General features: G+C 45.6%; 1 protein-coding gene and 1 long non-coding RNA gene across 3 annotated transcripts; one reads left to right on the forward strand and one right to left on the reverse strand.

Annotated features, from left to right (window-relative positions):
- Positions 1–72,517: 72,517 nt before the first annotated feature.
- luzp1 (leucine zipper protein 1) lies at positions 72,518–222,625 on the reverse strand. Of its 2 annotated transcripts, none has more exons than XM_043717397.2 (4): positions 222,403–222,625; positions 99,538–102,740; positions 85,604–85,825; positions 72,518–78,614 (listed from the first exon to the last, which is right to left on the reverse strand). In XM_043717397.2, exons 2-4 carry the CDS (start codon positions 102,487–102,489, stop codon positions 78,576–78,578), a joined length of 3,213 nt encoding a protein of 1,070 aa, XP_043573332.2. In that variant the 5' UTR covers positions 102,490–102,740; positions 222,403–222,625; the 3' UTR covers positions 72,518–78,575. The 2 variants fall into 2 exon arrangements, with proteins under 2 accessions (XP_043573332.2, XP_043573335.2); XM_043717400.2 differs by lacking the exon at positions 222,403–222,625 and adding an exon at positions 124,361–124,474.
- A 46,572-nt stretch (positions 222,626–269,197) lies between these two features.
- On the forward strand, positions 269,198–280,518 carry LOC122563538 (uncharacterized). The gene is made up of 3 exons (XR_006315631.2): positions 269,198–269,500; positions 273,247–273,358; positions 277,945–280,518. It is a non-coding gene; the product is annotated as an uncharacterized LOC122563538 (long non-coding RNA).
- The last annotated feature ends 7,840 nt before the right edge of the window (positions 280,519–288,358 follow it).

A 288,358-nucleotide genomic window follows, 5' to 3' on the forward strand; every position in this document is an offset into this window, starting at 1 on the left:
TGCAATAGTAACTGCAGCCCACTCTTCCCAGTCTGCCTCACTGCGATACTAACTGCAACTCACTCTTCCCAGCCTGCCTCACTTCAACTTAACTGCATCGACTCTTCCCAGCCTTCCTCACTGCGATACTAACTGTAGCTCACTCTTACCAGTGTACCTCACTGCGATAGTAACAGCAGCACAGGCTTTCCAGTCTGCCTCACTTCAACTTAACTGCACCCACTCTTCCCAGCCTTCCTCACTGTGATAGCAATTGCAGCACACTCTTCCCAGTCTGCCTCACTGCGATACTAACAGCAGCCCACTCTTCCCAGTCTGCCTCACTGCAATGCTAACAGCAGCCAACTCTTCACAGCCAGCCTCACTGGGATGCTAACTGCAGCCCACTCTTCCCAGTCTGCCTCACTGCAATAGTAAATGCAGCCCACTCTTCCCAGTCTGCCTCACTGCGATACTAACTGCAACTCACTCTTCCCAGCCTGCCTCACTGCGATAGTAACTGCAGCCCACTCTTCCCAGTCCGTCTCACTGCGATACTAACTGCAACTCACTCTTCCCAGTCTGTCTCACTGCGATAGTACCTGCAGCCCACTCTTCCCAGTCTGTCTCACTGCGATAGTAACTGCAGCCCACTCTTCCCAGTCTGCCTCACTGCGATACTAACTGCAACTCACTCTTCCCAGCCTGTCTCACTGCGATAGTAACTGCAGCCCACTCTTCCCAGCCAGCCTCACTGCGATAGTAATTGCTGTGCACTCTTCCCAGCCTGCCTCACTGCAATAGTAACTGCAGCCCACTCTTACCAGTCTGCCTCACTGCAATAGTAACTGCAGCCCACTCTTCCGAGCCAGTCTCACTGCAATATTAACTGCAGCCCACTCTTCCCAGCCTGTCTCACTGCGATAGTAACTGCAGCCCACTCTTCCCAGTCTGTCTCACTGCGATAGTAACTGCAGCCCACTCTTCCCAGTCTGCCTCACTGCAATAGTAACTGCAGCCCACTCTTCCCAGTCTGCCTCACTGCGATACTAACTGCAACTCACTTTTCCCAGCCTGCCTCACTGCGATACTAACTGCAACTCACTCTTCCCAGCCTGCCTCACTGCGATAGTAACTGCAGTCCACTGTTCCCAGTCTGCCTCACTGCGATAATAACTGCAGTCCACTCTTCCCAGTCTGCCTCACTGCGATACTAACTGCAGCCCACTCTTCCCAGCCTGCCGCACAGCAATACTAACTGCAGCCCATCCTTCCCAGCCTGCCTCTCAGCAATGCTACCAGCAGCGTACCATTCCCAGCTTGCCTCACTGGGATGCTAACTGCAGCCCACTCTTCCTAGTCTGCCTCACTGCAGTAGTAACTGCAGCCCACTCTTCCCAGTCTGCCTCACTGGGATAGTAACAGCAGCCCTCTCTTGCCAGTCTGCCTTAATGATATAGTAACAGCAGCCCACACTTCCCAGCCTGCCTCACTGCAATAGTAACTGCAGTTCACTCTTCCTAGCCTGTCTCACTGCGGTACTAACTGCAGTCCACACTTCCCAGTCTGCCTCACTGCAATACTAACTGCAGCCCACTCTTCCCAGCCTGCCTCACTGCGATAGTAATTGCTGTGCACTCTTCCCAGCCTGCCTCACTGCAATACTAACTGCAGCCCACTATTCCCAGCCTGCCTCACTGCGATAGTAATTGCTGTGCACTCTTCCCAGCCTGCCTCACTGCAATAATAACTGTAGCCCACTCTTCCCAATCTGCCTCACTGCGATACTAACTGCAGCCCACTCTTCCGAGCCTGCCTCACTGCGATACTAACTGCAGTGCAATCTTCCCAGTCTGCCTCACTGTGATACTAACTGCAGCCCACTCTTCCCAGCCTGCCTCACTGTGATGGTAACTGCAGCCCACTCTTCCCAGACAGCCTCACTGCAAAAGTAACTGCGGCCCAGTCTTCCGGGTCTGCCTCACTGTGATAATAACAGCAGCCCACTATTCCCACATGCCTCACTGCTTTGGTAACTGCAGCCCACACTTCCCAGCCTGTCTCACCGCGATAGTAACTGCAGCCCACTCTTTCCAGTTTGCCTCACTTCAACTTAACTGCATCCACTCTTCCCAGCCTTCCTCACTGCGATACTAACTGTAGCCCACTCTTCCCAGTCGGCCTCACTGCGATAGTAACAGCAGCACACTCTTTCCAGTCTGCCTCACTTCAACTTAACTGCACCCACTCTTCCCAGCCTTCTTCACTGTGATAGCAACTGCAGCACACTCTTCCCAGTCTGCCTCACTGCGATACTAACAGCAGCCCAGTCTGCCTCACTGCAATGCTAACAGCATCCAACTCTTCCCAGCCTGCCTCACTGGGATGCTAACTGCAGCCCACTCTTCCCAGTCTGCCTCACCTCAATAGTAACTGCAGCCCACTTTTCCCAGCGTGCCTCACTGCGATAGTAAATGCAGCCCACTCTTCCCAGTCTGTCTCACTGCGAAAGTAAATGCAGCCCACTCTTCCCAGTCTGCCTCACAGCGATACTAACTGCAACTCACTCTTCCCAGTCTGTCTCACTGCGATAGTAACTGCAGCCCACTCTTCCCAGTCTGTCTCACTGCGATAGTAACTGCAGCCCACTCTTCCCAGTCTGTCTCACTGCGATAGTAACTGCAGCCCACTCTTCCCAGTCTGCCTCACTGCAATAGTAACTGCAGCCGCCTCTTCCCAGTCTGTCTCACTGAGATAGTAACTGCAGCCCACTCTTCCCAGTCTGCCTCACTGCAATACTAACAGCAGCCCACTCTTCCCAGTCTGCCTCACTGCAATGCTAACAGCAGCCCACTCTTCCCAGCCAGCCTCACTGGGATGCTAACTGCAGCCCACTCTTCCCAGTCTGCCTCACTGCAATAGTAACTGCAGCCCACTTTTCCCAGCGTGCCTCACACCGATAGTAAATGCTGCCCACTCTTCCTAGTCTGCCTCACTGCGATACTAACTGCAACTCACTCTTCCCAGCCTGCCTCACTGCGATAGTAACTGCACCCCCCTCTTCCCAGTCTGTCTCACTGCGAAACTAACTGCAACTCACTCTTGCCAGTCTGTCTCACTGCGATAGTAACTGCAGCCCACTCTTCCCAGTCCGTCTCACTGCGATAGTAACTGCAGCCCACTCTTCCCAGTCTGCCTCACTGCGATACTAACTGCAACTCACTCTTCCCAGCCTGCCTCACTGCGATAGTAACTGCAGCCCACTCTTCCCAGTCTGTCTCACTGCGATAGTAACTGCAGCCCACACTTCCCAGTCTGCCTCACTGCAATAGTAACTGCAGCCCACTCTTCCCAGTCTGCCTCACTGCAATACTAACAGCAGCCCACTCTTCCCAGTCTGCCTCACTGCAATGCTAACAGCAGCCAACTCTTCCCAGCCAGCCTCACTGGGATGCTAACGGCAGCCCACTCTTCCCAGTCTGCCTCACTGCAATAGTAACTGCAGCCCACTTTTCCCAGCGTGCCTCACACCGATAGTAAATGCTGCCCACTCTTCCTAGTCTGCCTCACTGCGATACTAACTGCAACTCACTCTTCCCAGCCTGCCTCACTGCGATAGTAACTGCAACTCACTCTTGCCAGTCTGTCTCACTGCGATAGTAACTGCAGCCCACTCTTCCCAGTCTGCCTCACTGCAATAGTAACTGCAGCCCACTCTTCCCAGTCTGCCTCACTGCGATACTAACTGCAACTCACTCTTCCCAGCCTGCCTCACTGCGATTCTAACTGCAGCCCACTCTTCCCAGTCTATCTCACTGCGATAGTAACTGCAGCCCAATCTTCCCAGTCTGCCTCACTGCAATAGTAACTGCAGCCCACTCTTCCCAGTCTGTCTCACTGCAATAGTAACTGCAGCCCACTCTTCCCAGTCTGTCTCACTGCGATAGTAACTGCAGCCCACTCTTCCCAGTCTGCCTCACTGCGATAGTAACTGCAGCCCACTCTTCCCAGTCTGTCTCACTGCGATAGTAACTGCAGCCCACTCTTCCCAGTCTGCCTCACAGCAATAGTAACTGCAGCCCACTCTTCCCAGTCTGTCTCACTGCGATAGTAACTGCAGCCCACTCTTCCCAGTCTGCCTCACTGCGTTACTAACTGCAACTCACTCTTCCCAGCCCGCCTCACTGCAATATTAACTGCAGCCCACTCTTCCCAGCCAGCCTCACTGCGATAGTAATTGCTCTGCACTCTTCCCAGCCTGCCTCACTGCAATAGTAACTGCAGCCCACTCTTCCCAGCTTGTCTCACTGCAATAGAAACTGAAGCCCACTCTTCCCAGTCTGCCTCACTGCAATAGTAACTGCAGCCCACTCTTCCGAGTCTGTCTCACTGCGATAGTAACTGCAGCCCACTCTTCCCAGTCTGCCTCACTGTGATACTAACTGCAACTCACTCTTCCCAGCCTGCCTCACTGCGATGGTAACTGCAGCCCACTCTTCCCAGTCTGTCTCACTGCGATACTAACTGCAACTCACTCTTCCCAGCCTGTCTCACTGCGATAGTAACTGCAGCCCACTCTTCCCAGCCAGCCTCACTGCGATAGTAATTGCTGTGCACTCTTCCCAGCCTGCCTCACTGCAATAATAACTGCAGCCCACTCTTCCCAGTCTGCCTCTCTGCGATACTAACTGCAGCCCACTCTTCCCAGCCTGCCACACTGCAATAGTAACTGCAGCCCACTCTTCCCAGTCTGTCTCACTGCGATTCTAACTGCAACTCACTCTTCCCAGCCTGCCTCACTGCGATACTAATAGCAGCCCACTATTCCCACATGCCTCACTGCTTTGGTAACTGCAGCCCACTCTTCCCAGCCTGTCTCACCGCGATAGTAACTGCAGCCCACTCTTCCCAGTCTGCCTCACTGCGATAGTAACAGCAGCACACTCATTCCAGTCTGCCTCACTTCAACTTAACTGCATCCACTCTTCCCAGACTGCCTCACTGCGATACTAACAGCAGCCCACTCTTCACAGTCTGCCTCACTGCAATGCTAACAGCAGCCAACTCTTCCCAGCCAGCCTCACTGGGATGCTAACTGCAGCCCACTCTTTCCAGTCTGCCTCACTGCAATAGTAAATGCAGCCCATTCTTCCCAGTATGCCTCACTGCGATAGTAACTGCAGCCAACTCTTCCCAGCCAGACTCACTGGGATTCTAACTGCAGCCCACTCTTCCCAGCCTGCCTCACTGCAATAGTAACTGCAGCCCACTTTTCCCAGCGTGCCTCACTGCGATAGTAAATGCAGCCCACTCTTCCCAGTCTGCCTCACTGCGATACCAACTGCAGTCCACTCTTGCCAGCCTGCCTCACTGCAATACCAACTGCAGCCCACTCTTCCCAGTCTGCCTCACTGCAATAGTAACTGCAGCCCACTCTTCCCAGTCTGCCTCACTGCGATAGTAATAGCCGCACACTCTTTCCAGTCTGCCTCACTTCAACTTAACTGCATCCACTCTTCCCAGCCTTCCTCACTGCGATACTGACTGTAGACCACTCTTCCCAGTCTACCTCACTGTGATAGTAACTGCAGCCCACTCTTCCCAGTCTGCCTCAATGCAATAGTAAATGCAGCCCATTCTTCCCAGTCTGCCTCACTACGATACTAACTGCAACTCACTCTTCCCAGTCTGTCTCACTGCGATAGTAACTGCAGCCCACTCTTCCCAGTCTGTCTCACTGCGATAGTAACTGCAGCCCACTCTTCCCAGTCTGTCTCACTGCGATACTAACTGCAACTCACTCTTCCCAGTCTGTCTCACTGCGATAGTAACTGCAGCCCACCCTTTCCAGTCTGTCTCACTGCGATAGTAACTGCAGCCCACTCTTCCCTGTCTGCCTCACTGCAATAGTAACTGCTGCCCACTCTTCCCAGTCTGTCTCACTGCGATAGTAACTGCAGCCCACTCTTCCCAGTCTGCCTCACTGCGATACTAACAGCAGCCCACTCTTCCCAGTCTGCCTCACTGCAATGCTAACAGCAGCCAACTCTTCCCAGCCAGCCTCACTGGAATTCTAACTGCAGCCCACTCTTCCCAGCCTGACTCACTGCAATAGTAACTGCAGCCCACTTTTCCCAGCGTGCCTCACTGCGATAGTAAATGCAGCCCACTCTTCCCAGTCTGCCTCACTGCGATACCGACTGCAGTCCACTCTTGCCAGCCTGCCTCACTGCACTACCAACTGCAGCCCACTCTTCCCAGTCTGCCTCACTGCAATAGTAACTGCAACTCACTCTTCCCAGCCTGCCTCACTGCGATACTAACAGCAGCCCACTCTTCCCAGTCTGCCTCACTGCAATGCTAACAGCAGCCAACTCTTCCCAGCCAGCCTCACTGGGATGCTAACTGCAGCCCACTCTTCCCAGTCTGCCTCACTGCAATAATAACTGCAGCCCACTTTTCCCAGCGTGCCTCACTGCGATAGTAAATGCAGCCCACTCTTCCTAGTCTGCCTCACTGCGATACTAACTGCAGCCCACTCTTCCCAGTCTGCCTCACTGCAATAGTAACTGCAGCCCACTCTTCCCAGTCTGTCTCACTGCAAAAGTAACTGCAGCCCACTCTTCCCAGTCTGCCTCACTGCGATAGTAACTGTAGCCCACTCTTCCCAGTCTACCTCACTGCGAGAGCAACAGCAGCACACTCTTTCCAGTCTGCCTCACTTCAACGTAACTGCACCCACTCTTCCCAGCCTTCCTCACTGTGATAGCAACTGCAGCACACTCTTCCCAGTCTGCCTCACTGCGATACTAACAGCAGCCCACTCTTCCCAGTCTGCCTCACTGCAATGCTAACAGCAGCCAACTCTTCACAGCCAGCCTCACTGGGATGCTAACTGCAGCCCACTCTTCCCAGTCTGCCTCACTGCAATAGTAAATGCAGCCCACTCTTCCCAGTCTGCCTCACTGCGATAGTAAATGCAGCCCACTCTTCCCAGTCTGCCTCACTGCGATACTAACTGCAACTCACTCTTCCCAGCCTGCCTCACTGCGATAGTAACTGCAGTCCACTCTTCCCAGTCTGTCTCACTGCGATACTAACTGCAACTCACTCATCCCAGTCTGTCTCACTGCGATAGTAACTGCAGCCCACTCTTCCCAGTCTGTCTCACTGCGATAGTAACTGCAGCCCACTCTTCCCAGTCTGCCTCACTGCGATACTAACTGCAACTCACTCTTCCCAGTCTGTCTCACTGCGATAGTAACTGCAGCCCACTCATCCCAGTCTGTCTCACTGCGATAGTAACTGCAGCCCACTCTTCCCAGTCTGCCTCACTGCAATAGTAACTGCAGCCCACTCTTCCCAGTCTGTCTCACTGCGATAGTAACTGCAGACACTCTTCCCAGCCTGCCTCACTGCGATACTAACAGCAGCCCACTCTTCCCAGTCTGCCTCACTGCAATGCTAACAGCAGCCAACTCTTCCCAGCCAGCCTCACTGGGATGCTAACGGCAGCCCACTCTTCCCAGTCTGCCTCACTGCAATAGTAACTGCAGCCCACTTTTCCCAGCGTGCCTCACTGCGATTGTAAATGCAGCCCACTCTTCCCAGTCTGCCTCACTGCGATACCAACTGCAGTCCACTCTTGCCAGCCTGCCTCACTGCAATACCAACTGCAGCCCACTCTTCCCAGTCTGCCTCACTGCAATAGTAACTGCAACTCACTCTTCCCAGCCTGCCTCACTGCGATACTAACAGCAGCCCACTCTTCCCAGTCTGCCTCACTGCAATGCTAACAGCAGCCAACACTTCCCAGCCAGCCTCACTGGGATGCTAACTGCAGCCCACTCTTCCCAGTCTGCCTCACTGCAATAGTAACTGCAGCCCACTTTTCCCCGCGTGCCTCACTGCGATAGTAAATGCAGCCCACTCTTCCCAGTCTGCCTCACTGCGATACTAACTGCAGCCCACTCTTCCCAGTCTGCCTCACTGCAATAGTAACTGCAGCCCACTCTTCCCAGTCTGTCTCACTGCGATAGTAACTGCAGCCCACTCTTCCCAGTCTGCCTCACTGCGATAGTAACTGTAGCCCACTCTTCCCAGTCTACCTCACTGCGATAGTAACAGCAGCACACTCTTTCCAGTCTGCCTCACTTCAACGTAACTGCACCCACTCTTCCCAGCCTTCCTCACTGTGATAGCAACTGCAGCACACTCTTCCCAGTCTGCCTCACTGCAATACTAACAGCAGCCCACTCTTCCCAGTCGGCCTCACTGCAATGCTAACAGCAGCCAACTCTTCACAGCCAGCCTCACTGGGATGCTAACTGCAGCCCACTCTTCCCAGTCTGCCTCACTGCAATAGTAAATGCAGCCCACTCTTGCCAGTCTGCCTCACTGCGATAGTAAATGCAGCCCACTCTTCCCAGTCTGCCTCACTGCGATACTAACTGCAACTCACTCTTCCCAGCCTGCCTCACTGCGATAGTAACTGCAGTCCACTCTTCCCAGTCTGTCTCACTGCAATGCTAACAGCAGCCAACTCTTCCCAGTCTGTCTCACTGCGATAGTAACTGCAGCCCACTCTTCCCAGTCTGTCTCACTGCGATAGTAACTGCAGCCCACTCTTCCCAGTCTGCCTCAATGCAATAGTAACTGCAGGCCACTCTTCCCAGTCTGTCTCACTGCGATAGTAACTGCAGCCAACTCTTCCCAGCCAGCCTCACTGGGATGCTAACGGCAGCCCACTCTTCCCAGTCTGCCTCACTGCAATAATAACTGCAGCCCACTTTTCCCAGCGTGCCTCACTGCGATGGTAACTGCAGCCCACTCTTCCCAGTCTGCCTCACTGCGATACTAACTGCAACTCACTCTTCCCAGCCTGCCTCACTGCGATAGTAACTGCTGCCCACTCTTCCCAGCCAGCCTCACTGCGATACTAACTGCAACTCACTCTTTCCAGCCTGCCTCACTGCAATACTAACTGCCGCCCACTCTTCCCAGCCTGCCTCACTGCGATAGTAATTGCATTGCACTCTTCGCAGCCTGCCTCACTGCAATAATAACTGCAGCCCACTCTTCCTAGTCTGCCTCACTGCAATAGTAACTGCTGTGCACTCTTCCCAGCCTGCCTCACTGCTATAATAACTGCAGCCCACTGTTCCCAGTCTGCCTCACTGCGATACTAACTGCAGCCCACTCTGCCCAGTCTGCCTCAGTGCGATACTAACTGCAGCCCACTCTTCCCAGCCAGCCTCACTGCGATAGTATTTGCTGTGCACTCTTCCCAGCCTGACTCACTGCAATAATAACTGCAGCCCACTCTTCCCAGCCTGCCTCACTGCGATAGTAACTGCAGCCCACTCTTCCCAGCCAGCCTCACTGCGATACTAACTGCAAGTCACTCTTCCCAGCCTGCCTCACTGCAATACTAACTGCAGCCCACTCTTCCCAGCCTGCCTCACTGCGATAGTAATTGCTTTGCACTCTTCCCAGCCTGCCTCACTGCAATAATAACTGCAGCCCACTCTTCCTAGTCTGCCTCACTGCAATAGTAACTGCTGTGCACTCTTCCCAGCCTGCCTCACTGCAATAATAACTGCAGCCCACTCTTCCCAGTCTGCCTCACTGCGATACTAACTGCAGCCCACTCTTCCCAGTCTGCCTCACTGCGATACTAACTGCAGCCCACTCTTCCCAGCCAGCCTCACTGCGATAGTATTTGCTGTGCACTCTTCCCAGCCTGCCTCACTGCAATAATAACTGCAGCCCACTCTTCCCAGTCTGCCTCACTGCGATACTAACTGCAGCCCACTCTTCCCAGCCTGCCTCACTGCAATACCAACTGCAGCCCACTCTTCCCAGTCTGCCTCACTGCAATAGTAACTGCAGCCCACTCTTCCCAGTCTGCCTGACTGCGATACTAACTGCAACTCGCTCTTCCCAGCCTGCCTCACTGCGATACTAACAGCAGTCCACTCTTCCCAGTCTGCCTCACTGCAATTGTAACTGCAGTCCACTGTTCCCAGTCTGCCTCACTGCGATAATAACTGCAGCCCACTCTTCCCAGTCGGCCTCACTGCGATACTAACTGCAGCCCACTCTTCCCAGCCAGCCTCACTGCGATAGTATTTGCTGTGCACTCTTCCCAGCCTGCCTCACTGCAATAATAACTGCAGCCCACTCTTCCCAGCCTGCCTCACTGCGATAGTAACTGCAGCCCACTCTTCCCAGCCAGCCTCACTGCGATACTAACTGCAAGTCACTCTTCCCAGCCTGCCTCACTGCAATACTAACTGCAGCCCACTCTTCCCAGCCTGCCTCACTGCGATAGTAATTGCTTTGCACTCTTCCCAGCCTGCCTCACTGCAATAATAACTGCAGCCCACTCTTCCTAGTCTGGCTCACTGCAATAGTAACTGCTGTGCACTCTTCCCAGCCTGCCTCACTGCAATAATAACTGCAGCCCACTCTTCCCAGTCTGCCTCAGTGCGATACTAACTGCAGCCCACTCTTCCCAGCCAGACTCACTGCGATAGTATTTGCTGTGCACTCTTCCCAGCCTGCCTCACTGCAATAATAACTGCAGCCCACTCTTCCCAGCCTGCCTCACTGCGATAGTAACTGCAGCCCACTCTTCCCAGCCAGCCTCACTGCGATACTAACTGCAAGTCACTCTTCCCAGCCTGCCTCACTGCAATACTAACTGCAGCCCACTCTTCCCAGCCTGCCTCACTGCGATAGTAATTGCTTTGCACTCTTCCCAGCCTGCCTCACTGCAATAATAACTGCAGCCCACTCTTCCTAGTCTGCCTCACTGCAATAGTAACTGCTGTGCACTCTTCCCAGCCTGCCTCACTGCAATAATAACTGCAGCCCACTCTTCCCAGTCTGCCTCACTGCGATACTAACTGCAGCCCACTCTTCCCAGTCTGCCTCACTGCGATACTAACTGCAGCCCACTCTTCCCAGCCAGCCTCACTGCGATAGTATTTGCTGTGCACTCTTCCCAGCCTGCCTCACTGCAATAATAACTGCAGCCCACTCTTCCCAGTCTGCCTCACTGCGATACTAACTGCAGCCCACTCTTCCCAGCCTGCCTCACTGCGATACTAACTGCAACTCGCTCTTCCCAGCCTGCCTCACTGCGATACTAACAGCAGTCCACTCTTCCCAGTCTGCCTCACTGCGATTGTAACTGCAGTCCACTGTTCCCAATCTGCCTCACTGCGATAATAACTGCAGTCCACTCTTCCCAGTCTGCCTCACTGCGATAGTAATGCAGCCCACTCTTCCCAGTCTGTCTCACTGCGATAGTAACTGCAGCCCACTCTTCCAAGTCTGCCTCACTGCAATAGTAACTGCAGCCCAATCTTCCCAGTCTGTCTCACTGCGATAGTCACTGCAGCCCACTCTTCCCAGTCTGCCTCACTGCGATACTAACTGCAGCCCACTCTTCCCAGTCTGCCTCACTGCAATGCTAACAGCAGCCAACTCTTCCCAGCCAGCCTAACTGCAATGCTAACAGCAGCCAACTCATCCCAGCCAGCCTCACTGGGATGCTAACTGCAGCCCACTCTTCCCAGTCTGCCTCACCGCAATAGGAACTGCAGCCCACTCTTCCCAGCGTGCCTCACTGCGATAGTAACTGCAGCCCACTCTTCCCAGTCTGCCTCACTTCGATATTAACAGCAGCCAACTCTTCCCAGCCTGCCTCACTGGGATGCTAACTGTAGCCCATTCTTCCCAGTATGCCTTACTGCAATAGTAACTGCAGCCCACTCTTCCCAGTCTGCCTCACTGCGATAGTAACTGCAGTCTACTCTTGCCAGCCTGCCTCACTGCTATACCAACTGCAGCCCACTCTTCCCAGTCTGCCTCACTGCGATAGTAACTGCAGCCCACTCTTCCCAGTCTGCCTCACTGCAATAGTAACTGCAGCCCACTCTTCCCAGTCTGCCTCACTGCGATACTAACTGCAACTCACTCTTCCCAGCCTGCCTCACTTCAACTTAACTGCATCGACTCTTCCCAGCCTTCCTCACTGCGATACTAACTGTAGCTCACTCTTACCAGTGTACCTCACTGCGATAGTAACAGCAGCACAGGCTTTCCAGTCTGCCTCACTTCAACTTAACTGCACCCACTCTTCCCAGCCTTCCTCACTGTGATAGCAATTGCAGCACACTCTTCCCAGTCTGCCTCACTGCGATACTAACAGCAGCCCACTCTTCCCAGTCTGCCTCACTGCAATGCTAACAGCAGCCAACTCTTCACAGCCAGCCTCACTGGGATGCTAACTGCAGCCCACTCTTCCCAGTCTGCCTCACTGCAATAGTAAATGCAGCCCACTCTTCCCAGTCTGCCTCACTGCGATACTAACTGCAACTCACTCTTCCCAGCCTGCCTCACTGCGATAGTAACTGCAGCCCACTCTTCCCAGTCCGTCTCACTGCGATACTAACTGCAACTCACTCTTCCCAGTCTGTCTCACTGCGATAGTACCTGCAGCCCACTCTTCCCAGTCTGTCTCACTGCGATAGTAACTGCAGCCCACTCTTCCCAGTCTGCCTCACTGCGATACTAACTGCAACTCACTCTTCCCAGCCTGTCTCACTGCGATAGTAACTGCAGCCCACTCTTCCCAGCCAGCCTCACTGCGATAGTAATTGCTGTGCACTCTTCCCAGCCTGCCTCACTGCAATAGTAACTGCAGCCCACTCTTACCAGTCTGCCTCACTGCAATAGTAACTGCAGCCCACTCTTCCGAGCCAGTCTCACTGCAATATTAACTGCAGCCCACTCTTCCCAGCCTGTCTCACTGCGATAGTAACTGCAGCCCACTCTTCCCAGTCTGTCTCACTGCGATAGTAACTGCAGCCCACTCTTCCCAGTCTGCCTCACTGCAATAGTAACTGCAGCCCACTCTTCCCAGTCTGCCTCACTGCGATACTAACTGCAACTCACTTTTCCCAGCCTGCCTCACTGCGATACTAACTGCAACTCACTCTTCCCAGCCTGCCTCACTGCGATAGTAACTGCAGTCCACTGTTCCCAGTCTGCCTCACTGCGATAATAACTGCAGTCCACTCTTCCCAGTCTGCCTCACTGCGATACTAACTGCAGCCCACTCTTCCCAGCCTGCCGCACAGCAATACTAACTGCAGCCCATCCTTCCCAGCCTGCCTCTCAGCAATGCTACCAGCAGCGTACCATTCCCAGCTTGCCTCACTGGGATGCTAACTGCAGCCCACTCTTCCTAGTCTGCCTCACTGCAGTAGTAACTGCAGCCCACTCTTCCCAGTCTGCCTCACTGGGATAGTAACAGCAGCCCTCTCTTGCCAGTCTGCCTTAATGATATAGTAACAGCAGCCCACACTTCCCAGCCTGCCTCACTGCAATAGTAACTGCAGTTCACTCTTCCTAGCCTGTCTCACTGCGGTACTAACTGCAGTCCACACTTCCCAGTCTGCCTCACTGCAATACTAACTGCAGCCCACTCTTCCCAGCCTGCCTCACTGCGATAGTAATTGCTGTGCACTCTTCCCAGCCTGCCTCACTGCAATACTAACTGCAGCCCACTATTCCCAGCCTGCCTCACTGCGATAGTAATTGCTGTGCACTCTTCCCAGCCTGCCTCACTGCAATAATAACTGTAGCCCACTCTTCCCAATCTGCCTCACTGCGATACTAACTGCAGCCCACTCTTCCGAGCCTGCCTCACTGCGATACTAACTGCAGTGCAATCTTCCCAGTCTGCCTCACTGTGATACTAACTGCAGCCCACTCTTCCCAGCCTGCCTCACTGTGATGGTAACTGCAGCCCACTCTTCCCAGACAGCCTCACTGCAAAAGTAACTGCGGCCCAGTCTTCCGGGTCTGCCTCACTGTGATAATAACAGCAGCCCACTATTCCCACATGCCTCACTGCTTTGGTAACTGCAGCCCACACTTCCCAGCCTGTCTCACCGCGATAGTAACTGCAGCCCACTCTTTCCAGTTTGCCTCACTTCAACTTAACTGCATCCACTCTTCCCAGCCTTCCTCACTGCGATACTAACTGTAGCCCACTCTTCCCAGTCGGCCTCACTGCGATAGTAACAGCAGCACACTCTTTCCAGTCTGCCTCACTTCAACTTAACTGCACCCACTCTTCCCAGCCTTCTTCACTGTGATAGCAACTGCAGCACACTCTTCCCAGTCTGCCTCACTGCGATACTAACAGCAGCCCAGTCTGCCTCACTGCAATGCTAACAGCATCCAACTCTTCCCAGCCTGCCTCACTGGGATGCTAACTGCAGCCCACTCTTCCCAGTCTGCCTCACCTCAATAGTAACTGCAGCCCACTTTTCCCAGCGTGCCTCACTGCGATAGTAAATGCAGCCCACTCTTCCCAGTCTGTCTCACTGCGAAAGTAAATGCAGCCCACTCTTCCCAGTCTGCCTCACAGCGATACTAACTGCAACTCACTCTTCCCAGTCTGTCTCACTGCGATAGTAACTGCAGCCCACTCTTCCCAGTCTGTCTCACTGCGATAGTAACTGCAGCCCACTCTTCCCAGTCTGTCTCACTGCGATAGTAACTGCAGCCCACTCTTCCCAGTCTGCCTCACTGCAATAGTAACTGCAGCCGCCTCTTCCCAGTCTGTCTCACTGAGATAGTAACTGCAGCCCACTCTTCCCAGTCTGCCTCACTGCAATACTAACAGCAGCCCACTCTTCCCAGTCTGCCTCACTGCAATGCTAACAGCAGCCCACTCTTCCCAGCCAGCCTCACTGGGATGCTAACTGCAGCCCACTCTTCCCAGTCTGCCTCACTGCAATAGTAACTGCAGCCCACTTTTCCCAGCGTGCCTCACACCGATAGTAAATGCTGCCCACTCTTCCTAGTCTGCCTCACTGCGATACTAACTGCAACTCACTCTTCCCAGCCTGCCTCACTGCGATAGTAACTGCACCCCCCTCTTCCCAGTCTGTCTCACTGCGAAACTAACTGCAACTCACTCTTGCCAGTCTGTCTCACTGCGATAGTAACTGCAGCCCACTCTTCCCAGTCCGTCTCACTGCGATAGTAACTGCAGCCCACTCTTCCCAGTCTGCCTCACTGCGATACTAACTGCAACTCACTCTTCCCAGCCTGCCTCACTGCGATAGTAACTGCAGCCCACTCTTCCCAGTCTGTCTCACTGCGATAGTAACTGCAGCCCACACTTCCCAGTCTGCCTCACTGCAATAGTAACTGCAGCCCACTCTTCCCAGTCTGCCTCACTGCAATACTAACAGCAGCCCACTCTTCCCAGTCTGCCTCACTGCAATGCTAACAGCAGCCAACTCTTCCCAGCCAGCCTCACTGGGATGCTAACTGCAGCCCACTCTTCCCAGTCTGCCTCACTGCAATAGTAACTGCAGCCCACTTTTCCCAGCGTGCCTCACACCGATAGTAAATGCTGCCCACTCTTCCTAGTCTGCCTCACTGCGATACTAACTGCAACTCACTCTTCCCAGCCTGCCTCACTGCGATAGTAACTGCAACTCACTCTTGCCAGTCTGTCTCACTGCGATAGTAACTGCAGCCCACTCTTCCCAGTCTGCCTCACTGCAATAGTAACTGCAGCCCACTCTTCCCAGTCTGCCTCACTGCGATACTAACTGCAACTCACTCTTCCCAGCCTGCCTCACTGCGATTCTAACTGCAGCCCACTCTTCCCAGTCTATCTCACTGCGATAGTAACTGCAGCCCAATCTTCCCAGTCTGCCTCACTGCAATAGTAACTGCAGCCCACTCTTCCCAGTCTGTCTCACTGCAATAGTAACTGCAGCCCACTCTTCCCAGTCTGTCTCACTGCGATAGTAACTGCAGCCCACTCTTCCCAGTCTGCCTCACTGCGATAGTAACTGCAGCCCACTCTTCCCAGTCTGTCTCACTGCGATAGTAACTGCAGCCCACTCTTCCCAGTCTGCCTCACAGCAATAGTAACTGCAGCCCACTCTTCCCAGTCTGTCTCACTGCGATAGTAACTGCAGCCCACTCTTCCCAGTCTGCCTCACTGCGTTACTAACTGCAACTCACTCTTCCCAGCCCGCCTCACTGCAATATTAACTGCAGCCCACTCTTCCCAGCCAGCCTCACTGCGATAGTAATTGCTCTGCACTCTTCCCAGCCTGCCTCACTGCAATAGTAACTGCAGCCCACTCTTCCCAGCTTGTCTCACTGCAATAGAAACTGAAGCCCACTCTTCCCAGTCTGCCTCACTGCAATAGTAACTGCAGCCCACTCTTCCGAGTCTGTCTCACTGCGATAGTAACTGCAGCCCACTCTTCCCAGTCTGCCTCACTGTGATACTAACTGCAACTCACTCTTCCCAGCCTGCCTCACTGCGATGGTAACTGCAGCCCACTCTTCCCAGTCTGTCTCACTGCGATACTAACTGCAACTCACTCTTCCCAGCCTGTCTCACTGCGATAGTAACTGCAGCCCACTCTTCCCAGCCAGCCTCACTGCGATAGTAATTGCTGTGCACTCTTCCCAGCCTGCCTCACTGCAATAATAACTGCAGCCCACTCTTCCCAGTCTGCCTCTCTGCGATACTAACTGCAGCCCACTCTTCCCAGCCTGCCACACTGCAATAGTAACTGCAGCCCACTCTTCCCAGTCTGTCTCACTGCGATTCTAACTGCAACTCACTCTTCCCAGCCTGCCTCACTGCGATACTAATAGCAGCCCACTATTCCCACATGCCTCACTGCTTTGGTAACTGCAGCCCACTCTTCCCAGCCTGTCTCACCGCGATAGTAACTGCAGCCCACTCTTCCCAGTCTGCCTCACTGCGATAGTAACAGCAGCACACTCATTCCAGTCTGCCTCACTTCAACTTAACTGCATCCACTCTTCCCAGACTGCCTCACTGCGATACTAACAGCAGCCCACTCTTCACAGTCTGCCTCACTGCAATGCTAACAGCAGCCAACTCTTCCCAGCCAGCCTCACTGGGATGCTAACTGCAGCCCACTCTTTCCAGTCTGCCTCACTGCAATAGTAAATGCAGCCCATTCTTCCCAGTATGCCTCACTGCGATAGTAACTGCAGCCAACTCTTCCCAGCCAGACTCACTGGGATTCTAACTGCAGCCCACTCTTCCCAGCCTGCCTCACTGCAATAGTAACTGCAGCCCACTTTTCCCAGCGTGCCTCACTGCGATAGTAAATGCAGCCCACTCTTCCCAGTCTGCCTCACTGCGATACCAACTGCAGTCCACTCTTGCCAGCCTGCCTCACTGCAATACCAACTGCAGCCCACTCTTCCCAGTCTGCCTCACTGCAATAGTAACTGCAGCCCACTCTTCCCAGTCTGCCTCACTGCGATAGTAATAGCCGCACACTCTTTCCAGTCTGCCTCACTTCAACTTAACTGCATCCACTCTTCCCAGCCTTCCTCACTGCGATACTGACTGTAGACCACTCTTCCCAGTCTACCTCACTGTGATAGTAACTGCAGCCCACTCTTCCCAGTCTGCCTCAATGCAATAGTAAATGCAGCCCATTCTTCCCAGTCTGCCTCACTACGATACTAACTGCAACTCACTCTTCCCAGTCTGTCTCACTGCGATAGTAACTGCAGCCCACTCTTCCCAGTCTGTCTCACTGCGATAGTAACTGCAGCCCACTCTTCCCAGTCTGTCTCACTGCGATACTAACTGCAACTCACTCTTCCCAGTCTGTCTCACTGCGATAGTAACTGCAGCCCACCCTTTCCAGTCTGTCTCACTGCGATAGTAACTGCAGCCCACTCTTCCCTGTCTGCCTCACTGCAATAGTAACTGCAGCCCACTCTTCCCAGTCTGCCTCACTGCGATACTAACAGCAGCCCACTCTTCCCAGTCTGCCTCACTGCAATGCTAACAGCAGCCAACTCTTCCCAGCCAGCCTCACTGGAATTCTAACTGCAGCCCACTCTTCCCAGCCTGACTCACTGCAATAGTAACTGCAGCCCACTTTTCCCAGCGTGCCTCACTGCGATAGTAAATGCAGCCCACTCTTCCCAGTCTGCCTCACTGCGATACCGACTGCAGTCCACTCTTGCCAGCCTGCCTCACTGCACTACCAACTGCAGCCCACTCTTCCCAGTCTGCCTCACTGCAATAGTAACTGCAACTCACTCTTCCCAGCCTGCCTCACTGCGATACTAACAGCAGCCCACTCTTCCCAGTCTGCCTCACTGCAATGCTAACAGCAGCCAACTCTTCCCAGCCAGCCTCACTGGGATGCTAACTGCAGCCCACTCTTCCCAGTCTGCCTCACTGCAATAATAACTGCAGCCCACTTTTCCCAGCGTGCCTCACTGCGATAGTAAATGCAGCCCACTCTTCCTAGTCTGCCTCACTGCGATACTAACTGCAGCCCACTCTTCCCAGTCTGCCTCACTGCAATAGTAACTGCAGCCCACTCTTCCCAGTCTGTCTCACTGCAAAAGTAACTGCAGCCCACTCTTCCCAGTCTGCCTCACTGCGATAGTAACTGTAGCCCACTCTTCCCAGTCTACCTCACTGCGAGAGCAACAGCAGCACACTCTTTCCAGTCTGCCTCACTTCAACGTAACTGCACCCACTCTTCCCAGCCTTCCTCACTGTGATAGCAACTGCAGCACACTCTTCCCAGTCTGCCTCACTGCGATACTAACAGCAGCCCACTCTTCCCAGTCTGCCTCACTGCAATGCTAACAGCAGCCAACTCTTCACAGCCAGCCTCACTGGGATGCTAACTGCAGCCCACTCTTCCCAGTCTGCCTCACTGCAATAGTAAATGCAGCCCACTCTTCCCAGTCTGCCTCACTGCGATAGTAAATGCAGCCCACTCTTCCCAGTCTGCCTCACTGCGATACTAACTGCAACTCACTCTTCCCAGCCTGCCTCACTGCGATAGTAACTGCAGTCCACTCTTCCCAGTCTGTCTCACTGCGATACTAACTGCAACTCACTCATCCCAGTCTGTCTCACTGCGATAGTAACTGCAGCCCACTCTTCCCAGTCTGTCTCACTGCGATAGTAACTGCAGCCCACTCTTCCCAGTCTGCCTCACTGCGATACTAACTGCAACTCACTCTTCCCAGTCTGTCTCACTGCGATAGTAACTGCAGCCCACTCATCCCAGTCTGTCTCACTGCGATAGTAACTGCAGCCCACTCTTCCCAGTCTGCCTCACTGCAATAGTAACTGCAGCCCACTCTTCCCAGTCTGTCTCACTGCGATAGTAACTGCAGACACTCTTCCCAGCCTGCCTCACTGCGATACTAACAGCAGCCCACTCTTCCCAGTCTGCCTCACTGCAATGCTAACAGCAGCCAACTCTTCCCAGCCAGCCTCACTGGGATGCTAACGGCAGCCCACTCATCCCAGTCTGCCTCACTGCAATAGTAACTGCAGCCCACTTTTCCCAGCGTGCCTCACTGCGATTGTAAATGCAGCCCACTCTTCCCAGTCTGCCTCACTGCGATACCAACTGCAGTCCACTCTTGCCAGCCTGCCTCACTGCAATACCAACTGCAGCCCACTCTTCCCAGTCTGCCTCACTGCAATAGTAACTGCAACTCACTCTTCCCAGCCTGCCTCACTGCGATACTAACAGCAGCCCACTCTTCCCAGTCTGCCTCACTGCAATGCTAACAGCAGCCAACACTTCCCAGCCAGCCTCACTGGGATGCTAACTGCAGCCCACTCTTCCCAGTCTGCCTCACTGCAATAGTAACTGCAGCCCACTTTTCCCCGCGTGCCTCACTGCGATAGTAAATGCAGCCCACTCTTCCCAGTCTGCCTCACTGCGATACTAACTGCAGCCCACTCTTCCCAGTCTGCCTCACTGCAATAGTAACTGCAGCCCACTCTTCCCAGTCTGTCTCACTGCGATAGTAACTGCAGCCCACTCTTCCCAGTCTGCCTCACTGCGATAGTAACTGTAGCCCACTCTTCCCAGTCTACCTCACTGCGATAGTAACAGCAGCACACTCTTTCCAGTCTGCCTCACTTCAACGTAACTGCACCCACTCTTCCCAGCCTTCCTCACTGTGATAGCAACTGCAGCACACTCTTCCCAGTCTGCCTCACTGCAATACTAACAGCAGCCCACTCTTCCCAGTCGGCCTCACTGCAATGCTAACAGCAGCCAACTCTTCACAGCCAGCCTCACTGGGATGCTAACTGCAGCCCACTCTTCCCAGTCTGCCTCACTGCAATAGTAAATGCAGCCCACTCTTGCCAGTCTGCCTCACTGCGATAGTAAATGCAGCCCACTCTTCCCAGTCTGCCTCACTGCGATACTAACTGCAACTCACTCTTCCCAGCCTGCCTCACTGCGATAGTAACTGCAGTCCACTCTTCCCAGTCTGTCTCACTGCAATGCTAACAGCAGCCAACTCTTCCCAGTCTGTCTCACTGCGATAGTAACTGCAGCCCACTCTTCCCAGTCTGTCTCACTGCGATAGTAACTGCAGCCCACTCTTCCCAGTCTGCCTCAATGCAATAGTAACTGCAGGCCACTCTTCCCAGTCTGTCTCACTGCGATAGTAACTGCAGCCAACTCTTCCCAGCCAGCCTCACTGGGATGCTAACGGCAGCCCACTCTTCCCAGTCTGCCTCACTGCAATAATAACTGCAGCCCACTTTTCCCAGCGTGCCTCACTGCGATGGTAACTGCAGCCCACTCTTCCCAGTCTGCCTCACTGCGATACTAACTGCAACTCACTCTTCCCAGCCTGCCTCACTGCGATAGTAACTGCTGCCCACTCTTCCCAGCCAGCCTCACTGCGATACTAACTGCAACTCACTCTTTCCAGCCTGCCTCACTGCAATACTAACTGCCGCCCACTCTTCCCAGCCTGCCTCACTGCGATAGTAATTGCATTGCACTCTTCGCAGCCTGCCTCACTGCAATAATAACTGCAGCCCACTCTTCCTAGTCTGCCTCACTGCAATAGTAACTGCTGTGCACTCTTCCCAGCCTGCCTCACTGCTATAATAACTGCAGCCCACTGTTCCCAGTCTGCCTCACTGCGATACTAACTGCAGCCCACTCTGCCCAGTCTGCCTCAGTGCGATACTAACTGCAGCCCACTCTTCCCAGCCAGCCTCACTGCGATAGTATTTGCTGTGCACTCTTCCCAGCCTGACTCACTGCAATAATAACTGCAGCCCACTCTTCCCAGCCTGCCTCACTGCGATAGTAACTGCAGCCCACTCTTCCCAGCCAGCCTCACTGCGATACTAACTGCAAGTCACTCTTCCCAGCCTGCCTCACTGCAATACTAACTGCAGCCCACTCTTCCCAGCCTGCCTCACTGCGATAGTAATTGCTTTGCACTCTTCCCAGCCTGCCTCACTGCAATAATAACTGCAGCCCACTCTTCCTAGTCTGCCTCACTGCAATAGTAACTGCTGTGCACTCTTCCCAGCCTGCCTCACTGCAATAATAACTGCAGCCCACTCTTCCCAGTCTGCCTCACTGCGATACTAACTGCAGCCCACTCTTCCCAGTCTGCCTCACTGCGATACTAACTGCAGCCCACTCTTCCCAGCCAGCCTCACTGCGATAGTATTTGCTGTGCACTCTTCCCAGCCTGCCTCACTGCAATAATAACTGCAGCCCACTCTTCCCAGTCTGCCTCACTGCGATACTAACTGCAGCCCACTCTTCCCAGCCTGCCTCACTGCAATACCAACTGCAGCCCACTCTTCCCAGTCTGCCTCACTGCAATAGTAACTGCAGCCCACTCTTCCCAGTCTGCCTGACTGCGATACTAACTGCAACTCGCTCTTCCCAGCCTGCCTCACTGCGATACTAACAGCAGTCCACTCTTCCCAGTCTGCCTCACTGCAATTGTAACTGCAGTCCACTGTTCCCAGTCTGCCTCACTGCGATAATAACTGCAGCCCACTCTTCCCAGTCGGCCTCACTGCGATACTAACTGCAGCCCACTCTTCCCAGCCAGCCTCACTGCGATAGTATTTGCTGTGCACTCTTCCCAGCCTGCCTCACTGCAATAATAACTGCAGCCCACTCTTCCCAGCCTGCCTCACTGCGATAGTAACTGCAGCCCACTCTTCCCAGCCAGCCTCACTGCGATACTAACTGCAAGTCACTCTTCCCAGCCTGCCTCACTGCAATACTAACTGCAGCCCACTCTTCCCAGCCTGCCTCACTGCGATAGTAATTGCTTTGCACTCTTCCCAGCCTGCCTCACTGCAATAATAACTGCAGCCCACTCTTCCTAGTCTGGCTCACTGCAATAGTAACTGCTGTGCACTCTTCCCAGCCTGCCTCACTGCAATAATAACTGCAGCCCACTCTTCCCAGTCTGCCTCAGTGCGATACTAACTGCAGCCCACTCTTCCCAGCCAGACTCACTGCGATAGTATTTGCTGTGCACTCTTCCCAGCCTGCCTCACTGCAATAATAACTGCAGCCCACTCTTCCCAGCCTGCCTCACTGCGATAGTAACTGCAGCCCACTCTTCCCAGCCAGCCTCACTGCGATACTAACTGCAAGTCACTCTTCCCAGCCTGCCTCACTGCAATACTAACTGCAGCCCACTCTTCCCAGCCTGCCTCACTGCGATAGTAATTGCTTTGCACTCTTCCCAGCCTGCCTCACTGCAATAATAACTGCAGCCCACTCTTCCTAGTCTGCCTCACTGCAATAGTAACTGCTGTGCACTCTTCCCAGCCTGCCTCACTGCAATAATAACTGCAGCCCACTCTTCCCAGTCTGCCTCACTGCGATACTAACTGCAGCCCACTCTTCCCAGTCTGCCTCACTGCGATACTAACTGCAGCCCACTCTTCCCAGCCAGCCTCACTGCGATAGTATTTGCTGTGCACTCTTCCCAGCCTGCCTCACTGCAATAATAACTGCAGCCCACTCTTCCCAGTCTGCCTCACTGCGATACTAACTGCAGCCCACTCTTCCCAGCCTGCCTCACTGCGATACTAACTGCAACTCGCTCTTCCCAGCCTGCCTCACTGCGATACTAACAGCAGTCCACTCTTCCCAGTCTGCCTCACTGCGATTGTAACTGCAGTCCACTGTTCCCAATCTGCCTCACTGCGATAATAACTGCAGTCCACTCTTCCCAGTCTGCCTCACTGCGATAGTAATGCAGCCCACTCTTCCCAGTCTGTCTCACTGCGATAGTAACTGCAGCCCACTCTTCCAAGTCTGCCTCACTGCAATAGTAACTGCAGCCCAATCTTCCCAGTCTGTCTCACTGCGATAGTCACTGCAGCCCACTCTTCCCAGTCTGCCTCACTGCGATACTAACTGCAGCCCACTCTTCCCAGTCTGCCTCACTGTGATACTAACTGCAACTCACTCTTCCCAGCCTGCCTCACTGCGATAGTAACTGCAGCCCAATCTTCCCAGTCTGTCTCACTGCGATAGTCACTGCAGCCCACTCTTCCCAGTCTGCCTCACTGCGATACTAACTGCAACTCACTCTTTCCAGCCTGCCTCACTGCAATACGAACTGCCGCCCACTCTTCCCAGCCTGCCTCACTGCGATAGTAATTGCATTGCACTCTTCGCAGCCTGCCTCACTGCAATAATAACTGCAGCCCACTCTTCCTAGTCTGCCTCACTGCAATAGTAACTGCTGTGCACTCTTCCCAGCCTGCCTCACTGCTATAATAACTGCAGCCCACTGTTCCCAGTCTGCCTCACTGCGATACTAACTGCAGCCCACTCTGCCCACTCTGCCTCAGTGCGATACTAACTGCAGCCCACTCTTCCCAGCCAGCCTCACTGCGATAGTATTTGCTGTGCACTCTTCCCAGCCTGACTCACTGCAATAATAACTGCAGCCCACTCTTCCCAGCCTGCCTCACTGCGATAGTAACTGCAGCCCACTCTTCCCAGCCAGCCTCACTGCGATACTAACTGCAAGTCACTCTTCCCAGCCTGCCTCACTGCGATACTAACTGCAGCCCACTCTTCCCAGCCTGCCTCACTGCGATAGTAATTGCTTTGCACTCTTCCCAGCCTGCCTCACTGCAATAATAACTGCAGCCCACTCTTCCTAGTCTGCCTCACTGCAATAGTAACTGCTGTGCACTCTTCCCAGCCTGCCTCACTGCAATAATAACTGCAGCCCACTCTTCCCAGTCTGCCTCACTGCGATACTAACTGCAGCCCACTCTTCCCAGTCTGCCTCACTGCGATACTAACTGCAGCCCACTCTTCCCAGCCAGCCTCACTGCGATAGTATTTGCTGTGCACTCTTCCCAGCCTGCCTCACTGCAATAATAACTGCAGCCCACTCTTCCCAGTCTGCCTCACTGCGATACTAACTGCAGCCCACTCTTCCCTGCCTGCCTCACTGCAATACCAACTGCAGCCCACTCTTCCCAGTCTGCCTCACTGCAATAGTAACTGCAGCCCACTCTTCCCAGTCTGCCTGACTGCGATACTAACTGCAACTCGCTCTTCCCAGCCTGCCTCACTGCGATACTAACAGCAGTCCACTCTTCCCAGTCTGCCTCACTGCAATTGTAACTGCAGTCCACTGTTCCCAGTCTGCCTCACTGCGATAATAACTGCAGCCCACTCTTCCCAATCGGCCTCACTGCGATACTAACTGCAGCCCACTCTTCCCAGCCAGCCTCACTGCGATAGTATTTGCTGTGCACTCTTCCCAGCCTGCCTCACTGCAATAATAACTGCAGCCCACTCTTCCCAGCCTGCCTCACTGCGATAGTAACTGCAGCCCACTCTTCCCAGCCAGCCTCACTGCGATACTAACTGCAAGTCACTCTTCCCAGCCTGCCTCACTGCAATACTAACTGCAGCCCACTCTTCCCAGCCTGCCTCACTGCGATAGTAATTGCTTTGCACTCTTCCCAGCCTGCCTCACTGCAATAATAACTGCAGCCCACTCTTCCTAGTCTGGCTCACTGCAATAGTAACTGCTGTGCACTCTTCCCAGCCTGCCTCACTGCAATAATAACTGCAGCCCACTCTTCCCAGTCTGCCTCAGTGCGATACTAACTGCAGCCCACTCTTCCCAGCCAGACTCACTGCGATAGTATTTGCTGTGCACTCTTCCCAGCCTGCCTCACTGCAATAATAACTGCAGCCCACTCTTCCCAGCCTGCCTCACTGCGATAGTAACTGCAGCCCACTCTTCCCAGCCAGCCTCACTGCGATACTAACTGCAAGTCACTCTTCCCAGCCTGCCTCACTGCAATACTAACTGCAGCCCACTCTTCCCAGCCTGCCTCACTGCGATAGTAATTGCTTTGCACTCTTCCCAGCCTGCCTCACTGCAATAATAACTGCAGCCCACTCTTCCTAGTCTGCCTCACTGCAATAGTAACTGCTGTGCACTCTTCCCAGCCTGCCTCACTGCAATAATAACTGCAGCCCACTCTTCCCAGTCTGCCTCACTGCGATACTAACTGCAGCCCACTCTTCCCAGTCTGCCTCACTGCGATACTAACTGCAGCCCACTCTTCCCAGCCAGCCTCACTGCGATAGTATTTGCTGTGCACTCTTCCCAGCCTGCCTCACTGCAATAATAACTGCAGCCCACTCTTCCCAGTCTGCCTCACTGCGATACTAACTGCAGCCCACTCTTCCCAGCCTGCCTCACTGCGATACTAACTGCAACTCGCTCTTCCCAGCCTGCCTCACTGCGATACTAACAGCAGTCCACTCTTCCCAGTCTGCCTCACTGCGATTGTAACTGCAGTCCACTGTTCCCAATCTGCCTCACTGCGATAATAACTGCAGTCCACTCTTCCCAGTCTGTCTCACTGCGATAGTAACTGCAGCCCACTCTTCCAAGTCTGCCTCACTGCAATAGTAACTGCAGCCCAATCTTCCCAGTCTGTCTCACTGCGATAGTCACTGCAGCCCACTCTTCCCAGTCTGCCTCACTGCGATACTAACTGCAACTCACTCTTCCCAGCCTGCCTCACTGCGATAGTAACTGCAGCCCACTCTTCCCAGCCAGCCTCACTGCGATACTAACTGCAGCCGACTCTTCCCAGTCTGCCTCGCTGCAATTGTAACTGCTGTGCACTCTTCCCAGCCTGCCTCACTGCAATAATAACTGCAGCCCACTCTTCCCAGTCTGCCTCACTGCGATACTAACTGCAGCCCACTCTTCCCAGTCTGCCTCACTGTGATACTAACTGCAACTCACTCTTCCCAGCCTGCCTCACTGCGATAGTAACTGCAGCCCACTCTTCCCAGTCTGTCTCACTGCGATACTAACTGCAACTCACACTTCCCAGTCTGTCTCACTGCAATAGTAACTGCAGCCCACTCTTCCCAGCCTGTCTCACTGCAATACCAACTGCAGCCCACTCTTTCCAGTCTGCCTCACTGCAATAGTAACTGCTGTGCACTCTTCCCAGCCTGCCTCACTGCAATAATAACTGCAGCCCACTCTTCCCAGTCTGCCTCACTGCGATACTAACTGCAGCCCACTCTTCCCAGTCTGCCTCACTGCGATACTCACTGCAACTCACTCTTCCCAGCCAGCCTCACTGCGATAGTAACTGCAGCCCACTCTTCCCAGTCTGTCTCACTGCGATACTAACTGCAACTCACACTTCCCAGTCTGTCTCACTGCGATAGTAACTGCAGCCCACTCTTCCCAGTCTGTCTCACAGCGATAGTAACTGCAGCCCACTCTTCCCAGTCTGCCTCACTGCGATACTAACTGCAACTCACTCTTCCCAGTCTGCCTCACTGCGATAGTAACTGCAGCCCACTCTTCCCAGTCTGTCTCACTGCGATAGTAACTGCAGCCAACTCTTCCCAGTCTGCCTCACTGCAATAGTAACCGCAGCCCACTCTTCCAAGTCTGTCTCACTGCGATTTTAACTGCAGCCCACTCTTCCCAGCCTCCCTCACTGCGATACTAACAGCAGCCCACTCTTCCCAGTCTGCCTCACTGCAATGCTAACAGCAGCCAACTCTTCCCAGCCAGCCTCACTGGGATGCTAACTGCAGCCCACTCTTCCCAGTCTGCCTCACTGCAATAGTAACTGCAGCCCACTTTTCCCCGCGTGCCTCACTGCGATAGTAAATGCAGCCCACTCTTCCTAGTCTGCCTCACTGCGATACTAACTGCAACTCACTCTTCCCAGCCTGCCTCACTGCGATAGTAACTGCAGCCCACTCTTCCCAGTCTGCCTCACTGCGATACTAACTGCAACTCACTCTTCCCAGCCTGCCTCACTGCGATAGTAACTGCAGCCCACTCTTCCCAGTCTGCCTCACTGCGATACTAACTGCAACTCACTCTTCCCAATCTGTCTCACTGCGATAGTAACTGCAGCCCACTCTTCCCAGTCTGTCTCACTGCGATAGTAACTGCAGCCCACTCTTCCCAGTCTGCCTCAGTGCAATAGTAACTGCAGCCCACTCTTCCCAGTCTGTCTCACTGCGATAGTAACTGCAGCCCACTCTTCCCAGTCTGCCTCACTGCGATACTAACTGCAACTCACTCTTCCCAGCCTGCCTCACTGCGATAGTAACTGCAGCCCACTCTTCCCAGTCTGTCTCACTGCGATAGTAACTGCAGCCCACTCTTCCCAGTCTGCAACACAGCAATAGTAACTGCAGCCCACTCTTCCCAGTCTGTCTCACTGCGATAGTAACTGCAGCCCACTCTTCCCAGTCTGCGTCACTGCGATACTAACTGCAACTCACTCTTCCCAGCCTGCCTTACTGCGATAGTAACTGCAGCCCACTCTTCCCAGTCTGCCTCACTGCGATACTAACTGCAACTCACTCTTCCCAGCCTGCCTCACTGCAATACTAACTGCAGCCCACTCTTCCCAGCCAGCCTCACTGCGATAGTAATTGCTTTGCACTCTTCCCAGCCTGCCTCACTGCAATAATAACTGCAGCCCACTCTTCCTAGTCTGCCTCACTGCAATAGTAACTGCTGTGCATTCTTCCCAGCCTGCCTCACTGCAATAATAACTGCAGCCCACTCTTCCCAGTCTGCCTCACTGCGATACTAACTGCAGCCCACTCTTCCCTGTCTGCCTCACAGCAATACTAACTGCAGCCCACTCTTCCCAGCCAGCCTCACTGCGATAGTATTTGCTGCGCACTCTTCCCAGCCTGCCTCACTGCAATAATAACTGCAGACCACTCTTCCCAGCCTGCCTCACTGCGATAGTAACTGCAGCCCACTCTTCCCAGCCAGCCTCACTGCGATACTAACTGCAAGTCACTCTTCCCAGCCTGCCTCACTGCAATACTAACTGCAGCCCACTCTTCCCAGCCTGCCTCACTGCGATAGTATTTGCTGTGCACTCTTCCCAGCCTGCCTCACTGCAATAATAACTGCAGCCCACTCTTCCCAGTCTGCCTCACTGCGATACTAACTGCAGTCCACTCTTCCCAGCCAGCCTCACTGCGATACTAACTGCAAGTCACTCTTCCCAGCCTGCCTCACTGCAATACTAACTGCAGCCCACTCTTCCCAGCCTGCCTCACTGCGATAGTAATTGCTTTGCACTCTTCCCAGCCTGCCTCACTGCAATAATAACTGCAGCCCACTCTTCCTAGTCTGCCTCACTGCAATAGTAACTGCTGTGCACTCTTCCCAGCCTGCCTCACTGCAATAATAACTTGCAGCCCACTCTTCCCAGTCTGCCTCACTGCGATACTAACTGCAGCCCACTCTTCCCAGTCTGCCTCACTGCGATACTAACTGCAGCCCACTCTTCCCAGCCAGCCTCACTGCGATAGTATTTGCTGTGCACTCTTCCCAGCCTGCCTCACTGCAATAATAACTGCAGCCCACTCTTCCCAGTCTGCCTCACTGCGATACTAACTGCAGCCCACTCTTCCCAGCCTGCCTCACTGCGATACTAACTGCAACTCGCTCTTCCCAGCCTGCCTCACTGCGATACTAACAGCAGTCCACTCTTCCCAGTCTGCCTTACTGCGATTGTAACTGCAGTCCACTGTTCCCAGTCTGCCTCACTGCGATAATAACTGCAGTCCACTCTTCCCAGTCTGCCTCACTGCGATAGTAATTGCTTTGCACTCTTCCCAGCCTGCCTCACTGCAATAATAACTGCAGCCCACTCTTCCTAGTCTGCCTCACTGCAATAGTAACTGCTGTGCACTCTTCCCAGCCTGCCTCACTGCAATAATAACTGCAGCCCACTCTTCCCAGTCTGCCTCACTGCGATACTAACTGCAGCCCACTCTTCCCAGTCTGCCTCACTGCGATACTAACTGCAGCCCACTCTTCCCAGCCAGCCTCACTGCGATAGTATTTGCTGTGCACTCTTCCCAGCCTGCCTCACTGCAATAATAACTGCAGCCCACTCTTCCCAGTCTGCCTCACTGCGATACTAACTGCAGCCCACTCTTCCCAGCCTGCCTCACTGCGATACTAACTGCAACTCGCTCTTCCCAGCCTGCCTCACTGCGATACTAACAGCAGTCCACTCTTCCCAGTCTGCCTCACTGCGATTGTAACTGCAGTCCACTGTTCCCAATCTGCCTCACTGCGATAATAACTGCAGTCCACTCTTCCCAGTCTGTCTCACTGCGATAGTAACTGCAGCCCACTCTTCCAAGTCTGCCTCACTGCAATAGTAACTGCAGCCCAATCTTCCCAGTCTGTCTCACTGCGATAGTCACTGCAGCCCACTCTTCCCAGTCTGCCTCACTGCGATACTAACTGCAACTCACTCTTCCCAGCCTGCCTCACTGCGATAGTAACTGCAGCCCACTCTTCCCAGCCAGCCTCACTGCGATACTAACTGCAGCCGACTCTTCCCAGTCTGCCTCGCTGCAATTGTAACTGCTGTGCACTCTTCCCAGCCTGCCTCACTGCAATAATAACTGCAGCCCACTCTTCCCAGTCTGCCTCACTGCGATACTAACTGCAGCCCACTCTTCCCAGTCTGCCTCACTGTGATACTAACTGCAACTCACTCTTCCCAGCCTGCCTCACTGCGATAGTAACTGCAGCCCACTCTTCCCAGTCTGTCTCACTGCGATACTAACTGCAACTCACACTTCCCAGTCTGTCTCACTGCAATAGTAACTGCAGCCCACTCTTCCCAGCCTGTCTCACTGCAATACCAACTGCAGCCCACTCTTTCCAGTCTGCCTCACTGCAATAGTAACTGCTGTGCACTCTTCCCAGCCTGCCTCACTGCAATAATAACTGCAGCCCACTCTTCCCAGTCTGCCTCAGTGCGATACTAACTGCAGCCCACTCTTCCCAGTCTGCCTCACTGCGATACTCACTGCAACTCACTCTTCCCAGCCAGCCTCACTGCGATAGTAACTGCAGCCCACTCTTCCCAGTCTGTCTCACTGCGATACTAACTGCAACTCACACTTCCCAGTCTGTCTCACTGCGATAGTAACTGCAGCCCACTCTTCCCAGTCTGTCTCACAGCGATAGTAACTGCAGCCCACTCTTCCCAGTCTGCCTCACTGCGATACTAACTGCAACTCACTCTTCCCAGTCTGCCTCACTGCGATAGTAACTGCAGCCCACTCTTCCCAGTCTGTCTCACTGCGATAGTAACTGCAGCCAACTCTTCCCAGTCTGCCTCACTGCAATAGTAACCGCAGCCCACTCTTCCAAGTCTGTCTCACTGCGATTTTAACTGCAGCCCACTCTTCCCAGCCTCCCTCACTGCGATACTAACAGCAGCCCACTCTTCCCAGTCTGCCTCACTGCAATGCTAACAGCAGCCAACTCTTCCCAGCCAGCCTCACTGGGATGCTAACTGCAGCCCACTCTTCCCAGTCTGCCTCACTGCAATAGTAACTGCAGCCCACTTTTCCCCGCGTGCCTCACTGCGATAGTAAATGCAGCCCACTCTTCCTAGTCTGCCTCACTGCGATACTAACTGCAACTCACTCTTCCCAGCCTTCCTCACTGCGATAGTAACTGCAGCCCACTCTTCCCAGTCTGCCTCACTGCGATACTAACTGCAACTCACTCTTCCCAGCCTGCCTCACTGCGATAGTAACTGCAGCCCACTCTTCCCAGTCTGCCTCACTGCGATACTAACTGCAACTCACTCTTCCCAATCTGTCTCACTGCGATAGTAACTGCAGCCCACTCTTCCCAGTCTGCAACACAGCAATAGTAACTGCAGCCCACTCTTCCCAGTCTGTCTCACTGCGATAGTAACTGCAGCCCACTCTTCCCAGTCTGCGTCACTGCGATACTAACTGCAACTCACTCTTCCCAGCCTGCCTTACTGCGATAGTAACTGCAGCCCACTCTTCCCAGTCTGCCTCACTGCGATACTAACTGCAACTCACTCTTCCCAGCCTGCCTCACTGCAATACTAACTGCAGCCCACTCTTCCCAGCCAGCCTCACTGCGATAGTAATTGCTTTGCACTCTTCCCAGCCTGCCTCACTGCAATAATAACTGCAGCCCACTCTTCCTAGTCTGCCTCACTGCAATAGTAACTGCTGTGCATTCTTCCCAGCCTGCCTCACTGCAATAATAACTGCAGCCCACTCTTCCCAGTCTGCCTCACTGCGATACTAACTGCAGCCCACTCTTCCCTGTCTGCCTCACAGCAATACTAACTGCAGCCCACTCTTCCCAGCCTGCCTCACTGCGATAGTATTTGCTGTGCACTCTTCCCAGCCTGCCTCACTGCAATAATAACTGCAGACCACTCTTCCCAGCCTGCCTCACTGCGATAGTAACTGCAGCCCACTCTTCCCAGCCAGCCTCACTGCGATACTAACTGCAAGTCACTCTTCCCAGCCTGCCTCACTGCAATACTAACTGCAGCCCACTCTTCCCAGCCTGCCTCACTGCGATAGTATTTGCTGTGCACTCTTCCCAGCCTGCCTCACTGCAATAATAACTGCAGCCCACTCTTCCCAGTCTGCCTCACTGCGATACTAACTGCAGTCCACTCTTCCCAGCCAGCCTCACTGCGATACTAACTGCAAGTCACTCTTCCCAGCCTGCCTCACTGCAATACTAACTGCAGCCCACTCTTCCCAGCCTGCCTCACTGCGATAGTAATTGCTTTGCACTCTTCCCAGCCTGCCTCACTGCAATAATAACTGCAGCCCACTCTTCCTAGTCTGCCTCACTGCAATAGTAACTGCTGTGCACTCTTCCCAGCCTGCCTCACTGCAATAATAACTTGCAGCCCACTCTTCCCAGTCTGCCTCACTGCGATACTAACTGCAGCCCACTCTTCCCAGTCTGCCTCACTGCGATACTAACTGCAGCCCACTCTTCCCAGCCAGCCTCACTGCGATAGTATTTGCTGTGCACTCTTCCCAGCCTGCCTCACTGCAATAATAACTGCAGCCCACTCTTCCCAGTCTGCCTCACTGCGATACTAACTGCAGCCCACTCTTCCCAGCCTGCCTCACTGCGATACTAACTGCAACTCGCTCTTCCCAGCCTGCCTCACTGCGATACTAACAGCAGTCCACTCTTCCCAGTCTGCCTTACTGCGATTGTAACTGCAGTCCACTGTTCCCAGTCTGCCTCACTGCGATAATAACTGCAGTCCACTCTTCCCAGTCTGCCTCACTGCGATACTAACTGCAACTGACTCTTCCCAGCCTGCCTCACTGCGATAGTAACTGCAGCCCACTCTTCCCAGTCTGTCTCACTGCGATAGTAACTGCAGCCCACTCTTCCAAGTATGCCTCACTGCAATAGTAACTGCAGCCCAATCTTCCCAGTCTGTCTCACTGCGATAGTCACTGCAGCCCACTCTTCCCAGTCTGTCTCAATGCGATACTAACTGCAACTCACTCTTCCCAGCCTGCCTCACTGCGATAGTAACTGCAGCCCACTCTTCCCAGCCAGCCTCACTGCGATACTAACTGCAACTCACTCGTCCCAGCTTGCCTCACTGCAATACTAACTGCAGCCGACTCTTCCCAGTCTGCCTCACTGCAATAGTAACTGCTGTGCACTCTTCCCAGCCTGCCTCACTGCAATAATAACTGCAGCCCACTCTTCCCAGTCTGCCTCACTGCGATACTAACTGCAGCCCACTCTTCCCAGTCTGCCTCACTGCGATACTAACTGCAACTCACTCTTCCCAGCCTGCCTCACTGCGATAGTAACTGCAGCCCACTCTTCCCAGTCTGTCTCACTGCGATACTAACTGCAACTCACACTTCCCAGTCTGTCTCACTGCAATAGTAACTGCAGCCCACTCTTCCCAGCCTGTCTCACTGCAATACCAACTGCAGCCCACTCTTTCCAGTCTGCCTCACTGCAATAGTAACTGCTGTGCACTCTTCCCAGCCTGCCTCACTGCAATAATAACTGCAGCCCACTCTTCCCAGTCTGCCTCACTGCGATACTAACTGCAGCCCACTCTTACCAGTCTGCCTCACTGCGATACTAACTGCAACTCACTCTTCCCAGCCTGTCTCACTGCGATAGTAACTGCAGCCCACTCTTCCCAGTCTGTCTCACTGCGATACTAACTGCAACTCACACTTCCCAGTCTGTCTCACTGCGATAGTAACTGCAGCCCACTCTTTCCAGTCTGTCTCACAGCGATAGTAACTGCAGCCCACTCTTCCCAGTCTGCCTCACTGCGATACTAACTGCAACTCACACTTCCCAGTCTGTCTCACTGCGATAGTAACTGCAGCCCACTCTTCCCAGTCTGTCTCACTGCGATAGTAACTGCAGCCAACTCTTCCCAGCCAGCCTCACTGGGATGCTAACGGCAGCCCACTCTTCCCAGTCTGCCTCACTGCAATAGTAACTGCAGCCCACTTTTCCCAGCGTGCCTCACTGCGATGGTAACTGCAGCCCACTCTTCCCAGTCTGCCTCACTGCGATACTAACTGCAACTCACTCTTCCCAGCCTGCCTCACTGCGATAGTAACTGCTGCCCACTCTTCCCAGCCAGCCTCACTGCGATACTAACTGCAACTCACTCTTTCCAGCCTGCCTCACTGCAATACTAACTGCCGCCCACTCTTCCCAGCCTGCCTCACTGCGATAGTAATTGCATTGCACTCTTCCCAGCCTGCCTCACTGCAATAATAACTGCAGCCCACTCTTCCTAGTCTGCCTCACTGCAATAGTAACTGCTGTGCACTCTTCCCAGCCTGCCTCACTGCAATAATAACTTGCAGCCCACTCTTCCCAGTCTGCCTCACTGTGATACTAACTGCAGCCCACTCTTCCCAGTCTGCCTCAGTGCGATACTAACTGCAGCCCACTCTTCCCAGCCAGCCTCACTGCGATAGTATTTGCTGTGCACTCTTCCCAGCCTGACTCACTGCAATAATAACTGCAGCCCACTCTTCCCAGCCTGCCTCACTGCGATAGTAACTGCAGCCCACTCTTCCCAGCCAGCCTCAGTGCGATACTAACTGCAAGTCACTCTTCCCAGCCTGCCTCACTGCAATACTAACTGCAGCCCACTCTTCCCAGCCTGCCTCACTGCGATAGTAATTGCTTTGCACTCTTCCCAGCCTGCCTCACTGCAATAATAACTGCAGCCCACTCTTCCTAGTCTGCCTCACTGAAATAGTAACTGCTGTGCACTCTTCCCAGCCTGCCTCACTGCAATAATAACTGCAGCCCACTCTTCCCAGTCTGCCTCACTGCGATACTAACTGCAGCCCACTCTTCCCAGTCTGCCTCACTGCGATACTAACTGCAGCCCACTCTTCCCAGCCAGCCTCACTGCGATAGTATTTGCTGTGCACTCTTCCCAGCCTGCCTCACTGCAATAATAACTGCAGCCCACTCTTCCCAGTCTGCCTCACTGCGATACTAACTGCAGCCCACTCTTCCCAGCCTGCCTCACTGCAATACCAACTGCAGCCCACTCTTCCCAGTCTGCCTCACTGCAATAGTAACTGCAGCCCACTCTTCCCAGTCTGCCTGACTGCGATACTAACTGCAACTCGCTCTTCCCAGCCTGCCTCACTGCGATACTAACAGCAGTCCACTCTTCCCAGTCTGCCTCACTGCAATTGTAACTGCAGTCCACTGTTCCCAGTCTGCCTCACTGCGATAATAACTGCAGCCCACTCTTCCCAGTCGTCCTCACTATGATACTAACTGCAGCCCACTCTTCCCAGCCAGCCTCACTGCGATAGTATTTGCTGTGCACTCTTCCCAGCCTGCCTCACTGCAATAATAACTGCAGCCCACTCTTCCCAGCCTGCCTCACTGCGATAGTAACTGCAGCCCACTCTTCCCAGCCAGCCTCACTGCGATACTAACTGCAAGTCACTCTTCCCAGCCTGCCTCACTGCAATACTAACTGCAGCCCACTCTTCCCAGCCTGCCTCACTGCGATAGTAATTGCTTTGCACTCTTCCCAGCCTGCCTCACTGCAATAATAACTGCAGCCCACTCTTCCTAGTCTGGCTCACTGCAATAGTAACTGCTGTGCACTCTTCCCAGCCTGCCTCACTGCAATAATAACTGCAGCCCACTCTTCCCAGTCTGCCTCAGTGCGATACTAACTGCAGCCCACTCTTCCCAGCCAGCCTCACTGCGATAGTATTTGCTGTGCACTCTTCCCAGCCTGCCTCACTGCAATAATAACTGCAGACCACTCTTCCCAGCCTGCCTCACTGCGATAGTAACTGCAGCCCACTCTTCCCAGCCAGCATCATTGCGATAGTATTTGCTGTGCACTCTTCCCAGCCTGACTCACTGCAATAATAACTGCAGCCCACTCTTCCCAGCCTGCCTCACTGCGATAGTAACTGCAGCCCACTCTTCCCAGCCAGCCTCACTGCGATACTAACTGCAAGTCACTCTTCCCAGCCTGCCTCACTGCAATACTAACTGCAGCCCACTCTTCCCAGCCTGCCTCACTGCGATAGTAATTGCTTTGCACTCTTCCCAGCCTGCCTCACTGCAATAATAACTGCAGCCCACTCTTCCCAGCCTGCCTCACTGCGATAGTAATTGCTTTGCACTCTTCCCAGCCTGCCTCACTGCAATAATAACTGCAGCCCACTCTTCCTAGTCTGCCTCACTGCAATAGTAACTGCTGTGCACTCTTCCCAGCCTGCCTCACTGCAATAATAACTGCAGCCCACTCTTCCCAGTCTGCCTCACTGCGATACTAACTGCAGCCCACTCTTCCCAGTCTGCCTCACTGCGATACTAACTGCAGCCCACTCTTCCCAGCCAGCCTCACTGCGATAGTATTTGCTGTGCACTCTTCCCAGCCTGCCTCACTGCAATAATAACTGCAGCCCACTCTTCCCAGTCTGCCTCACTGCGATACTAACTGCAGCCCACTCTTCCCAGCCTGCCTCACTGCGATACTAACTGCAACTCGCTCTTCCCAGCCTGCCTCACTGCGATACTAACAGCAGTCCACTCTTCCCAGTCTGCCTCACTGCGATTGTAACTGCAGTCCACTGTTCCCAATCTGCCTCACTGCGATAATAACTGCAGTCCACTCTTCCCAGTCTGCCTCACTGCGATAGTAATGCAGCCCACTCTTCCCAGTGTGTCTCACTGCGATAGTAACTGCAGCCCACTCTTCCAAGTCTGCCTCACTGCAATAGTAACTGCAGCCCAATCTTCCCAGTCTGTCTCACTGCGATAGTCACTGCAGCCCACTCTTCCCAGTCTGCCTCACTGCGATACTAACTGCAACTCACTCTTCCCAGCCTGCCTCACTGCGATAGTAACTGCAGCCCACTCTTCCCAGCCAGCCTCACTGCGATACTAACTGCAACTCACTCTTCCCAGCTTGCCTCACTGCAATACTAACTGCAGCCGACTCTTCCCAGTCTGCCTCACTGCAATAATAACTGCAGCCCACTCTTCCCAGTCTGCCTCACTGCGATACAAACTGCAGCCCACTCTTCCCAGTCTGCCTCACTGCGATACTAACTGCAACTCACTCTTCCCAGCCTGCCTCACTGCGATAGTAACTGCAGCCCACTCTTCCCAGTCTGTCTCACTGCGATACTAACTGCAACTCACACTTCCCAGTCTGTCTCACTGCAATAGTAACTGCAGCCCACTCTTCCCAGCCTGTCTCACTGCAATACCAACTGCAGCCCACTCTTTCCAGTCTGCCTCACTGCAATAGTAACTGCTGTGCACTCTTCCCAGCCTGCCTCACTGCAATAATAACTGCAGCCCACTCTTCCCAGTCTGCCTCACTGCGATACTAACTGCAGCCCACTCTTACCAGTCTGCCTCACTGCGATACTAACTGCAACTCACTCTTCCCAGCCTGTCTCACTGCGATAGTAACTGCAGCCCACTCTTCCCAGTCTGTCTCACTGCGATACTAACTGCAACTCACACTTCCCAGTCTGTCTCACTGCGATAGTAACTGCAGCCCACTCTTTCCAGTCTGTCTCACAGCGATAGTAACTGCAGCCCACTCTTCCCAGTCTGCCTCACTGCGATACTAACTGCAACTCACACTTCCCAGTCTGTCTCACTGCGATAGTAACTGCAGCCCACTCTTCCCAGTCTGTCTCACTGCGATAGTAACTGCAGCCAACTCTTCCCAGCCAGCCTCACTGGGATGCTAATGGCAGCCCACTCTTCCCAGTCTGCCTCACTGCAATAGTAACTGCAGCCCACTTTTCCCAGCGTGCCTCACTGCGATGGTAACTGCAGCCCACTCTTCCCAGTCTGCCTCACTGCGATACTAACTGCAACTCACTCTTCCCAGCCTGCCTCACTGCGATAGTAACTGCTGCCCACTCTTCCCAGCCAGCCTCACTGCGATACTAACTGCAACTCACTCTTTCCAGCCTGCCTCACTGCAATACTAACTGCCGCCCACTCTTCCCAGCCTGCCTCACTGCGATAGTAATTGCATTGCACTCTTCCCAGCCTGCCTCACTGCAATAATAACTGCAGCCCACTCTTCCTAGTCTGCCTCACTGCAATAGTAACTGCTGTGCACTCTTCCCAGCCTGCCTCACTGCAATAATAACTTGCAGCCCACTCTTCCCAGTCTGCCTCACTGTGATACTAACTGCAGCCCACTCTTCCCAGTCTGCCTCAGTGCGATACTAACTGCAGCCCACTCTTCCCAGCCAGCCTCACTGCGATAGTATTTGCTGTGCACTCTTCCCAGCCTGACTCACTGCAATAATAACTGCAGCCCACTCTTCCCAGCCTGCCTCACTGCGATAGTAACTGCAGCCCACTCTTCCCAGCCAGCCTCACTGCGATACTAACTGCAAGTCACTCTTCCCAGCCTGCCTCACTGCAATACTAACTGCAGCCCACTCTTCCCAGCCTGCCTCACTGCGATAGTAATTGCTTTGCACTCTTCCCAGCCTGCCTCACTGCAATAATAACTGCAGCCCACTCTTCCTAGTCTGCCTCACTGAAATAGTAACTGCTGTGCACTCTTCCCAGCCTGCCTCACTGCAATAATAACTGCAGCCCACTCTTCCCAGTCTGCCTCACTGCGATACTAACTGCAGCCCACTCTTCCCAGTCTGCCTCACTGCGATACTAACTGCAGCCCACTCTTCCCAGCCAGCCTCACTGCGATAGTATTTGCTGTGCACTCTTCCCAGCCTGCCTCACTGCAATAATAACTGCAGCCCACTCTTCCCAGTCTGCCTCACTGCGATACTAACTGCAGCCCACTCTTCCCAGCCTGCCTCACTGCAATACCAACTGCAGCCCACTCTTCCCAGTCTGCCTCACTGCAATAGTAACTGCAGCCCACTCTTCCCAGTCTGCCTGACTGCGATACTAACTGCAACTCGCTCTTCCCAGCCTGCCTCACTGCGATACTAACAGCAGTCCACTCTTCCCAGTCTGCCTCACTGCAATTGTAACTGCAGTCCACTGTTCCCAGTCTGCCTCACTGCGATAATAACTGCAGCCCACTCTTCCCAGTCGTCCTCACTATGATACTAACTGCAGCCCACTCTTCCCAGCCAGCCTCACTGCGATAGTATTTGCTGTGCACTCTTCCCAGCCTGCCTCACTGCAATAATAACTGCAGCCCACTCTTCCCAGCCTGCCTCACTGCGATAGTAACTGCAGCCCACTCTTCCCAGCCAGCCTCACTGCGATACTAACTGCAAGTCACTCTTCCCAGCCTGCCTCACTGCAATACTAACTGCAGCCCACGCTTCCCAGCCTGCCTCACTGCGATAGTAATTGCTTTGCACTCTTCCCAGCCTGCCTCACTGCAATAATAACTGCAGCCCACTCTTCCTAGTCTGGCTCACTGCAATAGTAACTGCTGTGCACTCTTCCCAGCCTGCCTCACTGCAATAATAACTGCAGCCCACTCTTCCCAGTCTGCCTCAGTGCGATACTAACTGCAGCCCACTCTTCCCAGCCAGCCTCACTGCGATAGTATTTGCTGTGCACTCTTCCCAGCCTGCCTCACTGCAATAATAACTGCAGACCACTCTTCCCAGCCTGCCTCACTGCGATAGTAACTGCAGCCCACTCTTCCCAGCCAGCCTCACTGCGATACTAACTGCAAGTCACTCTTCCCAGCCTGCCTCACTGCAATACTAACTGCAGCCCACTCTTCCCAGCCTGCCTCACTGCGATAGTATTTGCTGTGCACTCTTCCCAGCCTGCCTCACTGCAATAATAACTGCAGCCCACTCTTCCCAGCCTGCCTCACTGCGATAGTAACTGCAGCCCACTCTTCCCAGCCAGCCTCACTGCGATACTAACTGCAAGTCACTCTTCCCAGCCTGCCTCACTGCAATACTAACTGCAGCCCACTCTTCCCAGCCTGCCTCACTGCGATAGTAATTGCTTTGCACTCTTCCCAGCCTGCCTCACTGCAATAATAACTGCAGCCCACTCTTCCTAGTCTGCCTCACTGCAATAGTAACTGCTGTGCACTCTTCCCAGCCTGCCTCACTGCAATAATAACTGCAGCCCACTCTTCCCAGTCTGCCTCACTGCGATACTAACTGCAGCCCACTCTTCCCAGTCTGCCTCACTGCGATACTAACTGCAGCCCACTCTTCCCAGCCAGCCTCACTGCGATAGTATTTGCTGTGCACTCTTCCCAGCCTGCCTCACTGCAATAATAACTGCAGCCCACTCTTCCCAGTCTGCCTCACCGCGATACTAACTGCAGCCCACTCTTCCCAGCCTGCCTCACTGCGATACTAACTGCAACTCGCTCTTCCCAGCCTGCCTCACTGCGATACTAACAGCAGTCCACTCTTCCCAGTCTGCCTCACTGCGATTGTAACTGCAGTCCACTGTTCCCAATCTGCCTCACTGCGATAATAACTGCAGTCCACTCTTCCCAGTCTGCCTCACTGCGATAGTAATGCAGCCCACTCTTCCCAGTGTGTCTCACTGCGATAGTAACTGCAGCCCACTCTTCCAAGTCTGCCTCACTGCAATAGTAACTGCAGCCCAATCTTCCCAGTCTGTCTCACTGCGATAGTCACTGCAGCCCACTCTTCCCAGTCTGCCTCACTGCGATACTAACTGCAACTCACTCTTCCCAGCCTGCCTCACTGCGATAGTAACTGCAGCCCACTCTTCCCAGCCAGCCTCACTGCGATACTAACTGCAACTCACTCTTCCCAGCTTGCCTCACTGCAATACTAACTGCAGCCGACTCTTCCCAGTCTGCCTCACTGCAATAATAACTGCAGCCCACTCTTCCCAGTCTGCCTCACTGCGATACTAACTGCAGCCCACTCTTCCCAGTCTGCCTCACTGCGATACTAACTGCAGCCCACTCTTCCCAGCCAGCCTCACTGCGATAGTATTTGCTGTGCACTCTTCCCAGCCTGCCTCACTGCAATAATAACTGCAGCCCACTCTTCCCAGTCTGCCTCACTGCGATACTAACTGCAGCCCACTCTTCCCAGCCTGCCTCACTGCAATACCAACTGCAGCCCACTCTTCCCAGTCTGCCTCACTGCAATAGTAACTGCAGCCCACTCTTCCCAGTCTGCCTGACTGCGATACTAACTGCAACTCGCTCTTCCCAGCCTGCCTCACTGCGATACTAACAGCAGTCCACTCTTCCCAGTCTGCCTCACTGCAATTGTAACTGCAGTCCACTGTTCCCAGTCTGCCTCACTGCGATAATAACTGCAGCCCACTCTTCCCAGTCGTCCTCACTATGATACTAACTGCAGCCCACTCTTCCCAGCCAGCCTCACTGCGATAGTATTTGCTGTGCACTCTTCCCAGCCTGCCTCACTGCAATAATAACTGCAGCCCACTCTTCCCAGCCTGCCTCACTGCGATAGTAACTGCAGCCCACTCTTCCCAGCCAGCCTCACTGCGATACTAACTGCAAGTCACTCTTCCCAGCCTGCCTCACTGCAATACTAACTGCAGCCCACTCTTCCCAGCCTGCCTCACTGCGATAGTAATTGCTTTGCACTCTTCCCAGCCTGCCTCACTGCAATAATAACTGCAGCCCACTCTTCCTAGTCTGGCTCACTGCAATAGTAACTGCTGTGCACTCTTCCCAGCCTGCCTCACTGCAATAATAACTGCAGCCCACTCTTCCCAGTCTGCCTCAGTGCGATACTAACTGCAGCCCACTCTTCCCAGCCAGCCTCACTGCGATAGTATTTGCTGTGCACTCTTCCCAGCCTGCCTCACTGAAATTATAACTGCAGACCACTCTTCCCAGCCTGCCTCACTGCGATAGTAACTGCAGCCCACTCTTCCCAGCCAGCCTCACTGCGATACTAACTGCAAGTCACTCTTCCCAGCCTGCCTCACTGCAATACTAACTGCAGCCCACTCTTCCCAGCCTGCCTCACTGCGATAGTATTTGCTGTGCACTCTTCCCAGCCTGCCTCACTGCAATAATAACTGCAGCCCACTCTTCCCAGCCTGCCTCACTGCGATAGTAACTGCAGCCCACTCTTCCCAGCCAGCCTCACTGCGATACTAACTGCAAGTCACTCTTCCCAGCCTGCCTCACTGCAATACTAACTGCAGCCCACTCTTCCCAGCCTGCCTCACTGCGATAGTAATTGCTTTGCACTCTTCCCAGCCTGCCTCACTGCAATAATAACTGCAGCCCACTCTTCCTAGTCTGCCTCACTGCAATAGTAACTGCTGTGCACTCTTCCCAGCCTGCCTCACTGCAATAATAACTGCAGCCCACTCTTCCCAGTCTGCCTCACTGCGATACTAACTGCAGCCCACTCTTCCCAGTCTGCCTCACTGCGATACTAACTGCAGCCCACTCTTCCCAGCCAGCCTCACTGCGATAGTATTTGCTGTGCACTCTTCCCAGCCTGCCTCACTGCAATAATAACTGCAGCCCACTCTTCCCAGTCTGCCTCACTGCGATACTAACTGCAGCCCACTCTTCCCAGCCTGCCTCACTGCGATACTAACTGCAACTCGCTCTTCCCAGCCTGCCTCACTGCGATACTAACAGCAGTCCACTCTTCCCAGTCTGCCTCACTGCGATTGTAACTGCAGTCCACTGTTCCCAATCTGCCTCACTGCGATAATAACTGCAGTCCACTCTTCCCAGTCTGCCTCACTGCGATAGTAATGCAGCCCACTCTTCCCAGTGTGTCTCACTGCGATAGTAACTGCAGCCCACTCTTCCAAGTCTGCCTCACTGCAATAGTAACTGCAGCCCAATCTTCCCAGTCTGTCTCACTGCGATAGTCACTGCAGCCCACTCTTCCCAATCTGCCTCACTGCGATACTAACTGCAACTCACTCTTCCCAGCCTGCCTCACTGCGATAGTAACTGCAGCCCACTCTTCCCAGCCAGCCTCACTGCGATACTAACTGCAACTCACTCTTCCCAGCTTGCCTCACTGCAATACTAACTGCAGCCGACTCTTCCCAGTCTGCCTCACTGCAATTGTAACTGCTGTGCACTCTTCCCAGCCTGCCTCACTGCAATAATAACTGCAGCCCACTCTTCCCAGTCTGCCTCACTGCGATACAAACTGCAGCCCACTCTTCCCAGTCTGCCTCACTGTGATACTAACTGCAACTCACTCTTCCCAGCCTGCCTCACTGCGATAGTAACTGCAGCCCACTCTTCCCAGTCTGTCTCACTGCGATACTAACTGCAACTCACACTTCCCAGTCTGCCTCACTGCGAAACTAACTGCAGCCCACTCTTCCCAGTCTGCCTCACTGCGATACTCACTGCAACTCACTCTTCCCAGCCTGCCTCACTGCGATAGTAACTGCAGCCCACTCTTCCCAGTCTGTCTCACTGCGATACTAACTGCAACTCACACTTCCCAGTCTGTCTCACTGCGATAGTAACTGCAGCCCACTCTTCCCAGTCTGTCTCACAGCGATAGTAACTGCAGCCCACTCTTCCCAGTCTGCCTCACTGCGATACTAACTGCAACTCACTGTTCCCAGTCTGCCTCACTGCGATAGTAACTGCAGCCCACTCTTCCCAGTCTGTCTCACTGCGATAGTAACTGCAGGCTACTCTTCCCAGTCTGCCTCACTGGAATAGTAACCGCAGCCCACTCTTCCCAGTCTGTCTCACTGCGATATTAACTGCAGCCCACTCTTCCCAGCCTCCCTCACTGCGGTACTAACAGCAGCCCACTCTTCCCAGTCTGCCTCACTGCAATGCTAACAGCAGCCAACTCTTCCCAGCCAGCCTCACTGGGATGCTAACTGCAGCCCACTCTTCCCAGTCTGCCTCACTGCAATAGTAACTGCAGCCCACTTTTCCCCGCGTGCCTCACTGCGATAGTAAATGCAGCCCACTCTTCCTAGTCTGCCTCACTGCGATATTAACTGCAACTCACTCTTCCCAGCCTGCCTCACTGCGATAGTAACTGCAGCCCACTCTTCCCAGTCTGCCTCACTGCGATACTAACTGCAACTCACTCTTCCCAATCTGCCTCACTGCGATAGTAACTGCAGCCCACTCTTCCCAGTCTGTCTCACTGCGATAGGAACTGCAGCCCACTCTTCCCAGTCTGCCTCAGTGCAATAGTAACTGCAGCCCACTCTTCCCAGTCTGTCTCACTGCGATAGTAACTGCAGCCCACTCTTCCCAGTCTGCCTCACTGCGATACTAACTGCAACTCACTCTTCCCAGCCTGCCTCACTGCGATAGTAACTGCAGCCCACTCTTCCCAGTCTGTCTCACTGCGATAGTAACTGCAGCCCACTCTTCCCAGTCTGCAACACAGCAATAGTAACTGCAGCCCACTCTTCCCAGTCTGTCTCACTGCGATAGTAACTGCAGCCCACTCTTCCCAGTCTGCCTCACTGCGATACTAACTGCAACTCACTCTTCCCAGCCTGCCTCACTGCGATAGTAACTGCAGCCCACTCTTCCCAGTCTGCCTCACTGCGATACTAACTGCAACTCACTCTTCCCAGCCTGCCTCACTGCAATACTAACTGCAGCCCACTCTTCCCAGCCAGCCTCACTGCGATAGTAATTGCTTTGCACTCTTCCCAGCCTGCCTCACTGCAATAATAACTGCAGCCCACTCTTCCTAGTCTGCCTCACTGCAATAGTAACTGCTGTGCATTCTTCCCAGCCTGCCTCACTGCAATAATAACTGCAGCCCACTCTTCCCAGTCTGCCTCACTGCGATACTAACTGCAGCCCACTCTTCCCAGTCTGTCTCACAGCAATACTAACTGCAGCCCACTCTTCCCAGCCAGCCTCACTGCGATAGTATTTGCTGTGCACTCTTCCCAGCCTGCCTCACTGCAGTAATAACTGCAGCCCACTCTTCCCAGTCTGCCTCACTGCGATACTAACTGCAGTCCACTCTTCCCAGCCAGCCTCACTGCGATACTAACTGCAAGTCACTCTTCCCAGCCTGCCTCACTGCAATACTAACTGCAGCCCACTCTTCCCAGACTGCCTCACTGCGATAGTAATTGCTTTGCACTCTTTCCAGCCTGCCTCACTGCAATAATAACTGCAGCCCACTCTTCCTAGTCTGCCTCACTGCAATAGTAACTGCTGTGCACTCTTCCCAGCCTGCCTCACTGCAATAATAACTTGCAGCCCACTCTTCCCAGTCTGCCTCACTGCGATACTAACTGCAGCCCACTCTTCCCAGTCTGCCTCACTGCGATACTAACTGCAGCCCACTCTTCCCAGCCAGCCTCACTGCGATAGTATTTGCTGTGCACTCTTCCCAGCCTCCCTCACTGCAATAATAACTGCAGCCCACTCTTCCCAGTCTGCCTCACTGCGATACTAACTGCAGCCCACTCTTCCCAGCCTGCCTCACTGCGATACTAACTGCAACTCGCTCTTCCCAGCCTGCCTCACTGCGATACTAACAGCAGTCCACTCTTCCCAGTCTGCCTCACTGCGATTGTAACTGCAGTCCACTGTTCCCAGTCTGCCTCACTGCGATAATAACTGCAGTCCACTCTTCCCAGTCTGCCTCACTGCGATACTAACTGCAACTCACTCTTCCCAGCCTGCCTCACTGCGATAGTAACTGCAGCCCACTCTTCCCAGTCTGTCTCACTGCGATAGTAACTGCAGCCCACTCTTCCAAGTCTGCCTCACTGCAATAGTAACTGCAGCCCAATCTTCCCAGTCTGTCTCACTGCGATAGTCACTGCAGCCCACTCTTCCCAGTCTGCCTCACTGCGATACTAACTGCAACTCACTCTTCCCAGCCTGCCTCACTGCGATAGTAACTGCAGCCCACTCTTCCCAGCCAGCCTCACTGCGATACTAACTGCAACTCACTCTTCCCAGCCAGCCTCACTGCAATACTAACTGCAGCCGACTCTTCCCAGTCTGCCTCACTGCAATAGTAACTGCTGTGCACTCTTCCCAGCCTGCCTCACTGCAATAATAACTGCAGCCCACTCTTCCCAGTCTGCCTCACTGCGATACTAACTGCAGCCCACTCTTCCCAGTCTGCCTCACTGCGATACTAACTGCAACTCACACTTCCCAGCCTGCCTCACTGCGATAGTAACTGCAGCCCACTCTTCCCAGTCTGTCTCACTGCGATACTAACTGCAACTCACACTTCCCAGTGTGTCTCACTGCGATAGTAACTGCAGCCCACTCTTCCCAGCCTGTCTCACTGCAATACCAACTGCAGCCCACTCTTTCCAGTCTGCCTCACTGCAATAGTAACTGCTGTGCACTCTTCCCAGCCTGCCTCACTGCAATAATAACTGCAGCCCACTCTTCCCAGTCTGCCTCAGTGCGATACTAACTGCAGCCCACTCTTCCCAGTCTGCCTCACTGCGATACTAACTGCAACTCACTCTTCCCAGCCTGTCTCACTACGATAGTAACTGCAGCCCACTCTTCCCAGTCTGTCTCACTGCGATACTAACTGCAACTCACACTTCCCAGTCTGTCTCACTGCGATAGTAACTGCAGCCCACTCTTCCCAGTCTGTCTCACAGCGATAGTAACTGCAGCCCACTCTTCCCAGTCTGCCTCACTGCGATACTAACTGCAACTCACTCTTCCCAGTCTGCCTCACTGCGATAGTAACTGCAGCCCACTCTTCCCAGTCTGTCTCACTGCGATAGTAACTGCAGCCTACTCTTCCCAGTCTGCCTCACTGCAATAGTAACCGCAGCCCACTCTTCCCAGTCTGTCTCACTGCGATATTAACTGCAGCCCACTCTTCCCAGCCTCCCTCACTACGATACTAACAGCAGCCCACTCTTCCCAGTCTGCCTCACTGCAATGCTAACAGCAGCCAACTCTTCCCAGCCAGCCTCACTGGGCTGCTAACTGCAGCCCACTCTTCCCAGTCTGCCTCACTGCAATAGTAACTGCAGCCCACTTTTCCCCGCGTGCCTCACTGCGATAGTAAATGCAGCCCACTCTTCCTAGTCTGCCTCACTGTGATACTAACTGCAACTCACTCTTCCCAGCCTGCCTCACTGCGATAGTAACTGCAGCCCACTCTTCCCAGTCTGCCTCACTGCGATACTAACTGCAACTCACTCTTCCCAGTCTGTCTCACTGCGATAGTAACTGCAGCCCACTCTTCCCAGTCTGCCTCACTGCGATACTGACTGCAACTCACTCTTCCCAGCCTGCCTCACTGCGATAGTAACTGCAGCCCACTCTTCCCAGTCTGTCTCACTGCGATAGTAACTGCAGCCCACTCTTCCCAGTCTGCCTCACAGCAATAGTAACTGCAGCCCACTCTTCCCAGTCTGTCTCACTGCGATAGTAACTGCAGCCCACTCTTCCCAGTCTGCCTCACTGCGATAGTAACTGCAACTCACTCTTCCCAGTCTGCCTCACTGCAATACTAACTGCAGCCCACTCTTCCCAGCCAGCCTCACTGCGATAGTAATTGCTTTGCACTCTTCCCAGCCTGCCTCACTGCAATAATAACTGCAGCCCACTCTTCCTAGTCTCCCTCACTGCAATAGTAACTGCTGTGCATTCTTCCCAGCCTGCCTCACTGCAATAATAACTGCAGCCCACTCTTCCCAGTCTGCCTCACTGCGATACTAACTGCAGCCCACTCTTCCCAGTCTGCCTCACAGCAATACTAACTGCAGCCCACTCTTCCCAGCCAGCCTCACTGCGATAGTATTTGCTGTGCACTCTTCCCAGCCTGCCTCACTGCAATAATAACTGCAGCCCACTCTTCCCAGTCTGCCTCACTGCGATACTAACTGCAGTCCACTCTTGCCAGCCTGCCTCACTGCAATACCAACTGCAGCCCACTCTTCCCAGCCTGCCTCACTGCAATAGTAACTGCAGCCCACTCTTCCCAGTCTGCCTCACTGCAATAGTAACTGCAGCCCACTCTTCCCAGCCTGCCTCACTGCAATACCAACTGCAGCCCACTCTTCCCAGTCTGCCTCACTGCAATAGTAACTGCAGCCCACTCTTCCCAGTCTGCCTCACTGCGATACTAACTGCAACTCACTCTTCCCAGCCTGCCTCACTGCGATAGTAACTGCAGCCCACTCTTCCCAGTCTGCCTCACTGCGATACTAACTGCAACTCACTCTTCCCAGCCTGCCTCACTGCGATACTAACAGCAGTCCACTCTTCCCAGTCTGCCTCACTGCGATTGTAACTGCAGTCCACTGTTCCCAGTCTGCCTCACTGCGATAATAACTGCAGTCCGCTCTTCCCAGCCTGCCTCACTGCAATACCAACTGCAGCCCACTCTTCCTAGCCTGCCTCACTGCGATAATAACTGCAGCCCACTCTTCCCAGTCTGCCTCACTGCAATAGTAACTGCAGCCCACTCTTCCCAGCCTGTCTCACTGCAATACCAACTGCAGACCACTCTTCCCAGTCTGCCTCACTGCAATAGTAACTGCTGTGCACTCTTCCCAGCCTGCCTCACTGCAATAATAACTGCAGCCCACTCTTCCCAGTCTGCCTCACTGCGATACTAACTGCAGCCCACTCTTCCCAGTCTGCCTCACTGCGATACTAACTGCAGCCCACTCTTCCCAGCCAGCCTCACTGCGATAGTATTTGCTGTGCCCTCTTCCCAGCCTGCCTCACTGCAATAAAAACTGCAGCCCACTCTTCCCAGTCTGCCTCACTGCGATACTAACTGCAGTCCACTCTTGCCAGCCTGCCTCACTGCAATACCAACTGCAGCCCACTCTTCCCAGCCTGCCTCACTGCAATAGTAACTGCAGCCCACTCTTCCCAGTCTGCCTCACTGCAATAGTAACTGCAGCCCACTCTTCCCAGCCTGCCTCACTGCAATAGTAACTGCAGCCCACTCTTCCCAGTCTGCCTCACTGCGATACTAACTGCAACTCACTTTTCCCAGCCTGCCTTACTGCGATACTAACAGCAACTCACTCTTCCCAGCCTGCCTCACTGCGATAGTAACTGCAGTCCACTGTTCCCAGTCTGCCTCACTGCGATAATAACTGCAGTCCACTTTTCCCAGTCTGCCTCACTGCGATACTAACTGCAGCCCACTCTTCCCAGCCTGCCGCACTGCAATACTAACTGCAGCTCAACCTTCCTACCCTGTCTCATTGCGTTACTAACTGCAGTCCACACTTCCCAGTCTGCCTCACTGTGATACTAACTGCAGCCCACTCTTCCCAGCCTGCCTCACTGCAATACTAACTGCAGCTCACTCTTCCCAGCCTGCCTCACTGCAATAGTAATTGCTGTGCACTCTTCCCAGCCTACCTCACTGCAATAATAACTGTAGCCCACTCTTCCCAGTCTGCCTCACTGCGATACTAACTGCAGCCTACTCTTCCTAGCCTGCCTCACTGCGATACTAACTGCAGTGCAAACTTTCCAGTCTGCCTCACTGCGATACTAACTGCAGCCCACTCTTCCTAGCCTGCCTCACTGCGATGTTAACTGCAGCCCACTCTTCCCAGACTGCCTCACTGCAAAAGTAACTGCGCCCAGTCTTCCGGGTCTGCCTCACTGCGATAATAACAGCAGCCCACTATTCCCACATGCCTCACTGCTTTGGTAACTGCAGCCCACTCTTCCCAGCCTTCCTCACTGCGATACTAACTGTAGCCCACTCTTCCCAGTCTGCCTCACTGCGATAGTAACAGCAGCACACTCTTTCCAGTCTGCCTCACTTCAACTTAACTGCACCCACTCTTCCCAGTCTTCCTCACTGTGATAGCAACTGCAGCCCACTCTTCCCAGTCTGCCTCACTGCGATAGCAACTGCAGTCCCCTCTTCCCAGCCTGCCTCACTGTGATACCTGCAGCAGCTCACTCTTCCCAGCCTGCCTCTCTGTGATACTAACTGCTGCCCACTCTTCCCAGCCTGCCTCACTGTGATACTAACAGCAGTCTACTCTTCCCAGTCTGCCTCACTGTGATAGTAACTGCAGCCCACATTTCCTAGCATGCCTCATTGGGATACTAACAGCAGTCTACACTACCCAGTCTACCTCACTGCGATAGTAACTGTACCCCACTCTTCTCAGCCTGCCTCACTGTGATCGTAACTGCAGCCACGCATCCCAGCCTGCCTCACTGCGATACTAACTGCAGTTCGCTCTTCCCAGCCTGCCTCACTGCAAAAGTAACTGCAGCCCACTCTTCCCAGACTGCCTCACTGCGATACTAACTGCAGCCCACTCTTCCCAGCATGCGTCACTGCAGTGCTAATAGCAGCCCACTCTTCCCAGCCTGTCTCACTATGATGCTAACTACAGCCCACTCTTCCCAGTCTGCTTCACTGCGATACTAACAGCAACCCACTCTTCCCAGTCTGCCTCACTGCGATATTAACAGCAGCCCACTCTTCCCAATCTGCCTCACTGCAATGCTAACAGCAGCCAACTCGTCCCAGCCAGCCTCACTGCAATAATAACTGCAGTCCACTCTTGCCAGCCTGCCTCACTGTAATACCAACTGCAGCCCACTCTTCCCAGTCTGCCTGACTGCAATAATAACTGTAGCCCACTCTTCCCAGTCTGCCTCACTGCGATACTAACTGCAGCCCACTCCTCCTAGCCTGCCTCACTGCGATACTAACTGCAGTGCACTCTTCTCAGTCTGCCTCACTGTGATACTAACTGCAGCCCACTCTTCCCAGCCTGCCTCACTGCGATGGTAACTGCAGCCCACTCTTCTCAGACAGCCTCACTGCAAAAGTAACTGCGGCCCAGTCTTCCGGGTCTGCCTCACTGCGATAATAACAGCAGCCCTCTCTTCCCAGCATGCCTCACTGCGTTGGTAACTGCAGCCCACTCTTCCCAGACAGCCTCACTGTGATAGTAACTGCAGTCCACTCTTCCCAGCCTGTCTCACCGTGATAGTAACTGCAGCCCACTCTTTCCAGTCTGCCTCACTTCAACTTAACTGCACCCACTCTTCCCAGCCTGCCTCACTGCGATACTAACTGTAGCCCACTCTTCCCAGCCTGCCTCACTGCAATGCTTACAGAAGCCCTCTCCTCCTAGCCTGGCTCACTGTGATTCTAACTGCAGTCCACTCTTCCCAGCCTGCCTCACTGTAATGCTAACAGCAGCCCACTCATCCCAGCCTGCCTCGTTGCAATAGTAGCTGCAGTCCACTCTTCCTAGCCTGCCTCACGATGATGGCAACTGCAGCCCACTCTTCCCAGCCTGTCTTACTGTGATAGCAACAGCAGCCCACTCTTCCCAGACTGCCTCACTGTGATAGTAACTGCAGCCCACTCTTCCCAGCCTGCCTCACTGTGATACCTGCAGCAGCCCACTCTTCCCAGTCTGCCTCACTGTGATGCCAACTGCAGTCCACTCTTCCCACCCTGCCTCACTGCGATAGTAACTGTAGCCCACTCTTCCCAGCCAGCCTCACTGCGATAGTAACTGCAGCCCACTCTTCCCAGCCTGCCTCACCGCGATACTAACTGCAGCCCACTCTTCCCAGCCTGCCTCACCGCGATAGTAACTGCAGCCCACTCTTCCCAGCCTGCCTCACTACAATAGTAACTGCAGCCCTTCCTTCCCAGCCTGCCTCACTGCGATAGGAACTGCAGCGCAATGTACCCAGTCTGCCTTGCTGCAATAGTAAGTGCAGCCAACTCTTCACAGCCTGCCTCACTGTGTTAGTAACTGCAGCCCACTCTTCCCAGCATGCATCACTGCAGTGCTAATAGCAGCCCACTCTTCCCAGCCTGCCTCACTACAATAGTAACTGCAGCCCTCCCTTCCTAGCCTGCCTCACTGCGCTAGTAACTGCTGCCAACTCTTCCCAGTCTGCCTCACTGTGATGCTAACTGCAGCCCACTCTTCTCAGACTGCCTCACTGTGATACTAACAGCAGCCCACTCTTCCCTGCCTGCCTCACTGCATTGCTAACAGCAGCCAACTCTTCCCGGTCTGCATCACTGTGATTCTAACTGCAGTCCACTCTTCCCAGCCTGCCTCACTGCAATGCTAACAGTAGCCCACTCTTCCCAGCATGCCTCGCTGCAATAGTAGCTGCAGTCCACCCTTCCCAGCCTGCCTCACTGCGATACTAACTGCAGTCCACTCTTCCCAGTCTGCCTCACTGCGATACTTACTGCGATCCACTCTTCCCAGTCTGTCTCACTGCGATAGTAACTGCAGTCCACTCTTCCCAGCCTGCCTCACTGTAGTACTAACTGCAGTTCATTCTTCCCAGTCTGCCTCACTGGGATGCTAACTGCAGCCCACTCTTCCCAGCCTGCCTCACTGGGATGCTGACTGCAGCCCACTCTTCCCAGCCTGCCTCACTGTGATAGTAACAGCAGCCCACCCTTCCCAGCCTGTCTCGCTGTTATAGTAACTGCAGCCCAGTATTCCCAGCCTGCCCCACGGCGATGCTAACTGCAGCTCACTCTTCCCAACCACGGTACTGCCCAAGGGCTGCAGCAGCTCACCATCACCTTCTCCAGAATAATTTGGGTCATCCAATAAATGTCCAATTGTGACAAATATAAACAAGAGATGTTATAAACTCAACACTAATCTGTGGAAAATAATGGCTTTTGTCACAGCCTTTTGAGATCAAATGGAGGACTTCTGCTCCCACCTTTCGCCAACACACTCTATAGTGAGTTCTTCTCAGAGACGGCATCCTATTTGACTTCCTCCCTGTGTGTTGGCCGTGTTCGTGGGCACTCTTCTGCCAGTTCAATCAGAGGACAAAGTGGGTACTGTTGATGTAGGTTGGTACCTGTGAGGGCATTGGTGACATAGATTTACATATGTGATGACCTAGTGTATTTTTGGAGGGCAAGTCCCTCCGGGTATTCGGTATGAGTTGCGAGAGGAGCGTTTCCTCCCCTAAACCCCGCCTTGTTGCGGCATAGGGCCTCAGTCCTCTGATGGGCTGAGGGGAGGGTGAGAACGTGAGAAAGGTGAGGCTGTAACACTGAACCTAATTTTCTCTGTAATTGGCTTCATTGGCTGCCTGACACGTTGTCCCCTGGCCATCCATGGGAGTCCACCCCAGTTTTGGGAATGTGTCAGGAAGCCTCTCATCATCCTGTGGCTGGGAAAATTTGTCCCACCATTCCATTGAGTTAATCCAAGGGACAGTCTTCCATGAAAAATGAATGGACACTGGATTCATTCAAATTGTGATCGAATTCTGTCAGAAATTAATATCTGTGATCTAATACAGTTGTAATTTGAAATCTGGTTTGTGATGAGTGTCACATCTTTGGCAGAAGGTGTTTTCGGATCTTGGGTTTCTAAAACTCTTGAACATTAAAGCTTTTTTTGTGTCCTGTCTGTCTACCCAGAGATAGGTCTTGGCGACGACGATTACACAATTCCTGTATTGATCACTGTTGTCTAAAACTTTAGTTAAGCCACATTTGGAATGTTTGTGTGCAGTTCTGGTCACCACTCTAGAGGAAGGATGTGGAGGCTTTGGAGACGTTACAATAGAGGTTTACCAGGTTGTTGTCTGGATTGGAGTGTATTCGCTGTAACTGGACAAACTTGGATTATTTTTGTTAGAGTGTTGGAGGCTGAGGAAGTACCTGATAGAAGTATGTAGAAATATGAGAGACATGGATAGGGTGGATAGCTGGAGTCTTTTTCTCAAATGGCAAATACTTTGGGCAGACCGTCAAGGTGAGAGGAGGCAAGTTTAAAAGAGATGTGAGAGGCAGGTTTTTTTACACAGATGGTGGTAGGTTCCTGGAACATGCTGCCAGGGGAGGTGGTAGAAGCAGATACAATGGTGATTTTCAAGAGGCATTTACGCAGACAGATGAACAGGCAGAGTATAGTGGGATACGGTCCATGTGCAGGCAGATGGGATTAGTTTAGAATAGCCTCCTGCTCGGCACAGATATGCTAGGCCGAAGGGCCTGTTCCTATGCTGTACTGTTCTATGTTCAATGATCAATCTTTCAGTTGGCATGTTGGTGGCAGATGATAGGGATCTTGACCTTTTGTCCAGAGATTCCTGTTGTTGTATGTCAGCTGCTGTTTTTTTAAGCAGTATAGCAGGGGTGCAGGTAAATCAACATCACAAGCAGACACAACGCAACCAAAAACTATAGTCACATTACCTTACATCAAAAACATATCAGAAATGGCTTCCAGACTACTCAGACCCATTGGTAGCCCACAAACCTACCAACACACTTAAACAATGACTAATGACCTAAAGGATCCATTCAAAACTACCAGCAAAACTCGAATCATCTACATGATACCATGCAAGAACTGTAAAAAACACTACATCAGACAAACAAGCAGGAAACTTGCAACCAGGATACACGAACACCAACTAGCCACCAAAAGATATGACCCACTATCACTAGTTCCCATACTCATAGAAAAAGGACACCACTTTGACTGGGACAACACACACATCCTAGGACAGGTGAAACAAAGATACACATGAGAATGCTTAGAGACACGGCATTCTAATCAGAACTCTATCAATAAACACATCGACTTAGATCCTATCTACCTCCCTTTGAAAAAAAGAACCAGAAATGACATCATTCACCTTAAGAAACCAAGATCTTTAAATAGACAGGTGGACATATCACCAGCGTTTCACCAGAAACTCTCACTGATGACCTTACCTATCCATGGTGACAAAATGTCTGAAAACAAATCTTCCAGCTTAGAGAGGTAAGTTACATCTTTATCATCATTAAAATTAAACTTCAGCACATAACGCTTAGTCATTATTTGTCTCCCGGATACTGATTTTTAAACCTTTCCTTGTTTTTCAATTAAGAAGGTGAGAAATTTCTTTTGATAATAAACCTAACCAACATCACTGTTACATTCAAATAAAAGCATGCTCCTGATGCTGGAGAACTGAAATCAAAACAGAAAGTGCTGGAGAAATTCAGTACCGTAGATCTGGCAGCATCTGTGGAGAGAGAAACAGAGCCCAAAGTGATTCTGTTCAAAGAACAGTTTTACTGGACTCGAAATGTTACCTGTTTCTCTCTCCGCACATGCTGCCAGACTTGTTGATTTTCTCCAGCACTTCCTGTTCCTGTGACATTATTCCATCTGCTTTGTTTAAATGATGAAGCAGCAGAAAATGATTGTACATGTGGCAATATTATTGGGTGCATTTACACTCACTATTACCCAGGTATCTTCTAATCGACCTGGTCAGAGATATTATTATACATCCCTGGAGTAGGACAGACTTGAACTCAGGCCTCCTGACTCAGAGGTAGGGGAACTACCACGGTACAACAAGAGCCTTTCTATTTCCTAATCAATCTGTTATAACACACCTCTGGAGCAGATGGGATTTGAACCCATGGCCTCTTGCATCAGAAGTAGGGACAATTACCAATGTGCCACAAAAACACCTCTCTATTGTGTATTGAAACACCGGAAATCAAATAGATCTCGTGTTTTGTTAACAGTGAATTAATTTGTGCTAATTCAAATTATCTGGTGACGATGCAGCAATGTCATGATTGAAGGAAAATATTTGCCTCAAAAATACCTTTAAAAATCAAATTGCCCATTGACTTTTTCAAAGCGCTATTTCTATTCAGAGATGTTCGTAGACACAGCTGGAACAGGTGGGACTTGAATCCAGGCCTCCTGGCTCCTGGGACACTACCATAGTGCCTCAAGCACCCATCGAAGGGCTAGTAAAGGCCTCATCCGCATTGCACCATGTTAGCCTGTTCACCTAATGGATTTCTCACAAAGCACAATTGATTCAAATCACAAACTCTAGCATGTGCATATAAATAAAATCCCTCCTGTAAGTGGCAGAACGTTTTATGCAAGAAAAGATGTTTCATGTTTCCAACCAATGGAAAGATCAAACTGAAATCACAGGTGAATTTTGCTTCCAGCATTGATGATGGTGGTCACACCAGAGACTCATTGATGATGGTGGTCACACCAGAGACTCATTGATGATGGTGGTCACGCCAGAGACTCATTGATGATGGTGGTCACACCAGAGACTCACTGATGATGGTGGTCATACCAGAGACTCATTGATGATGGTGGTCACACCAGAGACTCATTGATGATGGTGGTCACGCCAGAGACTCATTGATGATGGTGGTCACACCAGAGACTCACTGATGATGGTGGTCATACCAGAGACTCATTGATGATGGTGGTCACACCAGAGACTCATTGATGATGGTGGTCACGCCAGAGACTCACTGATGATGGTGGTCACACCAGAGACTCATTGATGATAATGGTCACACCAGAGACTCACTGATGATGGTGGTCACACTAGAGACTCATTGATGATGGTGGTCACACCAGAGACTCATTAATGATGGTGGTCACGCCAGAGACTCACTGATGATGGTGGTCACGCCAGAGACTCATTGATGATGGTGGTCACACCAGAGACTCACTGATGATAGTGGTCGCACCAGAGAATCATTGATGATGGTTGTCACACCAGAGACTCATTAATGATGGTGGTCACGCCAGGGACTCATTAATTATGGTGGTCACGCGAGAGACTCATTGATGATGGTGACCACGCCAGAGACTCACTGATGATGATGGCCATGCGAGAGACTCACTGATGATGGTGGTCACGCCGGAGACTCACTGATGATGGTGGTCACGCCAGAGACTCACTGATGATGGTGGTCACACCAGAGACTCATTGATGATGGTGGTCACACCAGAGACTCACTGATGATGGTGGTCACACCAGAGAATCATTGATGATGGTTGTCACACCAGAGACTCATTAATGATGGTGGTCACGCCAGAGACTCATTAATTATGGTGGTCACGCGAGAGACTCATTGATGATGGTGACCACGCCAGAGACTCACTGATGATGATGGCCATGCGAGAGACTCACTGATGATGGTGGTCACGCCGGAGACTCACTGATGATGGTGGTCACACCAGAGACTCACTGATGATGGTGGTCACGCCGGAGACTCACTGATGATGGTGGTCACACCAGAGACTCACTGATGATGGTGGTCACACCAGAGACTCATTGATGATGGTGGTCACACCAGAGACTCACTGATGATGGTTGTCACACCAGAGACTCATTGATGATGGTGGTCACACCAGAGACTCATTGATGATGGTGGTCACACCAGAGACTCATTGATGATGGTGGTCACACCAAAGACTCATTGATTATGATGGTCATGCGAGAGACTCACTGATGATGGTGGTCACACGAGAGGCCCTTTCTCAGCCTGAAGTTTGCCTGTATCCAGTAGCTCCTGCATCTGGAGAAAGGTTTTGGCCCACAGTATCATGGGGAACCTTGGATACCTTGCAGGCTGCTTCTGCAAATCTTTGGGTTTTATAAACCACATGATAATGGCCAACTGTGAGGTTCCAGCCACTCCCTTCAGGAAGGTGAACACACACATTTCCTATAGCGAGCTTCACGGTCCCACAGAGCAGGCTTTGGTGACATAGGATGAGGTGAGGAAAGTCACATGATGTGGAAGGAAGGTATATTGAAAGCAACAAGTGGTGAGATTCCTAGGCCTGATTTACTTATGAAATGCTGATTATTATTTTTTTGACCTTATACATTGGTGAATCCATTTGGTTTTATTTAGTCCTCAGTTTTTCCAGTGAGTCACCTCCTCCTTGGTCTTCTACAAGTTCTTTCTTCAGTGGTTTTGAGCACCCAAGCCCCACTGGCAGGTCAATTCTAGCTCAGCTTCCCGAATGTGTCTGGAATTATTTAGTCATAATGTTGGACTCAGCCAACCACCAATTCCTTTCACTCGATGCTACTAACCACTCTGGTCCTTTTGAAAGACCATCATGTATTTGTCTTTCACTCAGCATTTAATGTGGGAAAATTGATAGCTAAAAATGGATGAATTGTTAAAATGCAAGTCTCAGTAACTCTGCAACTAAAATCTTCGGAATTGCACTGAACTGAAAACTGGCCAAGTGATCCCACCTTTGACCTCTGCTTTGTTTCATGATGTTGATTTGCACAGTTAGTAATACAGATGCCCTTAGTGCCCCTGGGTTAAGGACAGATAAACTGGGGAGCAGTGAGGAGGGGATTGCTGGTTGGAAAGTGCACGTGTGTGAAGATGGGTGAAATGTATCTGCTCAGCCTTCATTGTCAAACAGCTCATCACATTCACAGCCTGCTCTCCTGTAAATAAAGAGAAGGGCAGGTGGTGCTATCAAGGCCTGTGAGAGTTTAAAAGGTAAGAAAGGGTCCCCGCAGAGATCATTGGTGCAGGGGCTCAGAAGATACTGGTGCATTAATTTGGATAGATGTGTGCTCTCATGGTCAAGACATACGCAGAAAAGGTTTCCAACATCATTGGAACATAGTACAGCTGTGATTTTGAGTCTCCTACTGAATTCATGTCAAAGCATTTAAAGGTGAGAAGACAAATCTATCATCGGCTTTATCCATCACTAATTCAATGATCATTAATGGCCAGTGTAACCTGGGCTGCCACATGCTTGGAACTAAACAGGGTTCTTGTGGAGAAACTGAACTGAAGTTTAAGACCCTCCATTAGCAAAATATATTGCGGTGTGCATAAAGGAAGATGATGGAAATCTTAAACCAATTAGGGCAATGATTAGATTAGATGCCCGACAGTGTGGAAATAGGCCATGTGGCCCAACAAGTCCACACCAACCCTCTGAAGAGTAACCCACCCAGACCCATTCCCCCACCCTATCTTTCTCCCATGACAAATGCACCTAACACTATGGGCAATTTAGCATGGCCAATTCAGCTGACCTGCATATTTTTGGATTGTGGGAAGAAACTGGAGCACGTGGAGAAAACTCACGCAGGCACAGGGAGAATGTGCAAACTCCACACAGACAGTCGCCCGAGGCAGGAATCAAACCCAGGTCCCTAGCACTGTGAGGCAGCAGTGCTAACCACTGAGCCACTCAGCAGGTTTGGTGACATCTGTGGAGAGATGAACACTGATGCTGCCTGACCTGCCGAGTTTCTTCAGTGTTTTCTGTGTGTTGCTATACAATTGTGGAGGTGCCAATTTCATGGGGGATCTTTTGAATGGTGCCATAAAATTGGTGGCAATGCCAATTGTGAAGGAGTGGTACTGTGCTTACAGTCAATAGCTGTCAGCTGAGGAAAGTTTGCCAAAGTTTTGCTGTGAGATATTTCACAGGGAGATGGTAATAACTGGAAATTATCACTCCGACTCACAAAGTGGGAGAGGCCATTTCGATGGTCTGCTATTTGAAAGGAATGTTCATGGCACACTGCAGCTTTGGTGACTCACCTTTGTTTCTGGCTGGAGGTTTGAAGCTTTGTAGATTGGAAATTCCATTGGTCGGAGGAAATGGGAGAGAATGGCAGTGTGACTGCCAGTGCACCTTAAACCACGAAAAACAGAGAGCTGACTATCTGTCGCATGCCATCCCTCACAAACTGCGTACAGAAAGATGCAGATTTGAGAGACTGGCAGTCATAGCCTGAAGTGGAACATGTCCAGTGTAAAGGTTCAGGTTCTAACATCATAAAAGGGGAGTGTTATCTGAGCATTAACACCTGACTGAGATTCTCTAATCTTTTCAATCTCACTGGTGCTCTATGCTACTTTTCCATAGCTTCACGGTATGTGGGTAAAGTATAATTTTCTTTAAATTCTAAATTCGTCTGTAAGATAACCCATAGCTTGAGAAAGTATTTGTTAGGGAGCAATCATTTAAAAGTGTGGCTGTCAACCAACCATATGAGAATAGCTTTCAATCCAATTCACTTTCAATTCTCAACTTTAAAAATGGAGTTGGTGAATTCAAGTTTCATTATGAATTATAGTATGATTGTTTTAAACGAGGATGGCATGGTGGCTCAGTGGTTAGCACTGCTGACTTCCAAACCTAGGTTCCATTCCACCCCCAGGTGACAGTCTGTGTGGGTTTCCTTTGAGTGCTCTGGTTTCCTCCCACAGTCCAAAGATGTGCAGATTAGGTGGATTGGACATATTAAATTACCCAGTGTCCAGGGATATGTGGGTTAGCCACGGGCAATGCAGAGTTATAGGGTAGGGGTGTGGGTCTGAGTGGGATGCTCTTCAGAGGGTCGGTTTGGATTCATTGGGCCGAATGGCCTGTTTCCACACTGTAAGGATTCTATTCTATGAATGATAGACACACAACATACACATGGTAACGACTTTAAATATCTTCTCTTTTTTTTATTTATAATTTTGTATGTGTTGGTATCTTAATCATTTTATTATGGGAGATAACTGGATTTGGTTACAGATGAGTCAAACCCTCTCAATGTGAAGAAATGTTCATTTCTACATGTTTTCGCTTTCCTTTCGTGTGGTGTTATAACTATTCCCAAGGCATTTAATTTCTCGCAATGTACGCAGCCCTCTTTGAACTGTGTGTTTCTTTTAATGGAAAGCATGTGGCTTCCAGCTGTGGTATATGACTTCTTTTGAACCACAACTGAACTTGACCACACAGCCAACACACACTGATTATCATTATCTTCCTTACATTGGTAAGTTTAATAGCTGAAACTGAATTCCCAGCTATGTCTTCCCTGACTCTTGCTGCTATTATCCCTATGGGTTTATGATGGATTCATTAGTATGATATGATTTTTATTTCATAGCTTCATGATGGATAAAGTATAATTTTGTTTTAAGTTCTAAATTTGTATGTAAGGTAAAGTATAGCTTGAAGAAAGTATTTGTTCAGAAACAATCATTTCGGAGTGTGGCTGTCAAACCACCATATAAGAATGGTTTTCAATCTGATAGCTGTTTATGACCTCAGACAATGTATGATTATTTTGGGAGGGACTTCAACATTAAATGAGATTGTGATGACATGCAATTTTAATAATGCATAATGCAACGGTGGGAGGGTTGGGTTCTTTCGATTTGCTTGTTTAATGCAGAATGAGACATCTGGGAGACAGCAGGGCTGTAATACGACTAAAGTTCTGGATGTAGCTTTGCTCGTGGAGCTGGAAGGCTTGTTGTCAGATGTTTCATCACCATACTAGGTAACATCATCAGTGAGCCTCCAGTGAAGCGCTGGTGATGTGTCCCGCTTTCTATTTACGTGTTTAGGTTTCTTTGAGCGGGTGATGTCATTTCCTGTTCTTTTTCTCAGAAGGTGGGAGATGAGATCCAAATCGACGTGTTTATTGATGGAGTTCAGGTTGGAGTGCCATGCTTCAAGGAATTCTCGTGCATGTCTCTGCTTGGTTTGTCCTAGGTTGGATGTGTTGTCCCAGTCAAAGTGGTGTCCTTCCTCATCTCTGTGTAATGATACTAGTGATAGTGGGTTATGTATTTTGGTGGCTAGTTGATGTTCATGTATCCTGGTGGCTAGTTTTCTGCCTGTTTGTCCAATGTAGTGTTTGTTACAGTTCTTGCAAAGTATTTTGTAAATGACATTAGTTTTGCTCATTGTCTGTATAGGGTCTTTCAAGTTCAAATTCAAGTTTTAGTGTGTTAGTGGGTTTGTAGGCGACCATGATGCCAAGAGGTCTGAGTAATCTGGAAGTCATTTCAGAGATGTCTTTGATGTAGGGGAGATTGGCTTGGGTTTCTGGACGTGTTTTGTCTGTTTGTTTGGGTTTGTTGCTGAGAGATCGATGGACTGTGTTCATTGGATACCGTTCTTCTTGACTACACTGTATAGGTATTTCTCTTCTGCTTCTCCTCGTTCCTCATACTGCAGTGTGTGGTGGCTCATTGAAATAATGTTCTAATGCAGTTTCGTTTGTGGGTGTTGGAACGATTGCATCTATAGTTCAGTATTTGGTCAGTATGTGTTGTTTCCTCTAGATCCAGGTTTGAAGTTCCCCATTGAGTGTTCACTCTTCTGTGACCCGATACAAACAACAAGCAAAACGAATATAATTTACGAATGCCTTGTAAGAACAGTAACAAACACTACATCGGGCAAACAGGCAGAAAACTAGCCACCAGGATACATGAATATCAATTAGCCACAAAAAGACATGACCCTCTCTCACTAGTATTCTTATGTACAGATGAGGAAGGACACCACTTTGACTGGGACAACACATCCAACCTAGGACAAACCAAATAGAGACACGCATGAGAATTTCTTGAAGCATGGCATTCCAACCAGAATTCCATCAATAAACACAACAATTTGGACCCCATCTACCATCCACTGAGAAAATGAACAGGAAATGACATCACCCACCCAAAGAAACTTAAACACACGAATAGAACGTGGGACACATCACCAGTGCTTCATTCGGAGGCTCACTGATGATGTTACCTAGAATGGCGACGAAACATCTGACAACGAACTTTCCAGCTCGGCGAGCAAACTTACATCTAGAACCTTAACCTGAGCCACAAATATTTTCAAAAATGGCTCATACTCCTAAAGTATTAACATCAAACAAAAAACAGAAATAACTCGAGAAACTCAGCAGGTCTGCCAGCAGAGAAAACAGAGTCAATATTTTGTGTCCAGTGACTCTTCTTCAAAACCTAAAAGTATTATTAAAGTGTCCAAAAGTTGTAGAATAAGCTTCAATTCAAGTTGAAATCTCATATCTGTCTCACACTTAATAAAATGGTGTCTTGATCAAACAGTTGCATTTGTTTATATAAATCTATTTTCTTTCAGAAATATCCCAGACCACTTTGTACAAGGAACAATTTTTGAATTACATTATTGGTTATTGGCAAACAAAGCAACCAATTTACAAAAGATGGATCTCACTAAGAGCATTAAGCTGAATGATGAATTCATTTTTTTTATTGTGCTTGTAGAGCTTTAGGTGTTGGCCAGTCACTTTCTGTAGCTTTACTCTCAAGAAAGATTAGATTTCCTACAGTATGGAAACAGGCCCTTCAGCCCAACAAGTCCATACTGACCCTCCAAAGAGTAACCCACCCAGACCCATTCCCCTACCCTATATTTATCCCTGACTAATGTACCTAACACTATGGGCAATATAGCATGGCCAATTCACCTGACCTGCACATCTTTTGGATTGCAGGAGGAGTACCAGGAGGAAACCCACACAGACACGGGGAGAATGTGCAAATTCCTCACAGACAGTCACCTGAGGCAGAAATCAAACTCGAGTCCCTGGTGCTGTGAGGCAGCAGTGCTAACCACTGAGCCACTGTACCACCCCAAAGCTGATCTAATGTCAGAGACAGTGACTGTGGGTACAGATGCCTCTGTGGCTGTTGGGTTAGGTTACATTGTTTTACTAACCTTTCTGTTCAAAGTCAGCAAAGAATGCATTGAGCTTGTCGGGTAGGCATGTACTGTTGCCCATGATTCTGTTCAACTTTGCTTTGTAGCCCGTTACATTTTGTAAGCCTTGCCACAAACAACAGGTGTCCATGTGGTTAATCTGGGTCTCAAGCTTAATTTAGTATTGCCCCTTGGCTTCTCTGATAGGTCATAACTTCGTAATCTAGTGCACCAGCCTAGATTTGCATGTTTTCCACAATGTAGGGGAAGTTTTTTATATTTCATTTAAAGTCATGCCCAACATTGAGGGTATTGATGGACTCAGCTAGCCTTGTCTCTGGAGGAACCCTTCTCCTTTAGCATGCGCATACCAATCTGCAGTTTGTCAAATGTAATGGCAGAGATCTTTCCCAAATGCTTAAAAGTGAAATACAATATGCGCTGGAAATCTGAAATAAAAGTAAAATGCTCGAGAAACTCAACAGATCTGGCTGCACCTGTGGAGAAAGAAACAGTTAATATTTCGATTCTGATCTGAGTTTTTATTTCCCAACTGGCTGTTCACTTCTTGGTTTAAAGATCTTTACTCTGACATGAACAATTAATTTAGTAACTAGTCTTTTAATTTGTACCGATAAGCATACTGTAATCCCTGTGACAGCTCTGCCAGTAAGGAATAGTACAGAGGATACAATGAGATTCAGGCTTTAGCACAAGGTGTGAGATTTGTCCAACTGTGTTTGTTTATATCCTGGAATTGGTTCCTGCACCGAATACATCCTTCGCGAGTCTGGTTGCTCACATTCCATTCTGGCAAGAGATCCGAAATCTGTCGATCAACTGAAATTTGTAACATGTACCTGTCACATCTGGGAGGCCCATGAAGAAGCCTTCCTAATTATTTCCCACAAAGTCTAATTGATTTCCAGCTCGATTTGAAAATTATTCTGCCATTAGCATTTTTGTTGGTGACTCATCATTATAATTGTGTCATTTTTTAGATTGTGCTAAATTGGTCCCTTGCTGAAGTATTTGGTTTATCTGCATAATTTAAATAGTGAAAAAGTAATATTAATTTTAGCCTATATATTTATATATGAGTGGATTGTGAATGTTGTACTCTGAGGGGAATTCACTGAGTACTGGCTGAAACAGGAAGAGATGTTGATTTATAAATCGCCATTTGAGTTACTATCGATGCTTTACAAAGCTGAGAAATTTCTAAATCATGACATATTTGGAAGTGCAAATTTTTTTTTAACCTAAAGAGAATTTTCATATTTTGTGTAATAACATTTATCTTTCTAAAAATAATTAGCATTCATGTTATTGCGTAAAATTATTTCAATTATTCCAGCTTCTAACTGTTTTTGCTCCCACAGAGATTTAGAAATAACAGTAATTAACTTGTGAAATTATTTTCTTTTAGACTACAACTGGAAGTGCAGACTCCACAGGAAGCAAGTGATTCTATTTAAGTGAACAGTCAATTGTCACTTGACACTCATGCATTTGTGAAAAGCAATTGGAATTTGACTGGACTGGAAGATGGACTGAGAGCTGTCCCCTGCCAGTGTGTGTCTGACTATAATAAACCAAACTCCCTCAGGTGCTGAGGCAATCTGGAGTCTGTGGTGGGAATAAAGATTGTGGCCCATTATTTATTACTGCAACCCACTACTGCTAGCTGTTTCTACAAGTTATAAGAGCTATACATTGTAATCTAAGTTGCTAGTAGATACTTTGGATGTATTGTTATATGCATTTCCTGTTGCCTTTCTGTTTAAATGGTGGTCTGTTTACTTGGCCACCTCTGGATGCCAACGGACACATTGAATTAGCTTTGAACTTTACACGGCAGCTCTATCACCTCATTTCTTAGTGCTTCCATTTTACTGGGGGTCACTACACTATTGATTGATCACCTCCCCATCTCACTTTGTTCATCACCCATTCCTCTTCCAGTCGCACTATGATTAAAATGATTAAATCTTGCATCACTACATCTTTCCAGCTGGTTTTAGACTCTCCACTTCTCCTTCATACTGACAACCCCTGGTTCTATCTGTGTGATGACACATTGTTGTCATTTAGGACTTGTGAATGGCTGGCCATCCAATATAATAAAAAAATGATATATCTTTTGTTGTGTGTGTGTGTGTGTGGTGAGTGTGCGTGTTATGTATATGAGTGGGTGTTTGTGTGAGTGTATGTGAGTATATGTGTTTGTGTGTGTATGTTTGTGTGGGTGTGGGGTGTGTGTGTGGCTGCGGGGTGTGAGTATGAGTGTTTGTGGATGTACATCTATGTGTGTGTGATGTATAAGAGAGTGGGAGGGTGTGTGTGTGTTTGGGTGTATGTGTGTGATGTGTATGAAAGTGGGAGGGTGTGTGTGTGTTTGGGTATGTGTGTGAGAGTTGGCGGAAGTGTGTGTGTTTGGGATGTGTGTGTGTGTTTGGATGTGTGAGTGAGAGTGGATGGAAGCATGTGTTTGGTATGTATGAGAGTGGGAGGGTGTGGATGTGTGTTTGTGTGTGTGTGATGTGTATGAGAGTTGGTGGAAGCATGTGGGTTTGGGGCGTGTGTGTGTATTTGGATGTGTGTGTGTGTCTGTAAATTTTGTAGTAACTTCACAGACATATTGCACTGAAACTTGGAAATTACATTTAAGTTGTAAAAGTCCATCTGTTTTCATACAGCATAGTCCTTTTGTTCCATTTGGAGTTATTGGTGAGTTCATATTTTCATGTCAACTGACATTGCCTCTTCACAAGGAATTAAGGGCTATGGGGAGAATGCGGGTAAGTGGAGTTGAAATGCCCATCAGCCATGATTGAATGGCGGAGTGGACTCGATGGGCCGAATGGCCTTACTTCCGCTCCTATGTCTTATGGTCTTATGGTCTTATTTTTAAAAAATATGTGTCACTTTTTCACACAGAGGGTGGGACATGTATGGAATGAACTGCCAGAGGAAGTGGTGAAGGCTGGTACAATTGCAGCATTTAAGAGGCATTTGGATGGGTATATGAATAGGAAGGGTTTGGAGGGATATGGGCCGGGTGCTGACAGGTGGGACTAGATTGGGTTGGGATATCTGGTCGGCATGGACGGGTTGGACTGAAGGGTCTGTTTCCATGCTGTACATCTCTATGACTCTATGTGGGAGTTTGGAAAGCTTGTGGTTTCCCATTACTTTGTCCATGGCAATGCCTTAGCCAATCAGAGTTGACTTGCCAACCAGTCAGCATCCTTTTCTCCAGCAGTTTCAATTCTTATGATTATTTGAAATATAGCATTCTTGAGGAATGGAGCTTTCCTGCTGCCTGCTCCCGGATACTGCCTGACCTGCTGTGCTTTTCCAGCACCACTCTAATCTAAACTCTGGTTTCCAGCATGTGCAGTCCTCACTTTTGCCTATAGCAACCTTGAGTTGGCCCTGATAAGTGCCAGGTAAAAAGATTCAGCACCATGGCTATCTATACAGCAAGATTCAATTTCTGTCCCACTGTAATAATTCAAAATGTCCCAACACTCAAAATAATCAGGATTAGACTTGACTAAGTCTACCTGTACTCTGGCAGGAGCAGTTGATGCTCACTGCTAACATGCCATCCCTTGATGCTTGAATGTTAAACGTTTAAAACTTCTCAAGTGGTCATAGAGTTGTTGAGTCATAGAGATGTACAGCATGGAAACAGACCCTTCGGTCCAACTTGTCCATGCTGACCAGATATCCTAACCTAATCTAGTCCCATTTGCCAGCACTTGGCCCACATCCCTCTAAACCATTCCTATTCGTATACCCATCCAGATGCCTTTTAAATGCTGTAATTGTACCAGCCTCCATCTCTTCCTCTAGCAGCTCATTCCATACATGCACCACCTTTTGCCTCTTAGGTTCCTTTTAAATTCTTCCCCTCTCACCCTAAACCTATGCCCTCTTGTTCTAGACTCACCCACCCCAGGGAAAAGACGGTGACACGGTGGCTCAGTGGTTAGCATTGCTGCCTCACAGCACCAGGGTCCCAGGTTTGATTCCAGCCTTGGGCAACTGTCTGTGTGGAGTTTGCGCATTCTCCCTGTGTCTGCGTGGGTTTCCTCCCACAATCCAAGGATGTGCCGGTCAGGTGAATTGGCCATGCTAAATTGCCCATAGTGTCAGGTGCATTAGTCAGAGGGAAATGGGTTACTCTTCGGAGGGTCGTTGTGGACTTGAGCTGATGGGCCTGTTTCCACACCGTAGGGAATCTAATCTATTTACCTTATCCATGCCTGCAGCCTCTGACACTCCAAGAAAAACAGCCCCAGCCTATTCAGCCTCTCCCTGTAGCTCAAATCCTCTAACCCTGACAACATCCTTGTACATCTTTTCTGAACCCTTTCAAGTTTCACAGCATCCTTCCTATAGGAGGGAGACTAGAATTGCACACAATATTCCAAAAATGGCCTAACCAATGCCCTGAACAGCTGCAGCATGACCTCCCAACTCCTATACACAATGCTCTGACAAATAAAGGAAAGCATACTAAACACATTTTTCACTATCCTATCTACCTGTGACTCTACTTTCAAGGAATTATGAACCTGCACTCCAAGGCCTCTTTGTTCAACAACAGTACCCTGGACCTTGCAAATTTGACAAGAGTTCCCAACTAGGAGTGAGTAATTTGCTGACTTTAAAGAATTGGGAACATTGGAAGTCTTCTTGGAGAGAAGTGTTCACAAACTGTTTAAAGATGTGCATTGTACAGGGTAAAAATAGTTGCTACATTTCTCTTCCTTTTTTTCCCTTCCATCATTTATTTCCCATCCCAAACTACCACTGAGAGGGTGGTGGTGAGCTGACTTCTTGAACTGCTGCAGTCCTTGGGGTGTAGCGAGCTGCACAGTGCTGACAGGATGGTGTGTGGCTGGGGAGGAACTTGCAGATGGTTGGTGTTCCCATGCATTGTTGTCCTGTCCTCCTAGGTCATAGGTTTGGAATGCGCATTTGAGGAGCCTTGGTGAGTTGCTGCTCTGGTGCAATGGCATTGGTGGTGAAGCGAGTGAATGATGGAAGTAATGGGTAAGGTGCCAGTCAAGTGGACTGTTTTGTTTTGAATGGCATCAAGTTTCTTGAGCAATGTTAGAGCTGCAACCATCTAGGCAAGTGGAGAGTATCCCATCACAATCCTGACCTGTTCTTGTAGATGGTAGACAGGAATTAGGGAAACAGGAGGTGAGATGGTCGCTGCAGAATTCCTGTTTGAGCTGTTTTTGTAGCCATTGTATTTACATAGCGCATCCAGTTCATTTTACAGTTAAAGATAACCTCTAGGATATAGATACCGGGGGAGTCAGTGATGGTAACCATAAGTCACGGGAGCAGACATGGGCCAATCGGATCTTCAAGGCTATTTCACTATTCAATCAGATCACGGCAGATAATTCTGAACTCCACTCGATTGCCTCGTCCTCTTAATCCCTGAATTCCTTATTGAATAAAAATCGAACTCAGTCTTAAATATACTTAACAATTCAACCTCGACCGCCCTCTGTTGTAAAGAATCTACAGATTCACTACTCTCTGAGAGAAAATAATTCTTCCTCATCTGTCTTAAATGTGTGACCCCTTATTCTGAGATAATGCCCTCTGGTCTGAGACTCTCCCACAAGGCAAACAACAGCCTTTGTCCTGTCAAGTCTTAGAAGAATCCTGGATGTTTCAATAAGGTCACCTCTCATTCTTAGAAATTCCAATGAGTACAGCCCCATCTTATTCAATCTCTCATCAGAAGGCAGTCCCTCCATACCTGGTACAAGCTGAGTGAACCTTCTCTGGACTGCCTCCAATGCCAGTATATCTTTTCTTAGATAAGGGGCCCAAAACTGGTCACAGTATTCTAGCTGTGATTCAACTAGTGCCTTGCGTAGTTATAGCAACACTTCCCTATTTCCATACTCCATTCCTTTTGAAATAAAGACATTCCTTTTGCCATCCCCATTATTTGCTGGACTTCGATGCTAGCTTTTTGTGATTCATGGACAAGGACTCCCAAATCCCTCTGTCTTTAATACCATTGAATATTAACAGGAGATAGTTAGATTCTTACTTGTTGGAGAGGGCCATAGCTTGACACTTGAGTTGTGTGAAAGTTACTTGCCACTTATCAGTCCATGGCCAGATATTGTTCAGGTGTTGCTGCATTTAAACATGGACTGCAAACGTACGTGTCTGAGGAATCAGGAATGGTGCTAAACATCTTGGAGTAATTGAGTCACAGAGACGAAAACAGACCCTTTGATCCAACCCGTCCATGCTGACCAGATATCCCAAATTAATCTAGTCCCATTTACCAGCACTTGGCCCTCTAAACCCTTCCTATTCATGTACCCAACCAAATGCCTTTTAAATGTTGCATTTGTATCAGCCTCCACCACTTCCTCTGGCAGCTCATTCAATACACGTTAAACTCTCTGCGTGAAAAAGTTGCCCCTTGGGTCCTTTTTAAATCTTAGCCCTCTCACCCTAAACCTATGCCCTCTAGTTCTAGACTCCCTCAGCCCAGGGAAAAGACCCTGTCTATTTATCCTATCCATGCCCCTCATGATTTTATAAATCTCTTTAAGGTCACCCCCCAGCTCAGGGAAAACAGCCCCAGCCTATTCAGTCTCTCCCTATCGCTCAAATCCCCCAACCCTGGCAACATCCTTGTAAATCTTTTCTGAACCCTTTCAAGTTTCACAACATCCTTACTATAGAAGGGAGAACTGAATTCCACACAATATTCCAAAAGTGGCCTAACCAATGTCCTGTACAACCGCAACATGACCTCCCAACTCCTGTACTCAATTTTTTGGCCAATAATGGAAAGCATACCAAAGCCTTCTTCACTATCCTATCTACCTGCTTCTCCACTTTCAAGGAGCTATGAATCCCCATTCCAAGGTCTCTTTGTTCAGCAACACTCCCTAGGACCTTACCATTAAGTGTATAAGTCCTGCCCTGATTTGCCTCCCCAAAATCCAGCACCTCACATTTATCTAAATTAAGCTCCATCTTCCAGTCCTCATCCATTGGTCCATCTGATCAAGATCCTGTTGTACTCTGAGGTAACCTTCTTCACTCTCCACTACACCTCCAATTTTGGTATCATCTGTGAACTTACTAACTACAACTCCTTTATTAAATCCAAACCAATTATATAAATGACAAAAAGTAGTAGACCCAGCACCGATCCTTGTGGCACACCACTGGTCACATCAACAAGATCATTTGGCCTTCTGACGTTTTGATGGAGGGAAGATCATTGATGAAGCATTGATTAGATTAGCTATATTAAGGCCTGGAGGAAACTTGGTTGCTTAAATTCAAGGAGTTGACCCAGCACATTTCCTGTGCAGTCCATCCAAATTTCCCCACCATCCTTCACTCCCTCCTTTCTCCTCAGTGCTCGAGACAGAGTCACTCGATAAATCTGGAAGCTTTTAAACACAAACAGTTCTTGCTGCAAAATTGTCACACTGTCTTGTTCTTGGAAGGAATGACAAATCATCTCAGATTTAATTCACAAGATGCTGATTGGCTGCAGCCTCTTACTGAATACATCACTCTTCTCTAGGAGGTCTCCTTGAACTGGGATTAGCAGACTCATGCTGTCTGGAACGCTCTTATTTTTGTCTGAATTTCTTCTACTTTTGTCTCTTCATTTCTAACGCTCTCCCCCTTTTCCCAACATTTAAATCCCTCACCCATGTACTGTTCTTTCCTAGACTGCAAAAGAAAACTGGCAGAAGTACTTAGCTCCAAGTGCACCAAGTCACGGGGGGATTGTGGCATAGTGGCTTTACAGTCTAGACAACAACCCAGATGTGGGTTCAAATCTCACAATGGTAACTGGGGGCATTCCAATTCACTTACTTAATAAATCACAGAGAAGGTTGCTAGCCTCATCATTTTATAGTCATACAGCATAGAAACAGACCCTCGGTCCAAGCAGTTCATGCCAAACATAATCCCCAAACTAAACTAGTCCCATCTGCCTGAGCTCGGGCCCATATCCGCCCTAAACATTTCTTATTCATGTACTTATCAAAATGTCTTTTAAACATTGTAATTGTATCCACATCCACCACTTCCACACACAAACCACTCTCTGTGTAAAATAGTTGCCTCTCATGTCTTTTTAAAATCTTTCTCCTCTCATCTTAAAGATATGACCCTAGACTTGAAATCCCCCCACCCTAGGGAAGACACCTGCCATTCACCTTATCTCCACCCCTCATGATTTTATAAGCCTCTATAAGGTTACCCCTCAGCCTCCCATGCTGCAGTGATAAATGTTCCAGCCTATCCAGCCTCTCCCTCAAATTCAAACCTTCTATTTTGGTAAGGAAACTAACAGATGGTATAAAAACCCAACTGGTTCAGAGACGGAAATCTGCTGTCTTCACCCAGTCTGGATGTGGAGGTACTTGTGTTGGATTGGGGTGGACAAGGTCAGAAATCACACAACACCAGGTTATATTCCAATGAAGGACTATTCCTATTTCTTGTGGTATTATGGGAGTTCCAAAGTGTACCGTGCCACAGCACGACAGGAAACAAATCAAGTCCATAATTTTCTGATGAAGGGCTTTTGCCCGAAACGTCGATTTCTCTGCTCCTCGGATGCTGCCTGACTTGCTGTGCTTTTCCAGCACCACACTAATCTTGACTCTGATCTCCAGCATCCGCAATCCTCTCTTTCACCTAGATTCCAACAGGTTTATTTGAAATCACTAGCTTTTGAGCGCTGCTCCTTTAGCAGGTAAAGTCTTCCAAATAAACCTGTTGGACTATAATCTGGTGTCATGAGACTTCTGACCTTGCCCAAACAAACAGGATCCTGAACAGTTCTGTGGAGAATTATGGACTTGATTTGTTTCCTGTCACCCTGTGGCATGGTACACTTTGGAACTCCTGTTATACCAGAAGAAATAGGAACAGGAGTAGGCCTTTCTGCCCCTCCAGCCTCTGCTGCTATTCAATAAGATCATGGCTAATCCTACCTTCCTCATGTTCACTTTCCTGCCCATTCCCCATAACCCTTGATTCCCTGACTGATCATGACCCTGTCTTTCTCAGCCTTAAACATATACAGGAACTCTTCCCCACAGCTCTCTGTGGCAAGGAGTTCTGAACACTCACAATCCTCTGAGAGAAGAAGTTCCTCCCTCTCTCAGCTTGAATTTGGTACCCCTGAATGCTTATACTGCCTGGTTGTAGATTCTCCCATGAGGGGAACTATCCTCTCAGCATTGGCCCTGTCAAGCCCCAAAATATTTCATCCAGTTCACCTCTCAGTCTTCTAGACTCCAGTGAGTAGAGTCCCAACCCGTTTGACCTTTGCTTATAAGACACTCCCTCCATATCAGGGACCATCTGAGTGAACCTTCTCTGAACTGCCTCCAATGAAATGGTACTGTTTGTTAAATAAGGTACCGATTGTATTACTTTGATTCGCATTCTAAAAAGACAAACATATTATTACCAAATATTTTATGGTTATATTTTTTTTAATTGTGCAGTGGACAGTTTACAGTCAGGAGGAAAACATGCAGAGGCTCCATAGGAAGAGCAACATGGTAAACATGCACTGGACACTAAGTGTAAGCTGCTTGCCCTGAAGTTCTTGCAGATGCATGAGGAATAGACCAGTACAGTATGGTATCGCAAGCCATTTAAAATACATAGAATGCATTTTTCCAAATAAATAATGTTACTGTAACTACTTTGTCACACATCATATTATGACATTTATGGTCTTTTGTTTTAAACTATTAAAATTGCTGCTTCGAAAGAAAATCTTTTACATAAAGCCAGTCCCTGACTATGTGCATCTACGCAGTTAACAGGCACCAGCGCTGCTTAATCTGAATGTCACTGCTGTACCAGTCTATAATGGCTCTGAAATTACACTGACTGACATTTCCCTTTCAATCATTATAGTGGAGGGGTTAATCTCCTTAAAGTGAGTGGAATATTGCCCTACCTAAAACAGGAGAAAGAGAAATGTCAGAGCAACACATTGATATAATTTCAAGGCCAGTGTGAATTAAGGCTGTAATGCTATTCAACATTATCATTATCTTATTTTAAAATATCTTTTCAATATATCATGATACATTTTATATGACATTTTTAGACGCGGTTCGTAGGAAAGTACAATTGTGCAAGTTTTGTTCTACGGAAGTGAGCGTGTTCTGCATTTCATGGCTTGGCTAATCACTGGGATGCGTGCAGAGTGAATAGTACATTTGAACACATTATGGCTAAGCCATGCGCCACGTTCCCAAACATCCTTATTCCCAGCTCCAGAGATTCATTCCAGTGAAATATTACACCAACGCAGCATCACTATTGGGTAAATCTGGTCCATGGTGGAGGAGCCACATTAGAAGAGGCTGAAACTCCAAGATCTTCCACTAGGGGCACCCTTTTGAGCTGAACTACCCACAGGAGTGTTAAATCCAGCTTCTGTTGTCTTATTTGAGAAGGCTGGACAAAATTCAGGACACCAACGAGGTGGAAAAGTACAGGACAGTCAAAGTAGGCCAAACCAGGTAGCAGGCATAAAATGGCACCAAGCTTTGGTTTCCAAAGCGTAATAGTTGTAGGGAAGACTGAGGGGAGAGTGTGATGACTCACACACCTGAAGTCAGGAATAGGAACAGAGCTGACAACAGAAACCACTGTGTTACATTCTGCTTGACATCAACATGGTGAAGGTGCTGAGGGCAAGTGTCCAGAATGGGGGAATTGGATTTCAAAAATGTGGACTGAATTGGAGAGATTACCTGAGTTTGGTGAAAAGGAAACCATCTCATGTTAGAGTCGTGTCATTACTTTCCACTTTCTATTTGACTGTCATCCACTTTCACTTCGCACTCCTGACACATGCCAAGACCTCTTCAAAGTGTGGCTTAACTTCAAGTGTAGCTTTTTGTATAAACACAAATATGCGATACTCCACAATTACGTTGTAGCAAAGGGACAGTCTCTAAGGATAATGTTCATGATGCATTGAGTTTTTTTTTGAGCATGTCCAATACAAATGTGAAAGTTTTATTTAGTAGTATCCAAGACAAAATCTATAGTTGTATCCTTTAAAACAAGGCCTGCTTCTGATGTCATCTTTTTTTTATTAAATAAGGAGTAGCTAGATTTTGTATGGCACAGAGTGAGTTTGACAAAGCATTCAAGCAAGATAGCCATTGCTATTCTGTTGATTTTGTCTTTTGGGTTGATGCAAATACTGTGAATATTACTCTACTGTTAAGAAACTAAACACAATGAAGAGTAAGATTTTATTTTGGCAGTTCAGCCTGCATTTCCTTCCCCTTTCCGTGACTGGACACAATTTCCTGTTCATTGGTGGGTGGACATTCACAAATACCTCAGCTCTCAACCTAGAGCTGTTAGACAAATGAAGAGGGTGCCTATGTAATTCTTCTGGTTTTTGGTACTACACTTTCTTTCCTTCAAATTAAAAGTGTGAAATTTTCTAAGTGAGTTTGGTTATGCAGAGTACCTCAGTTGATGTATGACATGGTTTTTGTTTAAAAACATGGTTTTTTCAATGGGAAAGAAAATTGAGGCAGTTCATGTTGTCCAGAGAAGTTCTATAATGATACAATGTAGATGTACATTTTAATTGGATAAATTTCTCTCTATTTCTGTTTTGGGTGGACCCACATTGTGGGCTCTGCCAATTGAAAAACAAGAAATGGCTTGGAGACATAACCTGGACGTGGTATACTGGGAGCTATTATCTCACCTTTGTTTTGCTAGGGAGAATTTCTAGATTTATTTTTCTTTCTTTATTCATCAATATTAAACCTGTGACAAGTCCTCATTATTGAGGTCACCTAAGTAGCAAGAATGAGGAAGAGAATGAGGGATGCGAGAAAATGCGATAGCTCTTCCAATTGAGCCAGCACAAGTGTGACAGATGTGTGGCCTCCTCCTGTGCTGTAAGATTTTATCACAATTGGACCTGGCATCATCTGCTTAGAAATAGCTGCCATCCAGAAGCTGCCATTTAACGGTAAATGCTAATTGAACCAGGGTTCATCTGCAACTGTTACCCAGGGACTAAGCTATTCTTGGATCATGCACAAGTCAAGGTGGTGAGTGTCAAGAGTTTCAAGGTGGTAGCAAACCATCTTCTCAAGGGCAACTAGGGACGGGCAATAAATGCTGGCCCAGCCTGCAATGCTCATGTCCGATGACTGAATAAAAGAGAAATTTGATCATAAGAGGCCCACAGTAACCCTACGCTTACTGTAGATCATGCTATGGGCATAGGGATAATGAAATACAATTACAAGCTTTGTTGTATAGATGCCAAATTGTAATCATTATTAAAACATAAAATTTGTTTGTTTTTTAAACTGTTTATTGTGCCCCACCACTAACCCCCTTATCCCAAAGCTGCTAAGTCAGGCTGAGATTTGTGCTTAATGTTGACTGTCATCATTCATGAGCTCACCCAATCGTCAGGTCTCACTTGAGCCTCTATTGGTTATTTGACTGAGCAATACACCGCAGTCCAGCTCGATCCTATCCTTGGGAAAAGGCCTTAGGTGACTGCAGTGGTCACTAGATGGCAAACAGAGGGTAAACTGCTCCAGAAGCTGAAACCATCCAAGAATCTCCTCACTGAGGTGATAAGTTCGGAACTATTACTGCACACTATTTAGAAGATACTCAATTCAAAATGGGACTGTGACTCTTCTAGATTTTCTGATCTATTAGTGAGAATTCATTTGAAGAGTAAGGATGGTTCTTGTCCATAGAATGTTCAGAGGCAGCCGCAAAATCAAATCTTAGTTATCAATTGTCAAAGAGGAAAAAGCTTGGGACGCTCAGAAAGCTTTTTGAATTCTCTTAACGATTTTTATTTTTTCATTATGGCACAAAAGGAGGCCATTCAGTCCATCCAGTCCTTGTTGATTCTATGGAGTGGCATAGCTCTGCAGACACTGTTGAAAAGCCCTCTGACCTCCCCAATCATCTATTTGTCTATTCACTCAGAGAACATTGTATCTGATGCTGTCTTCACAGGGAATGGCCATGCATTCGGGAGCCACTATGTAGCAGTGAAGACCTAGTTGATTTTACTTTATTCCATTTCTTTACTATCTAACTTCCTCAGTCACTCACACAGACCCATGGTGAAAGTTCCAATTGCTGTCTCTGCTAAAACATGCTAATATTCCAGTGAACACCTTTGTAAAGGTCAGACTCATGACTGCACCAATATTGAGGTGCACTTTGTAAACCAAATATTGCCCATTCTTTGTTAAAATTGTGACAGTTCCACCAAGTTTCTCAGACTTTGACCTGAATGAATGGATTAATTGTTTAATTGATGATGTATCAAATATCGTTTTGGGAATCATTTATTATGGTTGGAGGGCCAAATAGCTGACTGGACATATAAACTTTCACAGGTTTACAACCTGAGCTGAGGTTACACTGGGAGATTTAATAAAAAATAAAACTATTTAATATCAAATTTTTCTGGGCAGATATGATTGTGTTCCACCAATTGTTAAAGTAATTGACTGGGATATATACTGCTTGTTACCTTGATCGTGAACTTCACATAAATCACAAAGTTGCCTTCAGTTTCCTGTTGGTGGATGATGTGGGGAGATTATGTTCAGGTATATTGGCTATTCCTGAGGCAGTTCTGACTATGAAGAATCTACTATTATGTCGTTATGATGTGTCTTCTGCTTCCAACAATAATTTGACCCGAACCAAAACGTAATATTAATTTTGCTAAAGATGGATAACAAATCCTTCAAATATGCATTGGCAAATTGAAAGAGTGTGGTTTCCCTGGGCATTTGCAGCAGAGCTACCTTGTCCTTAAGAAAGAGTGGGATTAGGAAGATGCACGTTGTAAGGTGCATCAGGTACATGCAGGACCAGCATCCTCAATGATCACTGAAGGCTGACTATCTATTGATGAATGCAGCCAACACTGCAGAGATAAGGTGGGAGCGTTTCTTGTGAAGCTGCAGAATCTCCAACACTTTCAAATTCATCACTGGGGAGGGGGTAGGCGGCTAGTGATATCATTCTGGCTCACAAACATGACCAACTGATTTCAGACTGAGGTGGCACAGGTGAGCAATGTGGCGATTTTGAAAGTCTAGAAGCTGACTCTTCTCGGAGGAGAAGAGAATGTTGGTAGAGGATGTAAGAATGGCTGTTTCAGTTTGGGGCTGGGAATTAGGTCAATTATAGGAGGAGGGAAAGAAGAGATTCAAATTCTACAAAGGGTTTATCAGAGCCGTGAGGGGTTTTAACTCTCAGGGTGTAAAGCGCTAAAGGGGATGGGTTTTCTGTGCAGTGTGGCTCCTGTTGATAATAACTGCTTCCTCAATGTCAGGGAGTTGTGCTCTCATGAAATGCTCTTTAGCATTTGTGGTTGACTGTGGCTAAGGGCCATGATGTGCTCCCCCTGTACCCTTCTCCAGGGGAAGGAGAGTGAGGGGAATGTTGGAAGCATTTTGATAGAGGAGTACAAGAATGTAAAAACCTGGAAAAGACCAGTGTAATTCATCTAGCTGGTGTCACTATGGAATGGCTGAAGGGAGGATGTCAATGGTTAATCATTTCGAATTACCTCAAAGACAAGGAAGACGAAACTCTTAATCGCAATTAGCACTTTGCTGCTTCTTCCTGCTCACTGCATATACAACATAAAAAAATAGAAGTTAGAATGGCCTTTGATACACTAGTAGCCATAAATGTTAAGGATTTGATAAATAGTAGATTGAGCATTCTGATCCCCTTAAGATTCCTTTGACCTTTAACCTTTAGAGGCCATTCTAACTTCCTTCAATTTGTACACAGCAAACTAGTGATTGTGGTACTTAGGCATATTTTGGTTTACCTTGTCTCCCCTGCTGCTTTTTTTTAAATAAAAAATATTTTCAAAAGCATTTGTCTAAACTTTCACTTAAGTACAAAGAACAGTTATATACATACTGGTTGCTTGTTCAGCACCGAATGATACTGCTACACTGGTGGGGGCTATTAACACTCAGAGGCCTTATCGATTCTTTTTTTTTCAAATCAGATATGCATAATTGTACAACTTTCACTTCAGGCCATCCATTACTGGATGACTGAATTGACCTTAGAACTTTGGATTCTACTGCATTAATCTGGATTTCCTGAGCGTTTTACTTCCCGCCGAAAGTAACTCCAAGGGCATGTGACTCCAGCCAGGCTCAGCGAATTTCTCACAGGCTCTATCTTCAGTTCAGTCCACACCGTGACAGAGGAATAACCAATCTCTCCTTCCCCCGAGAGAGATTGTTAACTGTTGCCTTTTCCCCACCATTCTCTATTGCAAACAGCCAGTAGAACTACTTCCAAATGTAATCATTTCTAGAAAAATATAGGTGTAATATGATTGCTTTAGTTCAGAGAGTGTACAGGATGAAAATGATCCCTATATTGCAGAAGCTTATACAGTGCTTTAATTAACACTAAAAACTGTAGTGTGACCGCTAAGGTCAATACCAGAGGCTTCACCGTCGGGACGTCATCCTTATTTGTGAGAGAATGCCCTAGAAATCAAAGGAAGACAATGTTAGTCCTTTGTTTGCAAGGTGTAAGATGTTGTTTAGTGTTGCATTTTCAAATATTCTCTCTGTGGTTAACTGGTTCTAGTCTTTGAGGGTTAAGCATTTGGTTTTACAGCCTTGCGAGAAGGCAACTATTAAGAGTCTCTGGCTCTTTCAATGGACATTCTTTTGAAAACCCAAGCTCACTGTCACCTTTTCACAATGTCTTTGCCTTCTTATACCTGTTGCAGTTTTAATTTTGTCCCATATTCTGGAAAAATGCATATGTGTACATATGCTCATACATTATTTGACCCACCATCGGAGGCAGATGGAATTAGAATTGAAAATATTTCAATAGTTCCTTCAGTGTAAGTATCTGATATATAATGTATATCTTACACAGCAGGGCTTCTCTCATTTAATTAATAAACTCTTCATTTATAAACAAAATGAGCATAAATGGATTAAAATGGTGACTGGATTATGTACAGAATGGAGACCTAAACCATTCACAACTACTTCCCAACCTTTTGCCCACTGTGACCCCATTTGAAGGCTTCAAAACTATCACTACCTCTTGGTGTCTGTGTGTGTGTGTGTGTCTGTGTCTGTGCGTGCGTGCACGTGTGTGTGTGTGTGTGTGTGTAGCAGAGGAATTATTGGAGAAGGGGGTGCTGGGGTGCTGGGGTTGTCCATTGCTATGTTGGAGCTCACAATATCAACATCTCTGCTCATGACCCCATTTTGATTCCTGCCTTGTGTCACCCTGATTTACAGAAAGTACTGGAAGTTGAAGTTTTAAGACCATAAAACCACATAAGGAATAGAAACAGGAGGAGGCCGATCATGCCCTCAAGTCTGCCCCACCATTCAACAGGATCATGGCTGATCCGACCTTCCTCACACCCACTTTCTTGTCCTTTCCTCCAAATCCTTGATTCCCCACAAATCAAAAATGTATCCATCTCAGCCTTATATAGAAGTTCTGTAGAAAAGTCATATCAGACATTAGAAACATGAACTCTGTGTTTCTCTCCACAGATGCTGGGAGTTTCTCCATCAATTTCTATTTTTATTTCAGATTTCTAGCACCAGTTTTTTGCTTTTGTTGTAGTTTAAAGCTATTTGGTAAATGGCAACTCTTTGAATACTGAAATCACTGGCACATGCTGAGACACCAGCTGATTTTGTCTGCTGATAACAGGACTAAGTTTATATAAATGATTTGAATATGAACATAGGAGGTATAATTAGTAGGTTTGTAGGTGACACCAGAATTGGAGGTGTAGTGGACAGCGAAGAAGGTTACCTCAGAGTACGATGGGATCTTGACCAGATGGGCCAATGGGCTGGAGAGTGGCAGATGGAGTTTAATTTAGATAAATGCGAGGTGCTGCATTTTGGGAAAGCAAATCAGGGCAGGACTTATACACTTAATGGTAAGATCCTGGGGAGTGTTGCTGAACAAAGAGACCTTGGAGTGCAGGTTCATAGTTCCTTTAAAGTGTAGTCTTAGGTAGATAGAAAAGTGGAGAAAGTGAGGTCTGCAGATGCTGGAGATCAGAGATGGAAATGTGTTGCTGGAAAAGCGCAGCAGGTCAGGCAGCATCTAGGGAACAGGAGAATCGACGTTTCAGGAAGGGCTAATGCCCGAAACGTCGATTCTCCTGTTCCATAGATAGAATAGTGAACAAGGTATTTAGTATGCTTTCCTTTATTGGTCAGAGCATTGAGAACAGGAATTGGGAGGTCATGTTGAGGCTGTACAGGACATTGGTTAGGCTACTTTTGGAATATTGCGCGCAATTCTGGTCTCCCTCCTGTAGGAACAATGTTGTGAAACTTGAAAGAGTTCAGAAAAGATTTACAAGGATGTTGTCAGGGTTGGAGAGTTTGAGCTGTAGGGAGAGGCTTAATAAGCTGGGGCAGTTTTCCCTGGAGTGTCAGAGGCTGAGGGGTGACCTTATAGAGATTTATAAAATCGTGAGGGAAATACATAAGGTTTTTTCCCCTGGGGTGGGGGAGTCCAGAACTAGAGGGCATAGGTTTAAGATGATAGGGGAAAGATTTAAAAAGCACCTAAGGGGCAACTTTTTCACACAGAGGATGTTGCATGTATGGAATGAGCTGCCTGAGGAAGTGGTGGAGGCTGGGCTAATTACAACATTTAAAAGGCATCTGGATGGTATATGAATAGGAAGGATTTAGGGGGATATGAACCAAGTACTGGCAAATGGGACTAGATTAAGTTAGGATATCTGGTCAGCATGAATGAGTTGGACCAAAGGGTCTGTTTCTGTGTTGTACATCTCTTTGACTCTCTCAAATCCAGATATTGAAATCTATATCAAACTGAATAGGGTGCTGAAGTCTAGTCTGCCAAAATATAATTGAACGCAATGATGTTTTATAGTTAAAATGCGACAAAGTTGAAAATCAAAGACATCTGTTTTTGGATACTGTGGAGGAAAGGGACAGGCACACAGCTGAAGTTTTAATCCTGCAACTATGGGGTTCGACAGAAGACTACCACACTTCAAAAAGGGCCAGCGTTAAGAACAATGTATGACTTTAAGTTGAAATTATATTTTGTTAAGAAAGGTTAGTCGGTTTAGAATTTGTGAGTTTGCGACTCTGGTGCCCAAGTGTCTGGACTAGACAGGCAGGAGGCTGGAAGAACACAACAAGCCAGGCAGCATCAAGAGGTGGAGAAGTCAACGTTTCAGGCATAACCCTTCTTCAAGGGGTCTGGATATCTGTTTGGTTCACAGACATTTTACAACCCTGAATTGTGGAGCTGTGGGTTAATAATTTAGACGGAAATCTGTCATCCTTACATAGTCTGGCCTACATCTGCCTCCAGACTTTAACTGGCCTCAGAAATGGTTCTGGTAAGCTGCTCAGTTTGAAGGCAATTATGGATGGGTAGCAAATGCTGTCCTTGCTTACATCACATGCAAGAATAAAGAAAAGAAAACAGTCCTGTTTTCTCTGATGTGGAAGTTGTCATATCAGTAGGATTCGTATTCCAGAAACATGACATTGAACACACAGTAAAGTCTTTCTCCGACCGTACGTACCTTGAGGAGCTGTTAGCCTCAGCAATGATATGCCTGACCTCGAGAGCACTATAATGTCAATACAATGCAACCTCCAGCTGTGATTTGGTGCAATATAGGGCACCCCGGATCCTCGCTCCAGCTGCAGGAAAGCTGGTGTGGAGGGGGGGGGGGGGGGGGGGGAGTCTTACCTGGTGAGCTGGGGTGAGGGTGGGAGAATGCCTCAGGTAGAGCCCAGCTGACAGCAGCCGATAGTATTCCGCAGGGGGTTTGGCAGAATTCCTGCTGTGCTGGCAACAAACTACTTTTGCGATTTTGGTCTCTGCTCTTCTGCCAGACTGACTCTCCGGGCAGGAAGACGACAGCAGGCTCCGTTTGGGGAATGTGATTCTGACAGGTGTTCCTGGCATCCCAGTACGGAGTGGGAATGGGGTATGGAGATGGATTTAGTGTAGGACTGGGCAGGAGCCCCCTCCACCCAACACTTAAACTCGACCACCAACTCGTTTCACTAGCCAAAGGAAGTGAAACTACCCTGACACCCACCGGTTAGTGCATTTGCTGTTCCTCCTATGAAAAGCATTTAGTCCATTGGTTGTTGTACTGTAGCAAATGAACTGAAAACAAGTGTGTTTCCTAGGAATAAGGAACTGGATTGAACTGGGCTTTGTACTTATGCCACCAAAGGCATTACTAAAGAAGGAACTCCCAGATGGTCCAGAGGACAAGCAGAAAGAAACCTACTTTGCCAGATGATTTGGAAATACCATTCCTCCCCTACCAGCATCCTGCACACACACCTGACTAGATCACCAGCAATCCCATCAGTTTCCCCCTCTCTGTAGATATGATCCTTCTGTCCATTCGAAACATACGACAGCAAACAGCTTCCCAAAGTGGGGATCAGAAATCCAAGTAGAGCTACCATGAAGCTCCTACTGACTGTGAAACCTGTGAACTGAGAGACCCCCAGTGACATGAGTCTCCCCCACCCCCAACAATTCTTACTTGGGTGGGGGCTTTGGACAATTTTCAAACCTCAACATGTGGTCACAGTAGGACAAACCTTAAGACACTCTGCTGTAGAACCCGTTTAGTCATTTAATCACTAATCTATGGCTTGTGGCTAACCCCTCTTACTCCCATCCCTAATACCATCCGGTAAATAATGATCCAGCAATCACAGAGTTAAATACATTCAGCTGCTGGGGGGGTAATGCTTTCAATGGAGTTTTGAAGAGAGTTGTTATTCTTTCCAGTACCGGGTGAAATAGACAAACAGACAAAAAAAACGAGAGTTTATTTCAGACTTGCTCTCTCCTAGCAGCCAGAGTAGGAAGCCTTTGCAAAATCCCTGATGCATCTTAAAAAACAAAGCTGGGAGATGAATCAGAGGTTGCCTCCTTTTCCTTTTATATTTTGTTTAACTTTCCAGTTGATTCAGGAAATAATTGGGTGGTTAATGGGCCCTCGTGTTTAAACAGGCTCAGTTTGGTAAAGCATCGGTCTTAAAGAGGGCAGTGAATCGAAAAGCATCAGCCAGATGTGGCCAGCTGAACGTCACTTGTGTCTGCAAGGCCGCCTTTGACATTGCATAACACACATTCCACGCATAGCATGCGTGCACAGGCCCAATTATACCCAGAAAGCTGTATCTTGACAGCTTTAAATGCAGAGGTATAACATATTACATAGTCACGTCTGCTGCTGGGCAACCCTTTCAATCATTCCAATGTAATGTATTCTGTGGTTAAACAGAAATTAATGGAGTGGAGGCAGCAACATGATCAAGGGGTTTGAAATGATCTCTGGTAACATTCTTTCAAAACCTCAAATGTCCTGCAGCCTTGAGTTTAAGTTCCAGACTTGTTTAGATTATTTAAAATGCCCACAGATTTCCAATTTAATTACTTGCTCTCAGGCCGTGTGTTTGGAGCTTTACGGTTGTGAGTTCACTCGCTCTGTTGTTGCTAGGTTGTTAGATACTAGGGAGAACTCCCTTGCTGTTCTTTAAAATAGTGCTACTGGATTTTTTTTACATCCACGTGAGCAGGCAGAGGTGGCCTTGTCATTATACTTCATTCACAAGACTGCAGCTCTGTCAGTGCAGAGATCTCTCAGAACCCTGCACTGGAATGTTAGCCTTGGATTTTGTGTCATGAACTGAAGTGGGTCTTGAACCTGAGACCAAGTGTAGCTGCAACTAAGTCACAGTAAAAGGCAAATCTAATTCCTGGAGATTCCAGAGGGTGTTAAGGAATACTATCCTTCCTTTTATTGTCAGCTCCTACTGAGAAAACCAGCCATACCTTTAGCAGCAACTAATGTCTAACAACCTAGCAACAACAGAGCAAGTGAACTCACAACCGGAAAAGTCGAAACACACGGCCTGAGAGCAAGCAAAGAAAATGGAAATCTGTGGACATTATACATAATCTAAACAAGTCTGAAACTTAAACTCAAGGCTGCAGGACATTTGAGGTTTTGAAAGAATGTTACCAGAGATCATTCAAACCCCTTGATCATGTTGCTGCCTCCACTCAAGCGCATGATTAGAAGGAAGAGAAAAGGAATTCTACACAATTCTGCGGACCTCCAGCTATATCAGAACCAATGATTGGGCTCTGCTATTTTATTTCTGATTGGAGGAGCTTTGTCTGCAGCGTTTTCATAAAAGCAGTGATTATCTGCAAACAAAAGTACTTCCTTTGTACTGGGCTTTGGGATGCACCAGGTAGCTGTACAAATGCAAATTTCTGTCTTTTTCCTTTACACAATTCCCAGCTTTCCCAAATCCCAGCAGCAATTGGGAGCCAGCAGAGCAGTCCATATGTATCTGTGTCATTTTAAAATTCATTCACGGGATGTGGGTGTCACTGGCCAGGCTGCATTTATGGACCATCCCTAATTGCCCAAATGACAGGTGAGAACCAACCACATTGCTGTAAGTCTGGAGTCACACGTGGGCCAGACCAGGTAAGGATGGCAGATTTCCTTCCCTGAAGGATATTAGATTAGATTACTTACAGTGTGGAAACAGGCCCTTCGGCCCAACAAGTCCACACCGACCCGCCGAAGCGCAACTCACCCATACCCCTACATTTACCCCTTACCTAACACTACGGGCAATTTAGTATGGCCAATTCACCTGACCTGCACATCTTTGGACTGTGGGAGGAAACTGGAGCACCCGGAGGAAACCCATGCAGACACGGGGTCAAAGCTATTGCTTATGTTAAAAGGAGGGTAAAAATGAACCAGAACCAGATGGGGTTTTTTCCCCTGACAAATGTTCCACAGTCAGGAGACCCCTAATTCCCAGTTATTTACTGAATTCAAATTCCACCATTTACCATGGCAGGAGTGAAACGCTGGCCTGGATTAGAGTGGTGCTGGAAAAGTACAGAAGTTCAGACAGCATCTAAGGAGCAGGAAAATCGACATTTCGGGCAAAAGCCCTTCATCGGAAACACTGGCCCCCAGCACGTGACCTGTGTTTTCTGAATCTAGCAACAATACCACTAGACCATCACCTCCCCTTGTCTGTTATATAAGAAATGAACAGAAGCATAAACTGCATATTATAGAAAGCCTATTGGGGTGAAGGAATGAAGAAATAACAGAAGATCTGTAAATGGAAACAGCATCTTGATAAAAATGCTTGCTGTCTGATGATTTATGTAACAATGCCTCAAGGGCTTTCTTTGTATTTGCATTTTGAATACAAATTGAAGACCTTAGGAGTGGTTAGATGCATTCGTCAGGAGTAAATATAGAGTGGAGGAATGGGTCTGGTTTGGAGGGTAGATGTGGACGTGTTGGGCCGAAGGTCCTGTTTTCACACTGTGGGGATTCTAATTCTAATTCTAATAAGAGTGTGGAATTCTTTCTAGCCCTCCCACCAATTCACCACTCGCAATGGGTACGTACTAAAGGGGTCTTCTCCTCAGTCCTGGGACCACTCTGATGGGTGGGACTGCCTGCAGGGTTCCTCCTCAGTTCAAGTTTCACAGATTGCCTCTTGTCCACAGTTTCACTCCTCGGCATTCGCTCTGTGGCCATATCTGACAGGATCTGCTTTGCTATTTCTTTTCGCTTTGACAGCAGGCTGGAGTTGAGTGCAGAGTGCGTGTCTGAGCTGTCTTGCCCTGCCTGGACAAAGAGAAGGTGTTAGTAAGAAACATGTGAACATAACCCGCAGCTTTAGTAAAAGGTTGGGGTGGGGAGGGGGGGGGGGGAGGAGTGGGGGGCGGCGGAGGTGGGTGGGTGTGCAATACATTGCAAACATCATTTGAAAACATTCCTTTTATCTTCGCCTTTTAAATATATGGAATGTTAGAAGACTGTATGAGAACTGATTTTAATCATTTAGCAGTGCTTATTTAAATGTGAACTTAAAATACTTATTCTGATCTCCTGATGCACAAGCAGAAAAATAAGAAAATGTAACAAATGTCAATGTGTCACACACTGGAATGTAAAAGGAATCTTGTACAGAGCACAGGCACAGATCTCCTTTCCAATTTAGTATTGGATTAGCATCCCCACATGGTTCAGCCAGCATTTCATTTTAATCCTCATCTTCAGAGTTTCTTTTCTCTCTTCCTCATCTTTCAGTAAGATACCCCTTCACCACCCCCCTCCAAGTCATTGCAAATAGTGGCAGGGATGGAGCTGTTGAAAATACAGAGTCATAGAGATGTACAGCATGGAAACAGACCCTTTGGTCCAACCTGTCCATTCCGACCAGATATCCCAACCCAATCTAGTCCCACCTGCCAGCACCCGGCCCATATCCCTCCAAACCCTTCCTATTCATATACCCATCCAAATGCCTCTTAAATGTTGCAATTGTACCAGCCTCCACCACTTCCTCTGGCAGCTCATTCCATACATGTACTACCCTATGTGTGAAAAAGTTGCCCCTTAGGTCTCTTTTATATCTTTCCCCTCTCATCCTAAACCTAAGCCCTCTAGTTCTGGACTCCCTGACCCCAGGGAAGAGACTTTGTCTATTTATCCTATCCATGGCCCTCATGATTTTGTAAACATCTATAAGGTCACCCCTCAACCTCTGACGCTCCAGAGAAAACAGCCCCAGCCTGTTCAGCCTCTCCCTATAGCTCAAATCGTCCAGCCCTGGCAACATCCTTGTAAATCTTTTCTGAACCCTTTCAAATTTCACAACATCTTTCCATAGGAAGGAGACCAGAATTGCATGCAATATTTCAACTGTGGCCCATCCAATGTCCTGTACAGCCGCAACATGACCTCCCAACTCCTGTACTCAATACTCTGACTAATAAAGGAAAGCATACCAAACGCCTTCTTCTTCATATCCTATCTATCTGCGACTCCACTTTCAAGGAGCTATGAACCAGCACTCCAAGGTCTCTTTGTTCAGCAACACTCCCTAGGACCAGGATTCCCATCAGCTCTCTTCACCAAGAAGTCAGTACCATTTTCACGGTCAGGCTCCCTTTACATTCTGTAGGTAAGTACATTTCCAATCCCGATGGCCAGCTCACATTTTGAGATGGGCCTTTTTTACATATTCGTTCATGGGACATGGGCATCACTGCCTTGGCCAGTATTTATTGCTAAACATCATACAACACCAGGTTAAAGTCCAACAGGTTTATTTGGAAGTACATGCTTTCGAAGCCAGCCACCTGATGAAAGAGCAGCGCTCCCAATAAACCTGTTGGACTATAACCTGGTGTTGTGTGATTTTTAACTTTGTACACCTCAATCTAACACCGGTTCCTCCACATCCCAGTCTTTATTGGCCATCTCTAATTGCCCAGAGGGTAGTTAAGAGTCAACCACATTGGGTGTGGAGTCTCATAGGCCTGACTAGGTAAGGAGAACTGATTTCCTTCTGTAACGGATATCTGTGAACCTGATTAGTGAACCTCCTCCAAATACAGGAAGCTTACCTTCAAACCCCATTGACTTCAGGCTTTTCTGGGACTCCTGCAAGCTGCAGTTGGTTAAACTCTGCCTCTCAGCTCACTTTGAGAATTCAGCTCCTTGCTTCATTTTTGGACCAAGGCTCTAATGAGGTCGAGAGCTGAGTGGCACAAGCTCTCTCTCCCCCACTCCTTTTCCCCTCGTCCATTTTTACCCTCCTTTTAACATAAGCAATAGCTTTGACCTTAAATTATTTGCAGACATTTTGTATGAAGACATGTTGCTCCATTCAAATGTTGGCATTTGGTTTCTATAATTTTCCCTTCTGCTTCATTATGAGGAACTGACCAGCAAGGAAAGGCATGGGTTCATTTAATATGATGTAGGAATTCCTGGAAGATCAAGATGCCCTCCAACAAATTACATTTGCAGATCTCTTTGGAGAACAGGGCGAGAGTGTTTTCTGTCTTTCTCACTTGCTTCCAAATGTTCTCCCCTTGTGTTTAGACCCTGTGTGTGGTCGAAGGACTGTAAGATTGTGGGGAAATTCATTCACACAGTTGTGTTGCACTATTGTGTGTGTGTGTGTGTGTGTGTGTGTTTTTTTTGCTGGGGTGTGTGATTGTATCAGCCTCCACCACTTCCTCTGGCAGCTCATTCTGTACACACACCACCCTCTGTGTGAAAAGGTTGCCTCTGAGGCCTTTTTAAAATTTAAAAATTTAAAATTTCCCCTCTCACCTTAAACCAATGCCGTTTGTTTTGGAGTCCCCTACCCTGGGAAAAGGACTTTGGCTATTCACCCTATCCATGCCCCTGCCCCTTGGCAATTTACCCTATCCATGTTCCTCATGATTTTATAAACCTCAATACGGTCACCCCTCAACCTCCAATGCTCCAGGGAAAATATAACCCAGCCTATTCAGCCTCTCCCTGTAGCTCAAACCCTCAAATCCCAGCAACATTCTTGTAAATCTTTTCTGAACTCTTTCAAGTTTAACAGCATCTTTGTTATAGCAAGGAGACCAGCATTGAATGCAGTATTCTAAATGCAGCCTAACCAACGTCCTGTACAGCCACAAGATGATCCCAACTCCTATACTCAGTGCACTGACCAGTGACAATGTACTGACAAATGAACTAAAGCTTGCCAAACGCCTTTGTAACCACCCTCTACCTCTGGCTCCACCTTCAAGGAACCATACAACTGTACCCTTCGGTCCTTTTGTTCAACAACACTCCCCAGGGCCCTACCATTAACTGTATAAATCCTGCCTTGATGTGCCTTAACAAAATGCAACACCTCAAGGTTATCAAAATTAAGCTCCATTTGCCACTCCTTGGCCCATCTGATCAAGGTCCTGTTGCAATCTGAGATAACCTTCTTCACTATCCACTACACCACCAATTTTGGTGTCATCTACAAACTTACTAACCATACCTTTGAAATTCCCATCCAAATGTAAATCTTTAATTCTGAACACAACATTGAATTCAACAACATCAGACCATTGTGATTCTGATTTTCTTTCACCACACGCTAGTCTGAACCTTAGTCTTCATGGTTTTACTTTTGGACTGTTCTTCCATTCACACTCTCTGTGGGTCATTGTTTTGTTACTTGATGACCACCTTATTGTTTTTCCTGCATCCCCTCTGTGTGAACAGCAAGTAAACCATTAAATGTCTACCTTCCTTTAGTTCCAAAGGAGAGTCATCCCAGACTCAAAACATAAACTTTGTTTCTCTTTCTACAGATTCTGCCAGACCCACTAAGTATTTTCAATGTTTTTTGTTATTATTATAAAAGTAGTTTCATATATAACCACCAACATTAAAATGGGATGCCTTTGGAATTGTAGTCTTTTAAAAAAAAACTGCATTTGCAACCACTCCTCACAGTGGATGGTTTCCTCCATTTTCTCCTTATCAAGTATTGTTTATATGCAAATGTTTATCAAGTAACTCTCTCCAGATGATTCTGTTTTTTTTAGAAGCAGACCCATAATCACTACCACCTGGAAAGACAAGGGGAACAGACGCAAGGGGCATCACCACCTGAAAGTTCCCCTCCAAGTGACACAACATCCTGACTTGGAAAATATTGCTGTTATCGCAGGGCCTCTGAAATACTATCACTCCTGGTGAAGGGCTTTTGCCCGAAACGTCAAGTCTCCTGCTCCTCAGATGCTGCCTGACCTGCTGTGCTTTTCCAGCACCACATTCTCGACTCTAATCTCTAGCATCTGTAGTCTTTACTCTGAATGAATAGTCTAGCAATAATACCACTAGGCCATCTTCTGCGGCAGAGAATTCCACAGGCTCACCACTCTCTGGGTTTGATCCATTATTTGTGTCGTAGGCCCCAACATTCATGTAAGATGAAAGGCTCCCAAAGTCTTTCTCTAAGAGTGAAGTCAGACTATTCACTAGCCACAGTCTCATTTGATGTCTTTCCCCAAACAGAGGGAGTTGGAAGGGGTGGTGATCCATTTTCTTGAATCACAGCGGTCTGTTTGGTGACAGTACACTCACAATGCTCATTAGAGAGGGAGTTCCAGGATGCTGACCCAGTGACAATGAAGGAATGGAGGACTGGTTCCAAGTGTGTCACTTGGAGGGGTATGTGCAGGTGGTAATGTTCCTTTGCCTCTTGTCCTTATAGATAGAAGCCACCATGCACCAAAGTTGGATTGGGTGCTGATCAAATAGACTGTTTTGTCCTGGAAAGTGTTGAGCTGCTCCAGTGTTGTTGGAGCTGCACTCATCCAGGGGGGATGACAGCATTCCATCAGATCCCCGAGTTGTGCCTCAGGGATGGAGAATTATTTCCTTGGTTGATGCCTCATCAGCAAGTCCTTATCTACTCCCCCATTACCAGCATACTGTGACTGCAGTGTGTGATCTAAGGATGTCCAGAGGCAAATCACTAAGGTCACTGTAACATCACACGTTATAGCACCATAAAGGAGAAACAGCAGTGTGATCACAGAGGGATAGAAATGTTACAGTGCAGAAGATGGCCATTCAGCCCATCGTGTCTGCATCGATCAGCACTGAGACTGGGCTCTTCACCATGTCACAAGCCATCCTGATTTGAAGTTAGATTACCATCTTTCCATCGTCTCTTGGCCAGAATCTTGGAAGTTTCTCCATGACAACATTTTGACAAAACCATCAACATTGGAACTGCAGCGATTCAGGAGATGGCTCACCATCCCCTAGAACTTTGGTTAGGAAGAATGAAAAAGGAGAGTGTTATTTAAATGGTGAATGGCTGCAGAATTCCCAGATTCAGACAGATCTAGGTGCTCTTGTCTACAGGTGACTAAAAGTAAATTATTAAAAAGCTTAATGGAATGCAATCCCTATGCTTCAATTATGTGACGCACTGGTGTGATCACAACTCAAATACTGTGTGCAGGTTTGGTCTCCGTATTTAAGGAATAGTTTAAATGCATTAGAGGTGGTTGTGAGGAGGTTTACTAGATTAATACAATGGCTTGTCTTATGAGGAAAGATTGGACAGGTCAGGCTTTATTTCACTGGAGTTTGCAAGAATGAGAGATGGTTTGATGGCGTTTATAAGATCCTGAGTGGTCTTGACAAAGTAAATGTGGAAAAGAAGTGTTCTCTTGAGGCCAGAATGAGGAGGAACAGTTTTAAAAGTAGCTGAGAGAGGAGAATGTTTTTTCTCTCTTCAGTGGGTCATGTGACTTTGGAACACTGCCTCAGAAGGTGGTAGAGGCAGGGTCTTTGAATATTTTTGTTTGGATTGAGTGTTATCGGAGTCTATGGGTAAGTGGAATTCAGAACACAACCATGATTATGTTGAATGATGGAGGAGGGTTGATGGGCAGAATGGCCTATAGCTCCTAACTTGCACATTCGATTGGCAATAAACATGACCCCACCACATCTACAGAATCACTAAATGTAAGAAGCTGAGGAAAAAAGATGCTTTGCTTTCAGTTTGGAACCAAATTGCTGTCACTCTTGTTAAACACCGCAAGAAAGGACTCATGGTGGATTTTGCTTCGAGTCAGTGAGACTGCGATGAATGACTGCATTAAGAATAATATTGGTTTTGGCATTGCCAGAATAATTAAAATTCCTGATTTGCTCATTTCTTTCTTTTACTAATGAGCTTTTTCCTCCCAATAAAGACATTTCCATAAATCACTTGAGACAAAAGCAGCTTCTGCAGATTCCCTTTATTAGGGAAGGGTTAAAGCAGATTATCAACAATAATGGTAAACAATGTTATGACTGCAACTCTTTAAAAGGAGAGATGTAAAGGAACATTTCAGATGCTTTGGTTGTAAGACTACTGTGATATCAGGCCACGGAGTTGCAAACATTGATACTGACCTCAGTGTCACTGGGCACCACTCATATTTGGCATCTCAAAGCCACCGGTGGTTTGAAATGATCCTCTGCCTCAACCCACAAATAGCTACACATTCCTGCAGTGCAACGTCCCAAACACAGCAGATCTTTCCAAAGGAAAAACTCTTATCTGCACACTGCTTGCTCATGAGGCCAAGAAACACAAGACAATAAAGCAGCCTGTAAATGCATGACGGCCAAAAAAGATATAACAATACCAAGACCCTTCTTTTAAAATTTATTTTTATTCTTTAGCGGGATATGCGCATTGTCAGCATTTATCGTCCATTCCTAATGCCCTGAAAGAAAGTGCTGCTTAGCTGCAAACCTGTACCACGTCAGTTTGTGCAGTGTAGGGACACCCATTGTTCTGCCAAAACAACAAGGCATGGACACTGGAAATTAGGGACAAGGACAGAAAATGTTTTAAAAACTCGGCAGGTTAGGCAGCAACTGTGAAGAGAGAAACAGAGTGAATGCTTCAGCTCAGTCAGATCTGACAAGAACAAACTCATGTTTTAAGCAGATGAAATGAGGACAGGGTGAAAAAAGAACATAAGTCCCCATTATTTTACCAGATCTCACTGGAGAGAGACAAGTGGTGCTGGTTTAACCCGGGGCTCACCACATCTTAGGACAGAGGTGAGAGTGAGAAGGAAAGTCTTTCACAGTCATCTCAGCCGAAGTGGGAACTGAACCCATGCTGTTAGCATCTCTCTACATTACAAACCAGTCATCCAAGCTGATCAACTCAACCTCATGCAGGATACCTGCTCTTTACTTCCCCTGAACCCTCCATTCCAAGGCTCCAAAACACATGCCGAGAATAAACAATAACTTACAGGTACTTCTTCCAGTTTTAGTACAAGTTCGTTCACAGAGTATAGCCATCGCTGGCTGGGCCAGCATTTATTGTCCATCCCTAATCTCCCTGGAGAAGGTGCTGATGAGCTGCCTCTTGAACCACTAAAACGTGATTGTTAAGCCAGAGACCCAGCTAAAAAACTGGGGACCTGGGTTCGAATTCTGCCACAGCTGATTATAGAATTCAAATTCAATTTAAAACCTGGTATTAGGAGTCTAGCGGTGACCATGAATCTGTTCTGATTGTCAAGAAAACCCAACTGGTTCACTAATGTCCTTTAGGGAAGGAAACTACTTTTCTTACCTGGTCTGGCCTACTGGTGACTCCAGACCCACAGCAATGTGGTTGAATATTAACTGCCCACTGAGCAAATTGGGATGGGCAATAAGTGCTGGCCCAGCCAATGATGCCCTCTTCCTGTGAATGAATAAAAGCTCAAGTGCTGTAGATACATCCACAGTGCTGTTACGGAGGGAGCTCCAGGATCTTAACCCAGCGACAGTGAGGAAACAGTGATATATTTCCAAGTCTGGATAGTGAAGGTGGTGATGCTTCCATGTATCTATTGCCCTTGTCCTTCTGGATTATGTGGATCTGGACTTTGAAAAGGCTTTTGATAAGGTTCCACTCAAGAGATCAGTAAGCAAAACTAAAGCTAATGGTATCGGAGGTAATGTATTGACATGGGTAGAGAACTGGTTGGCAGACAGGAAGCAGAGAGTTAGAATAAACGGGTGGTCCTTTTCAGAGTTACAAGCACTGATGTGTGGGTTAACACAGGGTTCAGTGCTGGGACTCCAGCTGTTCACAATCTACATTAACGATTTGGACACAGGAACTGGTTCCAATATCTTCACATCTGCAGACAACACTAAGCTGGGTGGCAGTGTGTGCTGTGAGGGGATGCTAAGAGGCTACATGGTGACTTGGACAGACTGGCTAAGTGGGCAAATACTTGGCAATTGCAATATAATGTGGATAAATGTGTGGTTATCCACTTTGGTGGCGAAAACAGGAAGGCAGATTATTATCTGAAAGATGGCAGTTTAGGAGAAGGTGAGGTGCAGTGAGACCTGGGTGTTATGGTGGACCAGTCGCCGAGCGTTGGTGTGCAGGCACAGCGGGCGGTGAGGAAAGCTAATGGTATGTTGGCCTTCATAGTGAGAGGATTTGTGTATTAGACTAAGGATGTCTTGCTGCAGTTATACAGGGCCTTGGTGAGGCCACAACTTGAGTATTGTGTGCAGTTTTGGTTGCCTAGTCTGAGGAAGGACATTCTTGCTACTGAGGGAGTCCAACGAAGGTTCACCAGACTGATTCCCGGGATGACAGGACTGACATATGAGGAAAGACTGGATCGACTGGGCTTGTACTCGCAAGAAATTTGGAAGAATATGGGGAATTTCGTAGAAACATACAAAATCCTGATGGGACTGAACAGGCTAAATGCGGGAAGAATGTCCCCGATGTTGGGTAAGTCAAGAACTGGGGGGATGGGGGGGTGGGGGGTGGGGGTCACTGTCTAAGAATTAGGATCAAGCTATTCAGGACTGAGCTGAGGAGGAATTTCTTCACTCAGAGAGTTGTGAACGTGTGAAGGAAGCTGTAGGGGCCGGTTTATTCAGATATTCAAGAGGGATCTGGACGTGGTCCTTGCAGCTAAAGGGATCAAGAGGTATGGGGAGAGGGTAGGAATGGGATTCTGAGATGGCATGGTCAGCCATGATCATTTGAATGGTGGTGCAGGCTCGAAAGGCCGAATGGCCTACTCCTGCTCCTATATTCTATGTTTCTAGAAGGTAGAGGATATAGTTTTGGAACATGCCTTGGTGTATTCCTAGACATTTAGATTCCCTGTTCATAATGCAGTCTCCTCTACAATAGAGAGACAAAAAGCAGATGCAGTTCACATGCATGATCCCTGACAGTTTGATGACCTATCATATCCATTCTCTGCCACACTGATCTATCAATCCTCGGTCTGCTGCAGGGCTCCTGTGAAGCTTAATACAAGCTTCAGAAATAGCAGCTCCATTTCCAATTAGTCACTTCGCAGCCTTTTAGACTCAACACAATTTCAGACCATAACCTCTGGCCCTATTTGGATACACTTTTTTCTTTGACTGTTTTGGTATCACTCTTGTTTTTATTTGCTCTTGGACACCAGCCATTCAATTCGTGATTCAACACTACCTTAGACATAGCTTCTGTTTTCCTCTTCTGTTATCACTGGCCCTGTACCATCAACTCTTTCGTTATCTGATGCCTCCTGTCTTCCACATTATCAAAAATCTTCACTTCTGGTTTTTTCTCCACTCACCCCTCCTTTAACCTGCTTGAAACCAAATGCCTTTCTCACCTTTCTCCAGTTCAGATGAAAAAGTCTTTACCTGCTGAGTATTTTCAGCATTTCCTGTTTTGAACTCACCCCCCCCCCCCACCCCCTCTCTGCGTTGGTAGGAAGGGAGGTTGATGATTCTGACCCAGTGACAGCGAAGGGGCAGTTACACAGCTCCAAGCCAAGGATGGCTCGTGGTGCTCAGATATTGGAGGCCGCGGGATGGCACCTTTCAGAATTGGGGTGGGGGCGTCACCCGTGCAGAATCCACATGCATTGTAAAGAAACAAATGAAACTGAGGGGAAAAAAACACTTTATCTCCTAACATTTAATCTGCAGAACTGTTGTATTTTCCACCCATCATAGATTTGTTGCAATGCTCCTTCTGACAAATGCACTCAATTGGTCACGAAAAGCCATTTGGGTGGCCTGTTTACCAAGACAATGCTGTAGCACCAGAAGATCCAATGTTAAAAGAAGTAGAAGGGCCCCAGGGTTAACAATATCTCACTGAAGACCTTGATCCTGTCTGAGATCACTGAAGATCTTGACTAACATCAAAATCTTTGACAGTTTTGGGTGTTGGCGCTGAGGAATAGGAAGCCATTACAAGTCCCCTTGCCACCATTTCCTGAGGGCATGGAAGCGGTAATAAATATAACTGGATGAAAGGAAAAGACTTCAGGGACCCTTGGCCCCCCTACTCAATTTGCAAGTCGTGGTTGAGATCATTCACTCCTGATTTTGGTTAGACATAATTCCCGATTGTTAAGGAACATGAGGGCTTAGTGGTAATATCACTGGACAAATGATCCCACGGGATCATTTCACATCATGCAACGGCAACTGGTGGGTGTTCAATTCAACTAATAAAGTTGGAATTAAAAACTAGACTCAGCAATGGTGACCATGACAACCAACACTAATTGTTTACTAAAATCCCATCTGGTTCACTAATTCTCTGTAGGGAAGCAAATCTGCCATTTTTACCTGGTCTGGCCTACCTGTGACTGCAGAGCCCCCATCATGTGGTTGGTTCATAACTGCCTTCAGAAATGGCCCAACAAGCCACTCAGCTCAGGGGTAATTAGGAATGGGCATCAAATGCTGATGTTGCCAATGATACCCACATTGAATAGACAAAATTACAGTTTTACACACTTGTTAGAAATTAATATATGTTCAAATTGTTAAAAAATATTGAAATTTGTGTGCCTTTTCCCAGCAGCAAGCTTTCAATGATTCTTTGAGAGATGTTCCACATCTGACCTGCAGGAGGTGCCCAAGACAGATTACCTGCTGCTGACATCATTTTTTCCTTCTTGTTTTCCCTATTGGGAAACCTCATGTTGGCTGCTTAATGGCTCAGCTTGAAATCTGGAACTTGTCATTGTGGCAACAAAAGAGACCACAGCCTCCTTGGGAATTACAGTGTAGGAACATCAGAACAGGAGTAAGCTGGTCATCAAGATTAGCCTGTTTCACCATTCATAGCTAATCAAACACGTTAATGCCTTTTACCCACCATTTCCTCGCATAATGGTTATGTTGCTGTGTTGGTAAGATAAAGGCGTGGACTAATGATTAGGCCACAGGTATTCAGGACTCCTCCCATTGGAGCTGGCCAAATTTGAATTCAATGAATTAAGTGAAATTATTAAATTGTTGTCAAAGCTCATCTGGTTTGTTCGGTCCTTTAGAAATGAAACCTGACATCCTTAACCAGTCTGGCCTCTATGCGACTCCAGAGACATCATATTGTTCACCCTCAGCCGTCTGCTGAAATAACCCAGAATGCCATTCAGTTGTTAGAAAGGCAGTTCACCAGCACTTTCCTCAAAGGAAGGAAATGCTGAGTTCCCCAGTGCCACCAATATCCCATGAGTGAAGGAGACAACCTCCCGTGTTGTAGATTTCCTGAGTCGGGTTCTGTTTCTTGTACTTGAACAAAAGGAGAAAGAAAATTTACAGCCGGAACAGGCCCTTCAGCCCTCCAAGTCTGAGCCGATCCAAGTGTACTGTCTAAACCAGTCGGTCAATTCCTAAGCATCTGTATCCCTCTGCTCCCCACCTACTCATACATCTGTCCAGATGCATCTTAAAAGAATCTATCGTGCCTGCCTCTACCACCTCTGCTGGCAACGCGTTCCAAATGCCCACCACCCTCTGTGTGTGAAGTACTTACCGCGTGTATCCCCCTTAAACTTAAAGCGTGACCTCTCGTTATTGAATCCTTCACCCTGGGAAAAAGCTTGTCTCTATCCACCCTGTCTAACCCTTCATGATTTTGTAAACAATGGTTAGAGATTTCATGCAAACTGCAGCAACCCTATCTCTCATGTTGTTCAGGAGCATTGGGCTGGATTCTGAATGGAGCTCCCTAAAGATAGGGCCTGGATCCTCCATCTTCTGACTTAAATGACCCTAAGCCAGGAAGCAATTTGACTGCCACTTGGCTTTACTTCAGAATTAGAAAGCAAAAGGGAGAGTTGACAGAAAAGTATTTTTTTTTAAATGCAGAGAAGATGCCAATGGTTAAATCAAGACAGTAATGAAAGGAACTGTTTTGTCACTGAGGTTTTAGATGCAGAGGAGATTTACCAGAATGTTGCCTAGGCTGGAGAGTTTCAGTGATGGGGAGAGATGGGACTGACCGGGATTGCTGTCCTTAGAACACAGGAGATTGAGAGGGGTCATGGAGAAAAATTTGATGGTCATAGAGAGGGGAGACGGGAAGAACCCTTTCTCCTTGATGGAGGGATCAATGACCAGGGGCCACAGGTTTAAGGAGGTTTGGAGGAGATGTTTCACTCAGAGGGTGGTGGGAATCTGGGGCTTACTGCCTGTAGGGGTGGGAGAGGCAGAAACCCGCATCACATTGAAGATGCCCAGACAAGAGCTGGAAAATGGGAATAGAATAATTACTGGTTGGTTTAGACTGACACAGATTTGATGGGCCAAAGGGCCCTTTTCTGTGCTCCAGATTGCTGTGACTCTAACGTGGAGGTGGTTCTTGGACTGAGGAGATGCTACATCGTTTTAGTCAAGTGTCGATTGCAATGGAATAAAACACAGAAAATCAGAGCAGACGGTGGGCCATTCAGCCCTACAAGCCTGCACCACCATTCAATATGATCATGACTGGTCATCCAACTCAGTCTCCTGTTCCTACTTTGTCCCTTTAATCCCCTTAGCCCCAAGAACGATATCTAACTCCTTCTCAAAAACATTCAATGTTTTGTCCTCAATTGTTTTCTGTGGCAGAGAATTCCACAGGCTCACCACTGTTTGGGTAATGATATTTCTCCTTGTCTCAGTCCTAAATAACTGACCCCGCATTCTCAGATCCTTGGCTCTGGACTCCCTCGTCATTGGGAACGTCGTTTCTGCACTGATCCTGTACCATCCTGCTCGATTTGGTGATAGTGGGACTGCAATCACATAACGGGCCGGAGAAACAGGGCAACTTTACTTCCTAAAGAATCAGTTGAGTTATTAATTAATAATCCACAGTCACTTACACTGAGGCTAGCTTTTGTTTTGAAACTCCAGAACTTTCAGACCAAATTTAAACTCTCAAACTGCCATGGTGGGCTTGGAATCCTGGCCCCTTGCTTTTCCCATGTTCCAGGCCTTTGAATTATTAGGCCGGTATTTACTGGTTTAAGTCAAGATTAGAGTGGTGATGGAAAAGCACAGCAGGTCAGGCAGCATCTGAGGAGTAGGAGAATCGACGTTTTGGGCAAAAGCCCTTCATCAGGACTGAAGGCCTGGTTTACTGGTTTAAGCCTCGGCTCAGCTGGCAACATATTTGTCCCCAAATCCCAAAGTTCTGGATCCAAGGGTCAAGCTCAAAACTGAAAGCTGACTCTAATTCCTTGATTAGAACCACAGGAAAATGTTACAGAACAGAAAGAGGCCATTCAGCACAAATTATCAGCACTGGTTAGGTAAACTAGCCTCCCATTCCCATCCCACTTGCCAGGACCTGGTCTACATCCTTGCAGGTGACACCAAACACCTGACCATCAACCGAGCCCTCTCTATCTATTCAATGTCTGGGCATCTGTAGCTGTTTGGGCACAGGCTTCTAAACATTGAGTGAGGAAACTGCTCTTTGGATCTGTCCTAAACAGCTCAGCCCCCTCTCCATCCATCCTCAGAAACTGCGTCCTCCAGTCTCTTTGCTGTTCCAATTCCTCAGTCAGGGGATAACAATTTCTCAACATTGCCGCTCTCCAATCTATTAGGAATCTTCTTTGTTTCACAATGAGATTACCTCTGACCCTTCTAAATTCATTGACATAGCAGCTATTTGAAAGGACGGGCTCAGGATACACTTTGTAAGTGTGACTCACCAATGAGCAGGTGTTGTTCCAATCTGCTACCTTGGACGCGACGGTGGCGTTCTGCTTCCTTCGGAGGATACTGTCCGCTGCGCTATAGTAGCTCCGGTGAGGAGCCGAGTCTGACGTGAGGCTGCTTTTAATTTCCACCGAGTCCGAAGAATTGGAAAAGTTATTTGCCCTCTTCGTGTACCCATCAGTTCCTATCGCTCTGGAGCCGCCGCTCGGCTCAGCCGCTTCGTTGGCGGCGGGGGCACGGTTCGCTTTCCTCACCGTTACTCGGGAGAAATCCGTGCCGAGGTCAGTGTTGTAGTGAGTAGGTTCCACCTGGGCCCCAATGCGGCTCTTCCTCCATGAAGCTCTCTCCGGCGGATCCACGGGGAGACTTTTCGTCTCTGTTTCCGTCGTGCGAGACCTCCTTCTTGTTTCGTAGGACGTTCCGCCAATGTCGCCATCTTCATACCGGAGGGACTTGACTGTAATACTGCTGCTCACTGACACCTCAGACACTGATTCAGTCTCTTCTTCATCTGAGCTGTCCGATTCTGATGGCTTCATTGTAATATCGCTCTTACGGATCGAGATTTCATAGGGAATACTAATATTGCTCCTTTGTAAAGGTGTCTCACTTGAACTGATTGTAATATTGCTTGTGGAAGTGTGTTTCTCCTTTGGTATCACAGTACTATTGATCCTTTGACAGGACAAACCTGATGGAGGTATAGTGATGCTACTGGTCACTTTATTTGGCACAGTTTTGGGTGAGAGCCCATGCTCTTCATCAATTGGCTCCGACCCGGTTGTCATTATTTCCTTCTTGTCAATGGCGAATATAGCCGGTTTAATAATTGCTTTGGATCTCAGGCCCTCTCTGGGGCTACAAATCCTCTTCAGCTCCAGGCCTGGCTTTTGATTCGTAGCCGCATCTTCAGAGGCAATGGTTTCAGTGGGTTTAGAGCTGAGTGGCTGTCTCCCCCTCACGTCCACGGTTTCCATGTCCTGGGACTTTGTTGAATACAAATACCTAGACCTGCGCGCTCTTGTTGTCACGGGCGTGGCTTCCATCGTGGTTTCTGGCTCCTCACGTATTGGCAACTTTTCAGCCGTCTTTACAGCAGCTGACTCACTATTGGCGCTCATTGGCACTTCACCCTCGGGCAGGTTGGCATCCTTCAGTTCACCGCTGGATGTTGGTGAAGCTGTGTGATTCCTGTAAGAGGGAAACATTCCATTCAAAAGGCTAGCAGTAGTACTCGTGGACGATGAATCCTCACCAGAATCATTTACCTCATCTTGAGATGCTACATTCTCATTTTCAGAATTGTGTAAATAGCTGAGAGCCTTTCTCTGGCTTTCAGACGATTGTTCTAAATCACTATAGTCCCTGGACACTGTATCTGCTTTGCACTTTGGTCCGTTTTCGTTCTGTTTATTTTGAGTGTTCCAGGGTCTTTTTACACTGGATTCATTAGCTGCTGGAGGATAGCGACTGAGCACTGATGGAGGCTCCCTCGTTTTCTTAAGCTTCTCTGGCTGCAGGTCCTGATCTTTCTGTGCAGAGCTATAGCTGTGTGGAAAAGATTTATCGTCGGATTTCTTTTCATTGGAAGCTGTTCTTGGGTTTGAAGAGGGCCGTTGAAACCTTCGTCTTGCATTGGGACTGAGGGGACGTCTGTAACCTTTTCCCGTGTTGTCATCATCCAGCAACAAGTCTCTGTTTCTCACTTTCTCTCTCGGTGACCGTGACTGATATGACACTTCGTGTACCTTCTCTTTCAGGATGTGCGGTTCTGCCGCGGCTACACTTTTGTACTTTGTTTTGTCCTGTCGAGACCTGAAGCGAATGTCCTGGTGTGCAGTCTCGCCATTTTCTACGGCCTTGTTCCTCGTCATTTGCGATTTCATCTCCTCGATCTGATCGGCTAGCATTTTGGCTTTGCATTGCTCATTCAGAAACCTCTCTTGTAACTCATTGTGTTTGGCTTCTGTTTTCTTCAGATCTTCCTCTACCATCTCCAGCAGTTTCAGACGTTTCTTTAACTTTTCGATTTCCTGAGTGAGATCCTTAATTTTGTTGTCCTCCTGACCTTCACGGGATCCTTTGTTTCTGAGTCCAACATTGTGTGTTATATTTAGGGAGTCTAAACTTTTCTTTGCCAGACTGCTTTTCGGAGAGAGGCCTGTGGACAAGTCATCCTCAATCCTGAGATCACCTCTGTCCCCTGAATAGTTATGTGTCTTCTCATTGACATTTGTCCTGAGATTTGACGAGTTCCAGCTTTGATCTGTCTCATTTATCTTGTTATTTTGTTCTAGTTTCTTTGTAAGGTCCTGGATAACTTGTTCATTTTGCTTCAGTGTTTCGTTCATGGTCTTCCTCTCCTCTGCTAAAATGACGGTTATCGATTTTAATTTTTCCAGCTCTTCAATGATACTTTTCTCTGATTTATCGAGTCGACTTTCTGTGGATTCCAGTTCCTTCACTCTGGCTCGGAGGACCTCCAGTTCAGTGATCAGCTTCCTGGTGAGATTCTTCTCTTCATTCAAGCTCAGGCACAGTTGAGTGCAGTCCGATTTGCTCTTATTGAAAGCCTCTTCCAATTTCTCCAGCTCCCCCATCCTGTCCTGCAGCTTCTCGATCTCAGCCTTGAGCTCTTGGCTCAGTTTGACCTCCGCCTCCAGCTTCTCCTTCAGGGTCCTGCACATGTCTTCAGCCTTGCGGACCTCCTCGTCTTTCCCCTCAATAGTCAGTACCCTCTTGCGCAGGTTGTCCACCTCGGTCAGGAGGCTGCAGCTGCTGCCTTCAGCTTGGATCACTTTGTCTTGCAGGTCCATCAACTCATCCTCCGTTCGGTGTAGGTTTCTCGTGGCCTCCTCTAGCTCATCTACACGGCGACCCAGACTGTTCAGCTTTAGCCGCAGGTGCCTGTTTGAAGTCTCTTTGAGGCTCATTGTGTCAGTCATCTCCACTCCCTTGGAAGATCTTGCTAAAGGCCAAGATCAAGGGACGGGGGATGGGTTGGGAGGGGGAAGGATTTATCTTTCTTCTTTGAACTCTTCCTCCTTCTTTTGAGCATTTATGCACTGCCCCTTCCTGCGGCCAAACCTTCTTCCTTTAATCCCAAAATATCCTCCAACACAAATTTTCAGTTCGACAAAAATCCCCTTTTCCTTTGCATCTGAAATGCTCTTTTTGGATTCAAAACCATTTTAACCTGTTAGGAAAAGAAAAAAAAGACACTTGAGAAATCTTGCCATGGTGGTTAGAGTGTCAGAGTTTTAATTAATAAGCGCCACTGTAATTATCTTAGTCAGGCAAATCCCTGTGTACAGACTCATTAGAGAATACCTAGTGATTGTGAACAGCCTCTGGGATTCTCCTGATCGGATACTCAAACTACAGCAGAAATCCCAGGTACATCAGTAAACGCAATATCTGCCAAAGCTACACCAACTGATGGGGAGCAAATTCTCACCAAAGGTGTCACTGTTAGTATCAAAACATGAGACCACAATGAAAGATTACCGCCCTCTCTCCTCCTCGGGCTCTTGGAGGGGTATAGAATAGTGAAAGAAGAACAAACTTGTATTTACATGGCACCTTTCACAACATCAGGCTATCCCATCATGCCTTACAGCCAGAGGTCATCTCTGAAGTGTAACTGCTGTTGTGATGTAGGAAATTTATGCACAGCAAGCTCCCATAAAGAATAGCAAATGTGATCATGACCGATTCATGGGTTTCAGTGTTGTTGGTTGAGGGACAGACCTTCACCAATACACTGGGGAACTTTCCTCTGAAATTGTCATGGGTTCTTTTAATTGGACCGAACAGGTCTGAGTTCCAACTAAAAGACGGTATCTCCAACATTGCAACCTGCGAGTGTCGGGCTGGGTTTTGCAGTTAAATCTCAGAAGTTGAACGCATAGCCCTCTGACTCAAAAGTAAAGGCATGACTATCTGCACCATGGCTGATGCAGCCCTCCAGTATCTTCTTGACAGAATTGTCCCAATTCCTGGGTGCTTCTGGAACAGAGGGCATCACAGCTGAATGTCAACTGGTCCCTTCCTAGCATTAATGCGCATACATTCTGATATCAATTATTGACTCTCAAATAAGCATTTGACAGTAAGTTTGAGAATAGTAACTCTGGCACATCTTCCTCTTCATGGCTCTGGGGTACTGAGGACAACTGATGCGATTCAGAACCTCAAATAGTGATATAGAGTCACAGAGATGGGGCTGCATGGTGGCTTAGTGATTAGCACTGCTGCCTCATAGTGCCAGGGACCCTGGTTCAATTCTAATCTTGGACGACTGTCTGTGTAGAGTTTGCACATTCTCCCCGTGTCTGTGTGGGTTTCCTCCAGGTGCTCTGGTTTCCTCCCACAATCCAAAGATGTGCAGGTCAGGTGAATTGGCCATGCTAAATTGCCCATAGTTTTCAGAATGTGTAGGTTAGGTGCATTAATCAGAACATAAATGGATGATAATAGGTAAGGGAATGAGTCTGAGTGGGTTACTCTTCGGCAGTTGGTGTGGACTTGTTGGGCCAAAGGGCCTGTTTCCACACTGTAGGGATTCTATGAAAAGATGTACAGAATGGAAACAGACCTTTCGGTCAAACTCATCCATGCCAACCAGATAACCTAAATTAATCTGGTCCTATTTGCCAGCACTTGGCCCATGTCCCACTAAACCCTTGTTATTCATGTACCCATCCAGATGCCTTTTAAATGTTGTACTTGTCCCAGCCTCCACTACTTCCTTTGACAGCTAATTCCATACACACAACACCTTCTGTGTAAAAAGGTTGCCCTTTAGGTCCCTTTTAAATCTTTCCCCTCTCACCCTAAATCTTAGCCCTCTAGTTCTGGACTCCCCCACTCCAGGGAAAAGACCTTGTCTGTTTACCCTATCCATGCCCCTCATAATTTTATAAACCTCTATAAGGTCACCCCTCAGCCTCTGATGCTGTAGAGAAAACAGCCCCAGCCTGTTCAACCTCTCCGTATAGCTCAAATCCTCCAATCCTGGCATCATCCTTGTAAATCGTTTCTGAACTCTTTCAAGTTTCACAGCATCCTTCCTATAGGAGGGAGACTAGAATTGCACACAGTATTCCGAAAGTGGCCTAACCAATGTCCTGTACAGCCATACCATGGCCTCCCAACTCCCTATATTCAATGCTCTGACCAATAAAGGATTTCTAATTTGAATCTTGCTGAACAAAGAAACACATTGCATTGCATTCATCAGGACAAACACAAGAATGCCAAATTTCAAGCAATTGTAGCAATTATTTATGATTGACTGAGGCATTTCTATGGAGAAAATGTTGGGAAATAGGGGATCCAGTCAGAGTTGAATTACCAATCAATCAGCACCTATTGTCTCTTGTAATATAAATTGTTGTGGTGGTTTAAAATTTGGCATTCTTGCTTGTGTACTGACGAATGCACGAGCAATACATCAACAACATATCTTTCAAATATCTATCTCCTTTTTTGCAGCTTAATTGAGCAGTCTGATGTACATTTAAAATCCTTTCACTCCACTGTAACATTGTGCCTCAATCCAGTTCCTCAACAGTGTCTGGCCGATGCTTCCAACTTCCTGGAGGAGCCATCCTTGTAGCTGTGAATCCGTTGGGAAGTTTGACTGCTTGCTCTCAACTGGTGGGCACTTTCTCGTCTACAGGGAATTGTTTAGAAACCTATTTCACTTAAGCCAGCTTCCAATTTGCTGGGGGACAATTACTATCCCATTAAACTGGGCTCATGACCTACCGCCAAAGGGTGGGGTTCCTGTTCACTGAATCACTCAGTAAAGCATCTTTTAACACTTCTGAGGAAGCAGCACTGGATCTGATACCTAACTGGGTTTATGCTCTTAACTGTAAAAACAAACCACACAAATCACCATTAATAAATAGATGTGATAATGACTAAATCTGTGTCATTTGTAAAGTTTTCTGGGTTAGTATATATTTTGCAGTAGCTTACTTCACATGAACACTTAAATCCAACAGAAATAAACCAAGATAGACAAAGTTAAGCTAAGCTAGGGGCATATTTTGTTAAAGTGTAGCTGATGTTGCCTTCTGAAAAATACATCCCATTGTTTTTAAAGCATTGTAAGACAAGGCTATGAGGATCATTGTAACAATTGCTGTGTGTCCGTCTCAACCATAAAGCTGTTTGCCAGAGGGAGAACATTAAAAAGGGTTTTGATGCTGAGTGCTGGGGCCATGATGAAAAGCCACAGACTTGCTTTTAGCCCCAGTGCAAATAAATTTAAAAGAACATCTTTAAACTCAAGAGCAATTTGGTGTTGCCCTGCCCACTGCTCATTCACCATTCCCTGCAGTAGCTACTGAACAGAAGCCAGCAGGAATTCATAGCTAATATTTACAATCTATAGTGCAGAATCTGATCATTCCGTGGCTTCCTGCTAATCTGGTGAGCCCTGAGACAGGCAGTACACTTTTTAAGATATGCTACCTGAGGATCCAATGCCTTGCTGAGCTTGACTCCTTTGCTATCTCATTGATCACTTTGTGCTTTGTAACAGGTTATCCACTTCTTCTGAGCTGCTGAGTTGAGTGGTCATGAATTGCAGACGCAGGCAGCTAGCGTTTTATGGCTCTGTATGTGGTACTTTGCTTTGCTAATCAGTCTTTCCCGCAGAATTCAGGGCCACACCTTTCCAATACAAGGCCATCTCCTCGGGCACACCCAGAATATCACTCGCTGAATATCTTTCAAAAAGTCAGATTCGAAACTGAGAAAACAAATAGATTGCTGCCACACTTCTCATCAAAGTTCACATTTAAGCCCAAGAGACCCAGTCCCCCTGTGACACCGGGAGAGAAACCTGTCCTTACTAGTCTTCAATGAATTTCCACGCCAGTGTGAATGATGATGATCTAATCATTTATTGCTGAAAACGCAACTATATAATGGCTGGTACTTAAATTATTTAAACATTAAATGGTTCATTTCCCTGGCTAAGGCCACAGCTCTCAGCTCTGTAATTTATGCCGTTTGAAGATCCACAACCCTCATATTATCAACATGGGACAAAATGCAGTTCCCATAAATCTGCTGTTTGTAATGTTTCCAAATTGTCACTTACTGGTGCCCAAGCCCAATCTTGCTATATCCACAGGGACTTGCCAGGCAGCGACACGCTATAAATATTCTTGTTATTGAATTTGCTTTTATTATTTCTCATTTATGTTATTAGTATAAGTTCAGGTACATAGTTCCATGAAAGTGAGTTTCAGGTAGACAGGGCGGTGAAGAAGGCGTTTGGTGTACTTGCCTTAATTGGATAGAGCGCTGAGTATTAGAGTTGGGACATCACATTGTAGCTGCTGAGGACATTGGTAGGGCTACTTTTGGAATACAATTGCGGTCGCCCTGCTATTGGAAGGATGTTATTAAATTGGAAAGGGTGCAGGTAAGATTTATGAGGACATTACCAGGACTGGAGAGTTTGAGTTTTGAGGAGAGGCTGGGACTTTTTTTTACCTGGAGCGAAGCAGATTAAGGGGTGACCTTATAGAGGTTTATAAAATTATGAGGGGCTTAGGGGAAAGACTGAAAAAGGACCTGGGAGGCAACCTTTTCACACAGAGAGTGGTTCATATGTGGAATGAACTGCCTGAGGAAGTGGTAAATGCAGGTACAGTTACAACATTTAAAAGACATTCGGACAGGTACATGAACAGGAAATGTTTAGAGGGATATGGGCCAAACACAGGTAAGTGGGACTGATTCAGTTTAGGAGACCTGGTTGGAATAGGCAAGTTGGATGGAAGCACCTGTTTCCTGTATGACTCTATGACTCTGTTCCTCCCTTATACAGCACTGGCCCTCAATAATTAACTGTCCAAACATACAACCTCTACTATCTCGACATATATGGGAATACTACCCTCTACCTCCCCGATACCCAGTCTCAACCTGACCCTTGGATTGTTTCACCACCTTATACTGAGTGCTTACGAGGTTCAGAGTTTAATACCCAGAGTCAATTAAGTTGATCAGCAAAATGCTTGCTACGTTGATCTGGGACTAACCATCAAGGCAAATGGGACCAAATGGGTCTGACCTGGAGGAGATGGATAGACGCTCAACTAAAGGCATTGGGTAATCCAGGAAATGCCACGATTTTCATGAAAATGATTCAATTTTGAACTGACACATAGATGATAAAATCATTCCCCTACTCAACCCCTTCTGGAGTTAGGGAGGGAACCCCCCCCCCTATAACTGTCGCCCGGTAACCTTGCTGAAGAGGTCACCCTGGTGGAAACCCCTCACAAACCCCATGCAAGCTTTAAAAAGGACATTTTGAACACTCCCTCCCCAAACCTGACAGACCCACGTTTCATCAGGACTGGCTGGATGGGAAGTAATGGGGATATTGGAGGAAAGCCAGGATTGGAATTTATTGTCGTGGAGTAGAATGATCATTCACTCATTGGTGATGAGCGGGAATGGAGGCTCAGAGTCAGTCAGTGTGGATTTGCTTAACAGCTAACTTTTGAGCATGAAATTCGATGTTTTCCAACAGAGAGGCTTTAAAATGGGTCTCAATTTGGGTGAGCTGCCTCAGCCTCACAGACGTCCTGCTATTTTAAGGACAAATTTTCAGGTTGTTTGTTCTATCCAGCTGTCGAGAGTGTGGTGTTGGAAAAGCACAGCAGGTCAGGCAGCATCCGAGGAGCAGGAGAATTGACGTTTCGGGCATAAGCCCTTCATCAGGATGTGCTTTTCTAGCACCACACTCTCATACCTTGGAGTACACTTGCATTGTAACTTGAGACCATCCTGTACAGGGCATCTTTTGGGTTTCCACACAGCACTCACCCCATGGAGAGTGAAGGGTTAATACCTGCAGGGCACCTATCGATGATTTAAGGGTGGGGGGAGGCCTGAATTGGTAACAGGATAGGGAGATGGTCTGTCACCTTTCCTTCCACAAATGGGATAAGGGTGGAGGTAGGAAGGAGCATTGCGCTGCCCCTGCTACCCTTCTGTCTGACTTAATCCTTCCCCCCCACCCTCTTCCCATTACAAAATTTGCTGCCCCCCACATCTCCACACATTTAACTCTTTGGCAAACCATCAACAACAAAAAACAAAACAGATACCACCTCAAACAGGTTTCATCAGAAAATGTTCATGCCAGTGTCTTTTTCACTTCATTTTGTTTCAACTGTATTGAGACCTAAAGCCATCTAATGATGAGAGTGGGGAAGAAGTCACGTTTAGAACAAGCCACGACTGAGGAAGCCAAACTGGAGGGTTAACAATAGGGACTGAAGATGGGGAAACTTTGCCAAATGTTGATAAAACTCCCAGGGATTTCATGCCTCAACGTTTGAAGTAGAGGGCTCAATTTTAGCTTCTAACACTGTGCCTCCATCTCATTTCTGAGGTGGTTAAAATAGAGTGGGGACCCAACCACAATTGGACCTGCCTTGAGCTGGGGTGACTGCAATTTTAAAGTTCAGCCAAGAAGAATCCTCACTCCAAGCCACAGTAAACTATCTCAAATATGCAGGTTGGGCTCCAATTAAATGGAAGACCGTCAGGGCTGTGGAGGTGGAAGCAATAGTTCTGTCCATCAGCTCAGAGCTGTTTGAAATATCAAACACAGCCAGACGGGTTCCAGCGTGAGAGGTTTCTGAAAGAACAAGTTTCTTGAGAGTTGAGGTGAACTTGAGGAAAGGTTCAGCTTGGTCCCCATTCCCCTGACCATGAATCAACACCAGTCTGCACTTTTGTAGCAACTTTAGCATTGCAAGAGTTCCAAAGCTGCTTCATTGAAGCGTTATCAAAATTTGATAATGAGCCACACAAGGGATGATTATAGGCACAGGGAGAAAGTGAGGACTGCAGATGCTGGAGAGTCAGATTTGAAAAGTGTGGCTCTGATAAAAAGCAGAGCAGGTCAAACAGCAACCAAGCAGCAGGAGAATTGATGGTTCATGATGAAGGGTTTATGCCTGAAATGTCGACTCTCCTGTTCCTCCGAAGCTGCCTGACCTGCTCTGCTTTTCCCAGCGCCACACGTTTTAACACCATATTATAGGTACAGGTAGCCACAAGTTTATAAGGTGAGAAAGAGAAAGAAGTCACAAGCTTTAGACAGGAAATTCAGAGTGTAGGACCCAAGCAGCTGAAGACATGGCTGACAATAGTGGAGTGATTGAAATCAGGGTTGAGAATGGGGCGCTGGAAAAGCACAGCAGGTCAGGCAGCATCCAAGGAGCAGAAGAATCGACATTGCTGCCAAACCGGCTGTGTTTTTCCAGCACCCCACTCTCAACTCTGATCTCCAGCATCTGCAGTCCTCACTTTCTCTTGATTGAAATCTGGGGCAAGCAGGAAGCCAGAGTTGAAGGACTGCAGAGATCTCATCGGGTTGTTGGAGAGACAGGGAGTTGAAAACAAGAATGCCAGTTTTAAACTCAAAGGTGTTGGTGGACTGGACAGCATGAGAGTTGGTAGGGGGTTAGATTTGGGCTTCCTGCTCTGAGTCAGTTATCCATCATTAAATGGATGGTTTCCACTTCAACTGGGGTCATATTGCTTCAACTGGTATCAGGCACTATTTCTTGTAGATAATATTTATTCAGAATGTTCCCTCCAAACGCTAGAAGATCAGAGAGATTGTTGACGATTTGCGACTGAAGGAAGCTGTCAAAAACTTGACAGAACTATGCTTGATGTCAGATATTGAAGCTCACTGGATCACAAAATTGCTGCAGCTGGAAGGAGGCCGTTCTGCCTTCCCTTGTGCATACTAGCTTTCTGTCATGATTAGAGTGGTGCTGGAAATGTACAGCTGGTCAGGAAGCATCCGAGGAGAGCAGGAAAATTGTCGTTTCGGGCAGGAGCCTTTCATCAGGAATACTAGCTCTCTTTCAGTGAAACTCAACTAGCTCCACTACCCCATCTTTCCTCAGTGGTCTTCCAAATCTTTTATCATCTGATAAATCAAGAAGCCAAGTAAGAGTGGAATAGTAATTGCTTGGTTGCACAGAACCTAAACCTTGCTAATACCAGACACAAAGTTGAAGCTTTTTGTCCTGCACCCATCGGGATTGGGGTACAACAAGCCAAATATGGAAAAGGAATATCAATTAATGCAGAGTATGAAAACGGTGTTGATTGATTGGACCATGATTGGCATTGAGATGAAGCAGGGACTGTTAATTGCCAATCTTAGATGATGTCTTACTGACTTCGGAGCAGGCAGCTAGACTCTGACTGGTCAAGACGTTGCTGTAGGAATACAACAGCGTTTAGGAATCTCCAGGGAAATGACAATGGAGTACAAGTAACCATGGATTTATGTGTGTCAAGATGAGTCTGGCAGTTGAGGAATGCCAACTAGGATCAAATTCTTATGTAATTTTCACAAACTATGGATAGCATTTCCACCATGTCTACAACTGGCACAAGTTCACAGGGAAGATTTCTTGGCAGCCAGAAATTTCCAGAGCCCATTCCACTTTGGCCTTTACTTGTTTTAGGCTCATTTTATAATTTGAAATATGTTCAAGTGATCCAAGCAGCGTTCCAGCTGAACTGATCAGTCTTGTACATTAGTAACTGATCAACAGCCAAATAAAATGCACAAATTCACTTTAATCAGTCGATAACCTGGAATGTTAGAATTGAGACTGCACTGTAGCCTCTTCTAAAGAGCCCCCCAAAAAAGACTTGCACCTGTTTTGCACTCTCCACCACCACCGATGTCTCAGAAGTGTCACTGTTGTAATATCGGGAACAATGGCAAATACAAGATCAAAAACACATCAAATAGGAGCATGTGTAGGTCAATTGGCCCCTTGAACCTGCTCCATCACTGATGGCTAGTATGATTGTGGCCTTAACTCCACTTTGTCCTCAATGACCCTGAACTCTCTTGCTGATCAATCTCCCAGACTTGAATATATTCAATAACACAGCCTCCACTGAATGTCAGGGAACAGAATTCCACAGATTCATGGCCTTCTAAGAAAACACCTTTTCCCTCATTTCAGTCTTTAAATGAGTGATGTCTTTTCTTTAAACAGGGTCCCTATTTCCAGTCCTTCCCATGAGATTCTTTCAGCATCTACCTCATCAAGCCTCTTCAGAATCATGCATCTTTCAATAAGATCACCACAAATTCTTCTAAATTCCAATGGACATGGGCTCAATCTGCTCAACCTTTCCTCATTAGATAAACCCTGTCATGCTGGGAATCAATTGGTGAACCTTTTCTGAACAGCTTCTTGTAGCTTTTTTAAGAAAGCTGACTGCACAGTATTCCAGATGCAGTCTCACTAAGCCCTGTAGTTTGTCCCTACTTTTGTACATGCACTAAATGTTGCATTCCACTTGCCTTGCAAATTGCTTGCTGTTACCTGCATTCTACCTTATTGTCATTCATGTTACCTTATTATGGTTCAGGACATCCAGATCCCTTTGAATTCTGCAGTCTCTCTCTCTCTCTGTTTGTCTGCTGAAATAATGTGTTAACATTCTGTTCTTGCCAAAGTGGATAAGTTCACCTTTTCCTACATCATGCTGCAGCTGTCACTTTCTATGCCTATTCCCTTAACCTATCTAATTGCTTTTGTCAATTCTATGACTTTTTTGACAACTTGCTTTCTTACCTACTTTTGTGTCATCATCAAATCTAGCTACAATTTATTAAATTTAGTCCACAAACAGCAATGTGATAATGGCCTGATGAGCACTTTTTGCGATGCCAATTGAGAGATAAATATTGGTCAAGGCACTGGGCAGAACTGACCTGCTCTTCTTGAGCTGCCAGGGATCTGTTACATTCACTCAGGGAGGCAGATGGGGTCTCAGTTTAACGTCTCATGTGAGAGATGGTATCTCAAACTGTGCTGCACTCTCTGATTACCATTCCGGTGTGCTAGCCTCGATTTTAACCCTCATGCCATGGATATAGGGATTGAAGCTGGAGTCTTGTCTGTTGGAAGCAAGTGCTACTGATTGGCAGACCCAGACGGCACAGAATGTACTGAAACAAATTCACAAATATAATTTGCCATCATTCTGCTTTGCCTTCTAATGAGCAAAAGGGTTTATTTTTGTCAGATGCTTGGAAACTGCAAGAACCCGGCTACCCCAGACCAACCTGGGAGTTAAGATGCAAGTCAAATCTTAGTAGACTTGTTACCATTCTGGCCCTTTCAAACAGTTTGTTCCATTTGCATTTCCAAATACACAGATGCCAAGTTTAAACTTTACCACTAGATAGAGGTGCCAAATAGGCTGGGGTTGTTTTCCCTGGAGTGTCGGAGGCTTAGGGGTGACCTTATGGAGGTTTATAAAATCATGAGGGGCATGGATAGGGTAAATAGACAAGGTCTTTTCCCTGGGGTGGGGGAGTCCAGAACTAGAGGGCATAGGGTTAGGGTGAGAGGGGAGAGATTTAAAAGGACCTAAGAGGCAACATTTTCGCAAAAAGGGTGGTGCATGCATGGAATGAGCTGCCAGAGGAAGTGGTGGAGGCTGGTACAATTACAATATTTAAAAGGCATCTGGATGGGTATGTGAATAGGAAGAGTTTGGAGGGATATGAGCCTAGATTGGATTAGGATATCTGGTCGGCATGGACAAGTTGGATCCAAGTGTCTGTTTCTGTGGTTTACGTCTCCATGACTCTATGACTTTATAGGTGAATTTTTTAAAAAGTGCACACCAGGAATTCTTGAGTGTGAAACCTTCTGGTACAGCAATGATATTATCTGAGCAGAAGAGATCGAATTCTTGCCTGCAATGCCTCACCTAGTGATTACCTTTAAACAAGCCATTTCTTGGATGAGTGAAACCAAGGTAATTTTTTTTTCCTGACATTTTCCAAAGTATCTGCAGAAGAACAACTCATCTGCTCATCCTTACTGGTACGGTTTAGCAGTGATTAGAAAAAAAGAAGAAAAAAGAAATAAGGAAGAAATTGCATTGAGACCCTCGCCATCCGATAATTAATTTGGAAATGTCATCATGATCACACCAAAAGCAGAAGCAACGGATGAGTGAGTTGCGAGGTGGTAGCACAATATAGCAAACAATGATAGGGCTGCAATCTTTACCTCAACTTCCAAAGGTGTGCAGGTCAGGTGAATAGGCCATGGTAAATTGCCCATTGTGTTAGGTGCATTAGTCAGAGGGAAATGGGTCTGGGTGGGTTACTCTCCGGAGGGTCGGTGTGGACTTGTTGGGCCGAAGGGCCTGTTTCCACACTGTAGGGAATCTAATCTAATCTAAAAATGGATGTTATTTTCACTGTCACTGCAACTGGCCTGGGTTCACAGAAAGGAGCTGTTTGCAGTTAAAAAGTCAATTGCATTTCATGCCAAATCCCATTCTGTTCTTGGCTGCATATACTGTTGGCTTCATCCTCTATGGTGGAAGTCTAGAAGGACAATATCCAGAAGCTCACTGGGGACCAATAACAGCTCATGACCCCATGGGCTGTCAAGCCTGACAAATCATATTACTGGCATTAATCCTTATATGTAGATATAATGTTAATTGAGAGCAATGTTGCAGCAAAATAAGCCAATTGTTTACACCTGCACTATTAACTTTAGAATTCCAGTGATAAAATTGTCCTGATCCTGCAGAGTTCATGGGCTCAAGTTAAAAGGTTGATTGATATCAACAAATTTTAACTTAATGTAACAATATGTAGTTCTTGCATTCTTAATGCATGCAACAGTTTCAATACGCAAGACTGTCTAAATATGACACTCTTAGACTTGCTGTTGATATTATTATGCATTTCCAATAATTTAAAGACTTCCATTGCAACATCCATGAGTTTTACAACCTTTGGGGAAAAGCATATGTTTCTGCTTAAACCGTCCCATAGCCTATTTCAGGAAAACATCAACAGCAGAAGGGTTTTTGTTTTATGACTTGGCATTTAAAAGTTGTATTTACGGCCAAGAATAGATGATTTGTGGTCTCAAATTCATATTCAAAATATAACAAATTAACTAATATTGTTTTCACTTATTTAAGATGGGTGGGGGGGCGGGGGTGGTAAAAGCTGAGATCCAACATTATGCCTCAGTTTAAGCCAAACTGCAACAGGTTCAACAAATGCAATTCCACAACAACGGCTGAAGACAATGCACACGTGTCTGAAGCTGGGGTTACGCACCAAATGCTGGTGCAAAAAATTTTCACTGGAGCTGCACTCATCTCCATTTCCAGACACTTTCTTATCAGGAAGGGGAATGGTTCAGATTCAAGGATTTGTAGCAGAGCCTTTAGCTCAGTTGTGACCTGAACAGACCTGATAGGATTAGGAATACAGGAGCAGCAAGGGCATTGCATTGTAGTAATCAATGATTCAACACTTCTTCTTGCGGAAGACAAGATTGTACTGGGAATTCCACAACCATCACCAGGAATTCATGTGAGGCCATTTAAATGTCTCCATGTACAGTAGCGTACAATGGTTGTGTTGAAATTTCTGTACTTTCAACAAGAATCAAGAGAAACAAAAAATAAGTTCAAGGACTACATTTGAACTTGAATTTCTATGTTGATGTAAGGTGAGAATACATCAGATTGACTGTACTGGTATAGTCTGAATTAGGTAAAAACGAGGACTGCAAATGTTGGAAACCCGAGTCTGAATTAGAGTGGTGCTGGAAAAGCACAGCAGGTCAGGCAGCATCCAAGGAGTAGAAAAATCAACATTTCGGGCAAAAGCCCGTCATCAGGAATAGAGGCAGGAAGTCTGCAGGGTTGAGAGATAAAATCTGTACTGGTATAGTGTAAATCTAATGTGAGAAATTACTTATGCATGAGGAGCTGCCCAAAGATGGAGACACTTTTGCATATTATTTACATCTTAGCATTGACAAACCAGCTGCATGTTTTGCATTGTGTACATTTACCGCTGATAGTGATTTCCATTGGCTTCCCCAATGGTTTAGTGTGAGCATGGCCTATGATATTACATGACAAAAACCAGGCAAATGTTATATTTGCACTGTGCGATCTCAGTTGGAATACAACAATATGTGACGTCATCCATCCATCCACTGGACACAAGAAAAATCAAACAAAGTTCCTATAGCTGCTCACTCCCTGTTTGGACGGCATGTGGTTAGCATTGTTGCCTCACAGCGCCAGGGACCCAGGTTTGATTCCAGCCATGGATGGCTGCTTGTGTTGAGTTTGCACATTCTCCCTGTGCCTGTGTGGGTTTCCTCTAAGTGTTCTGTTTTCCTCCCACAGTCCAGGGATGTGCAGGTTAGGTAGGTTAGCCATGGTAAATGCAAGGATGTGGGTGGGATACTCTTTGATAGGTCAGTGCAGACTCAATAGGCCAAATGACCTCGATCTGTACTGTAGGGTTTCTATGAAAAGGATAGAACAGTGTACAGTGGAACCTGGATTATCTGGCATTTGATTATCTGAACATCAGATTATCCGGTAAGATCACAAGGTCCTGAAGCTTGGCTAAACTATGTTATCCAACATTCGCTTATCTGAAATTTGATTAACCGAACGCAATACTCCCCACCCGTGTCCTTCTGTAAATGTCACAAGAGGACACCAGTGTTTTTATCTGTGATGCACATTTATTCTCTCCTTTACTATTTAATTAGCTTTCCAGCAAACAAAGATTGGATGTATGAATGAAGAGCACACATTTTGCGCTGGTCACTGGGTTTTGACACCAGTGTCTTGAGGAAATGGAGCTAGGACTAACCTCTGCCTTCATGAGAGAAGGGATGAAAGATGAGAAACAGCCTAGAGTTCAAGGTAAAATTTTGAGCCTTTATCAGGCTACCCAGCCCACATCCCAAGGGCTGAACAAAAATAACCTTGGGAAAGAATCACCATAGCCTTCTTGCCCCAGTGGACAATAGTTCAAACCAGCATTTAATTCTGCTTAAGTAACTCGGAAACTTTGATTAACTCATCATAAAACCTTGCTGACTATTGTGATAAATGAGAATGCAGCTACCTGCTTCCTTCATGAGAATAGTCTCTGACCTTGAAAACTGTGCCATATCATCAATCAAAGGAATATAATCTGTTGCTTAATGCAGACAAATGGAGTTACTTCGATTTTGCTGTGTTATTCGCATACAAAAATAAGTTGTATTTCCTTCATGACTTGTCACTTCCCTTGGAACTATTCCAATGGCTTCACATGCAGCAGATCTCAATCACTGTTCTCAGGTAGATTACAGCAGCTATAGTTTTTTTTTATTTAAAAAAATGCAGACAGCGTGTTGGAATGTTGGCCAGAATGCTGGAGAACTTGTTGATTCATGCTGCTGGATTCTAAAGGTTCACCTGGACCAGCCCAGACAGTGGAAAGGACCTTCATTTAGCAACTGGTTTGCACGACAGAATTTTCAGATTGCCCTGCATTGCACCAATACTGCACCTGACAGCCAACCTAGATTTTGGGCTGCCCAGACTCCTTTATCTTTGGTTGCTGAGGCAACAGTTCTATCACCTGAGTAGCTGATAAGATTGAATACACCAATCCTACAGATCTCCTACTGAGCTGCAGTATCCCACAGAATGATGCCAAATCCATCTTGTGTTTAGTTAAAAGGAACCACATTTCTGTACAGCTGACAAAAGGTTTCTTGTGTCTCTCTTGCTGATATAGATTGGCAGAACCAGCCTTACCATCCTCCAGACACTGAAAACATGACAGTTGATGCAAATAATGACTGTTTTTCTTAAGTAATATTAGTTCCAAAATATCAACATATGGATTATATCATGATTAATACAGTGCTCCATCAAATTTGACCATGAATAACACGTGCTGGATTAGCAGGGCATTATTACCATCATTAATTTTTCAGTTCAAAGCACACACATTGATAGTAATGCAACACATATTTGCACACAGTCTGACACTGTCAAGATGACATGGTCTGTGTGAAAAATGCAAGTCTTGGCTGATTCGTTTCGGTTTTTGTATTTAATGGGGGGGGGGTCAAATAGCCCAATTTCAATAGCCATGATGTTAGGGGGCAGCAGTGGAATTGAGGTATTGTCATCTCAAGACAGAGGCTGATGTTCTGAGGACATGGGTTGAAATCCCACAATGGCAAAGTTAGAATTCAATTGATGAAATTAAAATAAAGGTCAATCTATTGCAAAACATTGTCAATTTATGTAAAAACCCATCTGGTTCACTGAGGGAAGGAAAATTTTCCTTCCTTAGCCAGTTTGGTCTTTGTGTGACACCAGATACCTAAATTGCCAAATAGTCCGTTCAGTTCAAGGGCAATTAGGGTTGAACAACAAATGCCTGACTTGCCAGCAAAGTCTACATCCCACGGAAGACTAAAGAAGATACTAAAAGAGTATCACTGTTGGCACAGGAACCCTCTGAAAGCAACTGTGATTTTTATGTTCTACTCACTCTTAAAAATGAACATTAATAAAATAATGCATTAATCCCAATAAAATTTTCTCATTTGCAAAATATATTAACTTTACATTTAAGATCTAATGTTTTGCAATTATATCATCTCCCCATTTGATATAAACTGTTACTATTTAAATATTGTACCAATTTAATTTTGTCACGACAATGGTTATTGCCAATCCTTAAGGTATTCGGTTTGGTTCATTCTAATCATCTTTTTATTTGATCATTTTGTCCTGAAGACTCTTCAGTGCCTTTGCAAAATGGTGGGCTGAACTGCTCCCAATCAGCTTGATTAATCCTTTGATTCCATCATTAACTGTACGCAGTTGAACAAAATGGCCAAAGGGTCCACTCATGCTCCTAACTCACATGTTCATATGTCATAGGACCACTGGGTAATCTATTGTATGTCACGTCTTGAATGCAGATCATAGATTTATGGCTCTGTGTCTCACAATACACCTTGTGGTGCTTTTCTATGTTAACCATACTCCTATGTGTATGACTTATTGAAGGTGGAATTCATAGCCAAGATCAATGCACCAACCAATGGCCACATACCACAAGAACATAAGACACAGGAGCAGAAATCAGGCCATTCAGCCCATTGAGTCTGCTTCACCATTCAATCATGGCAAGTTAGTCTTAGTCTCATGAGGGAAAAGCAGTGACACAACACCAATGTAACTCAGTTGACTCATCATGGTCTCCAAGACTGGGTTAGGTCTAGCAACTGCAAATAGGGGGAAAAGAGACTCAGTTGTTTCATGCCTTTTGTGACTTTGGGCTGTTCCAAAACACTTCACAACTAAGTACGTAATTTAGAAGTATGGTTGCCATTGCAACATAGAAAAATGGGGAGCCAATTTGCACACAGCAAGCTTCTGTGAACAATCACCGGATAACCTGACTTTAGAGACACATTGCTCTGTTCAAAATAGTGCCCTGGGATCCTTTATATTTGGCGGGACCTTTGTTTACCATCTTTATCGAAAGTTGGTGCAGGATTCCTCTGGAGTGGAATTTACTGCTCTAACCAGCTGAGTGATCAGACAAGGTTGCTGGATCATAGTTAAGAATATTACCATTCCAATTTAACATTTTCCAGGGAAGAATGTTGAAAAAAGCATATAATGTGAGAGAATGCAATGCAGAATAAGTTCTTGTTGAGGTAAAAGGAGCTAACCTGCTCAAAATGTCTCCTGAACAATATCTATTCAGAAAAATATTCATTGTTTCTGAGTCTGGTGATGAAGACCAAGGAGTGACTCATTTTGTTGTTCTTTGGCTGAATTCTGTCCATGTAGTGGACAAGAGGTAGTCATGAGAGAGCTCTCGCCCAGCCCCCCTGTGAAAATCTGCTTACTCCAAGAAAGGATGTTGGAAATAGCTCTTCCTTGGCTGAAAGGTGGGCATCCTCAGCTGGGGGCAAGAATAGTTCATGATGGATACTTTCTGAAAATGCCACACAAGATTCCAAGACAGACTTCAATTGGTTAGGCCCCGATAGGGACAGGCACAAGGGCCTATGGGTAGGTTGGTTTACCAATGCTGAGTGAGTAGGGTTGAAAGCACCATGGCGGTATCAGGCCATTTTCACAGCGGCGAGATTCAGGAAGGGACAGGTTGCAACAGTTTCATCAGTTTTGCTGGTTAAGTGCCTGGTAGACCCCAGCATTGGAAGCTGACTGGAATTTTCCAGACTGCCCTCTAGGTTCCCTGTGGTAACAGTGTAGCTGTCTGGCCTTGCATCTCCTGCTTTGATAGCTCTCCTTAACTGGATGCCAGATCCATCCTCTCGCTATCAATTGGTCAATTTCAGGTAAGTCACAGCGCGGGGTCTGTGCCCCACACAAGAGAGGCTTCTGACTTGCATTTGACCCCGATTTCAGGGAGCAAGGAGCAAATCTTTATAGAATCCCTACAGCATAGAAACAGGCCCTTTGGACCAACAAGTCCACACAGACCCTTTGAAGAGTAACCCACCCAGACCCATTCCCCTGCCATATTACTTTACATTTACCCCTGACTAACCACACGTAACCTACACATCCCTGAACACTATGGGCAATTTATCATAATCTATTCACCTAATCTGCACATGGGAGGAAACTGCAGCACCCGGAGGAAACCCATTCAGACACGGGGAGAAAATGCACACTCCACACAGACAGTCGCCTGAGGTTGGAATCGAACCCAGGACCCTGGTACTGTGAGGTTAGCACCACTGAGCCGCTGTGTCACCCAACCTTGTAAATGATACAGTAGTTGATCTATATTGAATCAAACAGCTGACCTCAGTGTCTCTGATTTGGTCCAAGAGTGTGAGGCTACTGGATAAGAAAAGGACAGAACCTGAATCTGAAGCCTCTACAGTTGATCAGCTTCCAGATATTCAGCAGAACATCATGGTAGAATAGCCAATAGGACACAAACAGTGGGCTGGCAGAGAAGTGGGGAGAAGTGGGTGTAACTTATTGTGGCTATGAAGGAGGATGACTTAGGCGCTGAGTATATGCAAAAAGATGACTTGTGAGGTCAGACAAATGGGGTCATCTTATGTGCTGGGGTGACATGTACACCGTGATTTATAGAAATGTTCCATATGCATAATTATAACTTTATGGGCGGCACGGTGGCGCAGTGGTTAGCACTGCTGCCTCACAGCGCCAGAGACCCGGGTTCAATTCCCGACTCAGGCGACTGACTGTGTGGAGTTTGCACATTCTCCCCGTGTCTGCGTGGGTTTCCTCCGGGTGCTCCGGTTTCCTCCCACAGTCACAAAGATGTGCGGGTCAGGTGGATTGGCCATGCTAAATTGCCCGTAGTGTTAGGTAAGGGGTAAATGTAGGGGTATGGGTGGGTTGCGCTTCAGCGGGTCGGTGTGGACTTGTTGGGCCGAAGGGCCTGTTTCCACACTGTAAGTAATCTAATCTAATCTAATCTAATCTAAACTTGTAATAGTCATGTGGTAGGAATCCCACATTGTCAGTATGCAATACTTAAATGGAAGATAATGTTCACTTTTACACAATTAGTATTGAATCCAGTCCTCTGGAGGGTCAGCCCAGCTTATGTTGCAATGACTTCAGCAGTTTTAGTACTCAACTAAATTGAGAGAGTTCCAGAATTTGCTCTTCATTCATAATTGGAAATCTGAGTGAAGCACACTCAGTATTCCAATGGTTCAATCTCTGAAATATTAATCTACAAATGGACCTGTCAATGAAGTAATAATGTCTCATAGAGATGTACAGCATGGAAACAGACCCTTTAGTTCAACTAGTTAATGCTGACCAGATATCCAACATGAACCTAGTCCCATTTTCCAGAATTTGGGCCATATATCTCTAAACCCTTCCTATTCATATACCTATCCAGATGCCTTTTAAATGTTGTAGTTGTACCAGCCTCCACCACTTCTTCTGGCAGCTCATTCCATACACGCACCACCCTCTGCGTGAAAAAGTTGCCCCTTAGGTCCCTTTTAAACTCTTCCACACTCAGCTTAGACCTATACCTCTAGTTGTAGACTCCCATACCCTAGGGAAAAGATGTTGGCTATTCACCCTATCCATGCCCCTCATTCCAAACTCATCCAGATCCACGAAAGTCCAACAGGTTAATCTGATTGGATTGATCTGTTCGAAGTTTATGGTCAGAATACTCTGGCCCGGAGCCCTGAGTTGCAGGTTTAATTTCATGGTGAGCAGAATTGGAGAGGGGGAGGAAATGGAAGCAGACTTTTCCAGATCGCAACACAGTGATCCCCACTAAAAAGCGAGCTTGTGAGGAAAGACTTGCCAAAGCTCCTTCATCCTTTCAAACCCATGACCTCTATCTCCTGTAGGAATGTGGACAGAGGATGTAGCAGCGTCATGGCATTATGACAAAGATATTATGGTGAAATCTTGACCCAAATGAATCCAGGAAGTGCAGGAGGGTAGCAGCATATGGGAGAAAACTTAAGAAAAGAAATGTTCTTTTAAATATTTTCTAATCAACCTGCTCAGAGATGTTATGACACACTGTGGGACTTGAACCCATGCCTCCTGGCTCAGAGGTAAGGACACTTCCATGGTGCCACATGAGAACTGAAATTGTTAATTTTTAGCTATTTTAATTTTTTTGACTACCCACCACCAAATCACCCATTTGGCAAATTCAACAGGTGATGATTTATAAGCACTGGTCAACAGGGGCAGCTCAGCAACATCAAAAGAAATTTTACGAAACGTAGCTGAGGAGACATTTCTTCACCCAAAGGGTGGTGAGCCTGTGGAATTCATTACCACAGGAAGTAGTTGATACCAAACATGACGTGTAGTCAAGGGGTAGCTCGATATAGCACCTGGGGTGAATGGGATCAAAGGTTTTGGGGGAAAAGCAGGATTAGGTTAATGAGTTGGACAATCAGCCATGACCATGATGAATGGTGCAGCAGGCTTGAAGGGCTGAATGGCCTCCTCCTCCTCCCATCTTCTATGTTTCTATGGGCTAAAACAAAATTGAATTGAGAAAGGAAATGTTGCAGTCTAGCTGCTATGGTGCCTGCCTGTTTTCAATGCCTCCAGGATTAGTCGACACTGTGTGCTCAGTCTCTATGGACACCTGGGCACAATCATAGCCAGGCAGGAGGGGCAGGCCTTTGGAATGACGATACCCTTCACGGCCCTCTATTTGGCCACTTTATCCAGGCCCAGCAGTAGGTCCATGTGGAGGTCCTCTGACTTGAGCACACCCCTCCACATCAGGTGGGGAAATGTTTTTTCTTCTTTTTCATACTCTGATGTGTTATCACACCCAACTAAGCGACTTTCCCACCACTAAACTCACAGTGACCTTTTTTCCTGTTTTTTCCTGATTAACGACCACCAGTAATCACTCGTGTAGTCAATCAAATATTTACATACAAAGCCTATTATGAGCAGTGCAAAACGTCAAAAGTGACGATGAAGGGGTGGGAGGAATCAGGGCAAAACGGAAGGGGCTAAATCAAAATGGAGTTGGAAGGGGATCAGCAGTATCCCCTTTCAGTGCTGACCTATCGATGTGGGGATAAAGGGAACAGAAACCAGAGACTTAGACTCAATATCATGCTTGACATTCCCGTGCAGGACTGAGACAGTGCTATGCTGTTGGAGGTGCCAACTTTCAGATGAGACGTTAAACCAAGGTCCCATATACCCTCTTGGGCAGGTGTAAGAAAATGATGAGGGGAGTTATTCCCTGTTTTCTGGTCAATATTTATCTCGACCAAAGTTATTTTAAAAAAAGAAATCTGGTCATTATAACATTTTACATGAAATTGGCTGTGTGTAAATTAGCTGACGCATATACAACTTTACCAGTGTTGCATTGTCTATAAAAGACTTTGGGGAAGACTTGAGGTGATGCGAGATGCCACGTAAATACACATCTTTCTTTTTGTTCAAAGTTCTTTGTCACTGCAGAATGTTTTCTGCAATATCTTAGGACATTGAGCAAGGTGAAAGTTGTGGTCCAGAGTATATAGATATGGTGCATTGAGACACCTCCCAGTACACAGAGGGGATGATTGGGCAGGCTACCTGAGATGGGGTAAGCCTAGCAGTGAATGTAAACACCGGGGTATGACTGAGGTATGAAAATATCAAGATTATACATACATTCTTGAATTATTTGTATTTTGTTTGTACATGAGGTATCACTGTGACAGATTGACCTTATCATTACCAGGTGTACTTCTTTTTACTGAATTAGTTAAAATTTGAAATCTCTGCAACAAAATAAGCATCTTCAAGGCTTGTAAACCCGGTGTTAGATTTCCATGACCCATTGTGGATTTTAGCTAGGATGTGTTTATTGCCTGTTTTGTGATCCACTCTGTATCTTGTTCGAACAGACTCAGAACAGCTTCTCTCTCTCTCTTTCTCTCTCTCTCTGTTGCAAGGTCACCCCTATTCCGCAGAGACTGCAGTATTCCAATTTTCATATGCCTCACTGCAGGCAACTGAAAACAATCAGGGCAGCTCACTCCTGATTTGTGTTGCAATCGATTTATGCTTAAGCCTCTCTAGATCAATAAAGAACCAGCATTACCCCACAAGATGCCTTCCCTTTGGTTGCTACACTGCAGGATTGAAGAACCGGTGTCCTCTTGTAAGACTGCATGCATTTCACTCTCTCATAGTCAGATGTTATTATGCATCTGCGACTGTGAATTCAGTGGAGTTCTAACTTAGTTATGAAGAGAAAATCTAGCGTCTTAGCACAGCATTCCTAATGCGCAGAGTGTTGCTTCAGTCACTGGTGCCTGATGCTTTATTCACTGATTGTCCTAGCTAGGCAGTGCATCAAAATAGATACTTCTCACTTACCTGACAGCATCTGTTTATTGCTTCGGGAGTCCTTTGTAATCCTTTGTCACCAGCTGATGGAGAGTGTGTTTGTTGGCACGGCGGGATGCATAAATACTCCTCACTTCCCTTCCCCCCTCCCTCCACCTTGCTGCAGAATGCAACGTGACCCCATTGACACAGAGAAATCCTCTGCTCCATTGCCAGGAAAGCCTTGCTTTTATGAAATCCCCTAATTAAAAACCCTGTTCCATTGCCATCGTCAGCTTCTCAGCCAACTCAACCAACAGTCTGTCATCTCTGCCGGTGACAAAAAGCCTGCTGCTGTTTTCCCTCATCTCGGAAAAGAGGGACTGGCTGCTTCAAGTCAATGTGAAAATATGTCTGGAATGATAGCAATAGGTTCACTGATGTGGCACTGTCACTCCCATTGGAATGTTTGCTTTTGTGTTTTAAAATCAACTTATTGTTGAGTTCAAAGATTTAGAGGTGGACTCACGCGATGGTGTGAGTGAATGTATTCCAGCCTTAGTAATTCTGAGGCCTGGACTAAAGTATCCAGAGACAGGAGCTTAAACCACATCATGGCAGCTAGAGAATTTAAATTCAGTTAATTAAATAAACCCTGACTAAAAATCTAGTCCAGTAATGAGGACCAAATAACTACCAGCTTGTTTTAAAACCCGACCTGTCTCCCAAACTTTGTCAAGAGAAAGAAATCTGACATCTTTACCCAGTTGTGGCCTATACGTGACTCCCAACCAACAGCAATGTGGTTGACTCTTAACTGCCTTTGAAATTGGCCCAGCAAGCCACTCAGTTAAGGGCAATTAAAGATGGAGATTAAGTGTTTGCCTTGCAAGCAATGACCTCACCCACAAATTAATAAGAAGAAACACCACAATTTCCTCAGTCTGGCTCATTAACTACTTTATAAATCCGCATTTATAAACTAGTTAGTGAGATTCCGATAGAGGGGAGACATTGCCCTCTGTAGCAGCCCCATGAGCCTCCAAAGGCAATTGTGGATGGGCAACAAATACTGCCCTTGCCAGTGGCACCTACATCCCCTGAGAGAATAAAGAAACAGCTGGATGTTAACAATCTGATGTGTAACAACCAAGTTTGCAAAGAGGTACTATATCTTGTCACAATGGCATTTTGTATTATTGTACTCTCTAAGCTCCTGAGCTTTCTGAAATGAAAGCGTGTAAGTGTGTATGTGTGTATACAAGTGTGTGCGTGCTTGTAAATGTGCATGTGTTTGAGTGTGTTCACACACACGTGTACATGTGTGTATGTGCATGCTTGTGTGCGTGCATGTATACATGTTTGTGAGTGTACGCGCGTGCGTGCATGTGTGTGTATGTCTGTGTGTGTGTGTGCTCGTGCGTGTATTGGGTAGAGAGGGAAACACCTGCAGATGGAGTACAGTTCTATAGGAAATAGAGACTCATAAATGGTTACCCTTCCCATATTACATACATGTTTGAGGGCTGTTCAATGACTGAGTCCAATCCTTGCCTCTCCTGATGTCCAAAACATGTTTTGTCCGGGATCACTGGATGACTAACTAACTCCTCCAACCATACCACCTCCTCAGCAGTGCCAAGAATATATCAGATCCATCTTCCCTCATTCCAGTGCCTGCTATTTGCTGATGCAGCAGCCAATCCCAGCACATCCCTTAGTGTGTAGTTCAATACTTTAGGAAGGGCAGTACCATGCATTTCCATAACTTGCTATTAATGACAGAATCTGAAACAGGAGAATTGAGATGCACGTGACTGAAACTAGGATGCAGAAAAAAGCTCTCTCTCAGAAGATTCGTCCATTCACTGAGCGTTTTAGAGTTTGAGTAACTCTTCCTCAAATTCAGAGGACAGAATCATCTCAAAAGCGTGGGAGAGACAGTGGGGTATTTTCAGCTGGTTCATTTTGGACACTGGGACCAGGGTGATCACAAGCACGTGCATCCGAAAAATCTCATGTCAACTTTATATTGCACCAGCATTTGTGGGTCTTTAGTAGAATTTCGGGAAAAGGAACTCAATTAATGTCAGTAAAGAAGCATGCTTTATCATACTGCTTGCTGTTTGGTGCAGGCAAATGTAAATGGGACAAGGCAGAACCCATTGCCTCTCTGTCTGAAAGAATGACATGAAAATATACAGAGTTCAGCAGAAGAGAGTCCCTCACAGCATGTGCAATACACCATACCACCGGGACTGCAGCAACAATTTAAGCTCCAGTCAGAGGGTTATAGAGTCATAGATATGTACAGCACCGAAACAGAATTCGTGGTCCACCTCATCCATGCCAACCTGATATCCTATATAAATCTAGTCCCGTTTGCCAGAACTCGGTCCATATCCCTCTAAACCCTTCCTATTCGTGTACCCATCCAGCTGCCTTTTAAACATTGTTATTGTGGGGATCTAAGATGGCGGCGATCTGAGAAGATCACACTGCAGAGCTTCGCATCGCAACCGGAGCAAGACGGTCCTTTAACCCACCCAACCCAGGTCATCAAGATTTCTTGGGGCGTTGGAAAGATTGTGGAGCCCCAAGAAACATTTAAAAATTGACTTACCTGTATTTTCAGCTGTCCAGAAATGCCTAAAAAGGGAGGAGGAGCATCTGAGGCTGGATCTGCAGCTCAGCCTGCAGCAGCCTCGGAGCCAATTACTCTCCAGGACCTGGTGAACCAGCTCTCGAAATCTCACGAGATGTTGGGGAAATAGATTGAAGAGAAGCTGGCTCCAGTCTCTCTCATGCTGCAGAAGCATGAGCAGCAGCTGGGAGACCTGGAGAAGAGGACGGATGAGGTGGAGCACAGGGTCACAGTGGTGGAAGCTGATGCCAGTTCATTCAAGGAAGAGATCCAAGCCCTGAAGATGCAGGTTCGTAATTTGCGTGACCAAGTGGATGATCTTGAAAACAGGGGCAGGAGAAAAAACATTCGGATCATCGGTCTGCCTGAAGGTAAGGAAGATGAGCGGCCTGCGGAATTTGTTGAAGATTGGCTTCCGAAATTCCTTGACTTGCAGACTGGCATGAGAGGATTGAAGATAGAGAGGGCTCACTGGGTCGCAGCACGGAGTTCGGGTCTGGGTCAACGCCCTCGTCCTTTCCTGGTGCGGTTCCATCATTACCGGGATAAGGAGAGAGTCATGGAGGCTTCCAGACTCCAGGGGAAGGATCCAAAGGCCCTAATTTATGAGGGCTCTAAGATCATGTTTTTTCAGGACTTTTCAGCGGCGGGGATCCAGAAACAAAAATCATATGATGATGTCAAGAGAAGGTTGAAAGAGCTTGGGATTCAGTTCTCCCTGAGATATCCGGCAGTGCTTCGGATCACCTTAGATGGATCCATGCACCTCTTTGACACATCAGAGAAGACAAGAGACTTTGTGGACAAACTAACCTAAGTTAAACAATTGTAGTATATATAAATATCGTTGCTTGGGTATGCGTTTATCATTCTGTAAAAGAAATGGAGGAAATCCGGTTGGAACTTTGTTTTTCCCCTTTTTTTCCCTTTTTTCCTCTATTGATAATAATTTGGTTCAAACTATGTCTGGCGGTGGTTAAGATGTACATTTTAAATTTCTAAGTTAGGACATACCAAAGGATGGGTGGGGTATTTATTCCCCTTTTTTTTATATAAAAGAATTTTTTTTATTCATATTGATATTCTATGGGGTGTTTATTCTTTTTAGCTTGTGCTTGCGATGCGGCTCTAGCTGGGAGAAGTGAAGGTGGTTGAGATGGTTAGATGCCTATTTATGGGCAGTTCGGGACGGGTAGTTGCCCCCTCCGGGCAGGGGGTGAGTTCCCCTACTCAGCGCTATTGGCGCTTTATATGTTGGTTTGTTTTCTGGTTTTTGTTGTTTTTTATTTTTAATAATTTTGTATGTTTGTTAAATGTAGTGGTTTTAGTTTATGTAGTTTTTATATTTGGTGGACCATGCGACACTAAGGCTCAGCAATTTGTGGTTCGGGTTCCTCCTCTCTGGAATTTAAATGTAATTGCAGAAGATTATGGCTAATGATTTGATTAAATGGTGTACCTGGAATATCAAGGGAAGTCACTCACCAATTAAGAGGAAGAAGGTCCTCTTGAGTCTTAGAAAGAAGAAGGTGAATATTGCTTTGTTACAGGAGACACATTTGGATGACAAGGAGCATCTGAAATTACAGAATGGCTTTGACCGAGTTTATTTTTCATCATTTACTACCAGATGTAGGGGAGTGGCTATATTGGTTAGGAAAAATCTCTCATTTAAATTGTTGGAATGTGTTAAAGACACATACGGTTTGTAACTCTTAAAGCCTTGATAAATGGGGAAGAATATGGCATTTTAAATGTTTATTGTCCCCCCGGTACATCCTCTTAAATTCTTGGTAGATGCTTTTTCTAAACTGATAAGTCTCAAGTCTCGGCACATTATTATAGGGGGAGATTTTAACTGCCTCATGGACCCCACAGTAGACAGGTTGCCTAAAGGTCCCTCGATACCCTCTGCACAAACTAAACAGTTATTGGGTTTGTGTGGGGAATTAGGATTGGTGGACGTCTGGAGGTGTCTCCACCCTACAGGTAGGGATCTCACGTTTTTCTCCAATCCGCACAGATGTCACACGAGGATTGATTTTTTTCTGACCCCTGCGGTAACCCTGGATCTGGTGACATCCTGTACGATTGGTAATATTACCATCTCTGATCATGCTCCAGTGTATCCCATTGTTAAAATTAAGGATGTTACAGTGGATTCAAGGTGAGGACAGTTAGGGAATATTGCCATAACCCAATAGTCATCAATACTGTTAAAGCATGGAGGGCAATTCGGCAGAGGGAAGGTAATATTGGCAAAACATCTTTGTTTACACCTTTAGTAGGAATGCCGAGTTTTCAACCAGGTATGATAGATTCAGGATTTAAACGTTGGGCAGCTAGGGGTATATCTTGCATGGGTGATTTATTTGAGGGAGATGTAATGATGTCCTTCGATCAGTTAGTACGGAAATACGAGTTACCCAATAGAGACCTCTTTCGTTTTTTCAAGTTAGGGATTTTATTCAAAAAAGGACCGCACTTTTGACTGATCCCTAAAAATCTGACATAGAAAGAGGGCTACTAAGGGCTAAGAGTACACTCTCTGTCAGTACTCTATATCACCAATTGGGGGGTGCCAACTCAGATGAGTCTGATCGACTCTGCAAGATGTGGAAAAGAGAGCTGGGTGTTAAAGTTTCTTCAGGGGCATGGGAGGATATTTGGGAGAATGCAAGGAAGATATCAACTTGCAATAGGACCCATGCTTTACAGTTGAAGATTCTCCACAGGGTCCACTTAGCCCCAGACTGTTTGTCAAAATTTATACCAGGGGTATCTTTAGCATGCCTCAAATGCAAGATCTGTACGGGTACTCTTACCCATTGTCTTTGGTCTTGTGACAGGCTTCAAACATATTGGAGTGCTGTGGTGGGTGCAATGGAGAGGATTTTAGGTGTAGGGGTGGAGAAGGACCGTATTTCGTTCCTTTTGGGCCTACCCATTGTATTTCCTGCAGACTCGCATAAGTCAAAACTTTTCAATATTCTTACATTCTGTGCAAGGAAGAATATCTTGCTAGGTTGGATATCAGAAAAACCCCCAGGCCTGTCGGGTTGGCGTAAGATTGTTATGGAGCATATTCCCCTGGATTTTCTCACAAATATGGTACACCACAAAACTGAGAATTTTTACAAGACATGGTAACCCTTTTTGAAATATCTGGACACAGATTTATCTGCCACACGAACAAGGGCTTTTATATAGCCGTAACGATTGTGTTTCATGAGTCCAATATCCAGGGAGGAGGAACTGTGAATGTATGAGCGTTTTGTTTGGCTGGGCTGAGTTATTACTATTTATTTGTTTGTTGTTAGATATTTATTTAGTTAGTTAAATAGCTAGTTTAGGTTTTTTTTTAATTTTATACTTCTCGATGTATGTTTATACATTCTTATAGGAGGGTGGATTGGGGAATTTTGTTTTAAAATTTGGGTTTAGTTTTGTACTATTTTTGTACTGTTTTGAATTGCATTGTTTTGTATTTGTTGTAATATTTAAAAATCTATTTTTTCTTAATAAAAATATATTTTAAAAAAAACATTGTTATTATACCAACGTCCACCACTTCCTCTGGCAGCTCATTCCATACACGCACCACCATCTGCATGAAAAGGTTGCCCTTTAGGTCCTTTTTAAATCTTTCCCCTCTCACCCTAAACCTCTAGTTTTGGACTACCCAATCCCTGGGAAAAAGACCTTGCTTATTTACCCTATCCATGCCCCGCATGATTTTATAAACCTTTATAAGGTCACCCCTCAGTCTCTGATGCTCCAGGGAATACAGCTCTAGCCTCTCCCTGTAGCTCAAACCCTCCAATCCTGGCAACATCCTTATAAATCTTTCCTGAACTCTTGCAAGTTTCACATCTTTCTTATAGCAGAAACACCAAAATTGAATACAGTATTTCAAAAGTGGCCGAACCAATGTACTGTATAGCTGCAACATGACCTTCCAACTATACTCAATGCACTGACAATAAAGGCAAGTGTATCAAACGCCACCTTCATTATCCTGTCTACCTGCGACTCCAATTTCAAGGAGCTATGAACCTGCATTCCAAGGTTTCTTTGTTTGGCAACACTCCCCAGGATCTTATCATTAAGTGTATAAGTCCTGTCCTGATTTGCCTTACCAAAATGTAATACCTCATATTCATCTCGCTGAAAGTCCATCTGCCACTCCTCTGCTCATGGTCCATCTGATCAATAATACATCTGATCTGCAAAAGTGAAAGGAATGCAAGATTGTGTATTGTACAAACACCCTCCTGTTTCCAGACTTTAGCCACAAAGCAAGTCTCACTGCGATCACACCAATCACCAGGCAGCCAGTTCCCACCATGGAGTTGGCAGCAATGCCATAGCAAAGTCAAGCAGCTAATCACATTAAAGACATTTTAGAAATTGTCCTCTCCTCCCTACAACCTGTAAAGATGTTACAGCAATTGTTACAAAATTTCACATTTTGTCAAAGCTTTTCAACTTTAACTCATCAGGAAATTCACAAGAATACCATTTCAAAGGCAAGAACACATGATAATATGCTATATGAGTTTCAGTGCTGGTGTGGTGGCAATATGCAGGCCACACATCTCCACGACTGACAGATTGCAGCAACCAGCATGTTCCTTTGGTTTTTAGTGACAGGGTCAATGTACTCACTATGCCCCAAAGTGCCCGTGATGTGTTATGTCTCACAGTCACATGTCAGTGTGCCTTTAGGTCCTGAGGAAGGGTCATCAGACCCGACACGTTAACTCTGGTTTCTCTTCACAGATGCTGAGCTTTTCCAGCAACTTCTGTTTCGTTGCCTTTCGGAGAAATATTCATGATAACATCACCGTCTCATGGCATGTGACCTGAGGGTATAAAGGTCTCAGACTCCATCCTACCCCAGGATCACTTGAAGCATGATACTCCACTGGAAATATTCTCCTTTGTGCTGTAATAATGGATCAGCATCCTGAAGCATTCGTGGACATATTAAACTTTTAATTCTAATTTGTGTTTTTCAAAAGAAGACTTAAACAGCAAAAAGATGACTGAGGATTTAAATTCAGAGACTGTCAAAGTCCTGTGTGGACCCCTGGAGAGTCACTCTTGTACCAAGTCCAGGAAACATCAAGCAGAAATGCTAAAAAAGGAACAGATGATATGGAGATAACTATTAGGCCCTGGCTTTCAGCAAGAAGCCACCTCCTACAGGCATGTTTCTGTTTTACACTCATGAGCTGGTCTTTGAAAACCTTACAAATCATTTTTGGGTTTTTCTATTGATCATAGAAAGGCCAGGTGTGTTAATTGTGCGAAGCTCCTCCCTACCAGTGACAAGCAAGTTTTGTAGAGCTCTTTTCTCAGGTTCATCTGTTGCTTGGCCCATTTGTGTAGCTGTGATTGAGAAAGGGTGACACTGGGTATCCATTGGATCCATAATGAAGCCTTTGTTAATTGTTTCCACCATAACAGTGTTGCACTGTACCATTTAAGCTGTGTGTCAGTGTAAGTTAAAACTTCTTCCTTAATAATGAGACTTTACAGTTGTTGTTCTAATAGACTGTAACTTATTTGCACCAGTTATTAGGAGTAGCGCATTTTAACCTTCCAATGTTCTGTAATACACTGCATTTGCATCATTTGCTTTGTGTTTCAGCTCAAAAGTGCATTTCAGCCTCATTAATTTTTCTTTATTGAAGGCATCTTAGAAATTATTTTACCTTGTAATAACTTACATTCTAATCAAAAATATATTAGCTGTTTTCTTGATGGTTACATTCCTATTCACAGATCTGTACAGCTCTCAGAATTCACAGAAACTGATGCTGCTTAATGGCAAGAAAGTGTCTCTTTGTCCAAAATTCTTTGTTATCTGTAACTGTTGGCTGATTGGTCTTCAATTAGTTTTCCAAATATCTACCACCAGGATGTTGGAATCTTTTATGAACAATGACCACTGCTACCATGGTGCAAATCCACCAAGCATTTTGCATGAGGAGGAGCAGACTTTGACTCAGGTCATACAGACAGCAATCCCAAACGTCTATCGACCAGTTATTAAAGCATGTGCCACCAAGGGGTACTGGACATGTGCAGGAAATCTGGTTCCAAAGGTGATACAAACACATGTGAACAACAAGTCAATACAACCTGACCACACTGGCAGCAAGGGAAGTAGACAAATGCAAACACATCCATGAGTTGTTAAATCTCCAAAGAGATACATTGGAGTTTGAAACATTAGTCTTGTGAACTCTGTTTGCCTAATTGACATCATATGCCGATGTACAATCATGTGAACATACTATTGCTACCATAGTACTGCTCTCTCATTAGCAAGAGAGAGAGAGAGAGAGAAGCCTGGTGGAGATTTAACCTGAGAGACACCTCATCTTAGGTGAGGGGCAAGGTTGAGAAGGAGAGCCTGTCATGGTAACATCAGCTGGTCACTCTGCATCACAAACTAGCTAATCAGCCACTGAGCTGACCCAGTTCACGTTTTACAATCAGGTAGCTCTGTTTAGGATAAGTTTTTTATCTTTGAATAAAGAGGGATGTTGTGTTATAGAGTTATAAAGTCATATAGCATGGAAAAGGCCCTTTGGTCCAACCAGTCCATACTGAATATAATCTCAAACTAAATTTGTCCCATCTGCCTGCTCCTGGCTCAGATCCCTCCAAACCTTTCCTGTTCATGCACTTCTCCAAATGTCTTTTAAACATTGCAATTGTACCCACATCTACCACTTCCTCAGGAAGTTCATTCCACACACAAACCACCTCTGTGTAAAACAATTGCCTCACATGTCTTTGTTAAATCTCCCTCGTCTGACCTTAACAATGTGCCCTCAAGTCTGTCTCACATTCAGCCTGTTAGTGTGCTTTTAGGAGGCCTGCTGATGATGTCATCACTGAACCAGAGCTTGTGAGCTGAGGTTCTCATACTCCATCTTACTTCAGATCACTTGAAACATGACATGTTCTTCAGTTGTAAACTGATAGCCCTGCCACTGAGGTGACTGAGGAATATACTGTTTGTACATAACTTAATTGTACACATGTCTGCTGTATTTCTCAACTTCACGATATTCATGCCAGTTTCTTCATTTTATTCATTTGTGGGATTAGTTTGTGAGCATTGCTGGCCAGGAATGACTGTTTTGGCAATTCCCAATTGCCCATAGTGCAGCTAAGAGCCAACCCAATTGCGATGTCTGGAGTCTCAATCAGCCAGAACAGGCAAGGACAACAGATTTCCTTCCTCAAAGAACATCAGTGAACAAAATGGGTTTTTATAACAATTGACAGTGAGTGATTACATATTCGCTTAAGGGTAGCTTTTTATGTCAGATTTTTATTAACTTCAAATTTCACCATCTTCCTTGGTGGGCTTTGAACTCATGACCCCCAAACAATTGTGTGGGTTTCTGGGTCCAGTCTAAAGTCACATGTAGGCCAGAGAAAGTAAAGAGAGCAGACTTCCTTTCCTGAAGGGTGTTTATGTCCCAGGTGGTCCTTACAACAATCTAATGACAGTTGTCAGGATAAACCTTCTAGAAGTTTACAAAATCATGAGGGGTACGGTTGGGTGAATAGTCAATTTGCTTTTCCCAGAGTGGGGGAGTCCAAAACTAGACAGCATAGGTTTAAGATGAGAGGGGAAAGATTTAAAAGGGACCTAATGGACAACTTTTTCACGCAGAGGGTGGTGCGTGTATGGAATGAGCTGCCAGAGGAAGTGGTGGAGGCTGGTGCAATTACAGTATTTAAAAGGCATCTGGATGGATACATGAATAGGAGGGTTTAGAGGGATATGGACCGTGTGCAGAAAAATGGACTAGGTTAATTTTGGATATTTGGTCGGCATGGATGAGTTTCTCTATGGCTCTGTGTGCTGATCATTGCAGATTGGTCAGTCCTCTCCACCAGGGAATGCCATCTCACTGGGGTGGGTAATGTAAATCTGTGTCTAAAGGTTCAATGGCATGAATTACTCAACTGAGCAATGTAGCAGAAATGGGAAGCCCTACTCAGCAGGGTACAAGCAGCTGGATTGCATATTATAGATAGATAACAGCATGGATCTCTAATTGCCATTGTTTGAATGAAACGCTGTAAAGGAACAGCTGCCTGAAACACCTCAGTCTGAGGAATCACACAAAGCAAAGTTTCACATCCGTGAATGGAAAATAAGCCACATTGTTGGCAGTGGAAAATATCCCTGTGTACTTCATTCATAATTCAACAGCTTATAGGCACCAAGAACATCACCACTGTTTGTCATTTTAATTTTGTGTGTTTTTATTCCCCTCTGTTGGTGTATTTTGTGGTAGAGTTCCATGTGGACACCTGACTCACTCGTGTGGTTTTCACTTTCCACATGACTGCGGTCCATGCCAGCAGAGCCCATTTCTATTCACGGGGTGATCTGTTTATGGTAAATGGGAGGTGTTGTCGGGGCTCGAGAATGTGGGAATAGGGAGGTACACCCTAGACATTATTCCAGGGTCATGTTTGACACGTGTGTTTGACCGCAACAAGGAAGGTAAAAGAAATATCCCTTCTTTCATCCCTTTACACCTCCTTAGCCACCCATCACATTTCCACCACTCCCATCACACCTGTCACTCCAACAAACGCAAACTGATGGCCATGGGCTGTTGGTGAGATTCGCCAAGGTGCTAAGGGTCCTGTTTCACACTGGGTGATGCATTAAGCCACAGTCTCACTAACAGCCACTGCTTGCTCTCACCATTTGAATGGCAAATATATTCCGTAGCACTTGAACCACTGAGTAGTGGAGTTGGCACTTGCACCAAAACTGCACATTTCCTTTTTGCACATGATGTGAACAAAGTCAGAGGTTGGGTTTCTGCACATTTCTGTGATTTGGGATGTTCATCGAACTTTTGTGATCTGAATGAAAACTCACTTCAGACAATCATGGGGAGGTGGAGTTCTTTTTGAGAAATGCACAAGACTTGTCCAGGCAGTTACTTTGCCCGTTAGCATAGGCTATCTTCCAAGTCAGATCAGAAGTTGCTCTACAGCTTTGCTGCTAACTGCAGCTTAATGGTGGTACAACATCTGGAAAGGAATAAATCAGATAGGGTTTTTTGATCCTTCACTCATTTGAACTGGTTGCTGTAAGGTAGAACCAGCTGCAAGTATCCAGTTATGTGTCAGTCTATGGGTAGGAGGTGAGGGCAGGGTGAAGGTAGGTGCTGCATTGAATTACTATTCCCACTGACCTCAGTATGTTTGTTGAGCCTGCTCAGATTGGAGTGTATACCCTCGTGCTGAATAAGCCAAGTTCCACATTGATCCTGCAATTCCTAATTACACTGGATATTGAACAACAACCAGCTACCGATAGGGAAGAACATAATCAGATCAGGTCAATCAAGACTGACCTATGTCCATTAAGGAGCCCACTATTTCATTGTAAATTCCAATCTCTCCTCAGCTTCGGCCCGTATTTCATGGAGGGAATTTCAATCAGAATCTGAACGCACAAGAAGGAGTTGACCATGTGGCCTGTCTAATCAGCTCTACCATTTTATAAAATCCTGGGCTTGAACTCCACTGTACCACTAGGAGGCGGTCCTGTGGCTCAGTGTTCCTGCCTCTCGACCATAAAACTTCCAGGCTCAAATCCCACTTCGGGATTCGGTGGCTGCAGAAGGTGCAATGTAACGAGGGAAAACAGGCCGATTCTCAATCAGTAAATCCTTCGGACATGCAGAGCTTACAGAACTGAGTGGAGGTTGCAGTACAATATGTTAAAAGACCCCAGGCCATGGTGACGGACTGCAGGCACAGACTTTCCTGCCAGCTTCCCCAAAGTCTGAAATTCCCAAAGGAACCAAAGCATGCCAGCCAACAGAGTTTAAGACAGGAGTTGTGGAACCCCACCATTATTGCGAGGATCAGATGTTTCTCTTACTGGGGATGACCCTGGAACAGCCACCTGTAACACCAGCTCTAGCCCCTGATGAAGCTGAAAAATCAAACCAGATTTCCCCAGCATGAGCACAGCAAGCAGAAAGGTTTAAATGATGACAGCAGGTTGTCTCAACTAGACTGTGATGTGGAGGTGCTGGTGTTGGACAAAGTCAGAAGTTGCATGTCACCAGATTATAGTCCAACAAGTTTATTCGCAATCAGAAGCTTCCGCAGCGAAGGACTTGACCTGACAAAGGAGCTGCACTCTGAAAGCTTGTGATTTCAAATCAACCTGTTGGACTATAGCCTGGTGTCTTCTGACTTCTGACTTAAACTGTATTAGACTTTTCTTTGAGATTATAAATTAGGGAGTGATCTAATTGAGATATTTAAGATAATTAAAGGATTTGATAGGGTAGAGTGTAAAGAATTAAACTCTAGTGGGAGCATCCAGAACAAGAGAGTAACAACTTAAAATTATAGTCCCTTGTAGTGCAGTGGTAGTTTCTCTACCAGTGAGCCAGGTGACTTGGGTGCAAGTCCCATCATCATTAGATGTGTTTAATAACATCTCTGCAACGGGTTGATGAAAAGATGTCTAAACTCCAAACTAGAACGATGGGTTATATTTCCCTGAGCCAGTGGGCCCAGGACTTGGCTGTTGTCATTCTCACAGTATGGGAATCACATGGAACGGGGTAAAAAGCAGGAAAGTGGAGTTGAGGATTACCAGATCAGACATGATCTCTTTGAAGGACAGAGCAGACTCGATGGGTCAAGTGGCCTACTCTGCTCCTGCATCTCATGGTCAAATAGAGTCATAGAGATGTACAGCATGGAAACAGATCCTTCGGTCCAACCCATCCATGCCGACCAGATATCCCAACTCAATCTAGTCCCACCTGCCAGCACCCGGCCCACATCCCTCCAAACCCTTCCTATTCATATACCCATCCAAATGCCTCTTAAATGTTGCAATTGTACCAGCCTCCACCACATCCTCTGGTAGCTCATTCCATACACGTACCACCCTCTGTGTGAAAAAGTTGCCCCTTAGGTCTCTTTTATATATTTCCCCTCTCACCCTAAACCTATGCCTCTAGTTCTGAACTCCCTCAATCCAGTGAAAAGACTTTGTCTATTTATCCTATCCATGCCCCTCATAATTTTGAAAACCTCTCAGCCTCTGACGCTCCAGGGAAAACAGCCCCAGCCTGTTCAGCCTCTCCCTGTAGCTCAAATCCTACAACCCTGGCAACATCCTTGTAAATCTTTTCTGAACCCTTTCAAGTTTCACAACATCTTTCTGATAGGAAGGAGACCAGAATTGCATGCAATATTCCAATAGTGGCCTAACCAATGTCCTGTACAGCTGCAGCATGACCTCCCAACTCCTGTACTCAATACTCTGACCAATAAAGGAAAGCATACCAAACGCCGCCTTCACTATCCTATCTACCTGTCACTCCACTTTCAAGGAGCCAAGAACCTGCACTCCAAGGTCTCTTTGCTCAGCAACACTCTATTTACTAACTGTACCTCTTATGCTCGCATCCAAATCATTTATGTAAATGACAAAAAGTAGAGAGCCCAGCACTGATCCTTGTGGCACTCCACTGGTCACAGGCCTCCAGTCTGAAAAACAACCCTCCACCACCACCCTCTGTCTTCTACCTTTGAGCCAGCCTGTATCCAAATGGCTAGTTCTCCCTATATCTGTGAGATCTAACCTTGCTAATCAGTCTCCCATGGGGAACATTGTCCAAAGCCTTACTGAAGTTCAAATAAGAATATTTGCCAGAGTGTGGGGAAGTGTTGTATCAGGATAAGCATGGGGAGGATTTTAAACTCTCCCTTCCTGTACTCCCACCCCATTTCCTACCACCCTGAAGGTGAAACTTTAATGTTCCTCCCCTCAAACGGAAAACACGCCCGATTCGGAAAGCCGGACAGACTGTGCGTTTTATGGGAAATGGGAGGTATTGTAGGTTCTGGTCTAGAATGTGCCAGAATAGGGAGGTACACCCGAGACATTATTCCAGTATCATGTCAAGAAACACATTTTAACAATAAAAGAATGCAAATCTGTCAGTTGCCCCCCTCCAGAGGGGAGTTACAGAATCACTACAGTGTGGAAAGATGCTATTTGGCCACTTGAGTCGGCACCAACACCCTGAAGAGCATCCCACCCAGCCGCCTATCCTTCCCCATACTTATCATGGCTAACCCACCTAGTCTGCACACTACAGCCAATTTCTCATAGCTAATCCACCTAACCAGCACATCTTTGGACAGTCCGAGGAAACCCACGCAGAAACAGGGAGAATGCCTGTGAGGAGTTTGCACAGCCACTCAAGGCTGGAATTGAACTTGGGTTCCTGGTGCTGTGGGGCAGCGGTGCCAACCACTGAGCCACCATACCACCCTTAATAATTTGATGTCAATTAAAAGATTCAAACCTGGGGTTGACAAGATTGTTCTCTTTACAAACCAAGGCAGGTAGGTGGAGCTCAGATACAGATCAGCTATAAACTAGCTCCTTTCATTATGGATGTGGATGTCACTGGCTAGGCCAGCATCTAATTGCCCAGAGTCAACCACATTAGTGTGGCTCTGGAGTCACATGTAGGCCAGACCAGGTGAGGACAGCAGATTTCCCTCCCTAAAGAACATTAGTGAACTGGATGGGTCTTTACAACAATTGGCAGTGGTTACATGGTTGACATTAGGCTAGTTTTTAATTCCAAATTTTTTCAACTGAATTCAAACTTCACCTTCTGCCATCTTGAGATTTGAATCTATGTCCCTCGGTCATTTACCCGATACTTTGGATTGCCAGTTATGGAATGAATTCTGGAAAAGGCTTGAGGGACAGACTGGCCTCTTCTGTCTGCCTCCCCCTTCATCCAACCACGAGACCTTAACCAGTCAAACTCTCCCTGAACTTGCACTTTCCAAATAATGTGAACTCAGCTGCATTCGTGTTGTGCTGGCCACACGTGGGAAGAACTGTATTGGAGTCAACATCAAGCTTTCAGTGCTCTTATCACCAGGCTCCATTTCCCATTGAAACAAATGGCCCTGTTTATGGCAGGCCAGACGTGTGCTGATCTCATCCTCTTGTGAAAGAAATCTTGAGGCATCGCTTATGACTTCTGTATTTCCTTCAAAATCCCCCGTATTTTCACAAGAAAACTTGAGACTCCATCTTCAACAATAAAAAGAGGTCAACGATGCAAATGTAGGCTACCTACATCATTGAGTGTGTTGTAGGAAGCTGCTTTTTTAAGACTTTGTTGCTCTTCCATTCTTGTGATTAAAACATGAATGAATTGAATCTGGGACAAAGTCTCACATTCACTGATAACCTTAACTATGTCAATTCTGAACTGTGAATGCTTTATCTTGTCTCCTCAAACAGCTGGGGACAGTTGTGTTAATGTTTAGACTGGATTTGGCTAAAATGCAAGGAACACAAAGGCAACCACTGCACTTTAAAGCAGTGACCTCAAAAACCAAACACTGTTTTCAGTTATTTCCTTGCTGACACCATCTCACTCTGTTTCAGCCAGATGTGTTCTTCGTTGCTGGGGCAGCCACACTGCCCTTCACACACTGGGTCTCCACATTAACCAGTCACTAAGGGAAACCAGGATCCAGTGTAAATACAAAATAATGGATGTTAGCCTTGATCACAGATGCTCATCTGTTAGATTTTGGCGCGGGAGTGCATGGGTTCTGCAGGCAGGATTACAGATACACAGCCAAAGACAAAGAGAGTCTCGCAACAGAAGAAGCTGAGATGTTGGAATGTAACACGACATTGGTTAACACTGGTGAAGAAAAGGCAAGGTGTATCGTTCTGGGTGTGTTCTCTTTATCTTCAGAGAGGCACACTTATAAAGTTCATAGAGTTGTGATAAAACTAAGAGTTTAATCACATTGCTATATGTAGGAGCTTCCTCTGCACCAGTCGGCTGACCTGTTTCCTCAACTACAGCAGTGACTACACAAAGTACTTCATTGATCATAAGGTGCTTTGATGTCCTGGGTACTATGTGAGTGAATCTTTATATTTTCCATAGCGGGTTCATTCAGTCTGTCAGGCCTATTGCCTGGATACACCTTTACACCCCTAACTTTGCATAGTTCATGCCTCTTTGCGATCCTTGGACCCACAACATAAACTATTTTCTGCTGAGGCATTTGAAGGTCTATAATCCACTCCCTCTTTGTCACTGATTCCTGGCTCCTGCCTTTAATCTCTTAGTTTTGTCATAGCGTTATGAACATGCCTCTCTGTCCCACAGTCATCAGATGAAGAGAACATGAATCCAGAACGATACACCTTGCCTTTTCTTCACCAGTGTTAACCAATGTCGTTTTACATTCCAACATCTCAGTTTTTTCTGTCAAGAGATTCTCTTTGATTTTGGCTGTGTATCTGTAATCCTGCCTGCAGAACCCATGCACTACCTCGCCAAAATCTAACAGATGAGCATCTGTGATCGAAGCTAACGTCCATTATTTTGTCTTTACACTGGACCTTGGTTTCCCTGGAGACTGGTTAATGTGGAGACCCAGTGTGTGAAGGGCAGTGTGGCTGCCCCAGCAATGAAGAACACATCTGGCTGAAACACAGTGAGATGGTGTCAGCAAGGAAATAACTGAAAACAGTGTTCGCTTTTTGAGGTCACTGCTTTAAAGCGCAGTGGTTGCCTTTGTGTTCCTTGGATTTTAGCCAAATCCAATATCCACTGAATAATCTATTTTTGTGATGTTGATTAAGGGATAAATACTGGCCAGGAAATGGGGAGAAGGTCCCTAGTCCTCTTTGAAAGAATCCCACGGGATGTCACGTGTCAGTTGGAGAAGGCAGACGAGATCTTTGGTTTAATATCTCATCCAAAGTACAGAATCATCTGAAACTCCTTCAATGCTGCACTGAAAAGTCAACCTCGATCTCTGAGCAGTGTGACAACAAAAGATAGAGAACCAAACAACCATCAGAAATTGACTTGATTTATGTATAGCCCTGTGTTCATTTTTTCCATCTCATTCTAACAATGAGTCATTGCCATGTCGAAATGAATGGCTCATATGTATGAAGAGGTGATAAACAACAAGAAATCTGTGGTACAACAAGGTGGCTTCCAAATGGGGATGACAATGAGATTGCAAACCATCCAATAACAATATGCACATTTGAGTTTGAAGGGATAAAGAATACATTGCAATCTCCCTAACGATTTTATTTCCTACAGAGGAATACATGAGAAAATCAGGAGCCAACATCAGGTCCAATTTATTACTGAAATGATGGCAAGAGCATAATGTAAAATGGGAAAGCAGCAGTAAAATTGCCTCCAGCTAAAGGTACACCTCATTCCAACATAAGGCTGACGCAAATGCAAAATTCCAATGCACTGTATCACACCCTGTTCCTTCCCACGACCTATAGATCCCAACACAAGCAAAAATCCTGATCTGAGCATAAAATATTCCTCAGCTATAGAAACAGTACTGCACTCTCCAAAATCAATAACAGCTCAATGCAGCAATTTAGCCAGTGACACCAGCAGAGGTAAGCTAGCCAATATTGCTCAGTGCTTTCTGGGGAGTGTTAATGTCACTGGATTAATTAGATTTTTTTTAGATTAGATTCCCTACAGTGTGGAAACAAGCCCTTCAGCCCAACAAGTCCACATTGACCCTCCGAAGAGTAACCCACCCAGACCCATTTTGGTCTGGGAAATAACCCACCAAGGCAGAGCTTGAATTCAACTATTACACCTGGAATATAAACCTAGTCTAATAATGACCATGAAACCATTGTTCATTGCTGTCAAAAATGCTCGTCTTGTTTACTAATGTCCTTTCGAGTATGAAATCTACTGTGAAGATCTGCAGTAATGGGGTTGACCCTTAATTGCCTTCGGAAATAGCTCAGCAAGTTGGTTTTCACAGGGCAATGAGGAACAGGCAATAAATGTTGGTCTTGTTAGTGATGTCCAGGAGAAAGTGAGGACTGCAGATGCTGGAGATTACATTTTCAGCGTTAGTGATGTCCAGGTCCCATGAAAGAATAAAAAATAATGCTGCCATTGGTTCTGTCCTCAATGAACTGCTAATGAATAACAGAATAGGATTTGCATAAAGACTTCCTAGTTTTTCCTTCATCCACATTTGACAAACATGCTGATCCCAGCAAATTCAGCAAGTTCAACTCTAAAGTAGCCACTTGTGAATCAGAATCTGTCTGTCGCAGTCTACTGCTGAGCTTAGTTTTATCAAGGAGGCTCACATGAAGAAATATATGTTCATAACGGAACATGATAAACCTGTCTCTAACTCTGGTTAGACCACGATTGCACTGTCTACAGTTTCATTTCCATAATAAATAAAGTTGAGGAGACAATGGAAGATGTAACAAATGATTCACAGGAAAGATGTCTGCACTGAGAGGACACACAAAGACTGGGCAGGATTCGGAGTGACCACACAAAGGTTAACATCCCAATTTGATAGGATTGGGGTATTGGGCTGAATTTTACAAGATGCCAGATATCCTGTCCCCTCTGTCCTCTCGATAAAGAGTAACAGCTGCCCTGCAGCCATTTCAATGACCTGGAAAACCACTAATAGGCTGGAAGCAGATTACTTCCCTTCACAATCAGGATGCCCCGTCTCAGAGACAGCTGTCAGCCAATCAGAGTCTAACAGCTCTCCGGCACTGTCAGGACAGGGGTTTGTGTTGGTGGGTCCAAAGTTGGGTAAGTGTTTGGGGGCTCAGCAGATGCCAAGCTGGCCATACCCAGTGAGCGGTTGGGGAAAGGGAGGGTTGGAAATCATGGTTGGGGGGGGGGGGGGGAACTGGGGTTTAAGAAGCAATGGGCATAGGGCAACCTAGGGCTGGTTGATACGATGTGCTAGCCCATGAAATATATACCAAAAAGTGTCCTATTTTTGATGAGCCAAGTACCTATAAATTTATTGACAACACTATTTACAAGGCTAGACAGTTTGGTGTCTGTGCTTACTGGGCATCCCACCAAATTGCTGTCACCCCACATTTCCCATGGCCAATCCACCTAACCAGCACATCCCTGGACACTATGGGCAAGTTAGCATGTTCGAGAGAAAGTGAGGGCTGCAGATGCTGGAGATCAGAGCTGAAAATGCGCAGCAGGTCAGGCAGCATCCAAGGAACAGGAGAATCGACGTTTCGGGCACAAGCCCTTCTTCAGGAATGAGGAAAGTGTGTCCAGCAGGTTAAGATAAAAGGTAGGGAGGAGGGACTTGGGGGAGGGGCTTTGGAAATGCGATAGGTGGAGGGAGGTCAAGGTGAGGGTGATAGGCCGGAGTGGGGTGGGGGCGGAGAGGTCAGGAAGATGATTGCAGGTTAGGAAGGCGGTGCTGAGTTCGAGGGATTTGACTGAGACAAGGTGGGGGGAGGGGAAATGAGGAAACTGGAGAAATCCGAGTTCATCCCTTGTGGTTGGAGGGTTCCCAGGCAGAAGATGAGGCGTTCTTCCTCCAACAGTCGTGTTGCCATGGTCTGGCGATGGAGGAGTCCAAGGACCTGCATGTCCTTGGTGGCGTGGGAGGGGGAGTTAAAGTGTTGGGCTACGGGGTGGTTGGGTTGGTTAGTGCGGGTGTCCCAGAGGTTTCTTTCAGAAATTCTCCTGTTCCTTGGATGCTGCCTGACCTGCTGCGCTTTTCCAGCAACACATTTTCAGCAACTTAGCATGGCCAATCCACCTAACCAGCACATCCCTGGACACTATGGGCAATTTAGCATGGCCAAGCCACCTAACCTGCACATCCCTGGACACTATGGGCAATTTAGCATGGCCAATCGTGCACGTTGTGATATTATGTAACTGTCAGGAGTCACGAGGATTAACTTCCTTGGGGTTGAATTTGCGGCTGAATTAGAAAACAAAACCTCTACTTTCTCGCACAGACGTAAACTCATTTCATTCTGGAATTGTTTGATGTTGGAAAATTAATTGATAAATTAGGAATTTAGAGCATGCAATACAGTTTTGCTCTAGTCATCTGGAGCATTGGCAGCCATCAGATCAGCAGCCAGGAGAAAGTTCATACCCAGAGCTCAAACAAGTACTAAATGCCATGGGTTCCGGTATCAGACATGAAATCTAACTGTTTATTCATAAGTAAACTCAAACAAGGTAAGCCTGTAGCAGCAAAATACAGGATGAGAAGCTCCATTTCTGCTGTGATGCTGCCAAATTTGTGTTAGCAATTTGCTTTCAGGCTGCTCTGAACAGTAACCTCAGCAGTCTGGGAAGCTCTTAAATGCTTCTTTAGAGACTTTCCTTTTCAGTTCACAAAACAGCAATGACCTGTGTGTGCACTGCCGCATTGCTAATGCCAGGTTTGCAACATTAGTTGCTGGTTCAAAGATTGCTTGAAAAACAGCAGAAGTGTGCAATCAGTCCACATGATATTGATTGGCCGGACTATAATTAAACTTGTATTTGTGAGATATCTATCTGCCTCGATCCAGTAACTCATTTATAGCAAAATCCATACAGGTGTCGAAGGATTTTGCTGCTCCATTAATTTCTGCGGCAAGTGAACATTCCAGTCTACAGTGATACCTTCTTTTGCTGTGATAAATCCAAAATGTAATAGTGTCAGCACACAGTCTCTTATTCTGAATATTAAAAACAGCTCAGTTGTGCACAGCAAGATTCCACAAATCCTTTAAGCTCCAGTCCACACACCATCCTGACTTGGAACCATTCTTTCTCCATCGCTGGGTCAAAATCCAGGAGCTCCCTCCTGAACAGCACTGAGAGGCATCGACACTACATGGAGTGCAACTGTTCAACTAAAACAGTTCACTGCCACCTTTATGGGCAATAGGGAAGGTGAGTATAGTGCCCATGGACAGTCACATCAAATCAAAGGCCAAAACTCCCTGACAAAGAGCTGTTCCAGAGAGTTAGAATCATAGAATTCTTACAGTGTGGAAGCAGGCCATTCAGCCCATTGAGTCTGCACTGACGCTGTGAAGAGTATCCCACCTAATTGCTGTCACTCCACATTTCCCATGGCCAAGCCACCTAACCTGCACATCTCTGGACACTATGGGCAATTTAGCATGACCAATCCACCTAACCAGCACATCCCTGGACACTATGGGCAATTTAGCATGGCCAAGCCACCTAACCTGCACATCCCTGGACACTATGGGCAATTTAGCATGACCAATCCACCTAACCAGCACATCCCTGGACACTATGAGCAATTTAGCATGGCCAATCCACCTAACCTGCACATCTCTGGACACTATGGGCAATTTAGCATGGCCAAGCCACCTAACCTGCACATCTCTGGACACTATGGGCAATTTATCATGGCCAAGCCACCTAACCAGCACATCCCTGGACACTATGGGCAATTTAGCATGGCCAAGCCACCTAACTTGCACATCTTTAGACTGTAGGAGGACACACACACATACGTACACAGGAAGGAAGCACAAACTGCATACAGACAGTCACCTGAGGCTGGAATCAAACCTGGATCCCTGGTGTCATAAGGCAGCAGTGTTAACCACTGAGCCACCATACCGCCCATGCCTCGTTAGCCTGAGACAGTGCCTCTGTGTTTGAGATTCCTCAGCTCAGGGATAAATAATATTTTGTAAATGGTACACACTGCTGTCAATGTGTAATGTTGGTGAATGGGGTGATGAGCAAGCAGGCTGCTTTGTCCAGGATGATGCTGAGCTTCTTGAGTGTTGCTGAAGCTAGCAAGCGGAAATATAGAATCCATCATACTCCTGACCTGTATCAAGCAGATGGTGGGCAGGCTTTAAGGAGTCACGAGTTGCGTTACTCACCACTGAACTCCCAGACTCTGGTCTTAATTAAAATACTTGGAATTCAATCACAGTGTAAACACTGAGAAGGTAATTGTCATTGAGCTAATTAAATCTGTACAATATTTGGTTTCATAGATCAGGCATCTTTTGCATTTGCTTTCCAGACAGACTACCTTCCCCCACACGCATCAGCAATAAAGATATTGCCAAATATGGGCATGATGTTACAGTGTATAAAGTGAGGCTGCAGGATATTGGGTCATGGGCTGAGGGAAGGGGGTCTGGGGGTAATGTTATCAGGCCTTGGGGGAACTGTTATCAGGCCTGGGGGTAATTGTTGTCAGGCCTGGGGGTAACTGTTATCAGGCCTGGGGGTAATTGTTGTCAAGCATTGGGGTAACTGTTGTCAGGCCTAGGGGGAAACTGTTATCAGGCCTGGGGGTAACTGTTATCAATCCTGGGGGTAACTGTTATCAGCCCTGGGGTATTGTTCTCAGGCCTAGGGGTAATTGTTGTCAGGCCTAGGGGGAAACTGTTATCAGGCCTGGGGGTAACTGTTATCAATCCTGGGGGTAACTGTTATCAGGCCTGGGGGTAACTGTTATCAATCCTGGGGGTATCTGTTATCAGGCCTAGATGGAACTGTTATCAGGCTTAGGGGGAACTCAAAGTTTGTGCGAAGATTTGTAGCTCGGGTGCTCGTTGTTGTGGTTCTGTTCGCCGAGCTGGAAGTTTTTGTTGCAAACGTTTCGTCCCCTGGTGAGGTGACATCCTCAGTGCTTGGGAGCCTCCTGCGAAGCGCTTCTTTGATGTTTCCTCCGGTGTTTATAGTGGTCTGTCCCTGCCGCTTCCGGTTGTCAGTTTCAGCTGTCCGCTGTAGTGGTTGGTATATTGGGTCCAGGTCGATGTATTTGTTGATGGAGTTTGTGGATGAATGCCATGCCTCTAGGAATTCCCTGGCTGTTCTCTGTCTGGCTTGCCCTATGATAGTAGCGTTGTCCCAGTCGAATTCATGTTGCTTGTTGTCTGCGTGTGTGGCTACTAAGGATAGCTGGTCGTGTCAGGAGGAATAGGGGGAACTATTATCAGGTCTGAGTGTAACTGTGATCAGGCCTGGGGATAACTATTATCAGGCCTGGGGGGTAACTGTTATCAGGCCTGGGGATAACTATTATCAGGCCTGAGTGTAACTGTTATCAGGCCTGGGGATAACTATTATCAAGCCTGGGGATGCTGTTATCAGAAGTATGGGAGAACTGATACCAGGCCTGATGGTACTGCTATCAGAGGCCCTGGGGGGGCTGTAATCAGGCCTGGAGGTAACTATCAGGCCTGGGGGTAACTGTTATCAGGCCATGGGGGTAACTATTATCAGGCCTGGGGGTAACTGTTATCAGGCCTGGGGGTAACTATTATCAGGCCTGAGTGTAACTGTTATCAGGGCAAGGCTCAGGCATGCTACTGCCAGTGACATATCCAATCAGCCCTGGCCAGTCTGGAACCTGTTCATTAATATTCTCTCACAAGCCAACAGCAGTATTACTGGAGCCCTTTGCAATATTGTGCTTAGCATGTCAGTTGCTACAGCTGGGATGCAGTTACCATTCATTTTTCTAAACTGGGACATGTTCAATACTGGGGACAGGGCTTAGTGGAAGCATCACTCAAAGGCTTGTTTGTTGGTTGGTCAAGATCCCACGGCACACATTTGAAGTAGAGTAGGGCAGGTCTAGGCCAATAGTTATCCCTTAACCAACATCATTAACCAGATTATCCACACATTATCCCACTGCTGCTTGTGGGAGCTTGCTCTATGCCAATTGGGTACTGCATTCCCAGGACACTGGCCACAATCCAAAAGCAATGGCTGTAAGGTATCCAGTGTCCAGTGAATGTGAAAAATGCTATACAAATGTAAGTCTACCTATGAATTTTATCATGGATAGAACACAGGCAGCGGCCATTAGGCCCCTCAACTTGTTGGCTCTTTGAAAAGAACTGTTGAATTTATCTTGCTTCTCCACCAAGATTAGCGGATGAGAAAATACTCAATGCTAGGTTTTTCAATATTAATCCTCCAGGTGAGAGAAGTGCAGCTGCAGAAGGAGTTTATTTAGCCCATTGTGGCTGCACCTGGTTTTTCAACTGAGCATCATTACTTCGTGCCAATAACTTCCATTCTCCCCAATACCCTTGGACATTATTTCTATCCAAATAATCATCCAATGACCTCTCAAATACCTCAAATGAGCATGGACTCCTAGTGGAGGTGGTACACGGAGCATGGACTCCTAGCGGAGGTGGTGCCCGGAGCATGGACTCCTGGTGGCAGTGGTGCCCAGAGCATGGACTCCTGGTGGCAGTGGTGCCCAGAGCATGGACTCCTGGTGGCAGTGGTGCCCGGAGCATGGACTCCTAGTGGAGGTGGTGCCTGGAGCATGGACTCCTAGTGGAGGTGGTGCCCAGAGCATGGACTCCTGGTGGAGGTGGTGCCCGGAGCATGGACTCCTGATGGAGGTGGTGCCCGGAGCATGGACTCCTGGCTGCAGTGGTGCCCAGAGCATGGACTCCTGGTGGCAGTGGTGCCCGGAGCATGGACTCCTAGTGGAGGTGGTGCCCGGAGCATGGACTCCTAGTGGAGGTGGTGCCTGGAGCATGGACTCCTAGTGGAGGTGGTGCCCAGAGCATGGACTCCTGGTGGAGGTGGTGCCCGGAGCATGGACTCCTGGTGGAGGTGGTGCCCAGAGCATGAACTCCTGGCTGCAGTGGTGCCCAGAGCATGGACTCCTGGTGGCAGTGGTGCCCGGAGCATGGACTCCTAGTGGAGGTGGTGCGCGGAGCATGGACTCCTGGCTGCAGTGGTGCCCAGAGCATGGACTCCTGGTGGCAGTGGTGCCCAGAGCATAGACTCCTGGCTGCAGTGATGCCCGGAGCATGGACTCCTGGCTGCAGTCGTGCCCAGAGCATGGACTCCTGGCTGCAGTGGTGCCCAGAGCATAGACTCCTGGCTGCAGTGATGCCCGGAGCATGGACTCCTGGCTGCAGTGGTGCCCAGAGCATGGACTCCTGGCTGCAGTGATGCCCTGAGCATAGACTCCTGGATGCAGTGATGCCCGGAGCATGGACTACTGGCTGCAGTGGTGCCCAGAGCATGGACTCCTGATGGCAGTGGTGCCCAGACCCTGGACTCCTTGCTGTAGTAGGCTGGGAGCCAGGACTTCTGCAGCTGGAGACCTGGAACCTGGACTCTTGGCAGTGTCAGCAGAGCTGGGGTTTCCCAGGGCATCAGCACTGTGGTTGCTGCTCCCAGAGTGGGTCTTCTTGAGGACCAGAACACCTCCAGAGACCTGGCAAAAACCCTGAAACCGTGCTTGAGACCCCAGTTTTAACGGAAGGTGAACTCTTATTTAAGTAATTTCTTTTTACCCTTACTGTAATTCAAAATGGTGCCTGATTATGGCGCCAAAACACTTTTCACTGGACTTTGAAGACATATGTGACAATAAATCATTCATTCTTTCCTTCGTGTATCCAGGACTCCCATTGCTGATTTGGACAGTAGGAGCAGATTTGCCCGTGATTTCCTGTACTATCAATTGGCTGGTTGACATTAGCTGCTGAGTCTCAAGTACAAAAGGAATTGGCACCGAGGTAAAGCCGCACAGGAATATTGACCGCCAGAAATCTGTAATCTAACCCGAGTTATTATCTTTAGTAGAGATGGAGAGAAAGTCACAGGAAAGTAGTGGTTAAAGAGCTTAATCCCGAGCATTTCTGTGGAGAAAGGACAGCAAGGTGCCAGCTAAACCATTCTTTTCACCACTGCCAACATGAGGGATTAAATTCTTATCTCTGCGCAGCATGCCATTTCCCCACAATTCAGCTCTTTATAAATCATATGTTTAATCGACAGGGAGTTGGTGTTGCTCCTGGTAACTATTCAGCTTCTCTCTCTCTCTCTTGCTCTGAAGTGAAAGGCAATCTCCCTCTTCATCCTGTATCCCACTGTTAACTCTCCGTCAAGTATTTACTGTTTTTAAAGTCAATTAACTCAGTTAGGAGACCCAAAGCTACAGTGATATTTCGATAGTACCTAGTCACATCATCATGCCCTCAAGCTTGGTTCAATTTTTACCCTCATTTGTCTTCTTTTTGTCTCCTTCTCCAAGAGGGTATTTTGTAGTAGAGGGAATCAGGTCTGGGTTCTCCTCTTGTTGGAGGTTGGTAGGTTGTCACCTTACTTTCTTTCGTTTCTTATTCATGAAAACTGGGCATCACAGACAAGAGCTGAAAAATGTGTTGCTGGAAAAGTGCAGCAGGTCAGGCAGCATCCAAGGAGCAGGAGAATCGACGTTTCGGAATGAGGAACATGTGCCAAGCAGGCTAAGATAAAAGGTATGGAGGAGGCACTTGGGGGAGGGGTGTTGGAAATGCGATAGGTGGAAGGAGGTTAAGGTGAGGCTGATAGGCTGGAGATGGGGTGGGAGCAGAGAGGTCGGGAAGAAGATTGCAGGTCAAGAAGGCGGTGCTGAGTCCAAGGGTTGGGACTGAGATAAGGTGGGGGGAGGGGAAATGAGGAAGCTGGAGAAATTTGCATTCATCCCTTGTGGTTGGAGGGTTCCTTGGCGGAAGATGAGGCACTCTTTCTCCAGGCGTCGTGTTGCCATGGTCTGGTGATGGAGGAGGCCAAAGACCTTGGCGAAGTGGGAGGGGGAGTTAAAGTGTTCGGCCATGGGGCGGTTGGATTGGTTGGTGCGGGTGTCCCAGAGGTGTTCTCTGAAATGTTCCGCAAGTAGGCGGCCTGTCTCCCCAGTGTAAAGGAGGCCACATCGGGTGCAGCGGATGCAGTAAATGATGTGTGTGGAGGTGCAGGTGAATTTGTGACGGATATGGAAGGATCCTTTGGGGCCTTGGAGGGAAGTAAGGGGGGAGGTGTGGGCGCAAGTTTTGCATTTCTTGCGGTTGCAGGGGAAGGTGCTGGGAGTGGAGGTTGGGTTGGTGGGGGGTGTGGACCTGACGAGGGAGTCGCGGAGGGAGTGGTCTTTCCGGAACGCTGATAGGGGAGGGGAGGGAAATATATCCTTGGTGGTGGGGTCTGTTTGGAGATGGCGGAAATGACGAAGGACAGACAAGGTCAGCATTTACCGCCCAACCCTAATTGCCCTGGAGAAAATGGTGGTCAGCTGTTTTCTTAAACTGCGGGAGCCTGTGCGGACAATGGAATGTCTTGCCAGGCCATTTCAGAGTGCACACTGCTGTGGGTCTGGAGTCACTTGCAGACCAGACCAGGGAAGGCTAACTGCTTTCCTTCCCTGAAGGACATTCATGAATCGGGTAGTTTTTTTAAATGACAATCCAAGACCAACATCATTGAGATTAGCTTTTCATTCCAAATTCATTGAACCATTGATTTGAAGTTGCACCAGTTGCAGTGGTGGGATTAGAACCCATGTCTTTGGAGCATTAACCTCTAGATTGCTCAACTAGTAACATAACAACAAGATTACTAAACCCTGTTCATTTTCCTTAGCACTGTGAATGATTTATGGAGAAACTGGTCCTAAATATTTGGTTTTGTGTGTTTTCTATCAATATCTAACCTACCCCATGTATAAGAGGTTGGATTACCCCTTGTTTGAGTATCCAAGGCACAGGCCTCGTTCAGTCCATATAGGCCCAGTGACTCCTGAAAGCAAAATATGGCAGATGCTGGAAATCTGCAACATAAACAAGGATTGCTGGAAATACTCAGCAGATCGGATTGCATCTTTGAAAAGAGAAACAGAGTTAATCTTTTGGCAAAGTGAAGGGAAATGGAAACATCAGCATTTCAAAATCAGTTGGAGGGGACAGATAAAACAAGGAGAGGCTCTGTAATAGGGCTGAGGCCGGGAAGGTTAAAAAATTGAAGGTGAAGCCAAAAAATTGTAAAAACATCAGAAGTGAAAAATAGTAAGGAACAGGGGAGGGAGAGGGAGTCCCTGGTCTAAAGTTGTCAAATTCAATGTTGAGGTCAGAATATGTTGATTTGAAAAATAAGGATCCAGTGACTGTTCTGCCACATAAGTGGTTATAGGGTGCAAAGGCCTGGTTTCAGGCCTCACCCGCTCCATAGCTACATCACAACACTTCCGAACAGGTCGATTAAAATATCTACTGCCATGCTCTTTATCCCTGACCTGTGATAGAGAGCACCATGTGTTGTTCATTCAAAAGGGGCTTGATGCTCGCTCTCGTTATCCAAGGCAAGGCTTGCTCACTTCCTGAGAGGGAGTCTCGGCAAACCAACTGCACTGCTTCTAAAAAGCCGCAATTAGCTGCAACCCCCTTGCTGTGAATAGATCCAACATTCGCATTTGCTTTCCTGCAGCAACGCTCACAGTATTTCACATTATCCTGTTGCTGCTTCTGCACCTATTGCCACACCTTGTTGTGGAGGGGCAGGGCAGTTGTTGTGTAATGATGAAGGTCCTGCTATTCCAATTCATGCCTCTTCTCAGTCTGATTGTGAGCTTTTTGTTCAACCTCAAGGGAGCGGAGACCTTTACTCTGCCCACGCAAAGTTGCTGAACTAAAGGGTGACATACTATTTACTTGACTCAGCGCTGTCCAACCAACCATCAACTTGTTGGGCTGAAGGGCTTGTTTCTACACTTCTATGATTCTATGAACTCAGTTTGTATGACTGCATCCAGGTAGGTACGGCAACAAAGGTGTCAACAACATTGTGCGCCTGTGAATCAAGCGAAGGGAGTGTTCCAAATGATTATAAATGAGTACAACATGAACTGAATTTTACACAAGTGTAGAAGTTCATTCATTACCCAGAATCGTTTATACCATTGGCTCCACTATCTGGGTTTTAACTCCTGTATCGCATAATGATTGATAATGAAAACCAAGAACTCAAAAGAAAATATTTTTAAAATGCAGCTGAGATTCGCATTGATGACATTTCGATACAAGTTCATGGAGCAAGTAATACTTCTTTATTTATGAAAGAAAATGGCATTTATACTTTGTCTGATGTAAGAGTCACTGTTCTGTGATGTGGCGATATATGCATCATGGGTTATCACAGCTCACAGTTTAACAAGCCTAGATATAAACAATATGGTACCATTTTGGTTGGTTTTGATTAGTGTTGCTGAAATTAATGCAAAATAGTCTGTTGCCAGTCATAGTCACCTGCTTTAAGGTGGACAGATGGATTTTGTTTTTACTCTGAGCTGGAACTGAGTTGGCATGGAGAGAGCAAAGGGTCACAGGATATTCTACAGGGTCCATGTGAAATGGGTGGGGGCCCTTGAAGATAAAGGTAAAATCTTTTGAAATCAGATTCTCAAATCCCTCCATGGGTCTGCGGGATGTGAACCGCGTCTCATGGAGGATACCATAACAATTGTATCAATATACTCCCATCGGCAATGTACGGTGGGCAATGACTAGATTGTGATTAAGAGTGAGGTCCCTGACAATGTTCTCATCTGCCTGCGCCAGTTACTGATTGAAAACTCTTCATTTCTTTGGACACATGCAACGCAAGATGCTCAACATTGTCCAGGGGAATAAAGTCAATTTGACTGACATTCCATCCACTGTCTAAAACATTGTCTCTCTCTGCCACCGGTACACTGTATTAGCGGTGTGCACCATCTATATATGTTGCAATAGTGCAACAACTCATCAAGGCTCTTTCAACAGCATCTTCCAAACCCATGGCATGAGCAGGATAACGGTAGCAGATACTTGTAAACAACACCACCTGCACATTCCTTACCAGCCACACAATGTCCTGACTTGAGCATGGTTAGAATCCTGGCTCTCCCTACTTTACAGCATTATAGGAACACCTTCATCACAACAACTCCAACAATACATGAATAAAGTTTCTCACCTTTGCAAGATCCCTAAAGATGAACAGCATTGTCCACATCCCACAAATAAATCAAATAAACAGCAGAATGCCACTGAGTACAAGCAAGTGCTTCCAAATAAACCTGTAGGACTATAACCTGGTGTTGTGTGATTTTTAACTTAGTATAAGTAGTCGACTTGATTACAAAGAAGATAATCTTTCACTGTATATTCTATTGAAATGATCTTCTGCTCAGATTGTCAATGCAAAGGTGCATTTAAAAGCAAACAGAGTGTCTTTGACAGTAGACAATGGGCTCATCTACTATAGATAACACATCTCACTGACGTAAACACTGCTGTCTTTACCTGGTCTGCTGTGATTGGGGATCTGTGTGGATCCAATAGTGGCTTTCCACATAACTGTAAGATATGGATGCTGATGTAGAGAGCAACAGAAACAAAGGCAAATAAGACATAGCCTATTGGCTGATCCACATTCAAACAGTATTTTCTCAAATTCCCATAGATAAAAAAAGTGCCTTAAAACATCTTCCTTTTTACTGCAACTCTATAGTACCTTATGGATATTGTGGTGGCAATTGCAGCTGGTACGCGACCAACAAAAGAGACTGCATAAACAATATGTTTCTAACACAGACTCGTTTTCAGAGGCAATGCTGCCAGAGTGTTGGGGGGATAGGGTGGGGGGGGGGGGGGGGGGGGTTGGAGGGGCAATGCCCTGAAAACTGCCCCATTGAGACAAGCAAAAAAAAAACCCAAAAGTAAATGGTGGTCTTTTCCCAAAATGATGACACCTCTGCAGTTGAGTAAACAAAAGGCTCTGGAGCCTATCAAACATAACTGCATCAAGCTATCCGGTATGTTCTTGCAAATGCAGGGTAGGCAGTCTCTAAAGGAAATGTGATACCAGTAAATCTATTGTGAACCATTGTATGATCCCATCTGACCTTTGTTCTTTGAGAATCTAAACACTAATATACTCAGGCCAGCAAAGCCTCTACCCGGGGAGGTGATGGCTTAGTAGTATTATTGCCGGACCATTAATCCAGAGACCCAGGCAATTTTCTGGGGATCGATTTTCCTGCTCCTCGGATGCTGCCCGACCTGCTGTGCTTTTCCAGCACCACTCTAATCTAGACAATGTTCTGGGGTGCAGATTCAAATCCCACCACAGCAAATGGTGAAATTTGCATCCAATATCAAAAAAGTCTGGAATTAAGAGTTTGGGAATCATTGCTGGAAAAACCCAATGGGTTCATTAATATCTTTTAGGGAAGGAAACTGTCATCCTTACCTGGTCTGGCCTACAAGTAACTTCAGACCCACAGCAATGTGATTGATTCTTTACTGGCCTCTGGGTAATTAGGAATGGGCAGTAAATGCATTTCTTAAAAAATCCTCCAGAGCAAGACCGTGTCATGAATCCCAGTCAAGTCTTACAACGGGTTACTTTGTGAATCACATCACCTACATTACTATGAAGACTACACTTCCAAAACAGAAAGAATTACTTGGTTGTAAAACACTTTGGTGTGTCCAGAGGCTGGAGAAACTTCAACATAAATGCAAATACACTGACTTTTTCCCGGAGTGGAAAGGTCAACTACAAGAAGGCACAGGTTCAAAGTTTATGGGAGAAGCATGGGTAACACTTCTCACCCAGAGGGTGGTGGGCACCTGGAACACATTGCCAGTGGAGGTGGTGGAAACAGGCACCTTAGCAACGTTCAAGGCATATCTGGATAGACACATGAACGGGAGGTGAACAGAGGGATAGAAACCACATTTGGGAATTAAGTAGCGGGTCTAAATAACGACTAGGAATAGGTGCAGGCTTGATGGGCCAAAGTGCTGTATTGTATATTGTATAAATATTCTCTTTATCTTATTGCTGTGCTCCTGTCTAGAACGAGCATAAGTGTGGTGGTGCCGGTGTCAGACTGGGGTGAAGTCACACCACACCAGGTTATAGTCCAACAGGCTTAAATCACAAGCTTTCGGAGCACTGCCCCATCGTCAGATGAAGTTACTTTAACCTGGTGTTGTGTGACTTCTAACTTTGTAGAACTAGCAACTACATCTCCAGTGGGAGAACAAAGCTTTTTCCACTTGGCCCCAGCAACATAGCCTCATGCTCAACAAGAAGCTGCGAGCAGATTGCTGTATGTCTTTTTCAGTCCATGTATGGGCCAGTAAGCTGTAACACTGCAGTTCTCAAAGTGTAAGCAAATCCTGCATCTGAAAAAACTACATGTTACACAGCTTGATAGTGTAAACTGAATTAGTTTCACTAGGGTTAATCATCCCATTCATCTTCATGTGATACATGAAGTACAGACAGATACGAGTCAACATCCTCAACACGTTACTCACTCTGTTCAGTAATTCATGTTACTGTGTCATCATTAAAATCAATTGGAAGCATGTTCCCTGAACAGTGGATTGTTATTATTCCTGAGAGGATGGAAAAGAATGAAAAGGATTTGATTATCTGTTGCTAAAATAGAGCCTGAAGATTCTCAGACACAAAGAAAATGGTAGTTTTGGTTATGGGTCATCATTGAATTAACTGATCACCACTAGAGATGTGTTAAGGACACTATCATTGATCCTGGCATCCTCACCTCCAGGAGGGAAGTTTCAGGGCACTCATTTCTGATCTGTTTCACACTACGTGTGTTTGGGTGCATGCTAGAGAAAGTCTGGATCAGTACTGCTTGCCTGTGATGTGTGGCTATCTAACCTGATTAATGGTCAATGCCATTTCCTTTGCAGTTATAGAAACGATTTGAACAGGCGTGGAATGTTTCAATGGTATCACAGCAAGGGACATGAGAACTTGAGGAAGAACGTGGATGACTGAGAAATGAGAAGAACGAGGAACGTTTACTGAAAGTAGTAAAAGGCTCTGGACATGGTGGTGCAAGAGGGAGTTTTGTGGAAGCCAAAACATATGTATATAACTGGGCATGGGTGACATAACAAATTGGACAATGGGGAACAAGCATATTGCCCAAGTCCCCTGTGTACTGAAGACATCTGAAAAATTCTACGATTGTACAATGGCCAGCTGAAATCTATGTCATGACAGGGTTACAAAAAATACAAATTGTCTTTTCTGATTGGTGCTGCTCCTGGAAGATCTAGGATTTTGGACAAAACTCGGGATACAATCAAGTTGCATTGTTATACTCTCCACGGTTAGTGTGCTGATAGTCATTGCCTCGTCTTACAGATGAAGAATGACCAACTGAGCTCGGTACAGGAGTACTGCTGAGGCTCAGTTCACTTGAGAGCATTTGCCAATCCTGCGATGTCTGTCACCAAGACAGACAATGGGCAGCAGCCACATGAGGAACACCATCATCTTCAAGTTCCATCATTCTGACTTGGGAAATATGTCATGGTTCCTTTTGACATTGTTGGTTCAAAATCCTGGGACTTCCCATCGCTCAGCACCGTGCAGGTACCTACACTGCTGTAATGCAAGAAAACAGCTCAGCAGCACCTTCACAGGGACATGGAAAAGTAGTTAATATCGTACCAGCAATGCCTATATCCCAAGAATGAATAAATAGGAAAGGAAAATACTGGAAATGGGGGGGAGGGGCAAGATATACAATAGGAATTGTCTGTAAGTGGAACACTAAACTGCTCGAAAGATTTATACAGTTCATGAAATCTTCATCGCAATCCCATTGGTTCAGTCAGCTCTGCCCAATCTGTCAATAGTGCATGGCGTTGGTATCCAGGCACTGTCCTCTGGTGGTCCTCTCAAGCTTGCACAATTGTGCAACAGAAAGAAATTCAGACATCCATTTGAAACAGATTCCAGTCAAGTTGTGGTTTGTATGCAGCTGCTCTGAGCTTAGTAATTGTTTTAGCGAGCCTGGCTTTGTGCAGTTTGACAAAACAGGATAATAGCCCAACATGAAGAGATGTGAGCAGCAGCTGCACTTTATTACAAAACACTGACCCCATCTGATGATAAGGAGTTGGATTTTGCCAACTTAATGGGTGAGTTTTCAAAATCCTGGTTTGGGCAGGAAACCCCTTTAGATTGTGATACTTGAATGAGCCCCTGTTGAGTGGAATTGAGTCGGACAGACCAGCAAGCATTCAGGTTTGATTCAGTGTTGAGGCTGCCAATCTCTACAGGGGTGGCATTGGATGTACTTCAGTTCACTTTGCTATAGCCCACTTAACTTTAGAACCTAAGAGCATACAAAATAGGAGCAAGAGTAACTTGAAAGGGTTCAGAAAAGATTTACAAGGATGTTGCCAGGGTTGGAGGATCTGAGCTACAGGGACAGGCTGAACAGGCTGGGGCTGTTTTCCCTGGAGCGTTAGAGGCTGAGGGGTGACCTTATAGAGGTTTACAAAATTATGAGGGGCATGGATAGGATAAATAGACAAAGTCTTTTCCCTGGGGTTGGGAGTCCAGAACTAGAGGGCATAGGTTTAGGGTGAGAGGGGAAAGATATAAAAGAGACCTAAGGGGCAACATTTTCATGCAGAGGGTGGTACATGTATGGAATGAGCTGCCAGAGGACGTGGTAGAGCCTGTACAATTGCAACATTTAAGAGGCATTTGGATGGGTATATGAATAGGAAGGGTTTAGAGGGATATGGACCAGGTGCTGGCAGGTGGGACTAGATTGGGTTGGGATATCTGGTCGACATGGACGGGTTGGACCGAAGGGTGTGTTTCCATGCTGTACATCTCTATGACTCTAAGAGTAGACCAAATGGCCGCTTGAGCTTTCCCCACCATTCAATACAATTATCTCCTCCCTCAGCTCAACTTTCCCAGCCACTCCCATACTCTAACTCTATCTAACTGGCTTTGATTTAAACAAAAATCATTCAGATGTGATCTTCACTGGTTCAGCCAGCATTTATTGCCTATCCTAAACTGCCCTTGAGAAAGTGGTGGTGAACTGTGGTCCACACGCTATAGGTTAGAGAGAGGGAGTTCCAGGATTTTGACTCACCGATACTTAAGGAACAGTGATACATTTCCAAGTCAGGACAGTGAGTGGCTTGGAGGGGAAGTTACAGGTGGGGGTCATGTTCCCATGTATTTGCAACCCTTGTCCCTATAGATGGTAGTGGTTGTGAGTATGAAAGGTAGTGTTTATGGAGCCTTGATGGATGGTACACACTGCTGCTACTGAGCGTCATTGCAGGAGGGAGTGGATGTGGTGTCAATCAAGCTGGCTGCTTTGTCCTGGATGGAGTTAGTGATGGAGCGTCCACAACTCTGTGGAGTAGAGAATTCCAAAATCCTCTGAGCATGGAAAATTATCCTCTGTTAGTCCTGAACGATAGACTCCAGAGGACAGTGCCTGGATACCAACGCCACATTCTGAGGAGAGGCCACTGATGTGAAACATTGGATTGGACTTTATGGAGGTACTGTGTGTCTCGAGTCTGAATGAAGTCTCGTGACATCTTTCTTAGTGATCGTCTGCCCAATTAAGCGCCACTTTGGAACCTAACTTAGGATGTGGCGCTGTCAGGTTCATTTACCCTGCAGGTGGAAGTCAATCAGAGGCTAGCATGACAGCGCCACCAAAGAGGCAGTGGCTGCTGCCAGTACTGCATCCATCTGGGGTTGAAGGTTGTCAATGACTATAAACCCTGTGTTTGTTTCCAGAATTTTCTGTTTTTATTTTGTATTTCCAACATCGTCAGCATTTGTGGTTTTCGTCTTTCAGTTTCTATCCTGTCATCCCATTTAGGATGGACAATATGTGCTAGCCAAGCTAGTGATGCCAATATCCAATGATCAAACAATAAGATTTTAAAAATCCCCTTTGGAATATTGTGTAAAAACAAAGAAGCAACATAAAGGACTGGAGGGAAAGGATTAAAATCCATTTATGAAGCAGTGTCTATATTAGAAAACGGGTTTGAAAGCCAATTTGGATGTTTCAGGAGTCAAGAAGTGAATTACTGCATAGGTTCTGTTAATTCTCTGCTTTCCGGTAACATAAATGATTATATGAATTCATAGCCGCACATATTTTTATCCCTAGCAACTAAATATTTGTGGTTTGAAGTTCCTGTAAAGTAAATATGTTTTTGCTTAGATTACAGATTGTGAACAACGACATTCCGAAATATGTCATCCAACTGCTGCAAGAAAGTCTTGTTCCAGATCCCACAAATAGAATCAATGTTCAGGCATTAGCATGCTTCCCAGCAGGGACTGGTGGTCCACTGACTTTATTCTACAACAATGGGTTAGTAGGAGTAAAAAATGGGTGTGGATATCATGTGGCACTGAACACACCAGCAAAGCCCCAGCCTCAGCAACTCGTCTGTGCTGAGTCAGGAGATTTCAGCTCAGTCAACGGTCGATGAACGAATAAATTTAATATCCCTGGGGGGCTGCAGACTGGCGAAGGGGATTGTGTAGATGTGAAATGGGGAGGGATGAGAAGAGAGACAGAGAAAGAGAAACAAACGTGATGAGAGACTGGGCCACTTTGGACAATGTTCACTGGAGTTTAGAATAATGAGACTGGGGGATCTCATAGAAACCTGTGAAACACAAACAGGGCTAGACAGGGTAAACATGAGAAGGATGATTGGGAAGTCCAGAATGAGGGGTCACAACTTAAGAATACGAGCTAGGCCATTTAGGACTGAAATGAGGAGAAATTTCTTCATCCAGAGTGGTTAGTTTTGGAATTCTCTATAAAAAGAAAATGGTTGAAGCCAAAGCACTGAGTTCTCAAGAAGGAGATGAATGTAATTCTAAGGAATCAAAAGTTTAGGGAGAAATTGGGAATAGGATTCGACGATCAGCCATGTTTGTACTGAACCATACAGCAGGCTTGATGAGCTGAATGGCCTATTTCCGCTTGTATTTCCTAACTGTCTAACAGACAAGGTTCCTGCTTTAATTCCTTTCACTACAAGGTCAACCATTAGGATTCAGACCTATTACTCAGATCTTATTCATTTCACTCACTCTCATTCTGCAAGCTATGACTGGCAGGAACTTAATATTTGGAGGTGGAGGTGGCAGTATTGAACGACAGGTGGCTGTTGCCTTTCCCTTATTTTCTTCCATTGGATTTTTGTTGTCCCTCTCTAGCTGCCCTTAGACCAAGTGGCATTGCAGGGGATAGTTAAGAGTCATCCACTTTGTTGTGGGTCTGGAGTCACATGTAGTCCAGACCAGGTAAAGACAATGAATTTCCTTCCTAACAAGACATTAGTTGACCAGATGAATTTTTATGACTAAAAGTTGATGGTTTTGTGGTCACTGTGATTCCAGGTTTCATTAGCTGAATTTAAATTCCACCAACTGCTGTTGGGCTTTGAACGATGTCACCAGAGCATTGTCCACAGCCTCTCGATTACTAACTCAGCAACTCTACTATTACATCATGGTCGCTCTCTACCAAAGTCATGACTGGAAAGGTTTATTGGCAGATTGAAACCTCTAATCTCTGCAAGACCCAAGGGTGAGGGGGAAACTCACTCTGTTGGGCAACCAGGGTTTACCTTCTGTGGTGGTGGGGGCATTGTGTGTACCCCTGACTCAAAGGTTCCCCATGCCAAATTGAGTGACCAGTGCTAGGAAGATGTTCCCCATCTCTGTTGTTGACTGTCAGGTGCATCTCACACCATACGTACCCGTCTTGTGCGTCCATTGCTGTTCATCTTGGTAAGCACGAGTGCAATACTGGCACTGGCCACCAGGCCTGGTGGCGCTGCTGGTACTGTAGAGCTGCCAGCCTCTGGCTGACCAGTTACCTCTACGGAGCATGATAGACAGTCCGCACTGAATGTCCCACAATTTAATGACCCCCTGGGGAAAATGGAACACCTGCGACAGAGTTCCTACTGAGCAATAGGAACTTTATTCCATCATAATTACAGGAGGTGGGATTGGCTGGAATGGCATTAGGTGCTGTGCCCCCTTGACGCCCACATTAAATCCACACTGTAATCTTCAACACAAACATCAACATCGCTATGTTGACAACAGCAGTTTTGATGAGACCAGTCTTAAACTAAGCTGGCACGCTTTCCCGAGGGTAGCTGCCTGTGGTGAGAGATGGTGCCATGATCTTGAACGCAGCTCCAGAGTAAATGATCCTCAGTTTTATTGCCAGCTGGCTGCTCTTGGATGAGACATTAAGCTGAAGCCTCGAATATTTTGAAGAGCAAGGGAGTTATCCCTGGTGTCCTGGCCAATATTTAACCCTCGATCTACACCAATGAAGCAGATTGCTGCTTATTATTATCACAGAACAAGTGGTTTCAAATATGGTGTTAAGGAGAAGATTTTACAATATTTTTCTTTCAGAGTGTTGTTAGTTGAAGGAATGCTCTCACCAGTGGGGGCTGAATCATTGAATATATTGAAGGCTGAGTCAGGTGGACTTTTGGTAGACAGTGGCGTGAAGGGTAGAGGGTACAGGCAGGAAAGTGAAGGTGAAAAGACAAGAAGGGCAGACACAATCTCATCAAAAGCCCTATCTTATTTCTATGGCTGAAAGGACTGTTCCTGATCTTTCTACAGGCTGGTTATTATCACATTGCTGTTTGTGGGAGCTTGCAGTGATCATAATGAGGTCAGCCAGATGGACCTCATGGAATATGGCCTCCCTGATTGGGGGTTTTTAACCTGGGGTGGATTTACAGTGTGGATTTAATGTGGGTGTCAAGGGGGCACAGCACCTAATGCCATTCCAGCCAATCCCACCTCCTGGAATTATGATGGAATAAAGTTCCTATTGCTCAGTAGGAACTCTGTTGCAGGTGTTCCATTTTCCCCAGGGGGTCATTAAATTGTGGGACATTCAGTGCGGACTGTCTATCATGCTCCGAAGAGGTGACTGGTCAGCCAGAGGCTGGCAGCTCTACAGTACCAGCAGCGCCACCAGGCCTGGTGGCCAGTGCCAGTATTGCACTCGTGCTTACCAAGATGAACAGCAATGGACGTGCTGGCTGACAGAAGCATCAATAATCCTGTTCACTCAAAACTAGCTCTGAGGGAGCTGGATCAGTGTCAAGGACTCTCCACATGGAAATAAAGGATGACTTGGTGACGGGATACCAGCTTCTGTGGAGTTATTTAAGTGCTGACTTCAGCATTTCCTATATTACGACAGTGACCACTGTTTAAAAGCTCTTCACTGGCTGCAACATTGTAAAATGTCGTGAAAGATACTGTCTGAATGTAAATTGCTTTTTTGATGGTCGAAACTTCTTTTAGCATTTGAATATATTTTACATCCTTTCAAGATGAGGAATAGCATCAACAAAGTCAGATACCTTCCAGAACAGGCCAAACTATTAAACAGGCTTGTTCGCAGCTTGAATCATCTACTGAAATCAAAATCAAAGAGGTAGAGAAGCTGACAAACAGTGGAATCCCGCACTGGGAGTTGGAATAAGGAGTTAAATAAACAAACCAGTTTCATAAGACTCTTTGAATTCTATTTACAGAATCTGCGGTTAATTATTTCCCATAAAAATATACATTCTTATTCCTCAGAAACAAAAGACTCCAGTCTTTGTTACAATTATGTAAGCACAGGCTTACAGGATTTAACACATTCCCAGGGTCTATGGCAAAAGAAATCAAACTGCTAACACTTTAAGTGTGCTTATGCCCATAGGGATCAATAATATCTCCCGAGTACTGTGTCACTCTGCGTAACAGACTAGGCTTGTCTGACAATGCGACGAGATCGATTTACTGCTTCACCAGGCATTCTCTCAATGCATTGGGAATGTTTGAGTCAGTCTAACTTACTGGTGGAAGTGTTACTGGGACTAGTTGTGAACTAGGCACTTCCTTGCTATGGAGGATGAAGGGCAGTCGGCATTAGACTAAATGGGCTAAGGAAAGTCAGGCAATGAGCAGAACTTCCGGAAGCACTTTTCTAAAAACATAGAGGGTCTTCCCCATACCTGCTCTTCCTGTTCCAAACGACTTTGGCCGACTCCATACAATTAAAATCTACAAAGACATACATATTGCTGTTGGATCCAGAGTACCTTAACTACTTAATTTATTTCCATTACTTTTCAATGGTTAAAATCAACTTGCAGTCTCTCGCGTGCAATCAGGATTGACTGAATGCAAGAAGGCATGCTCACAGTAAGTCGTCCATTAAAAAAAACTTTGCAATCAAATCATCAGAGCATCAAACTGCTACAGCGTTGCTTTGAGATCTTGCTGTGCACAAATTCTCTGCTGTGTTTCTCTACATTCCAGTAGTAAATTGCATTCATGCAGCACCTATGATGCTGTTAGATGGACCAAGTTACTACAGCGTGCTTCCAGGGTAAATCATTGACTGTCAACACATTTGGGACTATCCAGATGTCACGTCTGGTGCTATGTAAATGCAATGATATCCATTGTCCAAATCTCTCAATGCCTTGGGACAAGTTACATGAGACATGTGTGTTGTGGACCTGCAACAAATAATTTGCCTCCCATTTCCTTTCCATTCCTATTTTAAATTTAACCTTAACCCAAATTAAAAGCCCCCCAGCCCAGACTGGCCTTATTTCCACTGGAGGTTTGTGAGTGAGGAGGGGAACTTCATTGAAGCCTATACGATCCTGAATGGATGTGAAAAGGATGGTTCCTTTTGTGGCTGAGTCGGAAAGCAGGCAGAGCAGTTTGAAAATTCGGATTTGTTGCTTTCGGACAGAGACGGGAGAAAAGTTTTCTCTCCAAGGTTTGGAACTTGCTGTCTCAGCAGGCGGGTGGCATGGCGTTATTGAATGTGTTTAAGGTGGAGGTGGATTGAGTGTTGTTAAGCAAGAGAATCAAAGGTTATTGTGGATTCATGGAAATGTGGGATTCACAGCCAAATACTTGCAGTCATGTTCTTGGATAGCATAGCAGTTTCGAGGGGCTGAATGGCCTACTTCTGTTAATAATTCACATGTTAAAATGTTCACATAACACCACAACTACAGTATTTAACCTGCAGAGGTTTTACGGAGTTTAACCCTTGTTTCTCGAATGTACAATAAATGTCAGAAGCTGCTGCAAAGAAATCAAAACACTGCCTCACTGCTGTTGTCCCAGTGGGAGTTGTAGTAATGAAAGGCTGCCCCCTGTCACACTGACTGCATCATCCAATGAGGTGCTGTCCTGAGGCTGAAATAACAGGCTGTTGCTTGGGACCTTTGTGGGCAAACTTAAAGCAACGATTCTATTCAACATCTCCTAATTTAAATTTATCACCATAAGATGTAAGCCATTGAGTTTGCTCTGATGTTTAATGGCCGATCTGATAATCCCATTTCCCCATTTCCCTTGATTCCCTAAATGATTAAAAATATATCATGGAGACATGGGTATATTTAATGACCCGGCATTTAGATCCCTCTGTGGTAAAGAATCACCCTCTGAGAGAAGAAATACCCCATCTCTGCTTTAAATTGGTGACATAAGCGAAAACAACCACTCCATATCTACTCTGTCAAGCCTCCCCAAAATCTTACATGTTTCAATAAGATCACTTCTCATTCCTCTAAATTCCAATGAGCATTTGAGGAACACAGGTAGAGAACATGCAGCTCCAGCAAGCATAGCAGAAGGCAAAAGACCTTTACTGGAAAAGCACAGCCGGTCAGGCAGCATCCGTGGAGCAGGAGAGTCAACGTATCCTGATGAAGAGCTTATACTCGAAACATCGACTCGCCTGCTCCTCAGGTGCTGCCTGAGCTTTTTGACTCTGATCTCCAGTCCTCAGTTTTTCCTAAATGACCTTTACTTTAGATTAGTTTCCCTACAGTGTGCAAACAGGCCCTTCAGCCCAACAAGTCCACATCGACCCTCTGAAGAGCAACCCACCCAGACTCATTTCCCTACATTTACCCCTGACTAATATATCTAACACTATGGGCAATTTAGCATGGCCAATTCACCTAACCTGCACATCTTTGGATTGTGGGAAGAAACCCACACAGACACAGGGAGAATGTGCAAACTCCACACAGACAGTTGCCCGAGGCTGAAATTGAACCTGGGTCCCTGGTGCTGTGAAGCAGCAGTGCTAACCACTGAGTCACCGTGCTACCCCACTGTGAGGGGATTGGAGAACAAGTGTAAGACCATGCTTGGAACATGGTATTCTAGTTTGCTCTCCATTTGTAATGAAGGATATATTTACATTGGAGGCAGTACATCAAATGTTCGCTAGATTGATCCCTGAGATGATGGGATTTGTCTATGGTAGAAAGCTGATTAAACTGGACCTACCCTTCTCAGGATTTTAAAGAATGAGTAGTGATTTCACTGGAACATAAAGTTCTTAAGACCTCAGAAGTGTTCACCATTGATTATATATTGAATGGAGGGCAAGCTCAGGGGCTGTAGGTCTACTCTTACATCTTCTGTTATTATCAAAATATCGATGAAGGCGTAATAATGGTACCAGTCCTACGTGATGAGAGGGAGCTGAGTGCTGCAATGCTAATGAGGCTTTCTAAAATAGTCCCATCGGTGAGAATTTCCATTAAGTAAGAAATTCCTGTTCTCAAGTTTAATATAGAAAAACAAGTAATTCAATATCAACATTTACAGATGACACCAAACTTGGGGTGGGGGGAGCTGGGGATGGTGCAGTTTAGTTTGTTGGGAGGAATACAATGCAACGCAAAATGATATTGGAAAACTTTCAGGCTGGGCAGTGGCAAATGACCTTTAACATTGATACAAGTTCACTTTGGTGAGAAAATGGAAATATCAGCTACACCTTAGAAAATCAGCGATTGGATTGGGGGTGAAGGGCAGAAGGGAATCCAATTAAGTACTTTGTGATAAATAGCTTTGCAGGTTAGAAAAGTGATTATAACAAAGCCCTGGATTTCTTTCTCAGGATATAGAGATATTTATATGTGTGAAGAGAGGCTACTTAGGATTGTTTTCTTTGAAGCAGCGAAGGTTGAGGTGTCCTGACTGAGATATGCAGAATTATGAGCGGCATATTTAGGAAGAAACATTTATTATCAGGGCCAATAAACTGTAGACATAAATGTAAGGTTTAGAGAGGATTTCAAGAAAGGTTGCTTCACCCAAAGGGTGGTGGGTATCTGATATCATTGTTAAAAGCGTGGGCGAAGCTTGAACTATTACAACATTTACAAAATATTTAAGTGAACGCTTGAAATGCCTAAGCGTACAAGGCTTTGGGCCAAGTGTTGGGAAATGGGATTAGAGTGGATAGGTGTTTGTCGATCAGTACGGACATGATGGGCCAAAGAGCCTCTTCATGTGTTGCATTACTCTATGATTCTATTGTATAGAACCCCTCAAAAGGAATTTAACATTCAATATGTAGCCCTAACCCCCAATACATATACTGGAGAAAGTACAAGAAATAATTTCCAAGGATGGTACCAGAACTGAGAATGTGTAACTATCGGACAAAAGTGAGAATGCTGAGACTTTTTCTGCAGAGGAAAGAAAAGACTTCGAGGGGTGGCACTGCTGCCTCAGCGCCAGGGACCAGGGTTCAATTCCAGCTTCGGGCAACTGTCTGTGTGGAGTTTGCACATTCTCTCCGTGTCTGTGCGGGTTTCCTCCCACAATCTAAAGATGTGCAGGTTAGGTGGATTGGCCATACTAAACGCAGGGTTACAGGGATTAGGTAGGGGGTTGGGTCTGGATGGGATGCTATTCGGTGGGTCAGTGTGGACTCAATGGGCCCTTTGGCCTGCTTCCACACTGTAGGGATTCTATTAAATGTGAATAACAGCTTGAAAAGCATGCATGAGTTGGACCAGGAGGACATGAGCAGAACGTATCCATCTGTAGGAGAATGCAAAACTTGGGGTGACACATATGAGACAGTCACGTGGAAAGCCCCCAGTTGGGAAAGAGGTAGATGTTTTTCAGTAAAGAGTGTGGTTGGAACATGGGAGTAACTGAAGCAAGTTGCTTCGAAGCTTTTGAAAGGAAATTAAGACAAGCCATGGGAGAAAGGGAAAGGGAAAGACATGCTGAAAGGCTGCGATAAGAAAGTTGGAATAGGAGGAGGCTGGTGTGGAGTACAGACACAGGCATGTACTGCTGGAACCAAATGGTCTGCTGTCTATTTGATGCAATTCTGCACTATTTACCCAATACAAGGAATTTGACAGATTAGATTAGATTCTCTACAGTGTGGAAACAGGCCTTTCGGCCCAGCAAGTCCACACCGACCCTCCAAAGAGTAACCCAGATCCATTTCTCTCTGACTAATACAACTAACACTATGGGCAACTTAGCATGGCCAATTCACCCATCTTTGGATTATGGCAGGAAACCGGAGCACCCAGAGGAAACCCATGCAGACACTGGGGTTTAGGTCAGTCCTCCACTTGAATTCTGATCTAACCTGTGCCTGCAATGCAACACGAGCAACTTGGGGAAGGGGGTAATTGTCTGGAAGTCTTGCCTCTGTGGTATTTAGTGGCACTGCACAATGAGAATGGGGACCTTCTTACAAATGGCCAATGGTACTGGAAAATGCGGAAACCTTTCAGTTCATCACACAGAAAGAACATTGTCGTGTGACTCACTAACACTTTTTGTTTTAACTGTGATAGGTTCCCAGCCATCAGGGGGTTAATATAAAAAACAGGAGAATTTGCATACCAGTAATGGCAAATTGAAATAAAATAATGAATACAGGATGCCAGATGATGTGAACCGGAGTCAGTTGTAATCATGTTAATTTATGGCATATTTACAGTTCATAGCACTAGCTTGATGGCTTGTTTGATGAAGGAACATTCTGAGATTTCAAAAGGTCTGGCATGTTAGAGTCTGTGCCTAACTGAGGCACCGCCCTCAAAATTATATGTTTTATCTTGTTCATGAATCTTGTACCAACAGATGCCTCTCATTCTGGTCGAGAGCAGCCTCCGGTGTTCTTTCCTTCCTTTACACAGATATGACTGTGTCCTTTATTCTGACCCTGGCAGCTTGATGCTTTTCTCCGTAATATACATTTAACCCATTTCTCAAGCCAAGAGAATCTGGGCAGTCCCAGCCACTCAAACTCCCAATGGAACACAGGATCACTGTGAGTCCAGGAGGAAGACAAAGTGAGCAAGCAGCCACTGAAGCAAAATTGCTCTGACAAGTCGTGTAACACGAATGACAGAATTTCAAAAAAAAAATCCTTTGTCTCAATTGGCATTCCAGAAGGAAATGAAAGGGAAACAATGACTTGGGCATGTCAGTTAAGTTGATTCAACTAGCAGCCAGTGTGGTGGCTCTGGAAAACCAAAAGTTTCACATTTCTGGGGGACTGTATGTGTGACAAGAGTGAACCTCCGGTAAGTAAGGTTGGTGTGGAGACACTTACCATTCCAGCAGCTCAGGCAGGAATGACAAGGGGAATCACAGCCTGCTTCCAATCCACCAGCTGGAGCTTTGGAGAATGGTTCCCTCAAACTGAGACATTGAGTGGACTCCTCTACTCCCGGGAGGTGATGAGTTTGGAAGCTCACTCGACTGGAGAGGTGGCGGTGGTGTTCCTGAACCCCGTCAACTCCAATTAAAATCTGGCTGGAGACGTTCGTTGTTCATCTTTCCATGCCATTACCAATGGAGGTCCTTAAGTGGACAATTAAAGGCCTGGTTCAGCTGTTGCTGGGGTTGAATGAGCTGTAAATGGCTTGTTACTAGCCTTGTGGCTTGCTCCCCATACCACCCTGGGCAGACACCCTATGGGGAAGACCTTCAATCCCAGGCCCTGACTGTGGGACTGGGCATAGGGTACATATGGTGTTCCTCTCATTCCCTTTATGGTTCAACAGGATTTGCTTTATAACCGCACCACTGAGAATTTGTCTTTAATGATGCAAAACATCCTTTACAAAGCAGCATTTGACACCAAGAAATATTAGGGATGGTGAGCAGGTTTTAAGGAAGGTGTTAAAGAGGGCTAATAGTCAATTAGACATGGATGTTCAGAGACGGAGTTCCAAAACGCAGGACCTTGGCAGCTGATGGCCCGTATGGTGGGGACAATTAAAATTGGGGCAGAGATCAGAATTCCAGAAGCTAGGATATGATGAAGGGTTTTTGGGGAATGAGAATGAATACAGAGATGGGGGCATGAGTCCATGTATGGATTTACAAATAAGACTAGAAACTGTAACATCAAGTTATTGCTTAATTGGGAGGAAGGATAGGTCAACGAGCACAGAGGTGATGTGAAAACATGACTTGGTGCAAGTCGGAATGTCAGCAGCAGTTCTGAATGAAGCTAGTGGGGACCTGAACATAGGGGGCAGATCAAAACTACATTGGAATAGTCAAAACTAGCGGCAACAAGCTCATGATAAAGGTTTCAGCTGCGGGTGAGCAAAGATGGCAAGTTTTATGGTGATGAAAATAAGGAGTCTTCACTTGCCAACCAATCAACACCCTTTTCTCCTGCTGTACAAGCTGGCTTGCTTGGCTAAAATTTGGCATTCTTGCATTTGTCCTGATGATTGCAAGATGAAAAGCTTTGGCAATGGGTCTCTGTTTTCAGCAAGACTGTTTGATGCGATGCACTGTTTGTGTAATCGAAACAATACTATGAGCAAATAAGTATTCTTATTTGTGTAGGAAGAGAAAGGGACCTTGTGTATGGAGACTTGTCAGCCTGACATTTAGCACACAAACTAGTTCCATCTGATTGACAGCTATTGGGAAACAGAAGGAGGGATAAACTCCGGCCTATCCTTGGGTTGCCAACCGGGCTGCAGACACTCCTGGAAGCTCCATTTCCTCTTCTCTAACCCGTAACTATTCAACAGCCTCTATCTCCCATCCCCACTCCCCACCCAACAATTAAACAAGAAAATTTATTCATGGAGCACAGTGATGATTGGCGAGGATTGGCCATTCCTAATTGTCCTTAAGGCGATGCTACTCAGCCATCTTCTTGAAAAAAGACTGTGTGGCTTGCGGGAGCTTCAGATAGGGCAGACAGATTTCCTTCCATAAGGAGACGATTTTTGTGCAATATTCAGTGATTATTGTCAATTCATTATTAGTCAATTCATAACATTTTATTTCAGACTTGTTTAAATTCCCTCAGCTGATCCAGTGGGATTTGAACTCATGTCCCTGGACCGTTAGGACTGGCTCCTGAATTCCGAGTCCAGTGACATTTCAACCACATTCCTACTCGACATTAAAATCTTCTCAGAAAATGAGATAAACGAAGTGCTTTTCTGGCACTCTTGGGAATGTTCTCCCGGGGTTTGTTTGCAGCAGACTCCAGGGCAATCCTGGTCTGTCCTTCCCCGTGGACTGCGTTCTGGAGGATGCATGATAATGCCAATTCTCCAAGGCTGGGGCCAGTGTAGAAAACCACTTCACTTAAGAAGGCAGCTCATCGCCACCCTCTCAAGGACGATGAAGGCTCAGCAGTAAATGCTTGCACCCACATCCCATGAATGAATGTAAGAACATGCCCAAAAGTGTGGACCAGCCCTCTATGGTTCCATGGGATACCAACATTCACCTGGAGACAGAAGGAATCACCCACGGGTTACAGGGACTGACAGCTGTCTACTGAGTGAGAGCCCTTCAGGAGTTATAGGAATAAAAGTACCAAAGGGTAAGACCAAAGCCAAACACAATGGATGCTGGAGAAACTCAACAGGTCTGGCAGCATCTGCTAGACAATAGGACATAGCTTCAATTCTGAAGTAGAGTCATACTTGACTCCAAACAATGGCTCTGCTTCTCTCTTTCCACAGATCATAGAATTCCCACAGTATGGAAAGAGACCATTTGGCCCATTTAGTCCGCACCAACCCTCCAAAGAGCATCCCACAGAGAGCACCCTATCCTCAAAACCTCGCATTTCCCATGACTAATCCACCCTAGCCTGCGCAACTTAATATGGTCAATCAACCTAATGTACATCTTTGGACTGCGAGAAGAAATCAGAGTGCACCCACACCAATACCAATACTTATAAACTCCACACGCACAGTCACCCGAGGGTGGAATTGAACCCAGGACTCTGACGTTGTGAGGCAGCAGTGCTAACCACTGAGCCACCGTGCCACTCCAGTGGAGCTTCTCCAGCATCTTCTATTTGCTTTACATTTCCAGCAACTGTAGTATTTTACTTTTAAAGGGGTGAGATCGAAATGGCCGTGAATACACAAAAATCACTTACTGGCTGACGCCTGGAATCTGTGCTCTGCAAAAAGTAACTCTCTGTTGGGCTTAAGGGCAACGCAAGTAGAAGGCTTAGAAAAGATAATCTACCTGACCATGAGACTGGGCAATTCAACACGGTTCAGGATCTGAGCTGTGGGGGACAGGAAGATGTTTGAGGAACCAAAATAAGATTCACAAAAGAGGGAGAGTAGTAACGGATACAACAATTTGGGCTTTCAGCAGTTTATATGACATGAGAAGGAGATCAACTCAAGGTGATGACCTGTGCTCATTGCATGTTCTGTGTAGCAAAGTCAAGTCAATTAAATGAATTAACCTGGAACAGGAAAAGCTTCATTCATGTGTCTAACCAGCCTTCGACTTTGTGATATCTAGCTTCATGATGACCAGATGTTTAGATCGTGAGTTATATGTGGTAGTTTTAATAAATATAGATAGTTTCAGATCATTAATTTTTAAAGATCCATTATTTTATAACGTTGGGATACTGCGTGTGTCCCATGCCAAGAGTTCAGAAACAGACACTGAGTTCGCTGCACTGGGTTAAGATGTTTGGCCACAGCTCCCTGAAATTGGAAAGGAGGTGAGGAGATTTTCATGACCAATATTTGCCCCAAAATCCCACATCATTAAATGTTGTTTTTGGTCATCCTCACTATGTTGTGTTTAGGAGCTTGCCTTTCCCACATGACTACACTTCAAAATGCTTAAAGTCATGCACAGTGGGATGTCCCGAAACCGTGAAAGACACTACATAAATACAATTTAGTTCTGACTTTTGCTGGAACCATATCAAAGAATTTGTCAGAAGGGAGCAAGGTGTGGATCAAAAACAGAAATTGCTGGAGAAACTCAGCATCCAGCTATTTGTGTTTTTGTTTCAGGTTTTCAACATTCACATTTTTTTGTTTTATTTTGAGATGTGTGGATCAGTCCTTTGTAGCTCAGTAAGTTGCCAATATGCATTGTCTCACCTTGAGACATAATGACTGAAGAGAATCTTAGTTGAATCATCCCCCACTATCAAAATCCTGGGAGTTCACAGTAACCAGAAACTAAACAGGACTTGCCATATAAAAACAGTGGCGACAAGAGCAGGACAGGAGTAACTCACCACCTGACTCCCCAAAACCCATCCACTATCCACAAGACATAAGTTAAGTGTTTGATGGAATACCACACCACCCCTATTTGTCTAGATGAGCACACTCCAACAACACTCAAGACACCATTCAGGGCAAAGCAGCCCGCTTGATTGACACCACATCCACAAACACACACTGCCTCCACCACCCATGCTCAGTAGCAGCAGTGTACCCTGCAGAAATTCACCAAGGCTCCTCAGACAGCACCTTCCAAACCCACAACCGCTTCCATCTAGAAGGACAAGGGCAGCAGCTACATAGGAACACCACTCCTGCAAGTTCCCTTCCAAGCCACTCACCACCCTGACTTGGAAATATATTACTGTTCTTTCACTGTCGCAGAGTCAAAATCCTGGAATTCCCACCACCTCTCAAGGGGCAGTAGGGATGGACAATAAATGCTGGTCCAGACTGTGATGCCAACAGTTCATGAATGAATAAAATTAACGTTACCAGAGCTGACTGGACTACACCTAGATTAGATTCCCTTCAGTGTGGAAACAGGCCCGTTGGCCCAACTAGTCCACACCGACCCTCTGAAGAGTAACCCACCCAGACCCATTTCCCACTGAATGATGCACCTAACACTATGGGCAATTTAGCTGGCTTGTGGGAAACTCACACAGACATGGGGAGGATGTACAAACTCCACACAGACAGTTGTCCAAGGCTGGAATTGAACCTAGGACCCTGGTGCTGTGAGGTAGTAATGCTAACCACTGAGCCACCATGCTGCCACTAAGCCACCTTTTCAGGAATGATAGGGACAAAACTATCAAGGGGTGAAAATAAAGTGGCTGTGAATTCACAGCAAATCATTCACCAGATTGATGGGAGATGTTGTGGCTCAGCGGGAATTGTCCCTGCCTCTGAATGAGAAGCTCTGTGTCCAAGCCCCATTCCAGGACCTGATGGCCAAAGAAGGCGTGTTCATAATGTGTCCAGTTAGTGGTATCAACGTCTAAATCCTTCCAACACACACTACTGGCAGGCAGTAAGAGTAGGTGAGCTTCCTAGGCAGCCATGTGCTGGGAAGAATGGTGGAGCTGTTACCAGCACTGACCATAGCTTCAGACTACAGTCTGCACATAAAAGAGCAGTGCCTCAATGAACTGTAACACTCCATCATCATCAAGGAAAATTTATACGGCATCTACAGGTGAGGTGATTGTGTGAGAGAGCGAGAGAGATTGAGTAGATATTCTTGAGGGTTTAGAAGTGATTTCAATGAAATATATAAAATTCTTTCCAGAGCTGGACAAAGGTTACCAATCTAGCTGTTAAGAGTTGATCTCTGCATCCCAAGAGAGGAGAATGATCTGCTATTGGTCCCAACCATAATTTTGTCTGAGGGCCCTCAACAGAAATAGACCATGTCTGGGCTGTTTGACAAATGCAGCCATGTTGCTGAAGCAATCACATTTCTTGAATGGCATCCCCTGTTGTACATTCTCTTCAGACCTTCGACCCGGGGCGGGCCCATTAAGGACAGTATAAGCCAACAAAGGGTCAACATCTTCAAAACAGGATCGAGGAGGACAAGGAGAAAAAAATAGAGAGGTTTGGTGGAGAAAGGTGCAAATGATAAGCAGCTTCAGTAGCAAAGGTAAGACCATGAAGTATCACGATGATAATATTGGTAATCTGCGCTATTCCCTCAGGGAGCGATACATCACAATTGTCAATGATCTACCTTTTCTTTATTAAAGCATGTCATTACCCTTTCTGTGACCCTCAGAACCACTTAAATAAATTGAAAATCCAATTCCTGAACCACATTACACACCGACAGTGATTGCAGGCAAAGATGACAAGGAGAGAATTCAATGTAATCTTCTGTCGAGTTGGTGCTGTTTTGAAAGAGGCTGCAGGAAATAGTCTGGGTGATACCAAGTGCCAATCACAGGGCAAGCTGATATGCCTGTGGGCACTGTGATGTGAGCTGTGATTGAAGGGATGGCACTGCCCCCTGACTGGAAGAAGCAGCCTTTCATGCACACACAAACTCTTTGAACAATGTGAGGATAGAGAGAGCTTCCCTGTCCCTCCTAAAGTTTAAAGCTACATGGTTTACGATCTGTTACTCTGAGTGCAATCATTCCTCAGGTACAGTTACACCATTCCAACTGCCAAGCTTATATATTCACACATGCTTTGTCATTTACTGAACTGACATTCATATTGAATGAGTGGAGTTCAAGCACTGCTTTTGTGCCAGCAAAGATCTTCACTCGAGAGATTCATGTGGCAGTGCAGCAGATTTGGGAAGCACTAACAGATAATCCAAATGGTTTCTGGAAGGGTTATATCCTGCAACTTGGAATAGGGTTGATAACAGGAACAGTTTTCGCAGTAACAGCGATAAACAGCTGCGTTTTAATCATCTCATCAGCTTTCTAAAATGGTCTAATTAGCAAACAGCTCATTTGCATGAGTCACTTCATGGGAAGCCTTGCTTTGTGCTGACACCCTGCTCTCATTGCGAACCTGACATGCATACGTTCTAAAACCATTGAGAAAGCTGACTGCCTTTCACAGAATCCTTACACAGTGTGGAAACAGACTATTTGGCCCATCAAGTTCCCCATGGCCAATTCACCTAACCTGCACATCTTTGGACTGTGGGAGGAAACCAGAGCACCCGGAGGAAACCCACGCAGACACGGGGAGAATGTGCAAACTCCACACAACCTGAGGCTGGAATCGATTGCACTGTGAGGTGGCAGTGCTAACCACGGAGCCACCGTGCTGCCAAGGACAAGCTGCTCTAGAGTCATAAAGTCATAGAGATGTACAGCATGGAAACAGACCCTTCGGTCCAACCTGTCCATGCCGACCAGATATCCCAACCCAATCTAGTCCCACCTGCCAGCGCCCGGCCCATATCCCTCCAAACCCTTCCTATTCATATACCCATCCAAATGCCTCTTAAATGTTGCAATTGTACCAGCGTCCACCGCTTTCTCTGGCAGCTCATTCCATACACGTACCACCCTCTGCGTGAAAATGTTGCCCCTTAGGTCTCTTTTATATCTTTCCCCTCTCACCCTAAACCTATGCCCTCTAGTTCTGGACTCCCCCACCCCAGGGAAAAGACTTTGTCTATTTATCCTATCCATGTCCCTCATAATTTTGTAAACCTCTATAAGGTCACCCCTCAGTCTCTGACGCTTCAGGGAAAACAGCCCCAGCCTGTTCAGCCTCTCCCTGTAGCTCAGATCCTCCAACCCTGGCAACATCCTTGTAAATCTTTTCTGAACCCTTTCAGGTTTCACAACATCTTTCCGATAGGAACGAGACCAGAATTGCATGCAATATTCCAACAGTCGCCTAACCAATGTCCTGTACAGCCGCAATATGACCTCCCAACTCCTGGACTCAATACTCTGACCAATAAAGGAAAGCATACCAAATGCCGCCTTCCTCACTATCCTATCTACCTGTGACTCCACTTTCAAGGAGCTATGAACCTGCACTCCAAGGTCTCTTTGTTCAGCAACACTCCCTAGGACTTAACCATTAAGTGTATAAGTCCTGCTAAGATTTGCTTTCCCAAAATGCAGCACCTCACATTTATCTGAATTAAACTCCATCTGCCACTTCTCAGCTCATTGGCTCATCTGGTCAAGATCCTGTTGTAAGCTGAGGTAACCCTCTTCGCTGTCCACTACACCTCCAATTTTGGTGTCATCTGCAAACTTACTAACTGTACCTCTTATGCTCGCATCCAAATATGTAAATGACAAAACGTAGAGGGTCCACCACCGATCCTTGTGGCACTCCACTGGTCACAGGCCTCCAGTTTGAAAAACAACCCTCTACCACCACCCTCTGTCTTCTACCTTTGAGACAGTTCTGTATCCAAATGGCTAGTACTCCCTGCATTCCATGAGACCTAACCTTGTTAGTCAGTGCTCTAGTTTAGAATATTTGAACATGCGAGGCCTCTTACACCTAGTTGCTGTGGTTCTGTTCGCCGAGCTGAAGTTTTTGTTGCAAACGTTTCGTCCCCTGTCTAGGTGACATCCTCAGTGCTTGGGAGCCTCCTGTGAAGCGCTTCTGCGGTGTTTCCTCAGTGGCCTGTCCCTGCCGCTTCCGGTTGTCAGTTTCAGCTGTCCACTGTAGTGGCCGGTATATTGGGTCCAGGTCGATGTGTTTGTTGATGGAGTTTGTGGATGAGTGCCATCCTTCTAGGAATTCCCTGGCTGTTCTTTGTTTAGCTTGCCCTATAATGGTAGTGTTGTCCCAGTCAAATTCATGTTGCTTGTCGTCTGCGTGTGTGGCTACTAGGGATAGCTGGTCGTGTCGTTTCGTGGTTCGTTGATGTTCGTGGATGCGGATCGTTAGCTGTCTTCCTGTTTGTCCTATATAGTGTTTTGTGCAGTCCTTGCATGGGATTTTGTACACTACATTAGTTTTGCTCATGCTGGGTATCGGGTCCTTCGTTCTGGTGAGTTGTTGTCTGAATGTAGCTGTTGGTTTGTGTGCTGTTATAAGTCCTAGTGGTCTCAGTAGTCTGGCTGTCATTTCAGAGATGTTCTTGATGTATGTCCTTTCACCTAGTTTCAGTTGGCCATGGCCCATTGCAGAGCACTCTCATCTCTGAGTCCAAGAGTACAAGCTGCACTCTCGAGGTTTGAGCTGAAAACCCATGCTGACACCCCAGTGGGAATGTATTTTCAAGGAGATGTACCATCTGCCCTCTCAACGGTCAAAAAGATCTCTTGGTTCCATTGTGGAGAACAGTAGAAGAGTTAGCTGTTCTGATGAAGAGTCACCGGATTCAAGACATTAACTCTGCTTTCTTCCCGCAGATGCTGACAGACCTGCTGAGTTTCGCCAGCAATTTCTGTTTTTGTTGTAGTTGGAGAATTAACCCTGGTGTCTAGGCCAATTATGATCCCTCAGTCAGCAACACTAAAAATTCCATTGTTTGGACATTATCTCACTGCTGGTAGTGGCATTGTGCTGTGTGCAAACTGGTTGCTGTGTTTCATACATTGTAACAGTTAAATGTACTTTATTGGCTGTAGAATGCTTTGAGATGTCCTCAGGTCATGGCATGTGCTCTATAAATGTATGTTTCATTTTCCTTCTCTGTTTACTGGGAAACGGACTGATTGTGAATTTGACTTCAGTTCAGTCAATGTGTCCTGTGATTGTACCATTGCAATTTCCACCTCAGCCTCTGCCCAATGAGAGACCTCCAGTAAGAGCACCACATGGTCTGCATTTTGTGTTCTAGGGCAGTCTGTTCATGTGGCTTTTCCCAGTTGCACTGTGACAAGTTCAGCTGCTCAAATGGTAACTGGGGTGCAGCTCGAGCAACTAATAAGATCAAAGTGTAGATTGGAAATGGCTCCCACGACGGCTGATTGAGACGAAATGCACAGATGCTCTCAGAGGATGCAGGGTACAACCACAATAAGGCAGAAGGATGAAAGGAGGATCATGTGCAACATCCCAACACTGGCATGGTCCATTTGGGCCAAATGGTGTGTTTCCATCATTGGTGTGTCAGCTATGCCTCAGATGGTAGCACTCTTACCTCTTGGATACAGGTAATTTTGGTACAACGTACGTTTCATTAACACAAATTGGCTATAATATGATTTGTGAATTATGGATGCTGTTTGGATAACGCGAGCTTTCTACTGAATGGGTATAGCAACCCTCTACGGCAATCTTCTACAGTGCAATTTTCTATAGTGATTTTCCACAGCGTGATTTTCTTTCGCGGTTTTCCATAGCATGATTTTCTATCGCACGAGGTTGCTGAAGGACACAACTGACGCGTTTTAGCAGAACGACCTGCTCTGGCTCTTGTTTCTCAGACATTGTCTCTTGTCTCTCGGACTCATGTTCTGGGTTCAAGTCCCACTCTGGAGAGATCTGAGCATTAAAATCAAGGCTGCTGCTCCAGTGCAGTACTGAGCGAGCACTGCACCATTGGAGGCACTGTCAGATAAGACCTTTCTCTGACACAAAACACTCATATGCCATCTTTGAAGAGCATCAGGGGTGCTCTCCCAGGTGTCTTAGGGTAAATACTGGCTACCTGATGCTCTTCAAAGGTGGCATATGAGTGTTTTGTGTCAGAGAGAGGACAATCAACATGACAGAAACAGATTATCCAGTCCGCATTACATTAGTCCTGGTGGGATCTTGCTGTGCACAGTTTGGTTGCCATGTTTCCTATGCAACAGCAATGATTCCACTTTGTAAAGCATGTTGAGGTGCTCAGTGTCAGTGAAATTATATTTACAAGTTTTAACTTTTCTTTTACAGTACATTCCACGTAATTTTATAAACAAAACCGAACATCAGCCTAACCAAATAATCCTCAGACTTTACAGGAGTTTACACCAAGGACATAATCAAGTTTTTGGATCTGTCCCTCTGTGGAAACCTCAATTTGGGAACAGTTTATATTTTGCAAATTAGCGTTGTCAAAAAGACTAGAATGTTTTAAGAAAGGTCAGATTGGTTAAGTCTTCGGGCAGTGGGAATATACAGCCCACAACTGTTTCCTGGAATAAAAGTGAGTCAATTGATGCTAATTATTGATCTGTCTGTCTCAACGTTGTTCAGTTTAGCTTAGTGCAACGAATGGTAATCGATTGTGAAAGGGAGAGGTGTAATGAGACCTGGATGCCCTTGTACACCAGTCACTGAAGGTGAGCATTCAGGTACAGGATAAAGTGAATGTGGCCTTCATAGTGAGAGGATTTGGTACAGGGGAACAGGGATTTCTTGCTGCAATTATACAGGGCCTTGGTGAGAATATACCCAGAGTACTGTGTGCAGTTTTGGTCTCCTTATCTGAGGAATGATGTTCTGGTGATGGAGGGAGTGTATCAAAAATTGACTCCTGGAATGGCAGGACTGTCATGTGAAAGGAGACCGATAGCTTAGGGCTATGTTCACTGGAGTTGAGAAGAATGAGGGAGGGGAATCTCTAGAAGTTGAATAAAATTCTAACGGGGCAATGGGATAAAGGCAGGAAGGATGTTCCCGCTGGTGGGACAGTTCAAAACCAGGGCTCACAGCCGAAGGATACGGGGTGGGACTGCGATGAGGAGAAATTTCTTCACCCACAGAATGGTGAGCCTCTGGAATTCTCTGCCACACAAAGCAGTTGAGGGCAAAACATTGAATGTTTTCAAGGAGTTAGGAATAGTTCTTAGGGCTAAAGGGATCAAAGGGTATGGAAAGAGAGTGGAAACAAGGACAAAGTTGGATGGTCACCTATGATACTATTGAATGGCAGAGCAGACTCGAACAGCCTAAATGGGCTACTCCTGCTCCTGTTTTCTATGCTTCCTTGTTCAGTGACCACATTTTGGGACAGGTTTTTATCCCCCTTATTTTGCTGGGAAGTGGTGGCCATGCAGAATATGGAGCAGAGACCCCATGACAGAGTACCCCCTCACCTGATTAAGGCCCAGCTCAGGTGACAGTTTGACAGCACAAATAATTTCACCAGATGACCCTGTGTCTCTAAGATTTTACAGCACTTCCGTTACCAAGTCTCTGTTCTGCATATAATTTTGTAACAGCTGTGAAAACAGGCTGTTCTTTAGCTCAGTACAGAATTACAGGGAACACCATCCTCAATAATGACAGACCTTCTTCTTTGATCTCAAACATTCTTCTGTGGGCTATATTTATGTATGGATACCTCTCTCTGTGACTCTGGAATTACAGGGAAATCTATTGTCTGACTTACTTTGCATAATTTAACTTGGCAGGTTTGTTCATTCTTGCCCAAAGTTCAAGATTGTTGGTTGGAGCCGACACTTTGCACTTGTATAGTGCCGGTAACATCCTGTGGCCTTTTCATAAAGGGACCGAAGCACTGAGTCAGACAGAATGTAAGAGTGGGTCAGGTGGCAGAATCAGCCAAATTTGAGGAGGATCATGAAGGTGAGGAGGGGCTTAGCGAAATAACTACAGGGTGCACGTTGGTGACAGAATGTCCCTGAAAGGAACAAACCAGTGATGACTGATCGGACACATGTGGGCACATGTCAAGGAAAATAGGGAAGGAGCCACCTGATGAAGGAGCGTCGCTCCGAAAGCTAGTGCTTCCAAATAAACCTGTTGGACTATAACCTGGTGTTGTGTGATTTTTAACTTTGTGCATCCAAGTCCAACACCGGCACCTCCCAAATTTAGTCTCCCAAAGCTTCCATTTCTCTCTCTGCCTTCAACTGCTAGCTAGTCTCTCATTCCCTTTCATTGGAAATGCTGGTCTCGCTGCTTCGGGGGTGACAACAGTGTGCAGTAACTGTTTTCTGAAAAAGATGCATCATAGCTACATGTAATGAAAAGGGATCATTACAGTGTTCCTCTTGATTCCAAGTGTTGAGTGCCTTGTTGTTAGTACAAACATCAAGGGTTTCAACTTCATCTCACATTACATATCATATGTCAGTGTGTTAACAACAGCAACAGCCCTGCTTTGATAGTGAGACACATTTCAGCTACATCTGCCTGGCCCTTCAGACTGTGCTTTTCAATGCTTGTATTTGGCATAAACTGTTAAAATAAACAGCTGCTTCTGTGAAGCCCCTCAGAACAGTCAGGTTCCCTGCCCCCTACCTGAAAAAACTGCACCTTCCCCTTCCACTGGCTACAGTGGTACTAAAACCATCCCATCAACTAATTCTCCTTTGTACTCACTAACCTACATTAGCTCCCAGCCAAAACACTGCTTTGATTTTAAAATTCACAATTTTTGTTTCCTGTCCCTCCATGGCCTCACCCCTTCCTATCTCTGTAACTTCTACCAGCACTAAAACCCTTCAGGATCTCGGTGTCTCTTAATTCTGTCCTCAGATCTCATTGTCCAATCACTGGAGTCATGACCTCAGCTGCCTAAATCCATAAACTCTCTCAACCACTCCTTTAAGTTTCTTACAATCCAGACTCCAGGCACCAAATTTAAGTTGCAATCCAGCTGGAGGACCAAGTAACTTATATTTTTAGAGTTGACAAAATAAAATGTGATGATCAGGAGACTTGCTGAGAGAACAAAGCCACAAGGTTCCATGGTTTTGAACAGACATTTATAAATGTTGCCTCACAATGTTAGAACAGGATCATAAGCTGCCACAACATGTACAACTTATTTTGAATACCCAACATTAGCATTTGGTAAAATATGATTGAACACTCCCACAGCATAAATTAAAGAGCAAATGTGATCAAGAGAGATCCCGTGGGTTTCTTAGTAGCTCTCAGCAGATGTCAATGACACTGTGAATCTTCAAATCTCAATAACCTCCCCAAGCAATCATAACTCTTCATCATTGTCACCCCAAGCCCTGAACTCCTTCTCAAGAGCAGCTCCATTATGGAATGCCTCAATAATTGTTCCAGCTCTGGTCAGTTGCACTCAGTCCCTCGCTTTATGTTTGCCTGGACTCCAAAAACTGCATTCCCTCACAGACACAACACTAGTCTTTCACCAACAGTAGACTTCACACAGCCAGTACCACTTCTGGATGTTCAGAGCTCTCACCTTGCTCAACTGCAACCAGCAAACGCTGCTCAGCACCCACAGCTGGCTGTTTTGAACTATTAGCGAAACATTGCCTCTTCTGAGCTCCCAGATCACCCAGGTCTTACCGAAGGCCTCACCCAACAGAGCAATTCATCCAAAGTATGACTTCCCAAGTCCTCACGACACAGACCCCATGCAGTTTTGCAGCACGGTTAACAGCAGTACTCCCTAACATGGGAGTCTCTGACTCTATTTGTCCAAACAGTGACCAACTAAAAACCTCACAACTGACCCCTTTCCTGTTGTCACACAGCAGCATTTGGATTTGAGTGTATCTGAAAAATTACTTTCTCCCAGAATACTGGAAATGAGTCTCGTCACAAGCCACTCCTTGAAACACTCTCTTTGACCAACTTGTGGCTGTGTCAAATTGCCTCTGATAGCATTCCCACAAAATGTTTGCTAATTGCAAGTTGTCACTGTTGTTCTTAGAGTCCATTTGGAATTGCTTTACACTCTCAGGAAGTCCCCGAGTTCTGATAGCTCAAAGGCAGCGTTGGCTACCCAAAAGGAAATGATGTTATTTGAGTGTCGCAAGAGAGAAGAATGAGAGATGATCCCATTGAAACATAGGATTCTTAAAGGGCTTGACAGAGTAATTGAGGGTCAGCACAGACTCAATGGTGCATCTGCACTGTAGGGATACTATGATATTTCCTGAGAGGATGGTTCCCCTCATGGGAGGGTCTAGGACCAGAAGGCATCATCTCAAAATAAAGGGGCACCCGTTAAAGACCATGGAGAATAGGAATTTCTTCTGTCACAGGATGGCGAGTCTTTGGAACTCCTTGCCAGAGACAGCTGTGGGGGGCAGAGACTTTGTGGGTATGTATGGCTGAGATAGATAGCTTCTTGATCAGTCTGGGAATCAAGGGTTATGGGAAAGGGCAGGAAAGTGGACATGAGGGACGTCTGATCAGCCATGATCCTATTGAATGGTGGAGCAGACTTGAGATAATGCAGGAAATTATATGTCACTGGTCAGATACAATGGCCAAAATTGAATGGTTATAAAGGAACTGACAGGCTGGTCTGGTTGCAGAAAATGCAATCAACCGAAGCATAACCAGTGGGTCAAAGCTCTTGCTCAAACATTTGGTGATGATGGTCATTACTAACAGCTGTTTCAAGTTGAAATTGGAATAAATGATCAGAAGCAAACACAGCATTACTCTTATGGTCAATGAGGTCTTTAAGTTTTTCAAAAGTAAGCCTCTTGTATGGAATGTTCCAGAAAAAGACAGCTCTGAGACTGAGAAGTGTCACCAGGACTTCTGTCGGTAGTTAGGGTGGGTTGGCCAGGCTGCCAACGTGGCAGGAGAAGAGAAGATTATTTTTTAAGACCCAAGTTAGAAGGTAAGACTTAGGGTTCTTGTGGCGCAGTGGCATTGTGCCTTTCTCTGAGTCAGGAGGCCTGGGTTGAAATCTCATCTGCTCCGGACATGTGTAACAACATCTCCGAACAGGTTGATGAGAAAGTGTCCAGAAGTTAGGATCAAAAATAGAAAATGCTGGAAAAGCTCAACAGGTCTGGCAACATCTTGTGGAGAGAAATCAGAGTTAATGTTTGGGGTCTGAGGAAGGGAGTCCTCGATCTGAAACCTTTACTCTGATTTCACTCCACAGAGGCTGCCAGACCTGCTGAGCTGTTCCACAATTTCTGATTGTGTCTCTGACTTACAGTGTCCACAGTTCTTTCAGATTAGATTCCCTACAGTGTGGAAACAGGCTCCAACCAGTCCACACTGGCCCTCCAAACAGTAACCCAACCAGACCCATTTCCCTCTGACTAATGCACCGAATACTATGGGCAAGTTAACATGGTAAAAACAATGACTGCAGATGCTGGAAACCAGATTCTGGATCAGTGGTGCTGGAAGAGCACAGCAATTCAGGCAGCATCCGGCGAGCAGCAAAATCGACGTTTCGGGCAAAAGCCCTTCATCAGGAATAAAGGCAGAGAGCCTGAAGCATGGAGAGATAAGCTAGAGGGGGGTGGGGGTGGGGAGAAAGTAGCATAGAGTACAATAGGTGAGTGGGGGAGGAGATGAAGGTGATAGATCAGGAAGGAGAGGGTGGAGTGGATAGGTGGAAAAGGAGCTAGGCAGGTCGGACAAGTCCGGACAGGTCAAGGGCACAGTGCTGAGCTGGAAGTTTGGAACTAGGGTGAGGTGGGGGAAGGGAAAATGAGGAAGCTGTTGAAGTCCACATTGATGCCCTGGGGTTGAAGTGTTCTTCCTCCAGGCGTCTGGTGGTGAGGGAGCAGCGGTGAAGGAGGCCCAGGACCTCCATGTCCTCGGCAGAGTGGGAGGGGGAGTTGAAATGTTGGGCCACGGGGCGGTTTGGTTGATTGGTGTGGGTGTCTCGGAGATGTTCCCTAAAGCACTCTGCAAGGAGGCACCCAATCTCCCCAATGTAGAGGAGACCGCATCGGGATCAACGGATATAATAAATGATATTAGTGGATGTGCAGGTAAAACTTTGATGGATGTGGAAGGCTCCTTTAGGGCCTTGGATTGAGGTGAGGGAGGAGGTGTGGTGGCCAATTCACCTGACCTGCACATCTTTGGACTGTGGGAGGAAACCTACACAGACCGGAGGAGAATGTGCAAACTCCACACAGACAATCGCCCGAGGCTGGGATCAAACCTGGGACCCTGGCACTGTTGAGGAAGCAGTGCTAACCACTGAGCCACCCTAGAAGTTTTATCCAGAAGTTGGGACTCAGCTGGTGATGGAGATGTTTGACTTTCAGAATCAGAAACCTGCATCTATAGTCCATAGGGAAAAATAAACTCTCTCATTTATTGTGTGTTAACACTTCTTACAGCTAACTGTGTTTTGGACTGTAGTATATTCTATAGGGCAATTCCATTTGCAATGTTTATGCGGGTCTGGTTATGTATCATTGCACTCATACACAGAAAACAAACTCGCCTTTATCTGGGTGGAATAGTACAAGTAAACATGTTTGGTAAGTGACATACAGGCATTTATAGCAGTGTTGGAGCACTCCTATCTCTATTCAGCTGAAAATGATCAGGTTGCGTGACAAGGCCACTTTATTTACATTGCCATGAGATGAGGGTCTATTGACTGGAACAGTTGTGAAAGTATGCAGGATTATCCTTACTTTAAAATTAATGCTGGAAATATACTCAGCTGATGGAGCTGATAAAAGCCTCTAAATGTCCAGATGTTGAATGCAAGACAAGACTTTACATTGAAAACAAACTGCTGTCTCCAAGGCTGAAGCCATCACTGAGAGATCCCAAGGAGTTTGATACTTTAAATACCTTCCCCCTTCGTCAAACAGAACCTCCAAGGCATTTCCTAGTAAAAATAATAAAGGCTCAAAAGCGTTGTTCAGAATGGTTTGTTGCGTTGGATCGCATCCAAGCTGACAGCTAGTACAGTTAGTGAGGTTGTACTGTAAACAATGCAAATGGGGATTAAAAATAACACTCCAACAATGCTGGGTTCAACTTGAGAGTGATGAACTCCGCTCCATTCGATAGGTCTGCATTCATATCCTCCTCTCCTGGCCTGGGGTTTGTGAAGCCAGTTTTGGTTCTAACATTCAGCATCCAAGCGAAACTGGCAAGTTTTTTATCAACAATGCACCCTGGGCTTTGGGATCCTTGTGTTAGACCCTGAAAGAGTGGGGCTTGGTTACTTTTTAAACTACAAAATGCCACGCTGAATAATTATAACACAGGAGGAGGTCATTCGGCCCATTGAGTCTTCATTACAATTCACCTAGTGCCATTCTGCAGCCTTTTCCCCTGTCGTCCAGCAGATCACTCTCTTCACATTATGATCTAATTCTCTTCTCAAAGCTGTGGTGGATTATATATACACACACACACACACACACATTTACGCATACACATACACACACATATACACACATACGCACACATACATAGACACATACACACACATACACACACACATATATACACATACACACACATATATATACACATGCATATATACACATACACATATATACACATATATACACACACACATATATACACATACACACACATATACGTACACATACACACACACATATATACACATATATTTACACATATACACACATGAAACATACATATGCACACACATATACACACTCATACATATATACACACAGAGAAACACACACACATTCATACATATATACAGAGAAACATACACACACGTATATGCACATATTTACACACAGAGAAACAAAAGCACACACACAGACATACACACACACATATACACACAGACACACACAGAAACACACAAACGCACACACACATATACACAAATATATACACACACTCATAGAGAAACACACTGAGAAACACACACACTTTCTCTCTATCTCTCTCACTCACTCACACTGGAAAATACATTTTTCTGCATGTCACCATTGCTTCTTTTGCTAATCACATGAAATTGGTGTCTATCGGTTTTCCAATCTTTCCACTCTTACGATTTTGAAACCTTCCCTCACCCTTCTGCAAGCACAACTGGCTGAAATTCTTCAACCCATGCGCCTTTAGGCAAAATCTATCGTTTTAAATTGATCTTCTGAATGGATCCGACTAGGGTACAGAAACAGCTATCAGTATGGATCAGATGGGAATTGAAAATTGCACTATACCCTGAGATTCTCACATTTTTTTTAGAAAACATCTTCAAAATATTTGTTCTTGATTTGAGCTCTGACAAAGCATCAATCAGGTGGTTCCATAGGTAAGCTGCTTACTATTATCATCAAAATTCATTACTTATGCTTCAGATAGGAAAGATCCACAGCTGAATCAGGTAAAGTGAGAGTGACAGGGAATGAAAGTCAAAGGTTGAATGAAAAGCCAGTGCAACTTCAGGGCTATAGGCTTCCTCTTCCCTATTAAACCAGCTGGTACAAAATTGTCAAGTAAGCAAAATCGCTTCTTGAGAACAAAGTGAGAGGATAAGTCTCACTGGAAAGAATCTTGAAAAACTCGTTCGATATTACATAACTCCTCAAAATACTCCCTTCTTCAGCAATGCCGAGTTACAACCTTTAAACGGGCTGAAACTAAACTGAAACTGAATTTGTTTTATAATCTTGCCTCTAAGATTGTGTGGGTGCTGGGAATTAACCTGTTCATTACCACTTGTAAGTCAAGATCAGCTATTACGTTTGGGCAGGTCATTTGATCCATACCTCAGCCAAGCTCAAAGCAGTTATAGAGTCATAGAGATGTACAGCATGGAAACAGACCCTTCTGTCCAACTTGTCCATGCTGATCAGATATCCTAAATTAATCTCGCCCTATATGTCTCTAAACCCTTCCTATTCATACACCCATCCAGATATCTTTTAAATGTTGTAACTGTACCAGCCTCCACCACTTCCTCTGGCAGCTCATTCCATACACGTACCACCCTCTGTGTGAAAAAGTTGCACCTTATGTCCCTTTTAAATCATTTCCCTCTCACTTTAAACCTGCGCCCTCTAATTTTGGACTCCCCTACCCTGGTGAAAAAGCTTTGCCTATTCACCCTATCCATGCCCCTCATGATTTTATAAACCTCTATTAGGTCACCCCTCAGCCTCCCACACTCCAGGAAAAACAGCCCCAGCTTGTTCAGCCTCTCCCTATAGCTCAAACCCTCCAACCCTGGCAACATCCTTGTAAATCTTTTCTGAACCCCTTCAACTTTCACAACATCCTTCCAACAGGAAGGTGACCAGAATTTCACACAATATTCCAACAGTGGCCTAACCAATGTCCAGTACCTCCCAACTCCTATACTCAATGTATTGAGTGATAAAGGCAAGCATACCAAATGCTTTCTTCACTATCCTGTCCATCTGGGACTCTGAAGTAGGAGCTGCAGTCCAACTATGAACCTGCAGTCCAAGGTCTCTTTGTTTGGCAGGATCTTACTATTAGATGTATAAGTCCTGCCCTGATTTGCCTGACCAAAATGTAGTGAAACAATAAGCTCTCCCAACTACAGCTTTCTCTGGGGATGATGGAACTCTTGCCTTTGAGTTGGACGGTGTGGGTTCAGGTCCCACTGCACAGACCTTTGCTGACACTCCAACCTGGAACTGCAGAACGGCAGAGAGCCGCACTGTCAGAGCTGTTGGCTTTCTGACGAGACGCTAAACCAAGGCTCTCGCTGTCATCAATCTGCGAGATGTAAAAGAACCCATGGGACTATTCAAAGAACACGTTCCCCTGGGTATCCTGGCCAATAATTACTCCTCAAGCAACATCAAACACAAAAAAAGATGATTTGGTCAATCTCATTCTGTTGCTATAGGCAGCTTGTTGTGCACAGAATGGCTGATCTTGTTCCGACAATAAAACAGGGATGATACTTCAAAAACTTTCTACTGGCTTTACGGCACTTTGGGTTGTCTTGCGATCATGACTGTCGCTATATAAATCCAAGTTCTCACTTCTGTACTGTGAGCAAAATTGCTACGTTCAATAATAGAAGGAAAATCTAAGAACACATTTTCTGGTCATTATAATGGAGGGCTGAGAGCAGCTTATTTTTATACATCTTATTATATTTTATTATACATCTTGACAGTGAAATTAGAAGCTAACTACAAGCAAGCATCAACCTGGTTTGCACATACAAAATGAAAATGTGAACCATGCCAGTATAATCAGTCATTTACTTGGAAAGAATCTCCTTCACCTGCCAGCCATACACAGCCTTACCCCGAGTGTCTGGCAAGGTTTGCAGGTTAAAATGTAAAGCTGTCTGCAGCGAATGCTATTTCAATCAGTACGATAGCTTCTGTATTCACCTGCTGTCTAATTACTTCATAATCATCAGTTGGGAGCCCTCTGGGCCACCAGAGCTGTGAACATCAGGATCAGAGTTACACAGCAGGATGTGCAGTAAAACAGATTTGGACTGGTACAGTTCAATTAACTTGCTGCAATGCTGTTTCCTCTCCACATATGGCTTATAATCACTGACAGCTTTTAAAAGAAAGACCACAATAACATGATGGCAACAGAAGTGGACTTGTAACCCAGTGGGTTGGACTGACTGAGTGACTGAATCCTTATGAAACAATTTGAGACTTTAAGTTCAGCTACAAAGTCTGGAAATTGCTGTTAAAAACCGAAACAGTGTGGTTCATTGATGCCCTTCAGGGAAGGTAACCTGCCATTCTTAGCCAGTTTGACCTAGGGGTGACCCCAGAACAATTTTTTAAAATGGTCCTGCTTTCTCAAGTGGCACAGTAAAGCACTCAGTTGTATCAAACTCTTACTAAGAATGAGCAGGAATGGGCAATAAACCCAGCCTTGCCAGGACACCCTCACCACACGAAATATTAAACTGTCAAGAAATGTGGTGTCACTCTCTTTAAGTAAAAGAAGTACAGATGTTGCAGTATATCAGGATAAAAAAAAACCCTGGAACATATGTCTCTGCCCACTGCCTTTCACAGATAGAAAGCCCTATGTTGAGATTCAATGATTGTGTGATATCTGGAGGGTGTGTGTGTGTGTTGGAGGTGAGCAGGGACAGATGGTGTGATCCAGGTGTGACCTTGAGTGTCGCTGATACAGGCGCCATGTCTTAGGCACTATCCCATTTTTGATTTACAAATGTTAAACATTACTGAGAGGCCAGCTTCAGACAGAGGTATCCTCTCTCTTATTACCTTCTCTGGCAGAGGCTGTCCTGCCACCCTGCACCATTCATATGACAGAGGGTACACCTTTTAACCATTATCTGCTCGATTCAGGGAAAATCATTTCCAGACGATTGAGTCACACAGAGTGAAGAGTTGCAACCCCCATTTGCAACCCAAAACCCAAAACGCAGCCCGTGCTGTGGGTACAAGGCGCAGAAAGGTGGATTGGAATCGATCCCTCTTATGTTCTATTCAGTCGTTTGCTCACTTCCCCCCGGCAAGGAGGGGAAATGCTTGCTCGAGGATGTGCCTATAATTGATGCTTGCTGGTCTTCCAGAATAAGGAGCTGACCCTGACCAAGTGCTGGCACATTCCAAGGTCCAGGACTATGTGCTGCTGCCAAGGCGCGGTGGGGAAAGACCACTCTCTGAGGTCTTCCTGCTGAAGGTAAATGGGAGTCCCTTCAGTTATTGGACCCTCCCAGTGTCTCACTGGGAGGGGCCAATATGTAAATATATATATATATATATAGTCATGAATATATGTAAATGTAATCTTGTACAAGTAAGAAATGTCTTTGGGCTTGTTTGTTGGATAGAGTCAATCTCCAATATTTGTTTGTTTCATCTTCTGTTAAATGTGTTTATAATTCCTATGTAAATGGTATTTAAATGATGACAGATCTGAGGAAGGGACACATTGGAGTCAGAGTGTTAACTTTGTTTCTCTCTCGCCACAGATGGTGACAGACCTGTTGGCTTTCACCAGCATTTCCTGTTTTTTATTTCAGATCTCCAGCATCTGCAGGATTTTGCTTTTATTTGAGGGTCTGAATTCTGAGTGGACAGTGACAGTGAGAGATTACAAAAGGCTCGCCAGTCAACCAGGGGGATTTTGGTGCTGAAAATTGATAAACAAGTAAGGTACAATCTGAGGAGAAATAGATGCTGGATTCTATTTAACCATGAAAATGTTTCACAGCTTTTCCTACTGGATATTTATACACCTGCATGTAGAAGCAAGAGTTACTGATATAAGAGTAGGAGTTACTAAAAAGGAACCTGGAGCGGGCTTTATTTTTCTTGTGTTTTAGTTGGTCTCTTGCCGTGTCCAGGTTGATTCTTATTGGGAGCAAATTACTCCAGATATACTCACAGAGTCATAGAGATGTACAGCGCAGAAACAGACACTTCAATCCAACTAATCCATGCCGACCAGATAGCCTCAATTAATCTAGTCCCATTTGCCAGCACTTGGCCCATATTCCTCTAAACCCTTCCTATTCACATACCCATCCAGATGCCTTTTAAATGTTGCAATTGTACCAATCTCCACCACTTCCTCTGGCAGCTCATTCCATGCAGATACCACCCTCTGCGTGAAAAGGTTGCCCCTTAGGTCCCTTTTATATCTTTCCCCTCTCACCCTATGCTCTCTAGTTCTGGACTCCAGCCCCCACCCCCCACCACAGGGAAAAGACCTGCTCTATTTCTCCTATCTGTGCCCCTCATGATTTTATAAACCTTTATAAGGTCACCCCTCAGCCTCTGACACTCCAGGGAAACCTGCTAGAATTTGTATGAAAAAGAATGCTGGAGATCACAGCGGGTCAGACAGTACACATGGACAGACAGCAAGCTAACGTTTCGAGACAAGATGACTTGACTCTATTAGCACCAATTTGCAATGTCATTCATATCTCTCTCGGATAGCAAAACTGTATCATTTCTACCTTTGCTTCTGAAATTCACAGGTCTTTAAAATGCTATGCTTATCACCTAGATTGTGACCCTATCTTCACCACCGTTTCTTTTTGTGCTAATATCTTGCACTGTACACCTCAGTCTATTATGCAGCTTTCTCAAAAGAACACTTGAATAGCTTGCTGATTGTGTGTTAATACACTATACCGAACGTGCGAACACATGGTGACTTTGGCACGATTTGCTTAGAAACCTAACCCACTCTCACGGCACAACCTTAACAAACTGAGAGGGATGGACTGTCTGTGTGAAGCGAATGTGATAGGTGTACAGCAAAGTTTTTGTTTTGTGCAGTCGCTGCATCAAATCTGCAGATCATTTCCATAAAAATACTGCAATATCATGCATTATTCATTCACACTTGCTCCTGATTCACTGTATTGAATGCACTAATCTGAATCAGCATGATTCCAATGAACAAATCTCACTGCAAATTGCCTTAAAATGAATGTGAGAAGAAGGGATTTCCATCACAGGTCTTACAGCATCGCTGCAAGGTTCTGCCTGTCCAAACATGTACGGCTTTGAAAAGTTAACAGCTGGATTTTCCCTTTAATCTAACCATCAATTCTGTATGTTTGAAGCCTGTCGATGAGGAGGTGTGTTTTTGGCACAGACTGTTCTGAAACAGAGCCAACAGAAGATGCATTGCAAGAATAATATTTGATTAATGTTAAAAAAAGATACTTTTTTGAATAAAGACCCGAGTTGAAAATAAAGATTATAGGCTGTTATCATCAACAATTTGCTTTTCTGTCCATTATTAAGTAATTTTGTTTTCCTTCTCATATTTGCCAACATGGATTGTACAGTGGCTCAGTGGTTAGCACTGCTGCCTCACAGTGTCAGGGACCTGGGAACCTCAGGTGACTGTTTGTGTGGAGTTTGCACATTCTCCCTGTGCCTGCGTGGATTTCCTCCAGGTGCCCCGGTTTCCTCCCACAGTCCACAGATGTGCAATTTAGGTGGATTGGCCATGGGAAATTGCCCATGCTATCCAAGGAGATGCAGGATAGGTGGATTAGCCATGGGATATGCTGGGTTACAGGGATAGGATAGGGTAGTGGGTCTGGGTGGGATGTTCTTCGGAGGGTCAGTGTGGACTTGATGGGCTGAATGGCCTGCTTCCACAATGTAGGGATTCTATGATTCTACATTTCAACAGCTGGTGCGTCTGGAAGGAGTGAAATTCAGTCTATAAAAATATGCTGTGTTAAATCAATGAACCAAACAGTTTATCATCAGAAACAAAAATAGAGATTACTGGAAAAGTTCAGCAGGTCTGACAGCATCTGTGGAGAGAAATCAGAGTTAATGTTTCAGGTCAAGTGACCTTTCCTCAGAGCTCAAGTTAATTCTTGATTTCTCTCTACAGATGCTGCCCAGACCTGCTGAGCTTTTCCAGCAATCTCTATTTTTGCTTCTGATTTACAGCATCCACAATTCTTTCGGTTTTTATTAACTTTATCATCTGATGTGTTCCCTCTAACAGCTCTAAAGACTTTAAAGAGGAAATTCCTTCAACTGATGTAAAAGGACAAACTTTGCTCATCATAATTTACCTGCTCTTCACGTTAGAGCCCTTACTTAGAGTTTTTTTATACACACAGCCATAAATAAATTCACTCTCTAATAAATTCCACAAATAATTCTGAAGCACATCTTTATCAAAGTGGGAGTTAGAACTCAGCACCACCTGGAACTGTGGAAGTGAACTGCACACCTCCATTTGGGCGAAGCTAGTTCAGCAGGAGATTGGCACAGGGTAATAGTGTTTATTTAAAGACATGATCGGTCAAATAGCTTCCTTCCGCACTGTTGGACTTCTGTAATTCTTCAGTTGCTAGGGCCCTGGATTCCATTCTTGATGCCCCTCCATTTCCCTTTCCTTCTCTACAGTGCTCCGTTAAAACCTCTTTGATTGTGCTTTTGGCCTCATGTCCTGACACTGCAGTGTTAAGTTTTGCTTAATGCACCTGTGAGATGCCTTGGATGTTCTACTACAAAATGCTAAGTAAATCTATATGGACTTCAGTAAGGCGTTCGACAAGGTTCCCCATGAGAGACTGATTAGCAAGGTTAGATCTCATGGAATATAGGAAGAACTAGCCAATTGGATACAGAACTGGCTCAAAGGTAGAAGACAGAGGGTGGTGGTGGAGGGTTGTTTTTCAAACTGGAGGCCTGTGACCAGTGGAGTGCCACAAGGATCAGTGCTGGGTCCACTACTTTTCGTCATTTACATAAATGATTTGGATGTGAGCATAAGAGGTACAGTTAGGAAGTTTGTAGATGGCACCAAAATTGGAGGTGTAGTGGACAGCGAAGAGGGTTACCTCAGATTACAACAGGATCTGGACCAGATGGGCCAATGGGCTGAGAAGTGGCAGATGGAGTTTAATTCAGATAAATGCGAGGTGCTGCATTTTGGGAAAGTATACCCAATGGTAAAGTCCTAGGGAGTGTTGCTGAACAAAGAGACCTTGGAGTGCAGGTTCATAGTTCCTTGAAAGTGGAGTCGCAGGTAGATAGGATAGTGAAGAAGGCGTTTGGTATGCTTTCCTTTATTGGTCAGAGCATTGAGTACAGGGGTTGGGAGGTCATGTTGCGGCTGTACAGGACATTGGTTAGGCTACTGTTGGAATATTGCGTGTAATTCTAGTCTCCTTCCTATCGGAAAGATGTTGCGAAACTTGAAAGGGTTCAGAAAAGATTTACAAGGATGTTGCCAGGGTTGGAGGATTTGAGCTACAGGGAGAGGCTGAACAGGCTGGGGCTGTTTTCCCTGGAGCGCTGGAGGTTGAGGGGTGACATTATAGAGGTTGACAAAATTATAGGATAAATAGACAAAGTCTTTTCCCTGGGGTGGGGCAGCCCAGAACTAGAGGGCATAGGTTTGGGGTAAGAGGGGAAAGATACAAAAGAGACCTAAGGGGCAACTTTTTCACGAAGAGAGTGGTACGTGTATGGAATGAGCTGCCAGAGGAAGTGATGGAGGCTGGTACAATTGCAACATTTAAAAGATATTTGGATGGGTATATGAATAGGAAGGGTTTGGAGGGATATGGGCTGGGTGCTGGCAGGCAACTAGATGGATTGGGATACCTGATCGGCCTGGACGGGTTGGACCGAAGGTTCTGTTTCCGTGCTGTACATCTCTGTGACTCAATGACTCTAAATGCAATTTTTTTACTCATTTGTGAGATGCAGGCAACACTGGCTGGGCCAGCATTTATTGCCTGTCTCTAGTTGTCACTGAGAAGGTGGTGGTGAGCTGCCTTCTTGAACTGCTGGAATCCACTTGCTGTGGGTTGACCCACAATGCCATTAGGGAGGGAATTCCAGGATTTTGACCCAGCAATAGTGAAGGAACAGTGATATATTTCCAAGTCAGGACGGTGTGTGGCTTGGAGGGGAACTTGAAGGTGATGGTGTTCCCATGTATCTGCTGCCGCTGTCCTTCTAGTTGGAAGTGGTTGTGGGTTTGGAAGGTGCTGTCTGAGGATCTTTGGTGAATTTCTGCCGTGCATCTTGTAGGTAGTACACACTGCTGCTACTCAGCACCGGTGGTGGAGGGAGTGGATGTTTGTGGGTTTTGGCGCTTTGTCCTGGATGGTGTCAAGCATCTTGAGTATTGTTGGAGCTACACTCATCCAGGCAATTGGGGAGTATTCCATCACACTTCTATCATGTACTTGTACTTGCAAATTGTTGAGATAAAGAAGGAATTCTTTAGTTTTGAGGCCCTGGAAAATAAATGTTTGTGCAGAAGCAATGCTTTGAATGAAGATTCAGGAGAAAGAAAACTGCAAGTCCAATGGAACTTTAATGGTCATTAGGTCTGACACCATCACGGTGGATCAGTGGTTAGCACTGCTGCCTCACAGCGCCAGGGAAACCAGGTTAAATTCCTGCCTCAGGCAACTGTCTGTGTGGAGTTTGCACATTCTCCCCGTGTCTGCGTGGGTTTCCTCCGGGTGCTCTGGTTTCCTCCCACAGTCCAAAAATGCGCAGGTTAGGTGAATTGGCCATGCTAAATTGCCCGTAGTGTTAGGTGCATTAGTCAGGGGTGAATGTAGGGGAATGGGTCTGGGTGGGTTGCTCTTCGGAGGATCAGTGTGGATTTATGGGCCAAAGGGCCTTTTTCCACACTGTAGGGCATCTAATCTAATCTAATCTGCGGAGAGAAATCTGAGGTAACGTTTCGGATCCAGTGACCCTTCCTCAGAAGCTTTGAAGAAGGGTCACTCGACCCGAAATGTTAACTCTGATTTCTCTCCATAGATGCTGCCAGACCTGCTGAGCTTTTCCAGTAATTCCTGTTTCTGATATATCTGTTTCTGAAAGATCCACAGTTCTTTTGGAACTTTAATGGTGATTGTTGCAGATTAGAACCTTTCCGAGATATATCTAGCATTCTGTTTTACACGAGTAGGTTACATGCTGCCATGAAAATACCTTTTTCTGGGAAACCAACTACAACCTTTCAATTATGATGAAAACCACTGTGTTTCTACTGCAGGCCCCATGCTTCCCAAATATGGACATTTTGTATGGTATTTTCCTTTTATTGACTTTCAAAAAAAAAGTGCTTAATCTTTTGGAGAAACTTCCCTGTTCTGAACTTCAGCAAAAGCCCTCGGGACTGATAAACATCAGAGAGAACCAATTATGAAAACAGTGCTGACAGGGCAAGTGAATGTTTGTGTCGATAGGCAGACAGAAATTAAACGAACTAAAATATTTTCGTGCCACAGTGGTATGCGCTGAAGGTAAGGCAACACAATGGGCAATGATGCTTTTCTTCTGCATTTTTCCTCTAATGTTTCATTTGTGGTTTCAGGACATTTTTTAAAACTCTGTGTTGAATGATGCACCATCTACACCCATTTGGAAAATGCAACGGAACTTTTGTACTGTAGTTTATCTGGATTACAAAGTAATTGTTGGAAGGAGTGATAAATCCCTCTAATAGAGATTAGTAATAAAGGGATTTCACCTCGGAATCTGCATAATTCTATCTACAAGTGCAACAAGTCCTACGGAGGCAGTTTCAATTACAAATAGAAAGTCACAATTGAAAAGGCTGATAGGACATATACAAACACAACATTTCTAATAGATTATAATCTTCTCAAATCTTTTCCCCACTGTGAGTTCATAGCAAATTGTGAATACTGAGTATTGGAGTGGGAGCAGGATGGGAGAGGATGATATATGAGAGTGAGGACAAGTTGTAGTGACGGTGGACATTGGTGCTTCTAAACTCACGACCCCAAAATTTCAATCTGTGGTCATGCAGTCATTCCAAGGTTCCATATGCTTCGATGGGCGCACTCGGCCAGCTCACGCATTGAGCTCCAGTTTCAGAAGTTGCTACTGTGCGAGACCCTTGGAGGGCCAGGCATCGAAAAGAAAACTCTTGAGGGATTATTGATCCCAGACCCCACTCTGGAAAGCTGTTTTAAAATCGATTTTTCTAAAAGGGTTTGCTGGTCACATGACAGACCGTAGGCTTTGTTGCAGGTGCGTGAAAAAACAGGAAGGAGACCAGAATTGAACGCAGTACTCTAAAGGTGACCTAACCAATGTCCTGTGCAGCCACAACATGACCTCCCAACTCCTATACTCAATGCACTGACCAATAAAGCCAAGTATACCAAACACCTTCTTCACTATCCTATCTCCTGTGACTCTACTTTCAAGGAGCTATGAACCTGTACTCTAAGAACAAATAACATTAGTCACTAATACTGGCCTGAAGTCATGTCTATAAAGGATTGGTCAACTGCACAGCTTGTTACTAATCAGCTGAATTTCAGTTGCCCTGATCTACTCTTTAATGTAACATGAGTTAAATATAGCAGCAGAATAGAGCATTGGTGATCCAGTACTCTCCTTTTTAAAGGAGAAAGTGAGGGCTGCAGATGCTGGAGATCAGAGCTGAAAATGTGTTGCTGGAAAAGCGCAGCAGGTCAGGCAGCATCCAAGGAACAGGAGAATCGACGTTTCGGGCATAAGTCGATTTTAAAACAGCATAAGCCCGAAACGTCGATTCTCCTGTTCCTTGGATGCTGCCTGACCTGCTGCGCTTTTCCAGCAACACATTTTCAGCTCTCCTTTTTAAAGTCCAATTTAATAAGACTGCCAGATTTGAGCAGAAGTAGGCCATTCAACCCATCAAGTTTGCTACACCATTCAATTAGATCATGGCTGATCTGATATTATTATCCACTTTCCTACCAATGACATGGATGGTTCTCAAGTCTACCTGTAAAACTGCTGAATTTATTAATCAGACCCAACAGATTACACTTTTTGAATAAAACACCAGTGGACAGTGAAGAAGGTTACCTCAGATTACAACGGGATCTTGATTAGATGGGCCAACGGGCCAAGGAGTGGCAGATGCAGTTTAATTTAGATAAATGTGAGGTGCTGCACTTTAGTCAGGCAAATCAAGCAGGACTTATACATTTAATGTAAGGTCCTTGGGATTGTTGCTGAACAAAGAGACCTTGGAGTGCAGGTTCATAGCTCCTTGAAAGTAGAGTCACAGGAGATAGGATAGTGAAGAAGGTGTTTTGGTATGCTTGGCTTTATTGGTCAGTGCATTGAGTATAGGAGTTGGGAGGTCATGTTATGGCTGCACAGGACATTGGTTAGGCCACCTTTAGAGTACTGCGTTCAATTCTGGTCTCCTTCCTATCCAAAGGATGTTGTGAACTTGAAAGGGTTCAGATATGATTTGCAAGGATGTTGCCAGAATTGGAGGGCTTGAGCTACAGGGAGAAGTTGTATAGGCTGGAGTTGATTTCCCTGCAGCGTCGGAGGCTGAGGAGTGACCTTATAGAGGGTTATAAAATCATGAAGGGATTGGATGGGGTAAATAGACAAGGTCTTTTTCTGTAGGGCAGGGAAGTCAAAACCAGAGGAAATAGGTTCAAGGTGAGAGGGGAAAGAAATAAAAGGAGCCTAAGGGTTAACGTTTTCATGCAGAGGGTGGTGCATGAATGGAATGAGCTGCCAGAGGAAGTTGAGCAAGCTGGTACAATTACAACATTTTAAAGGCATCTGGATGGGTATATGAATAGGAAGAGTTTAGAGGGACTTGGGCCAAATGCTAGCAAATGGGACTAGATTAATTTAGGATACCTGATCAGCATTGATGAGTTGAACCAAAGGGTCTGTTTCCATGCTGTACATCTCTATGATTCTAAATCTCCGCAAGACAAATAGAAAAATCCCTGTTCGAAAAAAAACTTTATCTCAACAAAAACTTGCAGGTTCTCCTTCTAACCTACATGTTAAGAAATCAAAGAGGAGTCTAGTAACCTCAATCCACAAAAACTAGTAACAGCACCTTAAATACTAATCAGCCTCTAACTGGCTACTGGTACCCAAAGTGGTTGCTATAAGCTGGGGCTGTTCATCTCAGAGCTAAACATTACATTTGTTTTCCAGGTGATACTTAAATATAAAATCAGCCCTTCACAGGTGTTTGAAACATAAAAGAAGTTAACCTTTTCAGATTACCTAGCGGTTCTAACCCACATCATCTGTGTGCTCACTGACCTAAGTTGATGAGCTCCTTGTCAAATCATGTCTTGGTTTTCAAATTCTCATCTTCATTTACAAATCCCTCCCTGGCCACATCCATCCCTCAGTCTGGAATCTTCTCTAGCCCCATAACCTCCGAGGTATCAGTTCCTCGGATTCTGGTCTCTGATTGGAACTGCTCAGTCCTGGATGACCGCACCATCTGTTATGAAAAGCTCTGGAATTCCTTCCCGACAGCTGTCCACCTCACTTCTTCTCTTTCTCTCATGAAGAAATTGCTCAAAACATACCTGTTTGACTGAGCTTTTGATTGTCTGACTTAATAACTCCTTTTGCGACTTCATGTTGTGTTAGGTTTTATAATCCTCCTGAAAAGTGTCTTGGGACGTTTTATTATGGTTAAGGCACTGTATGAATCTAGGTTGTTGTTGTTTGAGTAGGAACCACATACTTGAATATCTCTCTCTCTCTCTAAACTTTCCTATCCCTCAATTCACTGTGACACCATGGGAAATTCAATAGTTTGCTTTGTAAATGTTACAGAGAGGGATGGGGTCAGGAGTATTGGTCCTGTTAGTCTTAACCTTTTCACTGCACATGGGAATGACATGATGGGAAGAGCAGCCCTTATTAATATTGAATAGGAAGGTAACTCACATGGATTCAGACAGCAAAACATTTTGAATAATCTTATGGTTGATGCCATCTATGAGGATATTGATTTTTTAAAAATATTACTTCACAGGATGTGGGTGTTATTCCCTAAGACAGTATTTATTGCCTGTCACCTAACTGTTCAGTGGGTAATAGTGGTTTACAGTGAACATTCACTAGATGGGTTCCTGGAGGGAGGGGTTTACTCTTTAATGAGAGGTTGAGTAAACAGGGATTATACTCTCTGGAGTTGAGAAACATCAAGAGGCAATTTCAATGATACATACGAGCACTCCAAATTGGCCATGGAAGGGTTATCATGAGGAGGTTCCTTCCTATAGGTTGGAGAACCTAAAACACAATGGCCCAGTTTCAGGGATACACAGTGATCACGTAAGTCTGAGGTGAGAAGTAACGTCTTCACGCAGAGGATAGTGAATCCTGGGGATTCTCTTCCTCAGAGAGCTGTGGAATCATCGCTGCATGAATTGAAGGTTGGGTCGTTCAGATCTTTGCTGTCTCTCAGGGCATCTCAAGGGGATTATGGATAATAGATGGGAAAATGGAGTTAAAGGCAAGGATCAGCCACGATCATATTGAGTGATCGTGTAGGTGTTCTCCTGCTCCCATTTCTTATAGTCTTACAGCAAACTTGCACTTTTGGTTTATGCTGCACATGTAAGTTATGAGTTACGGCATTAATAGGGGCGATTGTACAACTCTGCACTGCTAGCATTAATGGTTGGAAAATCGTGGTCAGTGCATTCCAGGAATTTATAGTCAGTGTTGCCAGCAGTCACTGTGGCACCATGGCGTTAGAAAACACCCTGACCACTTCCTTGAAGTGGTTTTCTTCTTCCCTTTGGCTAGCACCCTTGCACCCGTCCACAATTTATTTTTCTAAAAAGCTGTAGGTGTTAGCCCCTGGATGACAGCCTCTCAGGCATGACCGCAGTGTCTGCGGTGAATGTGCTGGGAGCGGGTCACAGGGGAAGGTGTAGGATTCAGTCACTCTGGAGGCCACCCCTCCATCCAGCTAAGCAGCCGTTCTCACTCATGTCCTTGTCAGCTGTGGAACTTCCGTTACATTTGACCATCTTTGTAGGTGAAGTCACAGAAGCAGAATTTACGAGAGAAACTCCACATCAAAAAAATTGTCTATTCCCCAGGCTGCCTCTTAGCAGCAGTTCCGAAGGATAATACAAAGCAAGAAGAGCGTACAGATATATTCCCTCCACTACATTTATGAATCAGATATATTCTTCTGCCATATAATTTGCCATATTACCCTCCCTGATGTATTGGCATTGGAAATAATGTATTGTGGTTGACTGTAGCAAAGGACTACAATTACTGCAGGTACCATTTGTGCCCAAAGATGTACATTAATGTTAGCTTCAAGTTGTGCACTCAGAGCATTAAAGCTCATATAAAACACACTTAAGAGTAAGAAGAAATCATGTCAAAACATATCAATTTGTCAGCTTGTCAGCAGTATTATGAAAACAGTCTACTCCACATCTCTACTTCGCTTCACTTTCTCCATTCAGATTCTAATGTTGGATGAGCTCTAATTTCTTCCAGTTAAATACTGGGGACACTTAAGTTGTGCCTTGCAGCCCTTCCTACAGATTCTATCCCACTTCTCCAGCCCAGGCCAAAGTGGGCTGATTGCAGTCTATTAGACCTGAAGCTGAGCTTCCAATCCCTTCACAAAGACTACTTGAGTAACATTGCCAGCTCCCATCTGTATGTCAGCTCAGCTCCAGGCTGAGAGACTCCTTGTGCCTCTGTCACAAATTTTAATCAGCTCCTGCTCTCCATCCCAAGCTCCATGTTCTGTAAGTGGCAGCTCATCTCCCTGTTACTGCCTCTAATCTATCCTGCACCAAGATTTACTCATCTAACAGCCCTGTTTTTTGAAACTTGCTCTCCCAACACCTCCAATTTAAAATGATCGTGTGTTTAAATTGCTCCACCACATCATCCCTTCCTGACTCTGTAATTTACCCAAACCCAGAAGTCCCCTCCATTCCCAATCACGAGTATAAGTCATTTCTCTAACTCTTGTCTTATGTGCATGTGTACTTCAACTGGAGTTCTTTGTTTTAAGTGTTTTGGCCATTAAGCAATTTGCAATGTGCTGAGGACATGAAAGGCACTACACAAATGTAAGTTATGATGAAGGTTCCTACTTACAATATTCCAAGTCCAGTGACCCTTCTTCAGAACTTCAGAACCTCCCACAACCTCCCCCCACAAATGCTGCCAGACCTGCTGAGTATTTCCAGCCATTTTTGATTTTGTTTCTGATTTCAAGCACCTACAGTTCTTTCAGATTTTTATTTGCCTGCATAAAACTTTCACACAGAAAATAAACAATAAAGAGGATGCAAACAAGCGGCAAAGAGATATAGAGCCATAGAGTCATAGAGATGTACAGCACGTAAACAGACCCTTTGGTCCAACCCATCCATGCCGACCAGATATCCCAACCCAATCTAGTCCCACCTGCCAGTACCCGGCCCATATCCCTCCAAACCCTTCCTATTCATATACCCATCCAAATGCCTCTTAAATGTTCCAATTTTACTAGCCTCCACCACATCCTCTGGCAGCTCATTCCATACGTGTACCACCCTCTGCGTGAAAAAGTTGCCCTGTAGGTATCTTTTATATCTTTCCCCTCTCACCCTAAACCTATGCCCTCTAGTTCTGGAAAAGACCCCAGGGAAAAGACTTTGTCTTTTTACCCTATCCATGTCCCTCATAATTTTGTAAACCACTATAAGGTCACCCCTCAGCTGCCGACGCTCCAGGGAAAACAGCCCCAGCCTGTTCAGCCTCTCCCTGTAGCTCAAATCCTCCAGCCCTGGCAACATCCTTGTAAATCTTTTCTGAACCCTTTCAAGTTTCACAACATCTTTCCGATAGGAAGGAGACTGGAATTGCATGCAATATTCCAACAGTGGCCTAACCAATGTCCTGTACAGCTGCAACATGACCTCCCAACTCCTGTACTCAGTACTCTGACCAATAAAGGAAAGCATACCAAATGCCGCCTTCATTATCCTATCTACCTGCGAATCCACTTTCAAGGAGCTGTGAACCTGCACTCCAAGGTCTCTTTGTTCAGCAACACTCCCTAGGACTTTACCATTAAGTGTATAAGTCCTGCTAAGATTTGCTTTCCCAAAATGCAGCACCTCGCATTTTTCTGAATTAAACTCCATCTGCCACTTCTCAGCCCATTGGCCCATCTGGTCCAGATCCTGTTGTAATCTGAGGTAACCCTCTTCGCTGTCTACTACACCTCCAATTTTGATGTCATCTGCAAACTTCCTAACTGTACCTCTTATGCTCGCATCCAAATCATTTACGTAAATGACAAAAAGTAGAGGGCCCAGCACCGATCCTTGTGGCACTCCACTGGTCACAGGCCTCCAGTCTGAAAACAACCCTCCACCACCACCCTCTGTCTTCTACCTTTGAGCCAGTTCTGTATCCAAATGGCTAGTTCTCCCTGTATTCCATGAGATCTAACCTTGCAAACCAGTCTCCCATGGGAACCTTGTCAAACGCCTTACTGAAGTCCATATAGATCACATCTACTGCTCTGCCCTCATCAATCTTCTTTGTTATTTCTTCAAAAAACTCAATCAAGTTTGTGAGACATGATTTCCCATGCACAAAGCTATGTTGACTACCCCTAATCAGTCCTTGCCTTTCCAAATACATGTACATCCTGTCCCTCAGGATTCCCTCCAACAACTTGCCCACCACGGAGGTCAGGCTCACTGGTCTATAGTTCCCTGGCTTGTCTTTACCGCCCTTCTTAAAAAGTGGCACCACGTTTCCCAACCTCTAGTCTTCCGGCACCTCACCTGTGACTATCGATGAAACAAATATCTCAGCAAGAGGCCCAGCAATCACTTCTCTAGGTTCCCACAGAGTTCTTGGGTACACCTGATCAGATCCTGGGGATTAATCCACCTTTAACTGTTTCAAGACATCCAGCACTTTCTCCTCTGTAATCTGGACATTTTACAAGATGTCACCATCTATTTCCCTACAGTCTATATCTTCCATATCCTTTTCCACAGTAAATACTGATGCAAAATATTCATTTAGTATCTCCCCCATTTTCTGTGCCTCCACACAAAGGCCGCCTTGCTGATCTTTGAGGGGCCCTATTCTCTCCCTAGTTACCCTTTTATCCTTAATATATTTGTAAAAACCCTTTGGATTCTCCTTAATTCTATTTGCCAAAGCTATCTCATGTCCTTATTTTGCCCTCCTGATTTCCCTCTTAAGTATACTCCTACTTTCTTTATACTCTTCTAAGGATTCACTCGATCTATCCTGTCTATACATGACATATGCTTCCTTCTTTTTCTTAACCAAACCCTCAATTTCTTCAGTGGCCCAGCATTCCCTGTACCTACCAGCCTCCCCTTTCACACTGACAGGAATATACTTTCTCTGGATTCTTGTTATCCCATTTCTGAAGGCTTCCCATCTTCCAGCCGTCCCTTTACCTGTGAACATCTGCCTCTCATCAGCTTTCGAAAGTTCTTGCCGAATACCATCAAAATTGGCCTTTCTCCAATTTAGAACTTCAACTTTTAGATCTGGTCTATCCTTTTCCATCACTATTTTAAAATGAATAGAATTATGGTCGCTGGCCCCAAAGTGCTCCCCCACTGACACCTCAGTCACCTGCCCTGCCTTATTTCCCAAGAGTAGGTCAAGTTTTGCACCTTCTCTAGTAAGTACATCCACATACTGAATCAGAAAATTGTCTTGTACACACTTAAGAAATTTCTCTCCATCTAAACCTTTAGCACTATGGCAGTCCCAGTCGATGTTTGGAAAGTTAAAATCCCCTACCATAACTACCCTATTATTCTTACAGATAGCTGAGATCTCCTGACAAGTTTGTTTCTCAATTTCCCTCTGACTATTGGGGGTCTATAATACAATCCCAATAAGGTGATCATCCCTTTCTTATTTCTCAGTTCCACCCAAATAACTTCCCTGGATGTATTTCCGGGAATATCCTCCCTCAGCACAGCTGTAGTGCTATCCCTTATCAAAAATGCCACTCCCCCTCCTCTCTTGCCTCCCTTTCTATCCTTCCTGTAGCATTTGTATCCTGGAATATTAAGCTGCCAGTTCTGCCCATCCCTGAGCCATGTTTCTGTCATTGCTATGATATCCCAGTCCCACGTTCCTAACCATGCCCTGAGTTCATCTGCCTTCCCTGTTAGGCCCCTTGCATTGAAATAAATGCAATTTAATTTATTAGTCCTACCTTGTCCCTGCCTGCCCTGACTGTTTGACTCACTTCTGTTCTCACCTGTACCTGTCTCAAATCGATCTCTTTCCTCACTATCTCTCTGGGTCCCACCCCACCCCCCCCTCCCTACCTTACTAGTTGAAATCCTCCCAAGCAGTTCTAGCAAATCTCCCTGCCAGTATATTAGTCCCCTTCCAATTTAGGTGCAATCCGTCCTTCTTGTACAGGTCACTTCTACCCCAAAAGAGATTCCAATGATCCAAAAATGTGAATCCTTCTCCCATAGACCAGCTCCTCAGCCATGCATTCATCTGCTCTATCCTCCTATTCCTGCCCTCACTAGCCCGTAGCACTGGGAGTAAACCAGATATTACTACCCTTGAAGACCTCCTTTTTAAATTTCTGCCTAACTCTCTGTAATCTCCCTTCAGAATCTCAACCTTTTCCCTTCCTATGTCGTTGGTTCCAATGTGGACAATGACCTCCTGCTGGCCCCTCTCCCCCGTGAGAACATTCTGCACCCTCTCTGAGACATCCTTGATCCTGGCACCAGGGAAACAACACACCATTCTGATTTTTCTCTGCTGGCCACAGAAACGTCTGTCTGTACCTCGGACGAGAGAATCCCCGAACACAATTGATCTCTTGGAAGCTGACATACCCCTCGTTGCATTAGAGCCAGTCTCAATACCAGAAACTTGGCTGTTCGTGCTACGTTCCTCTGAGAATGCATCACCCCCTACATTTTCCAAAACAGCATACCTGTTTGAAATGGGTATATCCACAAAAGACTCCTGCACTAGTTGCCTACCTCTCTTACCCTTACTGGAGTTACCCATCTATGTGACTCTATCTGAGAACTTCCCCCCTTCCTATAACTGTCATCCATCACATACTGTTGCTGTTGCAAATTCCTCATCTCTTCTATCCATCTCTCCAACCGATCTATTCAATCTGATAAGATTCGCATCCAATAGCATTTATGGCAGATATAATCAGCAGTAACCCTTAAACTCTCTTTAAACTCCCACATCTGACAAGAAGTACATATCACTCTACGAAAGGCCATTTTTGCTCCTTCACAATCTACAGACCCAGAAAATGACAGTCTTATTCCTCTACAAACACTGCCCCAGGTTAAATTAATAGCTATGGCTTATATTTTAAGTTTAATCAAGAGACTTATCTCCAAAAACATATAGAAAGCTTAAGAGAGTGCACAAGAGTATAGCAGATGGAATATAATTGGATACATTCGCAAAAGTTAGTCTTAGTAATAGTAACTATGAAACTATTGTCAAAGGCTGTGAAAACCCATCTGGTTCATTAATCCTCTTTTGGGAAGTACATGTGCCACCTGGCCTACACATGACTCCAGACCAACAACAACATGGATAGCCCTTAACTGTCTTCTGAAAATTGCCTAGCAAGCCATCCAGGGCAATTAGGGATGGGCAGTCAATATGGCTTTAACAGCAATGCCTGCATCCCATGCAAGAAGAAGGTATCCACTTTGGTGAGAAAAATAAGGGAAGATTTTGTTTTAAAAAGTGCGATACTGCTATGCTGAGGGTCCTGGGTGCTATGAAACACATGACAAGCAAATGATCTGTTGGTTAGATTACCTACAGTATGGAAACAGGCCCTTTGGCCCAAGTCCACACCGACCCTCTGAAGAGTAACCCACCGAGACCCCTTCCCCTACGTTTACCCCACCAAATGCACCCAACAAAATGGACAATTTGGCACAGCCAATTCATCTAACCTGCATATCTTTAGACTGTGGGAGGAAACCCACACATACACGGGGAGAATGTGCAAACTCCACACAGGCAGTCGCCCAAGGCGGGAATCAAACCCAGGAGCTTGGCACTGTGAGGCGCACTGAGCCACTGTGCTGCCCCTTACAAACTGTAAGAATAAAGACTCACTGGAATCGTGCAGGGCCTTGGTGAGTCCTGGAGCACTGTTTGCAGTATTGGAATCCTTACTTTAGCAAGGAAATAATGGCTTGAGAAGAAATGCAACAAAGCTAGTCTGATACCTGAAGTGCTTGTTCTGTGAGGTGAGACTGAGTATACTAGACCAATAGCCTCTAAAGCTTAGAACAAAGAGAGGTGATCTCACAGAGAAAAGTTTATAAAATTGCAAAAGAATTTGACAAATTAGATGCTGGGAGGCCGTTCCACTAGCTGGGAAATCTAGAACTAAGGGTCACAGTCTCATGATGTCGGCTATTTAAGGTTGAGAATAGGGAGAGATTTCTTCACTCAATGGGTTATGAATCTTTCGAACTCACTGCCCAGGGAGATAATTGAGCAGGTTCAAGACAGAGTTAAGTTTACATTTTTGCATACCAAGGGATAACAAAAGAAATGGAGATACTGTGGAGAGGTAATGTTAAGATTGACGATCAGCCATGATGTTACTGAATGGTAGTGAATACTCAATGGGCTGAATGGTCTGTTCTGTTACAGTTTATATTCTTTTAAACATGATATAGGTATATACCATATGTAGATGTGATTGGTTTTAAATTTGTTTTTTATTCTTTTATGGCGTGTGCATCGTCACTGACAGACTTAGTATGTATTGTCCCTCGCTAATTGCCTTTGAACTGCATACTAGTTAAGAGTTAACCACATTGCTTTAGATCTGGAGTCACATAGAGGCCAAACTAGGCAAGGGAGGGACATATTTCCTTCTCAAAAGGACATTAATAAACCAGTAGGGAGCTTTGTGACAATTGCTAATAGTTGTCATAGTCACCATTACTTGCATCCAATTCCAGTTTTTGTGATTAATCAAATTTTAAATTCGACCAGCCAGGATTTGAACCCATGTACCCTGACCATTTGTCTCAGCCTCTGGTTTGTGAGTCCATTGGCATTACCATCATCATCCCTGCACAGGGCCCCCAGTAAAGCATTGTCCAGCTGGTCACTCCTTCATTACAGTAAATGAAATTGGCCTCAAAGTTAAATCAGAAAGAGTCAGCATGCAGCGATGTGACAGATCACAGTGCTGAAAGCTCAGAAGTGTTTTAATGGCAGATATCCTGCTTTGGGTTTTGCTGATTTCCCTTCAGAAGCTCAATAAATCAGCCTGCAGTTCAGTTAATGCAAGAGGCCTTGGCCAAGAAACATTCTGCCAAATCATTTTAAACGGTCTCATTGTCTGGCGTACTCTTCATAGACCCAGAGATTAAAATGGTGAATTTAGTGCTGCATTGTATTCAAACAATGCCAAACATCACAGTTTATAGAGTGTCAGACACTGATGAATTAGGATTTTTGACAAATCTTTAAATTTAAGGACAGAATTTGTTTCTCTCTCAGGCATTTTCATTTCAGCCATTTTTGTGTCTCCTGAAAACTGAGAGAAATGGGAAGTTCCTGCCAATCAGTTGCGCACAGAGCTAAGATAGAAAAACAGCAGAGAAATGATGTTTATGTTCTTAAAGTTAAATTTTTGAATGAGGGAAGTAAAACATTTATTTATATGCTATCTTCTGACTTGAGAGTCTAGATCCTAGATATAGACTGAAGTTGTACATTCAACAAATTTACACGGACTTATTGCCAGTTCCTGTTTAAACAGTGACAAACACTGGAAGCTGCCTTACATCATTCACCAGATCAATTTAAATGGAATTGCTTTTGGCCATTTACTCAAGGCTGAGCAGCACTAATCTTCCATTTAATCTGTCAGGATTGGAATATGGCTGTCTTTCCACCAAAATGATCAATCCCTCAAGATCTACAGAATATATTCCCTTTCGCATTCCATGACCTCAAGGCAAGCTCACATTCAGGAAACAAGTGATCCTGGATTTAACATGGCTCTGCCACGCAAGATGCCAACAATTTCAATCAATCTTTCCAACCTGCATTTGGTTGAACAAACAGCTGGAGGAGGAATGCCCTTCTGAATGTCTCACTCCAGAGAGCAGCAGCATTCAGTAGCGTGATTATGTGCCATCTACAAGTTTTACTGTAGCAACGTGTACTCCCAAGGGCCCCTTAACAATACTATTCAAACCATCGACCTCGGTATCACTTAGAAGGACATTGGCAGCAGATGTGTGGGAACACCACTCGCTGTAGGTTCCCCTCCAAGTCACACACCATCGCAATATTCCATGGTTTCTGGGTCAAACTCCTGGAACTCCCTCTTTACACCCGAAAGACTGCAGTGGTGCAAGAAGGTGGCTTATGGTCACCTTTTCCAGGACAATTAAGGAAGGGCAATAAAAGTCAGGTTGGTTGTAGACAAATTGTGGTGAATGTGTGAGTATGAGATACTCCAGAACAGCATGGTGTACCATGACAACAGAACATGGGTGGTACGGTCCTCAATGGTTAGCATTGCTCTCTTACAGCACCAGGGACCTGGGTTTGATTCCACCCTCAGGAAACTGTCTACGTGGAGTCTGGACATTTTCCCTGTGTCTGTGTGGGTTTCATCTGGGTGCTCCAGTTTCTTCCCACAATCCAAAGGTGTGCAGGTTAGGTAGATTGGCAATCCTAAATTACTCATAGTGTCCAGGGATGTGCAGCTTTGGTGGATTGGCCATGGGAAATGCAGAGTTATAGGGATAGGGTGAGTCTGAGTGGGATGCTCTTTGGAGGATCAGTGTGAACTCAATGGGCCGAATGGCCTGCTTCCACAGTGTTGGGATTCTATGATCTAAATTTTGGCAGGAATAGGTACAAGCAACAGCAATAAGTGCTCACCTTCCTATTAATGCCCACATCTGCCAATGCCCGCAAAAGCCAAGACCCTCATGCAGTCAGAGCTTGCACTCAGCCAACACATCCTTTATTCTGGATTAGTGGTGCTGGAAGAGCACAGCAGTTCAGGCAGCATCCGAGGAGCAGTAAAATTGACGTTTCGGGCAAAAGCCCTTCATCAGGAATAAAGGCAAAGAGCCTGAAGCGTGGAGAGATAAGCAGAGAATCTCTGCCTTTATTCCTGATGAAGGGCTTTTGCCCGAAACGTCAATTTTACTGCTCCTCGGATGCTGCCTGAACTGCTGTGCTCTTCCAGCACCACTAATCCAGAATAAAGGATGTGTTGGCTGAGTGCAAGCTCTGACTGCATGAGGGTCTTGGCTTTTGCGGGCATTGGCAGATGTGGGCATTAATAGGAAGGTGAGCACTTATTGCTGTTGCTTGTACCTATTCCTGCCAAAATAAAGATTCTCTGCTTATCTCTCCACGCTCCAGGCTCTTTGCCTTTATTCCTGATGAAGGGCTTTTGCCCGAAACGTCGATTTTACTGCTCCTCGGATGCTGCCTGAACTTCTGTGTTCTTCCAGCACCACTAATCCAGAATCTGGTTTCCAGCATCTGCAGTCATTGTTTTTACCAACACATCCCTTAGCAAAGCTTGACAACTGTGAGTATAGCTCGAAGTAGTTCAACTTGTTATTTCTTTTTTTCAATAGCCTCTTGTCCAGGGAGGCGATCTTCCCTCCTATCCTAAAGGTGTTAACTTTGCAAACCTTCCTCTGGTAGATCAATCAATAGCCTTTCATATGTAAATAAATCCTGGGGTGGTATACATTCATGAGTAAGTGAACAACAACTTCTTGAAATACAGGTGTATGCTCTTGTAAGGAGTTGTGCAGTTCACTACATACCAATGTGCCTGTTACCTATGTCAAAGGGAGGTGGAGTCTCTGGTCTAATAGCCAGAGGCTTGGGCTAATGCTCTGGGGACAAAGGTTCAAATCTCTCTATGACAGCTAATGGAATTTAAACTCAACAATATAAGTCTGAACTATATAAAGTTAGTCTTTGAAATGGTGACCATGACAACGATCAGCAATTGTCATAAAATCCCATCTGGTTCACTAACAACCTTTGGAGAAGGTAATCTACCATCCTTCTGGATTAGTGGTGCTGGAAGAGCACAGCAATTTAGGCAGCATCCGAGGAGCTTCGAAATCGACGTTTCGGGCAAAAGCCCTTCATCAGGAGGGCTTTTGCCCGAAACGTCGATTTCGAAGCTCCTCGGATGCTGCATGAATTGCTGTGCTCTTCCAGCACCACTGATCCAGAATCTGGTTTCCAGCATCTGCAGTCATTGTTTTTACCCAATCTATCATCCTTACTCAGTCTGGCCCACATGTGACTCCAGACCCACACCAATACGGTTCACTCTTAATTGTCCTCTGAAATAGTCCAGCCAGCCACTCCATTTAAAGGCAATTATGGATTTGCAATGAACACTGGCCATATTTCATGAAGGAATTTTTTTAAAATGTTTTTAGTTCCTGATTTTATTCTGGTTCCGGAACCTGGATGGATTTAAAATGGCTCAACTCAGGCCCTGCAATTTCTGTCAGCCTTAGACAGTGAACAGGCACAGTCATGACTTTAAATCTAAGAAATATTTTGCATGTGAGGGATTTAAACAGAGTAAATGGTCGACACTTGAAATCCACTGCAGTGTCTTTGCCCACAGTGCTGTTAAAAGACTGCAGTGTTAGTGATGCAGCTTCTGCGGTGAATACTGTAAGGCAGCCTGTTGAGCTGCTATTCTCATTAACAGAAACCCTGACAACACAGCATCACCTCAGAGACTCAAACCTTCTGTGAGGAACAGATACTCTCCTGGCTGCTCGGTGTAAATTCCTGGGTAACTCCTCATGGTAACTTGTAAAAAGGCACATTTAAGGAACACTGATCCCTGGCAATTGCTTTTACTTATTGCATATTGGGTATTTATCATCTGAGCAGCCATCCTCACCACCGACTTCACCCATAAGGTTCGTCTATCCTTTCCTGATGGCACTGCCAACTACTGGGTATAATTGACCCACCCTCTTAACCAAATGGTTATCTGGTGCACCCTCAGGCCACCCTGTTTCTTGCTGGCAGACTGCTTGCCTGTTGATGTGACTATAACCGAACTGGCTTCTGTCCTTCAACTGAAAGATGAGCTCTCCAGCAGTAGCAGCTGACGGCCTACGTCAGTGAGGTCAGTCCTACCCACTTCACCAAAGCTGTGCCTCAGATGGCTCTGTCCATTCCTTGGCAAGTTGGTGTGAGAGACATTGGGTGAGTCAGCTTCCGACATCTGTGCTAATCCTGGCATACAACTCTCTCAGATTACAATGCCGTCAGCTATTCGGAAGGAATATCACGGTGGCAACAAAGGAACCACGTCTATTTCTCACTCTCTTTATAAACAGGTTCATACATTTTGGGGAACTGGGCATTGGGGCATGCGTTCTGGGAAAAGGCTGACTGGTTGGGGCAGTGGAGGCAAGAGGTCAAGTGATGAAATCTCCAGGAACACATCCAGCCAGAGTTGGCAACTCCTACCAGACCTGTCACTGTTACAGAGTTGGTGCAGGTCTCTGAGTAAGTCACGGGTTGCTGGTGGGAGGCAGAAGGAGGTTGCCATCCGAACAGCCCCTCAGTTTGCCCAGTAAAGAGCAGCCGAGACTAATCAGTAAAGACGTTATAAATATTTAAATGGGCAGAGTAGCTTTAAGTCAAATTGTTCCTGTTTTTACAACACGCCCTGAAAACCCACAACAAAAGATGCGTGTGAAAAAGGCATGATAGGCTGTATCTTACTGAAGCACATTTACAAACAGGACACTTTCAGTGAGCGTTCAGGGTGCTGATAGTTTAAGTTATATACATTTTAGGAATTGTATCATTTTTGGCCTAGATAACTTTTTAAAACTGTGGTTTGAGCATCTTTATCCTTTCTTCCTCTTCCTTCAATTTAGAAGTACATTGTTAGACTGGGAATACACCCAGATCCAGCAACAACTTTTATTTATATAATGCCTTTAACATAGTAAAATGTTCCAAGGTGCTTTGCAACTAGGAGCATTATGAACCAAAACTGAAACATGGAGCCCCAAGCGGAGATATTATGGCAGCTGACGAGACAGGTTCGAAGTCCTAAAGGAGGTGTGAGAGATGGAGAGGTCTTAGGACAAATTCCAAAGCTTAAGATATTGACAGCAAATAGCAAGGTACAAAAATTATGTCTGCCTCCACCCGCACCACTGATGATTCTGACCAATAAAAGCTGGAGATCTCTAGATATTCTCCCAGTAAAAATATTTTATTTGGTTTCTTATCTTCCTAGCGCAGACAGTGTTTTGCATACCGAAGGGTGTCCCTTATAGACAAAGTTAAAAGTCACATGACACCAGGCTATAGTCCAACAGGTTTATTTGGAAGTACAAGCTTTTGGAATGCTGCTCCTTTGTCAAGTAGTTAGGATCCTGCCTCACTAGCTACCTCACCAAGAAGCAGCGCTCCAAAAGCTAGTACTGTCAAATAAACCTGTTGGGCTATAACCTGATGTTGTGTGACTTTTAACTTTGTCCACCCCAGTCCAACATCGGCACCGCCACCTTATGGACATGGTTCTTCTCCATACAGAGCATTTGATGCAGTTCTGGTGACCAGCTCTAAAAGTAATTGATGAACTCCCTGGTTTCATTGTAAGAAGACACATCAGAGTGGGCAAGATAGACAGACCAGACAGACCGCACACACACACGCACGCACGCACACACACACTCACACACACACACCCCTTGTACTTTTTCTCTAATGAAAGCTCTGAGAAAATTCCACATTGAACGACAATCAGTGGCAGCTGGAGCTCCTGACACTGTCAAGCCTCCATCATTGATTCTGCAGAGTCTACAACACTGATGGATACAGAGTCACACACACAGCTCCTTGCCAATCAGATGACAGCAGGTGTGGTGTAAACATTTTGGATGTGAAACCCAAAACTGATCAGCCCTGGGTAAGGCCCTAATAAAAACACCAGCTTTTCCCAAATGCTTCTGTGCATAAGTTCAGCCTGGAAGAGAGGGTTAATAAAGTATTGTTGGTGGTTTCCAACTCATTTTATTCAGCTTGTTAATTGGGAAAGGAGGGGTGTGATGGTTGACTTCAATCCCAATGGCCAGAGAATAGGGACCATATACATCTAAACCTCATCCAAAGTGTCTTGTGGGCACAGGGTGGAAAAGGGTCGGTGACACTTCCCATAGTTGAATAGTCCACTTTCATTGTCTGAAGATTAGCCAATGGATGGCTTACTGAATAATGACCATGGCTCATGGACCCAAAGCATGTTAAACAGCAAGATCTCCGGTGAAGTATAAAAATGTGAAGAAAAATATTTTGATCGGAAGTACTAGCAGACCACAAGACATAATTCGAAAGTACAGTCAAGATTAGTGTGGTGCTGGAAAAGGACAGCACGTCGGGCAGCATCCGAGGAGCAGGAAAATTGACGTTTTGGGCAAAAGCCCCTCATCAGGAATGAAGCCATTCCCAATGAAGGGCTTTTGCCCGAAACGTCGATTTTGCTGCTCCTTGGGTGCTGCCTGACCTGCTGTGCTTTTCCAACACCACTCTAATCTTGACTCTAATCTTCAGTATCTGCAGTACCCACTTCTGCATAGTTCAAAAGTATCCATTCAGAGCAAGGACTGAGGTAGTAAAGCCCCTGAACTAACATGTCTGCTCTTGCTGTGATAACCCGATCATGTATTTTTGTAAAAATACATTGGATTTGAGGGTTACGCTCGATTTAAAAATAGATATGGCATTCACCACTTTGAATAAAATATTACTATCTGTGAGCTTTCACCTCTGCACCCTGGATTTGGTGAACTGGATTTGGTGATTGGCATAAGGGAGGTGGAATCTGCTACTGTATTGTGACGACATCACCTTAATGGAGATCATGTGAAAAATGAAAGACTCACTTTTATAACCAGCCATTTTTGACACACAGTCATCGTATTACTGTAAAAAAAAGAATGGTCACTTCTGTGCACAGCACGCTCCCACAAATATCTATGTGATATTGGCTCATTGTGACAATCTGTTTCAGTGCTGGTGATTGATATTGAGCAGGACAATGAGGATAACTCTCTTCCACGTCTTCAAAACAGTACCATGAGGAACTTTGACAGCCACCTCTGAGGGCAGGCACAGCTTCAGTCAGGCAGTTAAAGTCACAGCCTTGTTTTTGTGCTGAATCCTCAGACTAGAACATGGTGACTTAGAGACAAGTGTGCTATCAACTGTGTCATGGCTGACACACTATTAAAAACATCCCCCCCCCACCCCCAAACCTCCATTGACTCAGCAGATTTTTCTTCGAATTAATTCATGGGAATGTGGGCACTGCTGGCTCGGCCAACATTTATGACCTATACCTAATTGCCCAGAGGGCAGTTAAAAGTCTGTTGTGATTGGAATGAGGGTGGCCCAGTGGATCGCATTGAGTGTGATTGGGGCTGTTAACCTGGTCCAATCAGGGAGCCCTGGCTGACCGATATAGACAGGAGTCCACCCGGTGCGAAGGGGGGAGGGCAAGTCAGAGGATCTCCTTGTGGGTCTGCTCCTGGGCCTGGCCAGGCTGGCCATTAACAGGTCCAGGCAGCAGACCATGGTGGAGAGGGGGTCATTATGGCCAACTGCCTTCCCCACTTCCGTGGTTATGGATGGGCCTGGGTGTCCCTGGAGATGGGAGCACAAACTATCTTCCAATAGTCTTGACCTCATTAGGACCAGGTGGGCACTGTGGGGAATGGAGTGCTTTATTTCCCCCTCCAATTCTATTTTTATTTAGTCTCTACCCTCCCCTTCACCTTTTTCACATAAGCATTGCCTGCTCTGGCTTTGCTTGTCACCAGTTCATCTGCCACATGGGTGACTTTCCTGGTGGTGTAATGTTAATAAAGTTATGTTCACTTGGTGTTTTCCCTGTGTTTTCCACCAAGACACACACACACACACAAACATGGGTGCTGAGGAATATAAGCACTATTGTTGCATGGCAGTATTGTAGGGGAAAGAAAAATATTTAAGCAGGAGTCTCAGGGATTCTCCTTGTTCCAGGGACTGGCTCTGAGCTGGCTGGTCAGAGTCCATGTATAATGCACATGTAAATAAAGGGTGACCTGGTGACAGGAAACTGGCTTCCTTATTTCAAGCCAACCACATTGCTGGGAGCTTGGAGTCACATGTAGGCCAGACTGGGTCAGGACACCAGTTTCCTTCCCTAAAGGAAATTAGTGAACCAGACGAGATGTTTTCTAACAACAATCAGCAGTGGTTACATGATCACCATTAGACCAGCTTTTCACTTCAGATTTTTATTGAATTCAAATTTCACTACCTGCTGTGGTGGGATTTGAATCATTTGCTTTGAGAACAATAGCCTGGGATTCAGGATAACTAGCCCAGTGGTGTTACCACTGTGCCACAATCTAACAGAGGACAAGCTGAACTATACAGGCCAGAAAGCCATGGCCTGTGGTGGGAGTTGCTGTTGCTCAGGTCCTGCTCCTGGGTGTGGGTGCCACCTGTGAGTTCTCCACCACCCCATGATCAAATGCAAAACAGGTAAAGAATTCAGCCGATGCTACACAGTTTTGTGGTAATAATTGGATGAGAATAAACACCCTCCTCACTCCACCCAAAACCAAGCAATCTCACTTGAGAGGAGGGGAAAAAAAACCAAGTGGAGAAAAGCACAAGTCAACACGAGAGAGTCATAGAGATGTACAGCAAGGAAACAGACCCTTCGGTCCAACCCGTCCATGCCGACCAGATACCCCAACCCAATCTATTCTCACCTGCCAGCACCCGGCCCATATCCCTCCAAACCCTTCCTATTCATATACCCATCCAGATGCCTTTTAAATGCTGTAATTTACCAGCCTCCACCACATCCTCTGGCAGCTCATTCTACACACATATCACCTTCTGAGTGAAAGCATTGCCCCTTAGGTCTCTTTTAAATCTTTCCCCTCTCACCCTAAACCTATACCCTCTAGTTCTGGACTCCCCCAACCCGGGGAAGAGACTTTGTCTATTTATCCTATCCATGCCCCTCACGATTTTTACAAACTTCTGTAAGGTCACCCCTCAGACTACGACGCTCCAGGGAAAACAGCCCCAGCCTATTCAACCTCTCCCTATAGTTCAAATCCTCCAACCCTGGTAACATCCTTGTAAATCTTTTCTGAACCCTTTCAAATTTGAAAATACTACCTGGGGAAATTCCACGGTGACCCATCTGGGGGGGGGGGGGGGGGGTAACTGAAGCTTGTCCGGAATTTCTCACTGGTCCTGAATTCCCGAACTTTTGTATGAGGCGATTGCCCACCCCAACCAGAAACAGGCTCAGCTCTCACCTGAAGGAATGTTCTACATTGATACCCACCACATGGGACCTGTTGCAAAGGACCACTATAAGCTGGACAAAACTTTCTGCCTCTCTTTTCTCCTTTAAGATTCGTCCAGCAACCCACATCTTTGACATTCACCTACCCTGACATCAGCTCCTGTGGCTTGGAGCATTTTTTAACTTGGTAACACGCTCGAAAAACAGACTTGGATGATTTCGCTACATCACAGACGCGATATAAATGCAAATTGTTGCTGCTGGGGAACAGTGCCAGCTCTTCAGTGGTTTATTACAGGTGATGAACTAGCAATTTGAACAGAATGGCCAAGTAAGAAAATGTCTGGTTTCAAGGCTGATACTTTGCCTTTAAGAAAATGACATGTCTCGTAGAGCTATTTTAAAATGTAACCTTAGTTCTTCAAAAGAAAAATGTTTTTCTTGGCCTTTGAGAAAATTCTGTAAATAATAATGTGCAAAGAATATTGTCAACTGAAATTTGAACTAGAAAGAATTAGGTACTGCTACCAAGTGAACACATCACAACACTCACTCTGTTCATGATTTACAACTCCTGGCATGTGCCACTTTCATGTCCCTGCTGATACGTAACTCAGAGATCAACATTACATTGCTTGTTAGACAAATAAATGGTGCCTCCGCAGTTTTAATGAATGGACTGGGCAGTCAGTTTTGCGTGTTGTAAGGCAGTCATTGAGGCTGTGGATTGTTTCAGGTTTCATAGACTTCCATCCTGCTCAATGTAGAAATGACGACGTCATCCCTCCTTTTGCAGGCAAAGCAGTAAATGAAACAAATAAAGTGGCTGAGTCCCGCTCTGGAGTGGAGGCATCCATAAAGGAGTGCACCTCAACCTTTTCACCCTAAGTAACCTCTGGTCCAAGGAAAACAGAAATAATCTGAGGATTTTTTCTTCCCTTCAGTATCTAGCCATGCTTGCTGGAAACAGCACGCCATGGGTCTGCATGATTTGAGTTGCGATGCTGCCCTATGACTGAACAGCCTCAATACTGATGCGCACTCATTTAATGGGCTATTGATGCGGCAGGGGCAAAGTCAGGGAGCAGGAGAGGAGGGATCGAGTCTGATGCCTTTATACATCCAACCAGCTGAGACAATAAAGGGAACATTGTCTGCGACTGAAGCAATTGAGAATTTAGTCGTCACTACTGGTTAGTTCAGAGGTCAGACTGCGGGCTGAACCCATTCTATTGTCATTGTGAGCAAGATACACAGGTAAATTATACAAGACAGAACAAGCAGCCTGTACTTCTGTTGTAATACCAGATGCTTATTAACTGTCAGTTAGCTCCACATATTCAGGACCCATCTCTGTGGTTGGTATCAGGGTCAATCCATGATTGGACAGGTGACAGTGCACAGTGGGTCAAGTTTGTTTATGTCAGAAGCAAAATTCCTGTTATATCAGTTAATAAAAAGATGTTTTTCGTTCCATTGGCCCAGTTTCTCCTGGCGTGTGTCAGATTGGGGAAATGCAGTAGCTACCTGCTCACACTGCAGCACCCATCATCTTTTGCCAGCCTTTTGCTGTGGAGACAATGTAGCCAGGCAATAAATCTAAGCAAATACAAGTGGATAGGTTGGTCAGCAAACTCTCTTTTTAATAAAGAGATCTCCCTGTCCTTTTTTTTAATTGTTCTGAGTCAGAAGTAATTCTGATTAAAGTAATCAGAGATCAAAGACTTCCCTCACCAAGAAAGCACCAATTAATGAGCTCCTGTAGATGTTAGTATCAGTATCATGCTGCTTGCCACTGCACTTTTATCAGGTTTTGCATGATCTTGTTTTCTGAAATCTTATCTATTTTTGCAGTAATTCAATACCTGAATAAAATTTGGGGAATACCGCACCCATTAAGGTTACTTCAATCCATCTGTGATTTGAAGCTCCCGAGAAAAGTACAGCCCATCAAAATGAATCTGGATATGAGTCGCAGAACCTGGATAAGCCCACACTTTCCCTCTCACACCCCTCACTCGCTCTGTGTCAGGGCCCAAAATACTGCAGGTCTTTTCCCTTCTCTATTCTGCATGATTGAGTAGTTCCTCTGCAGAGGCAGCAGCACAGCACAATGTGACTGTGACTGCAAAAGCTCACAGCTGATCAGAAAACAAACCAGAAACACACTGATCATAAATCTCAGCGTAGCCCTGAGATCCCACCGCTCTGACCTCCCCCACGTGACCCCTTCAGGTGTAGGACTGATGAGATAGTTCATTTCTAGAATGTTAACAGTAAGGATTACTTCACTCTTTATGAAACACAAGAATTATGACAACTTCCTCTGCCACTGTTGGCGTGAAGAGTTGCTCGATCATGAGAGACGATCTGTGAGCTCCCTCCTTGATTAAAGCAGACGCCCTGGCGATAGCTGCAGAGCCACACTATCAAACAGCACAGCTTCCCAGCTGCTGAGCTTACTCAAGAGACTCCTTTTCATTTACTGCAGTATCCTTTCCACAGCTATTCCATCCTCTCCCTCTCACTCTCTTTCACTCCTGCAATCCTGTCCTCTCTCTGTCTTACTCTCCTCCTCTACCCTACTTTCTCCTCTTTCTTCCCGTCCTATCCCATTCTGTCTGTCTTGTGGTCCCTCTCTCTGCTCTCTCTCTCCCGCTCTTTGAAGAGTTATCACAAAAGGATTGCCTCCTGAAAAATGAAGGCCGAGGGGTAACCTAATTAGGGATTTATTTTTAATTTCGAAAGCTCTGGATAAAATGGATACTGAGAGATGTTTCCTCTTGTAGTGAAGAGCGAAAGTGAAGGCCATCAATATGATAGTCACCAAGAAATCCAACTGGGACTTCAGAACAGCTTTACCAAAAGAATGGTGAGAATGTGGAGTGTGCGACCACAGGGAGTGGTTGAAGTGAGTAATAGAGCTGAATTTCAGGGAATGCGAGTGTAGGCTTTGAGGGAAAAGGGAACAGAGGGTTATGGTAGAGGTTTCCATGAAGTAGAGGCGGAGGTGACGCAATTGGGACATACACACCAGCATGGGTTGCTGGGCTGAATGGCCTGTGCATCCTATGTAACTGATACATCCTGCTGCTCTCTCTCTCTCCTTCTGTTCAGTTCATGCTCAGTCTTCTGCTCTGTCCTCTCTCTTTCCTGCTCTCTCTCTCCTTCTGCTCTCTATTTGTCCTCTTCCCTCTATATATCCTGCCCTCTCACTCTCCCCTCTCTGTCCTCCTCTGTTCTGTTCTCTCTATCCTCTCTCTCTCTCCATCCTGTTCTTTTTCCCTCTCTTTCCTGGTTGCCGTAACTCTCACTGTTCTCTTTCGTTGTCTCCTAATCTCTCTCTCTCCATCCTGGTCTCTCACTGTCGTATTCTGTCTCTACTCTCTCTCGTTCTGATCTCTCACTCTGTAAATCCAGGTCTCTCTCTCTCTCTCTATGTCCCGATCTCTGTCTCTCTCTCTATCCTGGTTTATCGCTCACTCTCTGTATGTCCTGATCTTATTCTCTACCTGTCTCTCCCTCTGTATCCTGTTCTCTGTGTGTGTGTCCTGATCTCTCTCTCTCTCCGTGTCCTGATCCTGCTCTCTGTCTGCCTGTTTCTCTCTCTCTCTGTGCGCCAATACAGAAAGGGCAAGGTCGCCAACCCCTTCCTGCTTTGGGAACACTCACGCATTCGCGGGTCCTAACAGCCAACGGCGGACCGATGGGAAGTGGAAAGCCACGTTCTCTTACCTTGCCTTCTGAACAGAAGTGTAGAGTCCAAGGGCTGCGGGTAAAACTCCCTGTGGCTTGAGCAGTGTACAGCTCCTGCTGTAGCCCCTAGACCACCCTAAAGTGCCCCTTCCCCTGCTCTGGCAGGGCTTTGATCGTTACATTCTTTGCCCCCAGCACCACTCCTCCCAGCCGGCCCAAAGTAAAGTGTTTTAACAATGAAAGGTGGGATTGCCGTGAACAGTGCCGGCCTCCTGAAGCAGTGATGTCATTTCATGGCCATATTTGGTGCAGAAACTGATTCTCTCTCTCTCAGGGAAGGAGGAGCTTGAACTGCTTCTGAAACCACTCCGAGCTGGAATCCAGACTGAAGTAACGTTTCAAGTCTCAGCCAATTCCAACAGGAAGCAAATCGAGCTGCTGCTGGAGGGGGGGTGGGGGGGGGGGGGGAGGGGACTGTGATCCACTTCTCACGCCATTGTTTCTGCAACACTTTTAAGTCATTGCAGTTCCCTTCCAGACATCCATCACCCCCTCCGCTCCTCTCCAGCAACACTGAGGAACCTCATTCATTCCAGCAGCGTTTCATGTTAAAGTCACAGGCGCATCTCAAGTTGCAACAACTTTTCAGGGTGACCGATTGCCCTGATGTACACTAGGGTCGACAGAGAAGCTTCTGCTAACCCAGTGTCGCTGCCCAGCACCTTCATGCTCCTCTAGTACTCAGTCAGGCTGCTGTTGGTTATCCAGCCCGCAGAACTTTACACAAAGGCTGGGACTCTTCAAAAGGTCCTTACGACCGGTAGAATTCGCCTAATCCCCTAGGGATCACAGTCTGCTGCTGTAGATCCTAACAGTAAACACCCCCCTAAATAAAATAAGAACCAACGTAGGCACGAAAGTGACTGGGATTGAGAAAACCAGTAACATTGTCAACAATGAGCCCAATTCCTTTGCGCTCACTTTTGCAGATTGTATTGAAATGACTTGCTTTAAGTTAACATAAAATATCTGCTATACCTTGAGATTCACTTTTACAGTCGTGTACATTTCCCGTCCAACTTTCTCTCCCCCTCCAAATTTATACCCCACTCCACCTAGGAATGATGGGGATCAGGTCTTATAAGTGCCAAGTAACACCCCCCCCCCCCCCACACCAACTAAATGAGCTACTTTTCTGGGGTAAATGCATGTGGTGACTTTCAGCCAGCTCTTTGACTGTGAAGGCATCACATCACAGCCATGTCGGACCCTCTGATGACAGACTCGACCCTCGCCCTCTCACTGCATTGTGGCCAGCAGCTGTTCAGACTTGCCTAACCTTCCTTTCCCCCTCCCTTCACCTCTAACCCTGTGACGTTAGGCCAGGTTGGTGTGGTGCCTGTACCACGCTGCGTTACACTGAATGCTGCAGTCATTCACGGGGCGGGTGGGGGGGGAAAGAGCTACACAAACCAAATTCAAGGCACTTCCTATTTGACAGCAATCTTGACGGATCCCCTCTTTATGCTATTCATCCAATCACAGTATTTTTCCCAAGTTTATACTTTATTCAAAACATTGTCAAGAGCAGACGGTATAACATTCCATACAATCCTACTTGTTTCAGTCCAGCATGTGGCTCTATCGTTATGTTATCTTTACAATTTGCATTTCATGTCAAACATACAGCCTGAGGGTATTTTTTACGTATGTTCCAGCCCCTCACTGTGCTATGGCAACAGGGCCTTCCACTCTGATCTTAACCCATTGTTTAAAATGCTGTTGGCTGACTGTAGATGATTGGTTTACACAATGGGAGTGTTAGCAAGGGAAGAGAAGTTGCTTGTTTGCAGTCAGTGGAATGCTAATGGTGTTAAAAGTACCTCAACATTTAAAAGAGTACAAATGCTTACAATATGAAATTTCTTTCCCCTTTGTAGTAAAGATTAGTGTCAGACTACAATTAAACTGGCACCTCCTGGTATGTCCTTTTACACGAGCACTGCACTTCCTTTTATGCTGACAATTCCTTTCATCATACAATCACGGAGTTGTTATGACGCAGAAGAAGCCCATTCTGCCTACACTGGCTCTTCAAGCAGGCATCATTACCCCCGGCCAATCTCCTGCCTTTTCCCTATTCCCTTGCACACATTTCCAGGCAGTGTGTTCCATACCTTAAGTTAAAAAAATCACACAACCCCAGGTTATAGTCCAACAGGTTTATTTGGAAGCATTAGCTTTCAGAGCGCTGCTCCTTCATCAGGTGGTTGTGGAGAATAACACTGTAAGACACAGAATTTATAGCAGAAGTTTACAGTGTGATGTAACTTAAATTATATATTGAAAAAGACCTGGATTGTTTGTTAAGTCTCTGATCGTTTAGAATGACCATGTTGGTTTCAGTTCTTTCATATGGAAATCACAAAAAATTTTTTTAAAAGTTGCATTCTCAAGTGAACTTTAACAACTGATGTCATGTCAGCCCAGGTAATGTACGTAAGGTGTGAGCTTCCCTGTGTGAGGCTGTCCGTGCCACAATGGTCAGATTGATTCTAATCTAAAAAAAAACAGATTTACAGAATCTTACCTGTAAACCTTTGTTATAAATTCTGTGCCTTACAATCTTATTCTCCACAACCACGTGATGAAAGGGCAACGCTCCAAAAGCTAGTGCTTCCAAATAAACGTGTTGGACTGTAACCTGGTGTTGTGTGATTTTTAACTTTGTACACCCCAATCCAACACCTGCATCTCCAAATCATCCATACCTTAACTACTTGCTGTGTGAAAACATTTTTTTACTCAGATCACACTTGCTTCCTTTGCATGTCACTTTAAATCTATGCCCTTCTAGTTCTTAATAAAAACCAAAAGAACTGCTGTCGCAGGAATTCAGAAACAAGAACAGAACATAGAACATAGAACATAGAAGAATACAGCGCAGTACAGGCCCTTTGGCCCTCGATGTTGCGCCGATCCAAGCCCACCTAACCTATACTAACCCACTATCCTCCATATACCTATCCAATGCCCGCTTAAATGCCCATAAAGAGGGAGAGTCCACCACTGTTACTGGCAGGGCATTCCATGAACTTACGACTCGCTGAGTGAAGAACCTACCCCTAACTTCAGTCCTATATCTACCCCCCCTTAATTTAAAGCTATGCCCCCTTGTAATACCCGACTCCATACGCGGGAAAAGGTTCACACTGTCAACCCTATCTAACCCCCTAATCATCTTGTACACCGCAATCAAGTCACCCCTAAACCTTCTTTTCTCTAATGAAAACAGCCCCAAGTGTCTCAGTCTTTCCTCATACGATCTTCCTTCCATACCAGGCAACATCCTGGTAAACCTCCTCTGCACCCGTTCCAGTGCCTCCACATCCTTCCTATAGTATGGCAACCAAAACTGCACACAATATTCCAGATGCGGCCGCACCAGAGTCTTATACAACTGCATCATGACCTCAGGACTCCGGAACTCAATTCCTCTACCAATAAAAGCCAGTACGCCATATGCCTTCCTCACCGCACTATTTACCTGGGTGGCAACTTTCAGAGATCTGTGTACGTGGACACCAAGATCCCTCTGCTCATCCACACTACCAAGTATCCGACCATTAGCCCAGTACCCCATCTTTTTGTTATTCTTCCCAAAGTGAATCACCTCACACTTAGTTACATTGAATTCCATTTGCCACCTTTCTGCCCAGCTCTGCAGCTTCTCTATATCCTGCTGTAACCTGCCACATCCTTCCTCACTGTCAACAACTCCTCCGACTTTCGTATCATCCGCAAACTTGCTGAAAAATCGCTGGAAAAGCTCAGCAGTTTGGCAGCATCTGTGGAGAGAAATCAGACTTGATGTTTTGGGGTCCAGTGACCATAGTTTCAGGGTGAGAGGGGAAGATATAAAAGAGACCCAAGGGGCAACCTCACGCACAGAGGGTGGTACGTGTATGGAATGAGTTGCCAGAGGAAGTGGTGGAGGCTGGTACAATTGCAACATTTAAAAGACATCTGGATGGGTATATGAATAGGAAGGGTTTAGAGGGATATGAGCCAAGTGCTGGCAAATGAGACTAGATTAGGTTGGGATATTGCATGGATGAGTTGGACCAAAGGTGTGTTTCCATGCTGTACATCTCTATGACTCTACGATCCTTCCACAGAACCAAAGAAGAGTCATTGAACCTGAAACATTAACTCTGATTTCTCTCCAAAGATGCTGCCAGACCTGCTGAGATTTTCCAGCAGTTTCTGTTTTGTTTTTGCTTCTCGTTCTCAATCCTTTTACAGGTGGATATAGCTTCTCCATATCTACTCTGTCCAGTCTGCTCATGAGTTTGAAAACCACTATCAAATCACCTCTCAGCTTTATTCTCTCCAAGGAGAACAGCCCCAACTTCTTCAATTCATCCTTAATTTTTATCAAGCTATACTGCCACTTCCTTATATTTGGATGTATCCTCTAACAAAGGGACTTCTTCTAACCTAATACATCAAACTGATAGAGTCATAGAGATGTACAGCATGGAAACAGACCCTTCGGTCCAACCCGTCCATGCCGACCAGATATCCCAACCCAATCTAGTCCCACTTGCCAGCACCCGGCCCATATCCCTCCAAACCCTTCCTATTCATATACTCATCCAAATGCCTCTTAAATGTTGCAGTTGTACCAGCCTCCATCACATCCTCTGGCAGTTCATTCCATACACGCACCACCCTCTACGTAAAAACGTTGCCCCTTAGGTCTCTTTTACGTCTTTACCCTCTCACCCTAAACCTATGCCCTCTAGTTCTGGACTTCCCGACCCCAGGGAAAAGACTTTGTCTATTTATCCTATCCATGCCCCCCCATAATTTTGTAAACCACTATAAGGTCACCCCTCAGCCTCCGACTCTCCAGGGAAAACAGCCCCAGCCTGTTCAGCCTCTCCCAATAGCTCAGATCCTCCAACCCTGTCAACATCCTTGTAAATCTTTTCTGAACCCTTTCAAAATCATGTCTCACAAACTTGATTGAGTTTTTTGATGAAGTAACAAAGAAGATTGATGAGGGCAGAGCAGTAGATGTGATCTATATGGACTTCAGTGAGGCGTTCGACAAGGTTCCCCGTGGGAGACTGATTAGCAAGCTTAGATCTCATGGAATACAGGGAGAACTAGCCATTTGGATACAGAACTGGCTCAAAGGTAGAAGACAGAGGGTGCTGGTGGAGGATTGTTTTTCAGACTGGAGGCCTGTGACCAGCAGAGTGCCACAAGGATCGGTGCTGGGCCCTCTACTTTTTGTCATTTACGTAAATGATTTGGATGTGAGCATAAGAGGTACAGTCAGTAAGTTTGCAGATGTCATCAAAATTGGAGGTGTAGTGGACAGCGAAGAGGGTTACCTCAGATTACAACAAGATCTTGACCAGATGGGCCAATGGGCTGCGAAGTGGCAGATGGAGTTTAATTCAGATAAATGCGAGGTGCTGCATTTTGGGAAAGCAAATCTTAGCAGGACTTATGCACTTAATGGTAAGGTCCTAGGGAGTGTTGCTGAACAAAGAGACCTTGAGTGCAGGTTCATAGCTCCTTGAAAGTGGAATCGCAGGTAGATGGGATAGTGAAGAAGGCGTTTAGTATGCTTTCCTTTATTGGTCAGAGTATTGAGTACAGGAGTTGGGAGGTCCTGTTGCGGCTGTACAGGACATTGGTTAGGCCACTGTTGGAATATTGTGTGCAATTCTGGTCTCCTTCCTATCGGAAAGATGTTGTGAAACTTGAAAGGGTTCAGAAAAGATTTACAAGGATGTTGCCAGGGTTGGAGGATTTGAGCTACAGGGAGAGGCTGAACAGGCTGGGGCTGTTTTCCCTGGAGCATCGGAGGCTGAGGGGTGACATTATAGAGGTTTACAAAATTATGAGGGGCATGGATAGGATAAATAGGCAAAGTCTTTTCCCTGGGGTGGGGGAGTCCAGAACTAGAGGGCATAGGTTTAGGGTGAGAGGGTAAAGATATAAAAGAGACCTAAGAAGCAACTATTTCACGCAGAGGGTGGTACGTGTTTGGAATGAGCTGTCAGAGGAAGCGGTGGAGGCTGGTACAATTGCAACATTTAAGAGGCATTTGGATGGGTATATGAATAGGAAGGGTTTGGAGGGATATGGGCCGCGTGCTGGCAGGTGGGACTAGATTGGGTTGGGATATCTGGTTGGCATGGGTGGGTTGGACCGAAGGGTCTGTTTCCATGCTGTACATCTCTATGACTCGATGACTTTATAACATCTTTCTGATAGGAAGGAGACCGGAATTGCATGCAATATTCGAATAGTGGCCTAACCAATGTCCTGTACAGCCGCAACATGACCTCCCAACTCCTGTACTCAATACTCTGACCAATAAAGGAAAGCATACCAAATGCCTTCTTTGCTATCCTATCTACCTGTGACTCCACTTTCAAGGAGCTATGAACCTGCACTCCAAGGTCTCTTTGTTCAGCAACACTCCCTAGGACCTTACCATTAAGTGTATAAGTCCTGCTAAGACTTGCTTTCCCAAAATGTAGCACCTCGCATTTATCTGAATTAAACTCCATCTGCCACTTCTCAGCCCATTGTCCATCTGGTCCAGATCCTGTTGTAATCTGAGGTAACCCTCTTCATGTCCAATTTTGGTGACATCTGCAAACTTACTAACTGTACCTCTTATGCTCGCATCCAAATCATTTATGTAAATGACAAAAAGTAGAGGGCCCAGCACCAATCCTTGTGGCACTCCACTGGTCACAGGCCTCCAGTCTGAAAAACAACCCTCCATCACCACCCTCTGTCTTCTACCTTTGAGCCAGTTCTGTATCCAAATGACTAGTTCTCCCCGTATTCCATGAGATCTAACCTTGCTAATCAGTCTCCCATCGGGAGCCTTGTCGAACGTCTTACTGAAGTCCATATAGATCACATCTACTGCTCTGCCCTCATCAATCTTCTTTGTTACTTCTTCAAAAAACTCAATCAAGTTTGTGAGACATGATTTCCCACGCACAAAGCCATGTTGACTATCCCAAATCAGTCCTTGCCTTTCCACGTTTGCCAACCTCCAGTCTTCCGGCACCTCACCTGTGACTATCGATGTCACAAATATCTCAGCTCGAGGCCCTACAATCATTTCTCTAGCTTCCCACAGAGTTCTTGGGTACACCTGATCAGGTCCTGGGGATTTATCCACTTTTAACCGTTTCAAGACATCCAGCACTTCCTCCTCTGTAATATGGACATTTTGCAAGATGTCACCATCTATTTCCCTACAGTCTATATCTTCCATATCCTTTTCCACAGTAAATACTGATGCAAAATATTCATTCAATATCTCCTCCATTTTCTGTGCCTCCACACAAAGGCCGCCTTGCTGATCTTTGAGGGGCCCTATTCTCTCCCTAGTTACCCTTTTGTCCTTAATATATTTGTAAAAACTCTTTGGATTCTCCTTAATTCTATTTGCCAAAGCTATCCCATGTCCCCATTTTGCCCTCCTGATTTCCCTCTTAAGTATACTCCTACTTTCTTTATACTCTTCTAAGGATTCACTCGATCTATCCTGCCTATACCTGACATATGCTTCCTACTTTTTCTTAACCAATGTAATGATGTAGTAAAATTGCGGTGAGTACGATTTGGATGGCACAAAAATCGGGTTGTGTTGAAGTTGTCAGCTGTCCTTACCAGCAGAATAACAATTCCAGAAAAGCGATGTGACAAACCGAAATTCCAAAGTGGTAATTACACAAGAGCTGAGCTTGGTTGGCTTGGAAATCCCAGCAGAGACAACCAGTCCAGACATCCAATGGAGGTGGGTAATACAGTAACAGGTGAGGCAATTGTAGATGTGGCTCATTCTTCAAAGGAGGAGATTGATGGTAGTATTGAGGGCTATTGCAGGCCACAGCGTGACATAGACAGGATGCAGAGCTGGCCTGAGAAATGGCAAATGGAGTTCAATCTGGATAAATGCGAAGTGATGCATTCTGGAAGGTCGAACTCGAATGCTGAATATAGGATTAAAGACAGATTCTTGGCAGTGTGGAGGAACAGGGGGATCTTGGTGTTCAAGTACACAGATCCCTCAAAGTTGTCACCCAAGTGGATAGGGTTGTTAAGAAAGCATATGGTGTTTTGGCTTTCATTAACAGGGGGATTGAGTTTAAGAGCCGTGAGGTTTTGCTACAGCTCTACAAGTCCCTTGTGAGGCCACACTTGGAATATTTTGTCCAGTTCTGATCACCCTACTATAGGAAAGATACAGAGGCTTTGGAGAGTGTGCAAAGAAGGTATACGAGGATGCTGCCTGGACTGGAGGGCTTGCCTTATGAAGAAAGATTGAATAACCTTGGTCTTTTTTCCCTGGAGAGAAGGACGAAGAGAGGTGACCTGATCAAGGTATACAAGATAATGAGAGGAATAGATAGACTCAATAGCCAGATACTTTTCCCCAGGGCAGGATTGACTGGCACAAGGGGTCATAGTTTTAAGATATTAGGATGAAGGTATAGAGGGGACGTCAGAGGAAGGTTCTTTACGCAGAGAGTTGTGAATGCATGGAATTCATTGCCAGCAGTGGTGGTGGAAGCAGAGTCATTAGGGACGTTTAAGCGCCTGCTGAACATGCACATGGACAGCAGTGAGTTGAGGGGTGCATAGGTTAAGTTATTTTACTTTACATTAGGATTAATCCTCGGCACAACAACGTGGGCCAAAAGGCCGGTTCTGTGCTGTACTTTTCTATGTTCTAATGTTCTATGTTCTATGATGACTCTGAAGACCATAATGTCTGCCTTCCCCGCCCCCCCCCCTCACTTGCCTGTTTCTCTCCTAAAGCAGTGAAGCTGATAGAGGATGCGACCGGCACAACATTGAATCAAGTTTGACTGCATAGGCAGCACGCTGAGCAGAAAACGATTACTGGGTTTTTTTGGGGGTTGACTCCCACCACTTTCTCAATGCATGGTGGCACAGTGGTTTGCACTGCTGCCTCGCAGCGCCAGAGACCCGGGTTCAATTCCCGCCTCAGGCGACTGACTGTGTGGAGTTTGCACGTTCTCCCCGTGTCTGCGTGGGTTTCCTCCGGGTGCTCCGGTTTCCTCCCACAGTCCAAAGATGTGCAGGTCAGGTGAATTGGCCATGCTAAATTGCCCGTAGTGTTAAGTAAGGGGTAAATGTAGGGGCATGGGTGGGTTGCGCTTCGGCGGGTCGGTGTGGACTTGTTGGGCCGAAGGGCCTGTTTCCACGCTGTAAGTAATTTAATCTAATCTAATGCCTTTTAGAAGGTGTGAAGAAATTCATTAATTACATTAATCACATATTTACCGCTTTCCTGTATTTTCATTTTGGGATATTTGTTGCCATAAAGTGTGTTTGTAGGCAAATCGGGTTACAAAAAGGCCTCCTCAGTTATTTTGAAAGCCCACTCAACACAAATTTGTGCTGGACACCTCCCCCAAGGAAGTAACTCATCAAGAGTTTATTGTGCGGTGTCATCCACAGTGCAGAATGTTGAACATTTACCTCTGAGTTGAGAAGGTTGTAGGTTCGAGTTCCTGACCAGGACTTGAGCACAAATAAAGTCAAAACTGACACTTCCCTGTTGCTCTGAGAGATGGTGTCTCATGCGTAAAACGCTCAGCCAGGAGGCATGGATCCACATCATCACTTTCCTCAGTCTAGGATCAGGACCTTCTCCCCTCCCAGGCTCTTAGCCCAATGCCAGGATGTTCCCTTCCCCTGGAAAAGCCAAACTTGCTGACTCTTGGATGGAGAGCTAGCCAGGGCCAAAAGACACATAAGGAGTGGAGGTAAAACTCCATCTATCCCGATTCAGACATGAAACACCAGCTGAACGCTTATGCAAGTCACCCTGGAAATTTCACTGGAGAGGCATTAAAATCAGAATGGAGCTTCAAATGGATTTCCAAATCTCAATGGAATTGGGAGGGAAGAATATGGGTGAGAAAAAGGAGGAGACATATGGAAGGAAAGATTGAAATCAGAGTTTTCTTTTTCCTCAGAAGGGGATGTGACAATAATACTGAAAGGGACAGGGTTGACTAAAGGAAAGCACAAGGGCCAGAAAGGAAAAGTCAGATCTTCAACATACTGAAGGAAATGGTATGGTGAAGCAGCCAAGTGCACAACCCTCTCGCGAACCCCCTAGTGCAGAATCATAGGCACTTCATTAACAGTCACCCAGGTTTAGGGGATAGATGTATCTGGATCCCTATTTGCCACATTAGGTTTCCATTCCCTTTAACAATGGCCCTCACTTCTGCTTTATTGAAGGTAGCTAATGGGTTGAGTTGGCCAACCACTTCAACTCCCCCTCCCACTCTGTCAGGGACATGCAAGTCCTAGGCCGCCTCCACCACCAAATCCAAGCCACCCGACGACTGGATGAAAAACGCATCATCTTCCGCCTTGGGACCCTCCAACTACACGGCATCAATGTCAACTTCACCAGTTTCCTTATCTCAATACCGCCCCACCTCATCCCGGATCCAACCCTCCAACTCGGCACCACTCGCAAACTGTCCCACCTGTCCATCTTCTTTCCCGCTCATCTGCTCCACCCTCCTCTCCGACCTATCACCGTGACCCCCCACCTGCATCTACCTATCGCCTTCCCAGCTACCTTACCCCCATACCCAACCTCCTATTTATCTCTCAGCTCCCGTAACTCCACCCGCCACATTCCTGATGAGGGGCTTATCCTGAAACATAGACTCTCCTGCTCCTCGAATGCTACCTGACCTGCTGTGCTTTTCCAGTGCCACACATTTTGCCTTTAAGTGTAAACCAGAGCTGACTGAGAGAAGACGATGCCTGTTGGACTTACTATTTAAAGACTGAGTTGTTGTGGCAAAGTAATGGTATCACTACGTCCAGGTTGGAAGGTTCAGATTCAAGACCCACCTGCCCCAGAGATGATCCATAACATGTCTGAACAGTTTGATCTTTTAAAAGAGGTTTAGGGTGAGAAGGGCAAGATTTAAAAGGGACCTAAGGGACAACTTTTTCAGAGGGTGGTGTGTGCATGGAATGAGCTGCCAGAGGAAGTGGTGGAGGCTAGTACAATTACAACATTTAAAAGGCATCTGGATGGGTAGATGAATAGGAAGGGTTTAGATGGATATGGGCCAAGTGCTGGTAAATGGGACTAGAGTAACTTACAATATTTGGCCAGCATGGACGAGTAGAACTGAAGGGTCTGTTTCTGTGCTGTACATTTCTAATCAGATGGGCCTATCTAAAATGTCCACAGTGCAGAGGGGATCATAATTCCTACCTCCCTGTCATGTTATGTGCATGCTCATGTGTCCTTAGAGTGGAAGATATGGTATCTGGCAGCAGCCTTGAAGTCCTGTGGGAGAGGTGAGTGCGGGCTGGGCTTTGTTGCATCGTCACTGCCTCAAAAACCATTTTGATTTAGGTCCCTTCTCTCTTTTCGGTTTTGATGTTTGGTTCTTGTCACACTATCGCTGGTGGACAGTGCTTATTATTTGGTGATTTGAAGGTTGGATTTAACTACGAAATAAACCAAGGGCTGGGTTCTTCACTAGTTGGGCTTGGCCACTGGACCAGGAGAGGGTTGGGAAGGGAAAGGTGGAAGCTGGTGTTTGTGCTAAACTTACAAGAAAACCCTTGTCAATCTCAGTCTTTTGCTGCAACTCCAACCTATGGACATCTGTCTGTAAAAAATACCAGCAACTCAGTCTAAGGACATTTAAAGATGACAATAAATACTGGCCTTGATGGTGACCTCACATCTCCTGAAAAGATAAAGCTACATCGACAATCAGGAAGCATTGAATGAAAATAATTGGCTGCATGATCAGGGGGAGACTGATCACATGTTGGGCAGTAAAGCTGTCAAACTCACTGTACAAGATGGCAAAACACTCTCTGCATATAAAAAGTACTCAAAGCTTTATAACTGCAATGTTACCAGCTCAGAGCAAGAATGTGTGATTAGGTTGTATGTTTTTGATCAAAATAATGGGCTGAAAGGACTTCCACTGGGCTATAAACATTCTATGTTTCTACTGACTCCTGTTATTTTAAAATTTGTCTCTCTTGCCAATTTCCACTGCCGCCACTGGCTTCCTCCTTGACCCTATATCTGGACCTATAAATAATTACACAATAGGATAACCCATAGCTCCTATGAGATTAGCATCACTTCTTAACTTGGAAGATAATGTGAACGTATCGACTTTAAGAAGGCAAAAGTGAGGACTGCAGATGCTGGAGATCAGAGTCTAGATTAGAGTGGTGCTGGAAAAGCTCAGCAGGTCAGGCAGCATCTGAGAAGCAGGAAAAGCGATGTTTCGGGCAAAAGCCCTTCATCAGAAAGCCATTCTGATGAAGGGCTTTTGCCCGAAACATCTATTTTCCTGCTCCTCGGATGCTGTCTGACCTGCTGAGCTTTTCCAGCACCACTCCAATCTAGACCCCAACATTAAACTTTAAACTGACTGTTCCAATAGTTCAAATACTGCAACTGGAAATATGAAATTACTAATGATTTCCCTTTCAGCATCACATGCAAATTTTGTGCTTTCAATGTTATCACAGCTTGTGATTGAAATCTTGGCTTTGTAACTAACCTCCTATCTTCGTGGCCTTGGCCAGCTCTCTAACTATCTAGGAACTCTGCATCTTCAAATTCTAGCCTCTTGTATGTAAATCATTTCTTTCAAATCCTTATGTCAGTGGTTGCACCCACTCAGCCATCTGGACCCTGAAGATGTTGAATATCTCTCACACCTAAGCTGTTCCTTCCCCACTTTTCTCCTTTAGGGCGGTTTTAGACCTATCTCTTTGACCAAGCGCTTGGTTACCTGTTGTAACACAGTGGCAATTGACAATTTTATTTTGTAACGCCTCCTTGGAAATTCCTTGTGATATGTCACTACATTGCAGGCAAAATACAAATGCAATTTATTATACTTTTAGCATACTTTCTTTATAAGGTATTAATACTTGGTTAGATAAAAATGTAAAATTTGAAGGGAATGGTTTATTACAGATAAAGGCCCTTCCATCAAAGAACTTAAATCGAAATCCTTAAGCTGTCAACATGGAAGATCAGACAGAAAAATTACATTCTGCAGACAATTTCCATGCTTCTGTCAACAGAAAGCAGTCAAGCAGAAGGAATTACATTCCACAAAGTAACAGAAATCAAAATCTGCTTCTGTCAATGGGATGTAGTTGGAAGGAGAAGGATTAAACATTTACATTCAGACTTAAATCAACATGCAGACAAGACAAGGCTACAGTGGTTATCCAGGAGATCCTATTTCGAGTCAAACATTTTTCCCTTAATGCAGCAAAATTATCACGTCTCCAAAACGTCTCTGAAAGTTTTCCCTACAGTGAATTCCTTACTGCAACAGGAACCATGGTAGGCAAACACTACAGCTACTGTACTTACTTCAAAATCCCTCAAACAGCAAAGGATTGTCCAGGACGGAAAAACTCTAACGCGCCTCAATGTGGTTGGTCCATTGGCCAGGAAATGTCATGATCCCACAGTAGTCAAGAGTGTGGTGCTGGAGAAGCACAGCAGGCCAGGCAGCATCCGAGGAGTCTGGCCTGCTGTGCTTTTCCAGCACCACTCTCTCGACTCTGACCTCCAGCATGCAGTCCTCATTTCCTCCTATTATCCCACAGTACCCTCTACTCAGGTCTCAAATATTTCTCCATGTATACTGACTGTCCATGGAACCAGTAGATTCAATCATATATACTCTTTTCCTTGTCCATTTCATACATGTATGTCAGGAGAAACACAATTATACCCTTAGCTGTTGGCTGGTTTGTCATAGACATGTGCCTCTGCCTTTGTAGTAAGTGCCTTTATGTGCAATCTATGGCAACCTTTAAGCATGCCTCACTCATTACAATGCACCACTTTCTATGTAAAGTAATGTGATTTAAAGTGCCTCTTCTTCACCGACCCTTTTCTACACTTGAAGCTGAACTGACATTTTTCCAGATGAGCAGAAGTTTCCCCCAACTGAATAAATATCAAAACCACTGTCTTGGGTCTACACCAGAAATTCTGTTTATCTTCTTGGTAACAGCCTGAGGATGAACAGGTTTGTCCTCACACCTTTGTAGTCAGGTGTGGTGACCGTCATGTTAAACTCACCAGCAGATGTCTCTCTAATGAGAGAGCAGCCAATGATCCTCTGAGAATATGGTGATTTTAACTTCAGTCTCTAACTACATATCTGTGCCATCATTAAGACAGCCTATTCCCACCTCTGTAACATTACCCCAGCCTAGCCTTGCTCCAGTTCATCTGCTGTGAGGTTGCTGTTTCATTTTGCTTTATCACTCTCATTGTGTATGATTGCCGATATGTAGAAGCTGAATACTCAATGCTGTATAAGAGCTATCGGCACGTATACCTGTTGTAGGGCCATGGAAGGACTCTTAGTTAGTGAACCAATGGAATCAATACCAGAGTTGCCAAGTCCAGTTGGATATATTTGTGGAGGTTTCATTGTATGACCTTTTGCTTCAACTTGTTACTTAGGATGTCCAATGGCCTTTTCTCCCTAGAACAGCAGCAGAGGGGAATCGAGGCACTTAATGCAGGGTAAATGGTTAATATTCAAACATACGAATAGTAAGATACAGTAGTAGTGGTGTAAGAGATCACATGAAAGAGAGACTATGAAGAGAGATACTACGTGTAGGGAGATACTACGTGTAGATCTTGCCAAGAGCAAGAATGTAAATAGTTTATAGAATGGTGAATAAAAAGTCATTTTACAAAGATTTCAGATTCCAGCAACCTCTTTAAAGTGGTAGGGAGCTTTTTACCTCTTCCAAATTCAGTCCCTCAATAACAGGCTTCAGTGGCCATTAAAGAGGCTCCCTATTGAACTGGGTGGGTGGGGGTGGGGGTGGGGGTTGTGGGTGGAAGTGTGAGGTTTTGTGTAGGTGAATCCTGGGTCTGTGGCATTCAAAATTAGCTGTTAATGGAAAATGGAAGGAAGAATGGAGTTGCACATTGAGAACCCAGCCTCAGTGATGTATTTCTGAAGTGTAGTTGCTACAAGGGAAGCAGTCACTGTTTCGTAGCTGAGTATTTAACAAGTCTGAGCCTTAGTGACCCCCTTAAAGAAATGGGCCACCAAAACTAAATAGACAAGATGTGAAATGCTTTTTGAGTGCTTTAGAAAGGTTTTCTACAATATTGACTGGTACTCACTCTCATGAAGGGCTTATTTGCCATGTTTTCTTTCAAAGGAATTTGCTTAAAAATATGCAAATATAACCCGAATACTTAATGCATGAACTATTTCAGCATCCTCAGCACAATACTGTGTACATAATGTGAAACTTCCTTTGCTTTGTATGTCTGCACAGCAGATTGGGTGTAGTCTGTGTTTTTCCACAGTATCAGTGACTCATACTAGGTACTAGATCCTACAGGCCTAAAGAAAAACATCTGCAAACAGTGACGGATAACATAGACAAGGAGCTACACTCACATATTATCAGGCAGTGAAACAGTGCAAGCACGTCATGGTACAATGCACATTTCCTGGAAATGGTTTTTCCAATTTACCCAATCCCCACATTTTATGTTAAGGGTAGCTGACTCCCTGGTGCATCAGCACCTCCCAGGGAATCATCCAAAGAAACATTTTCTCCCATTCACTGATTGGAGTATGGCTTCACAGGCTTGTGGGACTTCCAGTATCTAGGTCTAGATGATCTGTCTTCAACCCCCATTCATGCTTTTCATGGTGGGGTTGGATAGCAACTGGATATTGAAGTAATCACAATGGCTTTGATAGAGAATAATGTTCCACATCCTTGCCCACTGAGGACAGCCTATACCCAATATTAGAAGAACTTGAATATTATTGATGAGAGCAACATTTTGCACAAGCTATTCATCTTGCACTCATACAAGAATGTCAAATTTCAAAATCTCACAACAATTTAGTGTGATGTGTTGTTATTACATAATATATTCTGAAATATATGATTACAATATGCCGTATTTTTTACTGAAAAAACTGATCCCATCACCAAGTCACTCTTTATTCACTTGTACACAGTACACTGGCTGTGGTCAATCAGCTTAGAGTCAGTCCCTGAACGGAGGAGATTCTAAGTCCCCTGGTTATATTGGCCAGCCAGGGCTTCCTGATTGGCCCAATCCCAAGGTAACAACCTCAATCAAGGATCATGTATTCAACAAGATCCAACTGATTCCAATCACTACAGTTATATAATATGTAAATATATAGCTATTCAGTTTAAAGTTTTGTGATACTTAACTTGTGATATTACATAACAGTAGTGTGTAGATTAGATTCCCTACAGTGTGGAAACAGGCCATTTGGCCCAACAAGTCCACGCTGACCCTAAATATATATCTATTTAGTTTAAATTGTTGTGATATTATGACCTTAACAAAAACATAATGTCATTAAATATATCACGGAAGTGTGTAAATTAGATTCCCTACAGTATGGAAACAGGCCATTTGGTCCAACCAGTCCACACCAACCCTCCAAAGAGTAACCCACCCAGACCCAATTCCCTCTGACTAATGCACCGAACACTATGGGCAATTTAGCATGGCCAATTCACCTGACCTGCACACCTTTGGATTGTGGGAGGAAACCCAAGCAGACACGGGAGAATGTGCAAACTCCACACAAACAGTCGCCCGAGGCTGGAATCAAACCCGGGACCCTGGCGCTGTGAGGCAGCAGTGCTAACCACTGAGCCACTGTGCTACCCTAATAATCTATATAAATACAATATTGATTTAGTAGAAATTGTTGTGATGGTTTAAATTTGGCATTCTTGCATTTGTCCTGATGAGTGCAAGAATGAAGCTTTAGCAACTCATCATTCTTTGTAATAATTTAATGAGAACCATAATGGAGCCATTTTCAAAATTCCCATGTGACCACTTTACCTGCAATTTTACTTTGCACACTTCTTAGTGAATCTTCCTCAGGGACTCGAGCAATTCCTTGCCTAATTGAAGAAGAAAGCACATTTTTCGAAAAAAATGATTCAATTATAGAAGTTACCCCCCTTCCCACCAAGAAAGCACTTGCTAATTTAATAGTGCTCTGATAGCCCTCTGATGACTCATGCCTCTCTGAAGGGTTAAAAAGGTTTATGGTAGTGTTTACTGATAATGACTACAATGGGAAACTATGCATGTGTGCTCATTGTTTAAACATTGTTGTGTACTTTGACAATACAACCAAGTTATAAATGGCCTTAAAAAATTCTAATCAACCTGTTCAGAAATGTTATTACACACATCTGGAGCAGGTAGTATTTGAATCTGAGTTCCTGGCTTGGAGAGAGGGTCACTATCACTGAGCCACAAGAGCCCTTTGATTGAAGCTTAGCTGGTCACTGGAGTAAAGAGCCTAGACCACTATCAAGCTCCTCTCTTGAGTGATCTGAACTTGATAGCCTGAATGTGTCGCTGCACTATAGGGAATTTCAGTCCATTGTGATGTCTGATCTGTCTTTTATAATACCATGAACTATTGCATTAACAAATGCACAAATTCAGTTCAATACTACATATTAACCAACTCTTAATGCTGCAAACAATTTGCAAGCAATCTTCATGTTTCTTCATTCCAGCAACAGTTTATTATCTATAACTTCCTGAACTCCAATGTATGTATCATGAGAGTAAACTATACTTGCATTCCAGGGCCTCCCAGTGGTTAACTTGTTTTTAATTACCCGTGCCTTATTGTTTATTCTTCATTTACCATAGGTGAATTAACAGTTGCAGAGTGAAAGCTCCAGCACTGACTTATGGATGTTGCAAACAAGTTTATCAGCTTCATCTACTCTCTCCCATACAAGCTGTCTTTACCATTGAGCTGTTTGGATAAGGGACCATAATGCAACAGGGCATCAAGATACCAAAGGGCAAGAGGAAAGATGGGATAAAACAAAAAGCGTAGGCAGCTCTTCAGTTGAGATCAGCTCAGGTCATACCTGAATAATAGACCGAATGTATCCTAACGTACCCTACGATGAGGTTTCCTGATCTGGCTACACCTAAATTCACAAAACCATTCAGAGGACCACTGAATTAATCTACATTTCAATAAAATGAGATTACAAGGAGGAGGAAGTCAACAAGATAAGCAAAGAGCTTGGTTTAAATATGATGAAAGTTATATCTATAATATAGAAAAAGAGAAAGACATGTAAATATAGTCACATACAAAAGTAAAAGTGAGAGATCATTGCCTCAACTTCACTCTGCCATGTTCATCCTCACTCCCACCCTCTCTAACTGTAAGAAAAGGACTGGAGGTTATAAGTAGGTATGACCTTCAAACTTTCTGTATGGGGAAATTCCTGTTAATATTGGCCAATCCCCTTGGGGAATACCAGAGCTAATTTCCAAAGGGTAACCTGAAGTGAAATACTGAAGAGAAGATATTTTCTTAGTTTGGAGCAGTAGAAAAACACAAAGACCCAATGGTCCTACAGAATGGAACCTGTTTAACCCCTGATAGCCAATTGGTCATCCTTCAGATACACCACTTACAGGTCATAGAGTCATAGAGATGTACAGCATGGAAACAGACCCTTCAGTCCAACCTGTCCATGCCGACCAGATATCCCAACCCAATCTAGTCCCACCTGCCAGCACCCGACCCATATCCCTCCAAACCCTTCCTATTCATATATCCATCCAAATGCTTCTTAAATGTTGCAATTGTACCAGCCTCCACCACATTCTCTGGCAGCTCATTCCATACACGTACCACCCTCTGCGTGAAAAAGTTTCCCCTTAGGTCTCTTTTATATCTTTCCCCGCTCACCCTAAACCTACGCCATCTAATTCTGGATCCCTGACCCCAGGGAAAAGACTTTGTCTATTTATCCTATTCATGCCCCTCATATTTTGTAAACCTCTATAAGGCCACCCCTCAGCCTCCGACGCTCCAGGGAAAACAGCCCCAGCCTGTTCAGCCTCTCCCTGTAGCTCAAATCCTCCAACCCTGGCAACATCCTTGTAAATCTTTTCTGAACCCTTTCAAGTTTCACAACATCTTCCCGATAGGAAGAAGACCAAAATTGCATGCAATATTCCAACAGTGGCCTAACCAATGTCCTGTACAGCCGCAACAGGACCTCCCAACTCCTGTACTCAATACTCTAACCAATAAAGGAAAGCATACCAAACACCTTCTTCACTATCCCATCTACCTGCGACTCCACTTTCAAGGAGCTATGAACTTTCAGGGTCAATGATAAAACTGTGGAACAACACCAATATACACTCTCTAGTAAAGATAAGGCAATCAAGATCCACATTTCAAGTCAATTCACCAACCAAATAGTTTAGTTCATGATGAAATCTATGAACATACGTTGCATCAGGATAAGGTCAAACTTGTTTCCTGCAATGATAGGGATTCCATGTGATATTTTCACTCTTGAAAAGTTTACAATGTAAATATTCATAACAAGAATGCTTTGTACAAAGAGATAATTGAGGCTTTTTGTGTCATTAATAGCTTTTGAAGCAATGGCATTACTCCTGTCTTGAATGTGGGGTTTTCAAACAGAAATTGCTGTGAAAACTCAGCAGGCCTAGCAGCATCTGTGGAGAGAAAGCAAGCTTAATGTTTTAGGTCCCAAAAGGTTAACTCTGTTTTCTCTACTGATGCTGCCATATCTGCTGTGTTTTCCCTGCAATTTCTACTTTTGTTTCCAATGTCCAGCATCGACAGTTCTTTGCTTTCTTTGTTATGGTTTATAAAACTCTAAAACCTTGCTCTCTCACACAGAGCCTCCACTCACTCCACTGCCACTGCACACACCTCTCAACAAGGCAAGTGGGCTGCAACCCTCACTATTGCATACATCATGTCCACTCAACAGGTTTCCCTCACCACACCCTCCCAAACTACTCCCCTTCCTGCCCTCTGTGCTTCAACTCACACACTGGAATGGATCCCTACACCCTTTATGTCCATGTTACTAGCTTATCCACCTATCCTATCACCTTCAGGAAAATGAGATTGTGTACTCCAAGGTTTCCAAATAAAGAAAATAATGCAAACATTTCTCCAAAATCTGGTTCCTTTTAGAATGCCCAATTTCATAAACTTTGCAGTTGATGAGCTCAGGCATACCCTGGGGCAGGTATTTCTGCCCATTTGCAGTTAAAGTGTTTTGTTGAGTGTGATTAACATCACCTGGTCCACCATTGCTGGGAACGATCGTTTTCTCACATTCATCTGCTCTTCATCCCAATGATTACCAACTGGGTTCTTGGGTGCGTTCCTCAGGGAGTTGCATGGCAGGACAGGCAGAAATGCTTGTCACTCCAGCACATTCCAGGTTCTAATTAAAGCCCCATTTAGCATGCCAAGAATTGCCGTGTAGCGCTCAACCATTGTCGGAGAGGACCTGGTCCAGAGGAGCGGAAAGCTCATTCCCCACTTCTTGGACAGGGACCTGGAGGTTTTGGTTGGCATAGTGGTGTACAGGAAGTTAATCCTTTTTCCTGTGGACTGCCATAGGAGGACTCACCACACAATTTGCTGCCCATGCCCCCCCGTGCACTGTTTTAGGCAGAATACTAGCTGTGCAATGGCGTCAATGATATGTGCTCTGCAAGGGAATATGCCACCACCTTCTCTCTGTTCCCTCACACAGGGCCTCCACTCACTGTAACTCTGCCACTGCACACACCTCTCCCCAAGGCAAGTGGGCTGCAACCCTCACTATTGTATACATCAGGTCCACTCAACAGCTCTCCCTCACCACACCCTCCCAAACTACACCCCTTCCTTCCACTCACTCACTGGAATGAATCCCTACACCCTGTATGCCCTTGATACTAGCTTATCCACCTATCCTGTCACCTTCAAGAACATGTGATTGTGTACTCCAAGGTTTCTTGCTTCCTGTGTCGCTCTCAATATCCTCCCATTTATTGTGTATTCTTTTGTTGTACTGTCCTGCCAAAGGCATAACCTCACACTTTACTGACTGAATTCCATTTGCCACTTATCTGCCCACTCAACAAACTATTGATACCATCCTGCAGTCAACACCTATCTTCTTCACGATCAACTCTACGGTCAATTTTTGTGATGTCTCCAAATTTTACAATTCTGCTTCTTAGATTGAATTCAACGTTATTAATATGCACAATTAACATGTGATCCGAAACTCAGTTTCTGAAAGCATTTGTCAATGGTTCCCTTTTGTTTCCTGTCACTGATGCACACTCCCCTGAATCGAATTTTTCAGAACAGGCTGCCACATGGGCCTTTGTCAAACGTCTAATCAAACTCTATGTACAGTGGACAAGACTGAGGTTAAACACAGTGTACAGTGCGGATTAGCTAAGATGAGGGAGATGGAAGCTCCAAGCTAATGTTCAGGGGCTGCTCACCTGAGGCTGCAAATTAGGTGAATTAGTTGAGCAGTGTTGAGGCTACTTTATCTTCAATAGAATTTGGTGGGATGCAATTGATCTGGATAATGTATGCAAACAGTGATTTTATTAAGATAATGTGGAAAAATGTTCGAACAATCTTTTTTCTAGCATGTAAATCCAAACGGGAGCATTTGCAGAAAGTCAGAACTAGAGGGCAGAAGTTTAGGGTGAGAGGGGAAAAATTTTAAAGGGACCTAAGGGGCAGCTTTTTCACACAGAGGGTGGCGCATATATGGAATGAGCTGCCAGAGGAAGTGGTGGAGGCTGGTACAATTACATTTAAAAGGCATCTGGATGGGTATATGAATAGGAAGGGTTTAGAGGGATATGGGCCAAGTGCTGGCAAATGGGACTAGATTAAGTTAGGATATCTGGTCGGCATGGATGAATTGGACCAAAGTGTCTATTTCTGTGCTGTACATCACTACGACTGTATGGTGAGATAAGTCGCTACACTCCTATCCCCGGGTTTTACAAAACATTCTCCTAACATTCTAAAAGAAATACCCACCATTCATTGTGTTTGGCACTAACGTACAATTATAATAAATTGGGTGACAAAAAGCAGCCCTTCTACCAAACAGTTATTAATCACCTCTGCTCACAATGTGTTGTAAGAAAGACAGGTTCGTTTGTGTCCGACCTACAAAGGCGGCTGCAGTTGCTAAAAAAAGTTTCTAAGTAGGTGAAGGTCTGACTAACCATTTTCACACTAATACTGTCTCTCAATTTACCCAAAACAAAATGAGATTCAATCAGTAAATGTGCAATCATTCATGAAGTGTTGTGATACTTGTGAAACTAACATATTGAGAAAGAGCCGAGGAAGTTATTTTCTGGTGTGGAGGATATATTCAGTTCACATTTATTCCTGAGGTCTCAGATGGGTCAGTTTGGTCTGGTTTGTTCTGGTATCAACAACATGTACTTTCTATAACAAAATGTCCCAAGGTATTTCACAGGAGCATTATCAAACTGGGATTGTCATCTCTCCAGGATTATCCTGCAGGATGCAGGAATTACACATTAATTTCACACCCATCTTTACAAGCACTCCTGGAGACCTCTTGGAGAAAAAGAAATGCCTTTAAAAAAGTACTTTTTCCATTTTGTCACTTTGATTTATTCACTCTGAAAATATTGGAGATGGCAAGGAAAGTTGTTTGACCAGCCAGAGTGATTGGGTGTGGAATGTCATATGATAGGAACTCCAGGTATATGGTCAGCTGGAGTTGGCAATGCTACTTCAGTTAGAATTTAATGTTGGGCTGCATTAGGAGACTTTAGGATAGCTGGTCAAACACTTAACTGAAGGGAGATGTTTTAAGGATCATTGTAAGGGTGGAGAAGAGGTAGAGAGAGAGAGGTTCAGGGAGGAAATTCCACAGGGAGGAAACTCCAGCAACTGGAAGTGCAGTCATCAGGATTGGAATGATGAAAATTGGGAATGTGTAATATAATTATCCATCCGGATATGGCAGGGGCACTTGAGACCAAATGGAGTTAGGGAATCATTGCACAACATTGAGGGCCAAAAGGCCTGTACTACACTGTAATGTTTCTATGAATGGTAAAGGTTGTATGTGAATTAACGTTAAGGAGGAGAGTACGTGACTGGGTGTATGTATACGGGGAATCAGTTTGTGGTGTGTGAGCTGAACTGTAATAACACTTTATGAGAACAGTACATGACTGTACACTGTCTAACCAGCATTTTAACCTCTGATATTTAACAAGTAAGAAGCTAGAATTTGATGTTTCAGAGGATTGCAAAGTGGTGTAGATTACAGAGTTTGGGAGGGAGTGAGGTCACAGAGAGATTTGTAAACAAGGATGTGAATTTGAAAATGGAAGTGTTTGCAAGACCAATGGTCTGTCAGAAAGTATAGAGTGCGATCAAGGCTTGGGTAAAGTCTTTGTCGTCTACTCACTGGCCTGCCCCATCCAGCATCCAGTTTTTCTGCTTGCTTCTTCGTGCCAGTGTCAAAGAAAGTGAACTAAGAATGGAGACCATTACTGAATGTTAAGGCTAAGTGCCCTAAGAAGATAATCCACTTTCTCTTTTGAAGTCGCGTTTGGCCTGATAAAAATCAAATGGGCAGAAGCAATTCGCACAGTGTCTGTATGTGAGAGGGATTTGTGAACATTCCACCTTCTTGGGATTCTTGTACTTCTGGCATTTTGCAAATTTCCATTCAATGTAGCAAGTTCAAACTCAGTATCCAGTGCAGAAACTTGTATTCAATCCCAGGCACTGAGGTCCATTTGGTCTGTTGTTCCCCCTCATATTCTCAACATTAAAATAAATGCCCCTCTAGAATGAAAAGAGTTCACTTTAAGCCCATTTTCCTGGTCCAAATGGGTCTCGCAATAGAAATTAAATCTCTGGAACCACGACTAAAAACAAACATGATCGTTGCTTACTTTAAGGAATAACTTACTTTGGTGAACCAGTTTGGTACAGCCCCCAAAATATTTTTATTGTAAGCAGGAAGTTCCTGTTTCTAAATAATGTCACACAACATCAAGGAAAGGCAGATTTGCAAATATTTGTTAAAATTATGATGTTTTACTTGCTGACTCAAAAGGTTTTAGCCTCAGCTGCTCTCCCAAACAATGATTAATGCATAACATTGAGGCAGGTACAAAAACTGACAAACAGCACATTCCCTGAGAACTAAACTACTATTGTGTGTGACTGGGGAGGTACAGTGGCTAGTTCTCCTCCTGCTTAACCAGAACATGCCTTGTTCAACACTACCTCACAAATCGATAGTTACTAATAAAAACCTAAGCAGCTAACTGACAGGTTTTGTTAAAGCCCAGCGGGTTTGCTAATGCCCTTAGGGAAGGCAATCTGCCAAGTTTATCCAGTCTGGCCTACATGTGAATCCAGAACCACAACAACGTGGTCAACTCTTATCTCTTTTCTGAAAAGAGGCTATCTAGGCACTGAAGACAATTTGGGGTGGACAACAAAAGTTTGCCTTTCAACACCCACAAAGCCCAAATCCTATGAGTTCAACTCGCTGTATGATTTGCATTGTTTCATTATTAGCCTTGCAAAAATGACAACCACCTAACAACCTCCCCAGAGTTGCATGAAGTTGCTGCATTTTCACATTAACCTTGAATGAACTTTGTCATGGGAAATTTGGATTGGTAAATAACAGTGAGTGTAGATACATTTTTGTCAGGATTCATCAGCATTTCATCAGAATAATTGGCAATGGATCAAGTGCAGGTAAATGGGGTTAGTTAGTTTGCTGTTTGTCGGTCAGCATGGACATGATGGGCTAAAGGGCCTGTTTCTATCCTGTATAACTCGATGGAAATCTGAACCAAACACAGAGAATGCTGGGGAACCTCAGCAGGCCTGACAGCATCAGTGGAGACCGAAACAAAGTTAATGTTTCGAGTCTGGTCAGACTATTTTTCTGAAGCGGTGACATATTTTGGTGCTGGTCCTGTTGGGTTGACATTCCAGCTCTCTGCTCATGATGAAGGATGCTACCATCATTCTCTTTTAAATGTTGGAAACAACAGGATTCGGTGTGGTGGAGGAGAATCACTTCCTGGTCTAGCTAGAGGAGTCCCTTGTAATTTTCAAGATATAGTTTATTGAGTGTTAACAATAAGTGCTGAAAATGTGTTGCTGGAACAGCGCAGCAGGTCAGGCAGCATCCAGGGAACAGGAGAATCGACATTTCGGGTATAAGCCCTTCTTCAGGAAAAAGAAGGGCTTATGCCCGAAACGTCGATTCTCCTGTTCCCTGGATGCTGCCTGACCTGCTGCGCTGTTCCAGCAACACATTTTCAGCTCTGATCTCCAGCATCTGCAGACCTCACTTTCTCCTGTTAACAATAAGTTACAGGTTACATTGATAATGACAGACACTGTTACAGAGATTGTTGTTAAGCATTCTAACTGGGTGCATAATGACCTGGTATGGCAACTGCTCTGCCCAGGACCATAAGAAACTACAAAAGGTTATGTGCATAGCCCAGGCCATGATGGAAGTCTGCGTTGAGAGTGTGGTGCTGGAAAAGCACAGCAGGTCAGGCAGCATCCGAGGAGCAGGAAAATCAATGTTTCGGGCAAAAGCCCTTCATCAGCCCATGTCTGAAATGTCCAGCATCTGCAGTCCTCACTTTTGCCATCTCAGAAGTCAACCTCCCATCCATGGGCTCCATCTACACTTCTCAGTGCAGCAGAAAGGCTGCCAACGTCATTATAGACCCATCCCACCCCGGTAATACTCACCTCCAACCTCTCCCGTCAGGCAGAAGATACACACACACGTTGTAGAACAGCTTCTTCCCTACTGTTAGTAGGCTGCTGAATGGGTCTCTCTAATTTCAAATCTCATGTTGACCTTGCTTTTGTGCACCTCCTGTGCAGCCACAATCTTGTATTCTTCACTCTCGCTAAGTAGCCTGTGATCTGTATGTCCTTGTTTGCTATGATCTGCCTGTACTGCTCACAAAACAAAACTTTTAGGTACATGTGTCAACAATAAATCAAATCAAATCAAAAGACTTTGAGGAGACCTAATGTTTGGTCTCACCTCTTTAACTTATTAAGCTGTTCTGTCCATTCGTCCATGTGAACTCTGGTGAGTGGTTCTTGCAGCACTCCTGAGTATTCAACCTCACAGAATTTATTCTCGTCCAAGCCTTATCGCAGAAGTGTGTAGCACTGGCTGGAAACTTTGTACATCCAATTATAGCTAAGTGTTTACCTGATACCCACAAGAGGGTTCAGAAGCAGCAAGTGAGCAAGAGCAGCTTCCATCACGGATCATGGTTTTACGGTCTGCATAAGACACTGTTTAGCACCTTCTGTTAGATGGTGGCACAGTGATACTGTCCTTGGGCTGATAACTCAGACCCCTGGGTATTGTTCTGGTGACATGGGCTCAGATCCCACCATTGCAAACAGTGAAACCTTAATTTAATAATGGTAATCATGAAACTATTATTGGTTCACTAATGCCCTTTAGGGAAGAAAATCTGCCACCCTCACCTGATCTGGGCTCCACATGATGACAAACTCCCATCAATGTGGCTGACTCGTAACTGGTCTCTGGGCAATAAATACTGGCCTAGAATGAAAGATCCAAATGTAACAGTCCCCAGACTGGGTAAATAGGTAGGGTTTGTTTCAGAGAAGGTATTTGGCTGTTAAAAAATAGCCCTCCCCCCCAACACTCTCCACCTCTACCAATCCACACCACAATGTGGAGGTGCTGGTGTCAGACTAGGGTGGATAAAGTCGGAAATTACACGACACCATGTTATAGTCCAGCAAGTTTATTTTACTTCACCTGACGAATGAGCAGTTCTCCGAAAGCCTGTGATTTCAAATAAACTTGTCAGACTATAACATGTTGTCATGTGACTCTTGTCTTAATTCACACAACAAAGAATCAATCAGTGTTTTGGTAAGCCCATTGCAATAAGGAAAAAGCTAAAAAGGCACAGAGCAAGCAAATGGACTGTTTAATTCAGACTAACACGAAAACCTAATCTGAGTGTTACATTCATTTTAGCTTGCTGCTTTCCATTCACTTGCTTTTCAGAAATCCCTAACAACACCAACTTGCATTTATATAGTGCCTTTAACACAATAAAACATTCAAAGCACTTAGGGACATTATAAAACATACAGTACTGACACACCAAGCCAATTGAAGATTTTAACGCAGCTGACCAAAAGTTTAAGGAGTATCTTACAGTCGTAGAGCTGTACAGCACGGAAACAGACCCTTCAGTCTAACTTGTCCATGCCAACCAGGTATCCTAAATTAATCTAATCTTATTTGCCAGCATTTGGCCCATGTCCCTCTAAACACTTCCTATCCTTGTACTCATCCAGATGCGTTTTAAATGTTGTTTCTGTACCAGCCTCCACCACCACCTCTGTGCATTTCATACTTGCATCACCCTTTGCAGTGAAAAAATTGTCCCTCAGGTCCCTTTTAAATCGTTTCCCTCTCATCCTAAACCTCTGTCCTCCAGCTCTAGACTCCCCTACCCTGGGAAAAAGGCCTTGTCTATTTATCCTATCCATACCCGTCATGACTTTATAAACCCATATGATTACCCCTCAGCCTTCTGAATCCTTTCAAGTTTCACAACATCTTTTCTATAGCAGGGAGGCCAAAACTGAACGTAGTATTTCAAAGGTTGCCTAACTAATGTCCTGTACAGCCACAACATGATCTCAAAACTCCTATACTCAATGCACTGATCAATAAAGGGAAGCATACCAAATGAATCCTTCACTATCCTATCTACCTGCGACTCTCCTTGCAAAGAACTATGAACCTGCACTCCAAAGCCTCTTTGTTCAGCAACACTACCCAGCATCTTACCACGAAGTGTATAAGTCCTGCTAAGATTTGCTTTTCCAGAATGCAGCATCTCACATTTATCGAAATTAAACTCCAGCTGCCACTCCTTGGCCCATTGGTCCACCTGATCAAGCTCCCATTGTACTCGGAGGTAACTTTCTTCATTGTCCACTACACCTCTAATTTTGGTGTCATCTGCAAACTTACTAACTATGCCTCCTTTATTCATATCCAAGTCATTTATATAAATGACAAAAAGCAGTGGACGCAGCACCGATCTGTGTGGAGCACCGCTGGTCACAGTCTTTCAGTCCGAAAAGCAATACCAAAGGTCTTCTACCTTTGAGCCAATTTTGTGTTTTTAAGAATGAATTTGAGACATAGAGACAGAGAGGTGCAGAGAGGGAATTCCAGACCTTGGGATAAAGCACCTAAAGGCAGGGGCAGCAATGGTGGAGTGACTAAATTTGGGCAGCCCAAGTGAGCAGACGTAGAGGAACATTGATAACCTGAACCGTTGTGCAATTGAAGGCAATTATAGAAATGAGATTTGGCTGTGAGAGTGGGGGAGGGGGCTTAGAGAATGTGGAGGGTATAGACTGTGAGAGTTGGCGGGGGGGGGGGGCAGGGTTTAGACTGTAAGAGATGGGATCTGTTCAGGTGTTAGTGATATGTTATTTTTGAGCTTGGTCAGAGCACTGCAGCGGCCATTTCTCATTAGTTCCTTAAAGCTCTCGACCTCAAACTGTCTGCTCCTGACCCTCATCAGGGTCTTGAGCTTCACTTTAGGAAGCTCTGCAATAGATTCCCCTCAGACCCAGCAGACATCCCGTGAATCCTTTTGGGAATCTGAATGCTGAGCAGAGTAAAGCATAGGCCATTTTGTATTTCGTTCCAAGCAGTTCATGCTCACTTTTAAAGATGGAACTTGCTGCATATGATGGAGGAAAGCAGAAGAAGCCTGAGTAGCTAACTTGCTGTGCAGGGGTGGAATTTAGTCTTATAAACCTTCTTTTGTAGAGGCATTGTTGTTGGAAACTCGCCATTGACAACACTCTAAGGCTGTGTATTGAGTCGCAGTGTTTAACATGAAACGATTCAATTATGAGTGCTGTTTGCATCAAGCTCCTGAATGTATTCCAAGTATTTGTTCAGCTAACTGCTTGCTTCATGGTGCTAATGCTCATTTGAATTGAGCATAAGGGCGATTAATTTTCAATGAAAACAATTCATGTTGTCTGATTCTCAAAGAAACATCAAAAGTTAGATGACTTTAAATGGATGTAACCTCACCTGCTAATAGCACTGGGAAATAAGCAGTTGAGGAACAGTTCCCTTTTCTCAATTACTGATAATTAAGAAAAATTGACAGTGCCCAGTAAACTGTGATACTGTAACACATACATACAGTACCTTGGGATCCATCTAGAAGTGCTTTTCAACACCTCACTAATTGGCAATGAATGCTCCAGTGAGTAAATTAGTATAACACCCCAGACAATGTATTATTAAGTGTGGGACTTGCTGATCCACATCATTTCAATATCCTGTGCAGAGAAAGCAAATGTCTTTGGTGTTTCTCCTGATATTGTGCAGCCATATAGAACAAGTGAAAGCGAGAGAGCAGCCTGTTTAACATCTCTCTCTTTCTGTGTTAATTTCTAGAGGAGCAGCTACATGTGCTCACGCACTCACACACACACTCACACATGCAAGCACACGTGTGCACGCACACACATGCACACACACACACACACTCACACGCACACATGCCCATTCACACGCACACACTCACACATCTATGCACACGCGCACACACACATGCATGCACACACACATTCACACACACACAGACACACACACAGACACACACACACATATATACACACACACGTATATACATACACACACACATACACACACACATATATATATACACATACACAGAGACACACACACACATATATACACACACACACATATATACATACACAGAGACACACATACATATATACATACACACACACATACACACACACATATATATATATATATATATGTACACATACACAGAGACACACACACACACACACACACAGTGAGGCGCTGCCCCCCCTTACATGCTAAGCAGTTGATACTTTGTCTCAGTCATGGGGCTGGGTGGGTCAGCAATATAGCGAATGCACTGGTCCTTTCTATCATGTAATTACAATGAACACCCCATCACCCACAGCTGTATTTGCTTGCGGTCCTATTCACTTGATAACCTTGTGCACTCTACACCAGTTCCCAGCCTGACAACACATCGATTTAAACATTCTTTTTCTTGTTTTTAAATGTCTCCATAGCCTTGATCTTTCCTTGCTCTGTAATTCCCTGTAACCTTCCAAAACCTTTCCAATTATGGGCTCGTGTACATTCTTAAGCTCTGGAATTCCTTCCTTAAACCTATATATGTCTTGTATGTAGTAACACCCTTTAAGATGTTCATCTTTACCGAAGCTTATCTATCCTAATAGCTGCCTGGTGTGACTCAGTCTCAAGACACCTTTGATAGCAACCTTGTGAATTGCCATAGGACATTAACTGGGTTCAAGGGGCTGTATGTCGTTACTTCCAATCATTAAAACTTCCCATTTCTCTATTACATAATCTATTTTCCCATTGTATAAATATTTAAATGAAATAATGTAAATAACATATAAAGTGCAAAACACTTGTCAAGAATAATTTGAAGTGCTTGGTAAATCGAGTGAAGCAACTTGCAATGGAGGGTGTGGGCTGCAGTCCAGGGAGTGAGACCCCAGGGTCAACTCCTCCACTGACTGCGTTCCTGAAACATAAACAGGTCCATAAAAAGATTGGAGCCTGTGTGATTTTCTCTGTCAGATTGTGCCAGTTATGAGCCACTTGGAACAAGAAAGGACATTGTTTCCCATCCTGACAGCTTTGAAAGATATTTGCATTTTTATCGAGGTCGATAATCTGGCAAGTTGCTCCCACCGCTGCTCTCTACTTCGCCAAGACAGAAAGACAGAATAGCCTCTGCTGTTGAGGGAAGGACACACTTGTGTTCCTAAGTAAATTCATATCTTTCAAATAACTCATGACAGCTCAGCTGGTTAAGTCAGTGAAAATCTGACAAATTCAGTAACTACAGCTGGAGCGGCTCAGTGGCTAGCATTGCTGCCTCACAGCACCAAAGAGCCAGGTTCAATTCCAGAGTCAGTTAACTGACTGTGTGAAGTTTGCATGGTCTCCATGTGTCTGTGTGGGTTTCCTCTGTGTACTCCAGTTTCCTCCCACAGTCCTAATCTGTGAAGATTAGGTGGATTGGCCGTGGGAAATGTAGGGTCACAGGGATGGAATAGAGAAGGGGGTGGTGGGGGGGGGCGGTGTGAGATGCTCTTCAGAGGGACAGTCAGTACATGATTGGCTGAATAGCCAGATTCCAACTTGCATTCGTGTAGCACGTCAAGCAGGTAACAGGCACCCAGGAGTTTCACAGAGAAGACAATGGATACTAAGCCACTGAGGGGGTTAGCAGCGGTGAGGTAAGCTTTAAGGCTGAATGGCTACCTTTTGTGCAGCAAAGGAAACTGGGGATCGACAAGGGTCCAGAAGAGTATGCTTTGATACTCGATCTCTGGGTACTGAATTAGCTCCACTCACATGGGAGAACCAGTGAGAAATATTCAGTGTTCCAAAGGGTAAAGGTTTAATAACAGTCAGTGACAACAAATCTTTCCCATGAATGGCATGCGGGGCGTAAATCTGTGTTTAAAGCTTCTTTCAAAGAGTATCAACCAGCAAAATGCATTTCATCTCAAACATGAGATGACAGCAGTCTGACTTGAGGAATGTGAATCTGTCTCAGGCATTGCAAACAGGTAGAAATCACATTGAGGAGTTAATTCTGAACTCTTCTTTGTTTGAATTCTTGAGCCGCAAACTAATGTTCTCTTGTTTGACACTTCAAACTCACTACGCCAATCCATCTTGGAACGTGTCATGTAAACGGTGCTAAAAGGAGACAGCAGGTCAAAGCTTTTTGTCTTTCATTCGTCAGGACGGTGGCCCAGAAACAGGCTTGAACCAAGGAACACTAATTTATACAGTATGAGAGGAGAGTGCGGATTGTTTGAATCATTGTTGGACACTGTATCTCCAGGCCAACCTGCTTCTTTGAGAGAACTCTGCAATAATGCTGCATGTTACAGCTGTATGGCTGTGATGCACTGAGGTGTCTATTACCTGATTAGGACACTTGTGGAATACTGCGTTCAATTCTGGCCTCACTCCCATAGGAAAGATGTTGCTAAACCTGGAAGGGTTTAGAAAAGATTTACAAGGATGTTGCCAGAGTTGGAGGGTTTAAGATATAATGGGAGGCTGAATAGACTGGGTCTATTTTCCCTGGAGTGTCAGAGACTGAGGAGTGACCTTATAGAGGTTTATAAAGTCCTGAGGGGCATGGATAGGGTGAATAGCCACATCAATCAAGGGAGTAGTGAGGCAATGCTATACTCTCAGAGTTGGAATAGAGTCATAGACTCATAGGGTTGAAACAAATCCTTCGGTCTAGCTCGTAAATGCTGGCCAGATGTCCTAACCTAATCTAGTCCCATTTGCCAGCACTTGGCCCATATCCCTCTAAACCCTTCCTATTCATATATCCATCCAGATGTCTTTTAAATGCTGTAATTGTACCAGCCTCCACCACTTCCACTGGCAGCTCATTCCATACACGCATCATCCTCTCCATGAAAAAGTTGCCCCTTAGGTCCCTTTTATATCTTTCCCTTCTCAGCCTAAACCGATACCCTCTAGTCCTGGACTTCCCCACCCCAGGGAAAAGACCTTGTCAATTTACCCTATCCATAGTCTTCATGATTTTATAAGCCTCTATGAGGTCACCCTCAGTCTCTGATGCTCCGGGGAAAACAGCCCCAGCCTATTCAGCCTTTCCCTATAGTTCATGCCCTCCAACCCTGGCAACATCCTTGTAAATCTTTTCTGAACCTTTTCAAGTTTTACAACATCCTTCCTATAGGAGGGAGACCAGAATTGCACACAATCTTCCAAAAGTGGCCTATCCAATGACCTGTACAGCCTTAACATGACCTCCCATTGTTCAAATGATAAATTAATCCGAGTCGTCTCAGATGAACATAGTGGATTCGATGTGCTATTTGCAGGGGAGTTCCCTGCGGTGTTCTGACTGATCTTTACCACCAGATTAACATTATAAAAGCAGATTATGTCCACTTTATCACATTTCTGTTGGTGGGACTTGCTGTTTCCAAACTGGGTCCTGATTTCCCTCATTACAACAGGGATTACACTTCACCAGGATTTTGTCTCCTGAAAAACACTTTGGAAATCCTGTAGTTGTGGAAGGAGCTACATAAATTCAAGTCTTTCTTCCTTTCCCTGAATCATCTCAGATTCTCCAGAAGAGTAGTGCATTTATGAGACCCAGCAATACCTCAACTATTATAGAACGATCTTTGATCCACTCGGGACTCCCCTCTCCATTGGCAATCAACTCTTTAGCTGCCTTGTATCTGAGCTCTCTAACTCATTACTGTCACACCTTTGCCTCCCTCTTTTCGTTTTACGTTTCTCTTCAAACGTCGTCTGTTTGATCAGCTTTTTGACCAGTCCCTCAATTCAGCCATTCAATATATGTCAGGATAAGATTTTTTGGGACATCAAATCAATTAGGAAATGTGGGAATTGGTCAATGAAATGCCGTGAAACTAGAAGTTCAACCGTGATTGTTGGGTGGCACGGTGGCTTGGTAGTTCGCACTGCTGCTTCACAGCGCCAGGGTCCCAGGTTCGATTCCAGCCTTGGGCGACTGTCTGTGTGGAGTTTGCACATTCGCCCCATGTCTGTGTGGGTTTCCTCCCACAATCCAAAAATGTGCAGGTTAAGTGGATTGCCTATGCTAAGTTGCCCATAGTGTTCAGGGATATGCAGGCTATGTGGATAGCCATGGGGGATGGGTCTGGGTTGGACGCTCTTTGGAGGGTTGATGTGAACTTCTTGGGCTGAATGGCCTGCTCCCACACTGTAGGGATCCTATGAATATGTTGAAGCACAGAGAAACCTCTTGAAGATTTACACTCTGTTTTTTCTTTTCACAAACAAATAAAACCAAAAACAAAAGAACCCACAGGAACACTAGCTGTGTGGCCAGCCAGCTCGGAGTCAGTCCTCAACTGAGGAGATTCTACTCTAAACTCGATACTGTATACGTGCTCTGATATATATTCCCAATCATTAATTAATTTTTTCTCCTATTTGTCCATACTCCAGAGAGGCATGTTAGGGATATAGAAAGGGCACAGAAAGGAATTTTGAAAATGGTTCTGGGGATAGGTTGGGGAAGCCGGGATAGTCGAGAGTAGATTTGATGGACATGTGGAAAACCATGAACAGAGTAAATGGAGGGAAACTGTTCCACTTGGTGAAAGGGTTGGGATACAGAGGACCTGGATTTAAGATGGTTGGCAAACAAAATGGAGGTGACACAGGGAGGAACTTTTACAATTGAGTGGTTAGGATCTGGAGTGCCTGAGGGTTTGGTGGAGGCAGATTCGATCAAGCTTTCCAATTGGAATTGGATGACAGTCTGAAAAGAAAAAAATATGCAGGGAAAGGACAGGGGAACTGGATTAACTGAGAAGCTCTCTCAGTGAGACTGGATCATTAGGGTAGGATGAATGGCCTCCTCTGTGCTGGCCCCATTCGGCTATGAATTGATTTCTAATATGCCAAAGTTTTCTTCGTTGTACGTCTCTTCATCGCCTAATAACTCTATAAAAAGTCTTGTTTTTTTTTATGGGAAAGGCGCTATACAAATTCAAGTTGTGGTTGCTCCTGACGCTGACAACAGATTCCCAAAAAGGATAATGTTGTCCCCTTCAGCACGAACATCTTTAAACACACAAAAAAGTATAAGTGCTTTATATTAGATACTGTTACAAAAGGAGGAAAACATCAGGAACGTATTTATGAAAGAATTCTTCTACTGCAATCATTCCGCTTTGGAAATCTTTTGCCTTCCTGTTGGTTCCAGCAATTTGATGGGAGCTGTGTGGGATAAGGCTCCTCAGTCTTTCATTTGAAGTCACTACATTCCCAATATTCCTTGGCTGCACCATCTACTGGAAACAAAGCAGCATTGCAATGAGATGGGAATATTGAACCAGCAAGGCCCCTGAACACTTGGAGAAATTGGTACCATTCAGAACCTCAGGATAATCCAAGGGGCCTCACAGCTAATGAAGTTCTTTATAAACTGCTGCAACGTGAGAAATACAGGTGTCATTTTGGATGCAGCAAGGTCCCACATACAACAACGTGATCTTAATCTGGCCACGTATTTTCCAGGGATGTCGATTGAAGGAGAAGTATTGGCTCGGAACTTGGAAATGCCTTCTTCACGAGAACGCGGGGGAGTCTGTTACAGAGAAGGAGGACATGACCTTGGTTTTGACATCTCACCCTAAAATGAGCACTGACAGTGTAACTCCCGTCCACAGTACTGTACTGGGCATGTCAGCTGACAGCCTGGCTGCACAGTGGCTCAGTGGTTAGCACGGCTGCCTCACAGCACCAGGGACCCGCAGTCAATTCCAGCCTCGGGTGACTGTCTGTCTGGAGTTTGCATGTTCTCCCGTGTCTGTGTGGGCTTCTTCTGGGTGCTCTGGTTTCCTCCCACAATCCAGTTTGTGCAGGTTAGGTGGATTGGCCACGCTAAATTGTCCATGGTGTCCAGGGATGTGTAGGTTAGGTGCATTAGTCAGGGGTAAATGTAGAGTAATAGGGTAGGGGAATGGATCTGGGTAGGATATTCTTTGGAGGTTTAGTGTGGACTTGTTGGGCCTAACAGCCTGTTTCCACACTGTAGGGATTCTATGATTCTTCGACTCAGGGCTTGGACTGGGGTCATTATGGCACGTGGTGGAGAGGCAGTATGCTAGCCACTGAGCCACCTCATGCAATGGTTTCTCCACTGCAAACAAATGTTTGAATTCTTGGTGATGTGATTCTGTCACCTCTTTGACAAACTCTGTCCATCATCCAAGTTTAGTTCATTGTTGGTCGGTTAGCTCAGTCGGCTGGACAGCTGGTTTGCAATGCAGAGTGATGCAAACAGCGTGAGTTTAATCCCTGCACTGGCTGAGGTTACCATGACAAAGACTCTCCTCTCACCTGAGGTTAAGCCACCACTGGACCTCTCTCCCTGATGAGAGAGCAGCCCTTTGGTCTGGTAAGACTATGGAAACTTTATCTTTACTGTTGTTTTGTGAGAACAGAACTTAGCAGCCTAAATATCCAATCGCTGTTCATGAATAACTGACTCACCAAACCCAATTAATAAAAAACTATTAAGAAGTGCAACAAGGGAATGATGGGTGGTGTTTAAACCAGGCTGAGCCATATTTATGTCATTCTGTCCCTCAACCACTTCACCAGAATCAATTTAATTTGACGCCTCTTTGGCTGTGTTAGGAGTTGATTGAAAAAATGTTTTCTAAGGGGAAGTGGGATGATATGGTGGTATTGTCACTCGGCTAGTAATTCCGAATCCCACATCAATATTCTGGGAACATGGCAAGTGGTGAACTTTAAATTCAATATAAATCTGGAATGGAAAGCTATTCTAATGATAACCATGTAGCCATTGTAAATTCTTGGGGAAAATCCATCTGGCTCACTAATGTCCTTCAGGAAAGGAAACTGCTGTCCTTACCTGGTCTGGTGACCTCAGATCCATGGCCATGTGCTTGAGTCTTAAATACTCTCTGGGCAATAAGTGGAGGCATAGCCAGCACTGGCCACATCCCATTAATTAATTTAAAAAATCTTAATATTCTGGTTAGTAATATGGGAAATAGTGATCAACTGTCGTGCTGTGATTCTAATGTTAGTCCCCATAAGACGTGTGAGTCACGTCATACTAAAGAACTCAATTAACCGTTAGTCCAGCTCCTGGTATTTATACATGTGTTATACAATCACAGGCAATGCACATGTCTGGGCCCAAGCTTAGAAACATCAGTATACTTTAGAACGCTTCCCTCAGCATGTCACACTGCTAGTGGACTCAGTAAGGTGAAGACAGAGAGGTTTTTACCATTAGGTAACATGCCATAATTCAGTGACGACATCATGACCATGCGCCTCAAAGGTATACTGCACATCTGCTATGAGACAGAACACATGTAGTGGACAGCGAAGAGGGTTACCTCAGATTACAACAGGATCTGGACCAGATTGGCCAATGGGCTGAGAAGTGGCAGATGGAGTTTAATTCAGATAAATGCGAGGTGCTGCATTTTGGGAAAGCAAATCTTAGCAGGACTTATACACTTAATGGTAAGGTCCTAGGGAGTGTTGCTGAACAAAGAGACCTTGGAGTGCAGGTTCATAGCTCCTTGAAAGTGGAGTCACAGGTAGATAGGATAGTGAAGAAGGCGTTTAGTATGCTTTCCTTTATTGGTTAGAGTATTGAGTACAGGAGTTGGGAGGTCATGTTGCGGCTGTACAGGACATTGGTTAGGCCACTGTTGGAATATTGCGTGCAATTCTGGTCTCCTTCCTATCGGAAAGATGTTGTGATACTTGAAAGGATTCAGAAAAGATTTACAAGGATGTTGCCAGGGTTGGAGGATTTGAGCTATAGGGAGAGGCTGAACAGGCTGGGGCTGTTTTCCCTGGAGCGTCGGAGGCTGAGGGGTGACCTTATAGTAGTTTACAAAATTATGAGGGGCATGGATAGGGTTAAGAGGCAAAGTCTTTTCCCTGGGGTCGGGGAGTCCAGAATTAGAGGCCATAGGTTTAGGTTGAGAGGGGAAAGATATAAAAGAGACCTAAGGGGCGACGTTTTCACGCAGAGGGTGGTAACGTGTATGGAATGAGCTGCCAGAGGATGTGGTGGAGGCTGGTACAATTGCAACATTTAAGAGGCATTTGGATGGGTATATGAATAGGAAGGGTTTGGAGGGATGTGGGCCGGGTGCTGGCAGGTGGGACTAGATTGGGTTGAGATATCTGGTGGCATGGACGAGTTGGACCGAAGGCTGTGTTTCCACACTGTACATCTCTGACTCTATGACAAGCATTCTAAGGTTCTTTACAGACACAGCATTAAACAAACCAGCAAATCTCAGAAGAACATTTTGGACAGGGGACCAATTGAAGAGGAGAACCTTAAAGAAGGGGAATGAGTTAGAGACGTTTAGAGAAAAGTAGGTACTAGGCAGTGAAGAAGCAACTCGGCATTTCTGATGAAGGGCTTTTGCCAAAACATCGACTCTTCTGCTCCTCGAATGCTGCTGTGCTTTTCCAGCATCACACTCTCGACTCTAAACTCCAGCATCTGCCGCCCTCACTTTCGCCTGGGCAATGAAGGCAAGACAGCATGAGGAAGCATTCAGTAGCACGGATTTATGGGCAGTTAGTCACGGCTCATCAGTCAAATAGAATTTGTGAATAATTAAGAGGTTCTATCTTGTCCAGTCAATTAACCCTGATTCTCCAAAGCTATCTCCACACCTGAGTCATTAAGCATTATGGAATTAATAGTAGTTTATTTGAGGGGGGGGGGGGGGTGGAGGATGGAATGCATTGGGATTACACTACAAATTTCTTCCCTCCTACACCACTAACCCCATATCACTACCTTAACCTTGGGCCTTTTCTGTTCACTCTGTTGGTGAACATGAGAAACTCACAGTAACAATAACTATCACAATGTTGATGAGTTCCTTCAGCTAAGAGTTGGACCTGCAGTGCTTCACATTACCTTTCTGTGCTGGAGTGTGGAACCAAAGATGGTAGAGGAATGCTTAACGGATGAATAGGTGAAGGCCAGCCTGGGTGTGTGTTCACATATCTCGTGCCAGGGCAATGTTTTCTCGCGTTACATAAATATTGTTACATGTAAAATTGTCAGAGGTAATGCGTTTTTGTTTGATCGCTTGCAGGGAGGATGCCGATGTTCCCAATTAGCAAGTTGTTTGTGTGTGTGGTTATTTGATAGCCACTAATCTTATGCTTGCACCATAACAAATGGGGAGGAATCAGGGCACATTGTTTACCCTTCCTGCCTCTTGAGAGAGGATCCCTGTGTTTGAGCCCTGTTCCAGGATTTGGAGGGCAAGGAAGATGTGTTCATAACATAGTCAAACAAGGTTGAATATCAAACTACAGATCCTTCTGTCACACATGGTAAAAATGGGAGAGATTCCCATTGAACCAGGGGATGGAAAGAAAGGAGGAGCCTCTTCCCACACTGTTCATGGCTCCAGACTACACCATTGGAAAATACACATTGCCACAGCAACTCAGAGTTCCTGAACTGGAATTCACGACCACGGCTCAGTAAATCCAAAGATGGCTTGCTGCTGGTTCTCTGTCTTAAAATAACTCTTCCATCTGTTTCTCATGTTCCTCTCTCAATGGACTGGATATTAACCTTTGGTTGAGTCATGAGTTAATGTCAGTCAGTCACACCTATGGTGAAATGGCAAAAGCCTCATTGATAGGTAAAGTCGCCATAGCTCTAATGGGCCATGGGAATGTTCCCTCATCAGAGAGAAAGATGACTAGTGGTGGTTAACCTGAGGGTCACAGTGCTTCAGGCGAGGAGAGAATTTGAGATCTTCACGGTGACGTCAGCCAACTTGAATTGAACTCACGCTATTCATGTCACTCTGCATGACAAAACAGCCAACCAACCAACTGAGCTCTCAGCCTCATTCATACCAGCCCAATGGTTCAGGAGATTCAAGCAGGAATGTCCCCACAGACTTCTGTTAATACAGGCCAACAGCAGGCTGTCAGTGGGGGAGTTGTGCAAATAGATCTTGATCATGGCGTTGGGGGAACTGGATCATGATCATTTTGTGGGGTGATGGATCATGATCATGGTGTTAGGGGAATGGGGTGTGACCCAGGCAGCAGCCTGCCACAGTGCTTTTCTTGAAGCTGGGAGAAAGACTCTATTGCTGGGGATTCAAATTTATTGACCTGGGTCTGAAACAGGCGCTTGCCTTGGACACCCAGCAGTCACCCCTCCAAAATGGCAACAGCGCCATCATTGGATCAGAGGGGATGCAAGTATACTGATTCTGGATCAGTGGTGCTGGAAGAGCACAGCAATTCAGGCAGCATCCGAGGACAGGCAAAATCGACGTTTCGGGCAAAAGCCCTTCATCAGGAATAAAGGCAGAGAGCCTGAAGCGTGGAGAGATAAGCTAGAGGAGGGTGGGGGTGGGGAGAGAGTGGCATAGAGTACAATAGGTCGGTGGGGAAGGAGATGAAGGTGATAGGTCAGAGAGGAGAGGGTGGAGTGGATAGGTGGAAAAGGAGTTGGGCAGGTCGGACAAGTCCGGACAGGTCAGGGGATCGAGTTTCTGGAGGTTAGAAGCTAGGATGAGGTGGGGGAAGGGGAAATGAGGAAACTGTTGAAATCCACATTGATGCCCTGGGGTTGAAGTGTTCCGAGGCGGAAGATGAGGTGTTCTTCCTCCAGGCGTCTGGTGGTGAGGGAGCGGCGGTGGAGGAGGCCCAGCACCTCCATATCCTCGGCAGAGTGGGAGGGGGAGTTGAAATGTTGAGCCACTGGGCGATTTGGTTGATTGGTGCGGGTGTCTCGGAGATGTTCCCTAAAGCGCTCTGCTAGGAGGCGTCCAGTCTCCCCAATGTAGAGGAGACCGCATCGGGAGCAACGGATACAATAGATGATATTAGTGGATGTGCAGGTAAAACTTTGATGGATGTGGAAAGCTCCTTTGGGGCCTTGGATAGAGGTGAGGGAGGAGGTGTGGGCGCAGGTTTTACGGTTCCTGCGGTGGCAGGGGAAAGTGCCAGGATGGGAGGGTGGGTCGTAGGGGGGCGTGGACCTGACCAGGTAGTCACGGAGGGAACGGTCTTTGCGGAAGGTGGAGAGGGGTAGGGAGGGAAATATATCCCTGGTGGTGGGGTCTGTTTGGAGGTGGCGGAAATGTCGGCGGATGATTTGGTTTATGCGAATACTGAGACCATTTCAATGTTAGGAATGTCCCATTACTGACAGGCAAGACGAGTTCAAATCCCAGTGTCTTCTCTTTAACTGTCTTCCAAAGTTCAACCATGACATTGAGATTAACAATCCAAACATCTGTCAATATGATTTTGGAAATATTCCGTGATGGGTTTCCAACTCTCTAGGATTTTATCCAGGAGTCTACAGTAATTGAAAGTCAATCCCCACGACATTGCTATTTGCAACCTTGGAGAGACAGACGTCAAAGAGATATTGATAAAGGGCTTTTTAGTGATACTTTCTTTGAACATTTCTCTGTACCAGATTTAAGAATATTGGAAATGGGGAAAACAGGACTGTTTGACTGACAATCAAACATCGTTCAACTAAATGAGAAAAGTGTTTGCTTTCCAATTGGAAAGGATAGACATCTTGTTCAACTAATAGTGAAGGAGACATGACAAAACCTCCAGGAAAACATTGAATCACAGTCGGAACCCTAAGTCCATGTGACTGTACTTTCATAACTCCAAAGGATCAGAAAAAGTATTTATGATGAAGAAATGCTCCGTAAGAACAGTTAGAAAAAGAGATTTAGATGTGCAATTGAAAGTTCATTGAAATTAATGAAGAGAACTGGAATACAGTTTTCCATCGATAACTTCACTTTAGCTTTATTAATTTCCCAATTTTATGCAGCTTAGAGGAAGCTGGATAATAAGTGGTGCTTATTCAGGACAAATGAACTTGTGATTGAGATAGTTGAGGCTAAGTGTACTGATGTTGCACTGCTAGCTGGAAGCTACAGTCAAAGGGAGCAGAGATTAGAGACTTGGCACCACTGCCTTAGCTCTGTCAAGTGTGGCTCAATAAACCTACCCAGTGGCATTGATTTTATGAGATCCAGGTGGATATAAATGGTCCTGCGGCAGTACTTTGAAGAGTGGGTAAGTTGTCTTGGTTTCCTTGCCAATATTCATCCCTCAACAACACCATGAAACAGATCACCTGGTCATTACCTCATGCTACTTGGATGAGCTTGCTGTGCTGAAATTGGCTGCATCTTGTACATTATGGCAGTGATTTGATTTGATGTGATTTATTATTATCACGTGTACCAAAATACAGTGAAAAATGCTGTTTTGCATGCTGTACAGGCAGACCATAAAAAATGCACCACTGTAGCAGAATAGAGTGCAGAATACATTGTTACAGTCACAGAGAAGGTGCAGAGAGAGAGAGAGAGAGATCAACATTAACATTTGAGAGGAGAAAGTGAGGACTGCAGATGCTGGAGATCTGCAGTATGGTGCTGGAAAAGCACAGCAGGTTGGGCAGTATCTGAGGAGCGGGAGAATCATGAAGGGCTTATGCCCAAAATGTCAATTCTCCTACTCCTCAGATGCTGCTTGACCTGATGTGGTTTTCCAGCACCACACTCTCGATTAAGATTTGAGAGGTACATTCAAATGTCTGGTAATAGTGGAGATGCATTATGATGCCCTAAGGCCACAATTGGTGCTATGGAAATGAAGATCTTTCTTTTTGCCTGTGTTTGCACTGTGTGGAGTTCGCACATTCTCCCCTTGTCTGCGTGAGTTTCCTCCAAGTGCTCCAATTTCCTCCCACAGTCCAAGGATGTGCAAGTTAGGTGGATTGGCCATGCTAAATTGCAAAATAGTTTCTACGGCTGAGTAGGTTACAGAGTGGGGTTACAGAGAAAAGGGAAGGGGTTGGGTTTGGGTGGGATGCTGTTCTGAGGGTTGGTGCAGATTCAATGGACTCTTTTTGCATTGTAGGGATTCCATGACTCACCCATCCTGACCCGGAACCTCTCGGGTTTGACCATACAATGTCCTGAATTAGTTCAAAGTTTATTGTGGGGTAGGCAGGACCAGCCATGATCTTACTGAATGGCAGAACAGGCTTGAGGGGCCGAATGGCCTACTGCACCTAATTAGTAAGTTTTGCATTCCAGTTGGATTGGCTGTAAAGCAGCTACAGTTAGCCATTGGGGATGGGCAGCGAGAAAGCAAGTTCAGGTTACAATTCTTTACCACTATGGACTGACCACTGTTGGAGCGTGTTCTTGTGAAGGGAGTGTCACTAAGGCCAGGGTATCTGCAGGAGAGGACGAGGAAGAGGAAGAGGATAGAAAATGCGGCTGCTGGAAAATTACAGACCGTTGTTGAGCTTTCCATTTGGATTCTCTGGCCCCAGATAGATGATTTAGACAGATGGAAACAATTAATAACAATTCAGACAGACCAGCCAATTGATGACGCGCTTGACTGATATTCCCTGGAGATGTTTTGTCTCGGCTAAATAGTTCTGTCATCAGACACTCATCACTGAACTTGAAGATTTTCTTGCTGAACTTTCCAGGAGCCCGACTGTATTTGTATCTCTCTGTTTTCCTCCTCCGTTTAAAGTACTTCTTTCTAAGCGAAGATTCTTTGGAAAGTATGAAATTCATTCAGGATGAATATAGATAGGATGGTTGCCCTGGCTGGGGACTCTACAACCAGGGGACATAGGACTAAATGTTAACTTCAAGTTTGGTTGAGTTTTTGGAAGGATTCTCCTCGTGAGGCCTAGCGAGTTTGTTTTCACTGTATCTTAACAAACTCACCTCCCCCCACTGTGTGACACAGAGCCCAGGCTGTAGCTTCTCACAGCCAACAGGGAAATCACTCAGAGCAAGCAGCGAGATGAATCAGGAGAAAGCGAGGACTGCAGATGCTGGAGAGTCTGAGTCAAAAAGTGTGGTGCTGGAAAAGCACAGCAGGTCAGGCAGCATCTGAGGAGCTGGTGAGTCGATGTTTCAGGCATAAGCCCTTCATCAGGAATGTGGGGGGAGGTTGGTGGTGAAGCGGGCTGAAAGATAAATAGGAGGGTAGGGGTGGGGAAGGTAGCTAGGAAGGCGATAGGTAGATGCAGGTCGGGGCTGATAGTGATAGATCGGAGTGGAGGGTGGAGTGGATAGGAGGGAAGGAAGATGGACAGGTAGGGCAGTTGAAGAGGGCGGTGCCGAATTGGAGGGTTGGATCTGGATGAGGGGGGGGGCGGGGGAGGGTAGATAACGAAACTGGTGAAGTCATCATTGATGCTGTGTGGTTGGAGGCCCCCAAGGCGAAAGATGAGGCATTCTTCCTCCAGTTGTTGGGTAGCTCGGATTTGGAGATGAATCAGCCAGGTACTTGCTCCCGGTTTCCATGTTGGGTTTTCTCAAAATTTGGCAGGTTTGCTAAGGTGGGAGGTTTAATATTAATGAGGTGAGCTGTGTTGTTAACAAGGGGTTTAACAGGCAGTGGATCCCTCTCGATTGGCATCTTGCTGCTGCCTAGTGACAGTCTCGCTGCATCACTTGGGAAATGCATAAAAGATGGAGTGAGATAATGGTGATGGTGAGAAGGGTTTCACTTGACTCCTCGTCTGATTCTGCCACACAACTTGGCCCAAGTGGGTCAAACCCCCTACAATATCTGGTCGGCAAGGACGAGTTGGACCGAAGAGTCTGTTTCCATGCTGTACATCTCTATGACTCTAAGATTCCCACCCATAGACTCACAGTAAGATTTAGATTTATTTAATATTATCACTTGTACCTAGGTGCAGTGAAGATTGCATAATATCACCACATTCCAGTTCACTCTTGGATTACAGAATTAATTACTGAATAAATTGATAAAATACTGAGTAGATTGATATTAAATTGATATTACTGAGGTTGACACAGCCTCAAAAGGCCATCTCTCCCTCTCTGTAGCCTTCATCCTCTCTGCTCCTCCAATCCCTGCGGTGTGACATTGTCCCTGGGATCCTGGCAATCTCAGCCTGTGTTGCCACCTCCGGTGCCGTCTGGTGCCTCCACGTTGGAGAAGGCCACGCTGTGCAGGTCCTGCACCTCCTCCGACGCTGAACATTGACTGACAGCTCCTGGCTTGTCTTCTGAGGTGGAGCAGGGATGAGGATACACAGGGTCCCAGCCTCGTTTAAGAAGACCAGGCCCTTTAAGAAAGAGATGGCGGGCTATTTCTTCACTAAGGCGGCAGTAAATCTTCAGAGTCCTCTTCAAGTAAGGGCTGTGGAAGTTCAGTCATTGGACAGATTAAAGCAGAAATTGATAGGTTTCTGGATACTCATGACATCAAGGATTAATGTGGGACAATGACATTGAGGAGATGATCACAAACTGTTGAGGCAGGCTCGATGGACTGAATAGCCTTTAGGTCTTGTTTTTATCTCTTCCTCATTCATTCTTCCTCACGTGCTGTTTCAGTTCACTCTCAGTTTACTGACCATCAACTCAGATTCACCAATGTTTTTGTAGATGATAGTAAAAGATCCCATAGACCACCTACTCTCCTATTCCTCTCACTTTCCCTTGCTTCCATTTAGAAAAAGCTCTTCGTAATTAATAGTCATTAATGGAAATAATAAATACTTCACTTTTTCTTTCTCTCTCGCTCACTTTCTCATAGAGTCATAGAGATGTACAGCATGGAAACAGACCCTTCGGTCCAACCTGTCCATGCCGACCAGATATCCCAACCCAATCTAGTCCCACCTGCCAGTACCCGGCCCATATCCCTCCAAACCCTTCCTATTCATATACCCATCCAGATGCCTTTTAAATGTTGCAATGAAATATGTCAATGAAATTAATGTTCATTTATTATTAACTACCATAAATACACTGGTAATTGATGCTGATACTTTTAGACTATATCCATCAGTATTATAAGAGAACATATTTATTTGAAACATTTCAACATGAATTATAAAATCATTGTGATAATCTTAAATCCATATTAAATCCAACAAATTCGATAGGAACATACATCTCGTTTATGAAAGTACATTGCTGTTGGCTTGCAGATGCTGGAACTACTCTGGTTGTGTGATGTCTCTGAGTGTTGGCGATTAGGGCTGTTGTCTGGTTTCACACCAGGGGTCAGTCGGAGTGTTGAATATCAGAGTCTTGCATCCTGTACTAGGCCATTGATTACCTGGAAGATCCGTGTGGAGCACCAATGACAACCCCTTCACTACCGCCTGTTACATATTTCAGTTATGGTAGCTTGCTTATTTGGTGATATTGTACATGACAACAGTGACTACACTGAAACATTTACTTAATTGGTGTAAAACCCTTTGGGATGTCTTAAGGTAGTGACAGCTGCTTTAATTATTTATTTATCCATCTATCTATCCATTCATTCATCTATCTGTTTTGTTACCTCCCCTCTTCCTCCCTCCCTCCCTCTTTCTTTCACTTTTTCTTTCTCTCTCGCTCACTTTCTCATAGAGTCATAGAGATGTACAGCATGGAAACAGACCCTTCGGTCCAACCTGTCCATGCCGACCAGATATCCCAACCCAATCTAGTCCCACCTGCCAGTACCCGGCCCATATCCCTCCAAACCCTTCCTATTCATATACCCATCCAGATGCCTTTTAAATGTTGCAATTGTACCAGCCTCCACCACATCCTCTGGCAGCTCATTCCATACACGAACCACCCGCTGTGTGAAAAAGTTGCCCCTTGGGTCTCTTTTATACCTTTCCCCTCTCACCCTAAACTTATACCGTCTAGTTCCCTGACCCCAGGGAAAATACTTTGTCTATTTATCCTATCCATGCCCCTCATAATTTTGTAAACCTCTATAAGTTCTCTTTCTTTCTTTCCCTACTCTCTTTCTCCTCTCTTTCTTTCTTTGTTTCTTCATCTTGCTCCTTCATCCCCCCTCTCTCTTTTTTGCTTTCTCTCTGTTCCTTTGTGTGCCTCTCTATTGTCTCTTCTTTTATCTTTCTTGCTTTCTCCATATGCACTGGGACCAGCCTGTTTGTACAAGACAGAGAGAGAGAAAGGGAAATTGGAACATGTTAACTTTTACACAAGGCTTCGGTTTTAAAAGCCAGAAAGCTGTAAAAAGAAAGGTGGGCATTAGGTGTAACGTTTCCACAGTTTTAAAAAGGTATTGGGAACGGCTAAAGACAGGAGCTGATTTGATCATTCTGGAGTTGAACTTTGTGAGGGTGTGGAGAGGCAGAAAAAAGGACAAAGGCTTGTGCAATTTCAACGAGGGAGAATTTTCAGAGGAGCGCTGACTGGAATCGTGACGTCAAAGTAAAAGGAGACGAGAAGTGTTGCCATGGAGACTGTGGGAGTTGGAAATCAAAGGTGAAGAACAGGTGACAAACTCTTTGTTGTACCTTGATCGAGGAATGCACGGAATATGTTTGGAGTCTGCTTTTAGTGTTACAACATTATTAGCTCATTTCTGTTTTCTAACATTGATTTTTTTCAAAAGAAACATGTTGTTTTTCACTTTTTCTACTTTTCTGGAGAGTGATCTATTTTAACTAATTCTTACAAGTTAGCAATTCAGCCCCGTGACTCATTGTATCTTTAGCAGAGGTATAAAAGCAGTACCAGTGAACTGTTGGCCCTGTGTATTCAATGCAGGTGCAGTGCATTCCTTCAGAGCCTGGAGTCAATTAATCTTCATTTCTTTCAGCCTGTAGTGTAATTGCTGATGAAGATACTGAGAGCAAACTTCCATGTAATTCTAAAATAAGAGCATTCTTACTTGGCTGTGGAATGTCTGTTCTGCATGTATAACAAATTCTCATCCATCAGCATACCAGACTAATATGAAGTACTGGAGTGTGTTCAAGATAACAGCTTTAATTACATTAGACAGCAGTTGGCAGTATTTAACCCTGAAAGACCACAAAGCTGAATCTTAAGTGGACTAAATGCCAAGGTGTAAAGATCCGCAGAAGCTTCCAAGATTATGAGAAGGTGTGATAGTGGGACAAAGAACCCTAATAAAGAACTTGAGCAGATAGTTCATGCAGCCAGAACGTTAACAATTTCTCCTTAAATTCTGTTCCTACTTAGATTTCCATTTGTTTCATAAATCCTAGCTGGTGTCTGCAATTGGTAAAGGTACTGTGAGCACCAAAAAGCCTCATCAATGTACTAGCTTAAACAAAGAATCCCAAGAGGTCGATCGACTGCAGTAAGCATCACAGTCGAACTTGCCTGACCTTGGTATGAGACATTGAATAATGATCTGTGAGAACTTTGACTAACTTTGATCAATAGTTTTTTTGGGGGGGTGTTAGTATCACTGGCTAGGCCAGTATTTATTTATTTATTTTTCCACACTACTACCCGACAGTGGTAATGCTTATTTTTCCCCAGCACCCATGTCGCGTGTCACTGTGTCAGACACAGTGAAGAACAACAAGCGTGTTAATCTTTATTTATATTCCACCACCAGGAAGAAAGGAAACACCCAAGTGGCCTGTGACAAGCAGTGCCCTTTACATCAAAGGGCAATGCTGCGTGATCAAACAGTGAAGGGGAGGGCAGGGATTAAATCAAAATAGAGTTGGAGGGGGAAAATAATGCACTCCACTCCCTGTGGCACCCACCTCTCCCTGAACAGCTCAAGGGATTTGGTGGACACCGCGTGCTCCTTCTCCAGGGACACCTGGGCTCGGATGTAGCTGCAGAATAGGGGCAGGCAGTCAGCCCTAAAGACACTCTCCATGGCCCTGTTTTTGGGCCTGTTTGGGACCTGTTTTTGGCCAGTTTGGCCAGGCCAAGGAGCAGACCCATAAGGACGTCCTCCCCCTCTGCACTGGGTCCCCAAAGATCAGGAGCATGGGACTGAAGTACAGCCAAAAGCAGAGGAGAAGGTTCTCTAGAAAAGTAAAGAGGGAATGCAATCACCCCCACTCCATCTATACATAGCCACGGACCCCACAATACCACAGAACAAGCAGAAACCAGTATTTATTGTCCTTCCCTAATTACATTCTGATAAAACAGGTGCTTCACTAACACGAATTGGTGATAATGCCAGTTGATGATTTGTGGACACCGTTTAGATCACGCAAACTTCCTACTGAACAAGTAAAGCAATTTTGGATAGCGATTTTCTACAGCGCGATTTTCTGTACTGGTTTTCTATATTGTGAGGTTGCAGAGGATCACAGCTGTCATGCTATAGGAGAACGATGTGTATCTCAGGATGATGTTGGTGAGCGGCCTTCTTAGACAGCTACAGTCCATGCCATGTAGGTAGATCTGCAGTGCTGTCAAGAAAGGGTTTTCAGGATTTTGACCCGCTGACACTGAGGGAACGGTGATATATTTCCAAGTCAGGATGGAAATGGCTTTGTAGGTAGTGGTGTTCCTAAGTATCCAAAGCCCCAGTCCTTCCTGATGGTATAGTTCATCGGTTGGAAGGTTTTGTCAAAGGAGTCTGGGTGAGTTACTTCAGAACATCGTATAGATGGTACACACTGCCACCACTGTGCATTGGTAGTGGAGAGGGTGCCAATCCATCAGGCATTGTGTCAAGCTCCTTGAGTGTTGTTGAAGTGTTGTTATCCTGCACTCGAGTTCTCTAACCTTATCTCACCCTCTCAGCATTTCCTTTTATTCTGTCTTTGTGCTAATCTAATCTCCTCTTCAACATATCTATGCTATTCACCATAACTACTCCCTGTGTTAGAAAGTTTTACATACTAGCCATTCTCTGGGTAAAATAGTCACTCTTGAATCCATTATTGAATGCATTAGGTGGCCATCATATGTTTATGGCTCCTTAGTTATGAACTCTATCATAAATGCTAACGTCTTCTCTACAGTAGACAAGCAGGAGGCTGGAAGAACGCAGCAAGTCAGGCAGCATTAGGAGGTGGAGAAGTTGATGTTTCGGGTGTAACCCTTCATCTGGTTGGGCTGCTCTTTGAAGGGTCAGTATGGACCTGATGGGTCGAATGGCCTGCTTCCACATTGTAGGGAATCTATGATTCTATGTTCTACCTTCTCACTCCTTGTGTATCCCTTTCATTCTCCTCTGACTATGAAGAAGAGTTCCCCATGTCTCAGAATGGTTTGGCAATTAATTGCTGGAAAAGGTCAATTGCACTTGCCTTCCTAGCGTAGGTTGCTTTGGGGCAGAGAATACCACAAGGTGACTACCCACCGGGTGAAGAAATTCCTCCTCATCTCAGTTCCAAGTGGCCTGCCCCATACTCTGAGACAGTGTCCCCTGTTGTAGACCTCCTATGTTTTGGTGATGTATGTCACCGTTGCCATCTGTGTATGTGCAGGTGGTGGCCATCTTGGCATCGACTACACACTGCAAGAAATATTCTGCTTTCTGTTTCTCCTGCTAAACAGGATAACTTCACGTTGCTCCTTGTTGGTTTCCATTTGCCAAATCTTTGTCCATTGACTTTACCTTGCCCAATCCTTTGAAGCATCTTTGCTTCCTCTGCACAACTAATGCCTAGGACCATAAAGCAGAGGAGCGGGAGTAGGCCATTCAGCCCATCATGTCTCCCTCCCTAAACCTCCTTGCTCGACACATATTATGAGAAAAACCCAAAGCAATTGGACATTCAGTTTGCTTTGTTTTGTGGAATCTTGCTGTACCCAATGTGTTTGCCACTTATAAAAAAAGTCATTGCCATGCAGTGTGGTCCATTTTACATGAAATACTTTGAGATGCATAGTAAGGCTACACACATACGCAAGTCTCTCTTTCTTATAAAATCACATACACGTTCCAAGAAATTCTAAGGTTGTATGAACTTTTCCCATAATTCCAAAAACAATATAGGATTCAGTCAGCATTATGACGCTTTGATCTTGGGAATGGCTCTGGGTGTTTGATAACATGTTTGTTTTTCACAAACCGGCTATTCTTGTCCATAGTTGTCACTCACATTCGTGTGGGGGAGTGAACCTCAGCAGGTGGGCATGAAGGACTTTGCAGAAAGTTCCATGGAAATTCAAATTGGGCCTCCCGACTTCCAGAAGCTTCTGAAAACAAAGCTGCACTGTCCCAAACGTTAAATTTTTACAGTGAATGGATGATGCAATCCTAATCCTGGCAATATATTTTCAACAGATTTTGGTTGGAAACTCAAGACAATGCAGATCAATGGAAGTTCCTGCTGTGACACCAGCACCAATCACTTCAAAATAATGAAAACTCCATCGACGCTGAGGGTTAGACATCAGTAAGTTTTGGAAATCTTGCAAATTTTGTCCATAAATGAGGATTCATTCTACCAGAGCTCTGCAGTTTAAATTGTTATGATTGTCCAAAATTTGGCATTCTTGCATTTAGCCTGATGAATGCAAGATGAAAACATTTGGCAACATGCCTCTCTTTTGAGCAATAACCATCAGAACTCGAAGTATGTCAGAATCCCTACAATCCCTACAATCCCCACCCTATAACCCTGCATTTCCTGTGGCTTATCCACCTAGCGTACACATCGTTGGACTCCAGAGCATCCATCTGATGGGGGATGGGGACTGTACAAACTCCACACAAGGTGGTCACCTGAGGCTGGAATCGAAAGTCAGGTCCCTAACGCTGTGAGGCAGTCCTGCTAACCACTGAGCCACCATGCCACATACATGTTTTGTGATTGTATAGGAGCTCAGTCATTTTGAGGAACTATGGTGTAGTATCCTCTACTTTGGGTCCACGTTTTCACAACATCCTCCACTAAAGAAGATAATCAGACAGTATCTTTAACTAAACAACACTTCCCCACACTGGTCCCTGCGTCCAACAGGACCATATGTAGGGGGAAATGAAGGCGGAGTGTTGCTATCACTTGACCGTTAATCCGTGAGATTTAGGTAATGCTGTGGGGACCCGGATTTGATTTTGTTTCTTTTTTATGTGTCTCACACCTGCACGCACACCCAAGTTGTGTGTGTGCAGGTGTGAGACACAGTGAAAGACACAAGGTGTACAATCTTTATTCAATTTCCACCACCAGGAAGAAAGAAAACACCCGAGTGGCCAGTGACAAGCAGTGCCCTTCACATCAAAGGGGCAATGCTGCGTGAGGGACCAGGATTTGACTCGCAACACATTGTTTGAAATCAATTAAAAATTCTGGTATTAAGAATCTACTTTTGTTTGTTGTCACCTGGTTTGCTAATGCCTCTTTAGGGATGGAAAACAGTTGTCCTTAATTGTTCTGGCCTACATGTGACTCCAGACCCACAACAATATGACTGACTCTTAACTGTCCTCTGGGCATTTAGGAATGGGTAATAAAGACTGGCCTAACCACTGATGCCCATATTCATGAATGATAACAACAAATAATGGGTCATTGGCAAATTAATGGAGGACTGTAAAAAAATTGTAGGCAACCATTAACCTATGGAAAGGATGGGTTTTGCTAATCTATTCTGTGTTTGATTAAGTCTGGCTGATAACTGATTGATGTTAATTGTGTTTGATTGATTAAGCCTGAGTGTGGACCTTGGTGAAAAGCAATCAAGTTATTGAAAGAGCAGGAAGTTGAAATAAAACATGGAGTAGACGTTTTAAAACACTGTGAATAAAAGTTTTTACATACAAAGTGATCCCCGAATAACTCTGAGATATAAATCGGTAATGACATAAAATTGTAGATTTAGAAAAGGTGGTTGTGACATCTGCTGTGGGAGGTTTATTGTATGGGGTCGGGAGCTAACATGTTTAAGGCTGTTTTATTTTCTCCCGAGTTGCTGGTACAGAATTCCAAGTCTTTACGCCTGCTCTGTTGAACTTCTGTTCAAAAAGAAATGAAGCTGCACTTACTTGGAATAGCCAGTGGATGTCAGTCAATACCTGTAGCAAGCAGTATTCAGCAACGTCAGCTCCATATTTAAATTCACTCAATTATAGTTGGATGAAAACTTTAACAATGTTGTACATCGGCAATTACCAGATGGAAAATGGATGAGTCCAGGAATACGCACTGAATACACAACTGGGAGACAACTTTCACTGAAAGTCTTGAAGCAATTGCATGTGTTACAACTACTGATGTATATAGGAACCTGCTTTTGAATAGTGTTAGCGTGATCCGAGGGTGTCCTCAAAACATTTTACATCTAATAAAGTAAAGGTAACTAAAGCAGAAATTGCTGGAAAAGCTCAGCAGGTCTGGCAGCATCTGTGGAGAGAACCTAGAGTTAATATTTCCTCAGAACTGATGGTAGCTAGGAAAATGTTGGTTTCTATGCAGAAGATAGGGTGGGAGGAGGGGTTGTGGAGTAAACGATAAGTGGGAATATAGGCCAAAGAGAGAGAACTGTTGGACAGACAGAGGAGTACAGAATGATCTGGCGAGGAGGGTGAATAGCTATTAATGGGCACTGTTAGTGGCTAACAATGTGTTATGTACAATAGCAGACTGTGTGGGCCTGATTGGGGGGGGGGCGGGGAAAGGACATGGGAGAGTTCAAACCCGACAGTTGGTGATCTCAATATTGAGTCGAGAGTGTGGTGTTGGAAAAGCACAGCAGGTCAGGCAGTATCCGAGGAGCAGGAAAATTGATGTTTCAGGCAAAAGCTCTTCATCAGCCCATGTCTGCAATGTCAATTTTCCTGCTGTTCAGATGCTGCCTGACCAGCTGTGCTTTTCCAGCACCACACTCTTGACTCTGATCTCCAGCACCTGCAGTCCTCACTTTTGCCATCTCAGAAGTTAACCTCCCATCCATGGGCTCCATCTACACTTCTCAGTGCAGCAGAAAGGCTGCCAACATCATTATAGACCCATCCCACCCCGGTAATACTCACCTCCAACATCATTGTAGACCCATCCCACCCCGGTAATACTCACCTCCAACATCATTGTAGACCCATCCCACCCCGGTAATACTCACCTCCAACATCATTGTAGACCCATCCCACCCCGGTAATACTCACCTCTAACATCATTGTAGACCCATCCCACCCCGGTAATACTCACCTCCAACATCATTGTAGACCCATCCCACCCCGGTAATACTCACCTCCAACATCATTGTAGACCCATCCCACCCCGGTAATACTCACCTCCAACATCATTGTAGACCCATCCCACCCCGGTAATACTCACCTCCAACATCATTGTAGACCCATCCCACCCCCGTAATACTCACCTCCAACATCATTGTAGACCCATCCCACCCCGGTAATACTCACCTCCAACATCATTGTAGACCCATCCCACCCCGGTAATACTCACCTCCAACATCATTATAGACCCATCCCACCCCGGTAATACTCACCTCCAACATCATTATAGACCCATCCCACCCCGGTAATACTCACCTCCAACATCATTGTAGACCCATCCCACCCCGGTAATACTCACCTCCAACATCATTGTAGACCCATCCCACCCCGGTAATACTCACCTCCAACATCATTATAGACCCATCCCACCCCGGTAATACTCACCTCCAACATCATTATAGACCCATCCCACCCCGGTAATACTCACCTCCAACATCATTGTAGACCCATCCCACCCCGGTAATACTCACCTCCAACATCATTATAGACCCATCCCACCCCGGTAATACTCACCTCCAACATCATTATAGACCCATCCCACCCCGGTAATACTCACCTCCAACATCATTATAGACCCATCCCACCCCGGTAATACTCACCTCCAGCATCATTATAGACCCATCCCACCCTGGTAATACTCACCTCCAGCATCATTATAGACGCATCCCATCCTGGTAATACTCACCTCTAACATCATTATAGACCCATCCCACCCCGGTAATACTCACCTCCAACATCATTATAGACCAATCCCACCCCGGTAATACTCACCTCTAACATCATTATAGACCCATCCCACCCTGGTAATACTCACCTCCAACCTCTCCCGTCAGGCAGAATGTACACACACACACACAACACATACAAACACATGTTCTAGAACAGCTTCTTCCCTGCTGTTATTAGGCTGCTGAATGGGCCTCTCTAATTCCAAATCTAATGTTGATCTTGCTTGGACTCTAATCTCCAGCATCTGCAGTCTCACTTTCACCTAGTTGATGTCAATACTGAGCCCAGAAGGCTGCAGGGTCCCCAAGCAGAAAATGATGTGCTGTTCTTCCGGCTTGCTCTGAACTTACCTCTAGCTTATCAGACCATAGGTGGCTTAATTGGAGGGTTACGACACCTCAGATGAGGGGGAAGGTTGAAAAGGAGTGTCCTTCAGGGTAAACTCAAGCAGTACAGGAATTGAACCCACATTGTTAGCATCAGTCCACATTGCAAGCCATCCATCCAAACTAATTTACCTTCTTTCTGTGGGGGCATGTTGTGAAGAGAGACACTTATTAAAATTGGGATTTCAGTCTCTGTAGTGTAGGGCAGAATCCAGAAGGACAGAACCAATTAGATTTCTTCAATGAAAATACAGTAGTTCAAACCACGGGCTCAGCTCAAAACAAGGGGCCTTTTACATTAAGACAACAAAGTCTAATTGCTGTAAGCTGTGATCTATTGATGTATGAGGGATATTTACAGACTGGCAGGTGCTTGTAAGTCTCTAATTCGAAGGTCAGAAAAAAAAGGCATTAAATTTCTATCTTTTGTTCTATTTAAATTCTTGATCCATTGGAATGCCATAGTTGAACTGTAATAGACATTCATTCCTACCTACCTAGTTGTGTATTCTGCTGATACTGTAACCTGATTACTTTGAGTCTGTTTCTGTCTCCATCTATTTTGAGCTGTAATTGTAAAGCACATGATGCTTATCAAAATGAAATTTCACATTTTTTCCCTCTGTACCAGGGAAAGAATGTTGAGAAACTCAAGAACCACTACAATGGAACATTAAACATCTTCACCACAAATATTTAGAAGGGAGATCTTTGAAACCTGCTCGAACTGATGAATGACAGGGACAATGTTTGCTGAAATGCATGAAATATTTTATCTTGTTTGATGCTTCATGCTCTTTAAACTGAAGGTGACCTTGGATGAACATTGGCACGTTCCGATCTGCAGCACTGCATGCTGATATCACTCCTCTTCCACTGCCAACAGAAATTACAGTGAAACCAAACCAAACATTCATCATTTTGTACAGAGTTAAGTACTGCAGCCGCAAAATCCCTCAGGTCCTCACTTGCCAGCTCAATATTGCATACGCTGAAATGCAAACTGCAGTCTCCACCTAGTGTTCAGGATAAAAATAATCTTTTGGCAAAAAGCCTATCAGGAGATCTGAGGAAATGTTAACATCGGTCACGGAGGAGCCGTGCATTAGGCTGCCTTATGTTTCGCTGATGTATCCCAGTGAAAAAAGTGAACTAGTGTCTTCTAGCACTTCATTTAAAACAAAACTCTTGGGGTGTGTGTGTTTTGCCCAGCCTCAGAGGCCCTTGAGAAAGTGGTGGTGAGCTGCGTTCTTGAACTGCTGCAGTCCATGTGTTGTTGGTAGACCCACAATACCTATAGGAAGGGAATTGCCATCATGCCAGCAATGGCACAATGGGTAACTCTCTGGCATCTGAATCAGAAGGTTATGGCCCTCGTCCCATTGCATGAGGTTATAACTGATGCTGGCAAGTCAGTGGAATACTGATGGAGTGCTGTAATATCTTTTAGATGAGATATTAAACTAAGGCTTTGCCTTCCTTGTCTGGTGGATGTAAAATATTCCAAGGCATGACTAGAGGCAGAGAAGATATTAGATTTTTTAAAAAATTAGATTACATTACAGTGTGGAAACAGGCCCTTCGGCCCAACAAGTCCACACCGACCCGCCGAAGCGCAGCCCACCCATACCCCTGCATTTACCCCTTACCGAATGCTACGGGCAATTTAGCATGGCCAATTCACCTGACCTGCATATCTTTGGACAGTGGGAGGAAACCGGAGCACCCGGAGGAAACCCACGCAGACACGGGGAGAACGTGCAAACTCCACACAGTCAGTCACCTGAGGCGGGAACTGAACCTGGGTCTCAGACGCTGTGAGGCAGCAGTGCTAACCACTGTGCCACCGTGCCGCCCACATATGTTTTTCCTCATGCCTTAACCAATATTGATCCCTCGCCCAGCATCACAGAAATACATTATTTGGTAATTAGCCCCATTGTTCATAGAATCCCTACAGAATTCGGCCCATCAAATCCACAGCAACCCTTTCGAAAAGCATCCCACCCAGACTCACTCCCCCTGTTAATCTTACATTTCCCACAGGTAATCCACTTAACCTGCACATCTTTGGATTGTGTGAGGAAACCAGAGCACCGAGAGAAAGCCCACACAGACACAGGGAGAATGTTCAAACTCCACACAGACAGTGACCTGAGGGTGGAATTGAACCTGGGTCCCTGGTGCTGTGAGGCAGCAGTGCTTACCACTGATGTTTACAGGATCGTGCTGTGTTAAATTTCTACTCTTTTGTGAGATTTGGACATTACTGCTACCCATCCCTAGTTACTCCGAGTGACTTGCTAGACTAATTCAGAAACTAGTTAAAGTTTCAACCACATTGCAGTGGGTTGGGGTGACAATGACAATCGTGAGGGATGCCAGGTAATCTGTCTGATTTTGTTTCTTTGTTGAGACTTTGTAGTGGTTGGTACAACTGAGTGGCTTGTTCGGGCTGTTTCAGAGGGCCAGAGAGTCAACCACATTGCAGTGGGCCTGGAATCATATGTAGCCCAGACCGGGTAAGGATGGCAGACCAGGTGAGGACATTAATGAACCAGAAGGGCTTTTACAATAATCAGTGATAGTTTCACTGGTTGGGGAGGGGTGTGGACAGGTCACCATTACTGACTAGGTGTTGTGATGGGATTAGAACGGTGGCCCCGAGTACAAGACTAGACCTTTAGATTACTACCTGAATGACACGACCGCTACCACCATTCTTCCAGATGTCAAACTTCAGCAGCTACAGAGTGCTGTGGGATATTTAAAGTTGTGAAAAGTAAAGTGGATGCGTATTCTTACTCATTATTGTGACATTATGGGACCCAGGAAGCAGCATCTTTTCAAATCCCAGTGTTAAAGAAACCATAGAACAGAGGTGAACGAATTTCCCGAGGAGGAAACAGGGGCATTCTGTGGATTGAGTTAGCTCCAGGTTGAGCTTCATTAGACTAAGTAACCTGTGGAAACAGGAGTGGGCAGCATTGTGATGTATCTAAAATAATGTTTGCCACAATCTTCCTATCACGAGGGGCACAGATAGGGTGAGTAGCAAATGTAGAGGAATTCAAAACTAGAAGGCATAATTTTAAGGAGAGAGGAGAAAGATTTAAAATGGATCTGAGGGGCAACATTTTCTCACAGAGGGTGGGATGGTTCGTATGTGGGATGAATGGCCAGATGAAGTGGAAGGTGCAGGTACAGTTACAACATTTAAAAGACATTTGGACAGCTACATGATTAAGAAAGGTTTAGAGGGATATGGGCCAAACGGAGTAAAATGAGACTTGTTTAGTTTGGAAAACCTGGTCGGCATGGACAAGTCTGTTTCCCTGTTATATGACTCTCTGACTCTATGGGACTATGACTTTATCACTTCTCCACCCACTGCTGCTGAGTCACATTCATGCACAAATTAGTTCCCACATTTCCTATGTTACAGCAACTTCAAAGCAATCTGATTGAGAGGGTGAACCAACTGCACAGAGGCCTGTATCCTGTCACCAAGTTACCCTTTGCTTACATACACAATGTATATGGGCTGTGACCAGCCAGCTCAAAGGCGGTCCTTAGACTGAGGAGAGCTCTGAATCTCCTGTTTATATTTCCTTTTTGTTTAGCTGGGAGTCCGTTCCCTGAACTCAGGAGATTCTAAATCTCCTGTTTTTATGATGTTTTTATTTTTTTCTTGTTTTGCCCACACTATGGCAGATGGGACTAGAGTGGGTTGAGATATCTGGACGGCATGGATGGGTTGGACCAAAGAGTCTGTTTCCATGCTGTACATCTCTATGACTCTATGACTCTAAGTGCTTATTTCTCCCCAGCCCCCAATCTCCTGTTTCTATCTGTCAGCCAGGGCTCCCGGATTGACCCAGGGTTAACAGTCTCAATCATGGAACTTATAGTCAATAAGATTCACCTGGCCATGGTTCCAATCACTATGGAGGGGTACCAAAAAATACAAACCTTTTATTCATTAGTCCTTACCACACAAATGCCAACCAACCTAGCATTGGATAAGAAATGGAATAACCTTCCCAAAACAATATCAGTCAGTCATGGAATTGATTGTGACAAAGTAGAAACGCAGATATTTATTTCTTCTTGATTTACACTGTTTTTATCATGGATAGACACAACTGCTAGCACAATTCTCAATAGTTGCTGCGTCAGTGTACACTGAAAGATAGGAATTCAGATGATATTCTTTTGCCTGATTCAATCTTGGCAAGTAGATATTGGTTTCTTAATGAACCGATGTGAAGATAACCGAGCTCGAGGAGACAGAATTATTATTTGTTTTTCTTTGATTGAAATGTTGAAACTTCATTCTCTCCCTTGTAGGGAAATGTGATAAAGCTGCTTCATTTCCTGTCCCCATGTGTCAAGACAGCGTACGTTTCATCTTGTATATTAAAACATCACATAATAATTTGATTCCCACTACCTATGTGAACACAAATCAAATCCCTTCACACAACCCGCTTTTATTGAATTGTTAGCCTCCCTGTAAAAAAAATACATCTAAAGAATTTCAATATTTCAGGCTCTTGTCAGTTTTGGAGAACTGCCTGTATGGTCTGTCTTATTTCTCCGTTGACATTACACAGGAGAAAGAACAACAGCTCATGTTTCGATCAGGTGGGTCCTCACTTAATAAAAAGTAAATGACAATTTTTGCAAGGGGCAATCTCCAGGACAAATATCTATTATAGAACTATGGGCCTATGCAAAAGAAAAGCCCTGGATACAACACAAGTATCTGTTCACCACATGCCCTGTCCTTGATCAGAGTTGAAGGCTCTTGCTCTTGTTTGAAATGTGTACATTGAAGAAACAGCAACTGAATGGGAATTTTATAAAGCAGGAATGCAATCAAACTGCTGGAAAATGGGCCAAGAGCTGCAGTTTCACCTTCTTTCGGCCAAGGTGTAGGTCAATTAAACCAGCCCAGATATCTTTCTTAAACCGCTTTTCAATCCCACTGTGCTTTTTCCACTATAACAGCACGCAACCAACATTGCAGCCAATAGGAAAGTGACAAGAAAATTAAATATGTTTTTCTCTACTCAATACCTGCCACAGCAGATGGTGGAATTTATATTCAATAAAAATCTGGAATTAAGAGTCTAACAATGACCATGAAACCATTGTTGGAAAAACCCATCTGGTTCACTAATGTCCTTTAAGGAAGGAAACCACCATCCTTACGTGGTCTGGCCTACATGTGACTTCTGTAGCAACATGTTGATTCTTAACTACCCCTTGGGATGGGCAATAACTGTTAGCCTGGCCAACGACGCCCTCATCCCATGAATGAATAAACAAAAAATGCCCATAACAGTGTTTTTCATTCAGGGGTAGGGTTATGATTTATGCTTTCCTCAAAGAATGATTATTTATGTTTGAACAATATGAACATCAGCTTTTAGAAACAACCAGTTTCTATTAGGAGCATAATTCTGATCTTGTGTATTAGAGATGTTGGGTAGTTCGACTGGAACCAAAATAAAATTAACCCTTTTTTAAAGGGGAAAATGAGTTAGGGGGAGGTGTTTATACTCAAGAGTGCGTTGCTGGGAAAGCACAGCAGGTCAGGCAGCATCAGAGGAGCAGGAGAATGGATGTTTTGGGCATAAGCCCTTCATCAGGAATGTGGGCCGGGGCTGAGATAAATGGGAGGGGGGTGAGGTTCGGAGGTAACTGGGAAAGCGATATGTGGATGAAAGTGAGAGAGAAGGTGTTAGGTCAGAGGGGGCAGTGATGGATGGGTCTGGAGGTCTGAGGAAGCTGTTGAAATCCACTTTCAATTTCCCCAACACCCACATTATCCCAGTCCCATGCCTCTAACTCGGCACTACCCTCCTGACCCTCCTGCCCCCTCTGACCTATCACCTTCTCCCCCACCTTCATCCACCTATTGCTTTCCCAGTTACCTTCCCACCCCAGCCCCATCCCCATCTCATTTATCTCTCAGCCCCGGCCCACAAGCCTCATTCCTGATGAAGGGTTTATGCCTGAAACGTCAACTCTCCTGCTCCTTGGATGCAGCCTGACCTGCTGTGCTTTCCCAGCACCACAGTCTCAACTCTGATCTCCAGCACCTGCAGTCCTCACTTTCTCCCGGAGATGTTTATGCTGTAAAGGTCCCCTGAGAATTCAGGGCTGCAGCTTTCATTCGTGCTGGTAGTGCCCTATATATAAGGAGTGAAGTGGTAACTCAATGATGTGTCATTTTAAATGCTATCTGCCTGCTTCCTATCCTCCCACATCTGCTGGGCTTATCAACCAAAGTACATTCAATTGGTTTGATCCAGGGAAGGTTTAAAAGCAAACGAGTGGGAAATGAAATCGCGATTGAATCAATAAGCTCTGGCACACATAGCTGGCTCTCATTTGATTAGATTCCCTACAGCATGGAAACAAGCCCTTCGGCCCATCAAGTCCACACCAACCCTCCAAAGAGCAACCCACTCAGACCCCTACATTTTACCCCTGACTAATCTATTTAACACTGCGGGCAATTTAGCATGGCCAATTCACCTAACATGCACATCTTTGGACTGTGGGAGGAAACTGGAGCAAACCCACACAGACGCAGAGAATGTGCAAACTCCACACAGACTGTTGCCCCAGACAGGTTTTGAACCCAGATCCCTGGTGCTGTGATGCAGCAGTGCTAACCACTGTGCCACTCTGCTGCCCAAAGCCAGAGTGGTTTCTGCTTCATTCTCGTACACCGTCTGCAGTTTTGAAGGATTAGGCTGGTTTTAGTTTTTAACTTTGCTTTGTTTTCACTTCTGAACCTAATACTTTTCAGTTTGAACACTTCATGCCAACTATAGAGTCCCTGCTTGCAGCAAAAAACATCCCATTATTTAATTTCAATTGGCCTTTCTGCTCATTTTACAACAGGTGGGGAGAAATGAGTATTTCTGGCTGGAAGTGGTTGCTTTTTTCAAGTTACCATTAAGAATCTAAATAGGAGCTCCTCTCCCTTTTTTCCCCCTCACTCATCTCAGTCCTAAATAATCAGCCCTTTATCCTGAGACTGTGCCCCCAAGTCCTCGATCTGAGGCAAATTACCTCCTTATCTATCCATTCAAGCCACTTCAGAATTTCATATGTTTCAATGAGAACCCCTCTCATTCTTAACTTGAGAAAATTGGGTCAATTTACTCAGGCTCTCGAGGCAACCCTTATTCAAGGTCTGGTTGGCAGCAAGGGGCCCTAGCTTCTCCATCCATGCGCTCAGTGCTGGTATCGATGGTAACATAGATGGGCACCTCCCAAATAGACAGACAGTGTCACTGGAATGCCAGCTGTTTCTACTTAGAGTATGCTGCCTCAAATGATGGCTCCAGAGCTCCAGTGGGGTCGCAAGACCAGAGTTTCAAGTCATAATCACATGGACTCTAAGTGAACACCAACAACTACGAGCCCCCATAATGCCTCAGACTGGAGGTGGGTGTAGCCTAATGGACAGGTCTTTGAGGTTTGATTACTGCTGCAAAACAAAATACCTGAGAAAGGATTTGTGTTTGTGTTCCTTTTGAAAGGAAAAATCCAACACCTCCCCCCCAACTCAGGAGCTGAACACCCTCCCAACTGGATCAGCAATTGAAGCCAAGCAACTCCTGTGTCCAAAGCTTTGGGGTCACATTGGGGAAAGGTTTGGGAAGCTCTGACTTTGAGTGAGCTTGCCTTTCTTTGTTTGCACCTTCCAGCTTAATGTGCAGTGGCAGCAACTGACAAAATGTACTGCAGCAACTCTTCAAGGCTGTTGCCTGGGGCTAGAGGGTTTCAGAGATGAAGGGAGACTGGACAGACTGGAAATCATTTCCCTTGCAGCAGAGACGATTGAGAAGGGACATGACTGAGATGTATAAAATGATGAAGAACATAGACAGGGTGGATAAGAAGAAACTTTCCCCTTGATGGAGGGTTCAATGACCAGGAGCCACAGATCCAAAGTGTGGAGCAGGGGTTGAGAGGAGATGTGAGGAAAGGGTTTTTTTCACCCAGAGAGCGGTGAGAATCTGGAACTCACCGCCTGTAGGGGTGGGAGAGGCAGAAATCCGCATCACATTCAAGAGGGATTCAGATGTATAGTTGCGATGCCAAGGCACACAACACTATGGGCCAAGAGCTGGGAAACAGGATTAGAAGACTGAGCTGGTTGTTTTTGACTGGTGTGGATGTGATGGTCTGAAGGACCTTTCTCTGTTGTAGATCTCTGTGATTCAGAGGCTCCTTCTACAACACCTTCCAAGATGAACTCTGCCACCTGGAAGGACAAGGGCAGCAGATGTGTGGGAAAACCAAGTCCTGCAAATTCCCCTCCAGGCCACAAACCATCGTGACTCAGAAGTATATCACTTTGTGTTAAAATCCTGGAACTCCGTCGCTAGTTACTATCTGTTGGAGTCCCGGGATTTACCTCTGAACCCAGTTGGCTTTGGTGGTCCCAGGCTTGGAGGCTGCTAGTGGTCCCAACAACAGCTGTTACTGAGTTCTGGCACCACCACAACCAGCTACCAGCCACTCACTCTCAAGAGCATAAGGACCATAATAACCTTCTCATGGTTGTCTCTGCCATATTAGTGCCGTTGGGCAGGTTTTTCTAGTTCTTTAGCCGATGACGGATTTTTGAATTAGGGTTAGACGTGGGTGGGAATGGGGTGGGGGTTATGGGGAGGGGCAGAATAGTACAAGTTTTGTTACTTCAAGGCACTATATAAATGCAGGTTGCTGATTTAGCTGGTGTTTTCCATTGTCAACAAACAGGACTGACAATGTGAGGTAAAGAAGTTGTTCCATAATCCCAAAATGTATATTGGCTAGATGTGCTTAAACTCTAAAACATCATATGTTCTATAATCCAGTCCTATTCTGAAATAACTGCACCAAGTCCAATATCCTGTCACCCTTTATTTTCTTGTGCACAATATTCTGACTGTAACCAGCCAGCTCAGAATCAGCCCTCAACTGAGAGATTCTAAATCTCCTGGTTATATTTTTTTTTATTTTATTTTTTTTTCTTTTTTTTCTTTTTTTTTCTACTGCCTAACTGCGGTAATCTCCTGTTTATTTTTTTAAATCTCCTGGTTATATTGGTCAGCCAAAGCTTTTCTGATTGGCCGAGGTTAACAACCCCAATTAAACACCTCATAGTTAATTAGATCCACCTGGTCCCAATCACTACACGTTCAATATTCATTCTTGTGAGAGCTTATCTGGTTGAATGGAAAGTCAGTTTGGGTAAGGGCATGAATTTTTGAAGTAATTACATTTTAAGTGGTAGAATGAATCATCAGTTTGGGTTTGTCTGTCATTCATCACTGATGTAATTCCTCATTATCCAATTATTGAAGTACATCTTTTCGCCTGTCTCACTTTAGAGCTTGAACTCTGAAACTATTTTAAAGTAGCATCCTCATCCTGAGGATGGCCTAAAACCAAAAACTTTGCAGCCAAATAACTGATTTTGAAGGGTACGTGTTGTCAGCTATCCCTCAATTCAAGGACAGTATGGACTGAGGGTCATGGGACTGTGCCAATGCTGAGGCTTCAAGGGGTGTTTTTGTCGTCCTGGATTTTTTTGTTTGAAGTGTAGCTTTAAGGCAGAGCTTCTGACCAGTCTACCATAGCCTTTAGGGTAAACAGCTTGGGAGTCCTTGGAGCTTTTTTAAAGTTGGAGCAATAGAAGCAGCCTGGATGGGTGTGGCCAGCTCTCACTGACCAGGGTTTCCAGTTTATTTGAATTTTTAGGTTTAGCTTTAAGCAGTCGCTGTTGTGGGCAAACATTTACAAGGATGTTGGCAGGTTTGGAAGATTTAAGCTATAAGGAGAGTTTGAATAGGCTGGGGCTGTTTTTCCTGGAGCATTGGAGGCTGAGGGGTGACCTTATAAAAGTTTATAAAATCATGAGGGGCATGGATGGGTAAATAGACAAAGTCTTTTCCCTGGGGTCGGGGAGTCCAGAACTAGAGGGCATAGGTTCAGGATAAGAGGGGCAAGATATAAAAGTGACCTAAGGGGCAACGTTTTCACACAGAGGGTGGTGCGTGTATAGAATGAGCTGCCAGAGAAAGTGGTGGAGGCTGGTACAATTACAGCATTTTAAAGGCATCTGGATGTGTATATGAATAGGAAGAGTTTAGAGGGGTATGGGCCAAATGCTGCCAAATGGGACTAGATTAGGTTAGGATATCTGGTCGGCATGGGACGAGTTAGACCGAAGGGTCTGTTTCTGTGCTGTACATCTCTATGACTCTATAACTCTAATGGAAGCTATTTTCCCTCCCTTGGTTACAGCCAAAAGCTGGGGGTTCTCTTCCTACACTGCTGGATTTCATGTAAGACAAAATCTGTTTTTCTGATTTTGCCTTTTTGCTGAAGAATGTGTTTATGGGATGTTACTGTATTGGAACTGTTAATTAGTAATAGTTACTGTAGCTAGTTTTTGGTTAAGTTTTCCAGTAGAGTTAAGTTATTCGAAATTCCTCCTCCTTTGGTTGGATTTTAACTATAATGTTTAAAGAAATTGTGTTTTGCTTAATATTGAGTAGCTTGACCAATCATGATTATGTTTAAAGTAAGAAAATGTTTGGGTCTTGGCTACCTTCTTAAAATATTTTGAAGGGGTCTGGTCTGTTCCATAACAGAGTGGCATGTAACTGCAAAGGCAGATTCGCAACTCTCAGAACGTTGGGCACCTGGGACAGGACATCCGACAAGGCAGCAGGATCTGAGATCCTCGACTTGCTTCCCTTTCTGCTATCCTTTTGCCTTGTTATTAAGGTGTTCACACTGGAAGGCTGATGCTGGATTGATAAGTTGTCTGCATTTTGAAGGACCATTAGTGAGCTCTGCTGGTCATTAATGTCAATGCTGCTGCACTTTTGTTTATTCACTTGTGGGACGTGGGTATCACCAGTTGGCAAGTTTTATCACCCATCACTCGTTGCCCTTCAGAAGGGGGTGGTGAGTTGCCTTCGTAAACTGCTGCAATTCACATGCGGTAGGTTGACCCAAGG

Source organism: Chiloscyllium plagiosum, unplaced genomic scaffold (genome assembly GCF_037043375.1).
Source record: "Chiloscyllium plagiosum isolate Xiang-an unplaced genomic scaffold, Cpla_swu_hap1 HiC_scaffold_30, whole genome shotgun sequence".
Taxonomy (NCBI): Eukaryota; Metazoa; Chordata; class Chondrichthyes; order Orectolobiformes; family Hemiscylliidae; genus Chiloscyllium; species Chiloscyllium plagiosum.

Excerpts from the sequence above, each read along its gene's own strand:
- luzp1 (XM_043717397.2), bottom strand. The coding sequence starts at position 102,489 with ATGACTGACACAATGAGCCTCAAAGAGACTTCAAACAGGCACCTGCGG. Across the intron at positions 85,826-99,537 it reads GGAACAACACCTGCTCATTG|GCAGGGCAAGACAGCTCAGA; the intron begins GTGAGTCACACT and ends CTCTTTGTCCAG. Across the intron at positions 78,615-85,603 it reads CTGAGGAGAAGACCCCTTTA|GGCATTCTCTCACAAATAAG; the intron begins GTACGTACCCAT and ends TTTGATTTCTAG.